The sequence below is a fragment of the Lissotriton helveticus genome, chromosome 1_1 (assembly GCF_964261635.1).
Source record: "Lissotriton helveticus chromosome 1_1, aLisHel1.1, whole genome shotgun sequence".
Taxonomy (NCBI): domain Eukaryota; kingdom Metazoa; phylum Chordata; class Amphibia; order Caudata; family Salamandridae; genus Lissotriton; species Lissotriton helveticus.
Genome location: NC_136057.1, coordinates 1,986,914,232 through 1,987,202,589, shown reverse-complemented (window position 1 = coordinate 1,987,202,589; position 288,358 = coordinate 1,986,914,232). Strand labels below are relative to the sequence as shown.

At 42.7% G+C, this 288,358-nt stretch overlaps 1 protein-coding gene and 1 long non-coding RNA gene across 2 annotated transcripts; both read left to right on the top strand.

Annotated features, from left to right (window-relative positions):
* Positions 1–57,982: 57,982 nt before the first annotated feature.
* LOC144776112 (uncharacterized) lies at positions 57,983–94,414 on the top strand. The gene is made up of 3 exons (XR_013600577.1): positions 57,983–58,558; positions 89,843–89,942; positions 94,306–94,414. It is a non-coding gene; the product is annotated as an uncharacterized LOC144776112 (long non-coding RNA).
* A 40,587-nt stretch (positions 94,415–135,001) lies between these two features.
* Positions 135,002–284,146, top strand: LOC144766277 (uncharacterized). The gene is made up of 5 exons (XM_078650347.1): positions 135,002–135,065; positions 145,643–145,754; positions 188,117–188,254; positions 272,561–272,687; positions 281,056–284,146. The coding sequence occupies exons 1-4, from the start codon at positions 135,002–135,004 to the stop codon at positions 272,610–272,612; spliced, it is 366 nt and encodes a 121-aa protein (XP_078506473.1). The 3' UTR covers positions 272,613–272,687; positions 281,056–284,146.
* Positions 284,147–288,358: the final 4,212 nt, after the last annotated feature.

Below are 288,358 nucleotides of genomic sequence, written 5' to 3'. Positions count from 1 at the left end.
GGAGAAATAAGTGCACTTTGAATGAGTTCAGAAAAACTATTTCTTTTTATAAGCTAATTGAAGCAGCCAATCAAAACATAGAGTAGAGGGAATGTAAGTCTGCAACGCTGTCTACTGTTTTACATTGCTTTGTGATTGAAAGTGATGTAGAGAATTAAATAATTGTAGTAGTCATAGAGGTAGTGTAAGTCTGCTTCATAGTAAGCAGTATCAGTGTCATAGGAAATGTAGAACATGACTGAGCAAGAAGGGGAAGATATTACTATTCCAGGATTGTGAAAATGATCTTCAACATTTTAATTCTGAAAGTTGCGGAAATCCCAAATGACGGGATTGGCTTACAAGAAATCCAAGAGTTATAAATGGGTCTGACAAGATTTGGCCTTGTGGAAACTTGTGGTAGAGAGCAAGAAGTCATTTATTGCATGTAACATGTTTTTAAAAACGATGGAGATTTTCTTTCAGAAAGTGGCGGGCTGAAAGTAATAACAGCACAAAACAGTGTAAGCTGTTAATAGGACATCCTTTGACATCATGGAAAGTAAGTTAACTTTAAGGAGTTCTGAATTCTGATTTCTTATGTTGTATGGGTTTTTTAAACACAATCATTTTGATTGTGTTTTTTTTCCCCGCTGTTATATGATAAATACCTTCAAGTCACTGTTTTAGTGAAATTTGATACATTCTGAGAACAGCAAAAATAAACCATTTAACATGTATAATTAATTCTGTACTGTTTGCATTTATGATGTATATGTAGAACTGTGTAGGAGGCATGGAGAAGGTGAGGCTTCTGTAAGTGTCAAAGTTGTTGAATGCAGTGCTGCACTTCTGCGTATTCTTTCATATGCTAGACTACATCTGCACAATGAGATACCTAAGCAAAGGAAACACAAGTGATGTGATTGTGAAATGAGCAAAATAAATTGCACGTATTTCAATTACATCACCTGTGTTTCCTATCATTACGAATCACATTGTGCAGATCAAGTTTAGGTCTGTCCAGGGAAACATAGGAGGTTTGGACTTTGTTCAAGAGTGCAGTGGACATGACTCACTTCATTGGTAGACCTTCACATGTATTATGTCCTCTATTCTCTTCAACAACTCGAAATTTCATCTGCAACCCTGAGTAGGCCTCACCTCAAACAAACCTCTGGATAGGACACATCTTATTGGCATCCTGAAGCAATTATTTAAAATTTTAGTGTCTTGCGACACTTTTCTGAGACAACAGCAATGCAAAAGATGCACCATGTTTTAAGATAGGCCTCACTTCATCTGCATCAAGATACTGTTAGTTTAAAATGTATATCTTTATGACTGTTTTGGGGGCCTGGAAAAGCAGAAGCTTCTGTAAGTGTCAAAGTTGTTGAAAAACTGTCTGTCCTTCAATCTTTTCCCTTGTCTTTTGTAATTTTTAAATACATGTTTTAATATTTTTGAAATGTTTGTTCTCTCTTTCACAGATTGAAAGTATAAAAACAAAAAGTGAGTAATTTAACGACAATTATAAGGTAAATGCTTTGTACTCTTTTCGTTACATTTCTATCACATTCACCTACTATTAGTTCCACTGCTTCATTTCTTTAACCCTCAGTTTCCTGCCTTTGCTACTTCCATCATTCCTTTCTCTATTACCTACTTACTCAACTCCTTCCATTCTTTTTCTCAGTCCCTCTCTTCTCATAGTTCCTCACTCTTGTTCACTCACTCCGTCTCTATTACTCCTAGTGTCTTTGACTGATCACTTTATCACTACTTGTTCATAATGCTTTCTCTGTGTAGTTGAAGCACACTAAGGGGCATATTATGAACACAGCCAATAAAATTATTGCTCTTTTTATTGGCAGAAAACTGGTGCAAAAGTGGTTTTAGCGGCAGTTTTCTGCCGCAAAAGCAGCTTTAGCGACACATTTCTGCCAATAAAAGCTGCAAAACTTTTATTGCCTATGTTGATGATATGGCTCTATGTTACTTACATTTCTTTGCTGTTTCAATTAATCTTTTTCTGTTATTTTTTGTTTTCTGTTTTCTATTTTTTCTCTCTGTTATTTCTCATGTTTTAATCTTATTTTGAACATTCACTCACATTCTCCAAGAAACTCTTCTTTGTTAATGTTATACTCTCTTTTTTTTTCTTTCACTTCGTTATCTATTTTGTTTTTCACAATTATACCCTCTTCCGTCTTTTCTTCGGTAAATAGATCTATTAAACAGTATGTCTTCTTTACTCCCTATAGCTGTCTTTCTTTTAACATCACTCTCTGTTTACTTTCCTTATACTTACTCTTTTTTTTTGTTAAAATTTTTTTTGGTTAGCGCCCGGTCCGCGTACCGGGAAGCTAACCGGGGAGCGAACCAAAAGAAATAGAGCTTGCCGGAGTGCTAAACATTCTAGCAATTTTTTTTGAAAGGGAAGGTAGTTCTGAAAAGAACTTTTTTTTAATATTTTTGTTGTTTTATATATTTTTTTTATTTTTTTTTATTTTTAGTTTTTTTTGTATTTTTTGAACGATTTTATATTTTTTTTGGGTTTTTTTGGGGGGGGAAAACAACAAAAAACAGGCGTTGAAAAGGGCTCAACAGGAGCAAAAAAAAAATTACTGGGGGCGGTTAGGGCAATCATGGTGTTCATACGCCAGGTTTATAGCGTTTATGCTCATGTTGCCACATGCTAACAACGCCCGACAGTGCATACAAGAGTGTATCATGTGGCCAAAATTTTCTTGTATATTTGGCACTGTTTCCCGTGCCTCTTCTGGTGTTAATGAAATTGGTATTCTTGGTCTGGCCACAGGAGTTGGTCTTGGATTGTCCTGCAAATCCCTTATTTCCGCCCGGCTGTAATTGAGCGGATGCTTCCTTGTCATGTGCCTGTGCATTGTGTGATTTCCGTAACTATATTTCTTGTCCGTCCCTCTGGATAATTGTTCTTTGCATATGAGGCAGGTGACATACCTCGCATTGACTTTTTTTTGGCCACCAGGGATCGAATAAAACTGCCAGATGAAACTGGCTTTCTTTCTGGAAACCCGGGGCACCTCTTCTAAGAACTGTGGTTCTTCTCCCTCCTCATCCATTTCTTCCTCTTCCTCCTCAGTGTTGGTCATGACCTGGGGAGGTGGTCCTCTCTTCCCATGAGAAGGTGGTGGTGGTGGTGGGGGTCCACCAGCTGAAGCTACCAATGAAGCCATTTCTCATATAGTAGTAAAGGTCTTCCTCTCACAATGATGAAAGTCAGAGTGAGGAAAGAAGGAGGGGTTTTCATCATTTGGGAAAAACAATACTTCTCAACCAATGAAAAGTGTTATTTTTAGGTCACCTGACCTAGCCTTACATCATTATGAAACCAAAAGTGAAATGAACCAATGAAAAGTTTTATTAACAAGTCACATGACCTCTCACGCTCATGTTACGCGCTGCGGAACGCGCCCCGGTTAGCTTCCGGGTCGCTGAGCTTCGCGCCTCGGTCCGCGCCCCGGGACACTTCCGGGTGCGCTAACGCGGTACGTCACAAGACGCATTACGCGGCAACGCGATACGTCGCGCTTTCGCGACGCGCAGCGGATCGCTTCCGGGGAGCTGCGTTTCGCGCCTCGGTCCGCGCCCCGGGGCACTTCCGGGTGCGCTAACGCAGTACGTCATAAGACGCATTACGCGGCAACGCGATACCGTCACTATGTTGATTTCTTACCGGTTCGCGGACCGGGTCGCGGCATTAAATTGAGGTAACGGGAAGCTTCCCGGTTCGCGGACCGGGAGCGAAACAAAAAAAATATTTAAAAAAAATTATTAATAAACATATAAAATATATTTTTGGATTTAAAGAAGAATACATTTTACAGCTATAGATATTAGCTTTTAAACAACCAATGAAATTCACTGAAAAAACCATAGGTTGTAGACCATATATAGTTAGGAATTAGCATTTACAAAACCTTGAAAATTCACTGAAAAAACCATAGGTTATACACCATATATAGTTAGGAATTAGCATTTAAAAAACCTTATTTTACTCACACAAAACCATTGAAATTCCATATATAGTTAGTTGTACTAACTATATATCGCGCACCCGCAATCCACTGCTGATCATGTCACATATTACATCATTCATGACATGGTCAGTGACATCACTGATGACATCACTGATGACCTCTCAAATGACATCACTGATGACATCACTGATGACATCTCAAATGACATCACTGATGACATCACTGATGACATCACTGATGACATCTCAAATGACATCACTGATGACATCTCAAATGACATCACTGATGACATCACTGATGACATCTCATTTGACATTACTGATCACATCACTGATGACATCATTCATGTGATAATACGATGAACCTCTTCAGACTCTAATATAACCTTATATACACTCAGTGAAAACAGACACTCACAGACTGTCACTCATCCATGGAGTTACTCACACACCTAGTCAGTCATGCAAAGAATCAATCACACCTCCATTTCCTCAACTATACAGTTATACACACCTTACTTATTGAAACATATACTAACACATATTTACTCACTTATACAATCCTGGATACAAGTTCACAATGATCCATACAGCCACTCACACATTCACTGGCTCTTATGCACAGTTATTTATATATGTCAACTCTCACATGTACTGTGTTTTACATATGTACTTACTTTGACATGTAGCACTGAGATATCCATTCACTCATCAATGCACTCATGCACACAGTCAACCGCCCATACAGATGTTTCCACATGCACTTTTGAACCCATACACCTAGTGAATCAACTGCTCACACATCTATGCAGAGAGTCATACACCTCCCAGCCACCCATAAACACTCTCAGTCTCCCATACAATTACTTGGGCAACCAATCAATGACCCATATAGTTAATCATATAGCTACTGATCAACACATGCAGCAGTTTACAGAACAACAGACATAATGATGCACAAATTAAGACAGTTTAGTCACTAACCCATGCACTCAGTGAGACACATTTAATCACTCACTCATACAGTCAGTCATGCACCTACTAAATCCTTTGTTCAGACACTTATACATCCACTCATTCTTCAATATGTAAGACATATTTTAACTTTACAGAAACATACAGTCACTGGATGTTGTCATCAGTGATGTCATCAGGGATGTCATTTGAGATGTCATCAGTGATGTCATCAGTGATGTCATTTGAGATGTCATCAGTGATGTCATCAGTGATGTCACTGACCATGTCATGAATGATGTAATATGTGACATGATCAGCAGTGGATTGCGGGTGCGCGATATATAGTTAGTACAACTAACTATATATGGAATTTCAATGGTTTTGTGTGAGTAAAATAAGGTTTTTTAAATGCTAATTCCTAACTATATATGGTGTATAACCTATGGTTTTTTCAGTGAATTTTCAAGGTTTTGTAAATGCTAATTCCTAACTATATATGGTCTATAACCTATGGTTTTTTCAGTGAATATATATATATATATATGTTCAACAAGATGCCCGAAGCATTAGGAGAGCACTCCCAGCGTGTCTCACCAAATACAATGCATAGTTTTGCCTTCGCTTTCCCAAATCGTTTGCATAATGCACCGACGCGTTTCAGGGTTAGGTCCCCTTCTTCATGGGCATGCTAGAATGACACACCTTAAGCTCACCATCTGTTTTACGTGCTTTTTATTTCCTTTCAGGCCCTCAATTGGCCTTACTGAATGCACATCTTTGTAGATGCATTCTGGGATATACAGTTCCGATGTGAGCATGTAATTGTTCCCTTTCGTAGGTTTAGATGCACCATCACAATTTAAGCTTGAGTAGTTACCTTAGTAGGTGAAGGAATTCAAAAGGCAAGTTCTGTAGGCATCAGAAACGCTGTGTTTTCAATTTTGAATTAGTTCAAAATGCAGCCCCAAAGTTCACGGTGGTGCTCTTCCTCACAGCTGATCCATTAAAGTAATGGGGTGACCCAGAAGGTACTGGACCTGGGTTTATTGCGATATAGAAAAATGGTCCAAGACCTCTATATTTAATAGTGACTCAATTAATCAGTAGCTTTTTGAAATCAACAAAGTTCGGAGCACGTCACTCAAGATCCGCTCTATTCAAATAAATGTTTCTCATTTTTCATAATAACAGGTTGTAGAAGCAGGGGCAGCAACAACACAAATTATTTAGCCTTGAGAATTATTTAATAAATCAAGGTCCACATGTTATTCATTTCATACATTAATTTGAGTTATATAGCAAAAGTTACCCCATTGGAGCGTGCAGATAGTAAAAGAAATAGAAAAAGTGTGTGCAATTTGAGAAGGAAAAGAATTCACAGAAAAATATTGTGACAAAATATATTCATTGATGATTGACTAAACAGAAAACGACAAATCAATTGACCGTACTGTTCAACCTGGCCACGGTGAGACACTATTTCTTTACAAGTGTTAATACATGTTCATGACTCCTCAGTGTCAAAAATGTCCGCACATCAATATACCGAAACACAAAAAAAAGGGGGGGTCCAGGTTTGTTAAATAGATACGTCGACGTTTCGACTCCTATTTACGGCCTGACGGTTATTTAAGCCTGAGCCATGCGAGTCTTCTTCAGGACGAGAAAGATAGAAGGGTAACTTGGGATCAAGGATGACCCTACAAAACAAGAAATAATGATTCTAGAGGCTGCCGCCACAACATTTTTTGAGAGGTAAGACCAAACTAATATGCTTACCCTTCCACAACGATGGCGGTGGTGCTTATTCCCACATTCCCAGGGATTATTCTTTAATCCTATAACAGTAAATATTAAAAACATGTAAAAAAATATTTGCTCCCAAAACCCCAATTGATAAAAAAAATTTGGGGAACTCCAAGGACAATATTTACCAATTGGTCACTCCGTGGGGAATTGATAGTAGATGTAGAATAGCAAGCAATAGCGAAAAAACAAGGAGAGGCACTGCAAGGGAAATAATATCTGCCAGTGCCTACGTTTCCTAGTAATACTTCTATTAAACTACAGCTTACAGAAATTTTAAGGTTGATGTACCTTGGTTTAATCAGGGCTCAATCTTCAAAAAGGGGGTCTGTATATTTGAAGGGACCACTGGTTCTGACTCGGGGCCACTCTATATTGTAGATTCCTGCAAAAATAATTGTGTGAAGACAAGAGAACCTATATTATATCCTCCTCCTCTTTTTCTACAATATCCATACGGTACCAACAACATAGAATAGTACCTGTATTTAAAACTCAATTCGGGTGGGTCTCCTCCTCATTCTGTATACACCAACCGAAATGTGGACCATCTGTTCCAAATGTTAATTCTAAAATCAATGAAACAGTATTTCAATCAGTGTCTGCTTGTCCCAACTCAGGATATGAGCCTACTTATCCCACAAGAGCAAAAACGCTTACCTAATATCAGCGTTGGGCTCTCCAAAAACGTCTCAATGTTGGCATAAACCTATGCCGGGGAACCACAATTCCCTCTTGATCAGGTATCCATCCTTCGAAATGTGGACAATCTGTCCCACACGATTACTCTAAAGGTAACAAAAAACGATATATAACTAGGTTTAATTCCAAACCGGGGTCTGATTCTCTCAAGGTGGCAGAAGGGGGAGACAAACGCTTACCGGGTATCTCTTGATTAACTCAAGCGTCTCAGTGTCGGCATAACCTCACACTGGAGCCACCTAGATTGCCTCTTAACTTCCGCATTCGCTGTTGTCAAAATCAAAAAGGGACTACTGTTCCAACTAATCGGTTTACTCGAAACCTCAGTAGATGCGCCCGAATTCTTGGTTACAGAGGACCTATTGGCATTCATAAAAATCCATTAGTAGGAACCCGAAAAATAGTAATAAGCAAAAAATCTCGAGTGTTTACAGCTAATTACCGGGTCCGCCATCTTAAAACGGGATAGTGTGGTAAAAACCAAACATTTAATTCAAGTGAATACAGGCGTCATATTTCATGAGGACAATCCGGTCCTTGTTTGCAAAAATGTGGTGTATTAGATCGCCTATTGGAATACACTATTGTGTATGTCAACACCTTCGTGAATAGTTCAATTCCCATATTTTTAAGGTATCATCGATATGAGCTTATTAAGGGCTTTAGATATTGCATTGTGGAACCGTTTTTTGTTCTGACTTAAAAATTCATATTTGTAAGTACTACACACTACACGTATTTCACAATTGTTGATCTAGGTGTACAGCCATTTACACAAAAGGAACAAAAATGCACGGAATTTATATTCCACAAAAAAATTAAAATAATTACATAAATGTACACTTGGTAATCTGTCAAATACAATCAGCAATGCTATGATCTGATAAAGTGTGTCAAGTTACTGGTTGACCTATATTTTCTTTTACCAAGACAGAACATAAGTCCCACATGTGGAACATCAATTATACAGTGTCGCTAAAGTATGGATCAGTGCAATCAATCAAAGTGGTTTCATACCCTTAGTAGTGACACCTGTCTATTAATCTCCTCTAATTCATTTAGTCATTTGTTTACTGTATCCAGCTGATGTATCCATTTACATTCTCTTCTATTCAGAATGACACTCAGGTCCCCACCTCTAGGGTTGGCCTTAACCTTCTCGATTACCCACCATCTCAAGCTATTTGCCTCATGTTTGAAAGTGGTGAAATGTTCGACCAAAGGGGCACCCGGTGTGTTACAACGTATTCGACTGGTATGTTGCAGAATCCGGCATTTGACTCTCTGTATTGTCTGGCCTACATACATCAGCCCACAGGGGCACAAGATAGCATAAATAACCCCAGTTGTATTACAATTACTATGGTCTTTCAACACATATGTCTGTTAGTTATGAGTAAATGATGTACATTCTGTGGTCAAGGGGCATGCTTTACATATGCTACATTTCGTATGGCCTATCAATGGAGGGAAGCCCCATAGTGTTGTTTGCTGATCTGTCTGGGCAAAAGGTAAAAGGGATTTAATCAGATAACCCCGGATGTTTTTCCCTTTTCGGAAGGCATGTAGTGTGGGTCCCAAACCACCTACTTCTTCGATAACTAGGTGCCAATGTCGTTTTACAACCTTTTTGATGACATTACTCTTTGTATTAAAAGTGGTAACACACACCAGTCTTTCTTCACCACTCATTTTTTGTTGTACATTCAACAAATGTTCCCGATGGTTGTACCACGCCCGTTTTTTAGCCTGTTTGAGTAGACGTATCGGATACCCTCGTTCACTCAAACGTGCAATTAGTAGCGAAGATTCAATCATTGAAATCTTCTTTCTTAGTACAATTCCGACGTAACCTCAGGAACTGCCCGAAGGGCAGGTTGTCCCTGAGGTTACGGGGATGATGACTTGTGTACCTAGTAAGAGTATTTCGTTCACTACTTTTTCTGTACAAACTTGTGTAAAGGCTACCTGCATCAGCTTTAATTTGAATGTCCAAAAAATTGATTAAGATGTTGTCACATTCTAATGTGAATAGAATATCTTCTAGACATGTATTAAGCCAACCATGGAATTGGACCAAACTTTCTTTACTTCAATCCCAGATCATTAGGACATCGTCTATGTACCTGGCCCATAGCGATATATGATTCTGGTATGGATTGTTCTGATTTAATACATAGTCCTGTTCATATTCGCTCATGAATATGATTGCCAAATAAGGGGCAAAACTTGCCCCCATTGCCACGCCTTTTGTTTATACATAATACTTCCCTTGGAACATAAAAAAGTTCAGAGTCATGGCTACTGTCAAAAGTTGAATGATAAACTCCGTTGGGACCCTGTGTGGGGTCGGCCTACAGTTCAGAATAGTTTCTATACAGACTAAGGCAGCTTGTTGGGGAATGTTGGTGTATAAGGACGTAATGTCCATGGTTACTAGAAGACATTTTTCCGGATTGTACGCTTGTCCTTCAATCAGCTGAATTGTGTGAGTCATGTCTCGCAAATATGTAGGTGTAGATGTTGCTATGGGCTTCAGAAAAATATCTACATATTTGCATAAAGGCTTAATCAATGATCCACAACCCGATATAATAGGTCTTCCCGGGGGGTCCGTCAAACGTTTATGGACTTTTGGAAGACTATAAATAGTGGGCATCCGGGGGTGTTTATTGTTCAAAAATTCAAACTTGTGTTTGTTAATGATGCCATCCTCTAGAGCATTGCTGGTTATCCTATTGATCTCTAAGCTAATTCCCTTTGTAGGATCTGCCCTTAGAGGGGTATAGTTGCCTACCACTTGCAGTTGTGAGAAAATCTCATCTTTATACTTGATGGGGTCTTGGACCACGATAGCCCCACCCCTATCTGCGGGCTTTATTACAATACGGGTGTTCTTCTTAAGGGTGTGTAGGGCAGTCTTCTCCTTCTTGGTTATATTATGTGCCACATATTGTCGACTAGCCAGAGCCTGATCTACATCCCGCAAGACCACCTGTTCATAGGCTCGTATTTTGCTGTCAATTAAATGTGACGGAGGATTAAATTGCGACAGAGGCCGCAAACCAGTGCCTGAGAACACTGGGTTGTACGGGATCTTTAGAAAATAATGTTTCAATCGCAATTTTCTAAAGAAATGTTGTAGTTCAATTTTCAAATTGAAACTATCGGGTAATGTTGTGGGGACAAAGGATAAACCTCTTGATAGGACATTTTGTTCTTCTACAGTCAACAGATATTCTGATAAGTTGATTACCGGATTTTCGGGTCTATATACTACCATCTGTAGTAATTTCATCTGGTCCTGATCTCGCCGTGTGTGTCCTGTTGATAATTCGGCTGTTGCTTCCCTCTACCCGCACCTTGGTTCCAGGTCACACTGCGTCCTCCCCTGGGTCTCCATCGTGGGCCCCACCATTGGTCCTCGACTAAAAAAGGTTGTTGTTCTGGATAACTTTGGTTGGTGGTGTTATTGCCAGCACCTGTGCTGGTGCCGGGACGTTCTGAGTCACTGTCACAGCTACTACCATACGATGAGCCGGAGAAGGTGTTATACCTCTTGTACCCTCCTCTGCCTCTAATAGCTAAACCTCCTCTCTGATCTCTAACGTAGTAGCCTTCTTGGAGGTAGGTAATTTGTGTTGTTGCTGCCCCTGCTTCTACAACCTGTTATTATGAAAAATGAGAAACATTTATTTGAATAGAGCGGATCTTGAGTGACGTGCTCCGAACATTGTTGATTTCAAAAAGCTACTGATTAATTGAGTCACTATAAAATATAGAGGTCTTGGACCATTTTTCTTCCTCACAGCTGGGCTGCCGCATAATTTATGTTCAACAAGATGCCCGAAGCAGTAGGAGAGCACTCCCAGTGTGTCTTACCAAATACGATGCATAGTCCCCTTCTTCATGGGCATGCTAGAGTGACACACCTTAAGCTCACCATCTGCTTTACGTGCTTTTTATTTCCTTTCAGCCCTCAATGGGTGTTACTGAATGCACATCTTTGTAGATGCATTCTGGGATATACAGTTCCGATGTGAGCATGTAATTGTTCCCTTTCGTAGGTTTGTTTTTTCTTTGTTCGCCATAAGTTGCAGGGTATGCTCAGACGTGAGTCCTTTGCTTACTTTGCCACTGGATTCAAGCAAGCCGGGCTGAAGACGACTGAAATGCCAGAAACCGGTCCTCGGTAGCTTGTTTCCGGTCCAGGGAAGGCATGGCTTGGCAGTTCGGGCTGGACTGTTCCCATGAGGCACAGGGTCAGACTGATTTGCATATGGCCATGTCTGAACTGGGGTGGCAGAGTGGGCTAAAGAATGGAGATGTATTAAACCCAGATCAGTTGACTGGGGGTGAGTGCTTGTATTGTCAACGCTCCGTCCATCATTTCCTTTGGTTTTTCTTTGTTCGCCATAAGTTGGCAGGGTATGCTCAAACATGAGTCCCTTGCTCACTTTGCCACTGGATTCAAGCAAGCCGGCCTGAAGACGGCTGAAATGCCAGAAACCGGTCCTCGGTAGCTTGTTTCAGGTCCAGGAAAGGCATGGCTTGGCAGTTCGGGCTGGACTGTTCCCATGAGGCACAGGGTCAGACTGATTTGCATATGGCCATGTCTGAACTGGGGTGGCAGAGTGGGCTAAAGAATGGTGATGGATTAAACCCAGATCAGTTCACTGGGGGTGAGTGCTTGTATTGTCAACGCTCCGTCCATCATTTCCTTTGGTTTTTCTTTGTTCGCCATAAGTTGGCAGGGTATGCTCAGACGTGAGTCCCTTGCTCACTTTGCCACTGGATTCAAGCAAGCCGGGCTGAAGACGGCTGAAATGCCAGAAACCGGTCCTCGGTAGCTTGTTTCCGGTCCAGGGAAGGCATGGCTTGGCAGTTCGGGCTGGACTGTTCCCATGAGGCACAGGGTCAGACTGATTTGCATATGGCCGTGTCTGAACTGGGGTGGCAGAGTGGGCTAAAGAATGGTGATGTACTAAAACCAGATCAGTTGACTGGGGGTGAGTGCTTGTATTGTCAACGCTCCGTCCATCATTTCCTTTGGTTTTTCTTTGTTCGCCATAAGTTGGCAGGGTATGCTCAGACGTGAGTACCTTGCTCACTATGCCACTGGATTCAAGCAAGCCCGGCTGAAGACGGCTGAAATGCCAGAAACCGGTCCTCGGTAGCTTGTTTCCGGTCCCGGGAAGGCATGGCTTGGCAGTTCGGGCTGGACTGTTCCCATGAGGCACAGGGTCAGACTGATTTGCATATGGCCATGTCTGAACTGGATTGGCAGAGTGGGCTAAAGAATGGTGATGGATTAAACCCAGATCAGTTGACTGGGGGTGAGGGCTTGTATTGTCAATGCTCTTTCCATCATTTCCTTTGGTTTTTCTCTGTTGAACATAAATTACAGGGCAGCCCAGCCGCGAGGAAGAGCACCACCGTGAACTTTGTGGCTGCATTTTGAACTAATTCCAAATTGAAAACACAGCATTTCCGATTCCTACAGAACTTGCCTTTTAAGTTCCTTCACCTACTAAGGTAACTACTCAAGCTTAAATTGTGATGGCGCATCTAAACCTACGAAAGGGAACAATTATATGCTCACATCGGAACTGTGTATCCCAGAATGCATCTACAAAGATGTGCATTCAGTAACGCCCATTGAGGGCCTGAAAGTAAATAGAAAGGACGTAAAACAGATGGTGAGCTTAAGGTGTGTCATTCTAGCATGCCCATTAAGAAGGGGACCTAACCCTGAAACGTGTCGGCAAATTATGCAAATAATTTGGGAAAGCGAAGGCAAAACTATGCATCGAACTTGGTGAGACACGCTGGGAGTGCTCTCCTAATGCTTTGGGCATCTTGTTGAACATAAATTACGCGGCAGCCGAGCCGCGAGGAAGAGCCCCACCGTGAACTTTGGGGCTGCATTTTGAACTAATTCAAAATTGAAAATACAGCGTTTCTGATGCCTACAGAACTTGCCTTTTCAATTCCTTCACCTACTAAGGTAACTACTCAAGCTTAAATTGTGATGGCGCATCTAAACCTACGAAAGGGAACAATTACATGCTCACATCGGAACTTTATATCCCAGAATGCATCTACAAAGATGTGCATTCAGTAACGCCCATTGAGGGCCTGAAAGGAAATAAAAAGCACGTAAAACAGATGGTGAGATTAAGGTGTGTCATTCGAGCATGCCCATGAAGAAGGGGACCTAACCCTGAAACGCTGGGCGAATTATGCAAATGATTTGGGAAAGCGAAGGTAAAACTATGCATCGTACTTGGTGAGACACGCTGGGAGTTCTCTCCTAATGCTTCGAGCTTCTTGTTAAACATATATATATATATATATATATATATATATATATATATATATATATATATATATATATATATATATATATATATATATATATATATATATATATTACCTACTGGCGGTCGCCAGTAGGTATATATAGTTAGGATTTTTTCTCTATGGGTTTTTTGAAAATTCTATGTCTAATAACTTTGGCGTTTGTGGACGGAATCGGCTGAAATGTTCAGGAAAATGGCACATTTTGTTTCTGAGCAGCCCTTGAAAATTTGGGGGGGGTTCGTCCAGTGGGGGCCGAGAAAAAAGGGGGGTCCCAAAACGTGTTTTTAACATTGAGTTTTCCATAGGGCGGTTGGCCTCACTTTTAGCCCGAACGGCTGAATGGATTTGCACGAAACTTGGCAAAATTGTAGGGACTGGTAGCCCGATGTGCCTTTTGTAGGTCTCAATATATGTGCTCCAGTGGATTTTGAGAAATTAACGTTTAAAAAAAGATATATATCTGTAACAGCGGACCGGTTAGCGCTCTGGTTCGCGGACTTTTCGCGCAACGGAGCTTTGTGAAGCGAAGCTGATTGGTTCTCCGGCGTCTGTCAACATTCCAAACAGTCCGTAGCGGCCGCCATCTTGTCTCTCGGTAGGATCGAGAGACAAGAGGAGGTCAAAACAAAGGGGGAAATAACTATAAGGGGGCATAGTAGATCCTCGCTGACCCCCTAGGTTTGATGTGGAGGTTTTAAAAGGGCCCCGCGGGGCAAAAAAAAATAATAATAATAATAATCGAACGGCTGAATGGATTTGCACGAAACTTGGCAAAATTGTAGGGACTGGTAGCCCGATGTGCCTTTGCTAGGTCTCAATATATGTGCTTCAGTGGATTTTGAGAAATTAACGTTCAAAAAAAGATATATATCTGTAACAGCGCACCGCTTCGCGTACTTTTCGCGTTACGGAGCTTTGCGAAGCGAAGCTGATTGGCTCTCCGGTGTCTGTAAACATTCCAAACAGTACGTAGCGGCCGCCATCTTGTCTCTCGGTAGGATCGAGAGACAAGAGGAGGCCAAAGCGAAGGGGCAAATGACCATAAGGGGGCATAGTAGATCCTCGCTGACCCCCTAGGTTTGATGTGGAGGTTTTAAAAGGGCCCCGCGGGGCAAAAAAAAAAATAATAATAATAATCGAATGGCTGATGACCATAAGGGGGCATAGTAGATCCTCGCTGACCCCCTAGGTTTGATGTGGAGGTTTTAAAAGGGCCCCGCGGGGCAAAAAAAAATAATAATAATAATAATCGAACGGCTGAATGGATTTGCACGAAACTTGGTAAAATATTAGGGACTGGTAGCCCGATGTGCCTTTGCTATGTCTCAATATATGTGCTTCAGTGCATTTTGAGAAATTAACGTTCAAAAACAAGATATATATCTGTAACAGCGCTCCGCTTCGCGGAGATAAAATTATATGTGTATTACCTAGCTGTTGCTAACACCAGTTAGCGACGGCTAGTAGGAGATAGCGACCATCTTGGGTCCCACTTTGCATGTGAGTGATATTTATCACTAATGACATGCAAAGTGGGCATGCCAAGATGTTAGCGACTGGAAACAGTCGCTAACATCGCTATCTCCTATTATCAACTTTTGGAAATATTCGAGATAAGCGCGAATATCTCCAAAAAGTAACAGCTGCCCTGAGCAGTTCTTAGCCATGTTATCCAATGGGAGGTGGATAACATGGCTAAGAGCATTAGCTCGGTAATGCATGAATATCGCGGAGTTTTCAGCGACATTAATGCATTGCGCTCGTTTTTTATCGTATTTGCGATAAACCTTGATAATAGCAAGGTTTATCTGCGATAATTTCTGACGGTAAAAAAATCTTTGCAATGCATCATTAGGGATAAATATCGCTTAACTTTGGTAATATGCCCCAACGTCTGTTAACGTTCGATTCGAAGGAAATCAGGAATTGTTGAAAAACATTGTGTGCGCCATCTTGTCTTTTTTCAAATGCCACACTTTTGTCGTGCACGGCAGCCATTTTAGATGCCTTGACCAGATCCACTCTGTGAACGCTGTCGATCCTTAGCATGGCTCCCCACCCTCGCAAGCATCTCCCCCAGGCAGTGGTCACCCCCGCTCTCTGTTTTATGCATGGGTAATAAACCTCCCCCCATCTGCGCTGTTCTTCCCTGAGAATCACACCCTGTGCCCGCCCGACACCTCCCTTTCGCCCTATTCACTACCGCACCCTCTGACACTCCTTTTCCTCTGTGTCCGATTGTCCAGGCCGGTCCTAGGCTATCAGCTAGCCCTGCAGATGTAGTTTATGGCCACAGCTGTAAAGAATCACCCGTCTTCAAAGGAGTTATAGTAGATCAAGGCCCACACTCGATGAGATCCGTCACAGCAGAAGCGTTGCTATTATCTGAAAACCATTCTGTATTGTGATTGGGGAGGGGACCGAGCGTGAAGCGGAAGATTCCAGGGATGACTCTTTGTACATCAAAGTTTTTACAATTATGTGTCACATTAAAAATATATAGCACTCCGACAAAGTAGTAAGATTATAAAACTTTAATAATTTATAAATATATACAAGAAAACAAAAATAGTAATAACATATAAACATTTTTAGAGAAAAACAACGAAGTAGCGGTCGGCTGTGCGAATAGTCCCAACGCAGCACAACGTCCAGATTTCCGGCGTGGGGCGTCGCGGGGGGTGGGTGATCAGTAGCAAACTGTTGTGCGAATAGTTCCAAGGCAGCAGAACGCGCCGAAATCTAGATGACACAAAAGTGATGTCTAGTAAGTTGCCACCCAGCAAATAACGGCGTGGGGCGTCGCGGGGGGTGGGTCATCAGTAGCAAACTGTTGTGCGAATAGTTCCAAGGCAGCAGAACGATGGCACCAAGGTGATGTCCAGTAAGTTGCCGCACTGGTTTTGGTATCCTACAATGCTGCTCCGAATAACGGCGTGGAGCGCCCCGGGGGAGGCGGCGTGAACGGGCCTCTCCAGGTGGAGTCTCGTCTGTTGTAGTGGGGCGCCCCTTTACCGTTTCAGTTGCCATTCCGTCCGCTTTTGGTCCACTGTGTCAAAATCCGCCATTCAGCTGAGTTGCGCCCACTCTTGCGGTGCAGCGATAGGCGGCTGTCACAGGACTCTCAAAATGGCGGCAGGCTGTTTCCTTTTTGGGCCTGGTCCACTGAAATGGCCCTGGGACACCTTGGAAATCGGACGCTTGTCTGCTAGGTCTTGGACCCCATTCTCGAAAGCGTCCCCTCCGCCTTGAGAATTCATCAAAAGTTTTGGGGGCCCCGACTCCTGCAGGCTTCTGGTGGGGAGCGGCTGCCATGATTGCTCGCGGAATGACCACGACGGAGCTACGAGATGGTGGTGCTCTCATGGTGACGCCAGCTTCAGTCTGAAACATCCAGAAACAAGGTGGGGCTTTCATCGTTTGGGGGAAAAAAAAGTTTTCATCCAATGAAAAGTGTTGTTTTTAGGTCATATGATCAAGCCTTCCATCATTAGGAAACCAAAAGTAAAATGAACCAATGAAAAGTTTTATAAACAAGTCACATGACCTGTTATGCGGCATAGGGTATAAAATGCGGAGAAAATACGTTGGCACGTGAGGCGGCGTCAGTAGCGGACCGATGTGCGAATAGGCCGAAGGCAATACAACGCGCCAAGATCCGGATGGCATCGAGGTGGTGTCATAGTTGAGAGTTCTGAGCAGCGGTTGTAACACTGTCTGAAGCTTATTTGCAGCTGCTGCAGCTTCACTACGCGCCAAGATCCGGATGGCACCGAGGTGGTGTGTAGGAAGTTGCCGCACTGGTGTGGCCATCCTACAATGCTGAAAGTCGGCGTGGGGCGCCCCGTTGGCCTGTGAGTTTGCGTCAGTAGCGGACCGATGTGCGAATAGGCCGAAGGCAGCACAACGCGCCAAGATCCGGATGGCACCGAGGTGGTGTCTAGTAAGTTGTCGCACTTCTGTGGCCATCCTACAATGTTGAAAGTCGGCGTGGGGCGCCCCGTTGGCCTGTGAGATGGTGTCAGTAGCGGACTGATGTGTGAATGGGGCCAAAGGCAGCGCAACAATATTTTCTACTATATTTCCGGTGTAGAAGAGACCACAAGGCGCTGAGATGCCAAGATCCGGATGGCACCGAGGTGGTGTCTTGCAAGTTGTGGTACTGGTGTGGCCATCCTACAATGCTGAAAGTCGGCGTGGGGCGCCCCGTTGGCCTGTGAGATGGCGTCAGTAGCGGACCGATGTGCGAATAGGCCGAAGGCAGCACAACAATATTTTCTGACTGACACCACAAGGCGCTGAGATGCCAAGATCCGGATGGCACCGAGGTGATGTCTAAGTTGCGGACTGATGTGCGAATGGGGCCAAAGGCAGCGTAACAATATTTTTTGTATGGAAGATACCACTAGGCGTTGAGATGCCAAGATTCGGATGGCACTGAGGTGATGTCTAGCAAGTTGGTGTGGTCATCCTACAATGCTGAAACTCGGCGTGGGTCACCCCATTAGCCTGTGAGATGGCGTCAGTAGCGGACCGATGTGCGAATAGGCCGAAGGCAGCACAACGCGCCAAGATCCGGATGTCACCGTGGTGGTTTCATAGTTGAGAGGCACTTCATCTGCAGTGGGGCGCCGAGATCCGGATGGCACCGAGGTGATGTCTAGCAAGTTGCTGTACTGGTGTGGTCATCCTACAATGCTGAAACTCGGCGTGGGTCGCCCCATTAGCCTGTGAGATGGCGTCAGTAGCGGACCGATGTGCGAATAGGCCGAAGGCAGCACAACGCGCCAAGATCCGGATGTCACCGTGGTGGTTTCATAGTTGAGAGGCACTTCATCTGCAGTGGGGCGCCGAGATCCGGATGGCACCGAGGTGATGTCTAGCAAGTTGCTGTACTGGTGTGGTCATCCTACAATGCTGAAACTCGGCGTGGGTCGCCCCATTAGCCTGTGAGATGGCGTCAGTAGCGGACCGATGTGCGAATAGGCCGAAGGCAGCACAACGCGCCAAGATCCGGATGTCACCGTGGTGGTTTCATAGTTGAGAGGCACTTCATCTGCAGTGGGGCGCCGAGATCCGGATGGCACCGAGGTGATGTCTAGCAAGTTGCTGTACTTGTGTGGTCATCCTACAATGCTGAAACTCGGCGTGGGTCGCCCCATTAGCCTGTGAGATAGCAGTTCTTTGGATTTGGGCCTGGCTCGTCTGCTGTAGTGGGGCGCCCCTTTACCGTTTCAGTTGCCATTCAGCTGAGTTTCGGCTGCTCTTGATGCTACAGCGACAGGCGGCTGCAACAGGACTCTCAAAATGGCGGCCTGTTCTTTGGATTTGGGCCTGGTCCACTAAAATGGCCCTGGGACACCTTAGAACTCGGACGCTCGATTTTTTTTTCCTTTCCTGTACATGCAAAAAAAGGTAAATGCCCGGTACGTTACACGCTTCATCTGCCACGATGAACTCTCTAGAGGAACCGAAAAAAAATATAGTTGTGGTAACTATACCATGCATCGTCATATGGAGAGGTGGCACCAATTAATTATAGTGCTGCATAAAAGAGAGATTTGGAGGAGAACCCCTGACCTGCTAGTACATTCATCAAAGAAGTGGCACTGAGAGCTTCAGAGGCAAGGGAAACGGTCCCAAATATTTAGAAGAACTTTGGAAAGATTAAAATGACATGTTTAGATTGTGGCAAATTTATTTCATGTGGACATCTGAGTGTTACTCTAATAAATACAGCATATGAACATCATCATAGTCGATGGTTGGTAGAGACATTTTGACTATATCCTGGACCTGCCCGTCCTCGCCCAAAATGGCGCCAGAATAAATGGGACTCGTAACTCCTTGTTGTGTACTGGTTGCAGAACCTTGAAATCACGAGATACGTATGCAGTTTTGAAGCACATGGCGGGCGGGGACGAGAATTGATTGAATATTTCGACATCCCTATTGATATTAAGTTCTGATGTGTTATTGATTACTGTACTGTTGAAAGTTCGAATTAACGTCACCCATGGTACTTGCCCGCAAATGTATATCTAGATAATTTTATTGTAACTGGCCCTGTCGTATTTTAATTATAAAATGTACGTCCACCGATTCCGTAACTGTTAGACACCTTAGTTCTTGCAACCTAATGGCCCGCCCGTTACGTTCCTCTACAGTGTAAATGTCTATTTATCATATACGATTACAGTTTGCTCCGTGGCCGGCCCACGTGGTTATAGGCTCGTATTTGTATAATAAAATTTTCACAATAAAGGTTTTTAAAAGAAAACATGGTAGTAGTATATACATTGGTAAAGTTTTTAATAATAGTCACTGTTTTAGAATCATTAAAAGGCAAGTGAAATAAAGCAGACCAATTACATGAAGGGTAAAAGGTATAATACGAAGGAACGCAGTAAAGATAAATGGTCAAGGGCTGTTGTGTTTTCTATTCCTGCAACATAAAGTGATCGATAAGAATCTCATATTCAGGCGTATCGGCGACTAAGACAGCAGGTCGACCCTCTTTTGCTCAACGGCTCCGTCATGGGACGAAGAAACGCTCTTTTTCTCGAAAAAAGAATATATTTTACTTGCAGGACAGTTGTAAAATTTCCGGGAAAGTACATTAGCCTGGAACATTATAACATATATTTAAGAAAAAATAATGTTAGGAAGTAATGAAAAGCGTAATTTTTAGGTCATATGACCAAGCCTTTCATCATTACAATAAGAAAAGTAAAATGAACCAATGAAAAGTTTTATTAACAAGTCACATGACTTGTTATGCTTACGTTACGCGCTGCGCGCCCCGGATGACTTCCGGATGCGCTAACGCGGCGCGTCATATGACGCATTACGCGACAACGCAGGTACAGAATATAGTCAAAATGTCTCCACCAACCAGCGGTCGGAACACAACCCCTTTCAGCAGGCTAAATAGTTCTGTTAAACGACAACAGAAGGGACAGGCAACAAGAACCATCAGTCAAAGAGGGGAGGGCTAGTTCTTCTCTACCGGGTTACATTGGGGCGCTACCGGAACTGATCGAATTGGTAGTCTACAGTGTTTCTGGATGTTTCAGACTGAAGCTGGGATTAGCATGAGAGCAGCACCATTTCGTAGCTCCGTCGTGGTCATTCCGCAACCAATCATGGCAGCCGTTCTTTATCGTTATTTTGGGCGGGGTGGGTGGCGGAGCAGAGCTGTTTTGCAGCCATCATTGTGTGGAGTTCAGTTCATCTCACTAGTTTTGTATTTGTCATGAGGGGTTGTTCCTAATGTTTCTATTTTAGCGAGGTCAAAAAGAGATCCCATTAGTGGCCTACTGATTTTGCTCGATTCCTTTTCTTTTTTTTTACACGATTTTTCGTTATCTGCAAAGACTAAACAGAGTATTGCGACTCTGTGTTTGTTTGTAAATAGAGAATGAACCAAAGAGAACTAATTCTAAAACAGTAAATACTTGGATAACAATGAATCAAATGGAGAGAGAAGCAGGCACGACGGATTACAATGGGGGCAAAGACCTGCGTTAACTACCTTACACTATCTGCAAAGAGAGAGTACTCCTAATAGAAATGAGGGGGGGGGGCACCATTCAAAGCAGATCAGTGTGCATAAACACGAAAATGTTTTCACTTACCACGTACTTGACATTCGACAGCTTATGATATTTGCTATTAAAAAACCATTGAAATTCACTGAAAAAACCATAGGTTATAGACCATATATAGTTAGGAATTAGCATTTACAAAACCTTGAAAATTCACTGAAAAAACCATAGGTTATAGACCATATATAGTTAGGAATTAGCATTTAAAAAACCTTATTTTACTCACACAAAACCATTGAAATTCCATATATAGTTAGTTGCACTAACTATATATCGCGCACCTGCAATCCACTGCTGATGATGTCACATATTACATCATTCATGACATGGTCAGTGACATCACTGATGACATCACTGATGACATCTCAAATGACATCACTGATGACATCACTGATGACAACATCCAGTGACTGTATGTTTCTGTAAAGTTAAAATGTGTCTTACATATTGAAGAATGAGTGGAAGTATAAGTGTCTGGACAAAGGATTTAGTAGGTGCATGACTGAATGCATGAGTGAGTGATTAAATGTGTCTCACTGAGTGCATGGGTTAGTGACTAAAGTGTCTTAATTTGTGCATCATTATGTCTGTTGTTCTGTAAACTGCTGCATGTTTTGATCAGTAGCTATATGATTAACTATATGGGTTACTGATTGATTGTCCAAGTATTTGTATGGGAGACTGAGTGTGTGTGTGGCTGGCTGGGAGGTGTGTGACTCTGTGCAGATCAATGTGTACTTGTATCAATGATTGTATAACAAGGTAAGTATGTGTTAGTATATGTTTGAAAATGTAAGGTGCTCTATGTTTAACTGTATAGACAAGAAAATGGAAGTGTCATTGATTCTTTACAGGACTGACTAGGTGTGTGAGTAACTCCATGGATGAGTGGCAGACTGTGAGTGTCTGTATAGGTGTATGAGTGCATATGATAGTGTTGTAAAGATGAGTGATTGTATGTATGAATGATAGTATGGGTGAATGAGTGAAGGTGTGTGTAGACGTAGGAATCAGTGAGTGCGTATGTAGTAACTAGTATTGGTGTGTCAATGGTTTCAAAAATTATATTCTGTATTTAACACTGGGTGAAACAGAGGTTATATTAAAATGTGAGGAGATGCATTGTATTGTCACATGAATGATATCATCAGTGATGTGGTCATTGATGTCAAATGAGATGTCATCAGTGATGTCATCAGTGATGTCATTTGAGATGTCATCAGTGATGTCATCAGTGATGTCACTGACCATGTCATGAATGATGTAATATGTGACATCATCAGCAGTGGATTGCAGGTGCGCGATATATAGTTAGTGCAACTAACTATATATGGAATTTCAATGGTTTTGTGTGAGTAAAATAAGGTTTTTTAAATGCTAATTCCTAACTATATATGGTCTATAACCTATGGTTTTTTCAGTGAATATATATATATATATATATATATATATATATATAGTACCTACTGGCGGTCTCCAGTAGATAGTTATAGTTAGGACCGAGTTTCCATAGGAAGAACTTTTTTTGTTTTACTTATAACTTTGGCGTCGTTTTATGAATCCTCATGAAACTTTCAGAACTAGTCCTTTGTTCATATCAGCTCCTATGATGAAAGTTTAGGGGTGATTTGTCAAGGGGGGCCGAGATAAAATGGGGGTCCTAAAACATGTTTTCTCCATGTTAATTTCCTTTGGAAACTTTAGACAAGGCTTCAGGTTGAATGGGTGAACGGAATTACCCCAAATTTGGCAGGGAGAGGGGTTTTGGTCTAGAAAGCACGCTTTTTTTTAAATTTGGAGTAAATCCGTTCAGTAGTTGTTGAGAAAAATCAAAATTTACATATATCGATATTTGGGAATCTTGCCATCTGATTGGCTGAGGCGTTACGAGCGCAAGCTTGCTGCTTATTGGCTGCAAGCGCTGGGAGCGGTTGCAGTTAGGAAGTGTTGGCCGCCATTGTGTGATTCCGTTGAAGCAAAATAGGGGAAAAAAGGGCACAAAAAGTTTGAAAGGAGTGTAGGAGCACAGTAACCTCTGTGGGTGAGTGCGAAGCAAAGTAGTAACTGTTACTGGTCTGAAAGTGCGGTGTTGCTCAGAGTGACATGGTGCTGATATGATATGGTGCTACTCTCTGGTATGAAACCGAGAGCCTAAACAGTGAGGTCATTGCTGTAAAGTGATGTGGTCTGGCCTTTGTAGCATACGTGTGCAAGTAGTGTTAGTATGCGTTTATACCATACAGGGAGTGGGAAGCAAACTACTGACCGCTACTGTGCGTTTATAGTATACTGGAAGTGGGAAGCGAAGAACTCATGCCGACCGATGTGAAGAGTCGGGGATCAAACCAAGCTGATTGGGGTAAATTGATGGGTTCTGGGCTCTGTAGGTTAGTAGCCACTGTAGTATTTGTGTGTAAGTAGTGTTAGTATGCTTTTATAGTATAAAGGGAGTGGGAAGTGAACTACTCACCCCTACTGGTGTGAAGACTCAGGGATTAAACGATGAGCCTAAATTGTGAGCTCACTGCTGTAAAGTGAGGTGCTCTTGGCGCTGTAGCATACCTGTGGAAGTAGTGTTAGTTTGCGTTTATACAATACAGGGAGTGGGAAGCGAACTACTCACCCCTACCGGTGTCCAGACTCATGGATGAAACCATGAGCTCATTGCTGTAAAGTCATGTGCTCTGTGTAGTATTCCAATGTAAGTCATAGTAGAATGTTAGTATGTAATTCTACTAGAATCTAAGTATGTACTGTGAGAATGTAGGGCTGTTATCAGGGGAACCTTGCAGAGTTTTTACACAGTGCTGGAGAAGACGGGTGCCTTGCTGTCTGCTCCTGTTGGTGGCTATTTCAGGTGTCTTGTTTTCCTGTAATAAATCTACTTATCAGATCCACTGCTGTCTGCCTCTTCACTACATAAATTTGGCGACGAGTGGGAGAAGGTAAAAAGAAGGCAGCACTCACCAATATTTCAAAATTGCTTGCGTTGTGCTGAAGACCCGTTTTCTTTGTGTAGCTTTTTCTACTCATGCCAGGGCCGTTGGCTCATTGAACTATGTCATTCGACTTCTGGTAGGATTTATGTTTTTAGATTTTGTGCTTCCTCTGCTTCCTCACTACATTCTGGTCGCTGTACTACGTGTGTGTATGTAGTATTAGTATGCATTTATACTAACAAATGCATCATGGTTCTAGGGAATGCGACCTCTCAGGCGCAGCTCATAAAATGCCCTGGAGTGTGCATTCGCGGGACATTTGTGTTTGCTATTAGAGGGCGGGTGCATGGCTTCCACGCTGTGATAGCAAATCCTTGTTTGACTACTTGAAGCGTGAGGAGGAAAACCTCGTATCGCTTTAATAGAGGGGATGCGGATGGTAAAAATGGAGAGAAACCCCCCCAAAAACAAACACAAAAAAAGCGGGGTCTCACCCGTTCATTTGAATGAGGCCCCTGGTGTGTAATGTTCCATGGCCAATCCAATTATTATATTGCGGGGTATCTGTAGTACTGTGGATCTTAATATCACATGCAAATTAGGTGCGGAAGGGCACAGAGACGTTTCGCAGCCTAGGGGACCGCCACCTTCCCAGGTATTGTTTACTAATTCTTCAGGGGGTTCGAAGCCAACTGAAGTCCGGGGATCACCACACTCTGGGGCTTTTCTTAAATATGCAGGGCGGGCCTCGGCAGAACCTGAGGCCTCGGTGGTCCTAGGCAATGCCTTATTGGTTCTATAATCACACGGGCAGTACTCATGGTGTTATAAAGTGATACACTCATAGAACTCTTGCAGTTGTAGAATTACCCAGGCTTCATTTGTATAATAGGCAGTTATATTATGTTTTGTAGGTGCACGGTAATATTACAAAGGTTTGCCCTCATAATCTCCTATAAACAGATGAATTTCAGAATAAACTTTAGACAAGTGTTGTCAGAAAAAGAAGACCTATACACTCAATTATTAATTTGAAAAAAAAGTAACCTTCATTAAAACACAAATAAATAGAAACGTACGTTTAATAGAACAAACAATATAATATAAAAAACATGGGTTGGACTCCAGTGGAAGCAGCGTAGAAAACCTGCAAGACAAAAATGAAACATAAGTATGTGTGCTATGTGGAAGAGATAAAGAAAGGTCGATATTGAGAATGGGAGGGAGAAGGAGTGGGTGGAAGGGAGAAGGGGAGGGAGAGTCAAAAGAAGAGAGGGAGGAGGAGACAGAGCGTCGGCCTACTGCACCCAGCCCTTAGTGTTTACCCTCCCATCACCCATTTGTCTCGGTTGCTGGGGTCCGCGAGAAAGAGTGTGGTCGAGCAAGTCCTTAAAATGAAACATATGGTGCCAGAGATTAGGGGCCATATTATCAAGGAACGGCGATAACATTATCACCGCTTTAGCAGCAGGAAACTGCCGCTAAGGCAGCGATAAGGGGCTTGATAATATGCCCTTTTGATTTCCCATAGAAGCCCAGGTTCTGGTGTGAACCTGGGCACACACACACACACCAGGGGTATCGTGTAACACACATTTGTTTTTTGTAAGGGTGGACGTAGTTCGCGAAGTAGCGCTATGCGAAGCTACGCGAAGTGCACTTTGCACTACGCGAACTCAAATCAAAGATTTGTAGTGTTTTTCATTTGAATAAACATTGTTTTTTTGTTTGTAATTTTGTACAATGTGATATTATATAACATAATTTTTAATTCAAAAAGAAAATGTACATATATTTATTTAGCTTTTTTCTACTATTTTATAAAAAAAATATATATACATATATATATATATTTATATATATAGATTATTTACAAAAAAAGGGGTCGCGTTCTGTACGCAAACCTACGTGGTGGGTGCGTGAATCCGTTACACGAATGTATCCTTAAACTACATATTTACACTGGAATAATATATTTAAAAAAAAAGAGGTTTATAAATCAATCCAAAAAATTTGTATTAGTATTGTGCAATATTTTTAAGATGATTAAAACACATTTTTATGTACGCGACACCATCGCGTAACGGACATGTTGGGGTTGCGAATCCTGCTAGCATGAATTTCCGGGATCGCGTAGGGATCCTGACTCCGGTGTGATTTTTCAAAAAACTAAAAAATCTTTAAATTTTTACAGAAAAAAAGGTACTTATGAACCACCCATACTGGTTAAAAACAGAAGAATTATATGTAGTGAAACTGATTGCTTGCATACATGTGTGTGTGATGAATGTAAGAATAACGCCTGGATGATTGAATGAGTGCATAGGTAGTTCATCAGTGAATGCATGAGTGTAAGGATACCGCTTGAGTGAATAGTTGAGTACAGGAGTACTGCCTGAGAGTTTGCATGAGTGCAATGGTAGTGTGTGGGTTATAGGATGAGTGCATAGGTAGTGCTGGAGTGAATGGATGAGTGCATGGGTAGTGCCTGGGTGATTGGATGAGTACATGGGTAGTTCCTGAGTGATTGCTTGAGTGCAGAGGTACTTCCTGGGTGATTGAATGAGTGCATGGGTAGTGCTTGACTGAAATTATAGGTGCAATGATAATGCCTGAGTTAATGCATTAGTGCAAGACTTGTGGCTGGGAGAATAGATGAGTTCATGGGTAGTGCCTGTATGAAATGATGAGTACAAAGGTAATGACTGGTTTAAAGGATGAGTGCATACATACTGCCTAAGAGGAAAGATGAGTACATCAGTAGTGCCAGACTGAATGGTTGAGTCCAAGAGTACTGCCTAAGTGATTGCTTAAGCGCCTGTGTGATTGGTTGAGTGCAAGAGTAGTACCTGAGTGATTGGATGAGTGCATAGATTATGCATGGGGGATTACATAAGTGCAGGGGTACTGGCTGGGTGATTGGATGAGTGCATGGGTAATGCCTGAGTGAATGGTGAGTACAAGAGTAGTGCCTGAGTGATTACATGAGTGCATGGGTATTGCCTGGGGATTGCATTCATGCAGGAGTACTGCCTGGGGGATTGGAGAAGTGCATGGATAGTGCCTGAGTGAATGGTTAAGTGCAAGAGTAGTACCTAAGTGATAAACGTAGTGCATAGGTAGTGCATGTGTAATTGCTTAAGTGTAGGGGTACTGGCTGGGTGATTGGAGGAGTGCATGGGTAGTGCCAGAGTGACTTCATGAGTACAAGGGTAATGTTTGGGTGCTTAGATCAGTGCAAGGGTAGTGCATAAAATGATGACTGCAAGAGTAATGCCTGGGTCATTGGATGAGAACATAGGTAGTGCCTGAGTGACTGGATGAGTGCATGGGTATTGTCTGAGTAAATGGTTGAGTGCAAGAGTAGTACCTGAGTGATTGAATGAGTGCATAGGTAGTCACATGTGATTGCGTAAGTGCAGAGGTACTGTCTGCGTGATTGGAGGAGTGTATGGCTAATGTATGAGTGAGTTCACGAGTGCAAGACTAGCATCTGGGTGCTTGGATCGGTGCATGGGTAGTGCCTGTGTAAAATGATGATTGCAAGAGTGAAGCCTGAGTCTTTGGATGATTGCATGGGTAGTGCCAGAGAGAATGGATGAGTGCATGGGTAGTGCCTGAGTGTATGTTTTAGTGCAAGTTTAGTGCCTTAGTTATTGCATAAGTACATGGGTAGAGCCTGGGTGATTGCATTAATGCAGGGGTAGTGCCTGGGTGATTGTATAAGTGCATGGGAAGTACCTGAGTGAAATTATGAGTGTAATGCCAATGCTTTGCTCATTGGATGAGTGCATGGGAAGTCCTTGAGGGAACATATGAGTGCATGGGTAGTGCCCGAGTGAATAGTTGAGTGCAAGAGTAGCGCCTGAGTGATTGCATGAGTGCATTGGTAGTGCCTGGGTGATTGCATGAGAGCAGGGGTTGTGCCGGGGTGATTGTACGAGTGTATGGGAAGTACCTGAGTCAAAGAATGAGTGCAATGCTTTGGTTATTCAATGAGCGCATTGGTAGTCCTTGAGGGAATTTATGAGTGCATGGGTTGTGCCTGAGTGAATGCTTGAGTGCATGAGTAATGCTTGGGTGATTGCATTTGTGCAGGGGTACTGCCTGGGGGTTAGAGGAGTGCATGAGTAGTGCCTGAGTGAATGGTTGAGTGCAAGAGTAGTACCGTAGTGATTGAATTAGTGCATGGGTAGTGTATGGGTAATTGCATAAGTGCAAGGGTACTGCCTGAGTGATTGGAGGAATGCATGGGTAGTGCCTGAGTGACTTCACGAGTGCAAGAGTAATGTATTGGTTCTTAAATCAGTGCATGGATATTGCCTGAGGAAAAAGGATGACTGCATGCATAATGCCTTGATCAGTGGATGAGTGCATAGGTAGTGCCTGAGAAAATGGGTGAGTGCAAAGATAGTGCCTGAGTTTATGGTTGAGTGGAAGAAGAGTGCCTGAGTGATTGCATAAGTACATTGGTAGTGCCTAGGTGATTGCATGAGTGCAATGGTTGTGCCGGGGTGATTGTATGAGTGTATGGGAAGTACCTTAGTGAAATTATGAGTGCAATGCTTTGGTCATTCAATGAGTGCATGGGTAGTCCATGAGGGAATGTATGAGTGCATGGGTAGTGTCTGAGTGAATGATTGAGTGCAAGAGTAGTGCCTGAGTGATTACATGAGTACATGAGTAGTGCCTGGGTGATTTGAAGGCAATAAATAGGTGAGGTTTGGAGGACTCCTAGGACAGGGCAATAATGCAATGTGAAACAAATTTCCTAGGCAGTGTTTATGATTCAATTAACATGCTGGCTGGTCAGACATCAAAAAGGCGGGGGATAACCCTGGCTCAGTGCAATACACAACACAGATTAAAACATGGATATTTCTTTTATTCTATTTGTTATTTTTAATAAGAAGAGGAATTGAATACAGTACATATATAACACATTTATCTGAAAATAAGAAAATGCATGATACAATTGATGCAGTGAATTCACCCTGTGTCACGGTGGGTGAATATTGTATCATAGAATAAATCAATACATTAAAAACATACTTTTTACATTTATACAATACACGTGATATAGTGTGGCCGGAAGCTGTATGTTGTCTCAACGCGCGTTTCGGCACAACAGTGCCTTCGTCAGGAGTGCCACAGGGAAGCAGAAAATTTCCTTGCAGAGGCTTGCTCAAGTTTTTTGGCGGTGGAGTTCAGCAGCTAAGGATATGTTGTGCAGTCACCACAGCAGACGAAGAAAAACCCAGTGTTAGGTTTTTTTTTGTATATCCCTCTACCACAGATTCTACTTGACGATAATCTTTATATAGGGAATCTTCAGGTGAAGATAGGCTCTATTTTTAAAGAATAAGAGGGGGATTTTAAGGAGATCTGCTGATGCTTGGCTGATGGACTTTAGCGGGCCAGTCGAGGCGCTTCATGCATGCTAGAACGTCATTAATACTTTCAGTTGCATAGGCCGAACTGAACACGAAAGTCGGGTAAAAAGGGATAGCTTTCGTCCTGGAGAAGCTGCTCGGCTGGAATAGACTTATGGGTTCGTAATCGCCAGTAGATGGAAAACCGCCATAGTGCCTGGGTGATTGCATTTGTGCAGCGATAGTGCCTGGGGGATTGGAGGAGTCCATGGTTAGTTCCTGAGTGAATGGTTGAGTGCAAGAGTACTACCTGAGTGATTGAATTAGTGAATAGGTAGTGCGTGGGTAATTGCATAAGCACAGGGGTGCTGTCTGGGTTATTGGAGGAGTGCCAGAGTGAATTCATGAGTACAAGGGTAATGATCAGGTGCTTAGATTAGTGCATGGGTAGTGCCTGAGTGAAATGATGACTGCAAGAGTAATGCCTCTGTCATTGAATGAGTGCATAGGTAGTGCCTGAGTGAATGGATGAGTGCATGCGTTCTGCCTGAGCGAATGGTTGAGTGCAAGCATAGTACCTGAGTGATTGCATGAGTGCATAGGTAGTCACGGGTGATTGCATAAGTGCAGGGGTACTCTCTGCGTGATTGGAGAAGTGCATGGCTAGTGCATGAGTGAGTTCATGAGTGCAAGACTAATATATGGGTGTTTGGATCAGTGCATGTGCAGTGCCTAAGAAAAAGAATATGATTGCAAGAGTAATGACTGAGTCTTTGGAAGAATGCATGGGTAGTGCCTGATAATATGGATGACTGCATGGGTAGTGTATGAGTGTATGGTTGAGTGCAAGAGTAGTGCCTTAGTTATTGCATAAGTACATGGGTAGTGCCTGGGTGATTGCATTACTGCAGGGGCAGTGCCTGGGTGATTGTATGAGTGTATGGGAAGTACCTGAGTGAAATTATGAGTGCAATGCTTTGGTCTTTCAATGAGTGCATGGGTAGTGCCTGAGGGAATGATTGAGTGAAAGAGTGGTGCCTGAGTGATTACATGAGGGCATGGGTAGTGCCTGGGTGATTGCATTTGTGCAGCGGTAGTGCCTGGGGGATTGGAGGAGGGCATGGTTAGTGCCTGAGTGAATGGTTGAGTGCAAGAGTAGTACCTGAGTGATTGAATTAGTGCATAGGTAGTGCCTGGGTGATTGCATAAGTGCAGGGGTACTGTCTGTATTATTGGAGGAGTGCATGGGTAGTGCCTGAGTGACTTCACAAGTGCAAGAGTAATGTTTGAGAGCTTAGATCAGTGCATGGGTAGTGCCTGAGTAAAAGGATAATTGGAAGTGTAATGTCTTGGTTAATTGGATGGGTAAATAGGTAGTGCCTGAGTGAATGCATAAGTGCAGGCAGTTCAGTTCAAAAATCTTTATTCGGTTTGTTTTATACAACCATATAAGCTGAACAGTTTAAAAGAAATCACAGAAATAAAAATTATCATACATTTACAAGATAAACATCACAGGCACAAATACATTACGCTCCACTTGCTCAACAATTTATAGGAAACTACTCCACGTGCCGACCCTCATCAGGACTCTAGTACTGAAAAGGGAGAACACCACTATATAAATATTTAAAAACAATGACTACAACAAGCATTTAAAAGTTCAACACAAATTAGTACACCATATCAAAGTGCGTAGTGCAAAAATAGCATGTGAGAGAGACCAAACGTGCAAAGTCGCAGTCATCAAGTATCTATATTTCCAATTGAAGAGCTTAACTTGTTCTCCTAGTGTTGACAGATACATAAATTCAACACTACAAAATAAGTTTCAAGATACTAAATTAAAGAACTGTTATTCTCTTACTCTATGTTCCATTTCATTTTAATTTCAATTTTAATTTCTACCACATTAGGAAACAATGACTTTACAAAACATCAAGGTATTCCTATCCTGACATAAAGTGACATGTGTATAAGTGCACATTTAACCCTATAAAAGGATTTTCACATAAAGTGCATTCGTAAATAGCTGCTCTGTCATGATCCTTTGCACTATTTACTGCATGGTATAAAGTGACATATGCACATGTGCAAAAAGCAAATATAGATAATACAAATGTAGGCAAACGATAAATGCAATATCACAGTAATATCGATTTCCTGGCCAACCTACATTTAAATAAATGAAGTGCGACATGAAAAAAATGAATGGACTCTCAAGAGGTGTCAACAAAAGGAGGAACCTAAAGGGCAATGTTTAACGGGGTCCAGTGCACAAGCCCATCATAGATTCAAGACAAGAAGGAGGTACACAGTTCCCCAAGGGAATCTTAAAAACGTACCAAGCGAAGGAAAAAGGAAAGGAAAAGCTACAGAAGGGGAAATGCCCCTTTTGGAACTAAAACCCTCACACACCCAGCGAGCTAGGTGTCATGCTTCATCATCTGGGTTCTGCTCCTCGTCAGACTGGCGCTGCAATGTCTGACGGACACCCGCGAAGTGCCCTCATACCCGCACGCAACAAATGGCAGGAACGAAAGATCTCCGATATAGAGCCCCTTCGCGGGTGCCCATCAGACATTGCAGCGCCAGTCTGACGTGGAGCAGAACCCAGATGATGAAGCATGACACCTAGCTCGCTGGGTGTGTGAGGGTTTTAGTTCCGAAAGGGGCATTTCCCCTTCTGTCACTTTTCATTTCCTTTTTCCTTCGCTTGGTCCGTTTTTAAGATTCCCTTGGGGAACTGTGTACCTCCTTCTTGTCTGGACTCTCAAGAGAACATAACAAATTCATAGCATCTACTGTTGAGCGAGTATTTTATTTTAAAAGGATAGGCTTCAGATAACATTTCCTAATAAATACATAAAATTTACAAAATAGTAAAAAATGGCAACAACTCTGCTTAGAAATATCATCACTGGGGCATTTCATGGTAGAGCCTATCCCCATATGGGGGAAGGATATAAGGTGGTGGACAATGCCTAACCTTAAACGTATCAGAACAAATCTGTGTGAGGGTCTTGACACATCCACCAGATATGCCTGAAATCCGCTTTTAAGTCCGAGTTGCCTGTAAAAGACAGAGGTCTTTTGAGTCCTAATTAATTTGAAGCGCTCTTCCCTCTTATATAACAGAAATGAGTCTTTTATTTCTTTCTTTGAAAAAGTTATCAAAAATTCGGACTCTTTAGAAATATTAAAATCAAATAGTATTCTATACCAACGAATAATGTAGGTCAGCCATGGGATTCGTGAACTGTAATCTAATTCAAGACAATCTCTAATAATGGACTGTGTGAACTCTGTTTCGCTCCTATTCCAAATAGATCGCCATAGAAGCAAGGGACGCAGGGCTGCCAAATCTGATATATAATTGAGGCCGGTTTCTAGATGAATTAAATCGGTGGAAGCTGAAGCCGGAGCATACAGCATCCGTTTTAGGAAACTATTTTCATCCCTTTGAAGTTGAACTGAAGATGAAAAACCCCATAATCCAGCTCCATATAGAGCTGAAGAAACACATCTTGCATTATATATGGCCACCATGTCCCTTATTCTGCGGTCTCCCTGTTTCGTAGCAAAGCGAAAAATTCCATTTATATTCCTAATCATTTTATATCTAATATTTTCTTGCTCACCCGCCCATTTACCGTTACCTTCAAAAATAATGCCTAAATAGCAGAAGGTATTGACAGTTTGTATTTTAGAGCCGTCCAGAAAAAAGGACCTCAATGACTTCATTTTCCTCCCACATATCATGGTATATGTTTTGGATTTATTTATTAAAAGTTTCCTTCCCTTAATAAAAACAGTAAATTCATCAATAAGTCGCTGAAGGCCTAATGGGGTGCGTGAAATTAAAACAGCGTCATCGGCATATAATAATACCGATACAGCCTCACCACCAATTATAGACGCATCTGCTGAGATATTATTTAATACCATAGCTACTTGGTTGATGAAAAGGGAAAATAAAAGAGGGGCCAATACACACCCTTGCCTGATGCCTCTTTGTACAGCAAAGAATGGTGTTCGCTCGCCAGTTGGCCCGTATGTTACACTACAAGATAATTTCTCGTAGACCCGGGCTAAAAAGAACACTATCTCTTTTGGGGCCCCAGATTCCAGCAGCACTTTCCAGAGAAGGGAATGATCCACTAAGTCAAATGCGCTGCTCAAATCAGCGAAGCATAAAAACAAATTACCCTCTTTGGCAATTGTATATTTATTAATGATTAGGTCCAGATTTACACATTGTTCAATGGTGCCTAAACCTTTCCTAAATCCATATTGGACTGGGGTTATGCCTTTGGAATCAAAGGCCCAAGTTTCCAATCTTTTTAAAAGGACCCTACTCAACACCTTTATAGAGGAGTCCAGTAGCGAAATCAGGCGATAGTTGCATGCTTCGGAGCGCGAGCCATTCTTATGTAATGGTACAATTAATGATTGGGCCCATGATATAGGGAAATTCCCCTTGGCTGCAATATTAAAAATCCTTGTAAGGATCGGTGCCCATAAGTCCATTAAATCCTTGTACAAATCAATTGGAACACCGTCTGGGCCCTTTGCCTTCCCCCTTTACTATTCATCAGCCCTTCCTGCACCTCTTCGACATCAATCAGCAATGGTAATGTAGGCCATGTAAAATCATCATTTAAAAAGGAAGAAGTTAAATACAACCTATCCGGATAAAAAATATTAGAAAAGTGTTCAATCCACTCAGCACAGTTCACATAAGACATTAGTTCGGGAGTACAATTATCCCATAAAAAGGAGCTATTTACAGTTTCCCAAAAAAGTTTGCTATTATTAGTGTCAGCGGCCATACTAAGGGGCCTGAATAGGAGGGACCGTCCGCATGGGCAGCGGCGGTCCCTCCATGGCAATTAGGATGTGACCGCCACCCTGGCGGTCACATCCTGTATGTTTTACATTGCGGCGGGTGCTGCTTTAAGCAGCACCCGCAGCAATGTAAAAAACGAAAGCTGTGCATTTGCATGCACAAAGCGGCAGGCACCGCACGGTGCCTGCCGCTTCGTGCACGCAAAGGCAGGGGGGTACCATAGGTACCCCCCATGTGCACCCCCCACGCAACCTTCACCCAGGGGGCCCGCAACGGGCCCCCAAAGTGATTGTCCGTATGCTTTTCCACGGCGGAAAAGCCGCCGCGGAAAAGCATTACTTTCCCTACATCCTAATATGGCTGGCGGTGTCTGATAGACACCGCCTGCCATGTTAGTGCTTTTCCGCCGTGGTCGCCTTCCGACCGCGGTGGAAAAGCGGCGGACAGATTGTGGGACCCACCAGCCATCCTGATTTGGCGGTGGGTCTTTCAGGCCTCCTCGGCGGATTTCCCGCATACTCCGGGCCGGCGGGGGCTTCCGCCGGCCCGGAGTATGCGGGAAATCCGCCATCATAATGACCCCCTAAGTTTGTTCCAGGCATCAGATCTCAATTCTTGTTTGTGTTTCATCAAAGCTAGTTTATATTCAGCTCGGAGCTCACGCACTAGCAATTTGTTACGAGGCTTAGCCCCCAGCACCAATTTCAATTTATGTAATGTCTGGGAACATTTAGAATCGAACCATCTAGCGCCAGCTTGTTTCCTCCCTTTAGTATTCCTTTTTAGTACATTTTTAATTACGTTATTTAGATCAGAAAATGTGGTTAGTAATATATCAGGAGTAACCTCTTCGCTAAGGCAATAATCAATTGCTTTCCTGCCTTTAATGACCACTTCCGTTTGGATCTTTTGAGGTTCTACACCATTCCGCTTTATTCTCATCCCGTTAGGTCTCACAGGGAGAATATCCGAAAGTCGGTCCGCAGTATTAGTTAATTTGTTACCCCAGTCTAGTAATACCATAGAAATACTGTTGTGGTCACTAACCACCTGTTCTGATATCCAGAGGTCAGTAAAGGAGCTATTTTTCAAAATTAAAATATGATCAATATTACTGTTAGCATTTCTTCCAGTGAAAGTTGGGCATTTAATATAGCCCTGCCTCATGGAAAAATCTAACACGTCAAGATCAAATTTTGCCATTAGTATATTTAAAGCCATGCCGTATCCACAATGTGGGAAATGTAATAAATCATCATCTATCCCATAGGGAATAGTGTGGGCCGTCCTGAATCCACATGACTTAGTCTGGGTCGCTGAGCAAACCCGAATATTGAAATCCCCAGCCCACAGGATAACTGCAAGTTTGCTAGATAATTTCAATACCTTGTCTATCTCCTTTTCTATTGAATCTAATGGTGTATCCCTGTCCTTATTAAAATTATTATTATAATAATTTATTAGAACCAAGTCCTTACCCTTTGGTAACATTAGCCTCAAAATTTGGCTATAATCACCAATAGATGAATAACCAATAATTTTGCACCCAATTAATTTGGTGGATATAAGCAACAATAAGCCACACTTTGCTATGCCTGATGGGGAAGGTACAGCATTTAAACAATAGGATGTATAACCTTCCACTACAACCACATCTGTACACCAAGTTTCTTGTATACAGATGATGTCACTACCATGATTAACGAAATGTTGCCAAAAAGGCGTATCTAACTTATTCCTAAGACCAGCTATATTCCTGGTAGTTAGCGTATATCCTCAAAGCATTATAGTTTCTGTTCCTGGTTTGTCGTTTAAGTTTATATGCGGTGTGCCTACATCGGTTAAGGACACCGGTTCTATCATAATTAGAATATTACTCTCATCATTCCCAATAATCTCGGGCACCATATTGGGTTCTTTGTTTTGAGTTTGGGCAATACTTAATTTGTCTCCCATGCTAGTTACCGTCTGCTGTAACTCATGTTTAGCAGGCACCCCTTCTGGGTTTATGCGTCAATCATTGTCCTCCATCCTAATCAAACACTGAAATCTGTTATACAGTGTGATGGGGAATTGCAATGAACGGGCTACTGATGGTATGTGCAGCCGGTTAATATTGCGATGGAATTTCATATGATCTGGGGCTGAATTATTAATCAGCAAATGTTTGTAAAACAACCCCAATGGCAACAAAGTTGTATTAAATTCCCAGCTAGAAGGCGGCGGGGCGCTAAGTAAAGTTTCACGTGCCCAAACTGGTGATCTAAAATTTATTATCACACAGTCTCCGTCAAATATTTTTGGAGTGAGACCTATCCATCCCACTCTTTGTGTAAGAATGATCTGGTCTGCACGTGATGTTGGGTATCCACAATTTTTTGTTAACCAGTACAGAGTTTTATTTTTTAGGGTTTCATGAGTTTCCTGTTGCCCTTCCCGCAATTTGGGTACATTACATAGAACTGTGACATACGCGCCACTTTCTGGTGGTAAATTTATAACTGGCGGTATGTCATTTTCCTTGGCGATTTCTATAAGGCATGGACCCTTAGACATGGGTCCACCTGAATTCTTATTTCCTGCCGATAAAATTACATTATTACTCTTTGGTGTTTTCTCTTGTTTCTCAGGTGTCACAACTTTACTATGACTACAATCCCTGATGTTGGGTTGGTTATTTACAACATTTCCCCCCATATGTATAGAATTTGACTTATCCCTTTACTCCCAAATTTTATCTTGAGTAGATTTAGGCCCAATCGCGTTCGAAGTTGATGCAAATTAGGGCACAATCATCTCAGTATGAGGTGTTTTAGTCAAATTAGTGATTTTTTAAATTTGGTCCTCAATAGCGCCTACCCTAGTTTCAATGTTAGAAATCTTTAATGCAATAGGCCCTAATAATGTAGAAAACAGAGTCTCCATTCTTCCCCAGAAACCTGCTTCACCCACCTCGATCGTCCCTGTGCTGAGGTGGACATCAGCGTCACTTAACTGACCCTCACCCTTATCCCCTTTATGTCCAGATGAATTAGTTGCCGTTTTCCGATATAAACGGCTACCTTTCCCCCTGAGTTTGCCTATGGGCTGCTCTTTAATGGTGTGATTTTGTTTACTTTTGGCTTCTTGCCCTCTAGTTCTCACAGGGGGGCTTTCCGCGGTTACACAACCAATTAATTCTGAGTCAGTAATTAAAGGGTCATCTAGCTCTACCGAATCATTAGTTAGGAGGGGAGGTTCCTCACTTATATGTGGCAACTGCATAGTTGGTGTTAATGAAAGCCTACTAGCCAAAGGGAGAAATTCAGAGGACATGTTCTGCTATAAGGGGATAGCCTCATGGCTATCAGCACCACGAAACCCCACGTATGAGGCCATGAGCATAGAGTCAAAAGAATATGCCAATGATAAGGATGTATTCTCAAACTGTAGGTGTTGGGGCATACCTGGGAGAAGCGAGAGGTGTCTCTCAGTGTTATCAATAGCAGAAACAACTACCCCTATGGTCTTCTGTAGCATCTTGCCTATTGCAGTTAGACTAGGAAGAGGGGTAGTTGGAGCTGGTTTCTGTCTGGTGGCAGGACGGGGTTGTACGGGGGTATTTTTACCCATGTCTCTAAGAGCAAATATTGTCACAATATAGACAAATACTAGTATTACCACTAACAGTAACCTGGTATATACCAGGGGGGAAACACCAATAGTTCAATGAATTACCACATGTATATGTCTTCTGGCAGGCAGTGGCTAATGTCCAGCCAAGAGTAATGGCCCAGCCCAGCCCAGCCACGACCAGCCCCGGACGGCCACAGACGGCCCGCCCTTTGCCCGGGTTTAGCCCGGCGCAGCCCGTGCGCGGTCCCGCGACGCGGGGGCTGTGCTTGTTTTTATGCGCCTCCAGGTGCAAAAATGCCGGTGGCGGCTTCCGCCGTGAGGGAGCCTGGGGATTGCGGTCCCCCTCCGCACTGTGGCCGCGATGGAATGGAGGCTGGGGCGGCGGGAGGGAGACGGACAGCGGCTGTGGCGGTAAGGTAGGCAGCAAGGTTCCTGGCAGGCAAAGAAAGAATGGCCCCAACAGTTAATTCGCCCGCTCCATCGGGGCTGTGCTTGTTTTTATGCGCCTCCAGGTGCGAAAATGCCAGTGGCGGCATCCGCCGCGAGGGAGCCTGGGGATTGTGGTCCCCCTCCGCACTGCCGCCACGATGGAATGGAGGCTGCGGTGGCGGGAGGGAGACTTGCAGTGGCTGCGGCGGTAAGGTAGGCAGCAAGGTTCCGTGACCAAGGCCGCAAGGCTGAAACGCGTCGGTGTGCAGACTGGGCTCTGTTTTGAATAAACCTCACGAAAACTAAAAAGTTCCTGAGTGTGGTGTCTTTCTATCGGGAAGGCGAAGACCTTCACATAGGTAAACACACGAATATGGAGTAAAGTTATGTAGAGCTGAAGGCCCAGTACAAACAAAATAAGGTGGGTCCAATATTATAGGCAAAGTGCAGTGTACGATCTCAATAGGTTAACTGTCGCGGTCGGAACGTCTCCCGTCAAGTCAAGTCAGTGCATAAGTGCAGGCATATTACATGGGTGATTGGAGGAGTGCATGGGTAGTGCCTGAGTGACTTAATGAGTGCAAAAGTAATATCTGGGTGCTTAGATCAGTGCATGGGTAGTGCCTGAGAAAATGGATGATTTCAAGAGTAATGACTGAGTCTTTGGATGAGTGCATGGGTAGTGCCTGAGAGAATGCATGAGTGCATGGGAAGTGTCTGAGTGCATGGTTAAGTGCAAGAGTAGTGCCTTAGTTATTGCATAAGTACATGGGTTGTGCATGGGTGATTGCATTAGTGCAGGGGTAGTGCCTGGGTGATTCTATAAGTGCATTGGAAGTACCTGAGGGAAATTAAGAGTGTAATGCCAATGCTTTGTTCATTGGATGAGTGCAAGGGAAGTCCTTCAGGTAATGTATGAGTGCATGGGTAGTGCCTTATTGAATGGTTGAGTGCAAGAGTAGTGCCTGAGTGATTGCATGAGTGCATAGGTAGTGCCTGGGTGGTTGCATAAGTGCAGGGGTACTGCCTGAATTATTGGAGGAGTGCATGGGTAGTGCCTGAGTGGCTTCACGAGTGCAAGAGTAATGTTCGAGAGCTTAGATTTGTGCATGGGTGGTACCTGAGTAAATGGATAACTGCAAGCGTAATGCCTTGGTTAATTGGATGGGTGCATAGGTAGTGCCCGAGTGAATGGATGAGTGCATGGATAGTGCCTGAGTGAGTGGTTGAGTGCAAGAGTAGTGCATGGCTGATTGCAGGAGTGCATAGGTAGTGCCTGGGTTATTGCATAAGTGCAGGCATATTGCCTGGGTGATTGGAGGAGTGAATGGGTAGTACCTGAGTGACTTCACAAGTGCAAGAGTAATGTCTGGGTACTTAGATCAGTGCATGGGTAGTGCCTGAGAAAAAGTATGACTACAAGAGTACTGCCTGAGTTATTGGTTGAGTGCATATGTAGTGCATGGGTGGTTGCATAAGTGCAGGGGTACTGTCTTGGTGATTTGAGGAGTGCATGGGTAGTGCCAGAGTGAATGGTTGAGTGCAAGAGTAGTTTCTGAGTGATTGCATGAGTGCAGAGGTAGACACTGTTGATTACAAAAGTGCAGCGTTATTGTGTCCGTGATTGGAGGAGTACATGGCTAGTGCCTGAGTGACTTCATGAGTGCAAGACTAATATCTGGGTGCTTGGATCAGGGCATGGGTAGCGCCTAAGTAAAAGGATGATTACAAGAGAAATGCCCATGTCTTTGGATGAGTGCATGGGTAGTGCCTGAGAGAATGAATGAGTACATGGGTAGTGCCTGAGTGTATGGGGGAGTGCAAGAGTATTGCCTGAGTTATTGCATAAGTACATGGGTAGTGCATGAGTGATTGCATGAGTGCAGGGTTTGTGCCTGGGCAATTGTATGAGTGCATGTTAAGTACCTGAGTGAAAGTATGAGTATAATGCCAATGATTTGGTCTTTGGATCAGTGCATGGGTAGTCCTTGAGGGAATGTATAAGTGCATGGGTAGTGCCTGAATTAATGGTTGAGTGCAAGAGTAGTGCCTGAGTGATTGCATGAGTGCATAGGTAATGCCTGGATGATTGCATAAGTGCAGGGGTACTGCCTGCATGATTGGAGGAGAGCATGGGTAGTGCCTGAGTGACTTCACGAGTATTAAGAGCAATATCTGGGTAATTAGATCAGTGCATGGGTAGTGCCTGAGTAAAAGGATGACTTCAAGAGTAATGCCTTGGTCATTGGATCAGTTCATAGGTAGTGCCTGGGTAAATGGATGAGTGCATCGGTACTGCCTGAGTGATTGGCTGGTTGCAAGAGCAGTACCTGAGTGATTGCATGAGTGCAGAGTTTGTGCCTGGGGGATTGCATAAGTGCAGGGGTACTGTCTGGGTGATTTTAGGTGTGCATGAGTAGTGCCCGAGTGACTTCATGAGTGCAACAGTGATATCTGGGTGCTTAGATCAGTACATGAGTAGTGCCTGAATAAAAGGATAACTACAACAGTAATGCCTGAGTCATTGGATGAGTGCATCGGTAGTGCCTGATAGAATAGATGAGTGCATGGCCAGTGCATGGGTAAATGGATGAAAGCATGGCTAGATGAATAGCTGAGTGCAACAACACTGTGTGGCTGATTCTAAGACTGCATAGATAGTAATGAATGATTGTACAAGTAGTCCTTGTGTGATAGGTAGTCGCTGGATAATTCTATTAGTGCATATTTTTTCTATGTATGCATATGACAAGTCATTGCTTAGGGAGTTCAATTCACACCTATCCTGTACATTTAGGAGCATATACCTTGCAATTAAAGCACTTTTATTGCTCATAGCAGTTCTCTAAATAGTAAGTGTGACACTGCTCCTCAAAAATATGATGATAGTTTTCAATCAGTGTAAAGGATCAACATTAAATATATTAAAAACAAATAACATACATTTTAAACATTTTCTCATGGTTATTATGCATATTATATTATGTATTCCTACCTTTCAAGTAATTTAGATACATTACTCAGTAGAACTATTTTAGAGTACTATTGTCCCTAACAGCATTAACACTCTTTTCTAACTTCAGCGATAGCTTTCAAGTACCAATCACCTGAACTCTGGTTTCCACAGAAGCAGAAGGACTATTCCTCAGTCCCCTACTCCACTGCCCAGGAACTTGTCCAGCTTACTCGCAGTAAAGAGGGAGAAAGGGGATTGGGATGAAAAGATAGATTGCCACTGCTATGCCTCTTTGTGACGGGACTCAAGCGAAGATTCTCTTGGTTACCTGAAACAAAGAATAACATATAACTTCTAATAATTCTACAATAACTCTTTAGAAAGACCCTTCCAATCTAGCCCCTATTACCTGTCTTTTCACAGTGGTTAAATGCTCTCTTGTGAAATAAGAAATCATTAAACTCGGATGTAGTTCTCAGAATAAACTGTTCTGTTCTCTTTCTTTATTTTAGAATTGAACTTCTGAGTCTCTTGTAGGTAAGTACACACACACATATATATATATATATATATATATATACATATATATATATATATATATATATATATATATATATATATATATATATATATATATATATTCACTGAAAAAAACATAGGTTTCAGCCACGTTATAGTTAGAAATTAGCATTTAAAAAACCTTAAAAATTCACTGAAAAAAACATAGGTTTCAGCCATGTTATAGTTAGGAATTAGCATTTAAAAAACCTTAGAAATTCACTGAAAAAAACATACGTTTCACACACGCTTTAGTTAGGTATTAGCATTTAAAAAACCTTAGAAATTCACTAAAAAACCATAGGTTTTACACATGTTATAGTTAGCTGGACATTTCACTCATACAAAACCATTGAAATTCCCCCGTTATAGTTAGTTCAGCTAACTACAACTCACGCGCCCGCAATGCACTGCTGATGACGTCAGATATTACATCACTCATGACATGGTCAGTAACATCACTCATGACATCATTGATGACATCTCACAAATAAACTTTTGCGTATTTGCACATCTGATACAATGTCGTACAGTATTTGTCTGCTATTTATAAACGTTTGCGTATCTGCACATCTAATATATTGCACATCTCCCTCATATCTATCTCTAGTATGTATATATGTCGACCCTAAAAACTGAAACTCTTAATATGTTTGCACTTTATTGACATGACGCACTTTTCTTTGTTGCACTAAAGCACAGGTCACTTTGAATGAAGAAGTACTGTAGTCCTCAAATACCTTCTCATCCAAAATTTAAATTGAGAAAGTGATAGTAGACTTGTCAAGCAACGTTAAGCATCGCAAATTGAAACAACGTGATGATGAGAATGTTCCTGCACATGAAAAGATTGTTTTTTTAAATATATGAGGAATTTATTCTCTCTTATATTATTTGGAGAACAGTAATGTTCAAGTTTATTTATTTATCAATTCACGTTAAGGTGAGCACTACAAGAAAGAGAATATGTACATGAAGTGCATCAAATCCTATTTTGACTATACGGTTATTGAGGTTCTTTAAGCATTATGCGGTTATAGATACTAAGAACAAAAAAAGTGTGATGTAACTTTGCAGAACCCTCAATATTGTGATGCTCTTATTTGCCATCAAGAATCAAGCATTCATGCTGATATTGAATTGTTCATGGTTGTACCTATAAAAAGTATTTAAACATTTAAACATTGAGGTAAAAAAGCATCCTTGTATATGTATTTACACATAACAGTATTATTTCTATGTCTATGATAAGAATGATGCATGTGCACTTTAAAATGGGGCTTGTCAGACTGCGGAGTCATATGATCAAGGCCGCTTGGACGGCCGAAACGCATCTTGACTTTTTGCAGAAGGAAATAAAATAATGCACTACAACCTGGGACCACGCTCGTGATTTCAGGCTGATCTGCGAAGTATTGCGGATATATATATATATATATATATATATATATATATATATATATATATATACACACACACACACACGCACACACACACACACACACACACACACACAGGAAAACTAAACAGCCACTTCCCGTACAAAGAAGTACAAAGTTTGCATGTCTGCAGCCTTTCTTATTTTTCACCTTATTCATCTTCTGCTCAATCAACACATCATCCACACATACACACACCTACTTGCTCCCTTTCTTGGCTCGGGTTATCAATCATTCTTCTTTAATTCAAATTCAAAGTGCAGGCCCTTTATCGACGCTTATTATTATAACAACTAACCCAGCCGATGGCACTATGAAATTTGCACACTCGCTCCCTTTCTTGGCTGCACTTATCAATTATTACTCAATCCACAACATGCAACTTAGGTTACCTCAGGTAAGGTAGATAACAAGAGCACTCTTTCATTACAGTCTTTCACCAGTCCAAAACAAGCACTAAATAAAGACACCTGCAACTTTCAAATGTTTATTTCTAACACCATAATCTCATGCCCAGTACCTTAGATAATACAAGCAAACACATTATCAAAAACAAAGTTGTCAGCATTGTTACTATAAAATACAAAGGGAGAAAGCATCCTATAATACAAAAGGGAAACAGATTTAAAATATACCTACAATTCACCGGGTTAGTTTATAAGTACAGAAGATCTCATACGACTACATAGGCAGACCCATACCTCTGTTACTCGGCAGTAGTGGATCACATTGAGTTCTACACAAACTGTCAAGATACGAATGTTCTCCAACTGTGTGTAATCATGCCTGCACAGTGCATTACTAAACGCACCAGTATCAGAGATGCCACAGCTGCATATGTCTTATGGCTCAAACGTGCAAAGATCATTCCGAATAACACACATAGTATCCAAGATAACCTTGATGTTTCATGCTCTCACTATACACACTAAAGTAGCGAGGCAGTCTACAAATGTAGTATATCAAATTATTCTCATATGAAGCAAAATACTCACCCTTCTCTAAACAATATTGCAAATGCATGTTGTGTGCAAAGCAGAGCAGGAAAACAAAAATGGTGTTTAAGCTTCTAATAAACCATGCTAACTTAACACGGTGTAAGTGCAAGGCTCAGCCCACGACACCTTTCCTTGACCAAAGCACATCATATAAACATGTGCAAATTACGAACGCAGAGTCGAAGCCTAAAAAGCAGAGTCAAGTTCAATTTTGCAAAAAAAATTATTCGATCTTTGATAAAAAGCAGTAACTAAATAATAAAGAATAGGTAGAACAATCAAAGAGTCTTAATCCAACAGCGTATAAGCACAGTATGTAGCAACAGCCTCCAAGAGGAAGTCATTGTTCTCATCTGAAAACATTTCAGCCATCCAATTCAATAGTGGGAATGAACATACATGTTCCTCAACGACCGGAGCCTCTATCACCATCGGAGGAAAACTCAGTTCATCTTCAATGTAACTGTGTGCCAAGAAGTCATGCGCCACTGCAAAAACTTTCCAATTTCCCATTATTCCATGTATCGCTGCAAAGGCCATAATCCCGCCGCCAGACCAGAGCAAATCATGAACCACTAAGGGGCTCATCAGCTGGCCATAATCCGCGTTGGGAGACACCGTATTGCAGAGACACAAATCCGGGGCCCAGTCAAAATCGCAGCTCAGGCAATGAGAGACAGGTTGAACGCATGTGAAAAAGGAGAATCGAAACGTATGTAGCCAGAAGCAGCGCTCCGTAATAACTAAGCATTCGGTTGTGGACCAGCAACAACAGGGACATATTGTCGTCTGCTGTACGATGTGCATCCATATTTAAGTAAACAAATTCATACAAGCACACCGGCAACTAATGTGAGCATTAAGGACAATCCACCAAAGATGCTGGAAAAATCGAATGAAAAAACACCGACAAGACACCAAATATAGTTTCTACAGAAGTCACAAGGCTATTGCTTATAACTTTAAAAAAGTAAGATAAACCCCTACTCGAGAACGCATTAAAGATAGTCTAAATTAACTCCCTAAAATTCCGGGGCACGTCTGTATTTAATAAAGCATGCACTTCTGTGCGGGTGTTTGCTACATGAAGGACAAATATTTCTCTAGCAGATGTAAGAGCAACCTCTTTTTGAGACAATAGCGCTCTGATATGGCTCATTTGGTTGACTATGCTTTCAAGGTCGGAAACGATGGCCAGATAGAAACATCCAGCTTCCCATGCAGAGGAGTAAACGCAACTTTTTTTATAGCAAACCACACGCTCAGTTACCGTAATCATGTAAGCGATGCCTGCTAACATCGCACAACAATCTGCATTATTTCAAAGTAAATAACTTCCGTTTGCCAGTAAACTGAAGGTTGTTATGATAGCAGGTGTCGGAGTGCCTTTCAAAACTCAGACCAAATTAGCCGCATCTTGATTACAAGAGCCATGCAATTGTAGGTGTCCACAAAGTAAGGAGTGATCTGGTGCTATTGAGCAATCCTCGCCATTCTGACAAACTTCTTTTCCCTCCCTCAAGCACCTATATATAAATGGTAATAACCAACCTTCATGGAGATAAGCGCTCCCTAAAGATCCATATCTGCCTATAGCATAGTTTTTCATCCAAACCTCAAACTTAAACAGGCTAAGAAGTAACGTTATGATACCGTGGATAAGCCACACAGCTGAATCGCTACGAATACGCTTCGAGGTTACGCGTCGCATCAAAGCTTACGTATGACGTCACGTACTGCGCCCCGTATGCGAAAGATGCAAATGTTTTTAATTGTTAAAAAACATACATTTATGTATTTAATGAACGTACTAATAGAATACATTATGTAGGATACTTCTGAAAATATTTTTTTTAAACTTTCAACAATCGTATATTACTTTTAAAAGCAATTACACAAATCCCGCTGGGACGTCATACGAACCCACATTGTAAGCGTACACAAAGCCATGAGACTTCAAAAGAAGAGATTTCATTGGTTCATAACACTTCCTATTCCAACTGTTGAAAGTGCCGTCCCATTTTAATCATTCTACTTTCACTTTCTAAGAAGAAGCATCTCTTCTGAGAATAGTGTCAAATAGAAGGAAAATTACCATAATAACCACACGGACACAGAGATAAGAATATGAGGATTTAATGTCCCATTGCTAGACTCGGGCAACTCCCGTGCCCGCCTACGTTCCCAGAATGCAGTGGCCACACGCTCTGGTAAACTAGAGCACGTCGCCACACGAATGTTTAAGGAGCTACAAAAGGACCCTATCCCCCGGGACTCAAAAAATAACATTTGAGACCATGTGAGGAACCCCAATACCCCCCACGGTCCCAGCCAGCTCCCCGTGTCATTCGAAAGCCGGCATTGCTTTGTCAGAGAGACCAGTTTATATGCTCCTCTCTCTAACACAAAGCGATCTACTTAAAAAAGAAAGCATATTAACTTGCTCTCTCTTTCAAATAGGAAAGCGGTTTGCTGTACTAAAGTGAGAGCTGCGACGCTCCCGCCCTACCATAGCAAACAGCAGTGTCCTGGGGGTAGGTAGCCCGGGACACTGCAGAAGCCGGCCCTGGGAGATGTCGGGCCATAGGGACATCAAGAGCTCCAGGAGGGAGGCCGCGCGACCCCCTCCCAACAATAAAAAGCCCCGAAAGATGGTGGTCCCCGATGCTGGGGGGTCCGTGCCGTCACGGACCCCCCAGCGAAAGAGAGTGCAAGTTAATCTGCTGTGTCATTCAAGTAGGAAAGCAGATTTCTTTTCGGTAGAGAGAGCAGCTTGTAAGCTGCTCTCTCTGAGAAAGCAATGCCGGCTCTCGAAGGACGCGGGGAGCCGGCTGGGACCGTGGGGGCATTGGGGTTCCCCCCACGGTCCCCAATGTTATTTTTTGAGTCCCGGGGGATGGGGTCCCTTTGCAGCTCCTTAAACATTCATACATATAATTTCTGCAAAATCTTTTTTTGTGTTGGAAGTATTCCCCAGTGACTTTATCATCCATGTATCTTTTTTACTTTTTCTTTATTTGAATTCCGCTTTATTTACAGTATCTTTCTATCGCTCTTCACAATGAGTTCCACAGCATAGCGTCCATTGCAGTTTTCTTAGCCTTTTTGTTCTTTTGCTGACTTACCAGTTTGTGTTCAAGATTCGGTGTCCTATTTGTGTAGCTTTCCTTTGTGTATTTTTTGTGCAGCCTTCTTTTGTGTATGTTCTTTTGTATCTGACTTTGTTTATTCAGTGCTTCATCCAGTGTTATGAATATAGCAGTACATCTGTAGACATGTAGTTTACTCCTTTCCTTTGCCTCCCTCAACCATAATTGACAACGTAATGGGGTGAGTCAAACTAAGGCACTGCTGTCGTCATTGTTTTAAGTTTGCAACACAGTAGGTAGGATAAATAAATAAATAAAGCACTTGACACAATGCAGAGTGACACTGTATTTATTGTATTTAATTTTCGAATGTTTTCAAAATAATATTCACTCATGTACAAAATATTGTTGCTTTATTTGCATGATAAATATTTAATATATTTCATATGAATCACCACATATGCTGAAATTATAGTACAGATAAAATGAAGTGTTTATGTTTTTGTACAAGGACCTACAACATACGAAATTCAGTATGGAAAATCAACAAAACAATGTGAAAGACGGTTTCGAATAAACAGTGTCATAGAGGAGCTGTACATACTTTTTACAATTAGCGAGAATGAAGAGGAAGATATACATGCTGCAGATATCAGCTGTGATTTCCTAGACTAAACCTTAGATGCTGATTTTGTGGAAGCATTAGATGACATTGAGTATGATCATATGACTTTTGAAATTGATAATCAGGAATATGAAATACATGATGAAATTATTTTAGAAGCTCTATTAAGTTATGAGATGTTATAAGAAAACATTTATTAAAATGGTTTGAGACACTCTTCTTGCAGAATTGTAATCATTCAGCTAGTACTGAAGTACTCATGTTGCAAAGTGGGCCTTAGGATATGGACTGCTTCAAACCCCTATAGACTATGTATGCACTCTTCCATGCACCAGCAAATTTGTCTTTTTTACCTTCAATTGCCCAGTCTGTTTCCTTACACTTCCAGGAAACACTATCACACTTCTTGAAAGGCAGCAAGTGTGCAAATTTCTTACTGCCTTTGGCCGGGGTAGTTGTTGCAACAAAAAGGCTCGATAAAGGGCCTGCACTTTGAATACGAATATGAAATAGAAGAATACTTGATAACCATAGCCAAGAAAGGCAGCAATTAGATGTGTGTATGGGTGGATGATGCGTTGATTGAGTGGAAGACGAATAATGTAAAAAATAAGAAAGGCTGCAAGTGTGCAAATTACCCAGTGCTTTTAGCCAGGGAAGTAGTTAGAACAAAAAGGCTCGATAAAGGGCCTTGACTTTAAATCTGAATATGAAATTGAACAATAATTAATACCCCAGCCAAGAAAGGCAGCAAGTATGCAAATTTCCCACTGCCTTCGGCCGGGGTAGTTGTTACAACAAAAAAGCTCGATAAATGTCTAATGACTAATGTTGAGGATAGCGATGCTCCTGTTTCCTGTTTTTTATGAGGCAGATAGACTGTTTCACGTAGTACAAAAGTTCATCACAATAAATGCATAGAAATGTAAGTTTACCATAATCAAGCTTAATACGTGAGTAAGGACTGCTTGCCCAAGATGCTGTTGCAGCAGTTGATGTGCTTGGTGCAGCAGCAAGTGGGTTGTCCTGCAATCATTGTGTTGCAGCTCAAGCAAAGTTGTTGGGGTGCAAGTTCTTTCAGTGTCGCACTATATTTGCCGTGCCAAAGGAGTATTTTTGGATGGATCACCCCTTGAAACAGTTGTTTGGCAAATTTTACAGATTATTTTTGGAGCATTATCCTTCGGCTGGGGTAGTTGCTACAACAAAAAGGCTCGATAAATGGCCTTGACTTTGAATCCGAGTATGAAATTGTAAAATAATTGATAACGCCAGCTAAGAAAGGCAGCAAGTAAGTGTGTGTATGGTGTGTTCATTGAATGGAAGATGAATAAGGTAAAAAGTAAGAAAGGCTGCAGATGCGCAAAGTAACCAGTGCCTTATCAGGGAAGTAGATGTTTGGATACCCATCTCATTACACAGACTGTGCGTCGTAAGAAAGGATGCAAGTGTGGAAATTACCCACTGCTATTCACGGGAAGTAGTTACCAAGAAGGTTGAATAAAAGGTCTGCACTTTGAATTTGTATTACAAAAAGAATCATTGATAACCGCGGCCAAGTAAGGCAGCAAGTAGATGTGTGTATGTGTGGATGATGTGTTGATTGAGTGGAAGGTGAATTAGATGAAAAATAAGAAAGGCTGAAAATGTGCAAATTACTCAGTGCCATCAGCCGGGGAAGTAGTTACAACAAAAAAGACTCAATAAAGGGCATTGAGTTTGATCAGAATTTGAAATTGAAGAATAATGGATAACCCCAGGCAAGAAAGGCAGCAAGTGTGCAAATTTCCCACTGCCTTTGGCCGGGTAGTAGCTACCGGTACACCGAGTCGGTTCCTCCCCAAGATTGAGCTTAGAGGGACGACCGGTGTACCGACGGATAGGTGAGCTGCCCTGAATTTTATATTACTTTAGAATACGAATGGGTGTGCAGCAGCAGGTACTTCAGATGAGAGCGTGATTAAGCTGTCAGCACGCTAAAATAGCTGGGGTCAGAAACGAGTGGATGTGGAAGCAGATAGCTCTATAGCTCCCACGGATAGGCGATTTGCCTTGAGACTTATGTTAATTAATGACAACGAATGGGTGTGCAGCAGCTGGGACAACAGATGAGTGCCTGACTAAGCTGTTAGCACGCTAAATATGCTGTTGTCTTGAATGAGTGGTTGTGGAAGCTGACAGCTCCATAAAACATACCCTCTGTAACTAGAGATGCAAGCGGCCAGGGTGTTGATTTTTTGGCTTGTGTTGTTTGGCGCTAGCGGTGGCGCATGCTAAGACTGGTTTGCCCAGGAATACCAGCAGGTGTAATCTACATCGATGTTTGTGTTATTTTCTTCATGGTGCGGTGCATCCATCTACCTGAGCTCGCGCCAGGTGAGGTGGGGCTTTTCCTTCTCGAGTGGGTGAGTGAACCTAATGTTGTATACTCACAATTTGGTGAGTGGTGACTGACTTAGACGGTCCATTTGCCGGCCAATAATTTCACTTGACTGGCATTACACTACTTTGTATGCATAACACTGCATGCTATTTGTAATGTTTTACATTGTACCCAGATATTCTCTTATTATCTTTCAGTGACTTACATATACACTTTTCTTCTTATATTTAGGATGGGAAGATGATTGTACAGTAACCTACACTATCCAGGTGATATGGTTTATTTTTTGATCCTTTGATCTTATTTAGCAGTAGCACTAATGGTCCTGAGGAAGCAGCAGGAGATCTCGAGACTCTATTAGACTGCAGAAACATGTCGACCTTACACATCTACTAAGTGGTTATTTGTTACGCAACTTAATTGCACTGTTTTTATCGATTTAGGAGTGTGACGGTGTTTATTAAAATTGTTGTCCCTGAACACGACCTAATTTTAGAACGCCTTTTCTTATTCTTTTCACATACACTTTTTCTTTGCACTGCTATTCAGTACTCCACCAGACACGCCATTTCTCACATCCTACATAATTGCTGTGGTTTTTCCTGGTACATGGTTTGTTATCAGCCAGTGCAGGTTTTTTCACCTTTAACAGCAATAGTCATATGTGTCTAAAGTGATCCCAGATGATGAAGGGCGGTCTCGATGGTGGACTGATGGGAACTCGTTTTTGATAAACTTTTCCTTAGAATTTTGTTTCTGGGTACTTTGTTTGTGTGTGCAGACTCACTGTTGATTTTTGTTGGTGTCAATTCTGTTCAGGGGATTCAACAGGTAGAGTCTTTAATATACCCCTGGGACCTTCCTTTTGTGATTAGCGGGTAGTAGCTACAACAAAAAGGCTCAATAAGGGCCTTGACTTTGATTCAGAATATGAAATTAAACAGTAATTGATAACCCCAGCCAAGAAAGGCAGCAAGTGTGCATATTTCCCAGTGCCTTTGGCTGTAAAAGCTTGATAAATGTCTAATGACTAATGTTGAGGATAGCGATGCTCCTGTTTCCTGCTTTTTATGAGGTTGATAGACTGTTTCATGTTACACAAAAGTTCATGAGTACCATTTTACAGGTTACTAACGGAGCATTAATGTTTTTTTGCCCTTCAGGGAAAGTAAATACCTTCCAAATTAGAGCTTCTTTTTTCTTCTTTGGAGGCTCTTTCGGAAAGAAATCTCCTTCTGAAGAATAGGTGGAAGATGAGTCTATTGCTGTTATTATGGTTATTTTTCTTCTATTTGACAGGATTCTCAGAAGAGATGGTTCTTGTTAGAAAGTAAAAGTAGAATGAATAAAATGGGAGGGATCTTTCAACAGTTGGTATAGGATGTGTTATGAACCAATACAGTACAATACATATACTTTCTGGCTCTTTTTCAGCTAAATATTCAATTTGTTGTATAGATTTAAGTACTCGATTTTGTGTGGCAGCAAGACCTACACTCACTCAAATGATTCTTTTAGATTTGGGGTAAATATTTGCAGATGATAAGCCATTAGCATATGTATGTGAGGAGCACCTCTTTCTTGATACTCCTTTCTCCAAAAGAAATCCAAAACCTCTCCAAGAGGAGGATTTTTTTTATTGGTGATCAAAGACATCATAGCTTTAAATCTATGATTGAAATACCTGCATACATTAACTGGATCCAAAGGGCACAATTCTCCAGGCAGAGCTTATAGTAAGGAACCATGTAGGAGTTTCTACATTCCTTAGCATACATTTAAGTTCTCTATGGCGACAGTTCCAGTACTCATTAGTATCACGGTGACATGCCATGAGATTAATTAGCTGAGATTCCAAAACATCTTTCTGGTGTACTTTATCCATAAATTCCTTTGTCGAAACATTTTGCAGATGTACACCTGTTTTAAATATATGTTTCACTGCATAAGAAAATGCAGTCAAGTCACTCTCAAACAAAAGATTAAACAAATATGGAATACATTGTCAAAATCTTGGATCTTCTGCATACAACATTGATGTCCGGTATTCAGAGTCAGGAATCTGCATAGCTCAGTCATCATATCGTCCTCCTTTTCCTGTTGGAAACAACTGAGGGAAACATAGAGTTTCTAAGCTTTTTTCGCATACACTAATGGGACTTCCCTTTGCTTCTTTCATTTGGAATAACTCTATAGTATTCTCCTTCACTTCTTTGGAATGAACTGGATGATTACTATAATGTTCGTAGATGTCTTCAGTTCTGGAGTCATCTACTTTTTCAATTTGTCCAGGTGTGGAATCTCTTCTTCTACAGTTATTTGTTCTTCTCCCATCTATACAACTCTACTGACTGCAGAATAGATTGAAGGCAGTTCTCAGCACAGATACTGAAGACAAATTTAGATCCATAGCTGAATTCAAGTTGTGAACCCTGCTGTCCGCAGTGTAGATTGAAGGCAGTTGTTGACACAAAGATCGATGAATGCTATTTTGTCACAGTTAACAGAATCTGTGGACACAGTACAATTGTCTCTACCTTACATAAATCAAGGCTAATTTGAATGCTGTCCATAGTGTAGATGTAAAGCTGAATTGAAGTTGTGAACCCTGCTGTCCACAATGTATATCGAAAGTACTACTCTACACAAACATCGATGAATGCTATTTTGTACAGTTAACAGAATCTGAGGACATAGTACAATTGTCTCTGCCTTAAATAAATTGAGACTAATATGTCAAACTCTGTTTTAAGAATTTGCTGCATTCTTAAATGTACAAAGGCAAGCATTAAGTTTGATACCATGCTTACATCATCAATAATGAGAAGTTTCATTTTCTTCAAGAGTCTTCATAACAAGCTTCTCCAGATAGCTTGCGATATTCCAATTTGTGGTCATGCTCACCAGGTAGTATAAGTAAACGATGTAATGTAGCATTGGAAATGTTAACATTTTGTCATATTTTGAATATAAGGAATTTATTACAAATATGCGACAAGCAAATGATGCTGATTATGGAACTATTCTACAAGATATAAGAATTGGAAAAATGACTGAACATGGCAAAGAAGTTTTACAAAGACGATTACTTTCCAATTTGTTTCTAAATGAAAATATTGTTCCAGAGCTTGTAGCTACTTTTAAAGTAATTGATAACCCCAGCCAAGAAATAAGCAAGTGTGCAAATTTGCTACTGCCTTCGGCTGGGGTATTAGCTACAACAAAAAGGCTCGATAAAGAACCTTGACTTTCAATCAGAATAAGAAATTGAACAATAATTGATAACCCCAGCCAAGAAAGGCAGTAAGTGTGAAAATTTCCCACTGCCTTCGGCCGGGATAGTAGCTACAAAAAAAGGCTCAATAAATGGCCACAAGTTTGAATCAGAATATGAAATTCAAGAATAATTGAGAACCCCAGCTAAAAAAGGCAGCAAGTTGGTGTGTGTATGTGTAGATGATGTGTTGATTGATTGGAAGATAAAATAGTTGAAAAATTAGAAAGGCTGCAGACGCACAAAGTACCCACTGCCTTGTAAGGGAAGTGGATCTTTGGATATCTAGCTCATTACACAGACTGTGCGTCGGATTTTGCAGTGGGAGCCTGAGAAAGGGCTACCACATCGAAGCAAGCAATGTAAGTGAACTAAGTTACCACTGTGGGCAGTAGGGTTGAAAAATTACAACACCGGGACCATTTCAGGGACTTTACTTTGAATTAGAATAATACTTGGCAAAGGCAGTAGGAAAGCTAGCAGGTAGGTGTGTTTCAGGTAGTGGATGCAGAATAAGGTGAAAAGGAAGAAAGGTAGCAGATGCGGTAACAACCACACTACTTTGTAAAGGAAATGGGTGTTTGGTTTTCCAGTCCATTAAAGATTGTGAGTTGGATTCCGCAGTGGGAGCCTGAGAAACGGGTATCTCATGTAAAGAGTTAAGCAAGTGCACAAAGCACTCACACTGTGCAATGGAAAAGACGCAGGAAAGGACGTGTGCAAATTACCCACTGCTATTCACCGGTAGTAGTTACCAAGAAGGTTAAATAAAGGGCCTGAACTTTGAATTACTGGAAAAATAATTGATAACCCCAGCCAAGAAAGACAGTAAGTGTGAAAATTTCCCACTGCCTGTGGCCGGGGTAGTAGCTAAAACAAAAAGGCTCCATAAAGGGCCTTGACTTTGAATCACAATATGAAATTGAACAATAATTGATAACCCCAGCCAAGAAAGGCAGAGAGTATGCACATTTCTTACTGCTTTCGGCTGGGGTAGTTGTTACAATAAAAAGGCTTGATAAAGAGCCTGCACTTTGAATATGAATATAAAATAGAAGAACAGTTTATAACCATAGCCAAGAAAGGCAGCAAGTAGGTGTGTGTACGTGTAGATGATGTGTTGATTGTTTGGAAGATGAATAAGTTAAAAAATTAAGAAAGGCTGTAAATGTGCAAATTACCCACTGCCTTTAGCTGGGGAAGTAGTTACAACATAAATGCTTGATGAAGGGCATTGACTTTTAATCAGAATATGAAATTGAACAATAATTGATAATCCCAGCCAAGAAAGGGAGCAAGTGTGCAAATTTCCCACTGCCTTTGGCCGGTGTAGTAGCTACAACAAAAAGGCTCAATAAAGGGCCATAGCTTTGAATCAGAATATGAAATTGAAGAGTAATTGATAACCCCAGCCAAGAAAGGCAGCAAGTAAGTGTGTGTCTGTGTGGATGTGTCGTTCATTGAATGGAAGATGAATAAGGTAAAAAGTAAGAAAGGCTGCAGACGCGCAAAGTAACCACTGCCTTATCAGGGAAGTAGATCTTTGGATACCCAGCTCATTGTGTCGCAAGAAAGGATGCAGATCTGGAAATTACCTACTGCTATTTACGGGAAGTAGTTACCAAGAAGGCTGAATAAAGGGCCTTCACTTTGAATTTGTATTACAAGAAGAATAATTGATAACCCCAGCCAAGAAAGGCAGCAAGTGTGAAAATATCTCACTGCCTTCAGCCGGAGTAGTTTATACAACAAAAAGGCTCGATAAAGGGCCTGCACTTGAAATATGAACATGAAAGTGAACAATAGTTCATAACCCCTGGGAAGTAACGCAGCAAGTGTGCAAAAACACCCACTGCTTTCTGTCAGGGCAGTATCTACATGAAAAATGCTAAAAAATGAGTTTGAATCAGAATATGAAATTCAAGAGTAAATGATAATCCCAGCCAAGAAAGGCAGGAAGTGTGAAAATTTCCCACTGCCTTCTGCCGGGTTAGTAGCTACAACAAAAAGGTTTGATAAAGGGCCTGCATTTTGAATATGGATATGAAGTAGAAGAATATAGTTGTTAACCATAGCCAACAAAGGTAGAAAGCAGGTGTGTGTACGTGTATATGATGTGTTGATTGAGTGAAAGATGAATAATGTAAAAAAATAATTAAGGCTGCAAGTGTGCAAATTACCCGCTGCCATTCACGGGTAGTAGTTACCAAGAAGGCTCAATAAAGGGCCTGCACTTTGAATTTGTATTACAAGAAGAATAATTGATAACCCCAGCCAAGAAAGGTAGCAAGTGTGCAAATTTCCTACTGCCTTCGGCCGGGGTTGTATCTACAACAAAAACGCTCGATAAAGGGCCTTGACTTTGAATCAGAATATGAAATTCAAGAATAAATGATAACTCCAGCTAAGAAAGGCGGAAAGTGTGCTAATTTCCCACTGCCTTTTGCCGGGGTAGTAATTACAACAAAAAGGCTCAATAAAGGGCCTGCACTTTGAATACGGATGTGAAATAGAAGAATAGTTGATAACCATAGCCAAGAAAGGCAGCAAGTAGGTGTGTGTATGTGTAGATGATGTGTTGATTGAGTGAAAGATGAATAATGTAAAAAATAAAAATGGCTGCAAGTGTGCAAATTATCCACTGCCTTTGGCCGGGGTAGTAGCTGCAACAAAAAGTCTTGATAAAGGGCCATGACTTTGAATTAGAATATGAAATTGAACAATTTTCCACTGCCTTTTGCCGGGGTAGTATCTACATGAAAAAGGCTCGATAAAGGGCCTTGACTTTGAATCAGAATATGAAATTGAAGAGTAATTGATAACCCTAGCCAAGAAAGGCAGCAAGTAAGTGTGTGTATGTGTGGATAATGTGTTCATTGAATGGAAGATGAATAAGGTAAAAAGTAAGAAAGGCTGCAGACGCCCAAAGTAAACACTTCCTTGTCAGGGAAGTAGATCTTTGGATACCCATCTCCTTACACAGACTGTGCGTCACAAGAAAGGATACAAGTGTGGAAATTACCCACTCCTTTTTACGGGAAGTAGTTACCAAGGGACTTCACTTTGAATTTGTATTACAAGAAGAATAATTGATAACCCCAGCCAAGAAAGGCAGCAAGTGTGGAAATTTCTCACTGCCTTCGGCCGTGGTACTTGATACAACAAAAAGGCTCGATAAAGGGCCTGCACTTTGAATAGGAATGTGAAAGTGAACAATAGTTCATAACCCCTGCGAAGTAAAGCAGCAAGTGTGCACATTTCACACTGCTTTCTGCCAGGGCAGTATCTACATTATAAAAGGTTTGATAAAGGGACATGAGTTTGAATCAAAACATGAAATTCAAGAGTAATTGATAATCCCAGCCAAGAAAGGCAGGAAGTGTGCAAATATCCCACTGCCATCAGCCGGGTTAGTAGCTGCAATAAAAAGGTTTGATAAAGGGCCTGCATTTTGAATATGGATATGAAGTAGAAGAATATAGTTGTTACCCATAGCCAATAAAGGTAGAAAGTAGGTGTGTGTATGTGTAGATGATGTGTTGATTGAGTATAAGATGAATAATGTAAAAAAATAAGAAAGGCTGCAAGTGTGCAAATTACCCACCGCCATTCACCGGTAGTAGTTACCAAGAAGGCTCAATAAAGGGCCTGTACTGTGAATTTGTATTACAAGAAGAATAATTGATAACCCCAGCCAAGAAAGGCAGCAAGTGTGCAAATTCCCCACTGCCTTCGGCCGGGGTAGTAGCTACAACAAAAAGGCTTGATAAATGTCTAATGACTAATGTGAAGGATAGCGATGCTACTGTTTCCTGTTTTGTATGAGGTCGATAGACTATTTCACGTAATACAGAAGTTTATTGCAATAAATGCATAGAAATTTAAGTTTACCAAAATCAAGATTCATATGTGAATATGGACTGTTTGCAGAAGATGCTGTTGCAGCAGTTGATGTGCTTGATGCAGCATCAACTGGGTTGTCCTGCAATGTCTGTGTTGCAGCTCAAGCAAAGTTGTTGGGGTGCAAGTTGTTTACATGTTGCACTTTATTTGCTATGCCAAATAAGTATTTTTTGCATTGATCACCCCTTGAAAGAGTTGTTTGGCAAATTTTACAGGTTACTAATGGTAGTAGTGTTTCAGTTAGTATATGTCTGGACTTCACTGGAATCTTCAAGGGACACATTAGGGCTTCCATAATACGCAAACACATCGTACTTAGTGACATCTAATTTTATTTTATGTAGAACGGTTAAATTCTACATCCGCCTCTAGGACTAGTGGGAGGGTAGCATTTGAAAGTGTTTGACAGTATACACTACATGTTTCCATGCAGCCAAAGAAAACTTAGCATGGTTAGTTCTTATGATAATCCGGACACAACACTACAACGCAGGAGTATTAAAAGCATCTAATTAGACATCTTGCATGCGATCACATGTTTAGTTTAAGATATACATTTTGTACATTTGTGAGCAGTAAAAGGTAACTAATATGTTACATTTTGTTTGATACATTTAAGGTGGACTCATCTGCTGCATTCGAAACATTGGGCCTGTTGGGAAGATAGTGAAAAGTAACATTGTATTATTTAAAGGTCAATAGCGTTTTTATTTTATTTATTTTTTAATCTTTTTATTTATTTTTCATCATAAACAAAGAATACATGTTAACCAAACATACGGACCTTTACATTACTGCATTCTTCATCCATGTGGTAACAATACATAGTGAAATAGATACTCTTCTATCCAGCTCAAACTTTGATGAGGGAGAAAGATCTTATACATTCATGTTTGTTAAGCTACCTCCGCATTAAGTACATAATCAGTAAAATATTTCCAATAGTCTTTTGGGTGGGATCTGGCTGGTAGTTCCTCTTCATACGTTAATAGCATATCTCTGCAATAGGTCATGTCTGTCATCCATTGTTTAACAGTTGGAGTGAGCGCTCCACGCCAGCATTTCGATACCTTTCGTTTATTTAATAGTAATGCTACTACACAAAATTTACGTCTAACAGCTCTGGCAGGGTGTACAATTCCTAATAGGCAGGTGCGTATATCACAAACAATTTCCGTGCCCACCATTACTATAATTATTGAGGTAACCTTCTCCCAGTAGTCTCGTATCTTTGGACAATTCCACGCAAGATGAATAAAATCAGCCCCATCTGCCCCACATCTTTTACATCCTGCTTCTGCTCTTAGCCCATATCTATACAGTTTCGCTGAGGTGTAATATGTTTGATGCACATATTTGAAGTTTAAAATCCTTAAATTACCATTAGGCCTGAGCATCTGAACTAATGAACACGTGGTAGTCCATTCATCTTCTGTAAGAGGGGCCTCCAGCACTTCAGTCCATCTCGCCATAGCCTTGTCAGTAGTGTATGGAATTTCGTTTTGTGCTGCTGAGTATAAGCGGGAGACTAGATGCGCGGTGTTTGATGAGGTCAGCATTAGTTGGAGAGTATTTAAGGTGGGCGGTTCCTCAGGATAGTTTGGGTATAGTTTTTTAATGGCTTGTTGCAGTCTGTATTAAGTGAAGCAGAAAAGTAGCGTCTGATTTTGGATGTATGAAAGATCCTGTAAGGGCCGAAATTCCCCTGCATGATATAGGTCACCAAAGGTAGCTATCCCCACCTGATGTAGTAATTCCATTCCCACCTTTTCCCCAGTTACAGAGAGGTCTGGATGGTGTGGTAGCGGTAGTGCTGGAGCATATAGTGGCGCCTTGTGTGGTATCTGCCCCAACCTTCGCCATGCTTCTGTGGTTGTGTCTATTGTGTTAATGTCGTCGGCATGCAGTGGAGGTCTTTTATGCAAGATAATGGCAGTTAATGGTATTGGCATTGCGTCTCCTTCCTCCACCGCTGTATGCGTCAGATATGGTGGTGTATGGTTCCAATATGTGGCATACTGCGCTTGTGAGCAGAGGTAGTAAAGTAGGAAATCCGGTACACTATATCCTCCCCTAGAATATGGCAGTGTTAGTGTTTGAAGCTCCACCCACGCTTGCTTGCCCGCCCATAATAATTTGAGTACCAATGCTTTGATTCTTTTAAAAACCTCTCTCGGAGGAGATATGGGGATGTTATTAAGTAGATAAAGGAATTTAGGTAATATATTAATTTTCACAATCGCAATTCGGTCTGCTATGGAGAGTGGCAGTTGTATCCACCTATTAACCTTATCCTCAAGGGACGATATAACCCTTCCATAGTTAGTGCGAACTACCAGCTCCGGATCCCTGTGGTACCATACTCCCAAATATTTTATCGGTTCCACTTGCCTTTCTAATTGAAAGTCAGTTGGATGTGGCTTCGTGGTGTCGGTCAGCAGAATAATGGATGATTTGGCCCAATTAGTCTGAAGGCCTGAATGCGGGCCAAATTTGATGTATTCCCTCAATAGCGGTGCCAGATTTTGCTCAGGGTCACGTACATATAGGAGCATATCATCCGCGTATAGCGATATATGTAGGGGTCTAGCCAGAAAGTGTAAAGCAGAATGATTGTGTTTTTGTCTAACTAAACACGCTAGGGGTTCAAAGGCCAAGGCAAATAGTAGAGGCGACAATGGGCACCCTTGCCGCGTTCCTCTCTCTACATTTATGTAGTCTGAAATATATCCATTTACCCTGATTCTAGCCACCGGTTTCGCGTACAATAGTTTCATCCATTTTTGGAACATCGGAGGAAACCCCATTCTTGCAAGTATTGTTAGCCGGTAAGACCATTCTATTGAATCAAATGCCCTAGCGGCATCGAACATCACCGCTCTTGCCTTAGTGTTGGGTAGTAAATAGTGTGATAGCACTATTATGTTATGTTATTATGATGTTATGTGAGGTGGCCCTGGACGGTATGAATTCTGCTTTGTCCGTTAGGACCAGCTTAGTCATTAGTGGCTGAAACCTGACTGCAAGGATCTTTGCTAATATTTTGGAGTCTACATTTATCAAAGACAGCGGCCTATATGAATCACATATTTCAGGGTCCTTATCTGGTTTCAGGAGGGTTATTATCACTGCCTCTCGCAGTGTCGGAGGTAGTATTTCCTGCTCAAATGCACTACCATACATAGCTACTAAATGGGGGGCCAGTATGTCCACGTATGTCTTGTAGAATTCACACGTGAACCCATCCGGGCCAGGTGCCTTTCCATTCGGCAGTGATTGTATGATTTCAGTAACTTCCTCTATCGTTATCGGCAGCGATAAATACGCCCGCTGATTGTCCGAAAACCACGCAATGGCTACATCCTCGAGATACTTCAGCACTTCCGCCGGTGGGGCGGTGGATTGTGACTTATACAGTTCACTATAGGTTTGAGCAAATCCCTTTAAAATGCCATCTGCATCCGTGGTTAATGATCCATCTTATCTTTTATTTGCAGTACTGATTGTGGGCATCGCCCTTCATTAATCTTTGATGCTAGAACCTTACCTGGTCTTCCTCCCTCCCCAAATATCCTAGCAAACGGACGCTTAGTAATATATTTAAGCTCATGCTCCGTGAATGACTGATGCTCCGTGACCACCTGTCTTAGCTCGCCCAGGAGGGCCGTATTCTGTGTGTGCTCATACTGGGTCTCAAGTTCTTTCATCCTGGTTTCGCATCTGGCTAGATGTTGCCTGATATTCCTCAATATTCCTACTGTCATACTTATGCACACCCCTCATAAAGTAGCTTTAAACGCCTCCCACAGAACCCCTGGATCATCTACAGTTGAAGTATTCTATTGGAAATAATCTCTAATTTCTGTGGCTATAGTGTCAGCATATAATGAGTCAGTAAGAGCCTTAGCATTAAAACGCCAGCTGAAGGGGGGAGAGTAATGTGGTATCTGTAAAGACAGGAGAACCGGATTGTGATCCGACATAGTTCTAGGCATATGTTTCGCTACTCCTGTCCATAGTAACATGTTTTCTGATCCTAACCAGTAGTCAATTAGAGACCAACTCCCATGCGCTGCATTTATGTGTGTTGGTCCCCTAGTTTCTGGATGTCTTTCCCTCCAAAGGTCTCGCATATTTAAGTCAGCCATTACATCAAGCACTTTTGAGCGCGCATTCCTGTGTGATTCAGTCATACCCCCTGAACGGTCCCGCTCATCGTTCAAGGTAAGTTTGAGGTACCCACCCCATAGTATCATAGTATTGTTTAGTTTGTGCATGAGGTGCCATATTTCCTGATAAAACTTATGTGCGTCCACGCTTGGCCCATATATATTTACGAGCGTCACTCTTTGTCCCCGCAGCCTCCCTGTAACAATTACATATCTTCCGCTCCGATCTGTTATGGTTCGTTCAATCTTAAAATTCGTGCCTTTTCTAATCAATATCAGCACTCCCCTAGAGTAAGATGAGTATGTGAAAGCATGTGTTGTTTCCGCCCATCTACTGCCTATATTCTTATGTGTATTCGGTGCTATATGGGTCTCTTGTAGTAGTGCGATGTCTATACCCCACCTATCTAGACATGCAAATACCTGTCTTATTTTCTTTGGATTTGTAAAACCTCGAATGTTCCAGGTGATGAGGTTCAATCGCAGTTTACCTGAGAGTGCGTTGTTAAGGGACATCACATTTGAGGATATGTTTCACTACAATTGTAACGTAAAAACATCTCCCTGTGCTGCAAATATTAGCCATGTTTAGTAAAGAAGTTTGACTGCATCTCTGGTATACATCATGAAGTTCAGCAATGCATCTCAAATGCTGTGGTCCGTAAACTAGAACAAAACCCCAATCCCAACTCCCCCCACCCACTTCAGCACCCCAACCCTGCCGAAGCCATATCCCATAGTGAACACCCCAATACAGCATAATATTTGTGGGGAACACCCATGTGGAGGTCCGCCGAGGGTACACTACACCACCCAACTTAATGGATGGGGGCAGGCCTAACTGTTTTACATAGACTTATTCTTCAATACACTTTGCGGTTAAGGGCATGGGGACTTCGCCAGACAGCACTAAATCCTCGATATCATTCAGTTTTTCATCATTTATGCATATGATGCATACCTCCCCCATGTGGTGAGTTACTAATGCCCAAGGGTTTATGGGAATGTTCAATCAGAGTTCCGCAGCATTTATGGCCAAGGACCCTTGGCAATATTTATAGTCGGTTTGCTGCTTGGGACCTTTTATTTTCCCTCGATGTGTGGTGCATCTCTCTGGTTTCTTACCCAGTTTCCACCTTTGCCACCTCTTTTAGAGCACACAGGAGAGTCTGCGACTTGGAGGTGCATGTTAGTCTCATAGTGGTTCTGAGTCATCATTTATATAAATGCCGATATGCGTTGTTCGGCTGTCTCCAATCGCTCCCCGTGTTTGTCCATTTTGGCTGTCATGTTGTCCATTCTACACATTAGCTGATCGAGCTTCCCATTTATGTCTTGTAAGTTGGATTGTATGGCCTTTAAGATAGCTTCCATGTTACTCTCTGCTGCCATATCCGTGTCAGGGTCACCATCCGCTTGACCATTGGCGCCTCTCATCGTTCTGCTCAAACGTCAACTTAAGTTGTTGCTTATCCGGTTTCCCCATGTGGATCTCTTGCAGTGCCTCGCAGTGCCTTATTAAACAGTAAACTCTCTGCTTGCGACCTGCGTCACCGAACAGCCCAAGGCCCTGACCTACTATTCTGTTGAATACTCGGAGGAGGGAGGATGTGTATCGTACCGCTGTAGGTTGTTCTCTCTTTGCCCAGACCACTATCCCGCGATGGCAACCAGGAGAGGGGGTATCATGGCATATCATGTGACAAAAACCGTTGTGTGTACCAATTGGCGCTGTGGACACCATCCCCTGAGTGGCTCCCGTTGTGCCCAATATGGTCAAAGCTTGCATCCGGCGGAGTGTTCCCCTCCCAACTCACTGCTGCCAAACTTGCCTCCTCAATCCCACCGTCGCACTCTGACTAAACCCAGCGAGGCCATGGAACAGCACCGACACAGCAGGGCAGCCAGCAGACCATGTATTTTCCCCCCTCAATCACCTCACACACCAGTCATTAGTGTTCATATTAATAGCGGGTCATCCAAAATCTGTGGGATCTCACAGTAACCATCCCTCCATTCTCGCGTTAAATACTTGTGCACAGCCTCTCACCACATGAGGTTCAATATTGCAGAGCGTGTCACCTCAGCCATAGCGACATAGTGGTTTCTGCGCTGGTATAGGGCTGCTTCGGATCTCTGGCTCTAGCGCTTTTGTCAGCAGCTTATCAGCAGGGCGTCCACGCAGCGTTTTTTAAATACCCAGCAGGGCTATCATGTGGAAAACCACCCCTGCTGTCCCTGCATGTTTTCGCTAATCATATCGAGCAGTTCGCCCATTTGCAGTGCTCCTATTCGCCCCACTTTGCTCGCAATAAATCACTGGCGCCTCTGGAACATGGGCCCCGCCATTTTGAGATCCTGAGCCTCGCAATGTCGGGGTCTGCTCGGTCGTGTATTAGCATGCCACTTACAAATACTTTCGGGTCGGGACTTCAGCCTGTCTTCCGATCTACACTGCTGCAACTTTGGACCCGTTTTATCCGCTTGGTGCTGTGTCCGATGCCGCTCATCCACTCCTCAGGCGTTAAGGGCTAATGGCTGCCATTTTACCTCTGACCCGATATTGTAAATCGTACCTCATATCTTCGAGAATCCTGCAGGTAGCAAGCAGGTGATCTCCCCTAGTAGTGCCGTATACCTTCCCATACACCGCTCTTTGCTTTGCGCTTTTTTTTGTCCATTTATTTATCGTTATATCGCTGGGTTTGTGTCAGCCCGGCGGAGCTGCCTGTTCAAGCAGCCATCCCGCGGTGCGCCCCCTAGCACCTCCAAGGTCAATAGCTTTTTGAAAATAAATCTTTATATGTATTTACATAGTAAACATAGTAATATTTCAAAACTCAGTGGAAAAGTGGGAATGAGTTCATAATTATGAAGGGTGCATAGCCAGTTAAGCAACATGGCGGACGTAACTCTGAAAAGACCCTTGCAAATGGCTCAGTTATCTGAGTCATACTATCATAGACTCTGCATCAGACGAAGGTTAACTGGAGACTTCATGCCTCCAAAACAGCCCAAAAACGTATATCACTTAATTTTCATTGAGGGTACTTACCATTAAGTTTTACATATAAATAGAAGTATCTTGGTTGCAGACACCACAATACTTTTCAACAGACTCTAAATGTAAAAAAATAAAAAAATAAAAAAAGTGTACATTAGCACATCATAACAGCAATGCTAACAATTCAAAACTTATTTTGCATTATATCATGCATGATTCTATGTGTTTTCAGATGCAGGAATAGAGATAGTCACAACTGTTGCAAACATATTCAAATGGGTTGACTAAAAACATTATTGAAAATTCACAACTAAAATGACAATATCTTACTGTACTATGTTAAATATTAATGATATGCCTTTATCTATAAAAGACCTTCTATGAAAAAAGAAAATACAGAATAATGCAATGTTCAGGACAACACTACAGTGTGACACCTTATTTATCATTGAAATGTTAAAGTCAAACCTGATGACTTCATTAGGTCCATTGCAATTTTCAGTAGATAAATCCGTAGAAATATTACATTAGTAAAAATCTCAGCAACTTGCTGCTGAGTTAGGTAGCATTCTTCAAACTGAAAACATAAGAAGCAATGTATATGTTGAGCAAAAGTCCAGCCTCAATGTTAATGTACATAAAAACAATTAATCAGAAAAGGTTTGAGGTTGAAAAGCAATCATAGTTTTCAGTTCTCTAAATACATTACAAAATCATTTAGAAAAATTAGCATGTAAAATATTGAACCAATTAATTTTCGAACAAGAACTTTCAAAATAGATTGATAGATCGACATACCAAAAGTATCCAATGATAATCAGTATTTGCACCAGTAACACTGAAAAGTTACATAACAGATATGAATATTTACCTGAAAAGTAGAAGAGCGATATTTGTTGAGGAAGATACAAGAAGACACTGTTGTTGATATTACTAAACAGTAAGGTTAAAATTAAAGGATTTCAGTACACAGATTGATTTGAAATTATTATTTAAAGATAGGTAACTGTATTAGGAATGGAAATATACATACATTTGGTCTTCTGAAACATATTTGAGAGGAAGATATGGAGTATCTGTAAAAATATATGAAAGCACATGAGCTTGTGAAGAAGAACGAATATGTACATCATACATTATTAGCCGTAATATACACAATTTACATGTAGCTGAAACTAACCTGAACAGGTATCCAAATAAAGTAACATTTCATAAAGAAGAAATTAGTTTAACATCCTACCACAAACCTTTCTCAAACACAAAAAGTTCATCAGAAATACCTTTCTTACATTAATGTAGTTTGTAAAATATGTTGTGTGCAGAAAGATATAATTACGTACTGTTCTTCAATGTATTAACTTTTCACCTATATAGGAGAGAATTACACCAGTCAATAGAACATCATTAATGTAGACATTCAAATTATGTGCCAATAATGAAAAAATTATCCCACCGTCAACAGAGAATCTTTTAAATAGTCTACGCAGTCCATGCTTGTGGAATTTATTGAAACCATCAGGATACACATTATGGCTTATATAATGCAGAAGCTGTTGGCACTTAGTGCCATTCATTTCTATGGAAAATGAAGATAAACGGAAAAAAATGTTAGAAGAAAAGCATTATAGATGTAAAGAACACATGTTATATGCTTACATTCCAGTATAAAGACATTAATGACTATAAAGATGTGTAAATATATAATTAGTAAAACAACTGTCACTGCGTCTTCACAGCTCAATACGCCCACTAAGTTTAAGTAAGGGATACAGAGTACAGTCCATACAAAGGGACGGGTAAGGCCTGCCAAATGAATGCAGATTGAAAACATGGCAGATTTAGAAAGGGCGCTCAGGCACGGTAGTTCCAAGCCTCACTTTTTTTATTTAAGGTTACTTGTCTGGGTGTGGCACAATTACTGTTGTAGGCCCACTAGTAGCATTTACATGAGCAGCCCTGGTATATATAGTATACTTTACTATAAAGAGTAACATAAATATGACACAGAAATTCATGCACGCACAATTTATTTAAAAAAGGCCTAGGAGTGCTCCGTGACGCATAGGAAATATTATGATCTACTATATATGAACAATAGGAATAGAGGCCTGGGAAGGCCACGTGAGGTAGCAATAAACATTAAAAGTCACGGGAGGATTAGGAGGGAGCAAATACGATGAAGTACAAAGGACGTGGAGCACAAAAATAAAGCAAAACAGAGCTGGGAGGGGCACATGACGCAGTCAAAAAATAATACTATTATGAACGCACAATTTATAACAATACAGTCTAAAGCACGTGACACTTCAAAAATACGACAGAGAAATTCATGCACGCACAATTTATTTAAAAAAAGCCTAGGAGTGCTCTGTGGCGCACAAGGAAATAATATGATCAACCGTATATGATCAATAACAATAATAGAGGCCTGGGAAGGCCACGTGAGGTAGCAATAAATATTAAAAGTCACGGGAGGATTAGAAGCTAGCAAATACGATGAAGCACAAAACATGTACCCCACAAATATAAAGTAAAACCGAGCTGGTAGGGCCACGTGACGCAGGAAAAAAATAATACTGTTATTAACGCACAATTAATAAAAATACAGTCTAAAGCATGTGACACTTCAAAAATACGACACAGAAATTCAGGCACGTACAATTTATTTAAAAAAGGCTTAGGAGTGCTCCGTGACGCAGAAGGAAATATTATGATAAACCGTATATGATCAATAAGAGTAGAGTCCTGGGAAGGCCACGTGAGGTAGCAATAAACATTAAAAGTCACGGGAGGATTAGAAGGGAGCAAATACGATGAAGCTCAAAGCATGTACCCCACAAAAATAGAGTAAAACAGAGCTGGGAAGTCCACATGACGCTGTAAAAAATAATACTGTTATGAAAGCACAATTAATAACAATACAGTCTCAGTCTAAAGCACGTGACACTTCAAAAATACAACACAGAAATTTATGCATGCACAATTTATTTAAAAAAGGCCTAGGAGTGCTCCGTGACGCAGAAGGAAATATTATGATCAACCATATATGATCAATAAGAATAGAGGCCTGGGAAGGCCGCGTGAGGTAGCAATAAACATTAAAAGTCACGGGAGAATTAAGAGGGAGCAAATACGATGAAGTACAAAGCACGTGAAGCACAAAAATAAAGCAAAACAGAGCTGAGAGGGCCACATGACGCAGTCAAAAATTAATACTATAATGAACGCACAATTTATAACAATACAGTCTAAAGCACGTGACACTTCAAAAATACGACACAGAAATTCATGCAGGCACAATTTATTTAAAAAAGGCCTAGGAGTCCTCCGTGACGGAATAGGAAATATTATGAACAACTATATATTAGATCAATGAGAATAGAGGTCTGTGAAGGCCACGTGAGGTAACAATAAACATTAAAAGTCTCGGGAGGATTAGAAGGGATCAAATACGATGAAGCACAAAGCATGAACCCAACAAAAATAAAGTACAACATAATCAGTGATGTCATGAGTGATGTCACTGACCATGTCATGAGTGATGTAATATGTGATGTCATCAGCAGTGCATTGCGGGCGCGCGAGTTTTAGTTAGCTGAACTAACTAACGGGGGAATTTTAATGGTTTTGTATGAGTGAAATGTCCTGCTAACTATAACATGTGTGAAAGCTATGGTTTTTTCAATGAATATATATATATGTATATAAAATGGGGAAAACGCATTATGAGACCCCCCTTTTTTCTCTGCCCCGCTAGATGAATCACCCCGAAACTTTTAAGACAGGAGCTGACCAGAGCGGGCCATCTTTTTTGAAAACTTCACGAATATTTATCAAACGGCACCAAAGTTATTCACAAAACAAAAAACGCTTTTCCTATGGAAACTAGGTTCTAACTATAACTATCTACTGGCGACCGCCGTTTAGGATTGTGTTTCTATTAGGGTGAGAGGAACTCGCGTATTATGACTCCACGGAATCCTGCGGAGTTATGTAAAAGCTCAGTGAGATTCTGCAGAGCTCTGGCAATGGGCAGAAATTGGCACTTTTCACTGCTTGTACTATGATTTAGTGCTGTGAGGGCTTTCTGCACTGAAAAATTAGCACAAACAGCACCATGCTGCACGCCCGAGAGTGCAGCCCTCAAGTTGATTTTGCTGCTGCTTGAGTTGATTTTCTACTTGAGCGAAAGCCTTCTGACCATGACCAGTCTCGGCCACCCACAACCGCCTGCGCTTGTGTTAGAAAATTCTTGCCAGATATCCTGCTAGCAATAAGAAATCGCACTAGTGAACTCCAAATCTTGCTCACATATGCCAACTTACCATTCTGGAGCTGCGCATTAGAAACAAAACTGTGACGCTGCCATTGATGGAATTTGACTGATAATCCACATTACAAGAGTAGCATGGAGTCACCAAAAGTCTGCCAATTATGCGGGTGGAATGGACTATTTCAGTCACCCCTATTGCTACGTTTGTACTAGGTTGCACGCAAAACATTTTGGCATGATCCGTCAAGCAGGGCCAAGAAAAAGAAGGTCCCAAAACGCATTTTCCCCATTCGTGCTTCCACAGGAACTTAAGACACACCTACAGCCCAAACTGCTGAATGGATTTAAACCAAATTTGGCAGAATGCTAGATCTTGGTCCAGTAAATCAAAAAAAGTAAGGTTACATTTTTTTTATTTATCATGCCACAAAGGATCCGTGGAGGTGACAGACCTTATCCTGAGATCTAACCAGAAAAAGGTCAGTTTCGGACTTGGCTTTTGGACTCAAGTCCTAAGAAAAATGTAAAAAAAAGACATAAGGGGGCAGTGTACAGATACTCTGACACCTAGGCCTGGTAGTGGGGAAGGATTAGCATTTATTTAAAGGGGAGGGGTGCATGTCCCCTTTTTCATGCCTCTAAGAGGCCCTGGGGTTCTCATCCCCTCAGGGCTGATAATTTAATAAAGGGTAGTGAGCAACATGGCCCTGTCCCCAAACTTACAAGAAGCCCTGTGCACCCCATCCCCCAACTTAAATAAAGGGCAGGGAGCCATCCAGGGGCCTTCCCCAAGTTAGGAGAGGCCCCCATCACCCGGGACACCATTTATTTCCCGGTCCACAGGTGTGGCACATGTGGCAGGGAAAGTGCAAATGTTTTCCTACCCTGGTGCCTGTGCTCCTGGGAAGGGAAATTTCACTCCCAGAAACATTTTAAGGACTAGTTGTGGCATGCCCGGGGTGAGGAGGACACTTTATTTTAAAACTATCTAAGAAAATACCGGCAGTGCCGTGGGGGCTCTAGGGCTCCCCCAGCGGTATCAAAAATGATAATGGGGCACTATCAGATATAAAAAATGCCAGACCTGCACAACCCATGAAATGGGGCAGTTTGCAAAGAGCCAGCAGGGTTGTGGGGACACTGGTGCTCCTCTTGCTGTCAACTTTAAAAACAGTAGTGGATGTTTGGGTGGGACCGGGACACCCAGAAAAAAAACAAAAGAAACCAAAGCCAAGTGTGAAGAGTATATGATTGTTCACAGAAAAACTTACCATATTTTTCTGAAGCATTTCCCAGGCTGGATCTTCAGCTCTACAGCTGAGATTGTAGTGCCACCTAGAGGCCAGTTGAATTCTATGTGTTATACAATCCCTTTATGTGGCTACTTTTTCCCACTGCATTTTTTAGGGTGTAAAATGTGAAAAGTTCGAACAGAGATATATTTGCTTATATGTCTTTTTTCCTTAAAGAAAAAGTAATATATCTATGACAACTTATTTTCACATTTTCACCCCAAAATGTTATATTAAGAACTAGGTAAAAAAAAAGTCACAGACATGCAGTTCAATAAAACTGTATTAACAATTTTTTAAGTCATTATTCAAATGTGGATTTGATTAACATTATTGATAATTTTTAGAGAAAGATGACAGATCTGCTTTATGTGTAGGATGTTATATATAGGGTGGGATTTGAGTGTGGATAGGGAGGTTTGGCTGCCTGTGTGGATTGGCTGCGGGGGTAGAATGCCAGGCCCTGTGGCCAATTCCCTTCATGATGTGCGCAGCATGGGGTTGGGTAGTCCTGCTAGGGGTTGGCCTCAAGCACGAACAAGGCTTAATATATTGTAAGAAAATATTACTCTAAATCTTTTTTTTAACTAGAAATTAACTGATAAAGCCAAAGGGCACAGTAGAATCATAGTTAGGTGAAATGTTCAGCGACAACGTAACATTTTAAACTCCAGAAACCCACAGAAATTCATCAGTTGTAGTTATGTAAAGTAACCAGAACTCTTGCCCTAGGTAACTATAACTTGCATTCTCTCCATGCTAATGTTCGCCCAATTATATTACGCATGACTAAGCATGGGCGGATCTAGCGGATCTCGCGTACGCAAATTTGCGTATTTACGGATTCGCAATACGCAAAATCCGCGAACTCTCGCGGATTAGCGGATTTTTAAGTTTTTTGTGTTGGCGAGCGTTCGCGAGGATTTGTGGACCATTTCGCAATTGCGAACTTACTTTTCGGCTCGCAACGGCCACGACTATGTTGTTTCTACGTCTGGTTTATCATCACAGGTTCACAGCACCCTCTGATTCACCACTGCCACCCTCTGGTACACCCATGCCACCCTCTGGTACATCCTCACTGCCACCCATTAGGTTTGTTTATCACTGTAGATTATGGGGGTGAAAAAAGCATGCACACCTGCCCTGCTTCAACTGCCATGAATTAATTTGGGGTTGATTAATGTGTCACTTATTTTTAAACTTCCAGTCTGGCTGGCACCTGCTTCCTTCCTTATCTGTAATTTGCTTTCTGTTGCAGTGAAAGCAAGCACACCTGCCCTTCTTCAACTGCCATGAATTAATTAGGGGGTGATTAATGTGTCAGTAATTTTGAAACTTCCAGTCTGGCTGGCACCTGCTTCCTTCCTTATCTGTAATTTGCTTTCTGTTGCAGTGCAATTTTTTTTCACAGGACCTTTATGGTCTACTTGTAGCTATTCTATGAGCCTGCTGTTTGGGTCATAGCAGAGTCATGGAATAGTTGCAAATAGGCAACTGAACTCTGGAGGGGCCCCTCAGGAAGCACTAGAGTGAATGGTTACTAATGTTAAGTTTGAACTTTTGCACCTGCTGATTGCTTTCAGTTTAGCAAAAATCATTTTTCTGCAATTTTGCGCGATTTGCGGGGCGCGAATCCGTGCGAGATCGATTTCGGAAGCCGCGAATGCGTGCAAATACACTATTTTTTTTTTGCGGCGTGTATGTTCGCGTGATTTTTTGCGTTTTCGCAAGGCGCTTGTAGCTATACGTTTGCGAAGTTACCCTAGCGGACTTACACGGGCGCGGCCATCTTGTTTGCGTGACGTAATTCCGTTTCCGGCCGCTATGTGTAATCTCGCAAAGTGTGCTGCTCGCTAGTACAATTTCGCGCGTGATCGCGAGGAAAATCTCGCGCAAACTTACCCACGCGGTCGTGAATGGGCGCGGCCATCTTGTTTCTCATTCATTGCTATGGTTCTGGGCATGCTTTCTGTATCCTCTCTGAATCTCTGCCATCCTTTGCTTGTTTGAAGTTTATTTGATCTATTTTACTTATTATCTATCCCTCTATTTTTCTAGCTCTATATTTTTGTGTTTTATGCTACTTTTAGTTAATTTTAAACTACTTTTTTAAACTCTTTTCTTTTCTTCTTCCCTATTCTATTTCTTCTTTATCATTTAACTTCATTTCTGCCCAGACCATGGTAAAGGGAGCCAGGAAGCACCCTGAGAAGGGGAAGGGTCCCGCACCCCGTGCCCGGCTCCCGTGCGGGGCGTTTGAGGGGGGAGCAAGTGATGCCACGGGAGATCTTTAGCGCGGAGGAGGTGGGCGCACTAATCTTCTACGTCCAGTGCCGCCTCCCCAAGACCATCCTGGGAGGCGGCAAGATCGCAACCGGCTATGGCATCCGGGAGCACCGGAAGCGGTGTGAGAAGGTGTGCCGGGCCATGTTTAAGCTCTCTGGGGTCCGGCGCACCTATAACCAGGCCACCCATCGCTGGACGGATGTCATGGACCGGGAACGGGACTTGCTGGACGCGCTCGGCGTAGAGGTCCCCGGGCTTGGTGAGTAGTAGTAGCTATTTCAAGCTATTTCATCACTACTCTGTTTTATCCGGCTCTGTTATTTGCAAATCTTTGTTCTTTACCAAGAGCAATAATGCTGCCGATTACATTGTAGGTAAATTATATTTCAAAATCTTCTATGCATTTCAGGTGCACTGCTCTCCTTCTCAGTAGCCTTGCTTGCTACTATGCTTATTTGTTTTGTATTTTGTGTTCATTTCATTGACCTGAGAAATTATGTATGAGTGTGGTGTAAAGAACTGCGTAATGCTAGACACTAAGGGTCATATTTTCAATTACCGGCGCATCCCTGCAAAGTAGCAGGGATGCGGCAGTAATTGTGCGCCATGCCACCACCACCACTTATGGGCCCAAAACGTCACAGAAGCCTTACGCATCTGTGCCGTAAAGGCGGCGCATTGCTGGAGTTGCGTGCCAACGATGGCGCAGCTCCAGCATTGCTCTGGGGTGCCCTATCTCCCCAATGCTGCATCAAGCCGTACGTCGGCTTCAAGCAGGCGCAGGGTTTCAATCACGCATCATTGTCCTAAAAGTGACTGATTGACATCTTGTAGATTTCCCTCAGCCACTTTTAGGATTCGTTCCTGCGCAGGAACGCCCTCCCTTGCACTGGAGGAATGGAGGAATGTGAGCCGCAAGGGACTTCTAAATCAGCCCCAACAGACTGAAGTCCAGTACTTCCTTTTAGACACATGGCTATAAGAAGAAATAGTGGTGGTGGTCGGTCGATTGATAGTTTGAGTATTCACTGATCTGCAAGCAGGATGGACTTTGTCTGTCACTTCGCGTGCTGCGGACTGCTGCCTGCCAGGCCTAGGCAAACCTTTTTAGTAGTCTGTTTAGTGAGTTACATAGGAACTTTCAAAGTCAACGGTCCGCAAATCAGGCAATACGAATAACGTAGTATACCACATGAGATAGGTCAATATATCCCGTGGAATAGTTGTCTATCTATTTGCTATTTCTCCAAAATATTTTGTTATTGTTCTTTTGAAATGTTTGATTTGGTTGACAAATCTCATCCATGTTTTCTGGTCTTTCTTTCTTTCATGTTGTACATCAGCTCCCCCCAAGGGCAAGAGGACACAGGAGGAGGAGGAGGAGGGTGCTGTTCAGGAGGATGCAGGCCAGGATCGGGCAGGCGAGGGCTCCTTTGCTGGTCACAGTAAGTTTTAATTTTTATATAGAGTACCTATTTTTTCCTAGCGTTCCTCATTCAATTTTTTCTAAATCGTCTTTGATCTTCTTGTAGACTGGATCTAAATTCTTATCCTGCCTCGACTATGACTCCCTGTGGTATTACTAGATTATTCTTATTAGTCTGTCTGTGTAGCTAACTAAGATTGCACATTTGGCAATTCCATTGGACTCCCATTCTAGTCAGCAATAGCTCTATGCACTGAGTGCAGTCCTCTGGGATTGTCCATAATGTCTTTTCAAGTCTTCTAAATGTTTATGCTTTGACAATTGCCAACAATAAAAAGGTGAATGACCACCAAGAAAGAATAAGATACTACTTTACTTTTGGTTTGGATAGGGGGACAATCCATTCTACTACTGTTGCAGGGACAAATCTGCACAAACCGAACTATGAACACTAAATAGTGCATTGTTTATCAATTATAATAGGCGCAGGTAGACTTTCTTTCCACATACCTCAGTGATATCAGACTTTGAAGAACCCCCAATCTCCTTACTGACTAGATAGTGTGGCAGAGTCATATAGCTCCCAAAGTCACCGATGATTGATCCCCAATGATCATTAGATTATCCAACGCAGGACAAGAGTACGGAGTCAGAGTCAAGAAGTGCCAGAGGCACTCATGCTTGCAAAAATTCCAAAACCTGTAGCTTATCCACTCTAGTCTGGAGGACCAAAAACCACAGAGTCTATTTAGGTTTAAAAGCTTTATTAAAAGTAAACACATTTATTAAAATCAAATTTGTCTTAAAAGTAAACGTTTAACTGAAAATGGGAAAGTGCTTAGTGCTAACGATTAATTGGACACATTTCTTGTGGAAAAAGGGACATTTTTACTTTAGAGTAGACAGTTACAAATTATTACATTGTATTTCGTTGTTTTAACATTTGTTTATTCCTCCTAGACCAAATATTATATAGTAGTGAGTGGTGTATTCTAACATTCTTAAATGTACTTTGTAGGTGGAACATCTGGTGGCGGGGCCAGCGCGGAGGTGGTGGTGTTGGGCGAGGACTCTGGGGAGGAGGCGGTGCAAGTGCCGGACGTTCCTGTGAGGGTTCGCACGGTGGTGGCGGGAAGAGGTAAGCTATATATTCCTTACTTATTGAGATTGAAGACTGCATAGTGTGCTTTCTGCACGGGTGTATTATAAATCAACCAGGTAGTAGCCTCCTCTAAATGTACTTTGACTTAGCTGTGAAGTTTTTGGTGAGAAGAATCCCAATAAGATCTTAGATGAACTTGATGAATGGGATGAACGAAAAGCGAAAGAAGGGTGTAAGTAAGTGTGGAAGGACGAGAACTTTTATGATGGCTGGCAAAGAAGAATGATATGTGTTTGCTTGGCCCCCGAGGTGGCTGGGAAGGAAAGAATAGGGTATGGTGCATGGCTGGGTCAATGATGAAGCAAGGATAGGTGGAAGGACAACAGCCTGGGTGGGTGAAACAGAAACTGTATGTGTGCATATACTTTGAATGGATGGATGCCTGGAGCATGGTATTATCTGACTCTTAGATAGCACATGTGTATCTAGAGAGAGTAGATGGTCACTGGATGAACTAAGTGTTACCTTGAAGAGCATGTAACACCGCACCCGCACGTCCGTTCCAGTGTAGGGAAGGCAAGGAAAAGAAATTGTAAATTTGTCCAATACTACCATGAATAGTAGCAGTAGTTTGTATTGCAACTGCAAGCACAGCATATATCCGGTTATTACGGTGGACACTCCGTAACTCTCTTAATAACTTTAGTTTAGTAGTAGTACGTCATTCATGTGTGGGTGTATCACTGTTCACTCAATAATAAGCAAAGCACCTAAAGTCATCCCATATGTCATCAAATACATCCCATGTGAAGTGATAGATAATCAAATTATTTAGCTTCTTAATTTTCCTTTTCTAGTACTCATTTGCACTGTAGGGTGAAAGGTAAATTAATTAAGCAGTAGCCCTTGTAACAGAGTATTCTCAGTGCCACCCGTAATAGAAAAGTAATAGCTTCACCACCTGCATGTACTGGACCGGTACAGTAACGCAAGTCTGTCTCACTCATCATGGTGTGCGTCTGTTTTTCTTGGGTGCAAGTTCACTGCGCTGGCATTCTGCCGGCTTGCATAAGATAACGTACCAATTTTCCTAAACAAGAGAGAAGAAGAAGAATAAGACTGGTGTACTGTCATAGTCGACTGTTATGGAAGTCCATAGTGTTCGTAGTATTTGTTCATTAAACTCCCACTAATGTTAGAGCAAGGATGCAGAAGTGGGAGGTTAGATAGATACTGTCCTCCATAGTTATGTACTGTGCTTTCAATTTGCTACTTGTACTGTGACACAACTTTCGGCTCAATCACTTTGTGTTATTAATGTTAAGGAGCATTGGTTACAGACTATGTCTTACTTTCTTCATATAGTTGCTCCTTCCAAATCGACATCACGGAGGGAGCAGGCTCGAATGGCCCGGCAACGGAGGCTGGATGCCACTGTCGCCGAATATCGGCGGCTGGTGGCCCTGGAGGAGGAGGACACGCAGTCAACCGGTGGAACCACAACATCCTCCACTGGGACAGCTGCATCCTCCTCCGTGCCCCCACGGGCTGCCAGCCAGCGCAGTGCTCCAGCGGTACGGAGCCGGGCTAACAAAGCCAACCGCCACCGCCAAGCAGCAAAAAGACCAGTTGCCCCCCACAGGAGTTGCAAGGCACGCCAGCGCCGCTTAAGAGTGTCGTACCTGGAGCAGGAGGTCCATAACTATAAGAACTTGGTGGAGGGCCTCCGCTTCGACCATGCCACCCTCCGCAAGGAGTATGATGCCCTTGCCGCAAATTTCAACAGCACCCTCCAGTAGTGGAGTGTCCCTTGCCCTTTTTTTAGAGACTTTTGGGGGGTGGGATTTGGGAGTTGGGTTCTTTTTGGGACTTTTGAAAGACAATCGTTGGGGTTAGGGAGGGTCTTGAGGGAGATTATTTTGTTAGGGCTACATAAATATACTTTTTTAAACTTTATTTGACCATACCTGTTTTTTACTGCTTTTCAGTCTGGTGGGTGGGGGTTTAACAGTAAGTTTGTTTTCCTGAAGAGTCCTAGGACTTTAGTAGTACTACCGTCAATCTCTCGTCTAGTCCTAATACTCCATTATACTACCTCCCACCAAACGCTTATCTTACCTGTAATTTGTGTTAGAAATTAGGGCTAGGCCCAGGGCTGGCTCCACGGGAAATGGGGATTAAGGTTGGCAATCCTGGGCGGATGAAATTTCCTCGTTGCGGTGGTACTAGTGGTGTGACACAGTGGCAGTTGCATGCCTATGGAAAAAAAGAAAACGAAACCTGGTTTGTCCTTACTGTAGCATTACAACGGTTACGGTACGATAGAGACTATAGCAGGTGACAGTACACTAGAACAGTGCCACAATGTAGCCTAACAAATGGTAAAGTATTGCAAGTATAACTAGTACTTGCGTTGAATTTATTTGACATTGGCTCCTACTACTACAAGAAATAGTACTGAAGCTGAGTAAGTCTAGAATATATCCTCGTATTCCTTCACCAGCCTGTTGCTATGACCTTATCCTCCCCAGCAAGTGTGTGGAATTATTGATGTCATTTAGTCAGACATCAAGCAAAACCACACAGCCCGGGGAAGAGGGTTAAGGTTTGGAAAATGGATGGGAATGGGGGTTTCTTTTTGGGTAGGTTTTGTTGAGAGAAGAAAAAAAAAGCACAGCATGGACAAACAATAATTGAAGATAAAGAAATCTTTGGGTACAAACTAAAGCTAACCACATGCAGTCACACTCATAGAAGAAAACAATGGATACTGTATCTGTATTCTGTATGTTGTTGGAGTTGTCCTGTTGAATTTGGTAAGTAAGTTGCATGCAGCAAACAATTCCTCTTATTAGCGGCACTCCTCCATTCCAGCTGACGCTTTGTCCATCAATGTTGGTGACCAGTGACCACTGACAGAAGACACCCTGTTCACTGCCTGCCTGGTGGATGTTGACTGAAACCCGGCCTGTAATTATTGAACGGAAAACAGGAAGTGCTATTACAATACCACTGATAAATAAATATAAGGTATGTACGCTGTGTGGTGCAAAAAGTCACACTTTGATTTTCCTAATAGACAGTACAATATTTTTGAAATTGCGTAATCTGTCTGAGTCACCTTTTTAAGGATAAATAAGTATGGCCAAATTAATTTAGCGGATCTTTCCCCTCCAGCTAGGTGTACTGTAAACTGTGTTTTAGAACAAAATTAGACCTTCCCAGCAATGCTCCCACCAAGACCCTTACTAAAACCAGTCGCAAAAATGTAGAAGACCCCCAATCAGATCTCAAAAAACGAGGCCTAGCAGAAAAATGGTGACAAAACGTACTTTGAAAGTAAAAGTAGGCCCAAATACACCCTTACCCACCGTGGATTGTATTCAAACCACTTGCAAGCAAGCAAAAGTATCCATAGCCAGCATCGCTCCAAGAGTGCTCTAAGACCCCAGAACTCAGTTGCAAAAATCTAGAACACCCCGAAACACATGCAATCCTGCTGCTAGGGCTAACCCTAACGAACCCTAAGTTACAAAAAGTGCCAAAAGGCGTTTCTTTATGGATTTTGCCCAAACCATTTCTATCCGGTATTAGACCTTCCCAGGAATGCCCCAAGAGACCCGCCAACCCACCCGCAAAAAAAACACGCGACAACACCCCCAAACAGCCAAAAAGCAAAATCTCATACTTACAATATCTCTCGGCCTTCGGTCCAAACGCGCTGTGCAGCTAGGTCATCATCATAACTCCTGTTTTCCACCACGGATTTCCTGAAAAGCAAATGCAATCAAGATTAGACTGTCGCAGCAGTGCTCCCAGACCCCAAAACTCACCCACAAACACCCGGAACCCCGCCAAAGAGCACCTCAAAGGCAAGCAAGTCAGCAAAAACGGCAAGAAATTTCCGCCTCATATTTGGACCAAAACACTTTTATCCATTATTAGAGCTTCACAGCAATGGGCCCAGAGCCGTCAACTCACCCGCAAAGAAGTAGAACACCCCCACAAGTGCTGAGTCTTTCTTCATTGGGCGTAATCCAGCCCTCTGCTTTGAGGGAAATAGGAGGAGGAGGATAGAGGAGCATGTTCTTCTGAACTTGTGAACCTGAGGAATGTAGACTGCGGCACCTTCAAATCAATAAGCAAACAAGTGAAGACAGTTCTGCTGATGGGCTTGTTTTTGTGATTAGGTGATTAAAGTTTGAATTAAATTAACTGTGCAAAACAAAGAAAGACAGACACACAGGAATAAAAGTGAATAAGGACGAAAAAGAAAGTTATTGATTCATTGTCTCATTTTCAGTGCTCGGTGTCAGGGAATAAGAAGAAGATTTCGTCATCATACTCTGCGAATTCAGGCAGGATGAGGTCAGCGTCACCGAACAGAGAACAAATCCCCTCATCTAAGTTGCCGTCCTCCTCGTCTTCATGCGGCGTGCTTTCTCGTACTTTGTAATCTGGTGGTATGAGGTGCTGATTCATCTTGATTATTGTTAGCCTCTCCACATTTTTGGGCGAGAGGCTGCTCCGTTTGGGAGTTACAATGCCACCAGCAGCACTGAAAACACGTTCAGAAGACACACTTGCGAGTGGGCAAGACAAATAGTTTATAGCCAGGTTGGAGAGCTGTGGCCACAATTGTTTTTTCCCATGCCAATACTGCAATGGCTCATCATTAAGAAAGCCTCTGTTGAGTCATTCAGATAGTCCTGCATCATCGACTCAAGGTCCTCAACGGTTCCTCCACTTTGCTTACTTTTTGCTGTGCCTGTGACCTTTTTTTGAGAACCATACCCAAGCAAAGTTAGCCAATCCGCTTCAGCAGCCACTGTTACTCTTGTGTGTGGTGCAGATGATCCGGTTGCCGGTGTCTTTAACGGCTGAGAGGTCACTTGTGCCACAGCCACAGGTGCAGAAGTGGATTCTTTTGACTGGGGATGGCCTGCTGATGCTGGTGCTGATGTACTGCCTTCTCCTTCAATATCCTGCTGTTCTTTTTCAAACCTCTTGGCTGACCAGGCTAGCCAATGTTTGTACTTTTTAACATCTTCATCAGCAAAAGGAAAGAATGCTTGGCCTGCCAGCGCCTTTTTGTAGCGTGGATCCAGAATAGTAGCACAAATGTAATGCTGTTCTGAGTTGATCTTTTTAAGACGTTCATCACCACGTAGGCGCTCTAATAATTTCTCCGACAAAAGAAAAGGGTCTTTGTTTTTTTCATCTTTTTCTAACTCAGAAGACACCGCCTTCAGTTGGTGCTCCAGCATGCACAACAATGGGATAGCTTTTCCCAAATTACAGTCCTCCTGGCTGACTGCACGCGTGAAGAACTGAAAAGGACGAAGCATGTCTGTCAGGCTTTTAACTATGTCCCATTGCGCCGCACCCATCCGCAGGTCCTTCTGAGCTGTACCCTCTTTTAAGAAATAGTGATCGAGTACCATATACTGCTCATACAGACGCTCAAGCATGTAGAAGGTTGAGTTCCAACGTGTTGCCACCTCCTGGATGAGTGCTTTCACTGGCATTCGACGTTCAAGTAGCAGGCTCCTCAGATGCTTCCGGGCCTTAAAAGAATGGCTGAAATGGTTGCACATTTTGCGGCAGGTGGCCATTACCTCGCACGCTGGACTGTCTTTATCACTCAAGAATTTTTAAACTACCAGGTTGATACAGTGCGCCAAACACGGCACTCTGAAATAGTGACCCAGCGCCATGGCCTTAACTACATTGGCGCCATTATCCGTGGAAACATAACCAATCTTGCGTTTTTTTGGGGACAGCCAGTGAAAGACCTTTTTGTTAAACTCGTCCAAAATGTTTTGTGATGTGTGACTTTTCTCCAAGCCAAACATGGCTAGTGTTGCATGTTTACGAGCAGCTTTAAAAACTTGGTCCGGGTCAACACCTGGGTTTAGCTTTGCTTTAACACCTGAAAAAGAGACCCAGTGTGCAGTGATGCACATGTAATCAGCGCCTGCGCCACTGGTCCACATGTCTGTTGTCAGATGTATTGTGTGAACAGCACTCTTCTGCAAAGCTGCCCCAATCGCCTCCAGCACATCTTCATGTAGTGCTGGAACCGCAACTCTGGCAAAATAGAACCGGCTAGGAACCTTCCATTTAGGGCAGAGCGTTGCCACTAATTCTAGAAAACCTACCGCTTCTGCAAAAGAAAAAGGGAGAAGGTCCACAGCTAGCATTTTAGCCAGCTTAGTGTTATACAGACGCGTCAGTGGGTGGTTGCGTTCATATGCCGCGTCTGAAGAAAACATGGTTCTAATGTTGCCCTGGACCAAGCATTTACGGGATGATAATGACTTCGTTGACTTAATTATGCTCGCTGGTGAACTTTTGCGCGTTGGTGTCTCACTCGCTCCAACACTCTTAGTGTGCCTCACATGGGGTGTGCTGCTGACAGGGGTACTGGGTGTAAGTGAAGTGTTTGACACGTCTTCTTCCTCCTTGTCATCATCAGATGCAACATCAACGTTTTCTTGACTTCCAATTCGGGCTTCCTTGAGCGCATTTAGGTGCGCAAACCATAGGACAGTGTGCTGTCTCTCAAGATGACCTCTCTGGCCTCCGGTACCATAGTTGGTACCTGACTTACCACGACTAACTGCAAGCTTACAAAGGTTACAAATGTCAAACTTTTCCCTTTTTGGGCAAACAGTAAAGAAGTCCCAAACTGGTGACTTGAAGTGTCTGTGGGGCCTGGAGGAGGCGGCGATACTGGTGGTGGTGGTCATGCTGCTAATGCCAGATGAAGTGGAGGATCTGGATTGCCCAACTTTTGTACGTTGTGCACTTTCACCGCCACTAATTAAGGTCAAGGTGGATGGAGGTCCCTTCTTGTGAGAAAGAAATATGGAAGCGGTACGAGTTGGTGTACTTAACTCCAATGATTGTGGTGTTTCCACTGCCTCCTCGTCGACAACATCATCATCATCACGCTCACCAGCTTTTCGGGCTAGTGTCAAAATGTCTGTTTGCTGCATGCCCGCTGGGGCTGCAGTGACCTTTATGATGACTGGGTCGTCGTTGTCAGAGTCTTCATCAGCAGCAGTATCCGCCACTTCTTGTTGAGCCTCATCATCACACTCCATAACTCTGAGACTTTGGACAAGCTTCCTTTTACGCTTAACTACCTTTGTCAGATCATGTGCCTCACTCTCAGACGGCAGTGGTGCTGGTTCCCAATTTTGATCCGTATCATCAGAAGGAGGTGTGCTTGAAGAAGATGTAGACACCACCCTTGATCTCTTCCTTGCTAGGGGTGCGGAAGACAATGAATGATCATCAGGAGGAGTGTCTTCCTCAAATGATACCTCGCCTTGATTGTCGATTTCCTGATGTGCCCCTACTTCGGGAGGAACAACTATTGTGGGCACTTGTGACCCTCCATGCACCTCTGCTTGCGCATCTCCTTGCGCTGCCTCTCCTTCCACATGTACTTGGGCTTGTACTTGCACATGTGGTTTTTGTTGCGGCTGTGGTTGTTCAACACTCGTCAGATGAGTTACAACAACCTGTGTTGATTGAGGGACATTGCTGCTACTTTCTTGCGATGAGCCAACATCACTGGTCGATGGTGATTGAACAACTATACTAAGTGCCTCTGCAGCACTGAAGGGCTTGGACTTAAGTTGGCGTGGTGGTGGTGGTGGCACTGAGCCCAATGGAGCGGGGGTGCTGCTCCCAGCTTTGTCCCCAGCAGATCCCGCTGCTGCTGCAGGCATACTTTTTTTTTTACTCCCAAAAAAAGGGGCGGCCGGCACACCAGTCTCCTTGGTAACTTGCTTCTTCTGCTCCTTACTGGCAACTTTCTTGCTAGAGGAGCTATGGGTAACTTTTTTTGGGGGCATCTTCTTCAGAACAGCAGGCAGCAGTTGCACGAGTTGCAGAGTTGTCTGTGTCCAGACGTGACGTCGCGTGACGTTATGCTGCACACACACACCGCTGCAGGACTTCTTCCTGGCACTGGTGGTTCTCTAGAGTCTTGTGCACCTAAAAGCAATGGAAGACAGAGGAACATCAGTTCAGTTATACACCCCAAAAAATGGAAAAACACAGAAAAATAAGCACAATCCCATGCCATCCATGATGTTTACATTCAAGACACCACACAGAAAAACTAGGCCCATGCAACACTCACTACCCCTGGGGATAATGGATGAAAAGTAGGCTAAATAAGTGCAGGCCTCAGACATTGCCTCTCTTCAAAATGGCCCCTTGCACCCCAAGCACATGTTGCCTGTACCAGCCAGCACTCAAGATGGCCACCACCACCACCCACATGGCCAGTCCACATCAACAGTACACCCCAAAAAAACAGAAAAACACCCACAAATCACCACAATCCAATGCCATCCAGGATGTTTACCTTAAAGAGAGTGAGACCCCACAGGCACACTCAGTCCATGCACCACTACCCCTGGGCAAAAGGCCACACCAGCAGCCCCAAACAAATGACAAAAAACAAAAAAAAACAGCACAATCCCAGCCCATCCATGGCCTCAATGGTGTTTAAATTCAAGAGGACACCCCACAGAAAGACTGGGCCCAAGCAACACTCACCATCCCTGGGCAAAGGGCCCCACCAGTTGCCCCAAAAAACGACAAAAACCACAAAAATCCGCACAATCCTAGCCCATCCATGCCCTCAATGGTGTTTAAATTCAAGAAGACACCCCACAGAAAGACTAGGCCCATGCAACACTCACTACCCCTGGGGATAATGGATGAAAAGTAGGCTAAATAAGTGCAGGCCTCAGACACTGCCTCTCTTCAAAATGGCCCCTTGCACCCCAAGCACATGTTGCCTGTACCAGCCAGCACTCAAGATGGCCACCACCACCACCCACATGGCCAGTCCACATCAACAGTACACCCCAAAAAAACTGAAAACCCCCCAAAAATCACCACAATCCAATGCCATCCAGGATGTTTACCTTAAAGAGAGTGAGACCCCACAGGTACACTCAGTCCATGCACCACTACCCCTGGGCAAAAGGCCACACCAGCAGCCCCAAAAAAACGACAAAAAACACAAAAAACAGCACAATCCCAGCCCATCCATGGCCTCAATGGTGTTTAAATTCAAGAGGACACCCCACAGAAAGACTGGGCCCAAGCAACACTCACAACCCCTGGGCAAAGGGCCCCACCAGTAGCCCCAAAAAACGACAAAAAACACAAAAATCAGCACAATCCTAGCCCATCCATGCCCTCAATGGTGTTTAAATTCAAGAAGACACCCCACAGAAAGACTAGGCCCATGCAACACTCACTACCCCTGGGGATAATGGATGAAAAGTAGGCTAAATAAGTGCAGGCCTCAGACACTGCCTCTCTTCAAAATGGCCCCTTGCACCCCAAGCACATGTTGCCTGTACCAGCCAGCACTCAAGATGGCCACCACCACCACCCACATGGCCAGTCCACATCAACAGTACACCCCAAAAAAACAGAAAAACACCCAAAAATCACCACAATCCAATGCCATCCAGGATGTTTACCTTAAAGAGAGTGAGACCCCATAGGCACACTCAGTCCATGCACCACTACCCCTGGGCAAAAGGCCACACCAGCAGCCCCAATAAAACGACAAAAAACACAAAAAACAGCACAATCCCAGCCCATCCATGGCCTCAATGGTGTTTAAATTCAAGAGGACACCCCACAGAAAGACTGGGCCCAAGCAACACTCACCACCCCTGGGCAAAGGGCCCCACCAGTAGCCCCAAAAAACGACAAAAAACACAAAAATCAGCACAATCCTAGCCCATCCATGCCCTCAATGGTGTTTAAATTCAAGAAGACACCCCACAGAAAGACTAGGCCCATGCAACACTCACTACCCCTGGGGATAATGGATGAAAAGTAGGCTAAATAAGTGCAGGCCTCAGACACTGCCTCTCTTCAAAATGGCCCCTTGCACCCCAAGCACATGTTGCCTGTACCAGCCAGCACTCAAGATGGCCACCACCACCACCCACATGGCCAGTCCACATCAACAGTACACCCCAAAAAACATAGAAAAACACCCAAAAATCACCACAATCCAATGCCATCCAGGATGTTTACCTTAAAGAGAGTGAGACCCCACAGGCACACTCAGTCCATGCACCACTACCCCTGGGCAAAAGGCCACACCAGCAGCCCCAAAACAACGACAAAAAACACAAAAAACAGCACAATCCCAGCCCATCCAAGGCCTCAATGGTGTTTAAATTCAAGAGGACACCCCACAGAAAGACTGGGCCCATGCAACACTCACCACCCCTGGGCAAAGGGCCCCACCAGCAGCCCCAAAAAACGACAAAAACAACAAAAATCAGCACAATCCAAGCCCATCCATGGCCTCAATGGTGTTTAAATTCAACAAAACAGTTGTATCATGCACCCATAACCAACACTGGTCCTACTGGATACTGTGGCTACCCACAATATATTTTATTTAATGTTCTGAAAAAGTTCCAAAATTGTAGTTGCAGCTACTGTAATGCCCCAAACAAACTTACTTGTGAAAGTTGATTTCTAATCCAAAAGTGATCCAAAGAAAGTCAAAAAGGCCTCAAATCCAAATATCCAGCAGCACCCACAAAAAGTAATCCTTCCAGGTCAAGGTCCAAATGAAAGTGACCAGCACATGAAGAAAGCACTGGGAGGAGCCTGCTGGACAGGAACAGGAAGTTGGAGACTGTGGGGCACTTCCTTCCTCCCCCCCCCAAAAATGGACTCCTTGCAAAAAAAAAAGGCCATGCAAATGTCAACCTGAGGAGTGATTCTGATAAAAATCATCATTTTCTGAAGGTTTATCCTGTTTGCTGGTGGATTTCTTGTGCAGAATTGCTAAATCTCTATTTTGCGAGTGCGAGATTGTTCCTTTCCCCCGCAACTACGTGTTCGCAATTGCGAACTCTCGCGAGGCGTGCTGTGCAAGGTGGCAAGCCGCGATTACGTATCCGCGGCAAGATCCAAAATGGCGCAGCACTCGCAAAATATGATCGAGAAAAACAACTCGGCAAACGCTGAATGACGGAAAGTGAACGCCGTGAACCACGCCGCGCGCCCCAATATTGTATCACCAAGCAATAAATCCGCCGCGAGCGAATTCACGGATTTTCGACAAATTCGCAAGAGTTCGCGGATTGCGAATTTGCCGAAAATCCGAAAAATCCGCGAGCGGAACGGATTTTACGCCCATGCTTACTCATGACATTTTCTATGACATCATTGATAATATCACTTCAACATTTGCAAGAAAATTATTGATGAGAAAACTATTCATGGCGGAGGTGTGAGCTATAGTTACATAAGATAACTATAACTGCTAAATTTCTATGTTTTTTAGAGTTTCAAATGTTACATTGTTACTGAACATTTCACCCAACTATAACCTTACTTTAACCTTTAGTTTTTCAGTGAATTACGAAGATTCAGGGTGATCCATCAGACAGGGACCAAGACAAAAAGGGGGGCATAACATTTTAAATCCCCATTAATTTTCTATATAGAAATTGAACAGCTATACCGTGAAAATTGCTGAACAGAATTACACCAAATTTGGCAGAAAGCTAGATCTTAGTCCAGAAAGTGTGCTTTTTGTGATTCAACGTGAATCTGTTCAGTTGTTATTCACAAATTAAGGTTCCAATACATTGTATATCTTGACAGTTGGTTCAAGGGGACACTCGCAAGTACCCCCGATCAAAGAATATAAAAAATAGAGTAATCAGATTGGTCGAAGGGGCTCTTTTCCCATTCGGCCACCTAGCTGCCATGGAAGTCCTGAAATGTTAAAAGAAGTATATATATAGGCAGGGTAGAGCTATCCTGCCTCCCCAGCCTACGTGGGGGAGGGAGTTTAAAAAACATGTTTTTTTTCTGTGATCCGGCAGTTGTCCCTCAGAAACACAGTAAAATAAAAACAAACGTGGCTTTTTTGTTTTGTTTTCATATAAATGACCCCCAGAGTAGGCCAGGGTCTAGTGGAAAAAATCCAGCCTTTTTTGTACTCATGGGGAGATAGCATGTATGCCCTCCTCCTGAGCTGATTTCACCCCTGGGCCAACTTACTAAAAATGGGAAAGGGGCATGCAGCCCCTCCTGAGGTCATTTTCAGGCCCCTCAGAGCCAATACACCAGGGACCCCCAACTACACCTAACGATGTGATGCATCGAGTCACCTAAAAAAAGAAACAAAAAAAATAACAAAAGAATAATAAATGAGTCGCAGAAACTGTTTACGCATTATTTACTGCTCAGGCATGGAGTGCCATATAATTCCCTGTGAGGACTTTTTATTTATATTTTTCATATCCTTGTGGTGCCCCTAGAAGAGCCAGCACCAAGCCTTTATTTGTTTTGTGGGGGGCTGCAGGGTATGCAGCAGCCCTCCAAAAACAATAAAGAAACATAAATCTCCTGGGTGATTAAATCCATGACCCTAACAGAGCTTACCATATTTTGTTAAAACACAACGAGCTGGAGCTCCATACTCTTCAGCTGGAGTGCAGAGACATCTTGTGGTAGTTTCTATGACTGCACTTTGTGGCCTGAGAAATGATAAAAGAAATACTAGAAGACATGTTGGTTTTTCAAAAATTAAAAACCCTAGACATTCAGTTTTCAGAAGCATTGAAATGTGTGAATTAATGAAATGTGCATTTGATTTTTTCTAGTGGTGATTTTTTTTACAAAGGCAATAGGTCTGTGTTGTACTTGGCCCTCTCTGCAGTATCACCCCAACTTCTTACCTGAACCCCTCCTGTTTTCTGGCCCAATTTGTATTGGCTTGTAGGGTTCTGTGCAGGTTACCACTGACAACCATTGTTAAAGTGCTTGTGTGCTCTCAATAAAATGTGGTAAAATTGGCTTTCTCCCAATTGGCACATTTCATTTACTTGTAGGTCCCTAGTGAAGTGGTACAGCATGTAGCCAGTGCCTGTAAATACAATTAGTGGGCCTGCGGCACTTGTTGTGCCAACCACTTAAATAGCCCTTCAAAACATGTCTCAGACCTGCCATTGCAACCTGTTTCCAGTTTTAAACTGACATTTTGAACTGGCCAAATTAACCTTTTGCTGTGCTTAAACATTCCTTTTCAATACATATCAATTGCCTGTGGATAGGCACTAAACAGCCCTTAGGAGGCATTAGGGAAGTTGGACATGTGGATTTACGTTTTACATGTCCTGGTAGTGAAAATCTCTTAAACTTGTTTTTCACTACTGCAAGGCCCACCCCTCTCATAGGTTAACATTTGGCTACCTAAATACATTCAATAAGTGCTAACTTTTGATTAGGCATTGGTAGAAATACCATGTTTACACTCAAATTATTTGTAATTTAAAACCCTTTTTAATGTTAAAGTCGGACTTTAAGTCACATGTCTAAAAATTCCACTGCTAGAGAGTTGCCATTTTTTTCTCCTAGCCATTTGGTGCCTGCTGTCTGTATCTCGTAGCACTTATCTAGGTGTAGTTGGCCTTTGTGCATTCTTCCCAAACAGTATCACAAAGTGAGACTGGGTGTTGGAAGAAAGGGCAATCCTGAAAGAATGAGCGGGGGAGGCGCTGTCAGCTACAACACTTTTACTTCAATCGGGGCTGCTTCCTACATTCACAAAGAACTTTGCCCTAGCCTTTTGTCTCCCCAGACATCATGAGGCAGGGGAGGGTAGGAACTACTGGAACCAGACATGGCAGAAGTCTATACGGTTCTTCCACTTCAAAGATGGCACCAGGTAGAAATATTGGACCATGAGACCAACTCTTCATTACACTCCTGGACCTGTGGAAGAATACAGAAGAAGGATGGTCCTGCTGACATAAGTTGGCTCTCCTGCTTGAAACCTTTTTTTTCCCAGGCACAGTGATTCCAAGGTTCAGGTTGCTTGACTTCCTGTTCCGAGCTACAGAGACAAAACTTGCAACTGCCCAGCTCTGCTGGCCTCTGCTGGAGTATGTTTCTGAACCCCAAGTGGTGTCTCTCCAGGTCCTGGGTACTTGACTGACATCAGATAAGCACCTCAGTAAGCAAAGGGAGAAATGACTATCTTAAACTCACTAAGCCTTAGTGCAACAAATACTAACAAAGCCAGCAGGGTTTGCTATTATATGATCATAAATTCACAAGTCATACAGGGACATATGCAAGCAGAGAAGACAGTCTCGTTATTCAGAGCCCAAAGAGAGCTACATGATCTTGCAACATATAATACTTAAAGAAAAACAATACATTGTATCTATTTTAGACTTGGAAATATGAGGACTACTTTTTGTAAAATAAAAAGGGAGCTTTTGTCTTATGTTTACTTTGCTTATTAGGAGTTCATAAACTGACATAAGCCTCTGCAATATAGCATTTCTTGTGTGTCTAAAACGATTCCGAATACTTACCCTTTTTCTTTTCAGGCACAGAACAGAAAATCTACACAGCCAATAATGGGAATTTGTTCAGGACTATTAATGCTGCTTGTCTGCTTTGTGAATGTAAAGGTAGCGCACAGTGAAGGTAAGATTGTATTGACTTACAGTTGTGAGTGTTGTTTACAATATCCCCAGCAGGTGGCATGGAGCAGTGTGCACTACTGAGACAAAACAGATCAGTTCAGCCAAGCTGTTCCTTACCAGTAATAAAAGTTTAAAGGGATACTGTGGGATAAACAAAAATAGGTCCCACCACACCCCCTTGATACTGTTGGTTGTAAATAATACCTGAAACTACCTTCACCAGTAAAACCTCCTTTTCCCTACTCCAGACCTAGGATGACAGAATGTGAAACCACCACCATCTTCACCACTTTTCACCATGTAATCAAAGGGGTAAAGAATAGGCAATTAATATAGAAGTTTGCCAAAGTGATTCAAAGGATCCTAAACAAAATACCTTCATCTTTAAATGAGAGTGAACATGCGAGAATGTTTTGAAAGATGTATACAACTCTTGGAAACAGTTTGTCTTGATAAATAATAATGAGCAGCTTATGGCTGAAAATAAAATAAAACCTTTGAAAAGTGAAATGATTTCAATTCAATTCGATCAAGCTTTATTCGGTATATAATATATGACCGTCAACGCATTCTCATAATTATAATAGCTTCATTGTTAAACACTATAATTCTTTAAAAAAGAATACAAAACATATGTACACTCCGTCTTCAATTATCTATACTTGTAACCCCATCATTATTAATCACAGTAAATATATAATCAATAATAAATAGGCAAATCAATTCCTAAAAATTCTTAGACTAAAAGAGTATAAAAAACACATCTCTACCTTAAAAAAGCTGAAATTATGTACACTTAAGCTAACAGTCACAATTGCAAAGTGTAATGTTTGATAGTACTTCATTTCATTTAATAGTCACCAGAGTCATGTAAGCAGGTCACTAGAGGAGGTAAAGTGCGTGTGTAAAGTGCAGTGGCTATTTTTTAGCAAAATATTTGAAGCCTAAACAGTTAGGAAAAAACCTACATGATTTCATATGTTAGGGCTTCTAGATGGGAATTGGCCTTACTTCTCCTAATTGACATTTCCAAACTACAGATATATTTAAAAGCGAGTTTATAAAAATACAAACTGTTGGCTAAAAATAAAGGTCTTAAAACATATTTCCTAATATCCTGATAAAAGCCACAAAAAAGCAAGAGGTGCAATGTGGTCTGTGGGGTCTTTCCGTCGCAGGGGCAGTTTGCAAGGTTATGGTTCTACTTTCTCATTCTAGGATATGCAATCTGATAATGTAAGGTGCCCAGAGTCAACCTTGTTAGATTGCATCTTTGTTGCAAATTTCTTACAGAGGTGAGAAGCGGCTGGATACAGATGAAGAGTGGACCTGCGAAATATGATGGCCTTAAACCTACTCCTCCATTTCTTACCAGTTCCCTAGAATTTATTAGCCTCATCATTAAGTCCCCTTTACCTTAATCCAGTATGGACTTTGGTTCATTAAAATCGGTGTCCACCTTACATTCTTTTGAAAGGTTGGAAATATACTGTAACCAGGGAATTTCTTTACCTTGATCGAGGGATTAACAGTCCCTAATTATTTCCTTAGTGAATTTGGTCTCATCTTTTGTCCAAATCCCATGCCAGAGCATGAGGACTGCCATGCTAATTGAATGGCTAATGTAGGGTACACATAACTCCTTATGGACTGTATAAGAAGCAGTTGAATTAGGGACAGTTAAAACCCTTTTTAAAAATTTGTTTTCCTGAATTTGCAACAAGGTGGTTTTCGCTCTCCCCCATAGTGCTGCTCCATATCACGTGCCTGTAATGCACTTACTCCTATATAGTGTAAAGATTTCTCTTACTGGCTTATTGACTATTTTTGTAGCGAATTTAAAAATACCTTCATACACTTGTTAACATTTTTACTTACATAGATCAATGTGTGCACCCCGAGTACCATTCCCATTAAAAAGAATACCTAAATAAGAGAAAGATGTTGTTCTTTCAATGTGGGTACCTTCCACATGATGTTGCCAACTTTTTAGTATGCTTTTACCACAGGTCATGACAAAGATTTTACCAAGGTTCAGTTTTAAGTCTATTACAGTCATGAATTGTGTGAAATGTTCTATTAAACACTGGAGACCATTTGCCGTCCTTGATAACAGTACTGCATCATCTGCATATAGGAGCACTGGAGTTATATGTACCAACTCTAGGGGTGTCGGCACTTAAATTCTGCAGAAATAAATCAACATTGTTAAAATAAAGGGAAAATAAAAGGGGTGCAAGGACACAACCTTGTTGAATCCCACATGTAACTCTATAATCAGAAGTACATTTGCTTTTTTGGCCCGTAACGAACTCTTGAAGTTAACAAGGAATATAATTTTGATAAAAAGATTATAATGTCATGTGGTGCACCCATCCCTTGCAATGTTTGCCACCGTTTAGCATGGTTAACTAGATCGAAAGCACTTGTAAGGTCAACGAAGCAGGGGTGTAGGTGACCTTCTTTGGCAAGTGTGTATTTCCATATCAATACCTCGAGTTTTACACATTGCTCCACCATCCTCATACCCCTTTAAAATCTATACTGGGTATCAGTTAAAATGTTATTCTCATTTGCCCAGTTTTCCAATCTTTCTAGCGTGATTCTGCCCATCAGCTTAGATGTTGAATCCAGAAGGGATATGGGTGGGTAGCACTTTGCGTTCCCTCTGTCACCTTTTTCAAAAATAGGGACAATAATGCTTCCCACCCAGGTTGCATGTAACACACCTATTGTAGTATTAAAAACACTTAATAAAAATGGTGACCAAAATTCTATGTTAGATTTAAAAATATCAACAGGTACCCCTTCTGGACCTGCAGCTTTGTCATTTGCACGTTTGTTTAAGGTGGTTTTAATTTCATCTAAAGTAATGTATGAGTGCTGTCTTGACAGTATCAACTAAGATAAAATTCCTATAACCATCTCTCACCAGGGCCTCGTGTTTAGCATTAAAAATGTGCTCGAAGTGCATCAACCTTTCATCAGGAGTTACTAAGGATTCTATCTTTGCCACTGACATATCCTTGAAAACAGGATGATCTATTGTTTTCCAGAACAGAATTGAGTCACATGTCTCAGCTGCTTGAATATTTATTTCCCGGATTTCTAATTCCCTTGTCTTTAACATTTCTTTATAATTTTTCCGTAATGTGCAGATCCTCCGTCTATCTCTAGGACTTACTTCTAGCACTTCCTTCAATTCCTTATTTAATTTTGAGCACTGCTGGTCAAACCATCTGGGATCAGGATCACTATGTTTTTTGTTTTTGATTTTCAGGTCTCCAGAGACCGCAGCTGTAATATTGTGAAATGCACTTACAATATCTATGTTTGGGGAAGATCTGTCCAGGCAAATATTTATATATTGTTGATTGTTTTTAAAATCATATTTTCCATGAATATAATGGGGATAACATCTGACCATTTAATAGATATTCCATTTTCTCCTTGTGTTTTAATATCAACAGCAGTTACTCTCTCCTTTCTTGTTGGAGCAAACTTAATTTCAAAATTAAGAATAATGGGTGGTGGTCACTAAATGGACTTGCCTGAATATAAACATTTTCCAACAATCCCTAACAATTCCTTGATACTAGGGCATGATCGATATTTAACGAGGATCTTGCTCCTGTATTTGTTTGGATAATGGTTTCACCCCCATGTTCAGCTAATTCCGCAATTTGTAAGTTAAATTGATATAAAACAATATTAATTGCTTCTCCATATGGATTATGTGGGAAATGAGGATTTGGCTCACCATATTCATTACTGTGGCCGCATTGTTCCCCAATTGGGATTGCACTTTTCACAATTAAAATCACCTGCCCAAATTAACAAATATTCAACCCCCAAACCTTTTAAGAAATTGTCTAGCTCTTCGTCAACCTTATCTTAGCCTTCAACCTAGTTGTCAGGAACGCATCCTGGTCATTACTGGTTGTGCACGCTTTCGTAGTTTCTTGAGGTAGACCTGAGTTTCATTAAGATCGGCGATCTCTGCAATCTCAAAAAATGTTGTGAGTAGACCAGTAATATCCAGGAGGCGGTCCTGACAAGTTGGTTGAAGGCTAAATTAAGGGTTGGCATATAATCAATATTTACTGATGAAATTATGTCATATTAGCAAAAGGACACAGTCAAGTCTAAGCATTGTAGAGGTTATCTATCAACCTATATATTTCATATATATATAAATGCTAATTAGCAAGCATAATCTTAACCTCTGTGTCTTTAATAAAATCCCGATTTTCCGCCTATCAGGCTGTGGATAATTCACATTTTCTCTGTAGTCAATCACCATCTCTCATGTATGCAGGTATTAGTCAATTAAAATGAGACATTTTTACATCTTATTTCACTAGGTGAATTGAACTATCTGTATGGTTCTGATTATGACCTAAAGTGGACTGATAAGGGTACCGGTTCGAAAACAGATGTCTCAATTTGGGTTGCAACAAACAAGAAAGCTGGTAAGAAATTCCTTTTCTATAGCACATTAAAATTGTGATATATTGTAGACATATCAAATTGTTTAACAAAGAGTAACGATGAAAGACTAATTGTGTCTGTCCGCCTTTATATATTTTTTTTACTCCTCAGTAGATGGGCTATCCAAGGTTCAGCCATGCATGCTGAAACCATTACATAATGGATCACAATCCCTATCAAAGTAAATATGTCCCTCTTAAACGTCATGTATATAAATGTATCTGATCGAGATGAATGGTATACATCCAACATCTAAAAGCTACCTCGTTTTCTCCTAGTCAGCATGTTCTACCACCTTGCCTTCAACCTGCCGTGCAAACATTTACCATGTCTACCTTCACAGAGTGTTCAGCTTTTCCCATTGTTGGACCTGGCCCTCTCTGCAGGGTCCCCCCCAAACATTTTGTTTTTCACCCTTCACTTTTTGTTGAATTCATTTGTGTTGGTCTTAAGATGTACAGTTTACTTCTGAAAACTAGTGCTAAAGTACTTGTGCTCTCTCTCCAAAACATGGTTATATTGACTTGTAGCCAATTGGCATATTTAATTTATTTGTAAGTCCCTTGTAAATTGATAAACTATATTCCAGGACCTTTAAATTACATGCTACTAGTGGTACTGCGGTGCTTATTGTGCCTCCTACTTAAGAAGCACCTTCAAACATGTCCCAGGCCTGGCATTGCAGCCTGGATGTAGTTTAAACTACCATGTTGACTTTGATTTAAAACATATTTGCCAAGCCTTAAACTTCCATTTGATCACAAATAAGTCACCCTTAAGGTAGGCCTTAGGTAGCCCGTAGGCCAGGGTGCTGTGCAATTACAAGGTTGGACATACACTTTTAATTTGAACCTCTCCTGGTAGTAAAAATCTCCTAAATTCATTTTTCACTACTGTGAGGCCTACCCTCCAATAGTATAACATTGGGGTTTTCTTTTACATTTAATAATCTGTAATTTCCAATTGGGAACATATAGCTATATCATGTTTAGTGTATTTTGAATTGTAGTGAAATACCTCATTAAATGGTAACGTTTTTTTTATTACAATGTATAAATTCCAGCCCGCCCTCAGCCCATTTGTGCCTGCTGCCTGGTCTCAGTGTACATGATTTTGAATTGCTCCCAGACAGTCACAGAATATAGGGATGTGCCTGGATGTGCGATCTGCTGGCAGGATGGGGGGAGGTGATCACAGCTCCACTTGAAACTAAATAGCCTGTGCTCTACCTTCACACACAGGTACTAATGACCTCACATTGTCACTGCAGCCTGCTTGAAGTCAGAGGAGTCATGAAATTCAATGTAAATCAAAGCCACTGTCTAAAAGCTTCACCCACCTTCCAGAAGGAGGGTACCAGGGTATAAAAAGGAAATCTAAGACACCAACTTTTCAGTACATTACAGGACTTGCAGAAGGACTCTCAGAGGACTGCCTGCTGCTTTCACCTGCTGTGCACTCTGCAAGACTGCTATTGCACCTGAAAGGACTGCCTTGCTTTCTGGAGCCTGCCTTGAACCCTCAGAGGCCAACCCTTCTGTTGAGCCCTGTATCTTCGCCTGAACCTAGGACTCCCAGAGTGACTCTAAGGGTTAGTTTGCCGGCCTACTGTTCAAAGCCACAGGGACACAAGACTCCCACCATCTTGAACCCATACCTGGACCCCACGTGAATAATTGTGAACCCCCGAGAGGTGTCCCCCAAGTCCTGGGCCCTTGGTTGTGGTGCTAAAGGTGCCCAGATGGCCAAATCACAAAAATAAGGACTTACAAATATCTTGGCCAAAGACTGCCCCAAAAACCAGCAAGAGACCAAGACCAACCTGCTTGCCTATCCGCCCGAGGTGGACTGCTGGTTGAATTGACTTCACAGCATCTCCCGCCATGTTCTCTGCAGCTTCAAAACCTTTCAGAGGTCCTTCGCCAAAGGGTTATCCAACCTCATGGAACTGTCTTCAGCTAAACCCTGTGCATCCATCTGATGACTATGCACAGCTGATTTTATTTTTCTCAGACACTTTGTCTCAGAATTTCTTCTGAGACTGATGGTAACCGGTGACTTGGCCCAATTCACTTCTTGTATCCGAACCACGTTGCATTGCAGCCTCCCATATTTTTGAACTTTCACCCGGCCTCGTGTGACTACATGCTTTTTGATACGACTGGAGAGGAGCAACAGTCACGAAGGGAGAGAAACGGGGTCACCGTCTCTCGTACAAAAAGAAAGGACATCACGCTACATTTTAGCTGTAACCCCGTCGAAATATCCGGGTGTTTTGTAAATTAAAGGGCATATTTATCCAACTAGCAGAAATCTGAACATAATGGCATAATAAGAATGGCACATTGCACGTAACGCAGAGGCAGCTACCAAACAGGCAAGGAAGTTTTCTCCCTCACGAGACAAGACTCGTGTTATTACAAGAATGTATTCCGCAGCTCCTACTCCCTTTGAAAATTATCTGATATAATGACTACGCCCTGAAGAGATCCCAGGAACTGGTGTCCTGGAATCGAAACGTGTCAGCATTTACAAAAGGAGTATTTTTTGGCTAAATCAACGCACTAAAACCAGCAAAGGCTGGTCTAAATAGTGGTCATTTATTGACAACTCCTTTAGTTTTGAATTGGTTTAAGTATCAAATTTCAAGGCACATGATTATATGATGTATTGTCTTGTTGATTAGTCTTGTGTTTTATGTAGGATGTTATAATTTATTCTTTCTAATGACTTTTGTTTTGTCAAATTTTTGTTTGTAAATTGTATTGTATAACAGTGTAAATATATGAATGTACAGTGGCCTTATCTGTTCAAAATGTTTCTATAAAAGTTTGAAAAAATAGATATAAATAATTGGTATAAATAAATTTACCTGGTCAAACTAGACAATTGGTTTTTTGGCCCATCGAATTTTGTTCAAAATAATGGTGGTTTAGGCATGTTTGTGTTTTTCTCTTACATGTTCACAGTTGGCACATTTTTCTTTTAGGCACTAGTTTTAATTCATCATAACTCCAATTCTACTTATTGGAGTTTTGTTGTTTTGGTTTCAAATAAGTAATAACAATTTACTTTATCTTTCTAAATGTGTTTGTTATTTGTCTGGTGTTGTGTTTTCAGTTTATCATTCATATATTTGAAGGTTTTATATAGCGCGAAGGAGACCCTTGCAGGTATAAGAACGCTTTACACATGTTAAAGAACAGCAAACATAATATCAATGCCAGAGAAGGCCTTATTGTAGGTTTTCTTTTTAGTGGTAAAGTGCTGGGGGTTCCAGGACATCTGGAGCCACCCAGGAGTTCACGTTTTTGAGCAAGGTAGCTTGGGGGATTAAAGCGTAGGGCTTTGTTGGTCATTCATGCAATTTTCAGTTGACTTATTGCTACACAGGTAAGGCAGTTGGGGTTTTTTATGTCAGGGGTGAAGTAGTTTTTTCTTTTTGATCCAGTGATGAGACTTGCATCAGAGTTGTGGGAGACCCCTAAGGGGGCAGTTTTGGATTTGGCCAAGCTGCCTGGGGTAGCATTTCCATAGTCCAACCTAGGAAACACTAGGGCTTGGACTACAACGTTGAAGTCCTTGGGGGGGTAGAACAGGTTTAAATTTTTTTAAGATGTTCATTTGAAGATTTGCTCTTTTGGTGGCAGCACTATTTTGCTTCTGCATGGTGAAGCTCTTGTCGGAAGTTATTCCCTGTCATCCCGCTGAGTCAATGACCTGATGCAGGCAGTTGAAGGCTGTTAAGCCTGATTGCTTTTTATGCCAAGCTACCTAGAATGAAGCACAGTTTAATTGTGTGACTTGTTCTGGTTCACCCTGCAAGGATTGTATGGTAGTGTATTGTAATTGCATTTATATACTTCTTACTACCACCGAAGAGTCATCAAAGGTTTTAACTCTGGAACCCAAAAAGGGTCTGTAGATTAGTATTGGGAAATATAAGTTCATTTGAGCAGTGGGCATGCAAGGCTTTGAGTTGCATTGAATAGGATACCAGAGGGATAGAAGAGGGAAGAGTCTAGAAAAGGTTATTTGGGAGATCATAGTAGTAAGGTGAGGTTCGGGATGAGTAACAGGATAGATTGAAAAGGGAAGAGTCTCTAGAAAGCATAAGGGAGATCATAGTTGTGAAATTAGATGTGGGATGAATCCACTGAGGGATACATGAGGGAAGAATTTAGAAAGGGCTGTTTGGAAGATCATAGTAGTTAAATGAGGTTTGGGGTGAGCCAAGGAGGAATATAGGAAGGAAGATTTTAGACCTGGGCTTTAAAAGAATGGCTAAAATGGGTGCAGGTGGTCGGTATGCTGCTGACTAGTGTTGTGTGTCGATTTAGATACCATGTATAGGTATCTCGATTTATACCCTTATATAGGCACAATTCACATTGCCCTTATTTAGGCATACAAATCCTACCCTTATTATGCATTATCCATGCTAACCAAATACAGGCATGACCACCTACATCTGTCCATCCACGTCACAATGAGTTCTTGGAAAACCAGACTCTTAAGCCTTTAGGACTTCCCCTTGCTTGGATTATTGATTTCTCGAGGAACTCATTCATCATGCATGAACATCCATTCCTTAGGTTAAATCATGATGTTTCTCTGCCCGACTTTTACGTCAATACTGGCATTCCTAAACACCTTCAGTGTATAAATATACCTCCCCTTGCCATGGAAAATCACAGCACGGTTCGGCTGCATACTTGCACGGCTCACCACAGCAAGTTTGGAAGGAAGTCAAGTCCCCGCCTGACGCGCTGACCAAACGCTGTCATCCTGCTTGCAGACAATCCAGCACCACTGTTTCTGACTCCCCTTGCGGGGTGTTAGAGATCGAGACCAGGAAAGAAATTCCAACCTCTCTCATTCTAAGGTATGGAGCAGACTAGAACCTAGAGGGACTTTTGGCAAATCTTGGCAAGACCAATCTAAACTATAGCCCAACTAGACAATAGAAAAACGGCACCTTCTTCTTACCTCGTACTACACTTAGGTTAGGTACACTGGGGTAGTTCTAGCTAGAAGCACCAGATGAATATTCACATTTTAGCCTGTGTTATTTATGTATGTATTTTTATGAATATATGTCATATCTACAAACCATGCTATTGCAGTATTATGTTATCTTACTGCTAACGTTGTACGTATTATACTTCGCATTCTGTCTTACGATTGTAGCAGTTCATATCTCTTGCACAAGAAATAAGACTGTTCAATAAACCCTTTTTATTGAAACGCCTGTCTACCTATTTCTGTAGAAACTCTGTAGAAACGAAGCATGCACGATTGACAGAGTAAAACTGTTATCTATTGTTTCCACGATTCTGAGACTGTTCCGATTCTAAAGGGAAACAAAGTTGTCATGTTTATGCGGTTGTCAGAAACTATCCATGGCCTAAAAGTTGTTTCACTTCTACAGACACCACAGAAACAGTTGTTTCATGGACCCATGAAAAGTACAGGGCCTACTACAGCACACTGGCTCAGGTGTTTAAAGCAAAGGTTGAGAAAATTAATGATCAATTACACCTAACACTACTGTTTCAGAACAGCAAGCTAAGCCCATAATGCCTTTTTCAAATTTTACCTTTACATCCCCAGTGCAAATTGCTACTCTTCTTTCAATGACTAAATCTGGCTCTCCGGATGATCCCTGTCCTCCAAGGATTCTCCATAATATTAGCCATATTATTAGTCCCCAGCTATCTGGGATATTTAATCAGATGCTTTCACAAGGAATATTTCCAACACTGTGGAAGCAGGCCTGGAGAAAATTGTAAACAAGGAACTTTCCAGGCACATTATAGATAACAACATTTTAGACCACAGTCAGTTTGGATTGAGGTCATGTCACAGCCCTGAGACAGCTCTGATTAAGACCATGGAGGAAATTTGCACTACATTAGATAGAGGAGGGTCGGCGACTCTTATCCTCCTTGATCTCTCCGTGGCATTTGATAGAGTGGACCAAACCTTGTTCATAGAACGTTTAAAAACTATAGGTTCGGGAGGAAAGGCCTTTTGCTTTTAACATCTTTTTTAGCAGATAGAACTCAGGCAGTGCAATTAGGCAATTTTAAACCTACACCTTGTGGGTTTCCGCAGGGCTCTTCGTTGAGCCCTACATTATTTAATATTGATGTGTCCGAATTAGCACCTTGGATCAGACGTTTTGATCTAATCCTGACCTCGTATGCCATCGACACCCAATTGGTTATTTCATCCATAGACAAGGATGTTAACTACTCCATCAAACTTCATGATTGCATGGTCTCCTTGAGCAATTGGATGAGTAGGCATTGCTTGAAGTAAAACTCGAGCAAAACCGAGGTGGTGCTATTTGGAAAGCTTTCTCCCCTATGGTCACCAGTTTAGTGGCCAAGTACACTGGGCCCCCTTCCTACACCTGTAGTAATAGCAAAATATTTGGTGGTCATAATAGATGAGAAGTTTAATTTTAAATCTCAGATTTCAAAGGTGGTGTCTTCTGCATTTTTTACTATCAGAACCATGCATAAAATTATTTCGTTCATTCCTAAAAAGGCCAGAGAAACTGTTTTAACCTCCGTGGTTTTATTAAAGTTCGACAATGTAATGACTTATATATTAATTTACAGTCCAATCAACTCAGAAGATTACAATTGGCACAGAATGCTGCCACCAGATTAGTGCTAGATGTCCCTAAACACCAGTCCATTAGGCCTGTGATTCAAGATCTGCATTAGCTGCCAGTCGGCCAGCGCATTAAATTCAAGGCACACTGTACTGCACATAAGACACTTTACAGAGAAAGTCCACGATTTCTATGGCACGCTTTCAGCTGGTATTCTCCTAGCAAAGCATTACGCTCGGCCAACGGTTTCCTAATGCCCACCTCCAGAGTCAAAACGATGAACTAGGGGGGAAGGAGTTTCAGACATAGCACTATTAGGATGTGAAACTCTCTTCTGCTTGCTCTTAGGAAGATCCCATCACCACTTGAATTTAGGAAACACCTTATATCATGGCTTTTTTAAAATGAGTTTCCCTCTCAGTATGCGGACCATAAGCGCCTAGACACCTAAGGGTATTAGTGCGCTATATAAATTGTTATAACATAGCATAACATACTGGCTGGGTAGGTCATTGGCAAACTAGGCCACATAGTGAATTAAATCAATCAATATTGCAAACTTTTTAAAAAACTTGGAGAAGAAAATGTACTGAACTGTACAACATTTTTCCTTGCAAAAGATGTATTAAACTGATTTCGATCATTTAGCAAATAAGGGAAGGTAAGAAAAAGGGAACATGCTAATGAAGAATGATTTGAGCACTTATTCAAAGGGAGGGTAAGAAAAAAGGAACATGCTATATAATCAAATGATTTGAGCATTTATTTAAAGGGAGGGTAAGAAAGGGAACATGCTATGTAATCAAACGATTTTGCTAAATATTCTAACTATAGGGCGGGTAAGAAAAGGGAACATATATATATGTAATCAAAGTTTCATGTTAGGGAGGGTAAAGAGAAGGAACAAAATACAATGACAAACCCACACAGATTTATATTTACCTAGAATGGTGTGAAGACTAACCCTGGCCACGGGTCAGTTGAAAGACAGGAGAACCCCAAAAGTTGCAGTTGCCAGTAGATCAGCAGGTGCAGATTAGAATCAGGACAGGGAAAACCAGATTTGGATCAAGACAGGACCACCAAAGGTGAAGACCAGCACCCGCAGTTCAGTTGCAACACCTGTGCTACTCCCTCTCTGCAGCTAACAGCCAGAACCCCGATTGGGTTTTTGATTTCACCGACAAGGAGGATGGAACAAAAGAAAGGGGTCATTCCCACTGCTGAATGCACACTGTTGTTATAGGCGAATTCAGCCAGCGGGAGAGCCACCACCCAACTACAAGCTAATGAAGTACCCAGACACCTCAAATACTGCTCCATGGTCTGATTGGTGCGCTCCGTCGGACCATCCGAGTGAGGATGATATGCGGAGGACAGACATAACTTCATCTTTAAAGCAGCACACAATTCCTTCCAGAAATGAGAGATAAACTGAGCCCCCCTATCGGAAACAATGGCCAAAGGCAATCCATGTAAGCGTACCACTGAAGACAAAAAGATCATGGCCAATTCTCCTGCAGTAGGCAACTTGGCCAAGGGTATAAAATGTGCCATCTTAGTGAAGGAGTCTACTACAACTAATATGGTTGTAAAACCAGACTCCAGAGGTAAGTCCGTCACAAAATCCATACTTATGGTTTGCCAGGGAGCCCTAGGAACAGGGAGAGGATGCAACAATCCTGAGGGTTTAGCATGTGTTGGTTTATTCACTGCACACACAGGACAGGCCTTTACATACGACTGCACGTCTCTTGCCGTCTCTTGCCACTGACTCCCACCAGAACCACCTCAAACAGAATTCCATGGTCTTGGTGGAACCAGGATGCCCAGCCAGAGAAGAAGAATGACACCATTCCAATACCATATCTCTGAGATTAGGGGGAATAAACAATTTGTCCTCATGATACAACAACCCAGTTCTTAAGGATATCAAGGGTTGAGACATCCAAGGTGTAAGGTCGATCTTTGCCAGTTCTACCCGAACCAATTCATTAAAGTCATCAATGGAAAGGCTACCCACTATTCTCTCAGGAGCTATGAAGGAACACCTCACTTTCTCACTTAACAGGTCAGGGTGTTTCACATGAATACGGGACAATGCATCCGACTTTACTTGCTGCGCAGCAGGCCTGTAAGTAATGGTAAAGTCGTACTCATTGAAAAATGAGACCCAGCTCATCTGACGAGGGGTTAAGGCGCGCGCTGACCGGAAGAACTCCAAGTTTTTATGATCAGTGAAGATGGTTATCGGATGCCGAGCGTCCCATAAATAATGGTGCCACTCCTTGAAAGACAATTTGATGGCCAGCAATTCCCGCTCCGCCACTGTGTAGTTCCTCTCAGCGGGCAGCAAGGTCTTAGAAAAAAAGGCGATCGGATGCATATATCCGTTCTCCACATCTCTCTGAGACAACACCCCCCCCACAGCACACAAGGAAGCATCAGCTTCAACAAAAAAAGGCAATGAAGGGTCAGGATGAACCAAAACAGGTGCCGTTGTGAACCTCTCGATTAACAGATTCAAAGATGATTGAGCATGATCTGACCACACAAAGGGCACCTCTTTCCTTAGCAATACTGTCATGGGGGCTATGATCTCTGAAAAGTGCGAAATAAACCGCCGATAGAAATTGGCGAACCCAAGTAGGACTTGAATATCTCTCACACAAGTTGGCGACGGCCAAGAAGTGATAGCTTCTATTTTCTTGGGATCCATCATGATCCCCTGCTCGGAAATCACAAATCCCAAAAACTCCACCTTAGGCGTGTGAAAGCTACACTTTTCCAATCTGACATACAGCTGATGTTCCTTTAGGCGCTGCAAGACCTGCCCTACATGGACTGCGTGTTCCTCAACAGTGGTGGAAAACACAAGGATGTCGTCAATGTAGACTATGACGCTCAAATCCAAATATTCCCTCAACACCTCATTGATGAAAAACTGAAAAGCAGCCGGAGCGTTACATAGCCCAAAGGGCATAACGCAATACTCATAGAGGCCGAATTTGGTCCGGAAGGCAGTTTTCCATTCATCACCTTCACGGACGCGGATGAGATGGTACGCACCCCTGAGATCCAACTTGGTGAAAACCGTCGCATGCTTCAGTTGATCAAGCAACACAGGTATCAAGGGAAGAGGGTACTTGTTCTTAATCGTACCCTTGTTGAGCGCTCTATAGTCTACACATGCCCGAAGTCCACCCTCCTTCTTCGGAATGAAGAAGATAGCCGATGACACTGGCGAGGAGGAGGGACGAATAAACCCTTTCTCCAGCATCTCTTCGATATACCCCTTCAAATGTTGTTCCTCAGGGCCTGACAAAGCGTATACACGACTACAAGGCAACGTAGCCCCTGGCATCAAATCAATCCGGCAATCAAATGAACGGTGCGGGGGTAGTTCTCTAGCTTTCCCTTTATCAAATACATCGCTAAAGGCCGAATAGGATTCAGGGACTCTCAACTCAATACCCATCTCACCGGAACTCGCAGCACAAGTCAAGGGGGTTATCCAATCGGTTGCGACCTTGTAACAATTCTGCAAACAATGAACGGAGTCAAGGGTCACTGTTCTCCTAATCCAATCTATTTTGGGATTATGTGTCTGCAACCACGGTACTCCCAAAACCACACCGAAAGAAGGGGCATCGATCAAATCAAATCCTATTTCCTCCGAATGACCATTGTCTCCTACCATACATAGAAGTTCAGTCTGACGCGTGATTGTACCAGATGACAATTCAGTCCCGTCGATAGCCCTTACAGGTTCTGGTTGTTCCTTGTAAACCCAGGGAACTCCGATTCTCTCAGCCAACTTGATGTCCATAAAGTTTCCCGTAGCACCGGAGTCCAATAGAGCTGACACCGGAGCCCTATGGTTGTTTGATATCACCAAACAGACTGTGATAGTAAAATGTCTGGGGACCCTCTTCACTATGCCAGGTATTTGATACGGAGTACAAGGAACCACAGAGTCCGCATGCAGGGCGTCCCTATACACACCAGCCACCGCCTTACGGGACAATCCCTTGCATAATGACCCGCATGGCCACAATACAAACACAGGTTGTTAGATCTACGCCTTTCCTTTTCTACTAAGGTTAACGGTCCTCTAATACCACCTATCTCCATCGGTTCAGGGGTCGGTTTTAGGTCCCCCCCAACACCTCGTGAATCAATCCGAAAGGACAGAGGGCGTGACAGAAAGGGTCTAGTTCTTTCTCCCTTCCTTTCCATCAACCGGTGATTCAACTTCACTACCAAATCAATGAACTCAGTACAATCCGAAGGAGGATTAACCACCTGGGAAACCACATCCTTTAGCTCCTCACATAATCCCTGATAGAAAATGGAGGTGCGTTTACCAACAGGCCAATGAGTTTCAGACACTAATCTATTGAAGGTAGATATATAAGTAAGGAGATCCTGTTTACCTTGCCGTAATTTCAATAGTTCTGCGTCACTGGCCTGCATAAACGCATGTTTAGCAAACAATGCATGCATCATTTCCTTGAATGTATCATAATTATTCAAAACGGGATCGTCATTCTCCACCAAAGGCACGGCCCAAGTAGCTGCAGTCCCAGCTAAGTAGGAGATCACAAACGCCACCTTGGCGGAATCATTAGGGAAAGCTGCGGGCCTGCATAAGAAGTGTAGATGGCACTGGTTCATGAAAACTGCGTATTTATCAGAGTCACCGAAAAAACGTTCAGGAACCGCTAAAGGGACAGGAGTAGGGGTGGTAACATTCACTGTCATGGGAGCGGAGCTAGTACTAGCTCCCCTGTCATATTGAAAAGTAGCCGGGTGTATCACAGGTTTTCCTGCTCCCCAATTCCCCTGATCACGGGACCTAGCCGCATCCAACTCCCTACGCAATCCCTGATTCTCATGTTTTACATCCTGCAATTGTGTTTGTAAAGCCGTGATGGCCCCCATCAACTCCTGCATAGTGGGAACCCTCTCTTCCTGCCCATTATCCACATTCTTATCCACATCCATCCTCGCTCGGGCAGCGCAACTATTCGTGGGCTTGGTTTTTTGTCAAGTTGTCTCCCACTCGGAACCACGCTGCAGGAGCGATGATAGTCCCCTCTCTCTACCCCCGCACAGACTGCAGGCCACGTATGAATACCAATGCACTCTACAGCCTGGGCCAGGAGAGAGGGAAGGGTAAAAACAACTACCCCGGGGGAAGGGGAGGTAAAGAAGGCTTGTAGACCCAGGAAATATCCTGACAGCTCTCCTAAGCTTCAAGAGCGTACAAGGGACCTCACACCCCAATAAGAGCTTCAGCAGGGCCGCATAGGAGACTCCGTTCCTCAGACGCAGTCCGGAAGCTTTCAAGAATAAACACCCCTCCGGGTTAGTTTTCCTTACTGTGAATTGCACGGTTTTGGGGAAAAAGTCCTTGGACCGAAAAAACCCCGTTTTCTTTTCTACGTGCGCCAAACAAACTCCCCACTTACCCACTACCCGAAAAACCCGTGAGCACTATAGTGAAAAACGAAAAACAAAACGTTAGCGTAAAGGCTGGTTCGTTTCCTGAACCCAAAAGTCACTCACAAGAACGCCGAGGGTCATAAAACACCCGGAAATGAATGCGCCGGCAAGAATGCAATGTTCGTGCGCAGCCGCGCACCGGAATCCAACTTCCTTGTCTTAGTGCAAATTTACAAGTCACTTGCGGTATCCCCGTCCAGAATCCCGAAGAAGTCCTTAAAGGTCAGAGCGAAGCCTCGCTCTGACTCACTCCAGATCCGTCCTTTGGTGAAACAGACACGAACTCAGCAAAACAATCAGGTACACGATTCCCAGACAGACAACGTGACCGGCATTAAAACCAAGCACTGAATGCCCGGTTACACTGCCTTAAAAACCATCACATGGGCAAAAAGGGGGAGGGGTGTACCTTTGAACATGTGCAGAGAGAGAGGACTGAGCGCAGACCGTGCTAAATCCCAACAGTGCTTTGCCAGCACCTCAGCTTCCCGGACCCCGATTGGGTCAGCAAATCTTCTGACAGAGTGCTTCACAGCCCCTCTGCTCTCGATTACCTATTGAGTGCGTTGGGTCAGTGACAGGTCAGCTATTCGGACAAGTCGGACAAATTAACTAACTAAGCCTACTCTAGTTATACTATTTTCCAGGTCAGTGTACCACCCCTCAATGTTGCAAGTGTAAGGATTCCCAATTTTGATTGGAGAAAGAATGAGGAGAGGTCATCACACCACACCAAATTTTGATACCTCAGTGTTGAATATTAATTTAACGTTCCCGCCCATCAATTTATTTTTCACATGACATCTTTATTCCACCCAACAATGGAGAATTCATCATTAAATGCATTGTAATACGTTGGGTACAGTTTAGCTTCCTCTGGCAGGGTTAAGGGTCAGTTTCTCAGGCGCATCTTGGCTGTGACTTTCTTTGGCTCTCATTCAATGACAAATGTTTTCAGCTTCTCTCTGAAGCTTATCATGCACAGAAGGACTTTGTATCTCTACTCTATACCCATAAATTTTTATTTAACTATAGCATTAGGATTAGGCAGAACGAACAGCTTAGCAAAAGCAGCAGTGCAAGCTTCTCGCATGTGAGAACATAGAGCAGCCATATTAATACTAGTGCGCAGAAGCGACAGATTCCCTCCAAAGCAAAGAATACATCATGTCACGTGAGTGTGACAGACGCATGCGCAGTAGAAACCCTCGCGTAGCAGCAGCCATTTAGATGCAAGCGTATTACAGTTAGTAAAACACATAAGCAAGCTTCTCTCGGACACCCATTAGAGTCGTGTAATGTAATATTAATAAGACAAACATGTTGATTAGTGTTTTAACGTTATTTGAGGTTCATGAATACAAGCAAGCCGCTTCACGTGCGAATCCTTGCTCCATCAATCCCCTCTTTGATGATATTTTATATCATCACCAATTAATGAAACAGATGCCAACTTCTCACAATTCACCCAACTCAATTTCTTCAAACTTTCTTCTCGGATGTTCCTCATTATTTAAATGATAGGTCTTCATTTTCTTATATATTTTCTCATGTAATTCTTCAAGTTCCATTTCATTGCAGTTTCTTTTCTTTCCTCTTTCATTTACTGTATATCTCTTTCTGTGTTTACGACATTTGCAACAAATCATTATTCCATAAATAGTAGGGCTATTCCCGCCATTGGCATAAGTATTCTTCCTGCAAAACTTTTTCCTACATTAGAAAGCCAACTACCTATAGAGGAGAGACCATTCAGTAAGTCTCTTCCATGCACTATCAACCTCCAGTGGCTTAAGCTCTTTTTCCAGATTAATAATATTCCTTACATACCTCTTTATTTCAACACTTTTGTCAGGTATGTAAGTGCAACAATGTTGTGCTTTCAACATTCTACAGACTCCGCCCTCTTTTGCCAATAATATATCAAGAGCAAGTCCATTTTGTAAAACCATTGATCTGATCGCAACCAATTCGGTATTGACCATTAAGAAACCTCCAGCAGTGTCAGTTGATAACCGATCCACTACTGTTGACAATTTGCAAATTCTGTGTGTATTCAGAGCCACTCCCACTGTAGGTATCAATGCACTAAATATATCACCTACTATCTCACCAAAACTAGCTCTTTTGCTACATATTAGTCCATTAGTTTCTTCATTGTTTCCAGTGATTTTATCCACATCATATATCTTTGGGAAAACGATTCCAAAATAACAGTTCCCATACCAGTGATCTGGCAATTTGTAATAAGCCTTGTTTCCACATATAAAATAAATTCCAGGTTCAGTTCCATCTTTGAAACTCGAACCCCCAATTACCGTATAATTGTTTTCACATTCACTGGAACCAATGAATATATTGTTATAATAACTAGTTCTTTCTCTGTGGAGACAGAGTTTCCCCTTCTCTATGAAATCCAGCAACATAGCAGCATGGTTCTTGCCATTTAAGGTGTACCCTATATTTTCAGCCCATCTAGGAATTTTCTGATTCTTATCGTTTGCCTTTCTTTGGAAATTCTCTCTCCTTTTCTCAACCATATTTAAAAATATTTTTTCTTTTTCTTGTAATAAGCATGTCAAATTATTCTTGTGTGCATCAGCTATATCTATTGTACCTATTGTTAGAAAATATTCACCCATATAACGTGTTACATCACTTTTAGTATGTACTGGATTCAGGTTACTACGTATAGGGAGTTCAGAAAATATCACATCTGAATTAGAATGGTAGTACGGCAAAGGTCCTTTTTTTATAAAACAAGCTAGCTAAAATACTACATGAAATTCCATATGTTAGTGGAAAATGATGGTAAGTCACATCTTCAGCTACTGAAGTAAGCAACTTCATACAAACATAACAATCTTCTATTTCCATAGCTTCTACATAATGTACTAATAGGTTTGCAAATACATTTAAATGAGTTCTGTTTTTAATTCCAGTATAATGTAGTCCTTCCTCCTTTGATGCTTCTAAATCTACCTTCTGCTGTTTCACGCTAAGTGCTTTTTCTTGTGTATCTACTTTTCTAGGTGTATTCATTGTTTGCAGCTCATCTGTATCTACTGTTTGTTGCTTATTAGTTTCATTCTTCATATCTCGACTCATTATGTAAGGAATAGCTATTGTCAGTCCTAACCATACCATGAGTACTATTGCTATACTACATGTGCATATCCTACAGCATGTTTTTATACAATTTCTTTTCGGTCTTCTATTAACAGTATGATCAGCCATTTATGACTAAGGAGATTTAACCCCTCTTTGTAATTCTTTTTACACAGTTTTTGTTTACCCTGTGAAGTTTTCAAGTTGGTCTCACTTCTTCGTCAGTTTGATCGGCAATCAATTCATCACCACTTTCATCGCTTATTTCCAGGTTTTCCAAATCTTCCAACACAATGTAGGTCCTTTCAGGGCCTTTGTATTTATTATTCAGCCTTTTCAATCGTGGGCTTATTCTTCTTTGTTGTACTACAGGTTGATCAGCTTGACTTGTTGTTTCATTCACTTGTTCTGGTTCCTCATTTACTGTCTTTAGACGAAGTCTCAATCTTTTGACAAATCTAGGCCACTTGTCTCCTTTTCTGAGTCTTTTAGCTGGCACTGTGCTTTGGCATTCTTCCCCAGCTCTTTTGTTTTCATTCAGTTGTGGCACATCTATTTTAATGCTGTCTTCTGTATCCCTCTCTATCTGACTAGGAGCAGGTCTTATCCTGGCAACACTACAGTTTTCTTTCCAGGATTAATTTGCTGGCATATTAAACATCTATGGAAAAGCATCTCTGCTATGTTTCCGAACTTCGCATTGAGCCATGACTGCCTGAACAATCTTATCATGGCATCCCGCCCCAAATGAGAATCTCCGTGACACATCCTAGCCATGGGAGCAAGCATACAGTCTGGTAACACAGGCCTACCATCGAGGTACACAATGACACCATCTTCAGCCCTTCTCTGACAACCTATCTTTCTCGATTCTTCCTTTTCTTTTGGTTCCACTCCATTCTGCAAGTCTCTCACTTCCTCCCATGTATCCACACCATCAAGCAACATACGTTTGCAGCTGTTTCCTCCTGCTTCAATTTTCTTGTTTACAGATATTTTAAATTTGGCACAATGTTGGGCTAATTGGTCAGCATATCGATTACCAGATGTCACTTTGTCATTTTCAGATCGGTGAGCAGCACACTTGACCACAGCCACTTCTTTTGACAGTTGGATTGCTTCAAGTAAATCTTTTACATATTGACCATTTTTAATTGGAGTACCTGAAGAAGTCAGAACTCCCTTTGCATCCAAAGTTGGCCAAAGTCATGCACAACCCCATAACCATACTGGCTATCAGTAAAAATGGTTACTCTTCAATTTGTCCCAAATTTGCAAGCTTTTGGCAATGCCACCAATTCGGCTACTTGTGCAGACTTGACTCCAGGTAAGTGGGATGCTTCAACTGGACCCCACAAGGTGCACACTGTGTAGGCGGCACTTAAATCTCCTTCCTCGTGTCTCAGGAATGAACCATCTATAAATAGCTTGTATTCTGAATCTATTAATGGTTCTTCTCTTATGTCAGGACGTGGATTAGTACTGTACTCTGTTAAGTCGATACAATCATGCTTGACTTCTCCTTTTACTTCTGCAAAGTTTGAATGAGGTAACAGGGTTGCTGGGTTCAGAATATTACACCTAGCAATGGTTACATTTCCTGCACCTATAAGGATTCGCTCATACCTCGTCAGCCGACTGGGAGTTAAATACTGAGTTTTAGATCTTGTCAGTAATATCACAACTGCATGTGGAACATACACAGTTACACGATGTCCCATAATGATGGACTCACTTTGCTCAAGACTCATGCAAGTTGCAGCCACTGCTTTTAGACATCCTGGCAATGCAGATGCCACTGGATCCAGTGTGGAAGACAAATATGCCACTGGACGTCTCATTAGACCATGGACTTGGGTCAAACCTGAAAGTGCACAATTGTCTTGTGTATCACAGAAATGTGGAAATTCTTTTGAATAATCAGGCATCCCTAGTGCTGGAGCTGTACACAGGCACTCTCGTAATTTCAAAAAAGAAGTCATACTTTCATCATCCCATTCTACTGGGTCTTTTGCTCTCTTCTTTGTCATTTGTATCAATGGCTTTGCTAGAACTGCAAAACCCACAATCCACTGTCTGCAGTATCCAACAACTCCAAGAAACATTCTGATTACTTTTTGAGTTTGAGGTAGATTCATGTTTTTAATTATTCTGATTCTTTCTAAAGTAACTCTCCTAATACCTCTCTCTATCTGGTTCCCTAAGTATTTCAATGTGGTGCAAAACTACAGTTTTTCAGGTGACACCTTACGCCCTCCTTCACCTAGGTGATTTAGTAAAGCAATGGTATCAACAACACAGTCTTTTCGAGATTTAGATGCCACCAGTAGGTCATCTATATACTGAACCAGCACTGAGTGTCCAGGTAACACCAAGGACTCACGGCACTTTTTCAAAATCTGATTAAAGATCGAGGGACTCTCTGTGTACCCCTGAGGGACACGATTCCAGACATAAACATGACTGTCAAATTCAAAGGAAAAAATAAAATTGCTATCTGGATGTAATGGAATCGAAAAGAACGCATGACAGAGGTCGATTACAGTGAACCATCCAGCTTCCCACGATATCTGATATAGAATCACCGCAGGGTTGGGCACAACTGGACAGCATGGGACAACAATTTTAATAATTTTTTGGAGGTCTTGTACGACCGTGTATTTACCGCTCGGTTTCTTTATGCCAATTATGGGTGAATTACATGGACTGCTCATTATTTCTTGTAAAATGCCAGTTTCAACCAAGCGCTTTATTTCTGCTGCAACTCCTGCTTTTATTTCTGGGCTCATTTTGTACTGTCGGGTATTTGGGTAAACTGCACCTTCTTTTACTGTGACTTTTATTGGGTCGACATTTGCCATGAATCCTACATCTTTTCCTGTGAAGTTCCACACAACAGGATTCAGAGTATGCTGTAATTCACTTGGTAGGTCTTCTAAAGTCAGCTTTTTATTTTCAGTCTCTTGTTTAGCCAGTATTAATTTATAAATGCCATCTTCATCTGGCATTTGAATTTCTACACCACTTGGCGAGCAAAAGATTGTGCAATTCATTTTACACAACAAATCCCTGCCTAATCGATTTACTGGGCTAGAATCGCATACGACAAATCTGTGCATTTCTTTGAAATTACCTATTTTAACTTCCATCGGTTCAGTAACTGGGGTACTAATTTGTTTATTAGAAACGCCCACTGCTTGGATCGCTTCTCCCGAGAGGGGTAGGTTTGGAACATCTGCTGTTCTCACAGAAGAACGGGTAGCACCAGTGTCCAATAGACACAATAGAAAGGTGACATCATTTCCTTCAACCTTTCCTTCAATGTATGGACCTGACTGATCTACCGGCAAGGATGCACCAAGTACGCACTCCTCGTCCTCCCCTCTCAGGCACCGTCAGTATAAGTCTTCATTGAGAAACGTGTCTCTTAAAAGAAATTGTTTTGACGCTGTGTTTCTTCTATCACTTCCCTCCCAATTACCTGTTTCTGGAATATAGCTTGCTTTTTTCCTAGGATCTGGCATAGGTGCAAGGGGCAACTGGGCTTGTATTACCTGCTGCTTCTGTTTCAGTGGCACCTCATTCTGCGTCTGTGGATTTAAATTGGTAGTGGAGACATTACCATTTTGTACTTCCTTACACTCATTACTACAATGCCCCAACTTACGGCACCCGTGACAGGGAAACTTCTTCTTTGCTTCTTCCCTATTAAACTTTCCTCTAGGCTTACCCCCATTTCCCTCACCTTGCATCTGGTTATTGTTCACTTGGCTTAACTGTTGTTCCTGTTGCTCTGCTAACTTTACTTGTGCCCACATTATATTTTCCTTTAACTCTGATCGTTTATGGTCAAGTTCGTCCTCACAATATTTTGCATGTTTAAGGATTTCATCGATTGGTTTAGCCTGCCAACAAATTTTGTGGTCTTTAATCCGTTGAGAAATGTCTGGCCTTAATCCTGACACACATCAATAGATGAAATGCGTCATATCCTCGATATCAATGTTGTCTAAGCTGCTATACTGTTTAAAAACTTGTAACAGTCGTTCATAATATGCATGCACAGATTCACTTTTATTCTGAGTTGTTCTATCTATCCTAGTCTAATCAGTTTCCTTTGCAGGCACCTTTCCTTTGAGGTATAATATTACCTGGTTATATTTTTGCATAACCTCATCGGAAGGTGCCCCTGTCTTTGGGTCTCTAGGGCACTCATCACTAGGCCAGTCAACAGCAATTTTACATTCTGTCCACAAATCCACTGGCACGACAATGTCAAATAACCCATCTAAATCTTTCAGAAGGCATTTGGAAACTTTCACAAACCTTTCAACTTGTCTGTGCCATTCTACAGGTTTTTCACAAAATTTTGGGAAGTCATTTGTAAATGGCAAAATATCCTGTCGGGACCATGGGACATGTACATAGCCTCCACCTGGCACTTCTCTCATGGGACACAACCTTTCCACTTTTTCTGCTTCTTTTAACATATATTCGTATGCTGTTTGTTTTGTTTGGGCCTCTTCTTTTTTCTTCGCCCATCTAGTTCTCCACTTTTCTATGTCATCCCATTTCTGTAACAATGCCAATAGATATCTAATCTGTACTTTTGTTCCTGACACATTCATGTTTTCCAAATCTTTGTCAGAAAATTCTGCTCAATATGGTTTCTGTAACACTTTAGATTTTCCAATATCAATTCACATATTAGCAGCCATATATTTTTCATGATACATCCTTGTACTTTTAGTAATACTTTTGCAAACATACAATAATTCATCTTCATTGAGTGTATATAACCTGTCCAATCCCACATTTCCAGCCATCAACTCTTCTAGTTCGATCCTTAGTTTGTATAAATCTAACACTTTTGGTTGTGACTTTGGTTTTTCTATGTCTCTGGACCATCTCTCTATTTCTTCTGGGGTTACTACCGTGGCACTTCTTGTACCTGAAGATGTCTCCATTTGTACTTCTCTCGAATGTACAGGAGTGGTTTTCCTAATCGAACTACTTTCTGGTTCTCTTATTGGTAAATCCATTAAGGAGATTACTGATTCACATTCACTTGCTTGATTGTCTACTATCAATGGTTCTTTCCTTTGCTGTACTACCGATGTAGTCAAAACAGGAGTTTTAGGACTAGCTTGTTTGTCTCCATACAAAGGAACAACTGGGCCAATAGTTACCGGTATTGTCAGGGCTTCGGGACTTGTATTTAACTGGGAAATCTTCTGAATTAATTCACTTCTCTGTTTATTTAATGCTTCTCTTTCTCTATCCTGTAATTCCTTTTCCATTGAAGTCTAATGTACCACTTGCGGAATCAGAGGTGGTTTGAGAAATGGAGCATTTGAATTTACTGTGCTTGGTTACTCATTATAAGGTGGTGGATTTTTCATTAATAAATCCTCCAAATAATCATCATCTGACTCACCACTAGTCAATAAATGTTTTGTTTTCTGAGTCCTTTTACTTCCAATAGGTTCCTCTAAAGTTAATACAGGATATAGTCCCTCCACTATCCTGTTTTGTCGCCATTGTTTCATTGGTTTATCTCTAGTTTCTCGTTGGAAACTTAGGGTAGAATTTACTCAACCCTTTGTCACTTCTGGGTCTGTCTCACTCAAAAGCCTCAATCTCCCATTCTTCTAGTACCTCATATTGCGTTAGTCTAGGTCTGGGATTTAAGTCATTCATTTGTGTCCTTAAATTAAACAAAACTCTGCCATTGAAAGTGCCATATTGGGGAAATGCTAAAACTCTGTCATCTTTAGTGTATCCCACCCAATTCTCTAACCATACACAAGTGTGGTGGCCCCTGTCAAAAATCATGTATGATGCGGGCATATTCGGTGGTGGAATCATAATTCCTTCTCTAGTTTTAATTGGTTTATCCTTTTTAAAGAAATTCTTAACTCTTTTGACAAACGACATTTTTCATTTACCTCTGTACATAATATAAGGTCTGCCTCTTATCATCTGTTCTTTAGCAAAAACCTAAGTATTTCCTATCAGGTCTGTTTCCGTCAAGTGGACCTATTTTTACCGGATTTTGAAATTCTTCAGTTACAGTCAATTGTTTACCTAAAGTGCTTCCAATACCAGTGCGTTTTCTTATTTCTCTTTAACCAATCAACAATGTTGTTTCAAATAATAATAGCCAATGGTTGTGCGTCTTTTCTTGAGAGATGAACTCTCACGCTCCTGGGCTCACCCCACCTTTACAATTACTACAGCAGCTACACACCCGCTGTCTAAACCAATACCAGCGCGGCTCTGAGTGACAACATCGCATCCATGCGACTGACTCCCTCCTTTGCACGGTAATACGAAAACCTTTCTCTTTTTCTTTTTAAAGTGAATATTTTATTATTCAACAACGTAAAAACATTTGTCACTGTACCTAAGTGACTAATTCAAAGGAAAGATACATTTATCTCACTACGAGTAAATATCTTCCGTTTACTCTTCATATACTACGAGTAGATCCCTTCTGTCTACCCTTCACAATGGCATTAGGGAACCTGATACTCCTTTAGACTTATCCACTCCGGGATATACTAAGGCCAAAGTTTCACCAGCGAACCCCTTTGCTATCAATCAAGTTCAGAAGAACCTGTTACTCCTTCTGTGTGACCATTTCTAGGTGATATCACACAGGAAGTTTTGCTAGCGAACTCTTTGCTATCATGTAATCACACACTCATACAGAAAACCCTAAATAGTGCTTCCAGTTTTACTTAACCATGCATTTCCTCTAGGTAAGTGACCTCACTGCAGTGTGACTTCCATTTACCACCCGCTATTCGGCCTCCGGGGATTCCAGACAAAACATATAACAGGTACGAACAATTTTAGTTAATACAAAAAATCAATACAGCATCAAAAGAACCAATGAAATTTCAATAATATTTCAATAATATCACATTTGATCGATCATTAGTAAAATCATAACCAACTAACTAACTACCTATCTTTAAGTAAACCCTTACCATACTACTGCTACCAAAAGAATATACTGATAGAGCGCGCAGATCACCCGACTATAATTTCACCATACTCACCTGGGTAACCTTCGCTCTACTACCAGTCTATTTACCTACAAGGTCCTATACCATTGACTTACCAATCCTTGTCGCTGGTACCTGTAACCTATTGGATCAGGGAGTTAGCATAATAGGAAAAATAACATGTGCACTCATATAATAACCACAGACTCGGGAAAGTTTTAAAACTCTTTATCTAATTTTCTTAAATGGTCATGATCCAAAGATTAAACACCACAAGACTCTCAATAATGAAAATAAGAACCAGAATGTAACTATGCAAAAGATGTATTAAACTGATTTCGATCATTTAGCAAATAAGGGAAGATAAGAAAAAGGGAACATGCTAATAAAGAACGATTTGAGCATTTATTCAAAGGGAGGGTAAGAAAAAAGGAACATGCTATATAATCAAACAATTTGAGCAGTTATTTAAAGGGAGGGTAAGAAAGGGAACATGCTATATAATAAAACGATTTTGCTAAATATTCTAACCCCAAAAGTTGCAGTTGCCAGTAGGCCAGTAGGTGCAGATTAGAATCAGGACAGGGGAAACCAGATTTGGATCAAGACAGGACCACCAAAGGTTAAGACCAGCACCCGCAGTTCAGTTGCAACGCCTGCGCTACTCCCTCTCTGCAGCTAACAGCCAGAACCCCGATTGGTTTATTGATTTCACCGACAAGGTGCTGCGCCAGCACCTCAGCTTCCCGGTCCCCAATTGGGTCAGCGAATCTTCTGACAGAGTGCTTCGCAGCCCCTTTGCTCTCGATCACCTATTGTGTGTGTTGGGTCGGTGACAGGTCAGCTATTCGGACAAGTCGGACGAATTAACTAACTAAGCCTACTCTAGTTATACTATTTTCCAGGTCAGTGTACCACCCCCCAATGTTGCAAGTTTAAGGATTCCCAATTTTGATTGGACAAAGAATGAGGAGAGGTCATCACACCACACCAAATTTTGATACCTCAGTGTTGCATGTTAATTTAACGTTCCCGCCCATCAATCTATTTTTCACATGACATTTTTATTCCACCCAACAATGGAGAATTTATCATTAAATACATTGTAATACATTGGGTACAGTTTAGCTTCCTCTGGCAGGGTTAAGGGTCAGTTTCTCAGGCGCATCTTGGCTCTGACTGTCTTTGGCTCTCATTCAATGACAAATGTTTTCAGGTTCTCTCTGGAGCTTGTCATGCGCAGAAGGACTTTCAAAATGGAGTTATAACGTCTCCCAGGTCCACATTTTATCGTTTCATAAAAGAATAGAAAGAAACAGTTTTAGAACACAGAATAAATGAATACACTGTATACCATGTATCTCTACTCTATACCCATTAATTTTTATTTAACTATAGCATTAGGATTAGGCAGAACGAACGGCTTAGCAAAAGCAGCAGTGCAAGCTTCTCGCATGTGAGAACATAGAGCAGCCATATTCATACTAGTGCGCAGAAGCGGCAGATTTCATTACAAGAACGGAGGCTACATTATGCAATGACTTTTAATTGCAGATCCAAGCCAGTCGCATCACAATATAAAGGTTCCAATAAGAACACTGAGAAGAAGTAATAGACAAAACATAGCAACCATCAGCCTCTTTTAAATGCGGCTCCAAGCAGATAAGTAGCAAACTTCTTTCTCTCTAATATAAAGTTTTGTCTTTAACTTTTGTTGGATGTTTATCTGGGGAGGTTTTAATTTAAGGCAGGTTAATCACCTAACATTACCTTGCCCTTCTTTAATTCTGATTTATCACTCTGTGACTTAAACCCACTTCCTACCAAAAAACCCTATCCTCCCCGGATCTGCAATTTATGGAGATCCCCCCCCTCCCTTATACCCCTTCTGCTCTATCATCGCTGATTTCACCTTTTCTTTAAGGATTTCGTGCTTCGATATTGTGCCGAGTGGTTACTTGCTTATCTTTAGGCTGCCCTGTGTTTACGCCTCACCGCGTTAAAAATTACGTTACTTTGGTCAGGGACGCGTTGCCATGCAGGCTATTTATTGCTGAAAACTCCTAAATGATGCCCGCTCGCGTATTAGGACCGCGCGCCTGCCGCTCACCGCGGAAGGGCCCGCGGTAGGCCCGACATGCGTGCGTAGCCTGGGGCGCTGAGGCGGATGGGCACCTCATCCGATATACGCCCTCACACTGGGGCGCTGGGGCACTCACCTCAAACGGAGCGCCGCATGCCCAGCCGCTTACCGCCTCATTTCGGCGGGGCCTTCTCCCCTCCGCCAATTCCTTCCTTCATTACCCGTCATGACGCACATTAGAGGAAAGTCCCTCGGCTAGTCTCACGCTTCGTGAGTATCTCGCCTAGGGACTTTCCTCAATCCTCTTCCAACCGACAGTTGATTATCAGCTGTTTGGAGGCACCTCGGCACCGCGACTTCGAGCATCAACACAATTAGACAATTTTAAGCACCAGGTCTCATAAAACAGAGGTTATAGGTTAGAGGCCTCTATACCCTTATTCCTACGCCCTTACAACATTTTACATAAAAAAAAATAAAAAAAAAACGTCTTTATTTCCACGCCCAAAATAGCATTTTGCATAAAAAAAAAAAAAAAGGGGGTTTATATTAAGGGGGCTTATTACACAAATTAAGATGGATAATGCTTCTGACTCAGACTCAGAGGGCAATAATGCTACAACTCCTACCTTTAATAAGGAGGATTTTCGATCCATGATCCAAAAAGAAATGAAGTCCTGTTTAAGGGAGACCTTCGCTCATCTTGCCCCCTATAAAAGACCTCTTCTTTCCCAAGAAGAAGTATATGATACCTTTGTTGATCAAAGAGTGGGAGCGAAACGCACTAAGAAAAATAATAACATTTCTACTGGAATGCAGGTGAGCACGGGAGGCCCTAGCGCCTCTGGTATTGTTGGTGGTCCTAGCACCACAAAATCCTCGGGAGGCCCTTACACCTCAAATAATAGAGATGTCTTCTATGACTCACTTTCTTCGGGTGCCCCTTGCGGCCCAAATACCTTGGATGCCCTTAGCGGCTCACTATCCCAAAGTGCTCAATACTATCGGGATGTCTCCGATGATGACGATGATATGGATCCAGACGAATACGTCCTGGACTTGGATGATGGGGATGTTGGAATTTTTGACGAAGAGGACGAATCCCCCTCTACATCTAAAGATTCTATCCTAAACCCCTTGGGAGAAGAGATGTTCTCCCCCTTAAATCTAAAGCATCCCCGTTCCACTCTATGGTCTCCACAGGAACACGTTTCTAAATTTATTAAAAAATGGATCCGTTTCCCTCTCGAAAGAGGGACAAGAAATATCCTAAGAGCTGAATGCTCTAGACCCTCAATTGACGAAAAGGCATGTTATGCCCCTAATATGGATCCTGAGTTAATTAAATACCTCTTTAGACTTGGGCGCGACCCCAGAAAGGGTCTTGAGAAAGCCTTTAAAGGATGCCAAGATCGCCTGCTGGATGTACTTGGCCCACTAAGCAGGATTCTTGACTCCGCCGAGGAGTGTTACCTCAAAGGCACCCAACTTGATACAGACCTTATAAGGGGTTGGAGTCAAAGAGCCCTCATTCTCCTTGGTAATGCCAATTCCAGCATTAACGCTGAGAGACGTAGACTAATCCTCTTTAAACTAGACCCTAAACTTACAGACATGGCCGACAAGGAGCCATCCTCAAACCCAAAAGGCCTGCTCTTTGGCGAAGAGCTTATAAGATCTCTAGGGAAATACGTCTCGACCTTTACTGCACTCGACAAGGCACAAAAGAATATCAAACGAGTGTTCAGTAATAATGTTTTCGGGAGGGCCGGAAGAAGGGGCCTTTCTTCCGGCCGATTCAACCAGAGGCCCTATCAGAGATCACGTCCTTATGGAAGAGGTGGACAACAAAATAATTATAACAACGGCTTCTACCATGGAAGAGGAAACAGAGCCAGAGGTGCAAGATCACGAGCTTCCTTCGCGTCAAACCCTCCAAGTAAGTCCCAAGCTTTCACCTTCCCCCTCTATCCCTCCGAAGGTGGGAGGGAGACTCAGCCTTTTTTTAAAAAAATGGGAAGAAATAACTCAAGACCCTTGGGTCCTTTCCACAGTAACAGGCTTTATGATAGACTTCACTCAAACTCCTATTCAAACCTCTCTACCAAGAGATATTCCTATTTCATTAGAAAAAGAGAAAATAGTCGAGGAAGAGATCCACTCTATGCTGGAGAAAGGAGCAATAATAGAAGTCCCCTTAGATTCTTTAACCTTCGTAAGCTCTTTGTTCCTTGTAGAGAAAAAAGGAAAAGGTTCGAGACCAGTTATAAATTAGAAGGGTCTCAACAAATTTCTGGTCTACAGGCACTTCAAAATGGAAGGAATACATCTCCTAAGAGACCTCCTTCAAAAAGAAGACTGGTTAGTAAAACTAGACTTGAAGGATGCCTACTTCACTATCCCGATGGCGGAAATACATCAACCTTACCTACAATTTCTCTGGAAAAATCATCTTTATCAGTTCAAGGCTCTCCCCTTCGGACTTTCCTCCGCCCCTTGGTGCTTTACCAAGGTAATGAGAGCAGTAGCCTCTTTCCTAAGAGAACGAGGAATTCGACTTATCATTTACCTCGACGACATTTTGATATTGTCTCAAGATTTACCTCAAATTCTTATAGACCTGAAAACGACTATGAATCTGTTAGAAAGTCTAGGCTTCATCGTCAACAAACAGAAGTCTATTCTAACCCCCTCCAAATCTCTAGAGTTCTTGGGTTTCACACTAAACACTTCCAAGTGTCTTCTCCTTCTACCTCCTTAAAAAATCTCGAAGATCAAGAAAGAGATTCGTCATGTCCTAAAACAGGAGGACATCCCCTTAAGGGAACTGGCGAGACTTCTAGGTCTCCTTTCTTCCTCCATCCAAGCGATTTTCCCTGGCCCTCTGAATTACCGAGCTTTGCAGAGGATAAAAGGAAGGCCGTTGAGATCCGGTCTCTGGTACGAAGACCGAATCACCTTAGATATAGAGGCCAAAGTAGAACTGAACTGGTGGTTAGAGAACCTAGAGGCTTGGAATGGGAAAGCAATTTTCGGTTCAGAACCGGATTTTGTCCTAGAATCAGACGCTTCCCTTCATGGTTGGGGTGCTTGTTTCCTAGACCAGAACACGGGTGGTGTCTGGTCTCAGGAGGAGTCATCTCACCACATCAATTTCCTAGAACTTACTGCCGGCCTATACGCCCTTATGAGTTTCAAACACTCAATTCAAGGCAGATCGGTTGTTCTGAAAATGGACAATGTTTCAGCAGTGGCCTACCAAGCAAAGAAGTACACAACCTCAAATATGGACCTATATTCCTTTTAACATTGAATAAATCTTTAAAGTGTTAGAAGCGGATGCCAAAGAGGAAAACTTCACAATATTATGAAAACATATATATTTATTGATTTTTTAGAAAAATATTTCATTAAAAAGACTTATATGCATCTGTACAACTCATCATTTTATCGTCAGTAAGGAATACATCACTTTTACATACATATTTTTTCTCCACAAAAGTCGATGAGATTTTAAAGCTGAAAGTGTGCCCTCTAATGACAGCTATTCTTACCACTCATACATGCATACTTATAAGTCAGTCATACCATTCCTATTTGTAAGAAAAAACAACCTATCAACACAAACTCAGATACTAATTTAAACACAACATAAAACAGACATAAGTGACAACTCTAAGGTGTACTAAGTGGAAAACTCAAAGAACCAGATGATAAAGTTCTGCTGGTGTAGGTGGAGTTAACCAGTATATATCCACAACAGGTAGATGTAAGGCCGACGTACGTTTCGGTGAATGTCACCTTCCTCAGGGCCAAGGACAGTGTGTGCAAATAACATAAATATTTATAATATTAAAAAGGAAAGTTGGAGGGCAAAATACAATTTTCTGTAAAAATAAACAAAGAAAAACATATATAAATATCATTATTACTTTTTCGTTTTGACATTTGTAGCTCAGTGGCATCGGCTATGTACAAAGTTACATTAATTTACATTGTATTAGTACTCATAGCTATAAGTGGTACCCTGTGCCAGTTTTAATCAAGAGAGGTCATAGGGCTCTGGTCGAGAAAGGAAAGGAAAAAGAAGGAGGAAAACCAGTGAGAGTGGTATTATGCCGAGCAAGTAATTTCCCATAGAGATGACTCACCTAATGTGCTCAGAAAAACACTCTCCAGTGCTTGAAAAGATGTTAGAGAGATATACTCAAGTTATATAATGTCGTACTGACATGAAGGGAGTGGATTTACCTATGGTTTAGGTGCTGCAAGTAACAATTGAGCTGAAAGGCAGAGGTTGGGAATTCCTCTAGGGTATGAACTAGGAAGGATAGAGGAATATGTTAATAGCTGCATGGCCATACGGCAATTAGATTAGTATGATGACAGATAAAGCCAACTGTATTACCTCAGTTTCAAGATTGGACATCCCTTTAAGAGTATTAAGTGCGGTTCCTATCGGGTGAGAGAGTCAGGAGACTGTTGCATATCAGAGGTGATTTCTGTATAAGTAGAGGGGTGAGAACAGTCTGTTAAATATCTGTGCGATTCGAAGGATAACAGAAAGTGAAGGGTAACAGAGAGATGTAGTTACCTGATGGTTTGTGTTTTCTGAGGTGTTATTTTCTATGGTATTGCTTTTTATGCCAGTTTATTTATCTAAATGAAAAAAGACAAAGAATTTGGTGTACTAACATATTAATAATAGTTATTAGAACATAGGACGTTTTTGTGAAAGAGATTGAGAGGGAAACGCGCATACATTGCTGAGTAGAGCGCTGTGGAGATTACGTTGGGAGTTACATTTGGGAAAGCCCACAAGCACAATTGTGTGTATGTCGGCGAAAAAGTTTCATCTGGACACATCACTCACGAGGCTTTTAAACTTCAAGGTCTGGTTTTCGCGCGCCACCAATGGTGTAGGTGTATAATTCACAAGTGTGAAATGTAAGCGAAAAAACGGCCGAATTCAGTAACTTGCCTCACCTGTTTCAAATGTGCTGGCGCCGAGACTGGGGGTTCCGGAATTTCGGCCCAAAAGACGAGGATTCGTAGGAACAATAACAGAGGGTTTAGAACTAGCCTAAGGGATGAAAATAAAAACGAAGACGAGATCATTTCAGCTAGCCGATAGTAGTTGCACCTAGCTATGGCTGAGCTAAAGGGCACTGGTAGCAGTTTAAAAAGTGCCCGATGTCTTTCGTATGGCATAAGAGTTCGGCTGGCTGGTTTCTGGCAAGTTATTAACGCGACCCGCTAGTAGGAATACCAGTTTGCGCGAGCAGGGCATGATTAATTAAATCAATACAAACGGTTTGGAGGTAGCCTGGAGACCGTAGAGCTCGAGACTTTAGCTGGGGGGTGCTACCCATGGCTAAGACTGAATATGATGGCTATTAGCAAGTGCAGGCGTTCAAGTGATTAAAAGTAACGCTGCATGAAGCTATCATAACCTTTCTACGATATAGTCGTCGGAGTCGAGCACGACGCGAGTAGTGCAAAATTTCAAGGTGGTCTTACCTGACTCTCACAGATCTATACTTTCGACCGGGGGTTCTAGGGACGTGTCCCAACTGCAGACGCTATACAAGTGACGGATAGGAATTTAAATACAAACCACAGATTGGACACAGGTGGGGAGTGAGCGATATAGAAATAGGACTCATGCTGTGTTGCAGCTCGAAAGAGGCAATGTTGTAGATGACGGGCTTTGGGCTGACAGGCGCATGCCGTGGAGGCCATATTGGAGTGGACTTTGATAAAAAGTTTGTCCAAGGGAGAACAGTCAGAAAGATGGGTTGCATTGTGATCTGTTCTTCTCAGGAATTGCTGACTATGTTATAATGAGAGCAGGGTGCAGTTTGGATTTGTGGCATATCGCAGTATAATATTTTAAACGGAGAGTTACCACCAATGCGAAAGGTGTGTTTTTTTGTTGCTCAATTTGAGGGAAAGAGAACGGAAACGTTCTCATAGTGTGACTATCCAGGAAATTTCCTCATTGTGCCCAAATCGGACTGTCTCCAAAAGGTGAATCCAAAAGGTTTCACGCTTTTTGCGGAAAAAGGTTGGATCCTTTCCCGGCGGTGTGTGAACATGCTCCAGGATCTGCCATCGTAGGTCTTTTTCATTGTGGCCATATTGAACAAAATGGGATACCATAGGGGCATTTGTTTTTTGTGTTCTAATGGCAGACTTGTGCTCTGAGAGTCTAGTGCGGACTTCTCTGGATGTTTCACCCACATATCCAATGTCACAAGGACACTTGATAAGGTAAATGACATTTGTCGTTCTACAATTGGTCATTTCTTTTAGATGTCCTTGTTTTTGACCATAGGTCCATTTCTCACCAACAATGACCTGGTCGCATGCATGGCAACTACCACATTTGTGGTTGCCCTTTGGTAGGGGCTTACCATCAATGGTTTTCTGTATGTTCTTTTCTTTGGTTTTCCACCTGCTGTGTACCAGCTTGTCACGGAGATTTTGGTTCCTTCTGAAAGCTAGAATTGGTTTGTCTAGTTTGCTTTCGTGGTCATTGGTGTTTAAGATCTTCCAGTTGTTATAGATCACTTTTCTTATCTTGTTGTTGATGGTGGAGTGATTGAGGACACATACCAGTTTCTGTTCCTGAGGTTTTGGTGTTGGGTTTAGCAGTGCGTCTCTGTCATAATATTTCGCTCTCTTCATAGAGTTGCGAATGAGACGTCTAGAGTATCCTCTAGCCAGTGGGCGTTCTGTTAGTTGATTGGCATGTGTCATGAAGTCTTTCATAGATGTGCAATTTCTTTTTATTCTTAAAAATTCCCCGAATGGGATTGAATCTTTTTGGCAGTTAGGGTGGTAGCTGCCATGTGCCAGTATGGTATTTTTGGCTGTGGGTTTGCGATATAGGTCGACTGTCAGTTCTCCTTCAGTGTGTCGTATCCATATATCCAAAAATTCCACTTTATTCGAGGAAAAATTGTGCGTGAATTTCAAGTTTTTGTCTGCCAAATTGAGCCATTCAATGAATTCTTGTAACAGATCTTCCGTTCCCGTCCAAATAAAAAAGACATCGTCTATAAATCTGTGCCATCTGGAAATGTTTTCAAAAAAAGGCGCAATTTCATTGAAGATATTCTTGCGTTCAAATTCGCCCATATAAATGTTGGCTATGCTGGGGGCACAAGAAGCCCCCATGCTGACACCCTTAATTTGATGGTAAATGTCATCTCTGAATTCAAAAAAGTTGTTCTGTAAGACTATTCTTAAACATTCCAAAATAAAGGTGTCAGGTCTGGATCCAGGTGTTCTTGCTAGGAGCGTGGCTACAGATTCAATAGCTTTGTTCTGAGGGATGTTCGTATATAACGATTCTATATCGCAAGTGACAAGAAACTGAGTGGTATTGTTGAATGGAGAGTGTTCTAGGACTTTGATCATGTGTCCGGTGTCTTTGATGTAAGAGGCATACGTGGTGGTCAGAGGACACAAAAAAGAATCAAGATATTTCGAAAGGGGTTCCGTGCTTGAATTAATGGAGGCAACTATTGGTCTCAGAGGTGGATCCAACGTGTTCTTATGTGTTTTTGGAACACCATAAATTGCAGGGACCACTGGGTTCATGTTGATAAGGTAGTCCATTTCTTTTTGGCAGATATGCCCATCAATGAAGGCGTTGGACACTGTTTTTTTTATCTCTTCTGCTAGGATGGTCAAGGAGCGTTTGCTTGCTCTTTTGTAATGCTCTTCTACTTTCAGCATCTGATTGATTTTATCTGCATATTGATTCGTGTTCATAACCACAATTCCTCCTGCTTTGTCACATGGCTTTATTGTGATGTCATGATTGTTTTGCAGTGTTATCAGCGCTTCTCTTTCTTCTTTTTCCAGATTCGGTTGGGGCAATGGGATGTATTTTAAGACTCTTTCCAGTTCGTTAAGTACACTTTTTTCAAAAATTGCCACTTCTGGTCCCAGCATGTCCAAACTGGGGGTAAATGTGGACGGAGGTTTGCATCCTGATTGGTTTTCATCTTCCTCTCTTGTTTCCATATTGTCATAATATTTCCTTAGTCTGATTTTCCTAAAGAAGGAGAAAATGTCTTGATGGATTTGGAATCTGTTTGCTCCAGTACTGGGAACATATGACAGGCCTTTGCTGAGTATTCTCACTTCTTCTGAGGACAGATTGTGTGATGAGAGATTAAATATGGGTATGGACATGTTATTCCGATTTCCTATTGTTTCCAATATTGTTGTCGTCTCGTTTGAACATACGGCTGAGGATGTGGAGGGTTCGGTTGTTGGTATTGATTCGATTGTTGATATTGATTTGGATTCGCTGTTGGATATCGAGATCTGCCTCGTCCTCTGCCCCTCGATAAAAAAGGTTGGCGTGGGCCTCGATTTGGTCTTCCAGTGAATTGGCCTCTTTGGTTATGGTTGGGGTAGCCATAGTCATAATCTTCTTCTGTCATCATTCCCTCTTGTTCTGAGTCTGAAGAATTAGTATTGGAAAAGGTTTGGAATCGTACTCTTTTGTTGAATCCAGAGTTGTGGTAAGTTTGATCATATGATCTAGTATCTCCAGTTGGGTCTTCTTGATGCTGAGTATAGAAGTCCTTTTTCAGATAGGGATAAATTTTCTCTTGTGCAAACCAGCGGACATCTTTTCTTAATTTGTCTGCTTTCTTTTTGATGAGGTATGTGTCGAATTCTTCTATTTCTTCGTTTATTTCCTGGAGTGTTTTCTTTGCATCTTCTAATGATGGGTTTGCTTTTAGTCTTTCTTCCAAATCAAGGATCTCCTTTTGTAGTGCCCCTAGCATTTCTTTTACAGTGTTGATGATAAGGAGCATCCAGTCGCGTGAACAGCGATTTGCTATAAGGGACCAGCGCTCTAAGAAGCTGCGAACTTCTACAAAAAGGGCCGGCATATTTCTGACTCTGAGCCCTATAGGGATTGCCCCTGCTTTTAAGTATTCACCCATAAAGAAAGCGTGTGACTCCATTCGTTTGGCTTTCTTTTTGAGGTTTACAAGTTTTAACCAGTCTGTATTAGTACTGGGGGTACTGGTAGTATTGGTCCTATTTCCTCCTGTGATTTGGTCCATCATAGTTAGGAAATCTTCATCAGAGAAGCCAAAGGTTTTTAAATTATCCATGGTTTTAGGGTTTAGAGAAAGAGGGTGTGATACCACCAAGGTGGTAAAAGGTGAAGAGAAAAGTGCTTGAAAGAAAGTGTATAGAGCAGATTAACCTCGACCAAACAGATATATGCTATGAGACGTGTGAATCTAGAAGAGAACAGACTCTACAGTAGAAACTGTTGAGAAATATGGTAAGAAAGAGTACTCCCAATTGATTTGAGGTCCAGAGGGGGGAGAAACAAACCAAGCAAAGAAGTACACAACCTCAAATATGGACCTATATTCCTTTTAACATTGAATAAATCTTTAAAGTGTTAGAAGCGGATGCCAAAGAGGAAAACTTCACAATATTATGAAAACATATATATTTATTGATTTTTTAGAAAAATATTTCATTAAAAAGACTTATATGCATCTGTACAACTCATCATTTTATCGTCAGTAAGGAATACATCACTTTTACATACATATTTTTTCTCCACAAAAGTCGATGAGATTTTAAAGCTGAAAGTGTGCCCTCTAATGACAGCTATTCTTACCACTCATACATGCATACTTATAAGTCAGTCATACCATTCCTATTTGTAAGAAAAAACAACCTATCAACACAAACTCAGATACTAATTTAAACACAACATAAAACAGACATAAGTGACAACTCTAAGGTGTACTAAGTGGAAAACTCAAAGAACCAGATGATAAAGTTCTGCTGGTGTAGGTGGAGTTAACCAGTATATATCCACAACAGGTAGATGTAAGGCCGACGTACGTTTCGGTGAATGTCACCTTCCTCAGGGCCAAGGACAGTGTGTGCAAATAACATAAATATTTATAATATTAAAAAGGAAAGTTGGAGGGCAAAATACAATTTTCTGTAAAAATAAACAAAGAAAAACATATATAAATATCATTATTACTTTTTCGTTTTGACATTTGTAGCTCAGTGGCATCGGCTATGTACAAAGTTACATTAATTTACATTGTATTAGTACTCATAGCTATAAGTGGTACCCTGTGCCAGTTTTAATCAAGAGAGGTCATAGGGCTCTGGTCGAGAAAGGAAAGGAAAAAGAAGGAGGAAAACCAGTGAGAGTGGTATTATGCCGAGCAAGTAATTTCCCATAGAGATGACTCACCTAATGTGCTCAGAAAAACACTCTCCAGTGCTTGAAAAGATGTTAGAGAGATATACTCAAGTTATATAATGTCGTACTGACATGAAGGGAGTGGATTTACCTATGGTTTAGGTGCTGCAAGTAACAATTGAGCTGAAAGGCAGAGGTTGGTAATTCCTCTAGGGTATGAACTAGGAAGGATAGAGGAATATGTTAATAGCTGCATGGCCATACGGCAATTAGATTAGTATGATGACAGATAAAGCCAACTGTATTACCTCAGTTTCAAGATTGGACATCCCTTTAAGAGTATTAAGTGCGGTTCCTATCGGGTGAGAGAGTCAGGAGACTGTTGCATATCAGAGGTGATTTCTGTATAAGTAGAGGGGTGAGAACAGTCTGTTAAATATCTGTGCGATTCGAAGGATAACAGAAAGTGAAGGGTAACAGAGAGATGTAGTTACCTGATGGTTTGTGTTTTCTGAGGTGTTATTTTCTATGGTATTGCTTTTTATGCCAGTTTATTTATCTAAATGAAAAAAGACAAAGAATTTGGTGTACTAACATATTAATAATAGTTATTAGAACATAGAACGTTTTTGTGAAAGAGATTGAGAGGGAAACGCGCATACATTGCTGAGTAGAGCGCTGTGGAGATTACGTTGGGAGTTACATTTGGGAAAGCCCACAAGCACAATTGTGTGTATGTCGGCGAAAAAGTTTCATCTGGACACATCACTCACGAGGCTTTTAAACTTCAAGGTCTGGTTTTCGCGCGCCACCAATGGTGTAGGTGTATAATTCACAAGTGTGAAATGTAAGCGAAAAAACGGCCGAATTCAGTAACTTGCCTCACCTGTTTCAAATGTGCTGGCGCCGAGACTGGGGGTTCCGGAATTTCGGCCCAAAAGACGAGGATTCGTAGGAACAATAACAGAGGGTTTAGAACTAGCCTAAGGGATGAAAATAAAAACGAAGACGAGATCATTTCAGCTAGCCGATAGTAGTTGCACCTAGCTATGGCTGAGCTAAAGGGCACTGGTAGCAGTTTAAAAAGTGCCCGATGTCTTTCGTATGGCATAAGAGTTCGGCTGGCTGGTTTCTGGCAAGTTATTAACGCGACCCGCTAGTTGGAATACCAGTTTGCGCGAGCAGGGCATGATTAATTAAATCAATACAAACGGTTTGGAGGTAGCCTGGAGACCGTAGAGCTCGAGACTTTAGCTGGGGGGTGCTACCCATGGCTAAGACTGAATATGATGGCTATTAGCAAGTGCAGGCGTTCAAGTGATTAAAAGTAACGCTGCATGAAGCTATCATAACCTTTCTACGATATAGTCGTCGGAGTCGAGCACGACGCGAGTAGTGCAAAATTTCAAGGTGGTCTTACCTGACTCTCACAGATCTATACTTTCGACCGGGGGTTCTAGGGACGTGTCCCAACTGCAGACGCTATACAAGTGACGGATAGGAATTTAAATACAAACCACAGATTGGACACAGGTGGGGAGTGAGCGATATAGAAATAGGACTCATGCTGTGTTGCAGCTCGAAAGAGGCAATGTTGTAGATGACGGGCTTTGGGCTGACAGGCGCATGCCGTGGCGGCCATATTGGAGTGGACTTTGATAAAAAGTTTGTCCAAGGGAGAACAGTCAGAAAGATGGGTTGCATTGTGATCTGTTCTTCTCAGGAATTGCTGACTATGTTATAATGAGAGCAGGGTGCAGTTTGGATTTGTGGCATATCGCAGTATAATATTTTAAACGGAGAGTTACCACCAATGCGAAAGGTGTGTTTTTTTGTTGCTCAATTTGAGGGAAAGAGAACGGAAACGTTCTCATAGTGTGACTATCCAGGAAATTTCCTCATTGTGCCCAAATCGGACTGTCTCCAAAAGGTGAATCCAAAAGGTTTCACGCTTTTTGCGGAAAAAGGTTGGATCCTTTCCCGGCGGTGTGTGAACATGCTCCAGGATCTGCCATCGTAGGTCTTTTTCATTGTGGCCATATTGAACAAAATGGGATACCATAGGGGCATTTGTTTTTTGTGTTCTAATGGCAGACTTGTGCTCTGAGAGTCTAGTGCGGACTTCTCTGGATGTTTCACCCACATATCCAATGTCACAAGGACACTTGATAAGGTAAATGACATTTGTCGTTCTACAATTGGTCATTTCTTTTAGATGTCCTTGTTTTTGACCATAGGTCCATTTCTCACCAACAATGACCTGGTCGCATGCATGGCAACTACCACATTTGTGGTTGCCCTTTGGTAGGGGCTTACCATCAATGGTTTTCTGTATGTTCTTTTCTTTGGTTTTCCACCTGCTGTGTACCAGCTTGTCACGGAGATTTTGGTTCCTTCTGAAAGCTAGAATTGGTTTGTCTAGTTTGCTTTCGTGGTCATTGGTGTTTAAGATCTTCCAGTTGTTATAGATCACTTTTCTTATCTTGTTGTTGATGGTGGAGTGATTGAGGACACATACCAGTTTCTGTTCCTGAGGTTTTGGTGTTGGGTTTAGCAGTGCGTCTCTGTCATAATATTTCGCTCTCTTCATAGAGTTGCGAATGAGACGTCTAGAGTATCCTCTAGCCAGTAGGCGTTCTGTTAGTTGATTGGCATGTGTCATGAAGTCTTTCATAGATGTGCAATTTCTTTTTATTCTTAAAAATTCCCCGAATGGGATTGAATCTTTTTGGCAGTTAGGGTGGTAGCTGCCATGTGCCAGTATGGTATTTTTGGCTGTGGGTTTGCGATATAGGTCGACTGTCAGTTCTCCTTCAGTGTGTCGTATCCATATATCCAAAAATTCCACTTTATTCGAGGAAAAATTGTGCGTGAATTTCAAGTTTTTGTCTGCCAAATTGAGCCATTCAATGAATTCTTGTAACAGATCTTCCGTTCCCGTCCAAATAAAAAAGACATTGTCTATAAATCTGTGCCATCTGGAAATGTTTTCAAAAAAAGGCGCAATTTCATTGAAGATATTCTTGCGTTCAAATTCGCCCATATAAATGTTGGCTATGCTGGGGGCACAAGAAGCCCCCATGCTGACACCCTTAATTTGATGGTAAATGTCATCTCTGAATTCAAAAAAGTTGTTCTGTAAGACTATTCTTAAACATTCCAAAATAAAGGTGTCAGGTCTGGATCCAGGTGTTCTTGCTAGGAGCGTGGCTACAGATTCAATAGCTTTGTTCTGAGGGATGTTCGTATATAACGATTCTATATCGCAAGTGACAAGAAACTGAGTGGTATTGTTGAATGGAGAGTGTTCTAGGACTTTGATCATGTGTCCGGTGTCTTTGATGTAAGAGGCATACGTGGTGGTCAGAGGACACAAAAAAGAATCAAGATATTTCGAAAGGGGTTCCGTGCTTGAATTAATGGAGGCAACTATTGGTCTCAGAGGTGGATCCAACGTGTTCTTATGTGTTTTTGGAACACCATAAATTGCAGGGACCACTGGGTTCATGTTGATAAGGTAGTCCATTTCTTTTTGGCAGATATGCCCATCAATGAAGGCGTTGGACACTGTTTTTTTTATCTCTTCTGCTAGGATGGTCAAGGAGCGTTTGCTTGCTCTTTTGTAATGCTCTTCTACTTTCAGCATCTGATTGATTTTATCTGCATATTGATTCGTGTTCATAACCACAATTCCTCCTGCTTTGTCACATGGCTTTATTGTGATGTCATGATTGTTTTGCAGTGTTATCAGCGCTTCTCTTTCTTCTTTTTCCAGATTCGGTTGGGGCAATGGGATGTATTTTAAGACTCTTTCCAGTTCGTTAAGTACACTTTTTTCAAAAATTGCCACTTCTGGTCCCAGCATGTCCAAACTGGGGGTAAATGTGGACGGAGGTTTGCATCCTGATTGGTTTTCATCTTCCTCTCTTGTTTCCATATTGTCATAATATTTCCTTAGTCTGATTTTCCTAAAGAAGGAGAAAATGTCTTGATGGATTTGGAATCTGTTTGCTCCAGTACTGGGAACATATGACAGGCCTTTGCTGAGTATTCTCACTTCTTCTGAGGACAGATTGTGTGATGAGAGATTAAATATGGGTATGGACATGTTATTCCGATTTCCTATTGTTTCCAATATTGTTGTCGTCTCGTTTGAACATACGGCTGAGGATGTGGAGGGTTCGGTTGTTGGTATTGATTCGATTGTTGATATTGATTTGGATTCGCTGTTGGATATCGAGATCTGCCTCGTCCTCTGCCCCTCGATAAAAAAGGTTGGCGTGGGCCTCGATTTGGTCTTCCAGTGAATTGGCCTCTTTGGTTATGGTTGGGGTAGCCATAGTCATAATCTTCTTCTGTCATCATTCCCTCTTGTTCTGAGTCTGAAGAATTAGTATTGGAAAAGGTTTGGAATCGTACTCTTTTGTTGAATCCAGAGTTGTGGTAAGTTTGATCATATGATCTAGTATCTCCAGTTGGGTCTTCTTGATGCTGAGTATAGAAGTCCTTTTTCAGATAGGGATAAATTTTCTCTTGTGCAAACCAGCGGACATCTTTTCTTAATTTGTCTGCTTTCTTTTTGATGAGGTATGTGTCGAATTCTTCTATTTCTTCGTTTATTTCCTGGAGTGTTTTCTTTGCATCTTCTAATGATGGGTTTGCTTTTAGTCTTTCTTCCAAATCAAGGATCAATCGCTTGGGAGGTACCAAGTCTGCCGACCTTTCGAACTTAGCAAAGAAACTTTGGATGTTCTGTTTAGAACACAAAATTGCTCTCAGAGCAGAATACTACCCAGGGAAGTCGAACATTTCTGCCGACTGGAATTCCAGATTCCTCTCGGACTACAGCGATTGGAAATTGAACGTCGCTGTCTTCGACTCATTAAATTCCTATTGGGGTCCATTCGAGATAGACCTATTTGCGAGCCGTCTCACTTTTCAATTAGAACGTTACTTCAGCTGGATGCCGGATCCCGGCGCACAGGCAGTGAACGCTTTTCTCCAACCCTGGTCAGGGATCAATGCTTATGCCTTTCCCCCATTCGCAATGATCCAGAGAGTCCTGCAGAAGGTGAGGCAGGACAGATGCTCTCTAGCCCTAATAACTCCTTTCTGGCCATCACAGGCGTGGTTCCCTACTGTTCTCGAACTGACCTTCGAAATTCCATTCCTCATTCCTTCCCTGAAAGATCTCCTTACGGACGTAAACGGAGATCCTCACCTAATGACCCTATCAGGGAGTTTGAACCTTCTTGCCTGGAGAGTGTCAGGAGATCTAACGAAGTCTCAGGACTTTCGTCGTCAGCTTCTACTCTCCTCAGAGAGTCATGGGCACCAGGAACTCACTACAGATACAACAATATCTGGAAATGCTGGTTCCGTTGGTGCTTGGAGAGGGACTTGGATCCCACTCAAGCACCTATTGTTGATATAGTGAATTTCCTCGCTGAACTCTTCGACAAAGGATTGAGTTATAGATCAATAAACTGTTATAGATCGGCGATCTCTGCTGGTCATGTCCTTGTTAACGGCAAGTCTATTGGTAAAAATGTTATTGTTTGTAGGGTAATGAAGAGCATTCGCATTAAAAGACCCCCCGAGACCAAAATATGACTCTCTCTGGGATGTGAATTTAATTCTAGATCTTTTCACTTCCTGGCCGGATAATTCCTTTTTGAACAGAAAATTTCTTTCTTTTAAACTCGCAACTCTTCTTTGCCTTATCTCATGCCGTAGAGTTTCAGATGTTAAAGCTCTAGAGATCTCTAATAGATCTTATAACTTATTTGGAGTTAAATTTGAAATCTATAGAAGAACAAAGACCATGTCTGATTCAATTTTTTATCCCCGTTTTGATCCTTCTCCAAAACTTTGTGTTGTTGAATGTATGAAAGCTTATGATAGGACAATGTCTAACCTTCGTCCTCTTAATGAGAATCAGCTTCTCATTTCCTTTGTTAAACCTCATAAGGCTGTCTCTTCCACCTCGATTGCCAGATGGGTTAAATCTACCATGTCCCTAGCTGGTATTGATATTTCCAAATTTCAGGCTCATTCCGTTAGAGGTGCCATGGCAAGTAAGTCCCTTTGGTCCGGAGGTAAGTTGGAGGACATCCTTAAAGCTGCCGACTGGTCTAATGCTAATACCTTTGCTAGACATTATTGTAAGCCTATTGATCACATGTCTAATGTAGTTTTACAAGGCTACCAACATGCATAATGTAGCCTCCGTTCTTGTAATGAAATTGCGATTCTCCTATTAACATGCCTAGAGAATCTAGATTTCATTAAAGACACGGAGGCTCACATTATCCCACCCATCCCTTTCCCTGTTTGGGTGTAGTCATATATCTTATATTCTGAGTATGACTCGAATATGATATGATGTATTTAATGTTATTTAAATGTTATTTATGACTATTCAATTCTTTCAGGATTTGTTTATGATTACTCCCTTTTTCCTAGGATACAATTGTCATTGTCTCCTTTCTTTCAGGTAATCCTTCCACTTAAACTACTTTGGATGTTTCATCACCAAGAGACCGTCCGGTTGACTTCTTCGTTTATCCTCCACTTCGAATTTTCTGAAAACTACTACATCTTCCTTCTTCGCCTGATTTAAAAGAGGCTGATGGTTGCTATGTTTTGTCTATTACTTCTTCTCAGTGTTCTAATTGGAACCTTTATATTGTGATGCGACTGGCTTGGATCTGCAATTAAAAGTCATTGCATAATGTGAGCCTCCGTGTCTTTAATGAAATCTAGATTCTCTAGGCATGTTAATAGGAGAATCGCAATTCCCTCCAAAGCAAAGAATACGTCATGTCACGTGAGTGTGACAGACGCATGCGCAGTAAAAACCCTCGCGTAGCAGCAGCCATTTTAGATGCCAGCGTATTACAGTTAGTAAACACATAAGCAAGTTTCTCTCGGACACCCATTACAGTCGTGTAATGTAATATTGATAGGACAAACATGTTGATTAGTGTTTTAACGTTATTCGAGGTTCCTGAATACAAGCAAGTCACTTCACGTGCGAATCCTTGCTCCATCAAGGGTCCATTCAATTTTGTCTTTCAATCAAAGTCTTTTGGTTGCTCTTGTTAGGTGCCAGACTGTGGATGTATGACGTTACAACACATACTTTTACCACGCCTACCATTACCACGCAATTTTTACAACGCAGGATCCATTACAACGAAGTACCATTACCACGCATGTATTTACAACGCATATACCTTTACAACGCATACTATTACAACGTAAGTATTGGTAAGTATATAATATTTTTTAAAATGTAATGTAATTAAAATTAATATAATGTAATTTAATTTAATTTAATTTAATTAATTTAATTTAATTTAATTTAATTTAATTTAATTTAATTTAATTTAATTAATTTAATTTCATTTAATTTAATCAATTTAATTTCATTTAATTTAAATTTAATTATATTTAATTTTTATCCTGTACCCTTTTACCCAAAACCCCAAAACTGACCCTTAATCTTAAAAATATCCCTTTACCCAAAAACCCAAAACTGACCCTAAACCCTAAAAATACCCCTTTACCCAAAAACTCAAAACTGACCCTAAACCCTAAAAATACCCCTTTACCCAAAAACCCCAAACTGACCCTGAACCCTAAAAATACCCCTTTACCCAAAAACTCAAAACTGACCCTAAACCCTAAAAATACCCCTTTACCTAAAAACCCAAAACTGACCCTGAACCCTAAAAATACCCCTTTACCCAAAAACTGAAAACTGACCCTGAACCCTAAAAATAGCCCTTTACCCAAAAACTGAAAACTGACCCTGAACCCTAAAAATACCCCTTTAGCCAAAAACTGAAAACTGACCCTAAACCCTAAAAATACCCCTTTACCCAAAAACTGAAAACTGACCCTGAACCCTAAAAATACCCCTTTACCCAAAAACTGAAAACTGACCCTAAACCCTTAAAATACCCCTTTACCCAAAAACCAAAACTGACCCTGAACCCTAAAAATACCCCTTTACCCAAAAACCCAAATAATATTTTTAATAAAATAATATACTTACCAATACTTACGTTGTAATGGTATGCGTTGTAAAAGTACCTGCGTTGTAAATACATGCGTGGTAATGGTATGCGTTGTAATAGATCCTGCGTTGTAAAAAATGCGTGGTAATGGTAGGTCGTGGTAAAAGTAGCGTTGTAAAGGTTGTATACCGCCAGACTGTACATGCACTGCACAAATAATGTCTTATTACAGGTGCTAAGCCCCAGGTTGCAAGTTCTGAATTGTGCCCCATGTGTTTCTGTATGGGCCAGGTGTGGATTTGGAAGTCCTAGATGTTCTTAATTCTCTTATTGGTAAATCTGAGTATGGGCAATGTAAGTGTTGCAGAGGTCAGAATGTGCCAGTGCTTGTTTATGGCTTTTTTGACAGTGTTTGTGGCTGTGCTGTATGTTGTGACGCACATAAGGGTCTCATTGTCAGGATTTTTAACTGTGGTTTCCAGGAGTGCATATCGGTTTAGATTTTTCGCTCTCTTTTGGCATTTGTGTATGATATTGTTGGGATAATACCTATCTTTCAGCTTTTCTGTTAGATTGAATGCTTGATTTTTATAATCCCTGGGATTACTACAGTGTCATCGTATGCATAAAAACGGGCTGTAGGAGAATTTCCCTAACTGTTCTGGGATGGAACCTTTTGAAGGAGAGCACACTGTTTTTGCAGCTGGTTTGCTTTATGTCTTGGTCTTTAGACTTTTATTCTCTGCAATCAATCAATCAATCAAAGACATTTATAGAGCGCACTAATTACCCGGAGGGTCTCAAGGCGCTGGGGGGGGGGGTGCTGCTACTGCTCGAACAGCCAGGTCTTGAGCTTCTTCCGGAAGGAGAGGTGGTCTTGGGTCAGGCGCAGGTTGGGAGGGAGGGAGTTCCAGGTCTTGGCGGCCAGGTATGAAAAGGACCTTCCTCCTGTTGTCGTTCTTCGGATGCGGGGGACGGCGGCGAGGGCGTGTCTGGCTGATCGGAGATGGCGTTTGGGAGCGTAGAAGTTGATGCGGTTGTAGAGGTAGCTCGGGCCTTGATCGTGTAGGGCTTTGTGTGCGTGGGTGAGGAGACGGAAGGTGATTCTTTTGTTGACGGGGAGCCAATGCAGGTCTCTCAGATGTCCGGAGATGTGGCTGTGTCGTGGGATGTCGAGGATGAGTCTGGCTGAGGTGTTCTGGATCCGCTGGAGTCTCTTCTGGAGCTTGGCGGTGGTTCCGGCGTAGAGGGCGTTGCCGTAGTCCAGTCGGCTGGTGACGAGGGCCTGCGCAGGATGTTGAAGCATGACGAGGAGACGGCGTTGACTTGTCTGGTCATGGAGAGGGAGGAGTCCAGTATGAAGCCCAGGTTGCGTGCGTGGTCTGTCGGTTTGGGTGCGGTGCCCAGGGCGGGGGGCCACCAGGAGTCATGCAAAGATGGTGACATCCAGAAAGTCTAGTGTGTCCTCATGTGCTGTGTAAGTAAATCTGAGGAACTCCTCATAGGAGTTAAGCCAATCATGAAAAGTTGAAGTTATGCATTTGTGCATCGCCAGATTACTAAAATGTCATCTATATACGTCTTTCAGAAGAGGTTCTTTGCTCTGTAAGGATTAATCTCTACAAGGATATTACTCTCTCCAAATGTCCTGCCAGACTGGGGGCAAATGTACTCCCATCAATGTCCCATGGGTTTGGAGGTATAGTGTGCCTTCGAATTCAAAAACAATTTCTAAAAAAGCTAAGCCTCAGCATCCCAAGATGAAATGTCTTGGAGTATTAAATGTCCAAACTTGTTCAAAGAGGAGGTATGCGATTGTTGTTATATTGGCTTCTTGTGGCAGACTGGTATATAATCTTTCCAAGTCCAGCCCAATCAAGATAGCTGTGCCTTTTTTGTAGGGTGTTTCCTTCAGTTGTTTGAGAAGATCGCTAGTCTCTTTAGGTATGTTGTTGTTTTCTGGACAAGAGGTTCAAGGTAATGGTCTGCAAACTGGGATAATGGTTCTAATATAGAACCAATTCCTGAAACTATTGGGTGGCCTGGTGATGGTATTGTGTTTTTTTGCATTTATGGCAGTGGGTAAAAGTAAGAAATACTTGGGTTCTTGGTTTGAAGATATTCAGCTTCCTTTTTAGATATCCAGAAGTTTGTTTCTGCTTCCTCCACCATCAGAATATTTGTGCGTTCTAATCTTGGTGTGGGGTCTGTTGTGAAAAATGTGCAGTATTTGTCATCTGACATTAGGTTGATGCATTGTGTCTGGTAGTCTTCTGATTTTAGTAATACTATTCTTCCGCCCTTGTCTGCAGCTTTTATTATAAGCCTTCTTTTCTTTTTAGTTCACCCAGTGCTAATTAAGTCATGCTGAAGAACGTTTTTTGTCAGTTTCTTTTATTTCCTAAATTTCTTAGAACTTAGCCTGTTTGAAGGAGAGAATTTCTACTGGCACTGAAGTATGCAGAGGGCAGGAAGTGGATTTCGCTCTTAGGTTGATATCTCCTTCTGGGGGTTGGTCTGGAATGTTCTGGTAGTAAGGTTTTAATGTAAGCTTTCTGCAGAATTCAGCTTTTTCGCAGTGAAGCTTGAATTAATCAAAGTTTGAATGACGGGCGATTCCTAGTCCTTTGTTAAGCTCTTGGTCTTTCGTTAGGGAAATGTTGGTGAGATTGAACACTAGCGAGTTGCTGTGCTGGGTCCTGGTTTCTCTTGGTTTTTCCACATGCTCCTCATCTGGACAACTTGCTCTGTGTCGGCCCATCTAACTCCTTTCCTCTTACCATCGAGATTGGTTCAGTCCTCTTCCTAAAAAAGTAGCTCTAAAGGGGGAAAAGTAGGGTGTGGTCCTTACATATATGTGTTCAACCATCCAGTGAATTGTGGCGCAAACAGTTGACAAACAGGTGCAATGATTTCACCAAATCCTGGCATTCCCCAGTTTGTTCGCCATTCCCGAGCACTACTTCTACTTCTACCTCTATTGCATTGTTGATCTTGCTGTTATTTCACACTACTCTAATCCATAATGTCTATTGAACTGTCTCCTGATGATTCACTAATCCTGTATTCTTGTGGTGCAGTATAGTCATCCTTTGTATAGGGATACATATTTTCTTGAGAAAAACGTTTGAGGTCGTTACCTAATTTGGGGATTTTGCTTTGGGTAATTAAATCTTTAATTCTCATCATTTCTTTGTTGATTTCCTCTATTGTTTTTACGAATACCGTGTTTGGACCATTTTCAATTTAGCTTCACTGACTTCTATTTTTATTGCTAGTTCCTCTGACAGTTTTGTTGCAGTCTTAATTATTAGTATAAGCGAGTCTCTAGTGCATTTCCACGAGATGGCCACCCAGTCTTTTCTAAACAGGATGTCTTGTAGAAAAATGCATGTGGAATTATTGACCCAGAGGCCTCTGGGTGCAGCATTTGCTTGAACGTATTCGGCCATGATTAATCCATGGATAATAGTTCTTATTTGTGACTCAACAGCAGACTAATTGATGGTGCCTGGCTGAAAAACTTCTGTAAGTACCTATCTATGTCTTACACATAATTGTAGTAAAATCAAAAGGTCTTGGCCAACTCCAGGCATAAAAAAGACACTTGGTCTGGAATTGGCTGCTAGTCTCTTGCCTTTGTTGATGGTTTTTGTGATATTTTTGTAAAACCTCCTTACAAATATATAGAGAAACTTGCAAAGACAGATAGAGAGGATTGCAAAGACATATACATAGAGAGGGTTGCCTAGTAGATAGTATGGCAAAGATAAATGTAAATGATTTTTTAAATAGATAGTGCTGCAAAGACAGATAGATACTGTTGCAAATGTAGATAGATAGATAGATAGATAGATAGATAGATAGATAGATAGATAGATAGATAGATAGATTGATTGATTGATAGATAGATAGATCAGGAAATTGGAAAAAACAGCAAAGCTAACATGTATATTATAATAGTTAAATGTCCTTATATGCAGGACATACAAGAACACTGGGAACAAACTAGAAAGCCATATAGGCAAGAAATAAAGACTAAGGGCCAGATGTAGGTGGCTAAATACCGGTTGGTAACGCTGAAATGTGTTAAATCACTGCGTTACCGACCGGTATTTAGCCATGTGCAATGTAAGTAAGTTCAAACCTACTTGCAAAATAAGGAATCGCTAAATAGCGATTCCTTATTTTGCTCTTGCATTAAAGGAATTGGAAATACCGATTCCTTAAATGCAATGTACGTAGCACTAAAAATAGTGCACTTCAGCCTTAAGGAATCGCTAATTACCACCAACATCAAGTTGGTGGTAAGTAGCGATTTTCTTTAAAAAATCACTTTTTTGCTTTTTTAAATGTGCCATTTGGCACACATCCATGCCGCATGTATGTGCGCCACATGTACAGACATGCAAATTTCAGGGGTGCAACAGGGTGTCCTTTGGACACCCTGGCACCCTTGAAATAACTCCGCTATTAGCGATTCAGTAATACCGAATCGCTAATAGTGAATATCTTCCCATTCATTCCTATGGGCTTTCAAGCCCATAGGAATTAATGGCTGGGTATTCCTTAATAACGAATCTCAATTACCGATTCGTTATTAAGGAATGTTAAGGAATCGCTAACATTGTAGCGATTCCTACCTACATTCAATTTAGCGAGTCCTTAATAGTGATTCAGTAAAAATCGATATTAAGGACTCGCTAAATTGAACTTACCTAGATCTGGCCCTAAATTGTTTAATAAATATAGCTGTACTCCTCAATTAAAATACATACCAACATGACATAGAGGAGCGAAGCTAGAAATGTACTTGATTGCAAGCATATTGAAAAATGACAAGTTGATGAAGAACAGTCTCAAATGGACACAATCTGGAATGTTGTGAAATAGTCGCAGTTATAAACAAAGGGCACTCCAAAGCAATTTGCAGCAGCATTGGCAGGAGATAGGAACTCATAGAGCTGGAATTACTCTGTGCTCAACATGTATGAGCTGTTAGAAAGTATCCTGCTATCACATCAGACTCTAAACGCAAAGGCACCACCAAAGCAATAATGTCAAAACAAAAACATTAACATTGAAAAGAAGTACCTTGTGTGTGGATATGTTTCTTGTGAAAGATCAAAAAGTTGCCACTCAAAGAGAAGCTATCCAATGGATAAAGGGGGCTCACCCCCTGCCCAGTGCTGTATGCTGTACTGGGCAGAAACAAGATGTGAATAACACTGAAAGACCAATGGAAGAAGTCAGCTGGCTGGAAATCTTCTTATATAAATATAGTTATTGGATAATGACAGATCTAATAATGCTTTCTGGCTGTTTTAAGCGGTTGCTTTAGATAAAATCTGCACATAGACATTTTACATGCTCTGCTTAGGCCAAACATAATTATATGTACTCCACTCTGGAAGTATAATTCAGGTTTACACAAATGCACGTTTCGACCTGCCTTAACTTATTTTGCATTTGGTATCTCTAGGTGGCACTTATGTTTATGTAAAGGGAGTAGGCTCATATTTGTGGGTCCTAACCCACTGTGAAGTACAGCAACAAAAGAAGTATGCCATCCTTTTTGTTTTACATTTGAAATACACCAGGCAAAAGGCCGGATTCACAATGGTGAACTTACACTTTTGTGTTCGTTTACTACTTTTCGGTATTCACAAAGGTAAACTTAAACCAAAAGTCTAACTTTAATACTTGTCGGTATTCACAAAGGTAAATTTAGACCAAAAGTCTAACTTTACTAGCAGTAACTTACCTTTGTAAATGTCGAAAAAGTGTAAGTTTACCTTTGTGAATCAGGCCCAAAGTCTGTAGACCTAAATTTCAGTATTGTGAAAAGTCGAATGTGTTGCTAAAGGCCTGTTTTGTTTGGGTTTAGCACTTGTTGGTGATCAAAATGTGATATCACACTTCACAGATGATAGAAACAGATTTGGGTTATGGTCTTATTTCTACCCATGATAAAATCTTTAAAATACATTATGGGTCCTATTACGACTTTTGGTGGTGTGAGGGTGAGCGGCTCACCATAGCCGCACCACTGCACCACCAAGAGTCGCCACCACCTGCTGCCCAGATTTCAAGTATTTTGTAATCTGGCAGGCGGGTGGCATGGTGGTCCCACAGTGGTGCTCCTTGTGAGTCTGAAACAGCACAGCCGCAGGATCGCCAGTGCACATTCCTGAACTGGAAGAAAACCACCATGTTGTGCATTTCCTCCTGTGCAAGAACTGTGGGTGCAGAAAGACAGGGTGGCACAAAATGTGCCCCCCTAAAATTCACACTGGGGCACAGGGGCAAGAGGGGACCCCGTAGGACTCCCTGTCCTTCCTCACCGGTAGCATTTTCAAGGAGGAAGAACCTCCATGACAATGCTGACGGTTAGGAAAGTCATAATATGCTTGGCAGTGCCTCGGGGTACCACCATTGATATTGCAGCCCTCAGACCATCACGGGACTACCAGGGAATGGTGGTTCCCTGGAAACTGTGGTCTGCAATATTGGTCCGACCACTGAAGTCCTTATAGGACGGTCGGACAACCGGTGAGGGGGTGGCTGGACTGCCAACGGTGTGCCCTTACGAGTCAGGCGGTCAGACTTGTAATATGGGCATATTTGTAGCCTGCTTGTTATCCAAGGATGTTTAGGCAGGGCTCTACACTGTAAATCTACCTAAATCTATATGGGCCCAATTTACAACGGTAAACTTACACTTTTGTGTAAGTTCACTACTTTTCCATATTCACAAAGATAAACCTAGGGTAAACATCCTTTACAACGCAACTTTTACCACGCCATGCTATTACAACGCAGGTTTTACAACGAAAACCATTACAACGTATTGCGCTGGGGGGCGCTCTAGGATAGGGAATAGATTTAATTTACTATCCAACACCTTCCCTAGTGTCCACGGGGACAGGAGTTGGAATAGTAAATTAAACTATTCACTATCCAGCACCCCAAAGCGCTATGCGTTGTAATGGTATGTGTAGTAAAACCTGCGTTGTAACAGCATGCGTGGTAAAAGCATGCGTTTTAACGTCATACATCCAAACCTAGACCAAGGGGCACATGCATCATTGTTTTTTGCGTTGGCAAAGGGCCAGATTCTGTGCATCTGCCCCTTTGCGACACTTTTTGCATTTGGGATGCATCATCCGAAATGCAAAAATTGCTATTTAAGTAATCGCAAAATTTGGGATTACCTAAATTGCAATGGCATTTAGGGAATCACAAATTGAGATTCCCTAACTGCAATACAACAAAACAAAACAAATTGCGATTTCGCTTTTAAGAAACGCAAATTGCCATCAACTTAAAGTTCTTGGTAACTTGCGAAAACTTTGAAAAGTGCATAAAAGTGCCTTTTTCAAAGTTGTATGTTGCACAAATACATGCCCTTAGGGCATGTGCGTGTGCAACATGTTTTTTAATTGCCCCTTCAGAGGTGCATCAGGGTGTCCTTTTGGCACCCTTGAAATTGCATGCGCAATTTGTGAGTACCTATTTGGTACTCGCAAATTGTGCATGCAATTCCCATTGATTCCTATAGGCCTCTAGGCCCATAGGAACGAATAGGAAGCCATTCCTTATTTGTGATTAGCAATTTGCAAGTCTTAAATAAGCAATGTGTAGGAATCGCAATTTTCTTTGCGATTCCTACCTGCATAAGGAATTGTGATTGTTTTAAAATCTCAATTCAGGAATCGCAATTCCTAAGTTTTATGCATGTGGCCCCAAAAGTCTAACTCTAATACTTTTTGGTATTCACAATGGTAAACTTAGACCACAAGCCTAACTTTACTACTTTTTGGTATTCACCAAGGTAAACTTAGACCAAAAGTGTAACTTTTACTAGTGGTAACTTACCTTTGTTACTTCTAAGTTTACCTTTGTGAATACCAAAAAGTGGTAAAGTTAGACTTTTGGTCCAAGATTACCTTTGCGAATACCAAAAAGTAGTAAGCTCACAAAAAGTACAAGTTTAACTTTGTGAATTGGGCCCTATATTTGCAATTTTGTGCATAGTATTTACATCAAAGCACTTTTATAAAAAAAAAAGGACTGTCTGTTTACTGATTTACTTACTGTTGTTGTTGTGTCTCGCTGAGGTCTGAGATTTTACCGCCAGCGCTTCTATGAATCAGCCTTAAGCTGCTCTGTCAAGTCATAAAAATGGTACTTGTTTACCAGTATGAGTGCTCGCGGACCTTATGCAAAAGTTCTATATTGACAAAATTGGGCCCAGTAACATCTGATTGCCTCGGGACCTCTGATATTGGATTTCCCAAACTCTTCATACAAAAGCACTCAGTAGAAATGGAAATGTCAGTGGAGCAAAATTAAAACGTGGCTGTACTGGACATGAATCCTGAACTCTTAGTGATTTGAATAATCGTTGTGCCATTGGCTCCTCTGCAAGATGCAGCTACTCAGTATGGCCCTCCCTAGCCCGATATTTTACTCATCACCCAGTGCTTTGTTTTACTGACATGGTGTTCCCCGAGGTCTTACCAAAGAACATGTGTTGGAAAAGGTAGAAGTTCACACAAAGGGCAACCACAGCATCTCTGTCAGCTACTATTCATAGCAGTGATTTACCATTTTTGGTTTCCTCCTAGGATTCTATCCCCTTGGCGATACTGCTGTACAGGGTTACCCAAAACCCAAATATCCTGGTCTCTCGGTGAAGGATGATGGAAAAGAACTTGTTAAACCCCCTCTAGATTTCAAGTAGGTGGTTTTTTTAAATACAAAAAACATTTGTTTTCAGTTTGATGTGTACTGACTGAAAATTAATCATCAATTTATGGAAAATTGAATATGCTACTTTTGTTTCAGATTTTCAACCATTATGGCCATTTTTAGGTCTCACCTACAAACAACTGTCTGTTGTGACAGGCCACTTGTATACCATGCCCAAATGTTGATGTGAGCTTAAAGCCAGCCAATTGCTTACTATTGGGGGGCTTCCTTGTTTCGCTCATTTGCTTGCTTATTATTCAATGGCTTCTTTCCTCCTCTTGTGTTTGTCCCTTACCAGGAGCATACCTTCTTTCCATCCTTTTGCCACCCACATTCACTTATCACGAAAGAGTTCTTCAATTGTAGCTCACTCTCCTCACACACGGAGGTCTTGAATAAAACATTGCTTTTTGACATTTTTTGGTGGGCATGAGGCTGCCATTTGCTTCTGTGTTATTTATTTTTGAAAAGCTCTTTCGCACACATTTGCTCTCTGCCATCTTGGAACAGTTAATAAAGTTAAACAAAATGGCCACTGCGTCATGACATATGCATGGCTATGTGTGGTAATGCCTCTGTGTACATAGTTCTATGTGTTGGGCTCCTGTAGCCATTACACATTTGCCAACTGGGACCTGGGGGCACCTGGTGCCTGGCACTGTTTACTGCCAGTATTCCAACACATTAATCCTGCTATTAAGAGTTATTTAGCCTAGAATTGGGACTAACGTGCTGAACTACTTATCCAAAGTGCAAGTATCATAGATATTCCTTTCATGTGCCAACTAATGTGAGCGGGTGGAAAATTGGAGCACTGGGTCAAGCAGCCTTGAAGCAACTGAGTTCCTGGAGGCTGTTTCCAGTGAGGGGGGGGCAATCCCTTGCTCCCACCAATGAGTTTGATGTTTTCAGGTGTCCGATGTGGGTTGGACTTTGCGAATCACTTGAAAGCGACTGGTTCTTGGAGAAAATGTGTCTCATGACACAATTTCTGTATCAACCTATCTCCTGCGAGATTGTTGTATCCAAACTGATCACCTGCAGCAAAAAATGAGTGACCTTTCTCGAATATCATGCAATCGGCATAACATAAAATTGTTCAAAGTATGCAAATTATGCCAGTATATAAAATGTGCTTGAAGAATCACTCTGAGCTGTTTTTTTACCATGCAATTTATTTGAGATGAAAAAATGAATTTTGGGCATGCTGAATTTAGTGGTCTAAATCCCAGCCTTCTATTTGACCTCTTTCAGAAAGCTTTCAGTGATCCGTGTGTTAAGTAAAATATGCAAATGTTTATTAACAAATAAAAACTTTGCATATGAGAGTCACATAAATGACTGATTAGTTGATCATTGTCGTTCCAAACGAGCATAAGCTGAAAAATCAGAGACAAGACATGAATATGTAGGTTTTCATATGCAGGGTTCCAATAGAGATTAGCTGATGAGATTGAAATACTTAATTACACAGTTGCACGATCCTAAAGTCATGTGAAAGTATGCGGTCGAGTTTTTAATACTTAATTAAATGTGAACACTCACCTTTCAGGAAGCTAATCAGAAATGTATCACTGTAAGACCCAAGTATGGAAACAAGGTAGTTCAAACCAGATGGGCACAACTTGAAGGCACGGTTAACAAGAGCAGAATGATGGCTGCAGCATCTACAGTTATGCCAAGGCAAACGTTTGACAACGAACGCTTACATTAAAAAATGTCTGCCTTTTATTTCCCCTCAATAATCTGAAAATATGTGTACACTTATGGAGTTCCCAGTCTGTGTTATATTTATTCTTCTACAACAAACCAGAAACCAGTTAAGAGAGATCATGTGACCTATTGACTCCTGCTGTTCTGCAGTGTATTACTTGACCTCTGCTAATGTTAAGCGACCCCCCATTTTCCCCTCAAAAAATCTTTAACCATGTGTGGGTTGATTTGCTGAGCATAATATTGAATGTTTTCAAAAGTAAAACTAACTTTTTTTGTAAGAAAATAATATATATATTTGAACTGTGCGCTGCGTTGCCTAATGGTGAATGCAACTTAATAAAAATCTATTTTTTTTTAAAGTGTGGCAGCATTTGAGATTTTCAGGAAAAAGAATATTACACTTCTACTTAAAGAACACAGTACATGTAGCACTTTAACCAGCTGTCCCAAAAACATTAATTAATACATAATAGTGTAAAGAATATTTATGTTAACGTGCTGTATGTGGGCATCAAGATACTGACCACAATCTGAGGAATAGATTGAGAAAGCAGATTGATTAATGATATATAAATCACAAGTGAACTTTATCCCTCGAAGGTCACACAGAAAGCACATTTGAACCCGCTTGCATCTTTCATCTATGTATATAAAAACAAAAGTATGTCTGTTTGTCCTTAATGCATTACTACACCATTCATCCGATCGGCATGAAACTTTGGGAAGTTGCTAAGCACACTCCTGCGAAGGTTTCTGGCAAAAAGAAAAAATAAGAAAATAAAAATTGTTAAAAGTTGTTGAGTACACTCCCGCGAAGGTTTCTTGCAAAAAAAAAGAAAAAGAAACATTTGCTATATATCGGCCCCCCGGCCCCCGAGGGCCCTCATAATCTTTCCAATAATGAACATTTACAGTTTCCGGTGCGACTCGCTTTTGCAATGACCATCAACAAAGCACAAGGACAATCGCTGCAAATGTGTGGACTAATGGCTAAATGTAGGTAAATAGGATTTACCGATTCTAAAATACTGAATTTTACCGATTCAGTATTTTAGAATCGGTAAATCCTATGTAGTTAATAATTCAGTAAAATTTACCAAATCGTTAAGATTCGGTAATTACCGATTTGATAATTGCCATTCATTCCTATGGGCCTGGAGGCCCATAGGAATGAATGACAATTACCGGATCGGTAATTACCGATTCGGTAAAACAGAGAAAGAGTCAAGGGTGGCAGGGTGTCACTTTGACACCCTGTTGCACCCCTGAATAGTGCTTGTGTGCACATGTGGCACACATACATGCCCTAAGGGCATTTATGTCTGTCACATGGCACAGGTGTAAATGCACAGATTTGCATTTACAGAGGTATTTGTTATTTACCATCCAACTAATAGTTAGTGGTAAATAACGTATCCTGTAAGCACAGAAGCACTCTTCAAAGTTCTTCCTACATTTCATTTACCAATTCGGTAAATACCGAATCGGTAAATGATGATTCGGTAAATACCGAAATGGTAAATACCGATTCGGTATTTACCGAATTGGTAAATTTGCCACCTTCAGAGGAAAAGCCTATTACCAGTCAGTAACGGCCGATTTCGGCCGTTACCGACCGGTAATAGCCTTCCTACATCTGGCCTTAGATTTGGAGAATCCCTGCTTCTCACATGGACAACTGTATGTGGCCAGCTCACGGGTTGGAAAACCTTCTGATTTATTCGTGTGCGCACCAGAAGGAAAAACAAAAAATACCGTGTAAGCACAAGCACTCGAATAAATAAACAGAATTAAAACAACACTTTGAAATGTTTTCCACATTAAAATGAATAAGTTTCAATAAAAATGACACAATGTAAATTGAATGTTATCATAACAAGTTTCCTTAAATTTGCTTTCTTCTGAGATTGCAGCAACGTGCGACGGGTAAGCTAGTGTACAATATAAAATAGTCTGCTTAATACCTGGGCCCTATCATTGGATGCCAAGAAGGCCTTTGATAGGGTTGACGGGGTACCTTTTCAGGATACTTGAAAGAACAGGTATGGGGCAGAAATTTATATCAACTGTACGCTAGCTCATTAAGAATCCCATAGCCAATGTCCACTGTAAATGCTTCTTGTCTCACACTATCTACATTATTAGGGGTGGGTATATGTCAAAAAGGCCTCCTTCCACTCTCCACTCTTTGTTATTTCTCTTGGGATGCCCGTTTTACCCTTCCTATTTCTCTTAGTGATAGAACCACTGTCTGCAGGCATGAGGAGATTGACATATATTAATAGAATTCAAATGATTGCAGGGATAACAAAACAGATGATGTCTTCTTAACACTTAATCAACTCGAAACCTCTGAGATTCCTGCAATGGTGAGCTCATTAACACATCTTCTCAATTTTCAGGTTACAAAATTAATTAGGATAAATGTGAGCTGTATCCTATGTGGACCACTACAACCACTACAACAAGAGTCTGCTTAAGGGATTTATATCTGAGTTGGAGGCCTCAAATATCTAGCAGTACTTGTTAGAACGGGCTTAGGCCAAATGATTGAGAATAGATAATCTTTTTCGACTGGTGACCAAATCAAAAAGCAAGCTTTGAAACATGGGCACAATTTAACCTATTACTCTTTGGACACGTACAAACTGGAAAAATGAAAATAGCTCATTGGATCAATTATGATATCGGTATGCCATGCCTTCAAATTCACAGAAAATATCTGAATGATAGTGACACTGAAATCATTGTATAGAGCTGAGGTGAGGGAAATCAAAGTTACAGGCTTCAAAACGTTGGTCACATACCACATGTGGAGGCCTCAGATTACCACATATATACTCAAACTGTTGGGAAAGTCAGCTGTCATAACTGTCCTGCTTCCTGTCGCAGAATGATGACTTACCAGAATAGGTCACTATAGATTATAGAAAAACCACTTTTTCAAAGTCAACCCAATACTGTACGTATAAACAGACATAACATACCCACAGGCTTAATGGTCACTCCCATAACGTTGTCAATGCATACAACATGAAAATAAACAGACAACTGCGCATTCACCCTAACCAGCATGAAAATACCCCCCTTAACTGGCCTGAGTGGTCAGGGAGGAGAGTCCTGACAACTAATTTGATCTTTAAAGACAGTGGGCCATGTGTACAAAGCAGTGGCTGCAAACTGCAATTTGTGATCAGTAGTTTGGCGACCAGTGTGGTGTTTTGCTGCCTAACCTATGTACTAACCGGTCGATTTGCCAAATACTTCATTAAAGTGGCCACAACTCGAACTGCCTAATGAATATTAATGAGGTAGAACACAAATTCCGATGCACTATGATTCACAACCATAGCATTGATGGTGGCCTGCAGCACACCTGGAAATTAGATATAACAAGGAGAAATAAACACATTTCTCCTTATTACGCCACTCTGTGGTAGGCACCACATTTTGGCACAATCAGAGGATTACTGCCTTTATTAAATCTGGGATTTCATAAACTTCCATTGTGGTACATCTGCCACAATGAAATGCACAGCAAAGCAGCACAAGCCCTTGCGTAACATTTATTTGCAAAGTAACACAAGACGATACAAATATTCTCTTGTGTGGCTTTGTAAATCCCAGTTAACGGCTTGTGTTGCCTTGCAATGACTTGCGTTACACGAAGACAACAAAAGTCTTATTACAAGTAGGCCTTAGTGTTCTCTTTATGACTTTGGGATGAGATGTTATTCAGAAGTTTGTTCTGTACCAAAAACGTTGATAGAAGATCAGACAAATGTAAACATTACTAAATTAAAGGAATTTGTAATTTGTTTATTGGGTCATATGAGATCATATCCCTGAATGTAATCTGAATTAATGGCCATATGAATAACTTTCAGATTCCATTTCGCTGATTTGTACCTCATAAAACAATGTACCCTATTCTTATCATTTGATCACCAGGAGGTTCCAAGTTAAACTATGCATGAAAATCAAACTCTTTGCCCATGTTTCCTGCAAACATTTAATATCAAAATTAGACATAAATTCCAAAGCATCCCAATTTGATTTAATTGTATTTGTGCAGGGATCCTCATTGTTCGGCAAGAGGGCGGCATGCTGCCCTTATAAACTATACCCGCAGCCATCTGGTGAACTGCAGCACTATGCAGCTGCTTACTTCATTGAGTACTAACATTCACAAAGATGTTAACCCCTTTGCTGCTAGGCCTTTCCCCCCCGCCTATGCTAAGCCTTTTTTTGGCTATTTGGGGTAGTGCGCGCTTAGGCCCCTGTAACTTTTTGACCACATACGGTATCCACAACAAATTTGTGTCCCTTTCTTCCAGCATCATGAGAATTCTAAAGGTACCCAGGCTTTGTAGATTCCAGAGGAGGGGTCCCAGAAATTTGCCAAAATACAGCTATATTTAGTTTTTTGGGGAAAAATGGGAAAAAAGTGCAGCAAATGAAAGCATCTGGATTTTTACCTGCAAATGATATCAAAAAGGGTTTGTGGAGATGAAATCACCATTTTCCCAGCTTTTAGGGAATGACAGACTTTTGTCAGAAAACAACATTGTTTACACAGTTTTGGCAATTTTCTGGGACATGACCTATTTTTGCTATTTTATGTTCTTTCAACCTCCTTCCAGTTAATGGTAAAAATGAGTATGAAAGCAATAATGGATCCTGGTAAGCCATTTCAGGAAAGTAGACAAAATTCTGAATTCAGCATTTGTGTAGATCTATCAAGGTTTCTTTATAGAAACTAACAGTTAAATATAGGAAAAATTGAAAATAAGGCTTTTGTGTCAACGTTTTCACCTGTAACTTCTTCTAATTATGACAGCTGTTTGAAAGCAATACACCGTTACATCTGCTGGACCTTACTAGTTGTGCGGACATATAGGACTTGTAGGTTCACCAAGAACCCGACAAACCCAGAACTAAAAACTGAGCAGCAATTTGCAATGGCTTTTTATTATGTACCGGGTATATAGAAATTATTGTGGGAAAAGGTATACATGGAAACATCTGGAAGGCAGAAATGCATCAAAAGTCAATAAGTAATAACAGTTGCTGTACAAATCTGAATTACCCTAAGTCTCCCAATAAAAATGGTGCCTCACTTGTGTGGATAGGCATAGTGCCCACGACAGGAAATGGCTTAAAACCCAACGTGAACACACCACATTTTCACAATGAAAAATTACCCTTTTTTTGCAAAGTGCCTAGCTGTAGGTTTTTTAACCCTAGCCATGCTGGCACATAGGGAAAGCTAGCAAACCTATGTAATTTTTAAAACTAAACACTGAGGCGGATCCAGAATGGGGTGACTTGACTGCCTTTCACTGGGTTCTGTTACCCCGAATCCCTTGCAAACCTACATTTTTTTCCAAAAAAACACATTTTCCTCACATTTCTGTGGCGGAAAGTTCTGAAATTTGCATGGATCCACAAACTTCCACCCACCCTAAGTTCCCCAAAGTCTTACGAGAAAAATTGTACCTCACTTGCGTGGGTAGGCCTCGTGCCCCCAACAGGAAAAGGCTCAAAATGCAACTTGGACACACCCCAATTTCACAGTAAAAAATGACCCTTTTTTGGCAAAGTGCCTAGCTGTAGTTTTCTAACCCTAGCTCTGCTGGCACCTAGGGAAACCTAGCAAACCTATACATTTTTTAGAACTAGACACCCAGGGGAATCAAGGATGGGGAGACTTGACTGGCTCCCACCAGGTTATGTTACCCAGAATCCCTTGCAAACCTAAACAATTGTAACAAAAACCCCACTTTCCTTCACATTTCTGTGGTGGAAAGTTCTGGAATCTGTGTGGGTCCACAAAATTCCAGCCACCCCGTGTTCCCCGAAGTCCATCCAAGAAAAATGGTCCCTCACTTGTGTGGGTCGGCCTACTACCCATGACAGGAAACGGCGCAAAATGCAACGTGGATGCAACTCAATTTCGCAGTGAAAAATGACCCTTTTTTGGCAAAGTGCCTGGCTGTAGTTTTCTAACCCTAGCTCTGCCGGCACCCAGGGAAAATTAGCAAACCTATACATTTTCAAGAACTAGACACCCAGGAAAATCCAGGATGGGGTGACTTGACTGGTTCCTGCCAGGTTCTGTTACCCAGAATCCCTTGCAAACCTAAACAATTGTAAAAAAAAAACACATTTTCCTCCTTTTTCTGTGGTGGAAAGTTCCGGAATCTGCATGGATCCACAAATTTCTACCCACCCCGCGTTCCCCAAAGTCTTTTGAGAAAAAAGGTACCTCAATTGTGTGGCTTAGCCTAGTACCCGCAAGTGGAAACAGCGCAAAACGCAATGTGGACAGACACCAATTTCACAGTGAAAAGTGACCCTTTTTTGGCAAAGGTGCCTAGCTGTAGTTTTCAAACCATAGCTCTTCCAGCACCTAGGTAAACCTAGCAAACGTATACATTTATGAAAACTAGACACCCAGGGGAATCCAGGATGGGGTGACTTGACTGCTTCCCACCAGGTTCTGTTACCCAGAATCCGTTGCAAACCTAAAAAATTGTCACAAAAAACACATTTTCTCCCATTTCTGTGGGGGAAAGTTCCGGAATCTGCATGGATCCACAACTTTCTACCCACCCGCATTCCCCACAGACTTCCGAGAAAAAATATACCTCACTTGTGTGGGTAGGCCTAGTGCCCGTAAAAGGAAACGGCTCAAAACGCAACATGGACACACCCCAATTTCACAGTGAAAAATTACCTTTTTTTGGGAAAGTGCCTAGCTGCCGTTTTTGAACCCTAGCTCTGCTGGCACCTAGGGAACCCTAGCAAACCTATACATTTTTGAGAACTAGACACCCAGGGGAATCCAGGACGGGGTGTCTTAACTGGTTCCCACCAGATTCTGTTACCGAGAATCCCTTGCAAACCTAAACAATTTTCCTCACATTTCTGTGGTGGAAAGTTCTGGAATCTGCGTGGATCCTCAAATTTCCACCCACTAGTGCCCGTGACAGGAAACGGCGCAAAATGCAGCGTGGAAACACCTCAATTTTGCAGTGAAAAATGCCCCTTTTTTGGCAAAGTGCCTGGCTGTAGTTTTTGAACTCTAGCTCTGCCGGCACCTAGGGAAATCTAGAAAACCTATACATTTTTGAAAACTGAACAACCAGGGAAATCCAGGAAGGGGTGACTTGACTGCCTCTCACCAGGTTATGTTACCCAGAATCCCTTTCAAACCTAAATAATTGTCAAAAACAGAAAAAAATTCCCACATTTCTGTGGTGGAAAGTTCTTCAATCTGCGTGGATCCACAAATTTCCACCCACCCGGCGTTCCCCAAAGTCTTCAGAGAAAAATGTTACCTCACTTGTGTGGGTCGGTCTAGTGCCCGCAACAGGAAACGGCGCAAAAGGCAATGTGGACACACCGCAATTTCGCAGTGAAAAATGACCCTTTTTTGGCAAAGTGCCTAGCTGTAGTTTTCGAACCCTAGCTCTGCTGGCACAAAAGGAAACCTAGCAAGACTATACATTTTTGAAACCTAGACACCCAGGGGAATCCAGGATGGGGTGACTTGACTGGTTCTCGACATGTTCTGTTACCCAGAATCCCTTACAAACCTAAAACATTGTTAAAAATAACTCATTTTCGGCACATTTCTGTCTTGGAAAGTTCTGGATTCTGCGTGGATCCACAAATTTCCACACACCCCCCGTTCCCCAAAGTCTTCAGAGAAAAATGGTACCTCACTTGTGTGGGTCGGTCTAGTGCCGGCAACAGGAAACGGCGCAAAACGCAATGTGGACACACCTCAATTTCGCAGTGAAAAATGACCCTTTTTTTGGCAAAGTGCCTAGCTGTAGTTTTTTAAACCTAACTGTGCCGGCACCTAAGAAAACCTAGCAAACCTATACATTTTCAAAATCTAGACACCCAGCAGAATCCAGAATGACGTGACTTGACTGGTTCCCACCAAGTTCTATTGCCCAGAATCCTTTGCAAACCTAAAGAATTGTCAAAAAACAAATTTTTGTCACATTTCTGAGGTAGAACGTTCTGGAACCTGCATGGATCCACAAAATTCCACCCACCCCATGTTCCCCACAGTCTTCCAAAGGAAAAAGGTACCTAACTTGTGTGTGTAGGCCTAGTGCCCACAACAGGAAACTGCGCAAAACGCAATGTGGATACACCTCAATTTTACTGTGAAAAATGACCCTTTTTTGGCAAAGTGCCTAGCTGTAGTTTTTTAACTCTAGCGCTGCCGGTACCTAGGGAAACCTAGCAAACCTATACATTTTTTAAACTAGACAACCAGGGGAATCTAGGATGGGGTGCCTTGACTGCCTCTCACCAGTTTCTGTTACCCAGAATCCCTTGCAAACCTAAAAAATTGTCAAGAAAATCACATTTTCCCCACATTTCTGTGGGGGAAAGTTCTCGAATCTGCGTGGATGCACAAATCTTCACCCACCTCGCGTTTCCCAAAGTCTTCTGAGAAAAATGGTCCCTCACTTGTGTGGGTCGGCCTAGTGCCCGTGATAGGAAATGGCACAAAACGCAACGTGGACGCACTTCAATTTCGCAGTAAAAAAAGACCCTTTTTTGGCAAAGTACATAGCTGTAGTTTTTGAACCCTAGGGCTGCTGGCACCTAGGGAAACTTAGCAAACCTATACATTTCTGAAAACTAGACACCCAGGGGAATCTAGGATGGGGTGACTTGACTGCCTCTTACCAGGTTATGTTATCCAGAATCCCTTGCAAACAAACTGTCAAAAAAAACTATTTTCCTCACATTTCTGTGGTCGAAAGTTCTGGAATCTGCATGGATCCACAAATGTATTCCCACCCAGCATTCCCCCAGGTCTCTCAATAAAAATGGTACCTCACTTGCGTGGGTGGGTCAAGGACCCGCGACAGGCAAGGGCCTTAAACCTATTGAGGCAACATCAACATTTGTGGATCCACGCAGATTACAGAACTTTCCCACACATAAATTTGAGAAAAAAGTAAATTTTTCAGCAAAATTTGAGATTTACAGGGGATTCTGGGTAGTAGAATGATGGGGAACCAACACAAGCCATACCTCGCTGGACTCTGCCGGGTGTCTAGTTTCCAGAAATGTGCGGGTTAGGTAGGTTTCCCTAGATAGTTGCCGAGCCCCGGGCCAAAAACTCATGGGACCCACCCCTTGCAAAAACAGGTTGGTTTGTGATAGGTAATTTTGATGTTGCCTCAAAAGGTTTTGGGCCCTTCCCTGCTGTGGGTACTTGGCCCACCCATACAAGTGAGGTACCATTTCTATTGGGATACTTGGAGAAAAGCTTGGGGGTTTGGAAATTTGTTGTTACTTTCTGCAGTGTGAAAATTTGGGCACAATAATGCAAGGAAAATATCACATTTTGAGGTTTGCAGGACATTGTGGGTAAGATAACTTGTGGGATCCACAAGAGAGACATCACCATGTACTCCCATGAGTATTTAGTTTACGACAAAAACTACAGTTGTTAGGTTATTCTTAGATGAAATGTACAGCTTGGCAGAAAGACAAAACAGACAAAGATTACTGCACAGTCATCTATTCCACAAGCACACACACATACTGGTTGGACTTGGCACGAGGGCGAGTGATGGTTCAGTATATAACATTTAATTAACAAGAGATTTCACAAAAATGACATGCACTGTAAATAATTGAAAGGACAAAAAACTGAACCAGTGACTCGCAGCTCGTGAGCTGTAAAGCCACTTCAAGGCCACTACAGGCCATTCACACACCTTTCATACATGATATACACAAGACCATTCACACCACCAGGCACAAAACCAACACATTAAAACATTCACAAAAAAGGACAAGGTTCACCCTGCTTGACAAAAACAGAAAAGACATATTTTTATGCACAAACACCTATTCCTCAAGCACACATATATACTGGTTGGATTTGGCACTAAGGTGAGTGATGGTTCAGTGTATACAGTTGTATTAACCAGAGATTTCACAAAAATGAAATGCACTGTTAATTTGAAAGGACGAGAAACCAAACCATTGACTCACAGCTCGTGAGCTGTAAAGCCACGACAAGGCACCAACCTCTTTACAGGCCATTCATTCACCTTACATATGTGGGACACAAACAAAACCCTTCACAACGCCAGCCGTGGGCCCAGCACATTACAACACTCACACCAGTAGACAGCACCATTCAAGGGCCCATCAGTTTCACACGCCCACATTTCTGACACAGCAACCACACCAGCTCACGGATTGCGTTGAGTGGTGTTTGGCTAGCAATGTGTGTAGTGACCAGCAGCTGGTCACTACTCACACACCGCCAGCCAAGCACCAGTCCATGTACACTGCCAGCCGAGCACCAGTCCATGCACACCGCCAGCCAAGCTCCAGTCCACACACACCTCCAGCCAAGCGCCAGTCCACACAAACTGCCAGCCAAGCGCCAATCCACGCACACCACCAGCCAAGCGCCAGTGCAAACACACCGCCAGCCAAGCGCCAGTACAAACACACCACCAGCCAAGCGCCAGTACAACCACAGCACCAGCCTAGTGCCAATCGAAACACACCACCAGCCAAGCGCCTGTCCACGCACACCACCAGCCAAGTGCCAGTCCACGCACACCACCAGACAAGCGCCAGTCCACAAACACCACCAGCCAAGCTCCAGTCCAAACACACCACCAGCCAAGCACCAGACCACGCACACCGCCAGACAAGCTCCACTCCACGCACACGGCCCTCACATTTACTTTTTTTATATAAATAAGAAAACGCAAACAAATTGCAAAGAGATACAAATCTACTGTCACAAAATCTGAAACTAAATACACTACACAAATGCCAACCTTGAAACTGAACAAAAAATATTCTGCTAACCAAACCAATAATTGAGCCCAATCAGGACACACTTTGGTTTGACGGCGCTTGTTCTAGCGCCAACAGAGATCTTCGTAAAGCCTTGTCAATGAAGCCCAGGGATCAAATACTTATAAATTCATTAAGGCACCAATATAAGTCTATTACCAAACAAAGGCAATATGCTGTTTTAAAGGAGAGATGGGATAACCTCGCATGCACTGCAAAACTTAATAACGGGACGGGTTTCTGGTTAGCTGTCAAGGCCATGAGATCAATGGGGTACACATTGACCTCAATAAGCTGTACATTCTCCAGTGAAGCATGGGTATCTCATTTCTCTAAAATGTATGAAACCTCAACAGGGAATGAGGACCCACAAAATTACCAAAGACCTGCTAAGATTGATATAACTGTCTCTGAGGTTGAGGAAGCCATACAAGAGAGCCTAGGCAATAAAGCCCCGGGGCCTGATGGGCTACCAGTAGACCTCATAAATCATGAACCGAAATTTTGGGCTCCCCTTTTCTTAAATGTTTTTAACAATTTAACTGCTCTTTCAATTCCTTGCACATGGTCCACCAGTATTATAGTCCCTATTTTTAAAAAAGGTGATCATTCCAACCCGAGCTGCTACAGACCAATCTCCCTGATTGATAACACCTTAAAAAATTTCGGGAGAGTCCTGTTTAACAAAATTAGGACCTGGGCCAAGGATGAACACATTTTAAACCCTTGCCCATTAGGTTTTATAAGTACAGTAGGCACTGTTGAACAGTGCCTAAATATTATTCTAATTATTGGTAAATATAGTGTGGCCCGGAAATCCCCTATTTATTTGGTGTATATGGATTTAACCTCTGCCTTCGATTTTGTAAACAGGTTGCATCTTTGGTCTATATTTTTAAGATATGGTTTGGATGAAATTTCAGTACACTTTTTAGCGTATTTGCATAGGGACTTGAAAGCACGGGTGCGCATTGGTAAAAGCGGAGAGGTGACTGAGGACATCATTATTGGCAGAGGTGTTAGGCTGGGGTGCGTATTAGCCCCACTGCTGTTTATTTTATATATTAATGAATTGCACAACTCCCTGACCAAACTTACAAATGATGTACCTACGATTAATGGCAGTACTCTCCCCGGACTTTTAGACGCAGTAGATGCAGTTTTAATGGGCCGCACTCCAAATGCACTACGCACTTTAATAAAGGGTTTTGTGGATTTTATGGCTGTTTTAGATCTCCGTACAAATTTTAACAAATCCTTCATAATGGCTTGCGGACCAAAGAAACATCCTATTAAATAATTTTAGATACGTAATGATCGTTTACAAAGCACTTGCACTTTTCCCTACTTGGGCATGGTATTCGCTGCTAATGGTCTGTGGACCGCTCATGTCTCACATAGTAGAGGCAAATTTGCTAAAGCCATTAATTACGTTCTCTCCTTACCCCAACCAAAAAGGGCAGAGGTAGTATTACCTACTATTAAAATCTTCAAATTACAGTGTATCCCGGGGGCAACTTATGGGGCTGAGGTTTGGGCTACTCAGGTTGTAAGGGCATCCAAACCGAGGAGAACAGATTTTGTAGAAAATTGTTAGGTGCCCCAATTACTGCATCTAAATATATTTGTCATGGGGAGCTGAATTTAACATATATAGAGGATTTAGTTAGAGCCCGGCCTGCCATCTTTTGGCTCAAAGTATGGCAAAATCCTGCGGCAACTTTAACACAAAGTATAATCTCTGACTGCCTTAGTTGTGATAAGGGGTTGGAAATACCATGGCTTTTGGCCGTGCGAGAAAGCCTATTGAGTGTAAATCTTGAGCATCTCTTTTTAAACCCACGCGATCTGGCCGGTATGAACATATCACTACAGGGGATGCTGTATAAAAAGTATAACACGTTAAGGAAAGCAGACAAACTGCCCAAACAGTCAGTGGGAAGGTACATGTTGATAGAAAATATTTCATCTATTTCACCATCAGGATACCTTTTGAAAAACATCAGCCGCTGGGAGAAACGATTATTGTTTAGGTTAAGAGCAGATACTATGAAATATATGCTTTGTTTTCCATTGGGGTACACTATCAAACTTGAGCAAACGACATGCCCATGCGACATGCGTAGTAAACAAACTATGGTAAATTTTGTATTCTTTTGTAATTTTTATCAAATGTACACTAAATCGTTTCTAATCCTGTTTTTTAAGGAAACCTTGATTATTGACCATAAAACAGCTTACTCAAAATTCTCAGTTTAGAAGAAGATGTTTTGGTCATCCGAGTATGCTCTTTTTTGAAAGCAGCACTTAGGGCACGCTCTACCATGCACAATGATTGAAGGTTGAATATTAGCATTTACTGCCTAAAACATGGTCCTCAGTAAATGATAAGTATCTTGTGTATAATGCACATGCCATTCTATCTCTTTTTATCTCAAATTGTATTTTTACATATCCCAAAGATTTTAAAATGTATTGTAAATTGCTGAATTGGACTTGTGCTTTTATGGATTCGACAAATGGATCCGAATAAAGATTTATTGAATCACTACAACTGCTAGTCAACGGCATTGCAAGCGGCTCACCTATTCCTGAGACTTGGAAGGGTGCCGAGATCATCCCAATCTTTAAAAAAGAGGGAAAGCTCGGATCCAGGTAACTATAGGCCTATTAGCCTCATCGCATGCATCCAAAAGGTAGTGGCAAGGCTTGTGTTGCAGCGTATTCACGCCTGGATTGACGAGCGAGATATTTTGTCACCGCTACAGGCAGGGTTTCGCTGTCACACTAGCACCATTGACCAAGTTTTTAGATTTGTTTTAATTTACTGGAGGGTAGTTTTACTTGGTGGGGGTATGCTGTTTGCAGCCTTTGTTGATCTCAAATCAGCTTTTGACCTGGTCCCTCGTGCCAAGTTGTGGAAAGCCTTACACGAACAGGACATCCCAACTGAAATTGTATCCTTCTTAATTAGACTGCACGAGGACAATTTTGCCCAGGTTCGATGGAACCAGCAGGGAAGCGTAACAGATAAATTTCCCATTGGAAGGGGAGTACGCCAAGGCTGCGTACTAGCCCCAACCCTCTTCTCGCTATACATCAACAGGGTGATCAGGTACTTTGAACAACAACCAACCGACGCACCCAAGTTGGCCGGAAAACTGATCCCCCTGTTGATGTTCGCGGATGATACCCTGTTAATATCAAAGATGCAACAGGGGCTACAGAAGGCTATCATTGTCTTTGAAGCTTTTGTGCAGATCATGGCCTTGTTGTTAACACAGCTAAAACAAAATTCATGGTTCTGCATAGACGGAAACACATTAGAGGGAAGGTGGTTATGGACGGGGTCCAACTTGAACAGACCCAATTTTTCAATTACCTGGGCATCACTTTGTCGTACAAAGTAGATTGGAATCAGCATACTAATCAGCTGGTCAGGAGGCATGCTCAATTGGCAGGAGCGCTCACCAAGGAATTTTACTTATCACATTCTAGGCCTATTACTCCTGTTTTAAAAATTCACAATGCTAAGGTGGGAGCAGCGGTCTTGTATGGGGCAGAACTCTGGGGGACCAGTAACCTCACCAAGTTGACGGCCGCTCAAAATACATTTTTTCGTAATATTACTAGACTACCAGCATCCACTCCCTTGATACCTCTCCACTATGACCTAGGAGTTCGTAGTTTTGACGATATGGCAAAATATAGATCTGTTGCCTACTGGAGAAGATTATGGGTAACCCCGGAACTCCTCCAGTATGCCCAGGGCTTCCTTGAGGTTAGAGACTCAGATAAGTCTCACAAAATCCAGTGGATGAGGGAGGTTAAAACAATTTACACGGCTATGGGCCTACCTGCATTATGGCAGGACCCCGTGGGGAATGTCTTCCCATAAAAAAAAATACTTCGTGAGCTGTATTGGAACATGGTTGAGCTCAGGACATTTGGTCGCTATTCAGATTTATCATTTACTACTGACTTCCTAGAGCTCAAGCACGCCCCGGCCCTAGAGCCCTACTGGGATTGGATTACCATTCCAGGGGACCGGAAGAAGTATCATCAAATGAGGGTGGGGACACTACCACTAAATACATTAACTGTAAAATGGCGTGGCAATCAAAGTTCGGTGTGTCCCTTCTGTCCCGACCAGAGGGAAAACATAGGGCATGTATTGTTTGCCTGTCCTGTATATAATGTACCAAGAAAATCGTGGCTCAAACCAATTTGTGTACAGTTAGGCTTTAAAACTGCTAGTGAGGCGATTAGGATTCTAAGAACTGACACATCCCAGCTAGTAGTTATAGCCATGTCGAAATTTTTACATTGGATGTGGATAATTCGTGCCCATAAAATGAGTTCCGTATAACCCCAAGGCCTGATGCTATACGCTGCATATGCTGCTATTTAATTAAGTGAAGTGTAGTGAGAATTTGATTAACCTAGCAATGAACGAATTATCTTTTTAACATTGTCTTCCTTTAATGTGCCCAAATGTGATATTTTAGCTATTTAAAAAGAATTTTGTAATTATGTATGAGCTAGTAAGCTCCTTTTAGGAATAGTGGAAATGTCTGACTAAATGTGGATCTTATTATCTATGGGGTGGGGGTGAATTTGTATTGTAAAATGTCTTTCATGATTGAAAAATATCGAATAAAGACTATTTTGATTTGATTTGATTTGAATTGAATTGAATTGAAAAATATTAAACAATAGAGGCCAGGCAGTTCACTTTACCAGTCATAGATGCTCCCAAAAATGATTTTGCATGTGGTACATTCTAAAACAAGCAGGCACACATAGCCCAGGGTTAGGAGGACACTCAGGGCAGTACATATGAGTATCCTTCCATGTACCTCTTCACCAACAGACTCTACATCTCCTACTGGGAAAGTCTTTCGAGGGTGTGGGAGGAATGTGATCAGGAAAGTGCCGATCTTTCAATCTAGCAACATCCTCCACCACTCCAACTCTATGAACACTTGCCTGTTCCACTAAAACAAGGCTGCCTTTTACAGACTCCGGACACTTAGCAAAAGTCATAGTTGACTCAGGACAAGAGTCCTGGAATACAACAAAAGCATTAAAGTTTGCCAAGTGGAAAAGATGGATAGCCAACTTCTTATACCAAATGTAAGCCTTACGAAGAGCAGCGTAAGGTTCCAACCTCTGATCCACTCTGTCAACACCACCCATGTGCCTATTATAGTCTAAAATGCACACAGGTTTGTGCACTTCAGCAATGTGACCCCAAACAGTCACAGGTGAAGTGCTTTCATCATGGATGGTAGTCAGCATGTAGACATCTCTCCTGTCTGAAAACTTCACAACTAGAAGTTCCTCGCAACGCAACGCAATACACTGTCCCTGCACAAGCTTTTGACAAACAAGTTATTTTGTAAAACCTTTACGGTTAGAGCGGATTGTGCCACAAGCAACAGTGTCCACTTTGGCCAATTCCCTGAACAACTGCACACCAGTGTAGAAGTTACCTACATATAAATGGTGGCCTTTGTTAAAAAATCCTATACCAAGTTCCCACCCAATTTTCTCAGTCACTCCAAAAGTGGACGGACAACCAGGGGGGTTAATCCTGGAAGCCTTACTGGTGTACACCCTGAAATTTGAGACATATCCAGTCCTACTGTCACACAGCATATACAGCTTAATTCCATTGTGTGCCCTCTTACTAGGAATGTATCGCCTAAAAACCAAGTGGCACTGGAACAACACCAAAGACTCATCCATTGCTATTTCTTTCCCTGGAGCATAGATCTCAGAAAATCGATCAACAAAGTGATCAATGACACGACGAATCTTAAAAAGACGGTCACAACCAGGGTGATCTCGTGCCAACGCTAAACCATTATCCACAAAATGCATCATCCGAAGCAGAAGCAAATACCTATCATGACTCATGACTGCTGGAAATATAGCAGTTGCCATCAAGGGACTAGTAGACCAATAGCAAGCCCATCAAAAAAGTTAAACCCAAGAACTTGTTCATCTCTTCCAGATTTGTGGGAGTCCATCGGGTAGCTCTAGATTGGGGCTTAAGGCTGGCACTGTTGTCCCTCAAAAACTGTTTGGCATTCAAATTTGTCTGCTCTACAATATCTGCCAAAAATACATTGTCCATAAACAACTGAAAAAATGTATTGGCAAAAAGTTTTCAGTATTCACTCTACACCCTGAAACACCAGTAAAGTCTGGCAAATGCCGGCTGCACCATGCCTGGGTCAACCCAGACGTCAGCACTTTCAACGGGAAGCCTTGCAGTCCCCGGCTGCAGCCCAGATGCCTCTTGCCGCACTACACCAACGGAAAGCCTTACCCAGATGCCTCTTGCTGCACTATCAGCACATCAATGTCCTCCTCTAACACAGGCACTTCATCCGCACTAAGAGTAGCTTCATCCGCACTGAAAGTAGCTTCATCATCCGAGGATTCCATGTGGAGAGAAATCTCACTGCCTGAATCTTCCCCTGCCTCCTCTGCCTCAGATGCTGAGTCAGTCTCTGAACAATGGTCAGAGGAAGACTCAAAAAGCATACCAACAACCTGCTGAGCAGTAATCCTGTGGCTAGTCATTATCCTTACTAAGAAAGGAGACTGCACAAACAAGTTAACAACAACCAACACTGTGCAAAATAAGTAAATAAAAAAAGTGTGCCTTTATCACAAAGATCTATATACTCAAAAACTATACGATTCACTTACAAGAGACAGCTACACTCACCAGCACCTACTCTGTAGAGACACAGCAAAAAAACAACGATACCCCACTAGAAAGAAAAAAACAAAACTAATTACTCGCAAGACAGCAAAATACACATGGAGCACAAATGCAAAAAAGTTTTGACACTCAAAAAACAGAAGCCAAACATACTGCTATTATTATACCATTTGCAAAAAACACATTCATGCAGAGAAATAAAACCCATTTACATTATACAAAAAAAGTCTCTTACCAAACACATGCAACTACACAAACAGCAGAACCACCAGTAACGAAACTAAATAAAGCATTACAATTGCAATTCACAAAAAATAAAACAATTAACATTATAACACGCTATGTCACTACCCAAATGGGGACAGAAAGGCCAAATAAACGGGCAGATCTGCCCCCAGGGGGGGCAGAATACACATAAAAAAATATATGTCCCCTGGAAGTGACCAATTTATTTATTTTTAAATCCCTGGCTCTAGTGGGCTTTACTGCCTTCCCACCGGGCCAGAAACACCAAAAAAAGCAGGTGATCTGTCCCCAGGGGGGCAGAAGAGTCTTTAAAATTATTTAGGCCCATAAGGAAGCGACCCTTGCCCAAGGGGTCGCTTCCATTTAAAATTTAAAACACTCCCTGGTGTCTAGTGGAGTTTTCTGCCAAAATTTAAAAAAAATACAATTCCCTGGCTCTAGTGGGCCAGAAATGCCCAAACCAAAATATCAGGCTATATTCTGCCCCCCGGGGGGGGGGGGGGGCAGAATATAATTTTAAACAAATTTAGCCCCTGGAAGCGACCCTTGCCCAAGGGGTCACTTCCGATTTAAAAAAAAACAATTCCCTGGCTCTAGTGGAGTTTTCTGCCCCCCCGGCTCCAAAAGCAGCCAACGAGCAGAAAAGTCTAAAATTAAATTCCCCCCTTAGGAAGCGACCCTTGCTGAAGGGGTCGCTTCATTTGCACAAAAACACACATCCCTGGTGTCTAGTGGGGCCTTCCTGGTGCACGATCGCGACACTGTGCGCGCTCGTGCACCAGGAATGCCCTGCATTGAGACATCAGGGGAGTGGAAACACTGTTTCCTCTCCCCCGATGCCTCATTGTGCCCCCCCCCGGCCCACCAGAGCAGCAAACACTTACCCTCCTTCTGAACGCGCAGGAAACGAATGGTTTCCAGCGCGTCCACCGCTTTCTGATGATGTCGCTGACATCATGGGAATGCGTGGGGGGGTCGGTGTTGGCAGCAGAAACTCTTCCGCTGCTATCCCCCTCTGTGGGGGTAAGATCTATAACCCAGGGGGGGGGCGCCAGCGCTTCCTCCAGGGTTTGTTCTCATGACAGAGCCGCTCCGTCATGAGCACAGCCCAACAGATGCTTATGACGAAACCACTCCGTCATGAGCATCGAAAGGGTTACATGGGGCAGCATTTATTTACACATAAACAGAAATAAAAGAAAAGAAGCAGAGAAGGCATGCTGCAACACTTATTTTAAGAACACCTTCATGTTTAAAGAAACTTTGCAACAAACATAAAAATATGAGATGAAGTCTCTTCAAAGATTAAATAAGTGTACTGCTCTTATGTGTAAGTGTTTAACCTCAGTACGGTAGGTAATATTACTGCTTTGAAAGGCATTTATTAAAAGCAATGCTTTTCAAACACAAACTTAGCAACATTCATGCATCTCCTCACCTTGAAAACAATGCTATCAGTGAATGTGAGAAAAATGTTGTTGCTTGAGGTCGGGGGTGAACCCCTACTCAAGTAACAGCCACAATCCTTGTCAAGGACAACCATAAAAAGTCACTCAGTTAACCTAGGCCTAAACCTCTGGTAGCTTGCAACAAAAACAGCCAGACTAAATGTAACACTAATGTGTAAAGTATTTATGCAGCATTTAAACTATAATAAAGTGAAAACCCAATAGAAGAATAATTCCATGCCGATCTAGAAACAGAGTACATTTTAATAGATTATTTGACACCAAAATGACAAAAATCCACTCAGTAGAATTTGAGATATGTATTTTTAAAGATTTAGGTAAAAAAAGAGTCTAAAAGCACAAAGCACCAATTGTGGTTACCTGGTAACGGTGGCCCGGTCCCAAGTCAGAAAGTCAAACTGACTGTGATGGAGCACAGGCTGGATGCAAGACTGAGGTCAGTCCATCGTTAAAAGTACCTTGTGCCCTGGTGTATCATGATGTGAGGTCCTTGTATTGGGCTGAGTGGCACGTGAATTGGGGAACCATCAACATGAGCTGCAATGCGATGCCCAGCATTGAGATGCATCACTCTGAGTCGAGGTCAATGGTGCCATCAACAGGAGCTTGCAATGCGGAGTCTGGTACGGAAATGTGTTGCTGTTGATGACGTCGCTAGTGATGTAAGAGACTTGCTACAAGATGCGCTGGTGGTGAACTGAGGTTCTTTGAGCTCGGCCAGTTTTCGGCTTTGAGATGTGTTGTGCTGGGTTGGTGCTGGTGAGGCCACCGAACTGGAGCTGTGATGCCTGGTCTTGTATTGTATTGCATTAATGCAGAGGAGCCTATTATTTCTCTGTAGAGCAGGACAGGAGCCAGCTAATTTGCCATTGGATAAAATGTGGTGTTCCTGGGTTCATGTCAGTAGATTCAGACCTTCTGCCTAAATCAACAGGGCCGCAAAGCAATTCTTCTTGCAGCAGCACAGTAGAGCAGCTGGGCAGCCCTTCTTGCTGCAGACCAGCCTGTCAACAGAGCAGTCCTTCTTCTGAGTCTTCCACAGGTCCAGAAGGGATATTAAGAGTTGGGTCTGAGGGTCCAATATGTATGTCCTATGCCAGTTTTGAAGTGGTAGCAGTTTCTGGAGTTTCCTCCTACAGAGGTATCTGGGATTTCCTTTCTTCTTGCCCAGTCTGTCTGAAGGCTCAATAGGCTAGTGTGAAGTCCTTTGTGTCTGAGTTGAGCCAGTGCCTTTGAAGTGCAAGTGTGGTAAGTAATAGCTCAATCCACCTATTGAATCAGAGAAGGCCCATCCTGCCCCCTCCCAGACCCTCTATTGAGATGCTGTTTGTGTTTACTACATGAAGGCCAACTGCTAAGTACACATTGTCATGTGACCCAGGAACAGGCTACAGTCACCACATGATTAGGACAAGAAAATACCAACTTTCTAAACGTTGCATTTTCAGAATTATAACAAAATTGGGCTATTGAGGACTTTAAATTACTGTGAAAATGAATTTGAGAGTTTTTCCCAATAAGGACATGTAAAAATTAAAAGCACATGTACAATATTTCAGATACAATTCACCCTGTCCTATGGGCTGTTTAGGGCCTACCCAGGTAGAAATGGCAGTTTAAAACTTCTCACACAGGCTGCAATGGAGAACCTAGGGCATGCTTGAAAGGCTACCTATGTGATTGGCATAATCAGTGCTGCAGGCCCACCAGTACCATTCAATGTACAGGCCCTGGGAACTTGCAGTGCCATGGTATTAGGGACTTACAAGTAAATTAATTGTGCCAATTTTACCATGTTTAAATGAGAGAGCACAAGCACTTTAACACTGGCTAGCAGTAGTAAAGTGCACAGAGTCCTGAAGGCAAACTGTTTCAGAAAACAGGAGGATTAAGGCAATAAAGGTGTGGGAAGACTATCTTTTTGTCAAAAGTGTTTTTATTGGTAAATAAAGACAAAAGAAAACATGCGACAGTCCCGCACAAGAAAGACCCATTATCCCGGAGCAATGTCGCGTGACCAGCTCAAGCAAGTCTTCATCATCCGGGGAGCAGTATTGGCTCGCCCAGGCCTTCCACTAGTCAGAGACACATAGTCCGTATCATGGAGAAGGCTGGGGAGCGATGATAAGCATTGAGGCTTGATAAAAGTTCGACATCCCCTCGTAAGGGAAAGTTCCACCAGATCATAGAGTTGGGACTCCGCTCAAACAAGGAACATAACCCCCCCCCTCCATCCCGAATCCCCCCTCACCCTCCCCTCTCCCCAGTGGAGGTTGTGGGTTTTATCGGAAAGACTAGTCTAGAAGTATGGCGATTACAGCTGGAACAAATGGAGCGCATGCACACTGGGCGGACAGACTGCGGAAGGTAGACCCTTAGAAAGAAACTGAACCAGGGGGCCCCAGCGAAATTCGAAATTTTTAAAATCATCTTGCAATATGTCAGTAATTCCCTCCACACTCAACAACTTCCACTGTCTTGCATGCCAGAGGGAAATCGCCGGGGCATCCTTCTGCTTCCAAGCTGCTGCCAGGGTGAGTTTAGCCGCCCCCACACATAGCCACATTATCCTCTTGTCAGCCTTAGTTTGATGTTCGAGCCCCGGATCTCGAAGGCCCAGCAATATGTGAGCCATCGATTCCTCTATCGGATAGCCCAGTATCTCTTTAATGTGGGATAAAATCTTGTCCCAGTAAGGTCGAATGATGGGGCAGTCCCACCAAATGTGGCGGAAGTCCCCCAGTAGGCCACAACCCCTCCAGCACCTATCCGAGGAGTTCGGGAAGATCTGTCGCAACTTGGCTGGGTAGAGATACCAGTCTATCATCGTTTTGAAGTGTGCCTCCCGTAGCTCTATCGAATGGTTGTGTTTCGTTACGTCAGTCCACAGGTGGGACCACTCCACCTCAGTGATGTCCCGGCCAAGCACACCTTCCCACATGGACATGTAGCGGGGTCTAGGGGACACAGCAGTTGATAGAAGATGATTATAAAGAAAATAGATCGCCCCCACATGGTAGAGGACCTTGAGAGGAAGGACTCAAAAGGCGTCAGCGGTCTGGTGGCCGCGTCTCTCACCGGGAAGGATAATGCCCAATGTAGAAGCTGGGTGTGATGGTTCCTCTCGGGTTGTGGACACCGTAGTCCCGCATGCAATTATCAAATGTGAGGGGCGCGTAGCCGTGGAAAAGGTGCATGAGTGCTAGGCAACCTCCCTCCCTCCATCTGTCAAAGGGGCCCTCAAGTGCAGCCGGCGGGAAGGCTGGGTTAAAGTGTATGGGAGTAAAGGGGGAAGGGAATGTCGTCCACCGGTCATCACCAGAGATCGAGTCCCAGACCTTAAGTGTAGTGCTCGTGGGGGTGCTGATGTAGGCGTTTTTGGGCCTGTCGCTCTTGGGTTTCCATACTAGGTCCCAGATCGCCCTCCCCACCACGCTTCTGTCCATGTGCAGCCAGTGCTTTTCCTACTCCTGCTGGGTCCATTCCACCAATATACGGAGTTGCGTTGCCTTATAATACAGGTGCATGTCGGGAAGGCCCATCCCCCCTCCCTCCTCGGATGGCGTAGAGTAGCATAGGAGAACCAAGCTCGCCCCCCCCCTGCCAGATGAAGCGGAGCATCTGCGTTTTAACCCGCCAAAAGAAGTCCCCCTCCGGGGTAATGGGTTGTGCTTGAAAGAGGTATAAGAGCTTAGGTAGAAGGGTCATCTTGATCGCGTGTATGCGCCCCAACCAGGATATGAACATCGGTTTCCACTGAGCCAGGGTCTTCTGAATGAATGTGAGCAGTGGGGGAAAATTAGCGGAGTAGAGCTTCTCGATCTTGGGAGTTAGGTGGATCCCCAAGTATTGTATAGAGGTATGAGTCCACGGTAAAGCCGTGACAGTTTGGAGATGTGTTACTTCTGCTGGGGGCAAAGTGAGTTTGAAGACAAATGATTTCCCATAGTTGATCTTAAAGCCTGCCACACCTTCAAAGCATAGTAAGGCGTCCTGCACGTGGGGGAGTGAATGGGCTGTGGTCCAAGAGGGAAAGAAGGACATCATCCGCAAACAGGGGATCTTGTGGGATTCCCCAGTGAAGGGGAGGCCCAAATGTCTGGATCCTCCCTCACTGCTACAGCCAGTGGTTCTATGCTTAAAGCAAAAAGCAGAGGGGAAAGGGGCAACCCTGACGAGTGCCTCGGGAATGCGGAAAGCCTAGATCGGGGAGAGCTGAATTTGGGCTTAAGCATCGTCAAGAATTTGGGCGTAAAGCCGAAAGACGCCAAGGTCTGGAACAGGAAGCCCCAGTCCACCCTGTCAAAGGCCTTTTCGGCATCAAGGCCCACCAGGATGGCAGGGATCTTGAACTTGTTAGCTTTCTCGATGAGATGTGCTACTCGTCTGGTGTTATCGTGGGTTTGGCGGCCCTTGATGAATCCGGACTGATCCGGGTGGATAAGTGCCGGCATCAAGTCATTCAGCGTACCGGCAAGTATGGACGAGTAAAGCTTGGCATCCAGGTTGAGTAGAGCGATCGGCCTGTACGATGAGCACGACGACGGGTCCTTCCCAGGCTTGGGGATAACCAAGATTTATCGCTTCTGCCATGGTCCCGGAAGACACGCCTCCTTCTGCCATGCTATTAAATAGTTGTACCAGGAAGTCGCTCAGTTTCGAGGCGAAAGTTTTGTAAAATTTCGCGGTAAATCCATCTGACCCCGGGGCCTTATGAGGCTTCAGGGCTTTGATGGCTGCTAGGACCTCTTCCCTGGTGAAGGAGGCGATAAGGAGGTCGTTCCACTCCGTCAACACTTGGGGGAGCGGGAGCGCCCTCAAGTATTCCTCTTGTGCCCTGGCGTCGTGAGTGTCTCCGGTGTAAAGTGCTTCATAGAAGTTGCCGAAGAGCCCCGCTTTGGAGCCATCATGATGGATGAGGGTCCCCGTTGCGTCTCGTATGCCCCCAATATATTCTTTCTCCCACTTGTCTCGGAGTTGACGGGCTAGATGTTTCCCCACCTTATTACCTTGGGAGTATGAGAGGTGCCGTATTTTCAGCAACGTGAGCTCAGCTCTATTATTATAGTGAGCTCTGAGTTTCCCCCTAACCGCCGTTAGTTGCCGCACCGCCCGCCGGGTGGGGTTCTGCTTGTGGGCGAGTTCAAGCGAAGAGATTTCCTCTTCCAATTATTCCGGCTCTTTCCTTCTCAGTTTGTTAAGGGCTGCGTTAAGTGCTATACAGCTGCCACATATAGAAGCTTTGAAAGCATCCCACGTGTTAAATATCGAAGTGTCGTCCGTGTCGTTAAGGTCAAAAAATTCGGTAATAGCTTTCCGCAACGCTTGGCAGGAGGATGAATCTCGAGTCAGGGAGGCAGGGAAGTACAATCTGCGGCGGGAGGCATCGACCGTTTCCCATTGGAGGCAGATAGCAAGCAGGCTATGGTCCGAGACTGATAAAGGGAAAATCTTGGCCTCGCGCAGATCCCCCCGGAGAGATTGGCTAAGCAAGAAATGGTCCAGACGGGAGTAGGAACGGTGGACATGCGAGTAGAAAGTAAAATCCTTGGTGTGCGGGTACAGAGACCGCCATCCGTCAACAAACCCCATGTCTGCAATCATTTGCCGTGTGTCAGTGGAGAACAAGCCGGTATCAAATCTCTGGTGATGGGTGCTGTCCATATCCCTTTGCCAAACTGGGTTAAAATCCCCCATTACAATTAGAGACCCCTCCACAGAGTCAAGGACTGTCTTTAGCAGGCCCTGTATGAATCCATTCTTACCCACAGTGGGACCATAGAGGACCAGAAATGTGCAAAGCCTACCGCGTATCACCCCCTTAACTGCCAGCCAGCGCCCCTCCTTATCTTTAAGCACTCCCGTGGGCTGAAAGTGCAGGCACGCTCGGAACATGAGGGCCACCCCCCTATGCTTCGTGGGGGCTGAGGATCTATATATGAGGGGAAATTGTTTGTGCTTGAGGCGGGAGTCTTCCCGCCTAGCCAAGTGTGTTTCTTGCAGTCCCACCACATCTAAGTGATGATCGAGTATGTACTTTCAGATCTTTTGGCGCTTTTGGGGAGAGTTCAGCCCCTTCACATTCCAAGTCCCTAAAGTGAGCGGCATCTTAGTTGGGGTGACATGGCTTGCACTCTATAGGGGACCTCCGAGGCCATCCAGTCTCCCACCCCCCAGCCATGATCCGCGTCAACTCCCTCCACATGCCCCAACCGACTGTATACTCCAGGGTAGAGCGATCCATGCAAAACGAACATCCTCCCAACTTGCCTCATTCAGCCTCTCCATGTCTCCACACAAACCGTGTCTCAACTGCAATGGAAATAGACAGTCCCCCCCAGCTACCACCACTCCGCCCCTCCCGCCCCTCCCCTCCATACCTCAACAGACTCCCCTCCCCTCCCCACAACCCCAAAGACCAGCAGGCCTAGCCAAACAACGCAAAATAAAATGGCGTAAAGGCCTGGATAAATAGTCTCTGGGAGCGGCCGCAAGGGCCGGGATTCAAATAGGCAGTTGGGGTCCCTCCTGAACCCAATAGGGAAGCGTGTCTTCAGGGTAAACATATAGTGTTCTCGGTACCTGATGAAGAGATGTCCCTCCGACGCACTCAGTTCTGCCTCACAGGCTCACTCAGTGGGAGGGCCATCCTGAGATGCAGCATCCGTGACCAGCGCCACAGAGGCCACCGCAGCCCCCCTCTCTTGGAGGCTGGGGGAGATGTCCGGTCTCCCCGCAGCTGCCGCACTGCCAGGCCGGGGAGCATTGTCGTCTCCTCGGTGATGAAGTGCCGCTCCTGGGTGTCACTGTAGAGTCGTCCAAACCAAGGATTTCCAAGGCAGCTTTGAGGGATCTGACCTGGACCAGCTTGTTTTGCCAGCGAAAGATAAGGCGGAAGGGGTGACCCCAGGAACAGGCCACCTTCTGGTCCCTAAGGTAATTGGTAACAGGGCGAAAGTCCCGCCGTTTCTGCAGGGTCGAGGCCGCCAAATCCTGGAACAGCTGGGGCTGATGATCTCGGAATCACAAGGGATTAATGTCTCGCGCTTTTCTTAGTATCTGTTCTTTTAATTGGAAGTCGTGCACACATACTAGGATATCAGGGGGTGGTGCCTTCGGACCCCTAGGTAGGCCGACTCTGTGGACCCTGTCCATGCGAAACTCCTGAGGATCCTCCTCACCCAGGATAAACTGAAAGAGGGCTTGCGCGTATTCTCTGAGGTCCTTACCTTCTCCCGCCCAGGGCACCGCTCGGATCCTGATATTATTCCGGCGGGACCGGTTCTCCAAGTCCTCAGAATGGGCCTGGGGATCTAGGTTCTGTTCCGTGAGCCGGAGGACGTCTTGTTGGAGTTGGTGCACGTCTTCTGCTAGGCCCAGATTGTGCTCTTCCCAGGTGGCCACTCGCTCCCCAATTCCGTCCACGTCCCTCCTCACTTCACGGAGATCTGATGCCAGGTGGGAGCATAGCTCCGAAATGTCTTCCTTCATGGCTGTAAAGAGTTTGACCATAAAGGCCTTGGTGGCTGGGGCCTCATCGTCATTCTGCGGGGGCGACTGGATGGGTCCCGGCAAAGACGACGATGGCACTCCTTTGCCCAGCCCCTCCTTTGCTGGTTTGTCCTTACGCTGCCTGCCCGCCATGACGTGGCTCCAGGGCCCACTGGTTAGGTGAACCCTCCTTGTGGTCTAGATCCCCGGGGTCGACCTCACTAGACGGCAGCCGGGCGCCTCCGACCGCCAGTAGTCCTGTCCCTCTGCCTGGGCCGCGTAGCTCCCCTGTGGCGCCCTCTCTATTGTTATGTGGTAGAACCAAGCCGGACTCACCAGGGCGCCCGCTCAGTACGGATGGCTAGTAGGGGCCCAGCGCGCTTATGGAGCGGCTATGATAGCTGGAGGACTCTTCGCCAGGTAGCTCAGGGGACAGCGCCGGCCTCGTTAGGCCTGAGGTAGCGCCGACTGCAGGCCGCGTCACGGGCGTAGTCCGTGTTGTGCAGGGCCTCCGGAGCAGCTTGGTGCCCGGAGCTGGCCCCGGTAAGCCGGAAGTGTTGGTGGCAAAAGAAAAGGTGGGGCCCACTGCGCCCCACCGCCAGGCGGGCCCGGGTTGCTGAGCCGCGGCCTACGTGGACCCCGCCGCGGCCCCAGAGCCCCCCCCCAGGTGCACAGGGGCGAAGGCCGGGTGCTCAGTGCTGTCCGATTGAGATCAGGAGGGTGGGGGAGGCAAGTATTGTAGTGGCCTTGGTCGCCTCGCCCCTCCGCTAACGCCACTCCCGGGCCCGCAGTAGAGGAGGCCCGCAAAGGCCGGAGATCCCTGGACTCGATTGAGGCGGGGGCCCCCACTCTGCGACAAGGCCCCATTGCGGTCGCACTTCAAAGCCCACACCTCCGGCTCAGGCGTAGCAGCCCTCGATCCACCGGACCCGTCTCCTGAGGCCAGGTTGCTTATGATGCCTCGCAGGGCAGGAAAGCGGACCCCCCAAGCTCTCTCCTTTCCCCTCCGGGATCGCGCTCATTGCTCCGGAATCCTCCGCGGGTAGGTCCGGCGGTAGCCGCCAACTTCGCCAGTCAGGCCTCACTGACAGTCGCGGTTCCGGGAGGGCTCGGGCGCGAAGGCAGGGTTCTCAAATTGTCCAGGCACACTCCCGGTCACAATTTGTGTGGGATGAAGGCGGCTGATATCCCGTGAGGAAGCTATAACAAGGCTGAGAAATTTCTTGGCGCCGGAGGGACACAGATACACGTCTCACTCCATCGCCATCTTGGACACGCCCGGGAAGACTATCTTAAGACTGACAAGTCCATCAGTGAACTAATAGTGATGCCAGTTCTAATGAGCACCCTCTGTGTGGCCTTGGCTGCTATTATACATAGAACAACAATATAGTCAATAAAATCAATCACAAGAAAACATTTTGCACAGCACACTTTCTGATCTCATGTGTTTCGTGGTGCCCTCATTTGTGACAATGAAGAAAAAGGAGGCAAAGAGAAATAAAACAATAGCCTAGGCTGCCACAATTTGGCCAAGCGAGGAAGCCATGAATAATAAAGGGTTCGCAGTTTCCCCAAGTGCAATTTGGTCGGTGGATAGACATTTCTTCCCCTCTCTTGCTTTGCAAAAATTAATGCTTAGTCTTTAATTCATTGGGATTTGTTGAATTAAAGCTGATGTCCTGTCCCTCCACACCCATCACGGATCCTTCCTGTGGACCACCTTAATTTTTGCTTTTGCCCCATAAGCGATGGGAGGCTTTTCCTAAATACACACATTGCATGCCACATGGACCTCACTGTCCTCACTGACCGGGCCCGGATTCCTTGACATCGATTCACTCAAATCTCTCTGGCTCCTCGCATCCTTCCCACACCACGCCCAGATTCCTTTAACTTGATTTATTCCATTCTGACGGGCTCCATTCAACCATCCCAGCACTTACCTTATCCATGTAACCCAGACCTGAAATTGTACAGGTCGAAATGCCGTCGACCCTCCAGCGCAATTGTGGGCGTTACTGTGGTTTCCTTAAACAGTTGAATCCTTTTCTGTAAAATTATCTATTAACTGTTTCCGTGACCTTCAACTTAATTGTATTTTTGCACCATTTACCCTGTTTCTTCACCTTGCCTTGTGTCACTGTGCTGTTCACCTTCACAAGCACGAATGTGCAAACCTGCAATTGGGTTACCTATGCACATATTGTAATGAAGTACTGAAAAAACTACTTGCATTTCAAATAGATGTACCCCATTTTATCACTCTCCATCGTGGTCTCCCTTTTTTACCCTCTCTCTCATATTGATTTGTTTCTTTAATTGTATCTGTCTTACTTAATGATTACCAGTTGAGACATTGTTTTTTTTTTATAGTCTTTAATTCTTGCCACTTGAGGTTAAAGTGGGAGATGCATGCAGAAACCGCATCAAGGCTTGACTCGTTTTGGGCACAAAGATCTCAGAGAACTTTGAGCTGAGGCAGGTATCACATAATTGAAAGTAAGGAGACAAAGGGATAGGAAGTATTTGATCTGGCCATCATCAAAGAACTGGTGAAGCAAGAGTACCAACTCCAAGTTTAGGACTCCTTCTGTCACGTTCATAACTGTCTCAGCACACCACATTTTAGTGAGTGGACTATGAGCCTCATTGTTTTCTCCCTCATGGGTAAAATCAAGGGATTGTTGGGTTATGTTCCTGTTTTCTCATACATAATTACTTGTGTTTAATTTGATTTAGGTTCTTCCTTTCTCTGTTAAAAAAGTAGCACAGAAATATGGAGAGAACATGATTTCCCTAGAGCATACTATTCGTCACAAGGAGATTAATAAAAGTCATGCCTTCTGGTTTTATAGTTTCCATGTAACTCATTACACAACAAGGGGGGACTAGCAGTTGGGCCTGGCCATGTGTGTCTTCGCATATCAGTGAATTGCATCTGTGTGCCCACCTTAGGGAATTGCAGACCATGTTGTGGGGTCTATGTCACGATTGTGTATTGTACTGTAACTTAATTGAGCCTGTTTCTAAGCAGTCCTAATGTTTACAGATAAGAGATCAAAGACATAGGGTGATTGTGAAGTTTAAGATTATATTGCATTTCAATTTCATTAATCAAATTACTACCTTTGTACACTTGACTCACTAAAGGTGGCAACAGCAAGCAGAGAATGTAAAGCCCACAGTGCAGAAGAGAGATAGCATCTTAGATACAATGTAACACAGTGTTGTCAAATCTATGACTCTTCTAATGACTAGGAAATAAATGACCCCATAACTCATAGTCCACACCATTTACAATCTTATCTTACCCTAAACCCCCTTTACAGATGCCTGATCCTCAATCTGCTAGCATTAATTCCTCCCTTGGTCACACCACACACCATATTGTTATCCCCAGGGAAAATGTTTCTGAGTACACATGTATTAGTGTCTGTGATATTCTATGAAATAAGCTTAATAGTAGTCCTGGCATGAAGTATCTTTTATTCATGTTCCTCTCAATGTGGCTTGTATCACCTAGTAAGTAGGTGATTCTGGACATAGCTGTCATTTTACCTGCCAGCCATGACCAACCCTGAGTTGAAATGGTTGTGATACTGTTTACATTAAAAACCATTATGCATAATCTACCTTGCACTGCATGACATTTACTGTGATCTTAAGCACCAAGTCAACTATAAAATAATGTATGCATTGAACAGAGTGAACAAAACATATATTGACAAAGCCAATAGGTCTGATTTAAAGTTTGTGCTTTGACACTTGAATACAAATGCAATAATGAAGAAGAAAGAAACTTATGGGGTGATTCTTGTCGGTATAGTAATAATGGTATGTGAGAAGGTGGTTCTGATCATCTGAGCCGCCTGTTTTTTTTTTGGTTTTTGATCACCTGATTTTTGGCCGTTTACTATAGGAGAGCCTCATAACCTGGGACTCACCCACTGTAATCTCATGGTAAAATGTACTGTGCAGGTTTTCCAACAGTGTCCACCTTGTGAGATAAGGCCACTGCGATGCAGCCAGGGTAAGGGGCACTGGGCTGGTTACATGAGGACACATGTGCACAGATGCGTGGATCCATATAAGGGCTGCATGGGGAGATAGACTGGCACAGAAGGGACTTTGCAGAGTTGGATGGTGACCTAAAGCAGGCCTTACAATGAAGGTGGACACAGGTAAGGGATAGTCAGTGTGCTTTACTGTTTCACTTTATTAACAATCCATTATACTCCTCTAGGAAAGGAGGCATCATGGGTTAGCTTCAGTTCCCTTGGGCCTACAAACTTCAGACGCCCACGAAAGTACACTGTAAATTGTGTGAAAAGAACCATTCTGCTATATCCAAAAGCATATCTCTTCTTCTTATGGGTCATACAAAAATGTTATATTTAGCTGGATCAGCTCAGAACCAGAGCCCAGACTTTGTGTGACCATGCCAGGCGGAATTAATAACTTAAGTCCCTAAACTGTTGCATCAGAGGCCTAGGCATTCAGATAAATCATTCCCCAGGGCAGAGGTCTTCTCTCCTAGAGGGAGAAATAAGGTTCTTGCAGGGATTTCTGCTCATACACAGAACTTTGCCCAGAGACTTAGTACCTTAGTGAATTAGGGTGTGCCAAAACTCACCTGAGTACCCAACATCCCCTGCCAGACTAGCATCAGTGAATCATTGGTTCCTCGTCCTATACCAGGATACCTCAGGTAAGGTGGAAAACAGGAGCACTCTTTCGTTATACTCTCATACCAGTCCAAAACAGGGAGTAAATGGAGACACAAGCTAGTTTGAAATGTTTATTTCTAACGTCGTGATCTCAGGCGCAGTACCTTAGCTAATACAAGCAGACATATTATGAGAAACAATATTGTCAGCATACTTACTATTCCATAGAATACAAAGGGAGAAAGCATGTTATCATGCTAAATGGAAACAGGTTTTAAGTAGACCTATGTTAAACCCTCCCTTGCTAGTAGGTTATTTTATAACTAATAGAAGGTCTCATAGGCTTACATAGGCGGCCCGATACCTCTGGTAATTAGCAAAAGTGGATCACATCAGATTCTGAACAAGCTCTCAGGATACGAATGTTCTCCAAGTGTGTGTGATCATGCCTACGCAGTGCATTATTAAACGCGCCAATATCAGAGGTGGGCACAGCTGCATATGTGTTATGGCTAGAGCGTGTGCTGATCAGTTAGAACAACAACCACAGTGTCTAAGATAACCTTGACGGTCTCGGCTCACACTGTACAGACTAAACTATCGAAGCAGCTCAGAAATGCAGCAAAACAAGATATTCTCATGTGAAGCAAAATACTCGGTGTTCTCTAAACACTAGCGCAAGTGCATGTCGTGTGCAGAGCAGAGCAGGAAAGTAAAAATGGTGTTTAAACTTCTAATAAGCCCATGCCAACTTAACACTTTGTAAATGTACGGGTCATCCCCATGACACCCTCCCTTGATCGGAGCACGTGGAAGCAATGGGGGAAAATCAGTAATGCTGAGTCCAAGTTCTAGAGTCAGAGTCAAGTTCAAATTTGCCACAATCATGAAAACGGGAGCAAACTCCGAATTTGGAAATAATTCCACCAAAAGTATACATTCCTCAGTTTTGTTCAAAACTAGAAGGGAATCGAGTAAAATAAAAAAATCCGCTATTCAACACATGACGTCAGTCGTGGAAGAGAGAGAGAAAGGAAAAAATGTCTCACTCCAACAGTGTGTATTCACAATACGTTGCAACAGCCTCCAATAAGTCAGTGTTCTCATCTGAAAACATTTCAGTCATCCAATTCAACAATGGGTACGAACATACATGTTCTTCAATTACCGTTCTTCAATGTAACTGCGTGCCAAGAAACCATGCACCGCTGCAAAAACATTCCAATGTCCCAAGACTCCATGCATTGCTGCAAAGGCCATAATCCCTCCGCCAGAACAAAGCAATTCATGAGCAACCTAGGGCTCATCAGCTGATCATAATCCGCATCGGGAGACACCGTACTGCAGAGACACAAATCCAGGGACCAGTCGAAATAGCAGCTCAGGCAATGAAAGACAGGTTGGACACATGTGAAAAAGGAACATCGAAATAATAATCCATCAGCTGCACTTAATGTAGCCAGTGGCAGCGCTCCATAATAGCAAAGCATTCGGTTGCGCAGCAACAACAGTCGGGACATATTGTCGTGAGCCACAGGGTGTGCATCCATTTTTAAATAAAAAAAGTAACAAAAACACTCCGGCCACTAGTGCGAGCATTAAAGGAAATCCACCAAAGAGGCTGGAGAAAATAGAAAGAAAAAATGCCGGGAACACACCAAATATAGTTTGGAAGGTCGTGACAAGGCTACTACTACCAACTTTTAAAAAGTGAGCCAGTCCTGTGGTTGAGGAAGCATTAAAGATAGTATGTATTAACTCCCAGAAATGCAAGGGCAAATCCGTATTTAATAAAGCATGTACTTCTGTGCAGGTGTTGGCCACGTGAAGGACAAATGTTTCACGAGCAGATGTGAGGGTAACTTCTTTCTGGGACAATAGAGCTCTGATTCGACTCATCTTGTTGAACTCTGCCTTCAAGGTCGGAATCGACGGCCAGATGGAAACATCCAGCTTACCCTGTGGAGGAGGAAACAAAACATTCTTACAACAAACTACTCTTTCAGACAACGTAACTACGTAAGGAATTCCTGAGAGCATCCCACAACAGTCTTCATTATTGAATAGTAAATAACTACTGTTTGCTAGTAATGTAAATATCGGTGTGATAGCAGGTGTAGGTGTGCCTTTTAAAACACACGTCAGATTAGGCGCGTTCTGGTTGCAAGAGCCATGGATTTGAATATTCCGACACACCAATGAGTGGTCAGGTGTCGTTGTGCAATCCTCCCCATTCAAATAAACCTCTTTACCTTCCCTCAGGCATCTGTATCTAAATGGCAGAGACCAATCTTCATGGAGATTAGCGCTGCCTAAAGGTTCATATCTGCCTATGGCATAATGCTTCATTCAAGCTTCAAATTTGAAAAGAGGAAGAGAGAGTGTGATCAATTCGTGGATAAGCCACACAGCAGAATTATATTCGGCCACAGAAAAAGGTAAAGGTTCTAACTTTTCAATATGTAACATAGAAAACGTTACATCTTTCCTTGACATAAATTGTTGCTTTTCCGTTACATTGAAAGGAGCAAACAAAGAGGACATGTTCATGTAGTCCCAAGGCACTCGACCAGCCTTTAACGTTTGCAAAGTCCACGCAAACTGCATGATGGAACGCAGCTGATTTTGTCCATGAAATAAAACAGACACATCTTCCTGCACAATATCAACCACAGACGAAACAATATTATCTAACGTGTAAATGCGGGAAAAAAGCGTGTTAATGCTATTATCTACAACTTCAAGCACTTTTTCTAAATTAGCTTGATCAATAGCTCTTAAACGTGAAGCAGCCTCAATCTGAGAAATTTTCCAAACCTCGTTGTAAACAGCATAAATCCATCTTTTAGATCTGCCAGTTGCAGGCACCTTTCACTAAGTCATTCAGATCAACATTGTCTGTCAGTTTAGACAAATGCAGTTTAACTGACATTAAGGTGGAGTGTTGGAGCCAACTCTGACACAACTTCCCTACAGAATAGGTTGTTACAGAATGGTCACTCAGAAACCGGGGATCCGCCCTAATCTGTATATACCCAGGGGACAAACCCAGAAAATGATGTTGACAGGAATCAGCACTTTTGTGCCAAAGCAACCAACCTTGTGGATCTAAGCTGGAAATGTTAAAAGAAGCATTTAGCATCATGGTCTGTAATTCTCTAACAGATATACTAGTATAATTATCCCAGCCGGGATATTCTTCTAATTCAGGAAAAGAAGGTGTATTTAATTTTTTAGTAGTAACCAATCCAAAGTAAGTTGTTTGTGAAATAGTCGCATTCAAAAACAACATATGGTTCGGGATGAGACATGCACAATGCAAAGCCTCAGTGCCTTGCACTTGCCAACTTTTAGAACCCCAAACAGATTTAGGATCAATAGTCTCTTTCCACAGTTCATAGCCAACAATAGCCAATTGGTCAAGGAAGGACTTGGAATATAACAAATTCTGTCAATTTAAAATAAAACGCATTAGAATTTGACTGATTGAAATCAGTAAAGTATGTGAATCTCTTCAAAAGAGCACTGCAGCTGCCTTCTATAGGAGCGGGACAATGTTCCCATTAGGTATAATTAACTACATTCCTTCTTGTGTTCGCCTTGTGCAGGTAGTGATTTCCAAAGTGCTGGTAACAGTACAAATCACCATAATTAGCAGAATCTAAATATAAATCCTCAGCATTAAAGGCAGCATAGTATTTCAAATCTGAAAACAAAGCCTTTATGGCCTGAACATCCCAATCATCAGAACGTATATTTTGTTTAATTACATCCCCCATAGAAACTCTCAGTACATTTGGGGCATTTATAAGCTCTGTGGGACCATGGATTTGAAATTAAACAGCGTCCCATACAATCCCATCTAAACCGGGCCAAGCAGTAATATTCACAAAGGCCAAGTCTCTCAGGAATCTGTGGATGTGGGACTTAGAGTGGGGTGCCAATGTTCCATTAATAGGTCGAATCACTGTTCTTTCCTGAATGTAGTGTCCATTTACAAGGTGGATAAAATACACCACAAATCCAATTGACATGAACAAAAAAATTGAAAAAAGGACCAACCAGATGTAAGTCCAAGGTGGAATCAAAAAATGTTTTTTAAACCAGTGAGCAAAAACAGAAATTTTTGAAGGGGACTTCGATGTGGTAGAGTTAGTGTCAAATGAAAATCTGGACTCATTGGCCACACAGGTTTGTAAACCGGGCATTGATAAGTCAGTGGGGTAAGTATATTCAGTATCATCAAGATGAGTATCAGGAATAGTATTCAATAAAGGACTTGAAACTGCAGGCATCTCGAAAGCAACATCAGGCCTGTTCCTAGGATCCGGAACCAAAACAAAATTCCTCTGTAGTGCCGGACAGAAGACCGCAGGTGTCATACTAAGAAGAATCGGCCACTCTGTGTAGTTTGACATTGTCAATGGAGATGTACCTTTTTTCTTTACGACCTGGAAGTGGAGGTAAAATGACTGTCCTTGTGCCCTGCACCCCAAGTACAGGAACCGGAGCTCGATACGAGAACCAACTTCTTTCTTGTTCTCGATCTTCTCTCTGACCAGTTCTCCGTCTCGGGGTAGCCAGCCAACTACCGGGATCTGCAACACAGCATCAGATGTGTAAGGCAAGTGTTCCTTTGCAAGACTGTCTCTCGTCTCTTGTAGATTCTGTAAAACATGACAATGTTCATCTACATCAAAGGGGGCAGCTGCCGCCGCCTGGTCTAGACCTTTAAGGTCCGGGACGAACATTTTGATACCAAAGAGCTTTTCGTATGGGGTCCGCCCACCCAGAGACCTTCAAGGGAGATTAATAAGTGCACGTTGTACGCTATTGAGATGGGCTAGCCAGTTCCTGCCAGTGCCTATAACCCTAGCTGTCGATGTCTGCTTTAAATCACGGTTCATTCGTTCCACAACACTATTGCCCTCAGGCCGGTATGGAGACGAAAATTTGTCTTGGACCCCCAACGAACTCATGGCGTCCTTGTACGCCTTAGAGGCGAAGGCTGGACCCTGATCAGAATGGAAGGTGCAACAAGCAAAAATTCCCGCAAGGACACGCAAGTCTCTTATGACAGTTCGTGAATCAGCGCTGCGGTGTGGCCACACCCAAACAAAGCATGTGCAAGAATCAATTGCAACTAGGATATACTTATACGCAGTATCAGAGGAAAAAGGACCGCAGTGATCTAAGTAAACACAACCAAGTGGTTTATTAGAAATGTACAACTGTGTCTGAGGTGGACGCGCAGAAGTCGAAGGCTTGATCTGCTGACAAATATCACATTGAACGACATAATCACGCGTCTGTTTGTACAGTCCCCGCCACCCGAAACATAGTTGTAGCTGAGTTACAGTAGCCGAAACGCCCGCATGCGCGGACGCAACACCTTCATTGTCAGCTGTAATCACTGAGGGCCTGCGGTCCGCGTTGGGAATCAGTCTGTCACCAACGTCGGGTATTTTCACATAAGGAACTTTATCAGGACTTAAGTGATAACAATACTTTGAAGGAAATCCCGCAGGACATTTACATCCCTTCTCAGTAGAGCCAATTGCTGCCAAGATGTCATCATCAATCTTACTTTTGGAACGTGTAACTGCTGCAACCAAATATGTCGATACTGCTGATTTTGTGGCCTCATCAGCCAAACTGTTGCCAACAGTATGAGCTCCCACACGCTGATGACCCAGAGTATGAATTACATACGTGAGTGGCAGTCGCTCTTTAAGTTCAGCCACTCAGACCCAGATCATTTTATGTTTTATTGTGTTACCTTTGGAGTTTTGAGTTCAAAAGAACAGATTGTCATTGTAAGACTGGACACAGTAGTAAGAGTCACTCACAATAAGAGTAGTCACACTAGGATCTGCGTACTCCAAGGCTAGCAATAGAGCACGGAGCTCTGCCAATGGTGCGGTACAGTCCCCTAATGTCTGTGTGTGCACGACATCGGACTTAAACTCTCCATTCACCATAGTACCGACCACAATAGCGCAGGTTGAAATATATGCGTGCTTAGACCCATGCACAACTTGCGCAGAAGCGTCACCGTACATGATACAATGGAAAATCTCCAATGGACGCATAGTCAAAGGAGCAGGATAAACAAATTCATACTGTAAGCACTCCTGCGACTGCAAGGAGGCATCAAAAATAAACGTGACATCCGGAGACATCAAAGATGTGGCTCATTGTGTCCACCGTGGGTGCAAAGCTTTAGAATTAGGTACACTGGCTTCCGTCACTGCTTCCAGGGCATGATACGGGGTAAAAACCAACATTCGTTTTCCCTGCGACAGTGCACGTTCCTTCAGAATCGCCATTTGCACTGCTGTCAAAACTTTTTCCACAGTGGAAAACCGCAATTCTGCCGAAGTGTACAAGTGTGACTTGTAAGTGATAGGTACTGTGTCACCTTCATTAAAAGTAAGATACGTGAAACCCACCGCCCCAGGGACGATTCTAATCAACAGGTTGGTGTGGTTATCACGAGTCAGTAAGAATTTAGATTCTAGAAGATCAGCCTGCAAAGAACGCAAAAGGGCTGAATGTTCAGGCAGCCAGCACAATTTGGTAAAAGTTGGTTGTATCAAAGCATACAATGGATTGATACGCTGGGCATAATCGGGACTGTAAGTACGCCCAAAATTTAAAAATGCGACTTAGGATACCTCAGGTAAGGTGGAAAACAGGAACACTCTTTCGTTATACTCTCATACCAGTCCAAAACAGGGAGTAAATGGAGACACAAGCTAGTTTGAAATGTTTATTTCTAACGCCGTGATCTCAGGCGCAGTACCTTAGATAATACAAGCAGACATATTATGAGAAACAATATTGTCAGCATAGTTACTATTCCATAGAATACAAAGGGAGAAAGCATGTTATAATGCTAAATGGAAACAGGTTTTAAATAGACCTATTTTAAACCCTCTTTTGCTAGTAGGTTATTTTATAACTAATAGAAGGTTTCATAGGCTTACATAGGCGGCCCCATACCTCTGGTATTTAGCAGAAGTGGATCACATCAGATTCTGCACAAGCTCTCAGCATACGAATGTTCTCCAAGTGTGTGTGATCATGCCTATGCAGTGCATTATTAAATGCGCCAATATCAGAGGTGGCCACAGCTGCATATGTGTTATGGCTAGAATGTGCGCTGATCAGGTAGAACAACAACCACAGTGTGTAAGATAACCTTAACGGTCTCGGCTCACACTGTACAGACTAAACTATCGAAGCAGCTTAGAAATGCAGAAAAACAAGTTATTCTCATGTGAAGCAAAATACTCAGTGTTCTCTAAACACTAGCGCAAGTGCGTGTCGTGTGCAAAGCAGAGCAGGAAAGTAAAAATGGCGTTTCAACTTCTGATAAGCCCATGCCAACTTAAAACTGTGTAAATGTACGGGTCATCCCCACGACAAGGTGAAGCCACTCAGCATTAATCAGGCAGATGTCAATCAGCCAGATGATCCAGGCCTGGGCCGTGATGTCAGCGAGTGGGGGAAGTGGGTCTTTCAGAGACCATGGGACCCCTGGACGACGTCATATTGAAGTATATCAGAGGCCTGTGCAGACTGTGCAGGAAGTTTGAAACAGGGACAGAGAGGTGATGTGGCACTGCAGGATAGGCCATACGTACATACCTGCCAGTATACTCTGCCCTTCCTTAAAAGGTCTTGTGCACAAAGTAGAGCTCTCCCTGGTATGTGCTCTAGCTGAGGAATACTGAGGCTGGAGGCTGACGCCATGGAAACTTTGAAGGTGGAGCCCCTGGCTGTCTGGAGGACCTGGGCCTCTGCCTCTGGTTTACACCAGGACTGGTGGAAGAAAATCTGGGCTTCTGCGTAAGGAGAACAGAGACCGAGAAGGAGAGTAAGGTGGATGTCTGACACAGGGATCTAGGGAAGGCAGCTCCCTGCCAAGCTTGCCCTCTTGGAGGGCAGGACCGTGGAGGAAAGTGTCCCAGATGGCCAGGGCAGGCCACCAGAAGCAAAAATAGATGAAGTGCGTTGAGATTGGTCCACAGGGGCCTGTGACATGGCCCACGGAAGGTAGGTGACCTTTGAGAAGACCAACAACGAACCACGTGGGGCTCTGCCTTGAGTTTCCAAGTTGCCTCCGGGTGGGTCAGGTACCAGTGGCTGGGCCCAGTTGAATCAAAGTCAGGGAGCACTGTTGTGCTCTCTTTGAAGTGGCTTCAAAGCACAGTAGGGAGCAGGGGACTCATTATCCCATCCCTGTGTCCCCAGGAAGCAGTGACGCACTACAGGATCAAACATGCCATTAAAACGCCTATCCTTTAAGCTGACAATCCGTAAAGAGTTGCAATTTATGATTGGGACTTGAGACACATACATGGTTTACAAGCAGAGGTTTTTGTCTCTGGAAACCCCAATCTCCTTGTAGTTTGACATGGAGTGAATGTTTTTTGGTTGTCTTGACCTTTATTTTGGGATTCCTTAGCTCATGAGTAGATTAACCACCTTTCCGGGTATATTAGTTCCACTTATAGCCTGAACTAGGTGTACTCTCTCACCTAAACTAAAAGCGGGGTCAGTATGCGATATTACTATCAGAATGGAAGCAGCAGCAGTTAAACTCCCCTCAGCAGATCCGGAAGTGGTGCCACAGAGAAGCCAACTGCTCCATCTGCCCTCATCCCAAATATTCCTGAGAGCATGGGCACACCTAGAAATGCAATCCCTGGGGTGGCATTTTAGTTCCTTAAGCTCAAGCTCCAATCATTCCACTTCCCACTCAGTTAGTTAATTTTCAGTGCCTCCCCCTTTTAATAATTCAAAGCCATTAATCCAACCTGATGACATACAAACACAACCAAGGTGCCTCTAATTCAAATATTTCTGGCACAGCCTTCTGTATTCCCAACTTCTAGGTTATGTATCAATATGACAAGTGTCTATGTGACCCAAAGAGACAACGTGCAAGCACCATTGAAATTATTTACATAAGAAAGTCCCTTAAACTGCAGTGTAACATCAAAATGAATGAATCACAAGCCAAAATGTAAAGGTTTTTGTAGTGCTTCTTGACCTAATGTGTCATTTATTGCCTTTGTCATGTTTGTTGTCGGCAAATCATGTTGAAAGACTGACCCATAATAGCAATAACATTTTATCTTTTAGGGAAGTCTGGAATGATAAAGGAAGTGGAGGAAAGACGGATGTTACGTTGTACAGAATGCTTCCTCAACCTGGATACATCTGTTTGGGAGATGTAGCAGTTGCAAGTTATTTTACAAAACCAGATAAAAATGCATACAGGTACATAGTAACTTGAAAATGTTACATAACAATATTTTCAAAGCTCGTAAACTACTAAGCCATTAGTTACTGGCATCATTTAAACTTATATGTAGCAAAAACAACAATTCAACCTAAGATCCATTTTTCCTGCGCGATGATGGGCACAAATTATATCAATTGCAGTGGAAGACATGTGGAAAGTTTGGGGGTGAGATAGGGAAAGTATAAGCAACCAGATCGTGCCTTCTGAATATTACATAGGAAGCCATCACAGAGTCAAGAGAGCTTGTGAAGCAGTTTCAGAGGTACAGCTGCACCATGTATCCTCTGGAGCCGAAGCGAAGGATGAACGGTGCTAGTTTGCATTCTCAAGACATGCCAGCCCTATGGTTGTTACCTGGTGACAATCTGGGGGAAGCCTGGGTATAGCAAAACTCTGCCTACGAGCCTGCAATGACATAATTATGATTGTGATTTGATTATACAGAAAACTCTTATCTAGCAGGAGGTCTGTGGCTGGGTTAGAGCAAAAGCAGAAATAAGTCAGGGAGACCAAATATTTCAGCTTTGCACAATAATCTCAATCGTTGTTGGGTTAAGAATCAACTCACTTAGTACGTCCAACTATTTCCAACCAAAGGACATGATGGACGCAGTTCAAACTTAGTTGATGAGTAAGGAAAGGTTACCTGAAGCTAGGTATCATCTGGGTCTCATTGGCAGAGCCGTATAATCAAAACCTACGTGTAGTAATTCTATTTGTAAGAGGTAGTTAATAATGGGGGAGGAGCAGGATCATAAGGAATTCTAGTCATGCATAAAATAAAGAAGATTGATCGTATTCAGAGAAAAATGTCACTACAGGGCTTGCAAGATCCATATCGGTTCCACAGGCTTTAGAGAAGAAGTTCACCATCTAGAACTGAAGCACTGTAAATTCACTGAGGATGATCATGAGAGACAAATGATATAGAATGTGTTGGATAGAAAAGTGTCAGTATTTGTGGTCTTAGAATTGGATAGTAGCGGATTGGAGGGCATTGTGTCAAAGAATGGAATGGGAATGAGTTAGATTGTGGGAAGCAAAGAGAAAACTGCAATGAAATTTCAAAATGGCATTTAATATGTGGGAACATTAGGGTTGGAAAGACGTGCGCATGCCACAAGAAATAGTACATTTTGGTGCTTAATGAGTTAGCTTGTTATAATCATAGCATGCGTTTTCATTGATTCTTAGGGTCAGTTTGAATATATGTACTCTTCATACCCCACCAGTATAATGCACTAGCTCTAAAACCCCCTTCCCAACCCTTGTGTTGTGTTTAAATGCCTCTCAGTAGAGGCCTGGTTCCCTTGCTGGCGGGTATTTTTCATTAGTGTTCATTAAATGTCTGCACCTGGTTCCAATTTCTTTAAGGCCACAGCAACCATACTCAAAGTTTTGAATCTGTTGCAGACTTTTTGGCGGCCTCTCTATTTAGTTTTCTAGTGCTAACCTATATGCAATATTGTTTACTTACAGGTGCGTGAAGTCTGATCTGGTAAGGAAGGGTGAATTGCTACACACCTGGAATAATAAAGGGTCTGGTTCTAAGGCAGACGTCAGTGTGTGGAGTGTACACGAAGAAACATTCGACACAGATGGTAGTGTTTTTATTTTACCAATGTGGCTACAGTGTCTTTTTTCTGATTCTCCCAGTAAGTCTCGTTTCACATTAAGGATATGATTTACAGTCGTTTGGTTGGATTACTCCACCTCAAACATGTCGGATATCTCATCTGCCTTATTACAAGTGCATTACATATTATGGCACTTATCCGTGGACGGGTACATCCACTTTTAGTCACAATCGATGGCCTTGCTCGCAAAAAATGTTTTCACTGACCCATCGCACAGAGGCTGAAGCAACACCACTCCAGTGAAGTACTGCCTGATCTTTACCTGTGTTCTATTGAGTGAGCCGTAAGAGCGTAAGGGCATATTTACGAATGGCTCCTAAATTTCTGTCCTGTGCGTGTCCGATAATTGCTGGATGTGTTAACTAACCCAGCATTTGTTCAATTTCGGTAGGTGCAAACCTGCAAATTTTTGCAAGGGAAACCATACGGTAATTACCATATTGTGGATTATTGTGCTTTGAACAATAAGATCTGCATGTTATTCTCAATAGACTCATAATAGGCATAATTTATGCACACGATAAATAATGTACCTCATGGCATAATTATTCATCAGTGGCGATAAGTGACTCCTCAACTGGTTGTAGTGGAGGCATATAAGTATTGTGCCTGGTATCCGATGAAAACACAAACATCTTTATGTTATGCTGCATTTTCAGGGGGAAAAATGTAGCATTTGTCATAGTCATTGCACCAGATATATTTCCCCTTGGTGTTGCATGTTATCGGGTGCAATAATGATCAAATAGGGCGATCCTAAGGGGAATAGCAAAACTACAAGCCTCATAGTGCAATTGACTAAATGAATACTGTTGAAATGTCCTCCTGATGTCACATGCCCCTAGAACACATTGCCAACCATATGTTGTATTCCACCTCCACAGGGGAGTAGCTGTTAGTGGTGCAACTGATGCAATGCACCAGGGCCCAGATGTGGGAGGGCCCAATTGCAACAGTCAGTTGGGTAGCTCTTTTTTGCATAGCCACTTGAAGTTAGGATGTAGGGGATGCTGTAGCACTTCCAAAATATACATGGTGGAGTTCCAAAGGTGAACGAGCATTAAGATTACTTTACATTTTGTTTTAATTCTGCACATTAGCTGTACCGTGAAAGACAGAGGTCAACTGTCAGTGTAGTTTTCCAACAAGCTACTGCTTAACCTTTTAACATGGAGACTGGTCTTTACTTTTCTTTCTCTTACTGCAGAGTGTGAGGATTGTGTCAAGTGAACCTTTCTGGTGTGTAAGAAAATGCCGTAGAATGTTGTTTTCTTTTAAAACAAAACACCATGTATTATTTCTAAATAAATCTACACATATTTCAAAATAGATTAAGAGAAAAGCAAAAATGCAGCACTTTTTCCTAATTTTGAAATGAGAAAAAAACAAATATTTTAATGGGAACAAAACGAATCAAGACACTTTACTTGATAATGTGCAAATGACAATTTTTAACTGAAATGTAAAATGCACATATCATTTGTGGGCTCTATAGTTTTATCAGTACAACCATGTCTGTGCAAATGTAGTGGACATTTCAATGTAAAATGTGCAGTCTATAAGTAGTGTGCTACCACACCATGCTTTAGTAATACATTTGTGACGCCTGCTCCTAAATAAAATACTGGCCTCATACTACATTCTTACCATTATTTATGGCAGCCCCCACAGTCAAAAATTTGATCCAACACCACTGCCTACTGGGGCCACAGGAACTCTTACAGCACTGAAAGTTTGCTGTTACCTCCATCTGATTCCCTCATTGCTCGTTCACTGAATGGCTGAGCATTGAGCATTCTCACTTTTTGCTGAGTGTGCCATTCGGCCCTGGCTACCTGCCGCCCACAGAGGTTAAAGAAAAGTTGTCCCGATGCTACCCTGTGGTTTCTGAAGTCAATGCAGGCATAGGGCCTGATTCACAAATGTAAAGTCAGACCAAAAGTCTAACTTAGAACAAAAGTCTAACTTTACTACTATTCGGTATTCACAAAGGTAAGTTACCACTGGTAAAGTTATACTTTTGGTCTAAGTTTACCTTTGTGCATACCGAAAAGTAGTACATTTAGACTTTAGGTCTAAGTTTACCTTTGTGGATACCCAAAAGTAGTAAAAAGTGGGAGTTTACCTTTGTGAATTGGGCCCAATATTTTCTACATTTGGCCTGACTGGTGGTGGGTAGACGCTGGCAGTTAGTAAAAGAACATAGACCTACATAAGACAGAGTGCTAGAACTGTGAAAAATAAATATGTAAGCATTGTTTGTTTCATGTTATGCTAAACAAATGCACGGGTAACTTTAAAACAACTTCTTGGGGTCATAATAGCAGGAATCATTTTCCTCCTGAGACCCATGGAGACTGACCAGCATCTCGGAAATCAAGATTTTGCTTCCCAGAACGAGATTCTGAGAGATAACTCAAGTTACTCCTAGGCACAGTACTGCAGTAAAGGTGGGCGAGTCAATAAATTAACAGGCAAAACTTTTGATACTTAAAGCCATGACAGGACTCAGACCACAAGCTCCAGGATCCCTTCACTGCCAGGAGATGGAGTCATTGCATGGCGGGGGCATGAGAGGCCCTGTTGGTTCATGCTGCATTATATGCATGCTGGATGTGCCCAGACACAGACCAGGCCAAGAGCCGCCCCTTCTGAGCTTGGCGAAAGCTGAGCTGGGCCCAATCTCTTGGTTCTTAGGCCAGGGGCTAAGGAACTGTTTAGCCTGCAAAGGTACATGTTGGATGAATTTTGCATGTTTCCTACAACACGAGGAAATGGAAAGCTAACCACCCCCTCAAGGCCAAATGAAATCTCGGCACCAGACCTAAGTTTATTACAAATTACTTGAAATAAGTTATAGAGGCCACTAAGTCAGAAATCAGTCTTGTGGAGGGCAGGATTGATGAGGTAAGGAGGATATTGATCATTCCAGATGTAGACCTTTTAAAAGATTTGTCAACTAGTGGGAGCACAGTAGTGGATGCTAATGCTATTAATCAAACCCCTAATGAAGAACGACAAAAGAAAGTTGATCTGCTCAATGTGCTCAAAGTAGACCTTTATGCATTAACATGGGTTCTGGAGGCAGGTGACTCAATGCTAAATTCTTCACCCTTTAGTCACCATGTGAAAAGGAGGAAAAAGGCCCTTACTGCAATAAGATTGGAAGATGAGTCCCTGAAAAAAGTTTTAGCCTACAGGAAGGTAGAATAAATATGCTCTTTGAAGAAGTTAAATAGCAATTCAAGGAAATTAATCTTAAGGATATTTTCAAACTGGAAGCAGAGACACTTGATCACTTTTCCAAGAGCTTTGATACATTGGCGTTTAAGCTTAGAGATTTCCACACTCTAGTTTCTAAGAAGCTTTCAGCAATTGATGTTAAAATGAAAGATCTTGGAGTAGTCCCACAATATATGGGTATACAAGCATTCGTATTTAGTCATTCCTTCCCTAGTGCATCCCGAGTTTCTTTAACACAACCGATGGCAAAAAGCCCCAAACTCTTTACTTAATTGAACAATGCTGTAATTGTGGACAGAACTAATTCTACTTTAGCTAATTTACCACCATCATGCCAAAATAGATGTGCATCCGGCTAGACAGGTACTGATAATCATCAACTACCTCTAGAACGCACAACATATACATTTGTCCTGAAGTATGTTCCAGCGGTGCAGGCATCTAGGAGAGAAGACCTCTCAGCCCTAACAAATGATACAGTTCATTGGCATACATCAAACTCGAGGTGGTGTCATGACTGCTCAGGGAAAGTCCTCTCTGTTAGAAGACCCCTTGGTTAGGTATTCACTGAAAGAAACCTTTAGCGGACTGCATGATTATCAATTTTAAAACCACACATTTGGTCAGATCCCTCCTACACTGTTTACAGTATAAGAACTTCGCCCAAAATGCAATTAAAGCCCTGCCCTTGGGCTATGTTTATAGGCCGCCAATGTCATCACCGCAATCTCCCCATGCACAAGACAATATATTGGCATCTATTGCCAAGTCACTTGTCAAAGTTGCTGCAAGGAATAGCTTTGAGGCACTACATTCCTTGGATGCCCAGGACCGACTTTATCATAATAATGCACCCAACTCACCAGAAACCTACCATGCCTAATAACACTCTAATGGGGTAAGTTGTCACCATGCTCCATGAACAAACTGTATGTCTGGATCTCATTATAGTAACCCTATGCAGAGCATTTGTTTCAAGATTATTTCATGGTATGTTGCAGGCATTTGTGCAAAGCTTTCTAATCCAGATTGGGTGTCATATATAGGTTGATAACCTATGTCCTTGATGAGTTTAATTTAAATTGCTTTTACTGCATCAGTTGCACAGCCATTCCCTTATACTCGATAGACCAAATTGTCCAAACTTAGGGTTAAGGAAATTAATTCTACCTGTTTTTATCAAATGTTAATGTTTGTGTTGCATGATTCATTCAATATAATCTTGATTCATTTGTATTGTATTGTTTTTATGACAATTTTACTAAGGTCATTAATGATCTAGTAGCTGAAATTGCAGATACGCAAGGCAGGCACTAAAAGGAGGTTTTAATTGTATGGGTTGGAAATTTCCAAAAAGGAAGCTTGGATAAAAAAAACTGATTATTTCCAGGGTGCAATATGTGTTTCACCAAGGGTTAGACACTACAGACCAGTATCTTAATCTACAGTTTTTACTAGGGAAAAATGTCAACGCCAAGGGAGGGTCTGTTCATTTAGCTAGTAGGAGCATCTCTTGTGCATTCAACATAGTAAATTGATCCAAATTATGGAACATTAGGGCGAGGCTAGGGTTTGATTGAGCCCCAATCGATTTGCTACTAATTTTGATGGTATGATGCTAAAAAATCTGTTATGGGGTACATGGGGAACTCTCTTCAGAAATTAGATCCGCCTTGAGAGTACGCCAAGGTTGTGTGAAGGACCCCCATGCTTTTCTTCCTATATTTTAATGGTCTAGAGAGATATCTGTGATCTGTAGGGAAAGATATGGTGCAGGTAATGTACATGTCTATTCCAGTATTGCTACGTACTTTTAAATTCTAGAACTGCAAATGGCTTCGAAATACTTCTGGATGGTTTAAATGTATGTATGAATGATGTAGGTCTTAGAAAACAAAAACTAATAAGTCTTTTATTGTGAAATTGGGGCCTAACCATCCCAAAATGAATAGCATACTATGGTGCTTGGATTTGGGTGTTTAAGAATGCCGAAATACTTAAAAAAGGGGAACATTCATTTTTTTCCCAGAATGTTGGTTGCGTCTCAATCACTGTCCTCTTTTGTCTGCCACTCTGAGGTAGGCATAGATTTTCTGGAGGACAAAAGACTTAGGGCCTCATGAGTTTGGCGGTGTGGGAGCAGGACTGCCCTGCTCCTGCACCGCCAAACCCATGTACAACCCGCCGCCAGATCAGGAGTTTTCTTGTGTCTGCCAGGCACTTTTATGGCTTTCCCAGGGTGATGCCTGTGAAATAGACACTGCAATGGAAATGTCAAAGGTAGTACCTGCATGGCATAGATTGCTTCAGTCCATGCCATGCAGGTACTGGTGTGTATGCACATGTTGTGCCCCCCTGTGTGCATCCCCCTGTGTCCATCCACATGGTGTGAGGCATAAGAATGCCTTGTATGGCCCAGTTTGTTTCCACATAGCCACACTTTTCATGGCAGTTGCAGTGAAGAAACTCACAAAATGCGGGGCGCTAGAGGGCGCACGAGCAGCATGGCCGCACTTTAGTGAGGCTCCTGCAGCCTGTGCCGATATCCTGTAGTAATCCTGATTTAACCACCTCCGACGCTGATGAAAATTAGTGACATCAAAGGAAAACACAGTCCCAACACTCGTTGAAAATTTGACAAGAAACGGAGCTGTGACTGCAAAGATATGAGCAAAGACGGAACTGACCGGTAACTGCTGAGGTGGTCACGGTGCGCGACGCTGGACTCGGAGAGTACGTGACGCCGGGGCGCCCACGCCTGCAGTGTGTGAGCGCCGGCTTGCCTGCTCACGGAGTGCGACCCTACGGAGTGATCCTGGAGGCGCTGCTACCGGCCATAACGGGATTGCATGCGACGTGGGAAGGACTGAGGTCGGCGGGAATGGTACGGAGACCTGCTGACTTGCCGCACTAGAAATAACTGACGGAGGCAAGGTGCGTTGAGGGTGCCCGCGATTGAATGACACCCTTCTGAGGCCCCCCCTTTGGGTCCCTGAGGCGGGAGACGCAGGACTTTATGAGTCTGGCCGTGGCGGGGCAGACGTAAAATGTTGGCGCCTAGAGAGCGTCTGCTCACCGCATCAGAACAGTTGGCCATTGAGGCACCGGGCGGTGCTGCAGAACTTGGCTGGAGTAACGTGCGGAGCGGATGCATACGGGTCCGTAGACAGAGGTTCGTAATGAGGTACCGAGCAGCAAAGAGGCTGGTGCATTGATATCGGCGTTGTGGAAGGGAATAGCGGCCCCAGGCACTGCTTAAATCGGAATATGCCTCTGAGATTGGTGGGCGCTTAGTGATGACATTATCTGCTGCGATTCCTTGGAAGGAATGCCTATAATGACACTGACCCCTCATATGGTGCGTGATGAACTCTGACTCTACTGATGTGTTGGTGGCAGGGGGGCCGCTCGTTTGAAAAACGCATATTGGTGATTTGACAGGGGCTGTATGTAACTGCATATCTGTGGTGGTTTTGCAGTGAAGTTTGGTACATCTGTGTCACCTGATCCGGCACTGCATGCACTGGAGACTTGTCTGAGTGGATCATACCTGTGCCGGCGAGCTGATTGCACAACGGCGGGACGAGATCTGCACGAAGACGCCGCAATCTGGGGTGCATCAGAGGCACCTTGTGGAAGCTTGCAGTCAAAACTGTGGGGGTCGGAGCGGCCCTTTGAGGACACTCCAGGTGTGTGCTGGAAGCTGCACTGATCTATGACGGAAACCTCTGTGGCGCCCAGGAGTGGAGGAGGTAGAGGAACCAACAACGTCAAAGGGAGATCAGTAAAGGGCGCTAACATGGGACGGCAAGACGCTAGACAGCCGAAGCTATCCTTTGACTCGACACAACCGGCAAAGAAGAACGCTCGATTGGATTCGGAGCCGGGAAGGCCTCATAACATGTCGGCTGCGGGTACTAGCGGCGATGCACCTGCGCCGGATATGCACCTTATTCTACAGGAGATGAAACAAGGATTCGCGACGGTGGTAGATAAGGTAGACAGGCTCTCATCCAGGATGGACGCTATCGCGCTAAAAATGGACGTGCACGAAGAACGCATCACAGCGGCGGAGAGGAGAATATCGGACTGTGACGATACTGTGGCATCCCATGATGCTAGGCTGTCAAGGATGGACAACATTCTCAGGGTGATAGCCGCAAAGAATGAAGAGTTGGAAGCACGAAGCCGCCGCAATAACATCCGCGTGGTAGGCGTGCCGGAATCAACAAATACGGGGCGGATGGAAGAGTACGTTGAGCGGATTCTGAAGACGGCGGTGGGAGACAAAGCCTTCTCGCAGCAGTTCATTGTTGAGAGGGCGCATCGCTCTTTGGGCCCACAACCCCAACCGGGACTGCCACCCAGGCCGATCATAGCAAGGCTACTCAATTATAGAGACAGGGATGCGGAGTTGCGAGCTGCGAGAACGAAGAAACAGCTCACGTGTGATGGAGTTAATTTCACCCTGTACCCCGATTTCACACCGATGGTTCAAGATCAAAGACGGAAGTTTATGGATGTAAAAAAAAAGCTTAGAAGTCTGCAAATTGATTATGCGCTACTATACCCTGCAAAACTCAGAGTAACACATCAGGCGAAGCAGCACTTTTTCATGAATCCGCAGCAAGTTGAGGATTACCTGAAATCGTTGAGGAGGGGGCAGGATCAACATCGAGCAGAAGAAAGAGCAGGAGAGGAAGCGGATTGATCCCTTATTGCAGGATATTGGCATGAAATGCGAGTTGCACTATAATACCCAGGGGTCGCAGAGGACAGTTGCTATTGGGATTTCGGACTAGGGATCCTGAGTGGAAACTGCTGATGCAGATACGGGACAATGATGCGATCGGCATTGTACATGAAGGTGGTAACGTATGCCAGGCGACACCCCCCCCTCTCGAAGACTCCTCGGTGGGGAGGTCGGAAACGTAGAGCGAGATGGAGGGGGTGGTGAAGTGTGTACCTTAGATGACCCCATTAGGGTGTACCCCACTAACGATGTTTATTTCACTGCAGCTCATTGGGGGTTTGCTGTCAGTCTCAAGGGAGGGGGGAGGAAGGGTTGCTGGAAAGTTGGGGATATTTCAGTGGGAGGGGGGTGGATGGGAAAAGCTTGCACTTCGAATGTTTATGATGATCCCAGAAGGACTGCAGATGCGGGATGTTGACTTGATATCGGTTTGGGAGCGGGGGGGTCACTGGGATGTTTGGCGGGGAGGGGGAGTGGGTGGGGGGGATGGAGGGGACTTGGGGTGATGGGTTGCTACAGTCAATGGTTGCACGGAAACTTGCATGTCCGGAGTACCAATTGTTATGTGACGGGTGGCGGGTGGCGGAGGCGGGTGGATATGTGTCTTTCTATCATTGATGACGGGGCCTATGGCTGATAAATCCAAGAACTTACTGTCGATCCTGTCATGGAATGTGAGGGGCATTAACGATGCGAGGAAAGGCAGAAATGTACTTGCTTATTTGGATAGGCATAATGTGCACATAGCCCTGCTGCAGGAGACACACTTTAAGCCACGGGTGGAACCCAACTTTGCTAAAAAGTGGGCTGTGATCAGGAAATGTTCGTCCTACTCATCATATTCCAGGGGTACTGCGGTACTCATCAAGAAATCCACGGCCTTTCACTTGCTGGGTGATATACTGGACCCGGATGGTCGCTATGTAATTGTGTGGGGAAGACTGGGCACGGATACTGTGGTGATTGTAAGTTGTTATGCTCCTAATGTTGACACACCAGGTTTTTTTACGACGCTATGGGGGCATGTATTGGGGGTGGGTGCTACTCACGTTATTTGGGGGGGGGGGATTTTAATCTGGCTTTGCTTCCTGGGGTGGATAGATCAGAGGGCTGCGTACAATATAACAAACAAGCACGAGATATGCTGATGGGCATTATAGAAGAAGCTGGGCTGGTGGATAGCTGGAGGCATGCACACCCTGCGCGTAGGGAAGGCACACACTTTACTTCCCACACTAATACCTGGGCTAGATTAGATTACTGCTTTGTTTCGCGTGGTTTGTGTGAAGGGATGGGAAAGGTAACACACCTGCCTAGAACTTACTCTGATCACTCCCCGTTACTGCTTTCCCTTGCTGTGCCCGGTCACAATAACTTGAGGCCCCCTTGGAGACTGCTCCCATCGATGCTACTAGACTCTGTCTTCAAATCAGAATTGGGAGATGAAATTGAAGAATTTTTTCCTAGGAATAGGGACTCGGTGGATAGTGTGGAAACGGTATGGGAGGCGTTCAAAGACACGGTCAGAGGAATTTGTATATCTAAAGGGGGAGGGGTGCTGAGAGATATACAGAAAACACTGGGCAGGCTGGAACGCGAATTGAAAGACCTGGAACTGGGTATGGCTGCGGGGTTGGACACGGGGCTACATAAGACGTTTAGGGAAAAACTGACTGAGTATGAGACAGAGGCGATGAGAGAGGTCAATTTCAAGGGGAAATACTGGACGGCGCGCCAGTTTTGCGAGGGGGAGCGGCCGGGCAAGGTGCTAGCTGCACTGACGAGGAGGCCGAGATTTAGCACCGCAGTGTTGGAAATAGTGGCGCCGGATGGTACTCGGAATAGCGACACAGTGCATATACAGAAACAATTTTTGTCACATTATAGTCAATTGTACACCACACAACAAAAGGGGGCAGTTGACATGGGAGGCTTCCTGGATGACATTGCACTATGCTGGATCAGTGATGTGCATAGGACATTTCTTAGTGCGCCACTTGAGCTTGACGAGATTCGTGACGCCATAATGTCACTAGCTAATGGTAAAGCAGCTGGACTGGATGGGCTCCCTGCGGAGTTCTATAAATGTTACATAGATATCATGGCACCGGTCCTTCGTGAGGTATATGTGGCTTCTTTGGAAGCCGGTATATTACCGGGATCGATGAGAGAAGTGGTTATTACATCCCTGTTAAAACCGGGAAAAGACCCGGCGGATACGGACTCCTATCGCCCGTTGTCCCTCATAAACTGTGACGCTAAAATTCTTGCTAAAGTCCTCGCGACTCGCCTCTCTCTGATAATGTCCCAACTGGTTTTACCTGATCAAGCTGGCTTTGTGCCGGGTCGCGCTACATCGCATAATCTCAGGACACTGTTCTCTTTAATACAGACAATCGCCCCGGATATTCCGGTCGCCGCAGTGTTCCTAGACGCCACGAAAGCGTTCGACTCGGTTGAGTGGACGTACCTAATTGCTATACTACACAGGATGGGATTCCCGCAGATATTTGTTAGCTGGGTGGAACTACTATACACTGCACCGACGGCTAAGATAGTCATTAATGGCCTCCTGTCCCCCCCGATAGCTATATCTAGAGGTACAAGGCAGGGGTGCCCGCTCTCTACACTGCTCTTTGCCATAGCGGTTGAGCCTCTAGCATGTCGCATCCGGCAACTGCACAAAGATAGCGCTTTTCGCTGCCTCCAGCGCCAAATTGGCATTTCGCTGTACGCGGATGACATCACGGTTTACGTGAAAGACCCGCGCAATGCACTTAACCCGATACTCAGAGAATTCCTAGTATTTGGACGAATATCGGGAGTGCAGATCAACTGGAAGAAGTCTCAATTCTTCCCGCTAACGGGTGCGGTCCGCAGATTTCCATTGGATTTTCCGCTGGAGTGGTGCGATACAGATCTTAAATACCTGGGGATACAAATATCCCTGAACAGGGAGGACACGCTAAGGATGAATTACGGGGTGGCCATATCGAAAATGGAGGACAACGTTACACGGTGGGCGGCGCTGCCGTTATCAATGGCGGGGAGGGCATCCTTAATAAAGATGGTGATACTGCCGCAATTCCTATATTTATTTCAGAACATCCCATATTACCCTGGTGCTTTCTTTTTTAAACGACTGAAGTCGGAACTTCTTCGTCTCTTCTGGGGGGGTAAACAGCCACGGCTGCGATGGGACATTCTCATCCAGCCCTATGAGAGGGGGGGCTTTGACGTCCCGGACTTCGAAACCTATTATGTTGCTGCGCAAGCGCAGTACGCCTATCACTGGATTAACCCCACACCTTTTATGCCGCAAATCGCTGCGGAAGACTGGATCGCACGACCTCTGCCACTTAGTGGCCTAATACACGGCTCGGTACGGGACATAACCACACCGTTCACTACGGTGACATGCACCATAGACGCATGGACTCGCATTGCGAAGACCCTGTCTGCTGCGCAGCTGTACTCACCTGCAATGCCCCTTTCGTATCACCCTTCCCTGTCACTCTTACAGGAGGTGGGATTTCAGCGGATGTGCAGATGCCTGTAGATAACAAAGTGGGGAGACATGTTCATTGAGGGACAGTTCCGCACCAGGGAACAACTGTTTCAGGATGTTGAACCCACTCCTATAGAGATTTTTTACTACGTCAGACTCAGGCAGGGGATTCGCACAATCTTACCGGACTTCCCGAAGGAACCCGAAGTGGTGTTGCCACTACACGCAATGCTGGTGTCCGAAGGCCGCCATCTTGTCTCCAGGCTGTACAACAATATAAGAAAACAGCATCAGGGACCTGAGAGCTCCGCTCGTAGACAGTGGAGCGCAGACTTTTTTTTTTTTTTTTTTTAAATCTCTTTATTAGCATCAGATTGGTCCGTGCAAGCATACAAGTACACAGTAAATTGTTGACAATGAAAACGTTAATGGTCATTATACAAAGGAAGTAAATGGATGACTAGACCAATGACATTACAGGCAGTGTAACACATTCTAAAATCTTATTTTCACTTTTCCATATCTGAAGGAAAATTGCACACGCGGAAAGATGGCACAAAGAGATAAAACCTTCTACAAACAAAACGAAAACAAGTGAGCCTTCGTGACAGAGAGAGGGGCAAGCAATACACCCATTGACTAGGAAGATGGCATAACCAGAGGCATAGGCAGACGAGGGTAGGTAAAACGACAAGTGTAAAGACTAGGGTGAAGCAACCACTCCAGCCGGGGCAAGGTGTGTAAGGGAACTGAAGAGGGAGACGTCCCGGCCCCAACCAGCACACAGTCCAAAATCAGCAGCTCACGCATAACCCATTCCAGTAGTGTGTGGACGCTAAGCCCTGCATACCTCAATAGGCAGCGCACTGGCAGTTCGGCTAAAATCACCTAGCCCACCCCTTCTGGGACAATAGAGCTAGCAGCCTGGGAGTGAGTATCCCGTGTAATGTCGATTGGGCGTGAGGCTGTAGGGATCTGGGTGGAGTATTCCACACTATTGGTATTGCATTGGGCAAGGCTGCGCATCCAGGTCGTGGAATCAGGGATTCGCCTGGACCCCCAAAGTAAAGCAATTTCCCTTTTCGCCAGCAAGAAACCTATGGCGGCAAGCTTACGCGTGGTCCGGGGGAACTCAGCGACATAGCCAAGCAGTGCAATCTCCGGCTTATGCTGCAATTCGCACTCTAGAATGTCTCCCAAGATGCGGTGTACCCGTAGCCAGTAGGTGTGCAATTTCGGACAGGTCCATGTGAGATGTGCAAAATCGGCATGGGGAGCTTTGCATTTAGGGCAGTGATGAGGTCTGTTTGGATCGATTCTGTGGGCCAGCGCCGGTGTGAAGTATAGTCGCCTCAAAAATTTGAAATGAATTAGCTTATGTCTACTGTTGACAGAGACCTCTTTAGTGGAGCGGCAACAGGCATCCCATTGGGCATCCGTGATGGGGCCACCCAAATCAAGTTCCCACGCCGCACGAACCTTCGCATCCGAAGCCGGGAGGGCCGCCACACAAAGTCCATACAACCTGGAGACCATATGGGCTCCCGTTTGCGACTGGAGTAGGAAAGTCAGTGCTGCCATTTCATCCGGCGGCAATGGGAACGATGGAAACTGCGCTCTAAGCATGGACCTCATCCTGGTCAGGACAAAGGAATCCATAAACGTCCGGTCCGTGAACCGTGAGTCCTCGGTCACAGAAAAAACATGTCCGTCCGGGAACAGATCCCCTATTGTAGTGAACTGGTATTTGGACAGCGTTCTGCAGACCACCGCTTCCGCAGTGATGTGGAGCCAGTGAGGGTTAGGTAATGGAAGAGCCGGGGAGTACAGTATGTCCAGCTGGAGCAGTCTACGCAACTGCATCCAGGCCCACGATGTAGTGGACACAGTTTGTATGTCAAGTGGGTCTCGTGGTAAGCCTCTGGGCAAGATCGAGTTGAGGGTAAGTGGTAGTACCAAGTCCGCTTCAGGTCTCAAATACGGGATCCGAGCGTCCGGATGGAACCAAGGATGCGCATAGGCGCACTGCGCGACTAGGTAATAAATATAAAAGTCTGGCACTCCAAAGCCACCCCGTTCATAAGGCAGCGTTAAGATGCGCCAAGAAACTCGCGGATTCTTATCCCCCCACACTAAACGCAACAACAATGAGCGGAGTTGGGTGAAAAAGATTCGAGTGAGCGGGATCGGTATGTTATTAAATAAATACAGAAAACGGGGAAGTATAATCATTTTAATTATGGCGATACGGCCGGCCATCGAGATAGGGAGGCGAATCCAACGTGTAATATTATCCTCCAGAAAGTCTAACGCCTGTCCGTAATTAAGACGAATCATGGATACCGTGTCTAGATGAATGTGGATACCCAGATATCTCACCGATTCAGTATTCCATTCCAGCGGGAACGGGCAGTCCCAGCGGGCAGTGGAGGGGGTGAGCGGAAAGATCTCAGATTTATGCCAATTAATACGAAGGCCGGAGTACCTCCCAAAGCGTTCCACCTCAAGCAGCAAAGGCGATAGGTTGGTCTCCGGAGACCTGACATATAGAGTGGTATCATCAGCATAAAGGGAGATGAGTAACGGGCCCGTCCGGAACTGGAGCCCGCGGTGCAGGTGGCGCTCCTGAAAGTGTCGTACCAAGGGGTCCATGGCCAGGATATATAACAGGGGGGACAGGGGGCATCCCTGTCTGGTTCTCCGGGAAAGAGGGAAGCTATCAGAAAGCGTGCCATTAAGGCGCAGCCTCGCTCTGGGGGCAGTATAAAGCAGCTCGACCGTGGAGACAAACAAGGACGGCATGCCCATGCGATGCATGACAGACAGAAAAAACGACCATTCTAAGGAGTCAAATGCCTTCTCGGCGTCTAGAAACACCGCAGCTGCCGGCGTATCTGGCTCAATCTTGTGAAGGACAGAAAACAGCGTCCGCAGATTAAAGGAGGTGGATCTATGGGGAACGAATCCGGACTGGGCTGGCGAAATGATAGATTCCATAAGTAAAGACAGTCGAGTGGCAAGGACTTTCGCCAAAATCTTATAGTCAAGATTGAGTAGGGAAAGGGGTCTGTAGGAACCGCACCTAGTGGGGTCCCGACCCGGTTTGGGAAGTAAAATGATAACTGCCTCCCGCAATGTGGGCGGCAGAATCCCCGTCTCGAGTGACTCCGCATACACCTCGATCAGGCGAGGTACCAGTTCCTCCTTGTACTCCTTATAAAAGTCAGCCGAAAAGCCATCCAGACCCGGCGCCGAGGAGCCCTTTAATGCATCAATGGCTTCCACAACGCTGTCCGGTTCAATAGGCATCGCCAGAAATTCCTGCATATGTTTTTCCAGGAACACCATAGAGATTTCGTTAATATAGGGGCCAGGGTCGCGACAGTCAGCCGACAGACCTGAGGTGTACAGTTCCTTGTAGTAGGATAGGAAGGCATCGCAAATGGCAGGGGTGGTCTGATGACGAACACCAAGATCATCTACCATGTCAGAGATGAAGGAAGCCTGGCGGGGGGGACGAAGCAAATGGGCCAAGAGCTTGCCAGGCCTGTCACCTTCACCATATTGCCTAGCTGAGTGTTGTGTGCAGAGATAAGTCAGTTCCCTGTCTGCAGTGTCTCTGAATTCTTGCAGTAGTGTCAACCTTGTCGCCTCCACCCCACCATCCGTGTCAGGGAGCGTGTTAGTGTCCAATGCAGCAATGTCTTTCTCAATACGGGTCAGGGAGGCACGGATGTCGCGCAAAGCCCCTACATGTTTGTTGATGCAGACCCCCCTAATAGTGGCCTTGAATCCCTCCCACAATGTAGCCCAAGTGTCCACTGTGCCCTCGTTGAACTCAAAATACTCCTCTATGGCAACACGAATGTCTTCCTTGAAGACCGGGTCAGATAACGCCTTGCCAGGAAAACGCCATTGTCTCTCATACCCTCCCAACCTGGGGATCAGTAGGGTCAGCACTATGGGAGAGTGATCAGACAGAGTGCGCGGGAGTGTCAAATGGTCACTTACCCAACCGGCCACCCCTGGGGAAAGGAGCCAGTAGTCTATTCTGGTACTAGTGTTATGATACCCCGAGTGGTGGGTGAAGATGGGTGCGGTGGAGTGTAAACGGGCCTCAATGTCAATCAGTGAGTAGTGAGCGCATACATCCGCCAGCACAGCACGGGAGCGGGGCTTACAATCCGGGGAAGAGGAGGTGCTGTCCCTGGCAGGGGTCATGAGCAGGTTAAAGTCACCCCCCATTATCATCATATCAGTGTCTAATCTCAGCAGAACATCCTGGAGTCCCTGGAAGAAGGTAGGGGAGTCCGAATTGGGGCCATACACTCCAACAAAGGTGACCTTAAAGCCCTGAAGCACCCCCGTGACCACAACATACCTGCCATCTACATCTAATACACTGTCAGAGAGCACGAATGGAACGCGTCGATGTATCAAGATCGCAACCCCCCTTGCATATCTGCTATAGCTAGAAAAATATCTGTGCGCGCCCCAGCTTTTCGCAAAGGAGGAAGAGTCAGCACCCACTAGGTGTGTCTCCTGCAGAAATAAGACATCCACCCCATGTCGCGCTGCATAGTTTAGAACTTGTCGCCTTTTCCTCGTGTCATTTAAACCTCGGACATTCCAAGACATGGAGGTAAGTCTGGAAGGACCAGACTGCTGCCCTAATTTAGCCATTCAAACTCGGTGGAATCGTAAGAAAACATGTGTGGGCGAATCCGCCAGCTCCCTCCCGCAAAATAGGCATCACTCAAATAGAAAAACAGTGCGTATGCACAAACAACAGAACCAAAGCATAAACAAACCCATCCCAACCACCCACCACCCAGCCACTCCTTAAGCCCAAGGAGGCTAATCCCACCCCTCCGGAGACAACCTAGAGCAACAAGCAACAACAGTTGTCCACTAATGTACCTGCAAAATAAAGACAACGTTAGAGAAAAGTACAATACGGCTCGCGCCATGGGGGTAGGCGACGCTCCGCCATGCGAGAACCACAATCGGGGCAACGTTCAATTGTCAGCAATTATGAAAAAGCACTGCAAAAAAACAAAGAACAGTATTTTCAGATGCAGAATACTGAGGCAAACAGCCTGGCACAAAAAGATGGGGAGAAGAGAAGTCAACCCTGTCCGGTTTCATTAAACAGGTCAGCACTAGCCTGTGAGTCAGTGCGTGGCGGAGACCGTTGAGCATCATCTGATTTTCGAGGAGACCCTCTGTTTTTGTAGGCTCGACAAAATTCCTGTGCCTCCGCAGGGGAGTCAAAAATGCGAAACCTGCCATCCACGTCCACCCTGAGTCTGGCAGGATACAGCATACCATAGCGCAACCCCAGTTTGCGCAATGCAGCCTTGACACCAGTGTACTTACGGCGCGCATCTTGGACCATGATGGTGAAGTCCGGGTAGAAAGAGAGCACATCTCCCTGCCACCGAACCTCACCCGCCTCCCTGGCCGCCTTCAGCGCCGCATCTCTGTCCCTGAAGTTCATGAGCCTGGCAATAATGGGCCGGGGCGGCAGGCCAGGGTTAGGTCGGGGCCCCAGTGATCTGTGTGCGCGTTCAACCACGAAGCCAGCGGTAAACGTGTCTCGGCCAAAAAGTTCGATCAGGAGGTGTTCCACAAAAGTGTCAAAGCGTCCGGTAGCTGTCGTCTCCGCCACGCCAATAATTCGGATATTATTGCGCCTACTGCGCGCTTCTAAATCCTCGTTCTTAATCGCGACGTCTTTAAGGATCTTCTCCACTCGTTCCAACCTTTTCAGCGTCGACGCAGCTCCATCCTCGATGTCGGAAACTCTGGATTCCGCCAGGTCCAGGCGCCTATCATGCAGTTGGATCGTCGCGCCCATGTCCACCATTTTCTTTTCGAGGGTATCAAAGCGAGAATCCAAGGCCTTGAATCCAGCCCGCATCTCACCCATCATCTCAGCGACCATACCCGCAGTGTCTCTCGCCGCCACCTGGCCCCCAGTGTCCGCCTCCGTTGCCGGCGAAACTGCAGAAGCATGGACGGGCGCTGAACTGAAGGTAAGTCTCTTCTGGGTAACATCTTTCTTCACCATGTTGGAAGCAATGTCGGACAAATCACCAGTGGCACAGGACTCTACGACTACAGCGACACCCAGAGAGTCAAGCACAGTGACAGGGCACCCCAGCAGCAAGGCGGTCAGGTCGGGACCAGAGGATTAGGGGCACTCGTTGTTCCTCCGCCTGAGGGGCTGAGTCACGCTGCAGGAGCCCACGATTCGCCAAGGCAGTTGCACCCAGGACGGCAGGGTATGAATCTGGCTGGAGTAATGTGCCAGAGGTCAAGAAGTAGGGTCAGCAGGTGGCCGCGGCAATCACCCGGCAACAGCCGGCGGATTAAGGGGCCCGCCAAGACAGGCAGCCAATGGTGGAGTAGTGGGGGGACCAGGTAGGCAAGGCCTCGAGGCAAAAGCAGCACAAATGGGCGAGGTCCCGTAGGTCATGCAGCCAGCGCCGGCCACGAGGAGGTGCACAGGCGTCCGATAATCAAGGCCACCGCATCAGCAGGAGTGCAGGAGAGTTTGTAAGTCCTAGGTCTGCAGGGGGACAGGCGCAGGTCTGGGGTGCATGGTAGCGGTGGGGGCAAAGGTGGCAGGCCCCCACCGAATGCAGCGATGCCAGGCCGTCCGCAGAGCGCCCAATAGCCCACCGGCCACACCCCTCGCCAATCACCCCCCCACCCCAGAGCCCGCCGCCCGCGCGCTCCGCTCGCCGCCGCACTTCCCGGGCAGTCCCCGAAAATCGAGGCCCCGGCTCCCAAGGCCGGACCAGGCCGCAAGTGACGGTCGCGCACCGAGGGGCCGCACCTCCACCCACGGACACCACCGGGGCCGAGCAGCGGACTTGGGAGAGCACTACAGCGGCCCTAGGGCCGAGGGGGACAGCAAGGGGGCAATCAGGAGACTCACCAGGCGCTCCGGAGCTGCAATGTAACGGCCCGCGAGGCACAGCCGGCCTCAGCACCCCTCAGTTGTTCCGACCTTCCACGTCGTCCCCCGTCCTCCAGACTAGGCAGGCTGCATCAGGCGGCTTCAGGGATCAGTTGCAGGCATACTCCGACCCCAGCGCAGCGCCGGATCACTTGCGAACGGCCCCGTTCATTTCTCGCCCGGCGGAGCTCTACAGTCAGGCGGCCATTTCGTTTGCCTGCGTAGCCACGCCCCCGTGGAGCGCAGACTTGGGTAGAGAGGTCACTGACGCTCAATGGCAATATTGTAGTGCCGTCACAGCTAGAATCTCATCTAGTAGCAGGATGAAGATTATTCATTTCAAATTTCTACAGCGATTCTACTATACGCCTGTTCGAAAGCTACGGTTTCGACTGGCGGACAACGACAGGTGTGAGCGATGCAAGGCGGAGGGGGCGGGATTTCTCCACTTAGCATGGGAGTGTCCTGGGGTATATGAATATTGGTTAGAGATATGGGATGCGTTGCAAACTATGACTGGAGGGGTGTTCGAAGATGATCCATTACTCATGCTGTTAGGATATACACGAGGTATACCTAGGACGGTTCGCAAGTTCGTAGAGATTGCGCTACTATTGGCCAAACGACGTGTGGCGTGCAGATGGGGCAGGGGGAGGGCCCCGAAGTTCAAGGAGTGGCTGACAGATTTAGTTTATTGTCAAGATCAGAACAATGTGTACGCAGAATTACTACCGATGCGCAGCAGACCAGGTGATATTTGGGGTCCGTTGCAAACTTACTTATTGAAGGATGCGGCGGCATCTGGGGACTCAGATGATGGCGGTTAAGAATAAGGACTACTGCGAGTGCCCTATTGACCTTCTTGGGGGAACCCCTTATGGCCTACTGTGGGGGATACTGTATCCACCTGCTTGGGGGAGTGGGCAACACTACCCTGCCTGGTGATACTGCTGTGTGACAGTTGTGACAACATGCGAATGGGGACGGGTGGTTTGGTATGATGGGGGATCGATTTCACTAAACTACGAGGCTATGGTGGAGCATGACCCTCCTTCACACTTGCTGATGTTTTGATGGGATGAATGTTACTTCTCAAAGACGTGATTATTTACCATGATGTCTTGCTATTATGTATGAGATGGGGATTGTGCTATGGGCCAAACTGCGAATCATATTCTGCATGTATCTACCCTGCTTATACTCACCAACCGCTACCTCTTAATATGCTGTATGTCAATGCTTGGGACTGTAATGTTGAGCTGTGTAACCTAACTGACTGCCGTTTTTCTCTTGCTGTTTGTCAAGAAACTTTATAAATAAAAGGTTAAAAAAAAAAAAAGAAACTCACAAAATGCTTGGCAGAGCCCCGCCAAGCCTATTGCAGCCTCAATACAACTGCGCCAGGGATCTCTGATCCCTTATGGTGGTCACAGGGTGGTTTAGTAACCAACAACAAACACAGTTGAAATGGGTTCTTCATATATTTATTTTGGGAGACATCTCTCTTCAAGCAGGGGCACTCAAGCAACTGTCCTAGTTGGAATGCCCTGCTCCATGACCTCAACACATCCTTCTGACATTCCATTCTGTGGCTGACATCACCACACATATCCCTTTTAACAAAACAAAGTGTAATACTATTATTGTTCTTATAATTATTCTAATACTCATCATCCCTCCTTCCCAATGAAGCAAAAAGAAAAGGAAAGAAAAGAAGAAAGAAGAAAAAAGAAAAGGAGAAAAAAGAAATAAAAAACAATAGAACAAAAATACATAAAAAATATAGGATAAAAACAGAGAAAATCAAATCTAAACAAAATCATTCCATTTCCTAGGTCGAACAGGAATGCGAGAACTTTTCCTGACAATCACAGTATTCTTGAACTGTTTTTTGACAGGTGCAGAAGATTTCAAGTAACTTTTTACAATATCATAGGTTACATCATGACGAGAAACAAGTGCTACATGAGACATGCCCCACCAATTTCCATCAGAAAGTTTAACAGAATTTCTTCCTAATTCACAAACTTGAACAGGATCTCTAAATTTAGATAACCCTTTTCCATCAAGAATAGGATTTTTTACATGTACCCAATCACCAATTTTTAGTCTACATTCTTTCTTTGCAAAAGAATTGTCTTTGACAAATCTTTTTAAATTTGCAAAATTGGAATTGAATTCAGCTGTTTTCCACCACTCATTTACATCTTTTTGCAAACATTTTTTTGTCCAGAATAGACAAACGTCTGTGCTGGATTGTCTACCTCTCATTAGTTCAAATGGGGATTTCCCAGTCAGTGAATGTGGAGTGGTACAATGAGACCAAACTAGTTCTTGAATAGACTTAAAAACACTAGATTTATTTTTTTATAGAAGATTGAATACATTCCACAACTACTTTGTTAAAGCGTTCAACCTTACCATTACTTTGAGGTTGGTAGAGGGCTGTTCTGAGATGTTTTATTGCACAGTTTTTTTTAAAAAATTGAGACATTTCAGAAGATGTAAACTGAACCCCATTGTCAGTTAGAATCTCTCCCTGGAGACCTTCTCTTGAAAACACCCTTTGAAAACATTCAATAGTTGTTTTAGTAGTAGGTTCAGATATTGCTTCTACTTCTACCCATCTAGATAGATGATCAACCATTACAACAAAATATTTCATGTAATTGGGTAGAATCTGAAAGGGACCTAAAAAGTCAACCCCAATACGTTGCCAAGGTTTTCCAGGACAAAGATTGATTGATTGAGTTTGAGGTTCAGTAATTAGAACTTTATCACTGAGTTTTCATTTGGTACAATTAGATACAAATTCCTCAATGTCAGAATCCATGTGTGGCCACCAAAATCTTTCTCTTATCTTTTTCTTAGTCATAGTAGAACCTAAATGACCCCCATGTCTTAAATTAATTAAAAGTTGATGAAAACACAGTGGTGCTATTAATTTGTCTCCTCGAACTAAAATGTCACTTTCAAAAGACAATTCATGTTTAACTTTCCAAAATTGAAGTTCATGTTGTAATGCATTTTCTTTGGGCCATTTAGATTTCACAAATGTGATGACTTGATTAGGAATAGGATCAGAATAAATGGCAGAAATCCAGTCTTTTTCACAAACAGAGGTATCCCCAATGTAAGCAATAAAACACTCTTCTATTTCATTTTCCCATTCTTGATTTTCAGCACCATCAATGGGGAGTCTGGAAAGACAGTCTGCACGTGAATTTTTTCCACCAGGAATATATTGGAAGGAAAACGTGAATTCTAAAAGTTTAGATGCCAATCTTGAAATGCGAGCTGTAGTGTGTTTAATGTTTTTGCCAGAAAGAATATTCACTAATAGACAATGATCAGTTTTGAGCACGAACGGTCTTCCCCAAACATAAGCTTTACATTTTTCTATGTTCCAGATGCAAGCTAGGAATTACTTTCTCGATTACTGAATATTTACGTTCGGTGGGTCTGAGAGTTCTTGATGCAAACCCTAGAGTAAATTCATGTCCATTATCCATTTGAGGGAGAACCGCTCCTACCCATACGCACATGCATCAACAGTTATGATGGTGGATCTACCTTCAAGAAAAGGTTGTAGAGCAGGGACAGTCACAATTTTCTATTTAATTTCTTTAAAAGTTTGTTCACAAGGTTCTGACGAATATGAAATCTGCATTCTTCTTTAACAATGGTCCGAAACACTTTGTTAAATTGGCAACAGTTTTTAAAAAATTTGGCATAGAACTCACACATGCCTAAAAAGAAAAGTAATTGATCTTTGTTTTTTGGAACTGAAGCATCTATTATACTTTTGACAAGACAAGGCTTAGGTTTAATCCCTTGGTTTGAAAAAATTATGACCTAGATATTCAATTTCTCTGGCTTTAAAAAAGCATTTGTCTTCTCAATGTTGCTCCTCTGGATTGAAGTATATTCAGAACATTTGTTATCAAAAGATCATGTTCAGTTTCATCTTTGGTGGAAAGCAATATGTCATCTTGGAAAACAGCTACTTGAGATATACCACAGAACATATCAAACATTAAACGTTGAAAAACAGCCGCAGCTGATGCTATGCCGAATGGCATTCTGCAAAATTGAAAAGTTCCATCAGGTCAACAAACATTCTAAGTGCACCTGTCTTTTTTTTTAGCTAAAACTATGGGAGAAAGCCATAAAGTACCTTCTACTTTTTCAATAACCCCTTGCCTACACATGTCAGACAGCATATTTGATAGTTCTTTTCTAATACTGAAAGGTATGTTACGCACTTTGTGTTTGACAGGTGTAACATTTTGTTTGACTTTAAAAGAATATACAAAATCTGAAATGTTTCCCAAATTGTTTTGAAAAACTTCAGGGAACTTGTTTTCCCAATCAATGTTAATGCTAGTGACAGATTTAACATCATATTTTTCAATAGTAATATGATTTTTTGAACCAGGTCTGATATTCAATTTAAATTCTGCTTGATGAATGAGACCTAAGACATTAATGCATTTACGTGCTACATGGATTTTTCCATTTATAGAAGAATCTAATAGTTTAATCGAAGACCAGAAATAACCCATAAATGTTAATCCATTGTGCTTTGCACGCGTGGGTTCGAATCCCATCCTCGTCGCCAGTTTGGTAACCAAGAACAAACACAGTTGAAATGGGTTCTTTATATATTTATTTCGGGAGACATCTCTCTTCAAGCAGGGGCACTCGAGAAACTGTCCTAGTTGGCATGCCCTGCTCCATGACCTCAAAACATCCTTCTGTGGCTGACATCACCACAGGTGGCCCGACCACTCTGGGCATAATGGGGCGGTCAGAAGACCGCCACCACTGTGGCCACCTTGAGTCTGGAGGTCGGTGGAGAACCAGACTTGTGATAAAGCCCAAAATTCTCAATTGCTCTGGATAAGGGAATGGCGGACAGTTGAAACTAGTTTCTCAAGGTAGCTCATTCGAGACTGACTTCCCCTGGTTAATGGTCGAGCTATTCACTGGTTGAGTTATGTGATATCAGCTTTTAGTTTCCTGGAGATCCCTGAGGTCTTCTCCAGTCCAGGAAGTATTAAAGATGGTACCAAAGGATTAGAAAGGGAACTTTTTCTAAAAGGTGTGATGAGAGTTGTGTGATGGGATTTTATAATGTCTGCTAGCCTCAATATAACAAACTCATTAAATAATCAGTAGGTTTGGAGTTTTATCTGTACTCTATTCAAAATACTGAACACAGATCTTACCTTACTAGTTTGCATTTTAGCCTTAATCACTTTTTGGGGACTTTCTGCTGCATGGCAGCTGGTTTCTTAATCTTCCAAACTGCCCTTGGATCATGTTTCATTGCAAAGCACTATGCACTTTTTGTTGTTCTGCACTCTGTATTCCTTGCATAGAAAGCGCTTCTTGGTCCCGATATTGCATGCTGCAAATATAAGACAACATAAGGCAGCTCTTGTTCACTTGCAAACATTAGACAATCTACATCCTTCTTATGCAGTAATTCATTTTATTAGAATTTCTCTAGCCATAAGGAAAAGGTATGGCTCAGCAACCTGTTTGCATTAGGCAATTAATTGTGCAAGGGGGTCTTCGTTCGTATTGGTGAGGATTTATTTATTTAACTTTTCTTGGTGTTATCATTATAGTGCATTTTTAAATGATGCTATGTTTTATTGTTTTATTGTTTTTTTAGTATAAATTGTGCTTTTATGGTTGTTTTCAGCTGAATAAATTCAACTGACTCACTGACTGACTAACAGTGAGAGCCAAGCCAAGAGTCTATCTTGGCTCAGAGGCTCCTTCTGTGAATCCCAAAAGTCTTAAAGTTAGGATTTTTCTCAGTTTAGGAGTCCTAACTTTGCTACTCCTAAACTAAGAAAAATCCTACCTTTTAGACTTTCGGTATTCACAGAAGGCATTTAGGAGTCCTAAAGTTAGTACTCCTAACTTCTGTGAATACCGAAATGAGTAAGTGCCTTCTGTGAATACCAAAATGAGTAGGTGCCTTCTGTGAATACCAAAATGGTAGTAAGTTTAGGATTTTGCCTTAAGTTAGTTCTGTGAATCGGGTCCGAAGGGCCTGAGATAGCTCTAAATTCACAGCCTAGTATATCATTGCATTGAGAGGCATTTATTAAAAGTAATGTTTTTTAAACATGAACATAGAAATATTCAAGTCCCCACCTTGATGAACTAAAAGGCAAGTCAGTTGTCATGCATATCCCATTTCTTACCTTTATTCATGTTTTAAATTGAGCAGCATTATAGTGCACTACATTATACATAAGATATATTTTTATACAGCACACATCCTCACACATTTCAAGGTGTTCTTGTATGCAATAATGAATAAAATAGTAGGCATGATAACATAAAATAATTGCCTAGGACCAAACAATTTTGCCAAGTGGCCAAGTCGGGGTTGATCTCAGGTCTCCTAGTTTCACATTGTATAATTCAGTCAATAGATTGATATCCCCTTCTTGTTCCTGTTTGACACCAACATTTTACTACTTTATCTTTTCATTCCAGGTGCATGTGGTTAGAGCATGGGTAAGAGGCAGCAACCACATGAAAGCTTACCTCATTTTGGGCTCAAAGGTTCAACAGGACATTGAGCTAAACCAGAGTCTGGCATCTAGCTTGAGCTTTCAGTTGCTCATGTACCGCTATATGTTTCTGCAGGTATTCTGTGTCTGAAATAATCTTAGATGCCACTAACAATGTGAAACCTATTTGTAGGTGAAGATTTCTGAGGTTGTACTGCTGCTCACTACCTTGTACCGTTGCTGGGTCTGAGGAGGGCTTACAGAGCTAAGAAAGAAACCGTTGAAGAGAGGGACCCCTTGGCCAAACCAAAGGAATAGGGTACTATTAAATAAAAAACAGAATATCCTTTGGTTCCTGCTCACTTATCACACAACACTTCTAATCAATAATACTCATTATCCTTTCATTTGAACTTAATGAAATTAAAAATCAGGCCCAAACAGTAAACCCACGATACTTCATAAGCAGAAATTAGTACAAATGAATATTGAAAGACAATTGTGTATTGTAGACTTAATCTGTCCGTTCTCTTATTTTATACAAAACAATCTATTAAAAACTATAAAAACAGTACAAAATTTCCAATGATATTATTTCATTCAAATATAAGAAGAAACAAATCATACACAGTTGAACGCTTATACTACTAAGGGAAAAATTAACACTGTTCCTACAAATCAAAAGAGAGGAGAAAAAGACAATATGTTTTTTCATTCAAAGAAGCACATTCGTAGAAGAATTTTTCAGCTAGCAAGAACTTGATACATCAACTGCTGTTTGGTATCTATCGATCCCGCCAGCAGTACGAATTGCGCAAAAAGGTGCGTCAACAAGTTTCGATGGTGTCCTTACACTTTATACCATCTTTCTCAAGACAGTCATACTACTCTCATTTTTAAAACTACATATTAGTGCTCTATTATATTCATAGTTCAGACAGACATCTAAAAGTTTTAAAACTGTTTAAAAAATACCATTATATACAGATGATTCCATCTTAGACCACAACAATTCCAAAAACCAATACCTTCATACTCAAAACATATGATGTCCAACTGAATGGGCCAGGGGAGGAGAGGGATGCATACATACACAGTCACACCTACTCAAAGCATGATATTTCGTTTCTTTTAATAAAAATGTCTTTAAATTAATTTGTACCAGGATACCTGTACTATGTAATCCCATCCAAAACAGTCCATATGCAGAACATCTATTTATATACAACCAAATTAAAGCAGAGAGTATGTTGGGACACCCTCACCCATTCACTTCTCCACGGCTTTTATTATAATTTCTGCCGTTTGTTCCGGGGGATCCGTAGCAAGCGCCAATAATGATAAAAACCAAATCCAGTATCTAGTGTAGGCAGAAACAAGGGGAGACTAATTACCCTCTATGTTATATAATTATCTCTGGCTATTAAATATATATGAAGAAGGACAGAACCTTACCAACTTATACGTATTCAATCTTTTACATTATGACCAGGTCAATAAATAGCAATGCGGTAACAGCGATTTTGCCCTGATCTGAAAAGAATATAGCTATAGTCAATTCTCAGAATGTTCTGTTCTCTTGGTACTACAGAAAGTAGAAGGAATAAAGAAAAATAAAGGTCTTTTCCTACCTTAAAATGCCTTGCTGTGATTAGACACTCATTATACTCAGGTTGCAACTCTTCTAAATGGACTTTCCCATTTTATCAACCGATTTAGATTAGAAAAGAGAAAAAGGAGAACACTAATGTCAATGTCCAGTCTAATTTTAATGCAATTATTACACCTCAAATCTAATTTTAACACAAGGGTCTCTATAGATTAACAAAAAGTCACAAACATAATTTTCAGTCCTCGATTCAACAATGCCCTTTGCTGTGTGTATATAAACAATATTGCGACTCAGACTTTTTTTAACAATCACTCGGGGCTTACAAAAAAAGGGAGAGAACCTTTGTGGTCGTGTAGAACTGTTTTTTTACAGAGCTGCCACATTATGCACAGTGTGTGTAAGTGTGTGTGTGTGTACACCCAGCACATGATTGGACTGCTGTTGCAAATGATGTCCAAGTCCTGTGAATGTGAGGGAAGCTTGTGTTGTGCCTGTTTTGTGTGTGTATATCCTGTTATGTGTGTGAGTCAAGCTTGCACTCATATACCTCTAGTGCTGTTCCTTACATGTTTACCAAATTAGATATGCTGCTTATTTGTTGCATCTAAGGGGGGCGTTAAATGGTGCTACCCTGTGCCACACTAGTTCCATGTCTTTAATGGAATTTTGCAGTGCATTGCTGTACAACACTTGTCCCATGTCTTTGTATGAAGCTAACAATGACTGGCCTGTAGTACTACACGTGTTCAATGTCTTTGAGGCAAGCCTGCGCTGACCATGCAGTACCACAGTTGTTTCATGTATTTAAAGGAAGCTTGCACTGACTAGCCAATAGTACCACACTTGTTCTGTGCCTGCAGTACTGTACTTGTTCCATGAATTTCAAGGACGCATGCACTGATTGGCCCTGCAGTACCACACTTGTTCCATGTATTTGCAGGAAGCTTGCACTGACCACGCAGTAGCACCTTTATTCCACATCTTTAAAGGACATTTGTACTGGTCCTGCAGCACTGCACTTTCTTTCAGGGAAGATTGTGATGCTCTTGAACGGTGCTGTTTGACCTATATGAGTGCACCATGGAGTCAATAATGCTCTACCTATTTCTGTGTTTAAACAATATTAAATACCTTTGCTTAGAGAATATGGGATGTGGGTAAGCCCACTACAGTTACCGAGTGTCATTGACAGATTGGTTTAGCCCTTTAGAGCAGCATACATACAATCGGGCAGTGGATCTGTCCTCTTCAGCCATTGGCTTTGTTGTTAATATTTGGCTCTAAGACAGTAGACAACCACTGATCTTTGGGATGTCAAGTAGTCTGAGTAACTGTATTTTACTCCTTAATCTGGGTTACTCAACATCCATAGGAGTCTGACCTCAGAAGATATATCATTTAGTTTATCCCCCAGCAGCCCCGATGCAACTCCAGATTCATGTTAATTGATTAATGAGAATAGCAGCAGTTCCACTGCCGCTGCTGCTGGACAATAACTTTCTTATGCAGAGCACCAGGCATCACCACTGATACATACAAAACCATACCACCTTCTCATAAACATGCAAAAGGTATGCCTTCCTGAACAAAAACATTCCTACCAACAACGCAGACATCCTTGCACAATGGAGCGAGGGTGTCTTCATTGGTACTAGGCACCAATTTGTGTGCCGGTGCAGGCAGATCAGCCAGCAATGCACCTTATCTTGTAAATACGATGCAATGCTGCCCTTCCAAATTGGCATAGGGAAGCACAGCAAAAAGACTTGTGCCACTGCCCTATGCCAATTTATTGTAAATAAGGCCCTTAGTTGGCATTTTCCAAGTGTGGCCGATCGGAGATCAGATAATCTCAGAGGATACCAGGTTCAGTGTAGCTAACCCCAACAGCATTGAATAGCACTAGTGGACCGATGCACCAGACACGCAACCTGTGACTCCTATGCAGCCATCTGTTCCAACTCTAATCCTTCCTAGTGAGTGGTGTACCTTTGTGTGAGCAGTGTGCTTGTTTGAGTGTAGGAGTGTGACTGTATGAATGCAGGATTAATATTGTATTTTGTGAGTGAAGGGTAAATGGTCTACTGGTTGAAAAAGTTGTATCTGTGCAAGCACAGACTGAGGCATATACCTGCGTCAGTGCAGGGTGTGGCTATTTGAGGGTAGCAGTGTGAGTGTGGGGTCCCTGCATGCTTTGTCCTTATGTTCTTGCACTTTACAAGGGCAAAACCTACTGACTTTGGATAGGAGTTTGAAGGATTATGGCATTGATATGCAAAAATGCAGTGTAGGCAGTGGAAAACAGTGTATGTGTATGAGAAGACTATTGAATTTTGATATGGTAGATGCAAACTATGTCAAAGGAGGTTGAGCCGTGTTGGGGGCAGCTTACCGACCGAGATGCCACCTGTGAGAAGTTGGCCTGGCATATGTTGTCCACTATTCTAGTGGGCACCTTGCACCAGTCCAAATGACCCCTTATTGATGGTAGGTTAATGACAATCATTATAGAAAGCTATCCTAGTGGTAGCTGTGGCGAGCAGCTTTCGAACTAAGTCTTGGAGGAATGTAAAGCAGTTTGTTTTACCAGTCTATAATCTTGTGAATGACCAAATGGAAGGAGAACCACACTAGGTATATATATAAAATATATGTAGTTATTCTGAACACATCCCACTAGTCTCTCTATGAGGCTAGAGGCAAAAGTACATACAGTAAACTTAATAGCACACAGTAAATTAGCACAACATGCGTTGAGCCCTATGGGCGTACCAAACAATATATTAAGAAAGTGGTATAATAACCACGACTTGACTAGACATAAGGCCTAGAGCCTGTAGAATCGCTGGGGGCACAAGGAACCACCCAAGGTAGTGAAACAGGGGACCCCGGAGGACGTGTGCAGTGTGAGAACACACCAACTGGATGCAGTTAGTTTCGATGGGGAAAGTCGCGGTTGGATATTTAAAGATAAAGGACACTTAGGAGAGGACTTTGAGCAAACCCCTTTAGACTTCAGGGGTTCTAGGGCCAACACCCATGGGAGCACTGGAGTACTCGAGTTACCTCACCCAGGGAAGCCGGGTGCATAGGTGTGTTTTGGTTTCGTGAATCGTTGTCGTTTCCAATGGCGATCTGCTGCAAAGTGCTGCTGCCATCGATGAGGAAAGTGTGTGGTGTGATCCAAGCCTGTATCAGAGATGTGAAGAACCTGAAAGCAGAGGGGACAGAGTCTGGGTCACTTGCCAGTGACCAGGGGCATGATAGTCGAATGCCCCCCGATGTCGGGCGATTTCAGGTGAAGATGGTGAAGCTTGAATCTTCAGCCACGAAGACCGGGAGGCGGTGACGATGACCAGTATCTGGAATTGAGCTATTCCAGAAAGGAAGTCAAGTGCTGCTGTGTTGTTGCCTAGATTGGACCCAACAACCCATGCAGGAATAAAAGAAATGCTTCGGTGCAGACCAGCAAGGTCTGAGGGACTCACTACGTTGTGGGGAGTCAGGGCACATCTGGAGCAACCAGAGAAGCCCAAGGAAAATCAGAGTTGCCTTCACAGGGACCCACCAGTCGAAGGACCAAGGATCGCGAAGGAGCCTCAAGCAGAAATGCAAGAAGCAGGCTCATGGAACACTCATGGAGTGTAACCCCACAATCTTCAGTGCAGATTGTGCTCGGGGATTGGGCTACAGGTAACGCAAAGCACAACTTCAAGAGACGTTGAGAAGTCAATGCACTAGCAAATGTGCACATGTCCAGGAGTTCTGGTTCCACATCACTCATGAGGGCTGCAGGTTTCAGGTTTGCTGGGGTCTCGGCTCAACCTCTGAAAAGTCTGGGAATCTTCTTCCTGGGCTGCAAATACTTCAGAGTCCGGCGGGAGCTTCGGAGATGCAGACTGGCAAATGCTTTGTTGGTGCCTGCCAAGCAGGGGAGTCACTCCTTGACCCCAAGGGAGATTCTTCCATTCTCAAGTCTTTAGCAGCGCGTCGAAGTTCCAGGATTCAGTTTCGAGTTTCATCCAGATGCAGTCTAAAGTCCTTTTGCCAGGGGTTACTTATTTATGCCTAAGAAAGGGGTTGGACATACTCTGGGGACCCACGTATGGGAGGGTCTGGAACGAGGGGTGGCTACACCCATTTCCTTTGTTCAGTTTCACACCAGAGCCGGGGCTGGCAGCCTCTGCAACCGGTTTGAACTGGGCTATGCACAGGGACACCAAATGTGCCCCCATTGCAGACTTCAAAGCACTCTCAGAGTACACCCACCAAGCCCCAATACACTAAAGCCTGTCTGGGAGGTGGTTACACCTCCGAGTGACTGGAAACCTATTGTCCAGGCCTCCCCTGCCAGAGTTTCGGTCAGCAGCAGTAGGCCAGACTAGCATCCATTTTGTGATGCAAGGGCTCTTTTAAACTATTACCGGATAGACCGGTGTGTGCATGTCTCTCCCTCTAGAAGGGTGGAATTCTACACCCACCGTCAGAACTGGCGGGGGGTAGGGTTCCAAAGTGTTTGATACCAAGCACAACATGTTTTCATGCAGCCATTCCAAAGTTAGCATTTACCGCAAGGTTATAATGCATTTAAGAGTATATGGTCTGGCTGCATCACAGAACAGCCTCAGATAATAGATTCCAAAAGCTGCAGAAGGGTCCTGCTCATGCATGGGCACCCTCTCACACGAAACCAAGCACCCTGCCTTCAGGATTGATAAGGCCTGCCATAGGGGTGACTGATAGGTTTCTATGTGCACTGATTTAGGGTAGATATAGGTAACCTATATCTTAGTAGGGGTGCATGCACCACCTTACCCATGCTGCAGCAGCAGTCCTGTGGTCATTTTGGAAGGCTTCCCAGGGGTGGCATAATACATGCTTCAGCCCCTGGTAGTCCTCTGTGGTACCTATGCCCTAGGTACCTAAGGTACCATATACTGGGGACTCATAAGGTTACCCTAGTACCAATCTGGAATGTACCTATTGTACATGGAATCAATTTAGAGAGGAAGCAGCTAGGCTGGGGTCCTGGATAGAAGGGCCCCAGCCAGACTAAAGTGGAAAAACAGTGAAACACCAGCAAAAAGAGGGTGTAACCATAGCAGGCAGATCCTACTCTCCTACAGTAAACATTTAGTAAACCGTAAATATTCCATGTCGTTTCACAAATTACATTATTCGTAATATTTTTAAGAATGGAGGGACACCTTTTACACATCTAGAAACATCGGACCCCCTGTTATGCAGTTTAGTGGAAATCCTTAAGTCGGCGAAATATGGCACATATTTAAGGGTTGCTGCTGACATTTGGAGTAATCTGATGGTCGGAGTTTGAATATTGGTATACATTCCATTCCTCTAAGGTTAGTAAATTGAGTTCCATTAAAATAGGTAATTTGACCATTTTTTGTTTTCAGCACATAGACCACACGCATGGGATGAGGCACTATTTATAAGAACAAATTGAAATATAGTTATTGGTTCGATTTAGAATGACATTTTACAATAGAGGACTCACATTACTAATTCTATGATTTTAAATCATTTCACATTTGTGTCATGAGGGTAAAAATGGCTTGGGACCTCAGTGTGAGATTTGGGTCGCTGCACGGCCTATGGGACTGAGTAGAGTCCATTAACATGGCACTAGACCAGGCCTTTTAGGGAAAGCTCCTGAAATCCATACTGGCAGGACCGCTGGAATTAGGCTGCAGGGGAGGACCAAAATAGGAAGCAGAATTAATGAAATTATCTATCAAGAAAAGGAACATTATGCTGTGTAATGAAGCGCATTTTGTGTCAGTATTACATTATTCTGTCATTTTTAACTCGCTAGGCAAAGGTTTCACCCCTATACTGTCACATACAGCAAACAGAAAGCTGAAAGGTGACCAGTGAAGTGGTGCCAATGCACAGCAGCACATTTTGGCAATTTTTTGCAAAATATGTATCAAATATGCTACAAAGGCTACCCCGACACTATATATTTATTTATCGGCGTCGAGGTTAAGAACTACAAATATGGCCGCGGTGACATCACCCTGTAGTTCTGGACGCGTTTCTCCGCATTATTTCGATTGCAAAATAGTGCGCTGTACACTTTGAGCTATTACATGCTAAGTAGCCCCTCTAACAACTCACTGTGGGGTTATCTTTGATTCTGCATTTATAACAAACGATATGGTATTTTTGGGATTTTGTATATTACAGCTATTGTCAGACAGTAGTGTTTATGCAGGCGGAGGGTTACCATACTAACATCAACCTCCTTATCCTACTTAAACTGAGAGCGCACACGTGTCGGTGCCTCCCCCAAGCCTCAGATGCAAGCTCGTGGCACCGACGGATAGGTAAGAGCACATGAGATGACTTATTGCCTTTGAGGAAGTAGAGAGTAGTTGTAAATAACTGTTTTTATTAATGCTTAGTGGTGTTACTAAATAGTCTGGTGTTAGAGCTCAGTGTCTGAGTCACCTGAGGGTTTGGTGAAACTGAGTCTGTGTATTGACCTATTCTATATGTTAGCATTCAGATATAGGGTATTATCTTGAGAATTGAGTTATATGCATGGTGTTAAGTCTATAATCTTTAGCTTCACTGTACTATATTCCTCTATTCTTCCCTTTATCTTTGTAGTGCGGGGCCTCCTATACCTGAGCAGTGTCCAGGTGAGGTGAGGTCCATTCCCCTACCATTAAGGGTGAGCATTGAACTTTTAAATTTCATACACATTGTTGGTATCAGGGTGACACATGCGTTATAGGAGATTGACACAACTCACATAATGTTAACAATATAATGCTTTCATTCACAGAATTCACTGTAGCCAAAGTGAGTCGGAGGGTGAAAGTCCATGGTTACTACAGGTTGTACCGTATCTAACCTCTTTATCTTTATTTCTTTGGTGATGTTGGTGATTTTTTCATTTCATTACTAGGAGTGCAACTATCATAAGAGCAGAGGCCCTGATGAATGCCAAGGGATTTATACCCGTTAGGCAGAAACATGTTGGCCCTTCTATAGGCAGATATTTGTTACTGTCCTCTTTGCACTGTTCTGGTTTTTAATTAGGAGGTGTGCCTTGTCCGCAGAATAAAGTTGTCAGAAGGAAGGTATTCCATCCTATTTTAAGTTCACTATTTGTTCTGTTGCACTTGTTTATTCTACCATCAAAAGATCAGTCATCATGGACGTTCTGTTTGTGTTGGCGGACCAAATCCCAAAACGGCGATAAGGTGCGGGTTTTGTCCCTATGATCAAGGAATCAACCATTCATGCACAAGGGTTTGGCCAAATGATATGACTGATCACTAAGTCTGTTTGATGGAAACCCTATTTGAATTGTTTTGGACTGGTGAGCCATTTATGAACACCCCGTGATGTGTCGGTCTTTTCTATGCATGTATAGTTCACTCTGTTTTCTTTCTTTTCTCTCAAACACACTGTCTTTGTGACATATATACTCTGAGATCTTGTGGACTTGGCTTTGAGAGTACAGCTCAAATATTTAGCTGGTAGACCCCCTGTGTTTCTTGTGTTATATACTAAGTAGGAGCTGGGGACATGATCAGGTGTGGGTCTTTAAACCATATATCCCTTGGACCCTTTTTCTAAACTCTTGTGGTTGTTCAAATATTTACGTGCATGTGCGGCAAATTCCTAATTATGCTGAACATGCAGAGACCACTGAAACGGATTATCGCCAAGGCTGCCTTCAAATTCTTAACACACCCTACTTTGCACTAGTACAAAGTTGTGTTAAATACTCAAATTTATTTTTTGTACCATGATGGGCTTCCAAATTAATTCCCTTTCCCTCATGAACTCTGGAAGCTGTGTCCAGTCCGATGTGATAGTTACAGGAGTCCTATAGGTTTTTACAGACAAGTTTGGCTTTAAAGAGAGGAAATACTGCTGTTTTTGAAGATGATTGATTCATTGCGTTTTTATTCCCTAAATTCGCCCAGGAATAATTGTGTAGACAAACTGACGGGGCCAGATATATAAAGGTAAACTTCGATTTAAAAGGAAGTTTAATACATTTTGTTATTCACGAAGGTAAGTTACTACTACTATCTTTACTACTAGTAGCATTACTAGTAATACCTTTTTAATTGTAAAGTTACTAGAATTACCTTACTTTGAGAGTATCAAAAAGCAGTAAACTTACACTTAAGTCGAAGATTACCTTAGTGAATCGGGCCCAAGGCATTTGGGGGGATTGATAGGGCAATCAGAATGCTGTTTCAAAATTGACTTGTTAGTAAAATCATTTTATCTGTGAAAATCATGTATTTAACACTCTGCTGGTATTGTATGGGAACTGTTCTTTGTCTGGGTTTGCAGCCCAAAAGACATGAGTGAAAAGTTCTGAGCAAGTGTTCGGTGCTCTTTTTAAATTACACATTTTTATTAATTTGCATTATCCATTGAATACATGTAAGTATGTGATGTTTCTAAAGTGTGAACCTAGCCAAAAGGAAGAGCACTAGACAGGGTCAAAGACAATAATATAGGCAAGGAATGACAGGAGATGTAGCTGGTTTGTGGACTGCTAATGCACTCTGATATAGTTTTTTTTAATCAGGTGCGTTTTCAGCTCTTTCCTAAATTGAAGCAGCATTGGGGTGATCTTGACAGATATGCAGATGTTGTTCCATGTATTGGTTTTCAGATGGAAAAAGCCTGAAGCATTGTTTTCCTTTGTTACAGTTATTAATATGCAGTTGTTGTGGATGTGCTGGGAACTGCAAGAGATGGCAGCTTTATCTGCAAGATAAACAGGGAGTTTGTCTTGCTCAATTTGTAAATGAAGCCTCAAGTTTTTAAGATGGTGTCAGATGGCAAGAGGTGCCTCTGGAATTCCATCAGGATGGGAGTGATGTTATCATATTGCTTAATGCCCTGGATGAGATATTCTGCAGTGTGTAGGATGTCCTGTATGGGTTCCAGGCTACCAGTATACAAAAGTATGCAGTTCCCCATGCTATGTATAGCACATCTGGCTTTGAATAAGAAGGGTCCCCAACTGGTGCAACATCCTATATGCCCCTACTGTCCTAGCAGCTCATTGCGCTCTGCTACTCAATCTGCTCACTGTTCCCAAAATAAAAATGGATGACCGGGAACGGGAGCCCGTGATAGAGCGCTTTGACCACCGAGTGACGGTTGACACAAGGCGACCGCCTCTATTAATAGGGGGCCGACACAGCGAAATGCGTGTGCAGGAGTAAGACATAGGTATGCTACAACGTACCTCCAACAAGAGTTGAATACTGGAATGTTCCAGAAGTGTGTGGCGAAGACAACCCCCAATCCTGAAGAAGTTGCCGACCAAGAGTGACAGGCAACAAAACATGTTGGCTTCTTATTTATTTAACCGAAGCACAACTGTGAAGTGTAGGTTTTAATAGGTGCAGGTACCCAGCACAGAATAAAGTGTCAGAGAGCTAGGGATACCTGACCCATTTTTAATTTGTTGAGCGTCGGATAGCGGCTCTCACTTCTTGGGGGGTTGTAGTGCACATAACATGTAGTATAGGGATCACCACTTTTTGAGTTGTTTATTATTTTCCTTTCTACATCATTCTTTGCAACTTTGTTTCTTTTGGGTTGGAAGGAGCCGATGATGATAAATGGAACATACTGCTGAGTACCAGTCAGCAGTTCCCTGGTGGTTGCTCCCGTGAGGTCCCTTCCTTCCCTTCACACATTTTTTCCTTTCTTTCTCTTTCTACATATTCAGTAGAGTGCTTGCTTGACACATAAGCCATCGCACATAGACATGTAGAGCTGATGTTCAATTGGATTTTTTATGGGGGCGCACCAAGAAGAAGTCCAAAAAGAAAGTATTGCTCGTGTAAATAGAAAAGTTCTTTATTTATTTGTATCCGTTCTTTTTAAAATACAAATCACCAGGCACTTTACAAAACAGATCAGCCAACGCGTTTCACTCCCTTTCCATGGAGTTTCTTCAGGGCAGAAAGCAGAATAGATAAAAGAAAGCTGCCATAAGTTTCATAAGTCATGGTTCTTATACAGTTATCCTGTTTCACATTCCATCTAAGTTAAAAAAAAAGTGGAAGACATATGACAACTAAGGGCGCAGTGTCCAGTTTTCTTGAAAAGACTGCTAAAAACAAGATACAAAGTATCATACAAAAAACAGATGTAGAGCTGATGTATAGAAAATATGTAAGAGGCACACGTTGTTGATAGAATTTTTTGATTGCTAATAGACTACGTTTGAGTCTGTACTAGTGACTAACACAGCTGATGATCAAATTGTTGCCTATTACTGTGGACCAGGTGTAGTTTTTTTTTTCACCCAAAATAAAAATGCCAGGAATGGATGATGCTCATTTTTGTATCTAATCCCAAAACTATGGACATCCTGCCAGCACAATAAGGATAGACAAGGAGGAACTGAGTATGCAGAAACAGTTTGACATATCTATTCATCTAACATGTACTGTGTAGAACATGTTACGACCTAGAGCACTGGGAGACCTGTTGGGTAGCCATGCACTATAGAATTGTTGAGAATATAAATAGAATAGTGTGGAGGTTGGGTGGACATGGAGCATGGTGTTGCCTTCATGCAGGTTTAAGAGTATGAGAATTTGAAACACAGTTTTGAAGTTGCTTCCTGGAAGAAATATTTTCCGTTTTTTTAGAAGAGAGTGCTATTTCTAGCATATCTCTGATTTTCCTGACGATGTGTTATTTGAGGGTGGGGTTGGTGACCAAGATGAATCCAAGTGAGTCGGCATTCAGTGAAATTTCTGGTTCATAGTCTTCAAGGTTCATGTTATTGAGGCAGGTTTGCATTGATCTTTGTTTGTTATTTTTAGCAAATAACAGGAATTCTGTGCTGGCTAGCTTGAGCTTCAGAACATTGAACATCCAGGATTGGATGATGTACAGGCAGTGATTGAGGCATTGGACATTTGAAGCAAACTAGACTTTAATTTAGAGTTGTGTATCATCAGCATATTGGTGAATCTTGATGATGTTCTCTGTGATTAGTAATTAGGAAATAGGGGGTGCCGTTTACAATTCCTTAAACCTGGGGGATATGCTGGACAACAATTGTTGGACATGGCCCTCTCTGCAGGGTCACCCCCAAACTTGTTTACTTTTCTCCTTCCATTTTGTTGCTGACAGTCATTTTTGCTGGACTGAGGGTTTTACCACTGCTAACCATTGGTAAAGTGCTTGTGCTCAGTTCCCTAAATATTTTAAAATTGATTTACACATGACTGACATATTTAATTTAATCATAAGCCATTGTAGAGTGGTATGCCTTATACCCAGAGCCTGAAAATTAAAGGCTAATAGTGTGCCTCTTTAATTTCCTTATAAGCCCTTGTAGAGTGGCATGCCGTGAGCCTGCAAATTAAATGCTAATAGTGTGCCTGTAACATCTACTCTGCTAACCACTCATGTAGCACCTTAAAACAATTTTGGGCCTACAATTGCAGCCTCAATGCAGTTTTAATTTGCCATTTCGACTTGGCAATATACCCCCATGATAAGCCTTTTTCGTTGCATATAGATTACTCCTAAGGTAGGCCCCAGGAAGCCCATAGAGCAGGGTGCATTATAATTAAAACATTATACATGGATTTTCAAGCCCAATGTCCCGCTGGAGCGTCACTTTTTTCGGTGAACCGGGTGCGCAGTGTGCCTGCCCATATTTACAAGGCCATGCAAAGTCACTCCGTGTGGCTTTTCATGACCTTTTAAATATGGCCCCCTTTCACGCATTACTCCGCATGGGTGTTTTGCTATGGGTGTCCCCATGCCACATCCATGGAACCTGACTTGGCTAGATTGAGCTTCGGGTACAGGTTTTGTAAACCTGGGAATGCATCAGATTCCTATGCCTCCACATGAGAGGCATAAGGGAGGCACAATGAGGGGAAATATCTTTATTTCTCCTCCCTTTTCCTTTTTCTATGTGTTCCTCATTCTGCAGCACACATACAAACTGGAAAACACCTCTTATGATTGTTTTTGTGCAGGAAGGTATGCACAAAAACAACCCCCCGTACAATGTAGACACCCTTGAACCATGGCGCAAGGGTGCCTGTGTAGGAGCATGGCAACCCATTGTATGCCAGTGCAGGGGAGAAGGACAGGAATGCAACGTATCTTGTAGACACAGCTTATTCATTCCCTTTTATTTTTACGCATGGCAGAACGGCAGGAAGGCTTGCTGTGCTGCCGTTCTTCAAAATGTTGTAAATGAGGCCCATCATTTTAAGTGTTACAGTCATTGGGGCATATTTTGTAACACTTTACACAATGCAGGGCAGCAAGCAAAGTTGCTGTGCTCTGTTGCATGAAACAGAGAGAGCAGAAATGCACCATATGTGCTAAGATATGGTGCACTTTGGCTCCTTCTAGCACTGTCCCGCTGTGTGCTGCTTAACGCCAGTCCAGGCACCATTTCACCATGCTGCAAGTATGCCTATGTTACAGACAGTGTTGTTTTCATACAGGAAGAGATGACTTTCTGCACAAACACAATCATTAAAGTTAATTTTCTCTTTTTATAATTGCTGCAGAATGCAGCTCATCTGGAAATAGGAAATAGAGAAGAGAGATAAGGATATTCCTCCTCGTAATAATGCTCTGTGGTAGACACACAATTATGGAGCAATTCAAGTTTTACCTCCTTTAGTAAATCTGGTATTGCATCAAATTCCATGGATGGATGCGCATGAATGACCATGCTCTATACATGGAATTTCTACCACAATGAAATGTAGCACAATGCAGTGCTGTGCTACATTTCTTCACAAAATCACAGAAGGGGGTACAAATGGCCTCTTATGTGGCTTTGTAAATACAATGCAAGGGCTCGTGCTGCTTGGATATTAACACTTCCTAAATTGATTCGAAAATATTATGTTTCCAGTTTATGCACCTTTTAAAAGATAAGGGTACATGGAGCTGGATTCTTATTCCCTGGCATCTCTCATAGTGGTGGAGGTGAGGGCCCTTTGCTTTAAAAGCATTCTGAAGTTGGGCCAGAATGCATAGGTGGATTATGGAAAGGCCCTCCTGGCCTGGGAAGAGTCCTGCAAAGGACAGATCCCCTCTGAGGAGAAATCAATGGATGTCCAATCCCACAAAGGATGAAAGGGCACCCTTTGTCCAAAAATGAATTCTCTGGTGTACCCTCCAGGCCTGTGAGTGAAATTGGTTCTGCCAGCACCGGTCATTCTGAACTCGCCGTTTGAGCTCTGTGACAAACAATCAACTAGACAGGTTTAGGCCAATATGGCAACCAAAGCCCTGGAGGAAAATAAACTAGCACTTGACAAAATTGACGGTCCTTGGAGGACATGAGGTCCAGCACAGGACGCTTGAGGTACTAGGAAGATGGTGTCATCAATGGTGAGGATCCTACAGGGGAGCTAATACCTTTTTCCCCAAGGGTATTATGTCTAGCATTGTGGTGGGGGACGACAATGACAATTGGTTTGCCTCCCATGAAAGATCATTGACACTGCGCAGAGTGGATCAGCAGTGCGGGGTCTCCATACCATAAGAGTTAGTATCAACACTGGGGAGGTATACACTCCTGACTCATGTATCTAGAAGATGGGGTAGCTAACTCCTACACTCACATGAAGGGAGTGGACTTCAATTGTGGCTGGCCTTTGTGAAACAGACCTGCTATTCATTAGGATCCCAAAAGTATTGACCAGGTCCACATTCTATTTCCCCATTTGAAATAAAAAAGAAAATCTGAAGGCAATGTACTAGGATGAGGTGGGGTCTGAACTACTCCACCAGGCCTGGCTTGGGGAAACAGACCAAATCCTTTCTAGAACTCAAGCCATTCTCTTCCCTTGAGAATTATATGGACCTTCAATTAACAAAGGCAATGTACATCAGGTTTAGGTTGGGCAACTTACATTTAGCAAAAATTGCCAGCAAATGAAAAGCCAACCACAGGGGTACCAACTTTGGCCCTGCATGTGGAGAAGCTGAGGAAGTGACAGAACACACATTATTCTTCTGTTAAAAATATAATGTGCATAGAAGGTCCTAGATAGTTACTCTCTGCCGCTTCCTTGGTGATCAGACGCTATATGGTAGCATTGAGAATCTTAGTGGCGGCTAGCTGTGTGAGGTGGGGGAGAGGCAAGGTGGGGGGTAGTAAACTCCGGCATATGGCGAAACAGAGTTAAGTGGTCCAAACAAATGCTTTAGAACATTGAGGTATGGCAGTGTTAGCACAGCTAAATGATGAAGGCCAGGATCAACCAGTTGCCTTTATTAACAGGTGACTGCTTCTCAGACAGCAGCAGTGGAGTGCCATAGAGAGAGAAACATTTGCTGTTGTTTGGTTACTGAGGAGATTCACTTCAGGGTTCAAACCTACCATTTGACACTAAGGAGTCTCAGGCAGAAGAGTGAGGAAAACCCTAAACGGTTGAGGTGGTTCATCTGCAACAGGGTATAGATGATAATACAACAATCCCCAGCACACGTTTACCAATCCCCAGCACACGTTTACAAATTCAAATAATATTGGTGATTTTTGAAGGGACGTTTGCGGAACACGGAATTAATACGCTTGTCCACGACTGAGATCCTTGTGGGTTGAAGTTATCACTACACAGGAAATGGTCAATGACAGAAGACTATAGACCCTTGAAAAAGTTGCAGGATAGTTTTCTGGTGGAAACGAAACACTTGTCGGCTAAGACTCTGTCAAAATATGAAGGAATCAGAAGAAAGAAAAATAAAAAAGGAAGAAAATAACAAACCCATTGTGATTTGTTCTGTATACTGTAACACTGACATACATGTGTCTATGCTTACATTGCTTTTGAATTTGTAAACGTGTGCTGGGGATTGTTGTATTAGTTTGTTTGTAGTTTAGGCTACAAGATTTAGGGAGGCAGGTAGTTCTCCCTACCTTTCAGCACCGTTCTAGATAGGAGTATTTTTTAGATAATGGGTTTATTCACCCAGTAGAGCACCTATTTCCCTATACTATATACCACCTCTTCCGTTTTCTTAAGGGTATAGAGGATACAATGGAGCAGAGAGCTGGGACGGACCATGCCAATGTAGATGGCATTTCCAGGTTCTTGATGAGAACCACCAAGGGTATTGCTATGCTGCTCCTCACCTTTCATCTGAAGGTGGGCCATTAAGAAAAACAACGCTTGTTGCATGATCTCCCATATTTGTTGAACTGATGCTGCTGATTTGTTTTACTCTGTGCAGTGGAATTCTGCTAACTAGGCCCCTGCGCATGAGCTCTTACTCCTAAAATGTGTCAACGTTTGCTATACACCAAATTGGCATTTTTAACATACATGTAAGTCCCTAGTGCAGATTGTATTCAGGGCCTGTAATTTAAATATCACCAGTGGACTGCAGCACATATAGTGCCACAACTAAAGTGACAATCAGGGCTTTAGCGCAGGAGGTGTTGGTGCAACAATCTTTTTTGGCGCCCACAATGATCCATGCCATGCATATATTTTGTTTTATAGCCTTCATCCTACTAGTGTAGGGAGACAATGAATCACAAGTGTGTAAGTCAGGCCATATGAAATGCTACATAGGATAATGGGGATTTCAAGGTGTAGGAAACAAGTAATCCATTTTAGTAGGCAGTATATGTTAAGAGTGTTTGGTATGGAAAATCACAAACTCTAGATTTAAAATGTACCACAGTAGTTGGTGTTGGGTTTACTAACAAGAATATATTTCTACCAAAACAAGACCATTTTAGCAACATTAGGATAATGACAGACAGAAGAAAAACATACAGCTCCAACCCTGTGCCTTGCAGTTTGCATGCACCTTTTTGATGACAGTTTATATGTCATTGTGCTATATTAGGATTGTAAATGCAAAAAACAAAAAGATCTCTGTGTCAAAAGCATAACCCACAGAGCTATCCAAATAAAATACAGTCTGTGATCTGCATGGTACACATTCTTTGCAGCAGGATTACTAACCCTCTGTACTATTTTGCATCCAAAACTACCACTAGACAAACCTCTCTTTATCAGAAACATTAAACACCACAGTTAACTTGACAATGTTGCCTAACACCTGAACTGTGAAGCGGATGGTTGTATAGCATCCCTGATGTCAACACCAGTCACATCTGCACCGGTTGGACCACTCTAAAGCTGTCCCTGGTGACAATGTAAAATATGACTGCTGGTCTGTTACCAGTAGTCGGGCTGTGCAGCTTTAAACTGCAAAATTGACCTTTAAAAAGAACCCTTATTTCACTTTAAAAATATTAATTCTGCTGTGATAGTAGGTAGGATTGCCCTTGGAATTGTTTCCCCATTGGTTAGGGAAGTGCCAGAAGTCACCCCAAACCTGAAGCTACCACCATAAATGTGGTACTCCTTACAACACTGCTGGACCTGTGGAAAACAGAAGAAGGATCGCATCTGCTGCTGAGACTGTTAGAAGAACTTCACGTCTGGGCCTGCTCCCACTTGTACCCCAGATTATGAAGTGGACTCCAGAGGTCAGTTAGTTGACCACTTAAAAAGTTGCTAGGACACAAAAGCTTTTAGAAGCCCATCTTCCTGAGAGAGCCCTGCTAACCAGTTACAACTGGACCAGCCCTGGACCCTGCTTGTGGCATCAGTTTGGATGAGTCTTGACCCCCAAGTACTGTTTCGGAGGTTGTGGACACCTTTGCTGGTGTGAGGGAGTACTCCTCCTGCCAAACCCTAAAAATCGTGGCTTAGCAAATGTTTACATAATAATTTTTGCCTGGAGAGCCGTTACAGGACCAAGGACCAACCTGCCAGAAAATCTGCCTAGGGTACATCACCAGTTTGGTCTGACTTCACAGTGGCTCCCATAACATTCTACTCTCAACATTCCGAGATCCAATGACAATGAGGCCTCTTCATTTCCATCCCACAGATTCCTTGATGATGTGATTAACAAGGACTAGATCGATGTCAAAAACTGCCAAGATTAAAAAACATGAGCTTCATCCACCTTCATCAATGACTGCATCGCGACCCAATCCTATTGCAGTTTGTCGCTATTGAGCATGATTATGCTTTTACCGGTTGCAATCCAATGAACCCATTAATGATCCTTTGATGTCCAGAAGAGCTTCTAAAGGGGAAAGTTAACTCTTTCAGAGTGTTTGCAGAAAATATCAGGAAAAAAATATTGTGCAACAGAAATATCGTGCCAAGAATATTGAGGGTTCGAATATACTGTGGGCAGGAATATCAAAGGTAAAAATATCAAATTGAGAGATTTTTTTAATATTGTTGTCCAAAATTCCAAAATATCTTGTTTTGTGTAAATTAGTATGTAATATGTTGTATCTTTATTTTGCTTTTGATAATTGTTTTATTTCTCAAATTATATGAATGTTTTTAATTAATGATACATTTTTTTAGTTGCGGCCTTAGGGGCTAATAGGGTGGTTTAGAAAGGAAAGTATGTATTTTAATATTAATTTAATATTTTAAAGGTTTGAAAAATGATTGTTTTGAATTTCACAATTATTTTATTATATTAATTTGATTAATATTTTCCAATTTCATGTTAAATAATACATATTTTAATGTTTTATTAGAAAATGCGAAATTTTATATTAGAAATTATTTTTCAGATTTTTATGAATAATATATATGAGTTCATTTTGATGTTAGATGTTTAAATTAAAAATATTACATTATATTTATTAAATCATGTAATTGTATAAAACATTTATTAAATATAAAAATCATTTTGAAAGTAAAGAATATTTCTATAAATCGTGAGCAAAATTGGAATCCCGCGTCTCGGCGTTCATTCCGGCTGCCCGAATGCTGTGTGTCTCACACATCATTCGGGCAGCCGGAATGAACGCCGAGATGCCGGGTCCCTAATTTTGCTCCTGATTGGAACCCTTGTACCCAACGTGAAGGGTTGATCCCTTCTTTTCAGATCCTGATTACTAGTTACAAGACATACCAGTCCTTCTCAGACCCGTGTTCGGCGTTTCAAATGCCCACTGATTATTATACAGACTCAGTGAACATACGTGATGTTTGATTGCTGATAGATAGACTCACCACTTGAATTGGAATCTGAATTCACTCTTGGAATTATCACGGAATTTAGGAGCACCGTCATTTGCTTTGTATTGAACGATTACTCCTTCAACCATCTCAGACCCCAACCGGGTTGGAATTATCACCGGTCCAGGGATTATCGTTTCCGTCTATTAGAACTCGGCCCTGAAGAGTCAGAGTTGACTGTACTGTGACGAAACACGTGTCGGTTGGCGTTTATGCAAACTAGCATTAAAACAACAAGAAAAGACCTTTCCCTAGTTGTTCCACATAGAGAACAATTTGTGCACCAACACATTAATACATTGACAATTATACAGTCTGTGTCCAAGATTTGTTCTTCAAGTCATCTTTTTATTAATCAGGCATATTCAAGAATCAATGTGTCACTCGATTATTAAATTATTCACTGTATGGCACTCTATTAAGCCCCCACATCAGTAGTAGTCTAATCTCCGTCCTACCGCGATAGGATGGAGATTAGACTGCTTCTGATGTCAGTGCTTAATAGGGTGCCGTGCAGTTACTAATTTAATAATCAATTGATACATTGATTCTTAAATCATTTCAACCATACTCAGATTAACAACTTTTTCTTTTAACTGATTGCAATGCATGTATCCAGCAAACAATCCATGAACATAACTGCTTGCAACTATTTTAAATTATAATCGGAGTGAATATGCTGCCCGATCTCAAGTCATCTGCATTTGCCACAGATATATTGGCACATCACTTAGAGCAGAACCTGCTTCTGCCCTGAAGAAGTCCATCTCTTTGGTCAAAACACGTTGGCTGATCTACCCTATATGATATGCCTGATCAATTAAAAGATGACTTGAAGATCTTGGAGGCAGACTGTATAATTGTCAATGTATTATTGTGTTGGTGCACAGATAGCTCTCTATGTGGAACATTTGGGTCCAGTAAGACAGCACCCTGACAGTGGGTGCTTATTTTGAGTGCGCACATTTTGGGGTACCTTCCCCTTGCGTTGTGGTTATATATAGGGGACAATAGGTTAGGTGCAAGCCAGTATAGGGTTTCACTGTCAACATTTGTATGAAACTTTCCATAGTTAGTTTAGATAGGAGTGGTAATAGTGAATGTCACCCCTTTAGTGTCCATCACCTTTCTCAAGTTTGTTTAGATTGTAGTGGAAATAGAAAATGTCACCCCTTTAGTGTCCCACACGGTAAACATCATTTACCACAAATACAAAACAACTCATGCCATTAAAACGTAAGTCGGAACAACGACTTGCTGTAGGGGTTAGAAGGTGTTGGATTTCAAATCCAACACCTTCCCTACTATTGCACAGACTGGAGTTGGAATAGTAGATTATGCAGTAACAGTAAATGTCACCCCTTTAGTGTCCAACACCTTCCCCTAGTTGATTTATATTGGAGTGGGAATAGTAAATATCACCTCTTCAGTGCCCAACATCTTCCCCAAGTTAAATTAGATTGGAGTGGGAATAGAAATTTCCATCCCTCTTGTGTCCAACACCTTCTCCAAGTTTATTGGTTAATTAATAAAAAATCATTACAATCGTGGAAATTTAAAAAACAGCCAATTTCATGAAACATTTTGAACAGATACATTACGGATGTAAAAATAATTTAAAGGTATCGTACCATACAAGAACCATGAAATCTCATAAAACTTAAAAATATATTATTCCGTACATAACTTAGCTGTATCAATTCATTTAATTATTCGTGATAATGTCTCTAAATAAAATAATACCTGCTTTATCAACAACCATAGCTTTCATAATCAAAAATCAAAATGCAGTGACACTGTCCCTCAAGCGAGCTATATTTGGAGAAAACACATTGCAATAATTATTAAAAATAAATAGTAACTTAATCTATAAAGTGCATCGTGCCTAATATCTATCTTCAATTGAGTCCTGTTAAAACAACCTGCTTACTCCTATACTGCTGACAAATCATCCAGGATCCATTTTTTCTCAGCTATCAGGATGAACTTGATAAAGTGCCATGTTAGACTAATGTTGTGCCGCAATAGGCTTGCTATAATTGCTTGGCGGCACATTCTTACTCCTATTTCCTTTGAAAGTTGGCTTTAACAGTGTGTCCCTCTCTTGCCGCAAACTTGGGCAGGTACATACAACATGTAGTAATGTTTCATTAGAATCACTGACAGAATATCGACCTACAAAATATCGACCTACAGAAATATCAACGCAGGAATATCAAAGGCAAGAATATCGACATACTATCTACAACATGGTAAGTACAAAAATATCGAAACAAAAATGTCGATGTTAAAAATATCGTAGTTAAAAATATCATTTTCTTTCTGTTAAAAAAATTGTAAAATAAACTATACGTATAAATAAAATAAACATAGTTAAATATAAATAATAATGTTTAAAATTAATAAACACTACATATATAACTATAAAACATTAATTAATACATATATATAAAATATATAATACATACCTATTTAATAATAAGTTTCTATATTTATTTTAATAATTTATAAATTAATAAAAAAATATTATAAATTACAAATACATCTACACACAAAAATTAATACCATCAATAAAAAGTAAATAATTATATACTACATTATTGAAAATAATCAAAAACATATTAAATAGCTAAATAAATAAAACTACTATTCAAAGTCCAAATGAAACGACAGTAATGAAACCGTTGGATAACGTAGGACTTAAAATTACTATTCCCACTATAGAAAACGCAACAGTAGCGAAAGCGTTGGATAGCATAGGGGTAAAAATTACTATTCCCACTCCAGAGAGTGCAATAGTAGGGAAAGTGTTGGATAGCGTAGGGGTAAAAATTACTATTTCCACTACAGAGAGTGCAATAGTAGGGAAAGCTTTGGATAGCGTAGGGGTAAAAATTACCATTTCAACTCCAGAGAGTGAAACAGTAGGGAAAACGTTGGATAGCAAAGGAGTAAAAATTACTATTCCCACTTCAGAGAATGCAACAGTAGACAAAGTGTTGGACAGCATAAGGGTAAAAATGACTATTCCAACTCCATAGAGAGTGCAACAGTAGGGAAAGAGTTGGATAGCGTAGGTGTAAAAATTAGTATTCCAACTCTAGAGAGTGAAACAGTAGGGAAAACGTTGGATAGCATAGGGGGTAAAAATTACTGTTCCCAATCCAAAGAGTGCAACAGTAGGGAAAGCGTTGGATAGCGAACGGGTGAAAATTTCTATTCCAACTCCAGAGAATGCAACAGTAGGGAAAGCGTTGGATAGCATAGGGGTAAGAACTACTATTCCTACTCCAAAGAGTGCAACAGTAGGGAAAGCGTTGGATGGCATAGGGGTAAAAATTACTATTCCAACTCAACTCCAGCGAGTGAAACTATAGGAAAATCATTGTATAGCGTCGGAGTAAAAATTACTATTCCCACTCCAGAGAGTGCAAGGGTAGAGAAAGCGTTGGATAGCGTAAAGATAAAAATTACTATTCCAACTCCAGAGAGTGCAACAGTAGGGAAAGAATCGGATAGCGTAGGGGGAAAAATTACTATTCCAACTCCAGAGAGTGAAACAGTAGGGAAAGCGTTGGATAGCGTAGGGGTAAAAATGACTATTTCCACTACAGAGAGTGCAATAGTAGGGAAAGCTTTGGATAGCGTAGGGGAAAAAATTACCAGTTCAACTCCAGAGAGTGAAACAGTAGGGAAAGCGTTGGATAGCGAACGGGTGAAAATTTCTATTCCAACTCCAGAGAATGCAACAGTAGGGAAAGCGTTGGATAGCATAGGGGTAAGAACTACTATTCCTACTCCATAGAGTGCAACAGTAGGGAAAGCGTTGGATGGCATAGGGGTAAAAATTACTATTCCAACTCAACTCCAGCGAGTGAAACTATAGGAAAATCATTGTATAGCGTCGGAGTAAAAATTACTATTCCCACTCCAGAGAGTGCAACAGTAGACAAAGTGTTGGATAGCCTAAGGGTAAAAATGACTATTCCAACTCCATAGAGAGTGCAACAGTAGGGAAAGAGTTGGATAGCGTAGGTGTGAAAATTAGTATTCCAACTCCAGAGAGTGAAACAGTAGGGAAATCGTTGGATAGCGTAGGGGTAAAAATTACTGTTCCCAATCCAAAGAGTGCAACAGTAGGGAAAGCGTTGGATAGCGAACGGGTAAAAATTTCTATTCCAACTCCAGAGAGTGCAACAGTAGGGAAAGTGTTGGATAGCATAGTGGTAAAAAATGCTATTCCAACTTCAGAGAGTGCAACAGTAGGAAAAATGTTGGACAGCTTAGGAGTAAAAATCACTATTCCCACTCCAGAGAGTGCAACAGTAGGGTAAGAGTTGGATAGCGTAGAGGTAACAATTACTATTACAACTACAGAGAGTGCAAAAATAGGGAAAACGTTGGATAGCGTAGGGGTAAAAATGACTATTCCCACTCAAGAGAGTGCAACAGTAGGGAAAGTGTTGGCTAGCGTAGGGAAAAAATTACTATTCTCACTCCAGTGAGTGCACCAGTAGAGAAAGCGTTGGATAGAGTAGGGGTAAACAATTATATTCCCACTCCAGAGAGTGCAAGAGTAGGGAAAGCATTGGATAGCCAGGGAGTAAAAATTACTATTCCCATTCCAGAGAGTGCAACAGTAGGGAAAGAGTTGGATAGCGTAGGGGTAAAAATTACTATTCCAACTCCAGAGAGTGCAACAGTAGGGAAAGTGTTGCATAGCGTAGTGGTAAAAATTACTATTCCCACTCCAGAGAGTGCAACAGTAGGGAAAGTGTTGGCTAGCGTAGGGGAAAAAATTACTATTCTCACTCCAGTGAGTGCAACAGTAGAGAAAGCGTTGGATAGCGTAGGGGTAACAATTTCTATTCCCACTCCAGAGAGTGCAAGAGTAGGGAAAGCATTGGATAGCCAGGGAGTAAAAATTACTATTCCCACTCCATAGAGTGCAACAGTAGGGAAAGAGTGGGATAGCATAGGGGTAATAATTACTATTCTAAGTCCAGTGAGTGCAACAGTAGGTTAAGTGTTAGAAAGCGTAGGAGTACACATTACTATTCCCACTTCAGAGAGTGAAAGAGTAGGGAAAGCGTTGGATAGCATATGGGTAAAAATTACTATTCCTACTCCATAGAGTGCAACAGTAGGGAAAGCGTTGGATGGCATAGGGGTAAAAATTACTATTCCAACTCAACTCCAGCGAGTGAAACTATAGGAAAATCGTTGTATAGCGTCGGAGTAAAAATTACTATTCCCACTCCAGAGATTGCAAGGGTAGAGAAAGCGTTGGATAGCGTAAAGATAAAAATGACTATTCCAACTCTAGAGAGTGCAAAAGTAGGGAAAGAATTGGATAGTGTAGGGGTAAAAATTACTATTCCAACTCCAGAGAGTGAAACAGTAGGGAAAACGTTGGATAGCGTAGGGGTAAAAATTCCTATTCCCACTCCAGAGAGTGCAACAGTAGGGAAAGCGTTGGATAGCGTAGGGGTAAAAATTACTATTCCAACACCAGAGAGTGCAACAGTAGGGAACGCGTAGGATGGCATAGTGGAAAAAAATACTATTCCAACTGCAGAGTGTGCAACAGTAGGGAAAACGTTAGATAGCGTAGGAGTAAACATTAAAATTCCCACTCCAGAGGGTACAACAGTAGGGAAAGCGATGAATAGCATAGGGGAAAAATTACGATTCCCACTCCAGTGAGTGCAACAGTAGGGAAAGCGTTGGATAGCGTAGGGGTAAAAATTACTAATCCCATTCCAGAGAGTGCAAGAGTAGGGAAAGCTTTGGATAGCATAGGGGTAAAAACTACTATTCCTACTCCAGAGAGTGCAACAGTAGGGAAAGCGTTGGATAGCGTTGGGGTAATAATTACTATTCTAACTCCAGAGAGTGCAAAAGTAGGGAAAGTGCTGGATAGTGTAGGGGTAAAAATTACTATTCCTACACCAGAGGGTGCAACAGTAGGGAAAGCGTTGGATAGCGTAGAAGTTAAATATAAAATTCTTATAAATAATTTTAGTATTTAAAATAATTAATGATTTAATTTTTACATCACTACATCATTTGCAAATACCCATTAATAATTAATAAAAACATAATTACAATCGAACAATTAATTAACAATAACTTAACAATAAATACCAATACATATTAATTAATTATTATTAGTTACCAAATAATAAATTATGAACAACAAATTATTATACATAACACAAAACATATTAAGTATTACAAATTAATTAACAAAGAAAAAATATTAAACAATAAAATGGTTTTATACAAAAAATACTTGTTATTAAACATTAATTACCAATTAATGAAACATAATTGCCAATTAATAAAAATAAATTACCAATTTAAAATATTCATTACAAACAACAAATTATTTTTCATAACACAAAACATATTAAGTATTACAAATTGATTAACAAAGAAAAAATATTAAACAATAAAATAGTTTTATACAAAAAATACTTATTAAACATTAATTACCAATGAATGAAACATAATTGGCAAGTAATAAAAATAATTTAAAATATTAATTACCAATTAAAAAATAATTACCAATTAACACAATTAATTACCAATAATTACAAACATTAATTGCCAATTAAAAAGATTAATCACCAATTAAAATACTTTATTGCCAATTAATAATTAATTAAAAATAAAATAATTATGAATCCCAATAAATACAAATGAATAATTAATGTAATATAATTAAATTACTTCCCACCTTATTCCCCTATAAACCCACAACCCGCTCCGGTACTAAAACATATAATTGACTTAAAAATAATATTATTAATATATAAAAATAGTACACATATAATTTAAAACAAGTAAAATACTTAACAAAAAACAAATAACACATACATATTAAATACATATTAAAATACATAATAATACAAATATCGATATTAGTAACATCGAGATAAGTAACATTGATATATATTGATATCGATATTACTAACTTAGATATTACTTAAATCGATATAAAAAAAACAATATTACTTGCCTTAAGGTCGATATTCTGTCCAACGATATTCTTGACCTCGATATTCTGTACCTTCGATATTTCCAACTTGATATTACTGCAGGTCGATATTTAGGAATCGATATTTAGACTGTGTACCACTTCATTAACATAGCTACATATTCTACAGTGTTGTTGTTGCCAGTTTTTCACCCATCTTGGCATCCCATCCTTAGTTGGATAGCAACTAAATCTTAGTATAAGAATTCTATCCCTCAGTGCTGGTTTTAAATGAGTGGCTAGGTAAAATTGGGACTCAATTTTGTTATACAAATAAATAATCGACCAATAATCAATGCTTTTTATGTGCAATTGCCTCCTGGTTAAATAAAAATGATAACATTTTAGTAGATTGATTTAAAGATTGTTTTAACCACATAGATGCTGATGACGGAACCGCTCCGTCATCAGCCGCGGTGGCGCTGTGCTGATGACAGAGCGGTTCCGTCATGGCCCGCCCGACGGAGCCTGCGTGGCGCTGATTTGGCGCCTGCGCGGCGCGTTCTATTGAGCGGGCGGGGCCATGACCTGCTCCGTCATCAGCACAGCTCACCCGAGGCTGGTGACGGAGCCCTGTTAGCGCTGCAGCGGAATAGCCGCCGCAGCGAAGGAGTTAAAACAAGTTTATTTCTACCAAGATGTTCAAATTGTGGGGATTTAAAGGTATTTAAGCCCTGTCCTCGGAATCTTAAATACTAATTTCAAAACTATTATTTGTAAATTCTCAAGGAGTTTGCTATCTTTGCCCCAGAAGATAAATGAACCATAGGTGAGCAAGTTAATCAGTTTTGCCTTCATTACCTTTTGTAAATGTTTATGACTCAGGCTTACCAGCTTATCTGTCAGTGATCTAAAAGCAAAGGAGAGTGAGGTTGCTGTGGCCTTTAAGTTATTCAAATGTTGTTTAAAATTAATTTTATTGTCCAATATGATTCTTAAGTATTTATACTGCTTCACTTATTCAATAGCAAACCCATTGATTTCCCATATTTTCTTGTCCAATTTATTTGATCCTACCATAATGATTTTTCAATATTCGTTTGAAGATAATTGGCTACAATATATTGATTAAATGATGCTATCAATCTTTTTAACCCTATTGGTGTGTGGCTTAACAGTATGGTGTCATCTGCATATTGCAAACATTTTACAGCAACACCTGCAAAGTCTGGTGAGTGTGCATTACATTTTGTAGATGATGTGGTAAAATGGCCATAAACAGGTTAAAAAGACAAGGGGAAAGTACACAGCCCTGTTTGAGGCCACTATGTGTTTCCAGATGGCGTTTTTATACAACCTCCATCACCCAATTTAACCTGCACCCATGTATTTGAGTAAAGCAATATGATCAGATATAACAGATGCTTCAGTACACCCCATTCCGATAGCTTTCCCCAAAGTAAAATGCATCTTTTAGATCAACAATACTAATATAGAGATTTAGGGGGTCATTAGGATGGTGGGCGGTCTTTGTGCGCCTGCCATCCTATCGGGAAACGGGACCACCGGCCGTAAGGTAGGGGTGTCCAGTGGGGGCAATTAGGATGCGGCCACCACAGTGGCAGGCGCATCCTGCATTCCTTTCATTGTGGCGGGCAGTGTAATCAGCACCGCCCGCCACAATGCCAGGAAGGCATGTCGTACACTTTCATGCACAACATGGCAGGCACCGCGTGGTGCCTGCCATGTTGTGCATAGAACTGCAGGGGGTACCACAGGTACCCCCATGTGCACCCCCATAGTCCCTGGAGGCCCGCAACCGGCCCCTGCAGTCTATTCCCGCATGCCGCCACGGAAATGCATGTTACCACACCCTTGGCAATATGGCTGGCGGTGTCTAACAGACACCGCCACTATATTAAACCCTTTTCCGCCCTGTCAACGATTTGACCAGGCGGAAAAGTGGTGGACGGTCTTTCCGTCTGGGAGGAGATGGGTGGCGGGCGGGGTAATATCATGGGCGTATTGTGTTGTGCTCTCTCAGCCAGGAAAGTGAGTAGTAACAGGTTCGTAATTTTTTACTGCCCCCTGAAAAATCCGGTTTGGAAGATTGGGATTATTTTCTTTTTCTTCGCCCATTGTTCCAACACAAAAAGTAGACCTGTTGCAAAGATTTTTGCTTCTCTATTGGTTAATGCAATCAACCTGTAATTGGCTGGATCGTAAGGTGGGCCTCTTTTGTAAATTGGCTTTAGTATGCTGCCTTTCTAAGATTCAGGAACCAAATTAAATTTCAGCACATCTTTAAATGATTGTGATAAAATGTTTACCATAACCCGGCATTCAGCATCCCATTTGGGACTGGTGCTCCATTTGATCTGACTTATCAATGTTTTAACCCTGTCCTCCTGAGATGACTCAAACACTAGCAATTGATTACCACAAAGATTTTCTAATTCATGATCCTCTCTGCTCAAATTAGTCAACAAAGTAGGTGGGTATACGTCGAGATCCGATTCCGAGGCTTTTACAGGAAAAGCTCCATACAGATTGCAAGACTACCAATCAGATGCAGTGATGTTAGCACTATGACTTCTCGTATTGCCATAGTCAAGGTAATTAACTGTGCCACAAAATGCTCTCATATTATTGTATTTACTGGCATGGTGTATTTTAGCCCACAGCTATTTGTGATGTGCCCTTTTTGCCTTCCAGATCTCATTTCTATATGCTTTTCTTAGGTGCTTTAATTAGCATTTTTTAATGGATTTGATGACACTATTTGGTTGATTGTAGATTGCCCGGAAAGCTTTATGAAATGCCTTCTGTTGTAGATGTAGCCAATGTGAATACCACATTTTTTTTTGGCTTATTGTATGTAACCTAGATGTATTTTTGCCAAAAAGTCATCCACTAAAGAAGAGCAAATACACAGCCAAATGTCAACCATTGCTTTTTCATGTTGATGTTTATTCAGTGCTAGTTCTAATATTGGATATATATGGGCCAAAATCGCTTGGTTTTCTGAGTGCCTTGCTAGCCTTTTCAGATTATATGCAATAGGTTCGAAGTCAAAAGTTCTTGATTTTGGTAAGTGAACCATTGCAGTAATGGATTGGGGATTATGGTCACTTTCAACTCCTGGAACCACTTGAAATCCAATAAGATTGATTGACAGTTCCTTTGAGATAATGGTATAATCTATGATGGAAAGTTGTGAAATTTTAAATGTTGAAACAACAGCCATAATATGTTGAATATCCTCCTGTAGCAAAATAGGATCACATTTTTGTAACTGGCAGCAAAACATCTTAAATAGAACCGTATCTCCCTTCTTTGAATTCCCAGTAAACAGGTGCATATTGAAATCTCCTGAGATAATAAGACTAATTGTAGGGTATTGATAGAATACAGTTTTAATTATTTCCCATAAAACGTAGAGCTGTTTTTATACTCAAATAAACATTTAGAAAAATAAATGGTAATTCAAAATCAACCTTAATACATTCCCATTGAAGGCAAGACCATGTCCTTTTAAATTTAAGTCAAAACCGAGGGCCTCTAACTTTAGCTAATGCCATCTCCATTTCCTAGATAGACCCGAAATTCATTAACACTTGGACCCCTGCTCTGGATCTAGGAGCGAGCTATACATAGACGAGCATAAGCTGATACAATCGAAGTACTTAGTAAAACAGCCTTACTCTGAGAATATTCCCAACGCCAGCTCTTTCTCGGTGACTGCATTAGCGAGATCGAGGGTAATACCAGATCAAAATTCTTTCAGTTTAGGACATAAAAAGAACATATGGCGCAAATCTGCTGCAAATTCCAGGCATGTCAGACAGTATGATTTAGTATTGTTTGAGCTAGTAGCCCATTTAGAAATTCGCTCTGGAGGATAATAAAGCATATAAAATGTGTCTAATTTGCTGGAGCTTTAGATTGACTGAAGTTACTGCTGAGTCTATTGTTTCGAGAGATTAGTTATTCTTCTCCTTAGTAACATTGCAGTAAAAAATCTGACTTAATTTAGCCGCTATCTGTATGCCGTTGTCACTAACCCCCCCCCCCCCTATCAGTTTCTGGAAAGTTTTGACCATAACACCTCATCTAGTAGCCCTAAAAATGCTGAGAGAGGGGCTAGATAGCTTTTGCAGACCTCGGCCTTGGATAAAATAGTCCCTGACTTGCAAGTACTTATAAAAATATTTTTGTGACAGGCCGAATTCTTCTTTCAAAGACTGAAAAGATCGGAAACCCTGTCCGTCGTATAGATGACCCAGCCAAGTCACGCCCTTACATTGCCATTCTTTTTTGACGTGGTCACGGAATATACTTGGCAATAAAGGATACCCCCATAAAAAAGTAAATACATGCAAATCAGGAAATTCGTATGTCTTAGAAATTTTGCGCCATATATTACTTATGTCTCTTACTCCCTGATTCGAACCCTCTTGAAGTAATTTGGATCAGAAGTTTTATATAGTAAATACCCAGAGTCTGATCCACAAGCCAGCTGATATGAGAGCCAGCTGGCACTGGCTTCAGGTCCTTTGACTAAAGATTGACTGAAGTTACTGCTGAGTCTATTGTTTCGAGAGATTAGTTATTCTTCTCCTTAGTAACATTGCAGTAAAAAATCTGACTTAATTTAGCCGCTATCTGTATGCCGTTGTCACTAACCCCCCCCCCCCCTATCAGTTTCTGGAAAGTTTTGACCATAACACCTCATCTAGTAGCCCTAAAAATGCTGAGAGAGGGGCTAGATAGCTTTTGCAGACCTCGGCCTTGGATAAAATAGTCCCTGACTTGCAAGTACTTATAAAAATATTTTTGTGACAGGCCGAATTCTTCTTTCAAAGACTGAAAAGATCGGAAACCCTGTCCGTCGTATAGATGACCCAGCCAAGTCACGCCCTTACATTGCCATTCTTTTTTGACGTGGTCACGGAATATACTTGGCAATAAAGGATACCCCCATAAAAAAGTAAATACATGCAAATCAGGAAATTCGTATGTCTTAGAAATTTTGCGCCATATATTACTTATGTCTCTTACTCCCTGATTCGAACCCTCTTGAAGTAATTTGGATCAGAAGTTTTATATAGTAAATACCCAGAGTCTGATCCACAAGCCAGCTGATATGAGAGCCAGCTGGCACTGGCTTCAGGTCCTTTGACTAAACTCTGTATTCGTCCAGTGAACGCAGCACAAAAGTATAACTTAAAATCTGGATGTTTGAAACTACCCTGCTAAAAATGATAATTTTATATATCGTAAGGCTCTCCTGGCATGCCGGTATCCCCAAATAAAACTACCAACAGCACTATCCAAGGCAGATAAAAGTTTGGGGCACCCTCAGAGGAATGGTCCGATTTTTTTTTTAAAAATTCAGAAGGAGATTCATTTTAACAACGTTACAACTCCCATATATACTTAAGGGGAGCCGGTGCCAGCATCGTACATTTGTAACTACTCAATGAGATAATATCGCTAACTTGACTACTAAGAGAAACTCCCGGATATATTGCATTCCTTGTGACACCTAGGTCCGTTTGAAGATTATCAGGTTGAAAGTTCAGTAGTGTCTGTGTTTTGTTCAAGTTGAGTTTATAGCTGGAGAAAAAGCCAAATCGCTGTGCCTCAAGTGAGTTATAGCTTTCAGAGCATTTACCGGCTGACTCGAAAAAACACCAATATCGTCCGCGTATGCAGTTAGTTTAAGCTCCATCCTGTTTAAAGTAGCTGGGATTATATGGGTACTAGATAATAGATGTTTAATAAATGGCTCAATATAGATGGCGAACAGCAACGGGGATAGCAGACTGCCTGGTGCGTGTCCACCCCTGTGGATTGTGAAACAAGCACAAGACTGGTCATTAAGTTTGATTGCTGCTGTTGGGCTCCAATATCGTTTTTGTACTGCCGAGATAAACCTTTGACCGAGGCTCATGGAACACATCGTTGTCCATAGAGCTCCCCACCTTACTCGGTAAAAGGCCTTCTCGGCATCCAACATCAGCATACCCAGCTGCTGGCCTAGTTGTGCTGAGGCATCAAACGCCGCAATTGCAGTATTAATATGTGCCGCTGTGTCTCTTCCAGGAACAAAGCCATGTTGTTCTGAAACTTTTGAATGAATGATGGGGGCGAATCGCGTAGCAATAATTTTAGAAAAAAGTTTGTCATCAGCATTTATCAGTGCTATTGGCCGGTAAGTACTCATTTCATCTATAGGCTTCCCCTTTTTTGGAAAAACAACAATATTCGTGCCATTCCAGGAAGGGTTCCAGGAAGGGGGAACTTCATCACCTTTCATAATTTAGTTCCAAAGCTCAAGGTAGATTGGGGCTAATATACTTTTGAAAACTTTATAAAATTCCAACGGGATCTTATCCTCCCCAACTTCCTTGCCAGCGGGCAGAGCCGTAATTTCTTCCTCGACCTTCCTGACCCCAACATTTTGCAGAGGCTCAGAATGTAAAGAATCTAAAACCAACATTGCACACTCCTGTACGTAAGCTGAGGCAATTTGTTGATAAAAGTGACCAGAGTCGCCGTACAGGTCAGCATAAAATAACCTAAATTGTTCCACAATATCCGTAGATCTTGTATAAACCAAACTGTCTACCCCTTTGATTGATTTGACACATGATTTGGCCCTACGGTCTACTGTTTGATTCGCCAACAGACGACCCACTTTTTCGCCATATTCGTACTGATTTGTTAGAAATTTAAGATAGCTATTTGCAACTTTGTCCCTTAACCTTTTCTTAATCTTGGCTCTACCCTCGACAACCTGCTGATAAATCAGTTGTTCAGCAACATCTTTAGAGCGATAGCTGTAGCATGTAGGTGCTTAAGATCCAAACAGCGCTTTTGTTCTTGCTCCAGTTGGAGGAAACTCTGTTGATTTTGTTTCATAATATCTTGCAATGTGGTGCCTCTTACACAGGCTTTTAGACAGTCCCATACTATTGCAATAGTGGCTGTGCCTGATTATTATCTATATACTCTTCTAGTGTCTTTGGAGATGCCTAGGAAAAGTAAATTCCCTATTAGGTTTCTGAGCATTAGACAGCAGCTACATTGTTAACATGACCGGATTGTGGTCAGATGTAATTTTGGGGCATACGGTAACAAATGCGTTTTCCAAAATAGCCCTACAAGCAAATATAATGTCTATCCTTGAATAATGCTTGTGCGGTGCAGAGTAGAAAGTAAGGCTTGGTATGCTTGGAAATAGCCTTCTCCACGAGTCTTCCAACTGGTGCAAATGAAGGAGGTTTAAAACTGCAGCCCTCGTTCTGCACATTCTAAAACGTGCAGTAGTGTTGGTAGTATTGATCTTTCTATCCAGGATGCAATTAAAATCTCCCATCACAATCTTTTCGCCAGACCACTCGAGGAGCTCAGAGATTAAATGAAAAATAACATCCAGGCAATCGATGTTTGGGCCGCATACCATAAATTTTGTAAACTTACGCCCAGAAATGACCATTTGTGAAATAGCCCATCTCCCCTTGGTGTCGGCAACTGATCAGAGGACAACAGCCCCGCATCTCCTAGAGTTTAATAAAGCCACCCCTGGAATAGAAATAGTTGGCGACGTGCACACAATAATGTCGTACCTCAGCTGCTTTAACAAAGCTCTATCCTTGTATGTGATGTACGTTTCCACCAGCCCTAATATGTGGGGCTTAAATATGTGCAGCTCTTCCGCAACTAGGCATCGCTTGCCAACTTGATTTAGTCCTGCTACATTCCAGCACATACATTTAATTTCTGACATCGGATAATAAATGTAAACTTGATCATGTCGTCCTCACCCCAAATGCGTACCCCTTCCCCCAGTGTTCTGCCCATGTGAAATCCATTAAACTGTGGATTTGTTTGTCAAAATTATTTTTATTAAGCATCAGGAAAAAGTCACAATGGCAGCATGACTACAGTAGGTCGAGCAGGCCCCGGGGTTGGAAAAGATTCAGCTATTTTGGGTCTCAGATTCGTATTACCCTAGGCCATACCAAAACCACTAGTAAGGTAAACGATGCTAAGTTTCAAAATACCAAACCCTTGAGGAAGTTCTTCAAACTAGAACCTACCCTCCTCCCCCCTAAAACAACCCCCTCCTGTGGATTTTTAAGTCCCCTCTCCCAAACCCCCCCTTCCCTTCCTCTGCCCCCTGCTGCCCCTCCCCCCCATCTGAGTACCTCTGAAAAGGAATCACCCCCTTCCTTGCTGTGCCATGATGACAGCATGCTGAAGACACCCTCTCGGTTCCCACTCTGACAAACCCCTGTGACCACATCAACCCATGCAACCCAGCACATCCCAGCCCACCAATATTATTTTTTATCTTGTATCTAACAAAACAGCAGCCAATTTCAAAGTCATTTTGGAGTCATGATTCTTAGGTATTGTATCTGCAAAAAAGAAAGAGAAGGGAGGAACCTCTCTTATATCACTACGGTCCTTGAACCAAAAACTTAGAATCATTCCTTGCCGGTAGCTTGCCATCCTAAGAGAGCTTGTTTTGCGTCCTGCTCATTAAAGAAAAAATTTTGTCGACCGTCTTTTATGATCTTGAGATGGGCCTGTTCTTGTAGGAACACTTGTGAACATACAGTTTTAAGAGGATCCATTAACTGGTGGAGCTTCCATCGTTTGTCCATAGTTACCTTACACAAATTGGACCATACAAAAATGAACATTGTATCCACCTTAACTGGAAACAATGGGCACGCCTTGAAGTATATAGCTCGGCGTAGCAATAAATGCCCAGCCAGACCTGTCTGCTCAAAAAATATTAACTATGAGACCTGGTCCTGACACGGTTAGCGGTGTTAGTAGTGCTACAGAGTTTGTTGTTGGGGAGAAGACTGAAGATATCGGGAGACTGCTGCTAGTGGCAGATGCAGATTTTTCAGTGATGACTGCCTGATTGATGTTGGCTCTGACTCCCTCTGATAGTTCTGTAGGAGTGGTTGCTGTACTGCTAGCATTGGATAGCCTAGAGATAATGTTTTTAACTTTGCCTTTTGAAGACACCCATTTCCACAGTGGACTAGTCCCGGGGCCAGGCTTAGCAGTATTAGTTGAGGCCTCCTTTAATTGCCCCATTGCATCTATCACTTGCTGCTTTACCCCCCACATTGGCCCCCACCTTGGCCTTTCCCGCTTTTGCCACCTTTGAATGTCTTGGTGGTTTTGGGACTTTTGACTCTTGCGTTTTCACCCCCTCTCTGCCAGGGGTGTTGTCTTGGCTGTCCTCCCAACTTTGAGTCATATTGAACCACTCCATATCTGGAGCTTTTTCAGCGTAGCTTGGACCAACCTCCCCTGCATTAGAGACGGTGTCATCAGAGGAATCAACGAGATTATGAGCACATTGCCCTGCTTGCTCTGATTGTAATCCCCTGCCAGTACTAATGACTCCAGACCCACTTCCAGTATCGCTGCTGTTCCCCTCCTGAAGATTTTTCCCCATTGTCTGATCGACCCATGGGGTCATTTCATTCATGCAAAGTTAAATTAGCATGTCCAGTAGTTGTTACAGGGCTATTTGTCGTTTTATCCACTAGACTGTCTTTCTCCAATGCAGAGTCGCCAGCTAAACTAATTGCTGAATCAGTTGAATTAGTTGCTTTTCCAACTTCCTGCGATATAGAAACATGATGCGCAGCAAGTATGACCCTAGCGCTGTCTGGGCAAGCCTCACCACCTCTTACATCCAATATTGCAGCATTCAGAACTTCGGCCATCACAACACCGGAATGGAGTTCTCAGATCCACAAGACCTAAGCAGTTCGTTTGCTCTCCCTGACTGAAGTTAATTCAGAATTGCTTTAACAAGCTGTAACCCTATCTCAGACTCGGCCCTGGAGCTAGCAGCGATGACTGTGTCAGCAGGGACCACAGACGTATCAACAGAGGAATTAAGAAGTCTCTGCTCACCTGTTGGTGAAATATCTGCGCCGTTTCCTTCCCTGTTCTTTTCCTTGTTAGCGGTTTTGCAGATTACGCTTGTGCTTGTATTTTCGTTGCATCTGCCTTTGGCGATACGCGGCGGGGCCATGACAGCTCACAGTTCCCCATCTGTGAGTGCAACTGAGAGGGGAAAGCTGCAGGAGAACCACGCGAAGCACCTGGACAGTGAATGTGGCATTTGTGGCATCAGGGGACTCTGGAAAGCCTGGGACCTACCGGGCTGAGATGACGGCTCGGCAAGCAGAGACCCCCTTGCTTGCCAAAGAAATGCTCAGACGTGAGTCCCATGATCTCCACACCACTGGAGTCAAGCTATCCTGGCTGAAGACGGCTGATAGCCAGAAACCGGTCCTAGGATGCTTGATTCGGTCCAGGAAAGACATGGCTTGGCAGGTCGGGCTGGACTGTTCCCATGAGGCACAGGGTCAAGGCTGAATTGCATATGGCCATGTCTGAACTGGGGTGGTGTGGAGTGCAAAAAAACGATGGATTTAGGCCCAGATCTCTGTACTGGGGTGAATGTATGACATTGTTCTGCATTCTGTCCATCAACTGTTGTTTTGCATTTGCCAAAGAAATGCGGCACATTTGCTGACTCCAGGCTCCTTGAAGAGTATGAAAAACAGGCGGCGCACGGGTACGTGACCTGCTATGCCCGTATCCGAGTCTTAACCGCAACTTGTTGTATCTCACATTAATCCAGGGCCATGGGACAAACAGGACAGTTGGGGTTATGCAGGGAGGACTGTGCCGGATGCAGGATGACGGCTCACTGGAGTTTCAGCGGGGGAGGAATGGCGAGCGTCTTCAGATGCGTGCCACTACTCCGCCATCTTTCTCTTCCATACTCTGCCATCTTCCTCATCCAGGCCATGAACGTTCCATGAGCAAATGGTAATGTTTGCTTGTTCTTTGTTTTTGTCCATGCTGCTCAACCTTCAATCGATATTTTAAAGGTTCATGTCAAGATTCACTTTGCTGAGTGCTTTTGGGAGCCATGCCCAATCGTCTCTTGGCGCTGAATATTTTTTACAAATTTGTGAGCCCGAACTGCAACTTGTGATCCTAAGGCAAGAATAGATGTCTGGATAAAATAATGGACCTATTGCTCTTTTCAGAATATTATTGTTTCCCTTATAAAAACTATTTGATATTGAATCTTTTTGGGCATATCTCTTTTCCATCGCCTTGGGAATCAGAAGAGTTGGATATTGGTTGTCTTTACATCTTCTTATTTCAATCCCCCATTTTTTAAATTGTAGCACATGTTCAAGAATTCTGTTCGTCAGAAGGAACGCTCAACCCCTCGAGAGACTTTGAGCATGCAATGGGTTTGGCTGACCTGTGGAGCCTACACAACCCGGAAGACACACAGTGGTTTATTGGTATGATGCAAAGAGCAAGGGAAATCTCTGACCATTCACTTGTAGAAACCTGGATGAAGGGGGCTGTAAGGAACTACATACTACCTTCCAGAATGGACCCCTGGCTTTTCAAGGATAAGCAAACTAGATATAAGATAGAAGACCAGACGACACAATACTTTGAGGACAATGTGGGGACAGTTTACTCCATTTGTACATTGTGGGAGGCATACAAGGTGGTTCTGAGGGGGAATACGCAGGACCTTGTGGGTGGGAAAAAGAAGGAACAACATATCATGCAGTACATATTAGAGAGAGATATCCTGCAATGGGATGGAGATGCCATCAGGGTTGGGGGTGCATTGCAGCAGGCTAGACATCAGATCTAGATTAAACAGAAAAAGCTCAAAGATATCGTAGAAGAGGCAGCAAAGAACCATGCGAGAGTGACCCAAAGACGGTTGTATGAGGTAGGATACAAGGCTAGCAATTGGCTGGCTTGGCTGGAAAAGAGGGACACATAGAGGAGCTGGGTCTTGGAGATAAATTCTCCACAATTGAAGACCAAAACGACGGGAGAGGAAATAGCCGTGGCATTTGCTGAATACTACGAGGCTCTATATAAGTCGGAAACGACTAGAACGGGAAAAGACAGCGCGGAAATACTTTGGGATCTCCCAGTTCTGAGACTATCTGAGGATGACAGGGAGGCGCTGGACAGAGAACTCACGTTGGAAGACATAACAGGGGCTATGGGAGAACTACATTCAGGTAAAGTGGCTGGTCCGAGCGGAATACCTATAGAATTCTACAAGGGGATAGCTTCAAAGGTAGCCCGGTACATGCTAGCCAAGTATAAGACAGCTCTCAAAGATGAAATTTTACCAATAGACCAGAGACTTGCCACAATTGTGGTGATACCAAAGCAGGGTAAGCCACTGGATGATTGCAGGTCTTACCGACAGATATCTTTGGTCAACGTAGAGGTTGAACTATTGGCTAAGGTATTGGCAAATAGGTTGGGGGTGGTCATCTCCTCAGTGATACACCCAGACCAACCTGGGTTTATGCCCCATGGAAGCACGGGGCTGAACCTAAGATGATTATAAGGTGTGTTGCAAGCTACGGGGACCGAATTTTGGGAGGACGCGGAGCTGCTGTCCTTAGACACATGTATGGCTTTTGATAATATAGAATTGCATGCTTGCTTGCGGTTTTGGAAGGGTTTGGCTTTGGTCCAGGCTTCTGTGCATGGGTGGAGCTGCTCTATGTGGGCACATTAACAAGAGTGCAAGTGAATTAAGTCACCTCGATCATACAGTTACACAAAGGTACAAGGTAGGTCTGTCCACTCTTTCCCATGTTGTTTGCACTGGAGCCATTGGTGGCCTGGGTTAGGCTGGAACCTTTTATCCTAGGAATAAGTGGAGATGGATACTTGGTTGAAAAGATATATCTGTACGCAGACAACATACTATTATATATCACAAATCCTGCGCCTTCTGTTGGCCGAATCATGCACATCTTTCATCTGTTCGGAACCTACTCACAGTATAGAATAAATTGGAACAAATCTCTATTGTATGTATAGGCAGGTGCGGCACCGAGATAACCCACACGTGCTCGCTGGTTGGAGATATGGGAGACAAATATCTGGGTATAATAATATCTAAAGGAAACCCTAGGGTCCTGGAACATAATCTGTTCCCCCAATTGGATAGAGTGCAAAGGGACATTGTGCACTGGAGGAAACTCCCACTGTCCATGATGGGACGCACATCATTATTCAAAAGGATGGCACTGCTAAGGTTCCTGTACGTTCTGCAGAACACCCCATGTAAGTTACCATCAGGGTTTTTAGGCACATTGATTCTGAGTTGAGGTTTCTTTTGTGGGATAGAGGTCAGGCCAGAATTGTGTCACTTAAGTTGCAGCATAGTGTCTATGAAGGAGGCCTGGTGATTCCTTATATTTAAAAGTACTACCTGGCAGAGCAATTGATGACTATTAATGATTGGGTGTTCGTGGGACAGGTAGAACCTGTCTACAGAATGGACCTACACAGGATGGCGGAGGGAGGCTACTTAGTGGTGATGTATGGGCATATGGGGACTGGTGCGCTACCCACTCATATAAGGGTGACAGTGCAGATTTGGAAGGAAGCCCCCATGTTCCTGTGGTGGAAAGATAGGCTTACAGAGCGTATGCCACTCAGGGTTAGCACTCACCTAAAAGAAGTGGGTAGGATAGCAGAATACGGTGAGGCAAACTATAGGGACTGAATTCCTGGGAGATGTCTGGAGAGGGGGTAAACTGATAAGTTTTGAGACTTTAAAAGAGGAGTATCAGATATCAGATTGGGAATTCTTAAGATACGTACAATTGAGACATGCGCTAATGAAACATGTACTGGATGGAGATCAAATAGCAGAATACACCCCACTGGAGGATAGAATTTTCATGGACTCCATGCCCAAAAAGGCGGTTTAATTGTTATATAAAAAATGAATGAATAACTCCCCGGACCCCTTGTTGGCCATTCGGGAGGCCTGGGCAAGAGATTTGGAAACTTTGGAAGATGGCGATTAAATAGAAGCAATCCAGAGTCCATTGGAGGAGGCGATATGGGTGAGATTTTGATTAATTCAGTTGTACATACTACACAGATCGTACACCTCTTTAGTGCTATTGCATCGGATAGAGGGGAGGGATGCCGACCTATGCATATAGAATAGTTGGCAAGCGGGCACTTTCTTTCATATTTTATGGTCCTGTCCTAATACAACAGATTTGGAAAGAGGCAATCCAGGTCATGTCTGCAGTACCTGAGCTGGAGGTTCCAAGTGAAGTGGAGTGGCACATCCTCTGTGTGACGGGGGAGGTAAAATTGACAAAGCATTCTAAGATATGACATAAGATTTCTAGCATTGTCGCTAAACGGAACATAGCAAGAGAGTGGAGGGCAAAACAACCCCCAAGTGTGCTGAAATGGCAGGAAGATCTAGATTTGTTTTGCACTACTGAGAAGGTGGTATACTAGGGAAGAGGGTGCCCAAAGTAGTGGGATAAGTTATGGTGCAACTGGGCACAGTAAAGGGGACTTTAATCACGGGTTATTCGATTATGTATGAGAATTGGGGGATTTAGAATACTGCAATGTCTAAATATGTACTGACCATGCCTTGTCACAGGGATTTTGGGCGGTATGTAACAAATGTTGTCACGTGGAATTGGAAGTGATGCTTTTGCTCAGAAATTTACTTCCTCTCATATATATTGCAGGTGTGTTTATTTAATAAAAAGATGTTTAAAAAAAAAAGAATTCTGTTGGTCATCTGCTCATTATGCCATCTGGTACAAGTTGCCTCTAATTTAGGATTTGTAGGTTCCTGTTTGAATTGGACTGATTCTAAGTCATCTGATATTAAGTTGCTTAACTCTGGGATTGTATATTGCAGCTTTAATATATTACTGCATTTTAAAATATTGTGTGGGCCCCTTGAGACATAAAATGGAGTAAAGAGTAGCTTTGCAGGAGAATCGGTGCAACTTCCCCCTGCTGGTTTCTTTATAGATCAATTGTAAGTTGACTTGTACCTTGTGACCTTGAGTCTCGATGACTATCTTCCACAGAAGCAACTTGACAGGGTTCACAGTTTCTTTCAGATGTTACTTCATATTCCTGCGCTTAGTTTATACCCAGTGGTGAAGGAAAAAGTGAATATGTAATTTTATTCTCATTTATAGCACTTAACGTTTTTTGAACTTTTTTTGCTTTTGTCCACTGCAAATAACTGACTGGCTCCTTTAATTTATAGTGACTTCTGCACAAAGCCATGTTCAAGCTCACAACTAGTTGAAACTCTTTCATTTTGGTAGAGTACTGGCTTAACCGGGGCTTCATCAAGAGAAGCTAACTTATTTGAACCTCCCAAGTTTATGGTTTTCTTTATCCCCTTCTCCTACTGTGCAAGGCTTTTGTGCATTAATGTTGTTTTTCTAATTGATTCTGTTATGGGCTTTTCTCAGTTTTGTTGTCTCGCTCTTTTAGTAAGTAAGCAGATGATTCTGGGTTATTTGTAATAGGATATGCCTCACCGTTCTCTGTTTCGTTTTGTTGATTAAATGTATTTTCATTGGGAGTAGCCAGAGATACTTGAACGCCATTGAAATGACTACCTTGACCTATTGTGGGGATGTTCCTTCTTTCTTCCTCTCCAATAAATTGCTCTTCTAGTTTCTGAAAAGTCTGTGTCCCTTTCAGATTCTTTGTTATTAGTGTCCTCATTTCCTTCCATCGCCTTACTTGGTTTTCCATGAGAGACTTGTTCGTATGTTTGCGCATTCAATGCTTTGATGACATGGCCATGGCTGCAATTAAATATGTTGACTAGCTCTGGTTTATTTTCCAGTGACATTTGTTTGACTTCATCTATTAAAGTACGAACTATATTCAGTAAGTTTGGTATTTTATCTATGATGTGAGCACAAGTTCCGGTGATCATTTGATTATATCTTGAGCCCTTGCCACTAAATTTGTTAAATTGAGTAACTTGGTATTGATCCCGGCTACATAAAGTGCCCGGGTGTTCAATAGATCCATATTCCTTACTGGGATTGTATTGAGTTCTTTGCTTGTCTTGTTCTCACAGAGAAATGTGTGTCATATCTAGCTAATAATGATAAATAAGCAGACTTTGAAGGATTATTCAGAGAGTCAGAGAGTTAGCATTCTCAAGTTTATGTGGCATATGTACACTTTCAATATGTATTATCTCAGGGATCAAAGACAGTTTCAAGTCAAGGTTTGTTCTTCCTATTGTGGGTGTTGGACTTAAGGATCTATTTTAGTTTCTGATTATTTGGACTTGAGGACGCTTCTGGTGTTATAATTTGATAGTTTAGGTCCCTATTATGACTGGATAAGACTAATTTTCCTGGTTACAATATAAGAAAGGGCAGAAAAACATCATCAGCTGTGGTTTTCTCAGTGACTGATTTAACATTAATCACCAGTCTTACGTCCAATTCCGCTCTATCTGAAAATGCACCCTTGTTATTAACTATTGCACACCTTTTCTTTGATCCCTTACTATTGGAAGTATTTGCCATTGACCAATACCTGGTCCCACTGTCTTTATTTCTAGACTTAATTTCTACAATTGAAGTACATAGACCATAGAATGATAGCTTGTTGCTTACTTCTGATGATATGGTCGGCTTATGCCAACAGCTGTATATTTTTTCATCAAAGCTTCTTTTTACAAATAGGTGTTATTATTACTGATTTTATACAGCATAATTCTCTCTGAGTAGAGTTTTTGTTCTTTTGTATTAGAGTCCTGGGGACCATATTACAATCCTTGTTCTTTTCTGAGGATTTGAAATAGTCAGTGATGGTTAGCTGTAAGGACTCACGATGATTTATTAATTGAGTTTCTTCACTAATATTTGGATGCAGACCATCTAAAGGGCAAACCACGCAGGTGGCCGGACCTAATGGTCCAACTGTTGTACTGTTAACTAGACCTTAACACTTATATGGTTACAATTGTGTTCAACGGAAAACTTTGGAGGAATTTTATGATTATTTCTTATAGCTGTAATCTCTATGAGTCACGGCCCACCTAGGGCCTTACCTTGATATTGCTCTTGCACTGCGCTGCTTGCAGTACGCTCCCCACCTCACCGGACTGTACCAGCTCACCACTCCTCCTCTCCCTTTTCTCTTTGCTGGTGCCTATGCTGGCATGTGAACAACAGAGGGGGGAGGAATCATCCAACTCTCCTCTTTGCTTCTCCAAACAGTTCCAAACCGTTCTAAGCCACTCCACTCCTCTCTGCTGCATGTTTTTCGAAGACTCCTCATCTGACGTAATGGTTCACTTCTCCTGCAGATCCAGCAATAGGACTCTCTCTCATTTAAACACTCTTCTCCTCCACACTGTCTCCTCTCAATCTCTAAACCATTTCCAGCAGGTGATTGCTGCCTTCCTTACTTGACACACGTTTCATTGGTTCAAAGAAGCTGTGAGCCTGTAGATGTCCAAGGCGCTGCACTGGTGGGTTGCACACACTGCAACAGCCAGCTACGGCTGTAGAACCCATGCCTATTGCATCATTTCCCTTTTGCTACACCCTGTGTTAATCCTGTGTTAGTCCAACAGGGTATGAGCAGGGCGCAAGGTGCAAGGGTGCAAGCAAAAAGGCCTGCCGCCTGCTGCTGCTTGCACCAGCACCGGCACCAGTGCCAGCACTGGCAGCACAGGGTGCAAAACAAACAAGCCGAAAAATCCGAGCCTGTAGCAGCCGTGGAGACCTATGGAGGCTCTCCCAGCTGTCAACCTCCAAACTCCAGCCCCAGGAACAGCACGGCACAGATTTCAGTAAAGGACGATGAACCAAAGCGAAGGTCGATACCAGGGCAAGGAGCCAGAGACTGTTAGAGCAGGGCGTTCACTTGTCGCTGACAGGCCATCTGAGCAGGTACTGTCTCTGCGACTGCTCATTTAGGTTGGAGTGGCAATCGTGAACGTCACCCTTTTAGTGTCCAAGATTTTCCAGAAAATTAATAAAATCAAAAGATGTTGCACATATTTCTAAAATGTTATTTTTTTCACATTCAGTTTATTGTAGTTTTGAATTTTGACAAATACATTTTTAAATAAAACTAAAAACAAATATAAAGTGAAGTTAATAAAATATTATTTGTTAGTTTTTAATTGTATTACACATTACTTTTTTTTACATTTCTTAACTTTTTAAATCTTTATTGCAATATATTTTGTATTTGTATAAATTAAATATTTGTATATTTTATATACTATATTTCCCATTCATTTCTATTTTCATTTACTACCCATTTTTTTCTACTACCTTCTATTTTGTAGTATATTGCTGTTATTTTGGGTCTAATGGCCTGATAATGATGGCGGTGGGACCGCCACCGTCAGCCTGTCAGTAGCGGTCCCACCACCATCGGACCGTGGAAGTCAGCCCACCAAATTATAATGGCAGGCAGATGGTTGACGGTCAGATGGACTTGAATTCCTACAACAGTGGCGGTGCCTGAGCAGGGATTACAATGTTTTTTTGCCGGCTGTTTCATGGATCTTAACCCGCCATGAAAAGGCAGGCAGACAGGAACTTTGGGGGGCCCTAGCGGGACCCCCTTCCCCCATTGCTCTCATATCCCTGCACCATGTGTCAGGCACTGCATGGTGCCAGCCACATAGTGCAGGGATATGCAATGTATTTTTGGTACTGTGGCTTGTGTTTGCAGCCCGCAGTACATGCCGCAACACAAAAGATACACATGGCGACTGCCTTGAAGGCAGTTGAATCGTTATTCCTATGGCGGGACTGCCGGCAGGTAGTCTGACCACCATCATAATCAGGCCTAATGTTCCAGGAACTAAGAGGCCAACTACGACCTTGGTGGTGCTGCACCAGCTCTGCGCCAGTTCAGCACACCAAAGCTGTGTAGGGACTGCCCACCAGATTGCAAGTTGAACTCGTGTTTGGCAGGCTTTTCCTTTCTTTTCTTTTGCCATTCCCATGGCAATGCCCTCAAACAGACACCTCAATGTGAATGCAAAAGACGTTCCAGAATGGCAAGGATTGTGAAGTCCATGCTGCCTTGGAACTTGGGGTGCGTGCAAACAGGGAGGCTCTTTGTTTCCCCTCTACCAGCCAGCCTTTTCATGGCAGTGAACCCTCCCAAAAAAACTGGCAAAGGTGAAACTCATAATATGCTTGGCAGATGCGGCGGTCCAGCCTACAATATTATATTGGCCAGTGTCCTGCGCCACCGTCAGGGAATGGCTGTTCCCTGGAACAGCCGGCGTAGCAGTCCAAAAAGCTGCCTCTTAATAGGGTGGACACAGGACTGCCCCCGCTGTGCCACTGCGAGTCTGGTGGTCAAAGACAGCCATACTCATAATCGGCCCATAAGTTGCAGGACGGGGGTGCTGTTCCTCTGAACATATAAGTCCCATTTTAATGATCTTTTAAGGGTTTTGAGGGTAGCAGGGGTTTGGGATGACTGCTCAAATCTTGGGTATAGTGTTGTTTGTGAGTTTTTGATATATTTAGATATGTTTTTATTTGTGTTTCCACAATTTTTATATTTATTAATGCATGAATCTGTTATGTTAAATTATGTGAAATTTTTTACATTTTGATGGTAAATGCGATATATATATATATATATATATATATATATATATATATTACCTACTGGCGATAGCCAGTAGGTATATATAGTTAGGATTTTTTCTCTATGGGATTTCTGAAAATTCTATGTCTAATAACTTTGGCGTTTGTGGACGGAATTGGCTGAAATTTTCAGGAAAATGGCACATTTGTTTCTGAGCAGCCCCTGAAAATTTGGGGGGGGTTTCGTCAAGGGGGGGCCGAGAAAAAAGGGGGGTCCCAAAACGCGTTTTTCCCATTCATTTTTCCATAGGGCGGTTGGACTCACTTTTAGCTCGAACGGCTGAATGGATTTACATGAAACTTGGCAAAATTGTAGATATGGTTTGCCCGACGTGCCTTTGCTATGTCTCAATATATGTGCTCCAGTGGATTTTGAGAAATTAACGTTATATATATATATATATATATATATATATCTGTAACAGCGCTCCGGTTAGCGCCCCGGTTCGCGTACCTGACGCGTAACGGAACTTCGCGAAGCGAAGCTGATTGGCTCTCCGGTGTCTGTCAACATTCTAAACAGTCCGGAGCGGCCACCATCTTGTCTCTCGGTAGGATCGAGAGACAAGATGTGGTGAAAAACGAAGGGGGAAATGAAGGAAAGGGGGCAAGGTAGACCCCTCCTGACCCCCTAGGATTGATGAGGGGGATATTAAAGTGCCCCGCGATTTTTCGCCGTAGAGGCGCATCCCGGTACGTGAACCGGGCAGCTAACCGGCAGCGTAACGGGAGTCCGCCATCTTGTGTTTTAGGAGCGTCCGGTTCGCGTACCGGGTAGCGTCCCGGTAAGCGTAACAAGGGGAAAACCAAGAGAAACAGTAAAAAAAAATGAAGGGAATAGATTTCCAGCAAACTTGGTAAAATTGTAGGGACTGTTTGTTTGATGTGCCTTTGTAAGGCCTCAAGATATGTGCACGTGTGGATTTTGTCTAATTAAGGTTAAAAAAAATATATATATCTGTAAGCGTGCTCCGGCGCGCTTACGTTACGGGTTTTGTTTGCGCTGCAGAGCCGATACGTCACGGTTATGCGACGCGTCATGAGGCGTGTCACGTGGCTATGTGATACGTCACGTAATAAAGAATATATTTTACAGCTATAGATATTAGCTTTTAAAAAACCAATGAAATTCACTGAAAAAACCATAGGTTATAGACCATAAATAGTTAGGAATTTGCATTTACAAAACCTTGAAAATTCACTGAAAAAACCATAGGTTAGAGACCATATATAGTTAGCTGGACATTTTATTGACATAAAACCAATGAAATTCCATATATAGCTAGTTGCACTAACTATATATCGCGCACCCGCAATCCACTGCTGATGATGTCACATATTACATCATTCATGACATGGTCAGTGACATCACTGATGACATCACTGATGACATCTCAAATGACATCACTGATGACATCATGACACACCAATACCAGTTACTACATACGCACTCACTGATTCCTACGTCTACACACACATTCACTCATTCACCCATACAATCACTCATACATACAGTCACTCATTATTACAACACTATCATATGCACTCATACACCTATGCAGACACTCACACACTGCCACTCATCCATGGAGTTACTCACACACCTAGTCAGTCCTGTAAAGAATCAATCACACTTCGATTTCCTCATCAATACAGTTAAACACAGAACACCATACTTTTTCACACATATACTAACACATACTTACTCTCTTATGCAATCACTGATACAAGTACACATTGATATGCACAGAGTCACACACCTCCCAGCCAGCCACACACACACTCAGTCTTCCATACATCCACTCATTCTTCAATATGTAAAACATATTTAAACTTTACAAAAACACACAGACACTAGATGATGTCATCAGTGATGTCATCAGTGATGTCATTTGAGATGTCATCAGTGATGTCATCAGTGATGTCATTTGAGATGTCATCAGTGATGTCATCAGTGATGTCACTGACCATGTCATGAATGATGTACTATGTGACATCATCAGCAGTGGATTGCGGGTGCGCGATATATAGTTAGTGCAACTAACTATATATGGAATTTCATTGGTTTTATGTCAAAATGTCCAGCTAACTATATATGGTCTCTAACCTATGGTTTTTTCAGTGAATATATATATATATATATATATATATATATATATATATATATATATATATATATATATATATATATATATATATATATATATATATATATATATATATATATATATATATATCCAAAACGAAAAGGTTGCCCTTGAGGAAACGCCAACACAGTTGGTGAGTATCTCCATAATTTATTTTAGGCAGCAGGCACAGCATAACATCTCTCTCCCATAAAGAATGCCAAATGCATTTCGGGCTCCCGCCCTTGCTCACTGGCTGTTCACAGAAACATCGGCAGCTGTGTGGACTAAATATCAATACACCCCGCCCCAGTGGGACTTCTTGCCTCAATGCTTGTTGGGTGTTGTAGTCCATAAAAAACCATTGTTGGTGCTGATAGACATTCGTGTAAAGTTCAACTTTTTTCCCCAAGTGGGTTCCATGGGGGAGATGCACCTCAGTACCTGCAAGTGTTCAGTCCCAAAATATCGGATTCACCAACTCCTCATGGCACCCGATTCTTCAAGTGCCAATGGACCGCTAGTCAGGCGGCGGAGCGTTTCCGCGACGAGGCGCGCCGCACCTGTATCCAAAACGAAAAGGTTGCCCTTGAGGAAACGCCAACACAGTTGGTGAGTATCTCCATAATTTATTTTAGGCAGCAGGCACAGCATAACATCTCTCTCCCATAAAGAATGCCAAATGCATTTCGGGCTCCCGCCCTTGCTCACTGGCTGTTCACAGAAACATCGGCAGCTGTGTGGACTAAATATCAATACACCCCGCCCCAGTGGGACTTCTTGCCTCAATGCTTGTTGGGTGTTGTAGTCCATAAAAAACCATTGTTGGTGCTGATAGACATTCGTGTAAAGTTCAACTTTTTTCCCCAAGTAGGTTCCATGGGGGAGATGCACCTCAGTACCTGCAAGTGTTCAGTCCCAAAATATCGGATTCACCAACTCCTCATGGCACCCGATTCTTCAAGTGCCAATGGACCGCTAGTCAGGCGGCGGAGCGTTTCCGCGACGAGGCGCGCCGCACTTGTATCCAAAACGAAAAGGTTGCCCTTGAGGAAACGCCAACACAGTTGGTGAGTATCTCCATAATTTATTTTAGGCAGCAGGCACAGCATAACATCTCTCTCCCATAAAGAATGCCAAATGCATTTCGGGCTCCCGCCCTTGCTCACTGGCTGTTCACAGAAAAATCGGCAGCTGTGTGGACTAAATATCAATACACCCCGCCCCAGTGGGACTTCTTGCCTCAATGCTTGTTGGGTGTTGTAGTCCATAAAAAACCATTGTTGGTGCTGATAGACATTCGTGTAAAGTTCAACTTTTTTCCCCAAGTGGGTTCCATGGGGGAGATGCACCTCAGTACCTGCAAGTGTTCAGTCCCAAAATATCGGATTCACCAACTCCTCATGGCACCCGATTCTTCAAGTGCCAATGGACCGCTAGTCAGGCGGTGGAGCGTTTCCGCGACGAGGCGCGCCGCACTTGTATCCAAAACGAAAAGGTTGCCCTTGAGGAAACGCCAACACAGTTGGTGAGTATCTCCATAATTTATTTTAGGCAGCAGGCACAGCATAACATCTCTCTCCCATAAAGAATGCCAAATGCATTTCGGGCTCCCGCCCTTGCTCACTGGCTGTTCACAGAAACATCGGCAGCTGTGTGGACTAAATATCAATACACCCCGCCCCAGTGGGACTTCTTGCCTCAATGCTTGTTGGGTGTTGTAGTCCATAAAAAACCATTGTTGGTGCTGATAGACATTCGTGTAAAGTTCAACTTTTTTCCCCAAGTGGGTTCCATGGGGGAGATGCACCTCAGTACCTGCAAGTGTTCAGTCCCAAAATATCGGATTCACCAACTCCTCATGGCACCCGATTCTTCAAGTGCCAATGGACCGCTAGTCAGGTGGCGGAGCGTTTCCGCGACGAGGCGCGCCGCACTTGTATCCAAAACGAAAAGGTTGCCCTTGAGGAAACGCCAACACAGTTGGTGAGTATCTCCATAATTTATTTTAGGCAGCAGGCACAGCATAACATCTCTCTCCCATAAAGAATGCCAAATGCATTTCGGGCTCCCGCCCTTGCTCACTGGCTGTTCACAGAAACATCGGCAGCTGTGTGGACTAAATATCAATACACCCCGCCCCAGTGGGACTTCTTGCCTCAATGCTTGTTGGGTGTTGTAGTCCATAAAAAACCATTGTTGGTGCTGATAGACATTCGTGTAAAGTTCAACTTTTTTCCCCAAGTGGGTTCCATGGGGGAGATGCACCTCAGTACCTGCAAGTGTTCAGTCCCAAAATATCGGATTCACCAACTCCTCATGGCACCCGATTCTTCAAGTGCCAATGGACCGCTAGTCACCAACTGTGTTGGCGTTTCCTCAAGGGCAACCTTTTCGTTTTGGATACAAGTGCGGCGCGCCTCGTCGCGGAAACGCTCCGCCGCCTGACTAGCGGTCCATTGGCACTTGAAGAATCGGGTGCCATGAGGAGTTGGTGAATCCGATATTTTGGGACTGAACACTTGCAGGTACTGAGGTGCATCTCCCCCATGGAACCCACTTGGGGAAAAAAGTTGAACTTTACACGAATGTCTATCAGCACCAACAATGGTTTTTTATGGACTACAACACCCAACAAGCATTGAGGCAAGAAGTCCCACTGGGGCGGGGTGTATTGATATTTAATCCACACAGCTGCCGATGTTTCTGTGAACAGCCAGTGAGCAAGGGCGGGAGCCCGAAATGCATTTGGCATTCTTTATGGGAGAGAGATGTTATGCTGTGCCTGCTGCCTAAAATAAATTATGGAGATACTCACCAACTGTGTTGGCGTTTCCTCAAGGGCAACCTTTTCGTTTTGGATACAAGTGCGGCGCGCCTCGTCGCGGAAACGCTCCGCCGCCTGACTAGCGGTCCATTGGCACTTGAAGAATCGGGTGCCATGAGGAGTTGGTAAATCCGATATTTTGGGACTGAACACTTGCAGGTACTGAGGTGCATCTCCCCCATGGAACCTACTTGGGGAAAAAAGTTGAACTTTACACGAATGTCTATCAGCACCAACAATGGTTTTTTATGGACTACAACACCCAACAAGCATTGAGGCAAGAAGTCCCACTGGGGCGGGGTGTATTGATATTTAGTCCACACAGCTGCCGATGTTTCTGTGAACAGCCAGTGAGCAAGGGCGGGAGCCCGAAATGCATTTGGCATTCTTTATGGGAGAGAGATGTTATGCTGTGCCTGCTGCCTAAAATAAATTATGGAGATACTCACCAACTGTGTTGGCGTTTCCTCAAGGGCAACCTTTTCGTTTTGGATACAAGTGCGGCGCGCCTCGTCGCGGAAACGCTCCACCGCCTGACTAGCGGTCCATTGGCACTTGAAGAATCGGGTGCCATGAGGAGTTGGTGAATCCGATATTTTGGGACTGAACACTTGCAGGTACTGAGGTGCATCTCCCCCATGGAACCCACTTGGGGAAAAAAGTTGAACTTTACACGAATGTCTATCAGCACCAACAATGGTTTTTTATGGAATACAACACCCAACAAGCATTGAGGCAAGAAGTCCCACTGGGGCGGGGTGTATTGATATTTAGTCCACACAGCTGCCGATGTTTCTGTGAACAGCCAGTGAGCAAGGGCGGGAGCCCGAAATGCATTTGGCATTCTTTATGGGAGAGAGATGTTATGCTGTGCCTGCTGCCTAAAATAAATTATGGAGATACTCACCAACTGTGTTGGCGTTTCCTCAAGGGCAACCTTTTCGTTTTGGATACAAGTGCGGCGCGCCTCGTCGCGGAAACGCTCCGCCGCCTGACTAGCGGTCCATTGGCACTTGAAGAATCGGGTGCCATGAGGAGTTGGTGAATCCGATATTTTGGGACTGAACACTTGCAGGTACTGAGGTGCATCTCCCCCATGGAACCCACTTGGGGAAAAAAGTTGAACTTTACACGAATGTCTATCAGCACCAACAATGTTTTTTTATGGACTACAACACCCAACAAGCATTGAGGCAAGAAGTCCCACTGGGGCGGGGTGTATTGATATTTAGTCCACACAGCTGCCGATGTTTCTGTGAACAGCCAGTGAGCAAGGGCGGGAGCCCGAAATGCATTTGGCATTCTTTATGGGAGAGAGATGTTATGCTGTGCCTGCTGCCTAAAATAAATTATGGAGATACTCACCAACTGTGTTGGCGTTTCCTCAAGGGCAACCTTTTCGTTTTGGATGCAAGTGCGGCGCGCCTCGTCGCGGAAACGCTCCGCCGCCTGACTAGCGGTCCATTGGCACTTGAAGAATCGGGTGCCATGAGGAGTTGGTGAATCCGATATTTTGGGACTGAACACTTGCAGGTACTGAGGTGCATCTCCCCCATGGAACCCACTTGGGGAAAAAAGTTGAACTTTACACGAATGTCTATCAGCACCAACAATGGTTTTTTATGGACTACAACACCCAACAAGCATTGAGGCAAGAAGTCCCACTGGGGCGGGGTGTATTGATATTTAGTCCACACAGCTGCCGATGTTTCTGTGAACAGCCAGTGAGCAAGGGCGGGAGCCCGAAATGCATTTGGCATTCTTTATGGGAGAGAGATGTTATGCTGTGCCTGCTGCCTAAAATAAATTATGGAGATACTCACCAACTGTGTTGGCGTTTCCTCAAGGGCAACCTTTTCGTTTTGGATACAAGTGCGGCGCGCCTCGTCGCGGAAACGCTCCGCCGCCTGACTAGCGGTCCATTGGCACTTGAAGAATCGGGTGCCATGAGGAGTTGGTGAATCCGATATTTTGGGACTGAACACTTGCAGGTACTGAGGTGCATCTCCCCCATGGAACCCACTTGGGGAAAAAAGTTGAACTTTACACGAATGTCTATCAGCACCAACAATGGTTTTTTATGGACTACAACACCAAACAAGCATTGAGGCAAGAAGTCCCACTGGGGCGGGGTGTATTGATATTTAGTCCACACAGCTGCCGATGTTTCTGTGAACAGCCAGTGAGCAAGGGCGGGAGCCCGAAATGCATTTGGCATTCTTTATGGGAGAGAGATGTTATGCTGTGCCTGCTGCCTAAAATAAATTATGGAGATACTCACCAACTGTGTTGGCGTTTCCTCAAGGGCAACCTTTTCGTTTTGGATACAAGTGCGGCGCGCCTCGTCGCGGAAACGCTCCGCCGCCTGACTAGCGGTCCATTGGCACTTGAAGAATCGGGTGCCATGAGGAGTTGGTGAATCCGATATTTTGGGACTGAACACTTGCAGGTACTGAGGTGCATCTCCCCCATGGAACCCACTTGGGGAAAAAAGTTGAACTTTACACGAATGTCTATCATCACCAACAATGGTTTTTTATGGACTACAACACCCAACAAGCATTGAGGCAAGAAGTCCCACTGGGGCGGGGTGTATTGATATTTAGTCCACACAGCTGCCGATGTTTCTGTGAACAGCCAGTGAGCAAGGGCGGGAGCCCGAAATGCATTTGGCATTCTTTATGGGAGAGAGATGTTATGCTGTGCCTGCTGCCTAAAATAAATTATGGAGATACTCACCAACTGTGTTGGCGTTTCCTCAAGGGCAACCTTTTCGTTTTGGATATATATATATATATATATATATATATATATATTCACTGAAAAAACCATAGGTTTCACAATCGTTATAGTTAGGAATTAGCATTTAAAAAACCTTTGGAATTCACTGAAAAAACCATAGGTTTAACACTCGTTATAGTTAGGAATTAGCATTTAAAAAACCTTTGAAATTCATTGAAAAAACCATAGGTTTCACACCAGTTATAGTTAGCTGAACATTTTACTCATACAAAACCATTGAAATTCCCACGTTATAGTTAGTTGGACTCACTATAACTCGCGCGCCCGCAATCCACTGCTGATGATGTCACATATTACATCATTCATGACATGGTCACTGACATCACTGATGACATCTCAAATGACATCATCCATGTGATAATATAATGCACCTCATCACACTCTAATCTAACCTTTGATACATCCAGTGTTGAATACAGACTACCATTCCTGAAACCATTGACATAGCAATACCAGTTACTACATACACACTCACTGATTCCTAAATGTACACACAGATGCACTCATTCACCCATTCAATCACTCATACATACATTCACTCATGCATACAACACTATCATATGCACTCATACACCTATTCAGACACTCACACACTGCCACTCATCCATGGAGTTACTCACACACCTAGTCAGTCATGCAAAGAATCAATCACACTCCCATTTCCTCATCTATACAGTTATACACACATAACCTTACTTATTCAAACATATACTAACACATACTTACTCTGTTTTACAATCACTGATACAAGTACACATTGATCCATACAGTCACTTACGCAATCACAGGGTCTCATGTATAGTCATTGATATATGCCAACTCTCACATGCACTGTGTTTTACATATGTACTTACTTGGACATGTAGTACTGATATATTCATTCACTCACCAACACACAACATGCACACAATCAACCGCCCATATAGCTGTTTCTACATGCACTCTTGAACTCCTACACCTAGTGAATCAACTGCTCACACATCTATGCACAGAGTCACACACCTCCCAGCCACCCACCCACACACTCAGTCTCCCATTCAAATACTTGGGCAACCAATCAATAACCCATATAGCCACTCATATAGCTACTGATCAACACATTTAATCACTCACTCATACAGTCAGTCACGCACCTACTAAATCCTTCATCCAGACACTTATACATCCACTCATTCTTCAATATGTAAAACATATTTAAACTTTACAGAAACACACAGTCACTGGATGATGTCATCAGTGATGTCAAATGAGCTGTCATCAGTGATGTCATCAGTGATGTCATTTGAGATGTCATCAGTGATGTCACTGACCATGTCATGAATGATGTAATATGTGACATCATCAGCAGTGGATTGCGGGTACGCGAAATATAGTTAGTACAACTAACTATATAGGAGCAATTTCAATGGTTTTTTAAATGCTAATTCCTAACTATATAAGGCCTGAAACCTATGGTTTTTTAAGTGAATTTGCAAGGTTTTTAAAATGCTAATTCCTAACTATCTAAGGCCTGAAACCTATGGTTTTTTAAGTGAATTTGCAAGGTTTTTTAAATGCTAATTCCTAACTATATAAGGCCTGAAACCTATGGTTTTTTAAGTGAATTTGCAAGGTTTTTTAAATGCTAATTCCTAACTATATAAGGCCTGAAACCTATGTTTTTTCAGTGAATTTGCAAGGTTTTTTAAATGCTAATTCCTAACTATATCAGGCGTGAAACCTATATTTTTTTTCAATAAATTTCAAAGGTTTTGTAAATGCTAATTCTATTAGCGGATAACGTTTATATATGTTATTATCTTTCTGGGACCACCTGAGCAGCCATCTTGTTTCTCAGGAGAAGTAAGGCACAAGAGAGCACAAAACAAGAGTGGAAAACACGAAAAGGGGGCAGGATAGAGACCCCCTGGCCCCCTTTTTTTAAATCGCGGGGTACGCGCACAGTACGCGTACCCCGCGATTTTTTTGATTTTTTTTTTTTGCCCTTGGGGGTCCTTTTGGGACCCCCTGAGAGGGGCTAGAGGGTTGGGGGGTCTCTACCCTGCCCCCTTTTCCTGTTTTCCACTCTTGTTTTGGACTCTCTTGTGCCTCCGTTCTCCTGAAAAACAGGAACCGAACAGAACCCTGTCATGTTTTCTTCACCTTGGATAATGCATAATTGTGCATACACCTCCGCGGTGTGCAAATAACTTTGACATTTTATACAGTAGACAGACATTTACCATGCCTTACTGGAATTCAGCAGTAGTGATGAGAACTCACAACACACTTCTATAGGGATATGAAGCAAGCAGCCACTACTGATGCCCTCTTGATACCTGTATTTATTACATAAGTTAGCAAATCGCTATTATGTATAGAGCCAAAAAAGTGGCATTTCCAAAACATGTTTTACCCTTCTTAACAAGGGCTCCAGTGGGTACATTTGCAAATATAGTAGTTCAGCATCTACAAAACACAGCAGGCCTCATTTACAATATTTTGATGCACAGCAGCGCAGCAAGCCTTCCTGCTGTACTGCTGTGCGTCAAAAGAATAAGACTGCAGTAGCAATCCAAATATAAAACCATAAAACAATCAAGCAAGGCACATTATATCCCCAGCTCCCATGTCGTACTTGTTATTGCCTAGTATGCTGCCATTCAATACATGAGCTATGTCTGTACCTCAGCAAGAAATCTACATGCTCACATCCCAGATGAGGGAGAAACTTGCTTCCTCTTAGCAGCTAAAGACAGCTACTTTCCTTATTTAAAAAGTTGATATAGAAAATAGAAAAATGAAACTTAAGGAACGACTCCTATAGTAACTCTCTGACTAACCAAGCTGCTTGACACATGATCCAAGGAGTTTCAATAGTAACTGAGAATGAACCGTAACTACTGAGTGACTCCATCCAAGCGTCTAGTAAATATATCCCTATGTATACCTTTCACAGTGATTAAGTAAAAGAGATAGCAAAAGAGACAGTGATTTTCCTAACACTGAACGCTGTATCTCTCCCTTATGAATCTTATTAAAGGATAGTCAGATTTATGTCATATGTACATGGAGGGATACCATGCGGTTGTCAATAAAGATTTCATCTGAAAGACACTCTCATCTAAAACCAGCTAATGCAAGTTACAGCTACCAAAGAACTGGGAATAGATATGCAGACTCTAGGTTTTCAGTGAAATTCTACGGAGCATTTACAGATCCATGTAAATGGGAGTGAGGGGTTGTGCGGTGGATGGGGAGGATTAAAGTGGGAGAGTCTGTAGCCAAGCGGGCTATAGGTCCCAATAACATCACATAGGTAGGACCTAAGTGATGTTATTGGGCAGACTTTCCAACCAGTAAGATCAGTTACAATGGACCTGCATTAGTGAAATCTGAGTGTGGGAACACTATTATATTCAGATGCAGTGCTATGCTACTATACTATGTGATATTAGTCTGCCTAATGTGTAACCAAGGACTATGCCTGTCTTGTATGAAAATCTCTCAACTTACTCTCAGCTCAAAATAGGGTTCTTTAATGTGACCGACTGGCTTGTTGACAAGACACAGAACTGAGATGAATAGTGCTCTATCAAACACACTAATTAGTGCGCTGTTTTCTCTTCATCCCTAGGTATCCCGCCACAGACCTTTATATCTACAAATGGTTACGACATGCCCACTGAACAGCCATATGTCCTGCAAAAATGTAGGCTCAATAGGGATGAATAATGATGTGGCCATTGTATTGGATGAATAAGGTAAGCCCACAGTAGCTGACTGCAGCCTAATCCCCGTACACTGTGTCAGTAGTTCTTGAAAGAGTGTCACAGGAGTAATGCTATGAGTACTCCGAAATGCTTTTGCAAATAGTCCCCCACTTTTTTTGGGGTGGGGGGTCCTACAAAAATCAACTCTAAATATAGGAGGAAACCACTGAAGTTGCATACATTTTTAAACAATTTTGTAAATAAGGATCCTTGCATTTTTTCTCTTGGGATTCATTAGCTTAAAATGTGTCTTGATTTAGACCAGCATGTCCCTGACACCTTTAATTCTCATAACTTAATCATTATGGGACCTAATAGGCATACGCCTTTGAATCATTGCTCATAAGTCACACTTCTTATATGGAGCTAGTGGAATTTGTCTCATTTAACAGCAAATTATCTTTAGATTTCTCTAATGTGTATAGCACAGACCATATAAGTTGCACAGTTTAAAATAAAACATGGTAACATTGCAATACATTTTGAAGGCGTCAAAGGTTTCATCAGCGAATTAAGTTTTTCATTGTGTAACTGTGCTATTTGAGAGGGTGGATGCCTTTCTGTACCATCCTTTTTTCTCCCCTTCTGATTATATACAATACTGTGTTGCTGTTAAAAGCAACTGAACCTGTTTGGAATGTTTAAAAATGTAGATGTGGAAAAATTAGGAAAAGATGCTAGTAAATAAGTTTTATTAGATATTTTTTGTATGTAGTGGGTGTAGCAAAGTGCCAATTTTTGCATGTTTAGTCCCCACTTTGTACCTGATAACCAGGACCTGGTGCCATTTCTCCTCCCCAAAACACTATACCATGATTGGCTACTATGTATGTCCCTTCTAAATGGTACCCCTGGTACCTAGGGCATGGGTACTAAAGAGGGTCTTCTGGGATTGAGTTATAGTTAACTGAGTAACTATAACTTGTGCCCCCTCAATGAGTGTTAAATATATATACTAAGGTGTAAGGTGAACAGATGGGTGTATGAGTGCCTGTATGGATGATTCAGTGGGTGCGTCATTGACTGTATAAGTAAGTTATTATGTGTCTCAGTGCATGTATGGGTTGGTGACTGGTTGTGCGAATGTTTGTATCAGTCTGGTAGTTGATGTCTAAGTGGCTGTATGGGTGTGTGATTGGGTATGTGAGTGGCTGTATGGGTGATTGATTGGTTATCTGAGTATCTCTATGGGTGTCTGACTATCTGTGTGGGTGGGTGAGAGGGTGTGTGACTGCCTGTATGTAAGAGTGACTGGGTGAGTCAGTGGCGTTATGGGTTAGTGAGCATGTCTGTGAGGGGCTGTATGGGTGAGTGAGGGTGTGTATGGCTGTGTGAGTCAGTGGATTTTTCAGTGGTATATAGGTGATTAACTGGGTATGTGAAAGACAGCATAGGTGAGTAATGGGGAATATGAGTGACTGTATGGGATGAGTGAGTGAATGTGAGAGTAGCTGTATGGGTGAGGAGGTGCTTATATCAGTGACTATATAGGTGAGTGGGTATGTGTTGGTATCTGTATGAGTAAGTAAGTGGGTATGAGTGTACAACTGTATGGGTGAGTAAGTGGCTGTGTGATTTACTCTATGGGTGAGTCAGTAAATTTGTGAGTAACTCTATGGGTGACTGACTCAGTGTGTGAATGTCTGTATGGGTGTACAAGTGCATATGTCAGTGGCAGCATTAGTGAGTGAGTCGGTGTATGAGTAGCTGTATGGGTGAGTGATTGGATTTGTGTGTAGATCTATGAATCAGTGAGTGGGTGTGTGAGTACTGGTGTGGGTCCATGCATGAGTTCGTGAATGGTTGTGTGGGAGTGAGAGTGGGTGTATGAAAGGTTCTATGGGGGTGTGGGTAGGTACACTAGTAATGTAGATGATATAATTGATGATATCATCAATGATGTTATTTGAGATGTCATCATTAATGCCATCAGTGATGTCATCTTCCATGTCATGAGTGATTTAATATGTGAGGTTATAAGCAGTGCATTGTAGGGGCGTGAGTTATAGTTAACTCAGCTAACTATAACTGCTGAATTTCTCTGGTTTTGTAGGAGTGAAATGTCAGCCTAACTATAACGTCCCTTTCACCTTTGTTTTTTTCCGTGAATTTCTGAGGTTTTAAAAAACAGTTATATTTCTGAACTTTTTGTGTGTGAATTTCTATTTTTCTAAAGTAGTAGTCATGTTTTCAGAGTGGTGGAGAAAAGGGGTTGGCCTCCAACCATCTGTCAGAAATGTTGCTAAGTAGGACTTACAGGAGGTACCAAGAGGGCTTTTTGGCCCCCAAGGCCCCTCAGGAGAAAAGTGGACTTTACCCACCAAACCAGTAGTGTGCCAGGAGTCACGTTTGCAGGTTGCTGGAGAAAGGGGCGTGGCCCCCTTCCTTGGCCCATTTTGGGTTCCAGGAACCACATAACCTGGGGCCAGGCCTTTATATATATATTTTTTAAGGGGATGGGGCCACCGTGGTCCTCCTCCCCAAGGCAACTTCCGCCCCAGGGACCCCATCCCTCGGGACCAGGCCTCTCCATTGGGGACTGAGGGGAGATCCTGAAGGTCCCCACAGTCCCTGCTAGCTCTCCATCTCCTGCGGGAGCCAGCATTTGCTTTGGACAGATGGAGTTGCTAACATGAAGCTCCCTCTGTCCAAAAACACTTCTGTACTGCTTCATTCAAAGAAGAGCATTTTTGCTCTCACTTGCATGAAGCACACCAGAGTTTGCGCAAACTGCATTGTCCTGGGAGTGCGCACCCTGGGACATTGCTGGAGTCGACCCTCGCTATGGCGGTCCCCAGGGCTACGTAAGGCTCTCTCCTTCATTCAAATTTGTCCCAGGAAGGTGGCAATCCCAGGGGCTGTGTGGGGGGGCTGGAGCCCCCATTCATTGTTATTTGATAACAATGTGGATTTCTTCAGGGCTGCGTGAACCCCCAATTTTGTGTGAATTAGACTAGGGGAGGTGGTAGTCCCCGTGGCTTCAGAGAAGGCCGCAGGGCATTCCCGGCATTGTTTTTTTTTTTTAAAGTATGTTTCCCCTTTGAGGAGGTGGCCCCTGGGGCAGCGGGGGAGGCCCTACGTCCTCCCATGCATTACTTTAAAAAAAGTTTGCCCCTGGGAGGTAGCGGTCCCTGGGGCAGGGGAGGTCCATGAGCCTCCCCATATTTTGCAAAAAAGCCACTGGGAGGTGGTGGTCGCCTGGGCAGGGTGATCCGCGAGGTACTGCCAAATTGATTAAATTAGACCTGAGAGGTGTCAATCCTCCGGGCAAAGGAGTTCCTGATGCCTCTCCCCCTTTGAAATAGCCCTGGGGAGGTGGCAGTCCTCAGGGCTGGGGGCGCCGCAGTGGGCTCACCCAGTTTCATAACAAAAACTGCCCCAAGAGTTGGCAGTCCCTGGGGCTTTGAATTGCCTAAGGAGGTGGGGCTCATGTGCCCCCATCCTATATTTATTATATACCCCCGAGACCTGGCCCACCCAGGGGTTATTTAAAAGTAAGCGAGGGAGCCACAAATTTGTGAACATCACAATGTGGCTGCAATATTTTTTTAATATGCTTTTTTGCCGTGGAGGGGTCCTAGAGGGACGTCAAGACCATGGCTTGAGGTTCAGGGTATTCCTACCCTGCCCTGCCCCCTTTATTATCACCTTTTTGGGGGGGACTCGGTGAGGCCAACTCCGAAGTTGGCAGCTAAAACTTCCTGGTTGAAGTGTTGGCAACTAATCAGAGGAGTGCATTTCACTGCATGAGCTCGTCTTTTATCATGAAGGCTGCAAGACAAGAGATATATCTATATTTTTCATCTCAAATTTCTGAAGAAATACTGAACAGATTCACACCAAATAACAAAAAGCACAATCTGCGTAACAACATCTACCTTTCAGCCAAGTTTGGTGTAATTCCATCCAGCTGTTTGTGCTATAAGTTTAACAACACGTACCTATGGAAATTAACATTACAAATGCACCTTATATATATTCAGGCTCCGAGTGTATCAAGACAAATCATTCCAGGACGGGTGCTATCGTGTGGAGATGCTTACCGCTAAAATGACAGCTCAAAAATGTGCCAATTAAGGAGAAAGTAAGCACTCACGAGTGGCGTTCTTTAAGGATCTTTATTCCATAAACAAACACGTTTTGGCGCTCTGCTATCTTCGGTGTTGCCGACATACCCCGGGCAGCCGTCATTTAAACAATTACATTTCAGGCAAAAACGATTAAAAACGACCCACCAGATAGCGTTTTAAATATCACACCATCTTAAAACAAGGTATTTGAATGCCAATGCATTTGCACCATACACATTTCCACATGCCATGATTGATTCATTTACATTTCCGATTGCTAGCACATTTCAAATACACATGATCATATAACAAGTGTAAAAATAGCAATTTGTCACTGTTTAATACATTTTCCACATGATGCTTAAGGTAATTCATTAGTGCTTCGTATATGCAAAAAAATCATGTGAAGCGATTTGGTCAGTGTACTACAAATCATCTAGCCATAAATCGGCAAAAGTCCACTGCGAAGAAATAAAAGCAAAATGGACTTATGTTTTGTTGATTTCACATATATGCAATAAAGCACTCAATGTTTAAAAAAAGGGGGGGTTCATTCATCCCAAGCATTGGGTAGCGTTCTCGATATCGCGCCATTTTGGAACGTGTTATTTGAAAGTCAATACATACACAATTAACCTTTTCCGCTTTACGTGATGAATTCATTCATATTTCGAATTCGTATAAAGTATTTCAAATACACACAATCAGAATATCGGTGTATCTCAAATTTACCACAGCATACTAAAGTTACTTTATTAGTGCTCACTTCGTACGGGAAACATCATTTACAACGAAGTCTTTTCCACGCATGACGTTATCAACGATCCACTTACCCCGCAAACGTCTCTTCAACGCGGGTGCCTTCCACGACCGTCTTTATCACGCAAGTGGTATTCCTTTTGGTCGTCCTGCTTGTAAGTTCTGCGTGACGTTGGGGGGGTTGGGGGGGTCTCCCCACCATTAAAAAAAAAAAAAAAAACGAGCAGGCTACATAAATTAAAAAAACGCACTACAGTGTCATTAAAAAGTAAAAGAAAAGAGCCGCACCAAAGACGTGGCAGTGTACGTCAAAATTGTAGTCCTTTTTTAGTTTTGGTAGACGTGTTTTCACGCATATTTCGATGGTGGATGGAAGTAAGAGCTGCTGAACGTAACGTTTTTTAAATGCGATGTTAGAACCTGCGTACTAAAAAGCTGCGTGGTAAAGCCACTTGCGAAGTAAAATTTGCATGGTAATGCCATGCGGAGTATTTGTATTCGTGGTAAAGACATATATTCACTTCGTACATGCTGAGCGATCACATGATGCGATTTATTGAGCGCACTCCTAATCATCTAGCCGTGGATCGGCAATAGTCCACTGTGAAAAATAAAGACGCAATGGACTTATGTTTTGTTCAGTTTGCAATTAGGCAATGAAGCACTCAATATGTTTACCCTTGAGAAGTCCATTAATACCAAACAATAGGATTAAAATTGAATGAATTCATCGCCGTTTTGTGCATTTTACTGTCTTTGTATCTAAAACATTAAGCCATGAAATGATGAAGGTCCACTGCCCAAAATGTTTTGCCCTTTATGTACCAATTCATTGACATTATAACAGGTAATATTTGCAAATTAAATTCTCGACTAAACGTTAAGCCTAACTTGGCCAAATAGCCTAGAGTAACATCATAATCCTTGCGCAGGGTGTCTTTCCTTCACCCAGGGTCTCTAATATAACACAGAGAAGCCTAGTTTTACCTAGAACTACTCTACTTACAGCTTCCTGCATTATACTGACATGTTAATAGATCCAACATAATGTCTGCTGCTTGAAACTTAAGGCCATAAGTGGTAGAAGAATACCTACATACCTGTATTAAGTATTCTCAGAAGCGTTTAAGGAACAAACAGATATTCTATCCGTATTTCGTATTTAGAAATCACATATTGTGTGTCACACACCCAAATGTGATGCCGGTTCTTCACTGCTATTTAACCCTTTAGGAAAATTTGTTAGTAGATCGACTATGTACCAAGATTCCAACCTGCACAGTTTTTTCAATCTGTCTCCACCTCTTACATGATCTTTAACATGGTCAAGGCCAATGTACTGTAGAACATTCCTGTTGCTTGAATGTTTCTCAGCATAATGCCTCACCACCGGGTACGATGCATCATTCTTTGCTATCCGCCTAAGTTGTTCAAAGATTCTGATTTTCAAGGGATAAATAGTACTGCTGATGTAGCGTAAGCCACATGGGTAAACTAAACAGTATACCGCATAGGGGGTGCTGCATGTTAGAATTGTTGTTATGGATCTATTTAAATTAATGTCAGGGATATTATATGACATGGATCTCTTGCTGTTACTGCAGGCTTTACATCTACCACACATTTCCTTCAAAGTTCCCATAACTTGCGGTTGTTTCTCTAAATGACTTTGGACCAAGGTGTCTTTCAAGGACCTAGCCTTTTTGAAGGTCAGTAGTGGGAATGCTGATATGTCTTCACTTATGACACTATCTGTTTTGAGGATGTGTCAATTCTTTTTCATGGTGCGTTTCAGGAAATTAGCCTCACATGTGTAGGTGGTGATCATTCTAAACTTTCCTTCAGTTGCATTGCTTGATCGTGCCTTGTTCTTTTGATCGTCTTTTAACAGTTGTTGTCTGTGGATCTTTCTAACTTTTTCAAGTGTATTTTCCAAGAGTGCTCGGTCATAACCCCTGATCACAAACCTTGCTAAACTGTCTTTAGCTGCAGCCTCAAAATCACATGTTCTAGAGCTGTTTTTTTTTTACCCTTAGCAATTCTCCATATGGTATGCTTTGTTTCAGTTTCGGAGAATGATTACTAGTTGCCAATAGGGTTGAATTGCCCGCTATTATTTTTATTTTTATTTTGAAAGTTTTATATAGCGCGAACAAGATCCTTGCGGATATCAGAGCGCTTTACAAATACAGGGATAAGAAAAATGAGCGAATGTTTAACAATCTTTTTGTGCACAGAGTATCTGTAGGTTCTAGATGGATAACAAAATGGGATAGGTAAAAGAGGTAAAGGTTCAGGTGAATTTAGCCATCAGGATCGCTGTATTGAGTTGAACTTCGGACACGAACACCTTCAGGTGTAGGTTGTCCACTGCCACTACCTATAAATATTTGCGGGGGCACACGGCCCCCCGCAGCCCTGGGGACCGCCACCCCCGGGGATTGTTTTTTTTGTATAGTTTGTGGGGACACTAAGGCCCAGCCAAGTCCTGGGGACCTCCACCCCCCGGGGCTCTTATTAATTAAATTAACGAGGGGCATACTGCCCCCCGCAGCCCCGGGGACCACAACCTCCCCGGGGCTTCTTTTTAAAACAAAATGTACTTGTGTGAGGGGGCTCGAGCCCCACCACCTGCCCTGGGGATCTCCACCTCCCCTGGCACTAATATACAAATTAGGGGGTCCGTTATGGACCCCGAGCCCTGGGGACCACCACCTCCCCAGGGCTGTACCATAGCGCACGGCCCCCCTCCTGGAGCCAGTGATGTTAACAAGAGGACTAACTAAAGCTTCTAAATAGGTTTTGGTGAGGGAAAACTGATCATGAAGGCAAATCATTGTCAGGTGCAACCCTCTACTTTAGTCTGCCTTTGATCATCATGTGGGTAATGAGAAGATATCCCTGCTGGATGATTGAGCCTGTGTTAGAGTGGAGGTGTTTACCACCCAGGCAAAGGTGAGGGCCTTTTTAGAGCTCACTGGTTATCACAGGAAATGTGTCTCCATCTCTGCAGCTGTAGTTGACCCATTTACACCTTTGACATCCAAGAACCAGCCTTAGAAGGTGATATGGAGTAAGGAGTGTCACCAAAGATTATTATATATATAGAATATTATAAAATTGATTATAGCCAACCCTTCTTACTGATGACTCAGATAAGGGAGTTGGAGCAGTACTGCCTCAACTCAACACACAAGGATAGAGAATTGCCATTGGTCTCTATTAGTAGTTTATTAGTATTCTCTAGTATACAGGGATAAATAGGGAGAGGTCGGGGAAGTACAACAAAAACAGGAGGAGTATTCTGAAAGTACAGTGCAGAGAATTTAGCCATTACCACACTGTGTTTTCACATGCAAAACTTTATTCTCAACCTTAAAGTTTAGTGTTGCACTGAATGTTTGATCATTCTTGTAAGCAGATTTGACTCGCAGGCGTTCACAAGTAGGACTTTATTCTAAATCTTACTGTTTAGTGTAGCATTGAAAGAGTGATTATTCATTTAATCTGATATTTTCTTTTCTTTTCAGGAAGTGGCTCTAAAAAATACATTTTGATCTGGGAGGCATACTATTGTTGCAGTCATCTTCAGGTTGTTGGCAGTTATCATGTTACTTATGCAGCGTATACAAAGGAGAAAAAGCCTCACACCTTGGCAAAGCCGCAAGAATTCACTAAAGTCTAGAAACATTCTGGTTCAATGACAAACTGAGATTACTCAATTTGGCATCCTCGGCCCCAGCATACTACATTGCCTCGGGGTACTCAACACTGACGTCATTACCTGCTCAGCCATCCGCTATGTTACAGGGATTGATGTAACAACTGCAGTATGGGCTTTTTTGTGGGATGATAGAGAAAGTAGTGGCAAAGAAGATGTAAGTGCTTGGGAAGCTAACTCTTCTGATGCCTCAGGCCAATTTTTTTCCCATGTTAGTTATGAATCGATTTGGGCAGATGACCCCCCCCCCCCTACATTCACACACTGCCATAGTCTGAACAGTGCCAGTAGGAGAATCTATCACAACAATTGGTCAATAGTTCACCATCTGTGATGTAAAGCATCATTTTAGTAATTGACAACTATTTTAGGCTAAGGCAATAAATTGGAATGCCAGAGCCATATTAAAAAAAATTGCAGTGGTCAGCCAGGAGGCTGACCACTGCAACTTGGAAACCATTGTTGGTTTCCAAGAAGATTAATATGAGACATAAAGAGCTGAGCGAAGAGTGTCTACTGTAGCTCCAATTCCATGTTCCTAAAACATAATCAGTAACAATTGGTCTTCAATCCCTCTGAGACATGCTTTTCTGTAAAGCCATTCTTTCTCCCTTATCTATCATAATCATACCCATTGTGGGCTCCATTACATGTTACCTGTTATCTCTGTGGAGAAATGTCAGGGCCAGAGTTAACAACTTTGACTGGAATTTCCCTGTGAGGTAACTGGAATTCTAAATTATTTACCCGGAATGAGGAATTACAAACATACCTAGAAATACCTGGTCCAAATACACCTGTTTTTTCACTGAAAAGCTACTTGCATCCACCACTGCTCCACTGAGCCCTATATCTCTGGATCCAGAATTACCAGGTCTGTAGTTTATGGACATGACTTTTACGGGATCGAAAGACACCAGAAATAATGTAGTGGCCCGGAGCAGCATTTCTATGTCTCTTACTCTTTTTTTGAGAGGTGATGAAGGTAACAGAATATGCATTAGAATCCCTGTTACATGCTGCTGTAATCGAAGAAGGTGTTGCTGGAGATGAATGATTCCCTCGGAGGCATAGCAAGGCCACCATGAGCCCTAAGACAAGCAAAGAAAATAGGTTTGTGCCTGTATTTTTGGTATTAAAAGAATACCATAATAGCGGTGCAGCAAGCCCCTCTGCCCCAGCCCAGGTGCATTACACCTGGTTTACTTTTTTATCTCTACACCGTCCAATGTGTTAAGAAGTCACTTTCCTTACCAAGTCTGACTGATGGATTGAGTTCCTGTGATCTTAGGACAGAGTTTCTAGAGACTCTGCTCAGCATAGCCTACTTTATTCCTCTTCCCGGTTGTGCAGTGTACTAATGATCCTTGGCAAATACAAGACCCCACGGTGTCCCCTGGGTCGGAGCAACTGCAATGAATGACTCTTTATAAATGGCATCACTTTCAGGGCGACCCCACATACTTCCCCAGGCCTGTAATCAAGGAGCACCTAGGCGTGTGTTGGTCCTGTGTGTGCTATATTCATGATCATTTATTCAATTGCAAGCATTAGAATGAGTAAACCATTTCTTCACCCCATTTTAACTGTTAGCCCAATACAAGCATTGTGGAATATTTAGCATTAAGCCACACCGCACTGAGCAGCACAGAGCAGCTTGATTGGGAAAGGGAAGGAATGCACCATATTTAACATAATGCAGCACATTCCTGTCCTTTCCCAGCACTGGTGCACAATGTGCTGCCTAGCACCAATGCAGGCACCCATGCACCTTGGTGGAAGAGTGACTGCGTTTTCCTGCAAAAACACAGTCCCCTGAGTCATTTTCCTCTTTGTATCCCGCATAGAAAAAGTTAAAAACGAGAAGAAATAAAAATGTGTCTCCTTGTTAGGCCTCCTTTGGGGATGAGTAGCATTTTGACGCCTTCCCAGGTCACCCAGTAATGGCAAATCTGGGAATGCGTCAAAATACACAGTTGTTGCGTTGGGACACCCATGCGCCACCCATGGAACACCTCCCTGATGCATTGTATTACTCTAGATTGATCAAGTCACTGAGGTCCACACAAGGGGTCATCAGTGGCTTGATAAATCTAACTTATGAGTTGCGTTGGTCCTGTACCCCATTGTGTGGGGAAAGGGCGATGGAACTTATAGGGAAATATATGTCCCATAGCATAAAAATCGCTTACTCCACCTCTGTTGTGGAACACTTCAATCCAATTGTTTGTTTCTAAGCACTTTAAACAATAGGATTGTAGTGTTGCCAATTGACTGGTATTTAATTTAACAACCTCACAAGGATGTAAGAGTGACAAGCAATCGGACGCTTTGTTCCCATTAAGCAAGAAAGGATCAGGTGTCACGGTAAAGATGGCTCAGAAAAGCATACCTTCTCATCCAAAGACATACCTGGTGCCTCACCCAGATCTAGAGCACAACTGACTTTCTCCTAACGCCTATTCAGGGTCATCACTCTCAGCTTTCTCTAGTGCCTGAGTGACAATGACTATATACTGCTTGACAGCCCTATCAGTTTACTGCCTCCACTCCACAAAACTAATGCACCATTTTAAAAAATCACAGCCCCACGAACACCTCCCCAAAAACAACTAAATCTTGAACCGAGACTCACTAAACTCAGATTTCTTAGGTGGGAGAGACCAGTCTAAACCAGCCGAAAGAATTGAGATCACATCATTGGAAACAAAAGGGAGTTCAGGGAACAGGCTGCTAGATTGTATACCAATACAGAAGCTGTGTGTCTTCAGCTGTACAAGCACTCAAGTTTAACTTGTATCTTCTTCCTGAGAGTCATTTGTGTAATTTTAAGTTAGGATTGAATAATACATACACAATGAAATGAAGCTGAGTTACACAAGCGTGAAGCAAAGCTCATTTATAAGGGTATACACCCGTTACGACGCAACTTTTACTCCGCACTACCATTACAACGCGGGCATTACAACGCATGACATTACAACGCATTGCGCTGGGGGGCGCTCTAGGATAAGAGGTAAGTTTAATTTACTATCCAACACCTTCCCTAGGGTCCACGGGGACTGGAGTTAGAATAGTAAATTATACTTACCACTATCCAGCACCCCAAAGCGCTATGCGTTGTAACGGTATTCGTTGTAAATACCGCGTTGTAATGGTACGCGGAGTAAAAGTATGCGTTGTAACGTCATACATCCATTTATAAGTAGCTATATTTTGATTTGCTTAGTATACTGAACCTGATTTTCAGAATGCAAACAGTGGCCGCTTTACTGTTTCTTTGTAATCGTGCACATGCAGTCATTTACAGCAATAACATTATTTCATCATAATCATATACTGAAAATTCATCTGTCTGTTAATGTCCGCCGCGTGTTGCAATTCTAAAAGTGTTTCTCCTTTGAAAGTGTGTTCAATAAATCAAAGAGCAACTGTTGCATTGTTGTGTGTTACTTATTGTGGCTATGAGGTGAAACACAAGCCCTTGGGTTTCAGATGAACAACGCCCTGGTGTGGAACTCAGTGAGTGGGAAGTCTGAAATTGTGGGCCTTTTTTATTAACAGTTGAAAGAGGCGAGATGGTGACTAAAGATGACAAAATCTTTCCTTTACAAGAAATCCAACGAGTGAGATCGCAGACGTTGTGGCCATTCCCTCTGTTGCTGCAACCGCATGGGATTGTGGACCTTCCATCCATATAATGTGAGAGAGATGTGATAGAAGTGTTACCACTTCACCCACACTGTAGACAAAGGATGAGTGGGTGTGCCTTTGATGCCCCCCCACATGAGACTGTATGGATGAAGCAGGAGAGATTGTAGCTCTTGTCCCACATGAGAATCACTGGGCAAGACAGAATGGTTTGCAGACCCTACAACAATGTCACCCTCTCAAGGATGGGGGGAGTACAGATGTAACAGCATCAGGTGCACTGGGCAAGAGAGGAGTAGTTTGGGATATTTACCCACACTGCTCTTGCTGCACGGGAGAGAAGGGATTGAAGCAATTTGACCACAATGCACTCTGTTGATGATACATGAGGGTTTGAAGACACTTACTCACATTGTAATCTGTATCAAACAGTGTGCAGAATAGGATAGGATGCATTGGGACAATGTAACCTGGTCATGGTCACTAGACCACACAGGGACCGTGGTGATGCCACTCCATCAGCTACGAAAGAAAAGTATTGCAGGCAGATCATGGGAGTTATGAGATCACTAAGTGTAATCCCTTACTGCATTCCACTTTGAAAAAATGCTCAGCAAAAGAAGAGGTATGATATGTGGAAGGGGGAATGACTCATAGAGAAACAGGATGAATGGCAAGAAAATGGACAGAGTGCAGAAATGAAAACACTGTCAGTGGAGACACATGACCTGCTGAGCACTGAAGAATTACATTCAAAGATTTCTACAGATTGTTGTTATAAGTCACAGGGAGCAGAAGTGCGAACTTCCATCACAAAGAGAACAAGAACAGACTGTGGAATTTCTTAGAAATGGAGCATGCAGAGTAGAGGCAGCCGTTGTGTAAGCGTCCCACATAAACTGCACAGCTACAGCAAGAGTCCATGTTTTCCTTAGAAAGAGACGAGGCATCGCACAGCCAGCAGCGGATGAGGGCATGCTTCTGACTCATGAACACATTAAGTTTTGTAGTGTGAATGACAGCTGGAAAGTAGGACACCTCACCTGGTCAATAGACCTTCTGCAGGTGGAAAGTTTAGATTCAAGAAACAGCTGAAGAACCTGATTCATTTTTTATCATTCTGATGCAAATTACATAAGAACACCAGGACCGGAGCACTGACAAGGGAGAACTTTTATATAGATATGATACTATCATAGCCTACTGTTCATGATAGTTTAATTCTTTGTAGTGCGTTTAGCACTGAATTAGCTTGGAAACGGCAATCAAATCTATGACCTTTTGATATTCGTGTTACTGACAGGCCACGTTGTAAAAACATGATCACCTTTTCTCTCTCTGAGTGACACATCACTCTGGGAAATGCATAAGCTGTCATGGGGACACTAAACTCAAAGATCTATAAATGAGAAATAGTCTTCTTATTAAGAGCAAGGCCAGAGCTCAGGACTCTGAACACACATTCATAAACAGAATCAGACCCCGGGCTGCAAGGGTAACCATGAAGTCAAGTAAAATGTCATGAGATTGCTGAAATTGTAGAAACTGAGCAATAACTCCATCACCAAGCTTGAATGAAGATAAAATACATGTAATTCAAGAGAAAGAAGAAATGCACGGGGGCCTTGAATACCATCAAGAGAACCCGTCTGAAAAAGTACAACAGGCACATATAGCTGAAAACCACAATATTCATTAATTCCCTACGTCCTCCTGTACATCCTGCACAGAAACTGAAGAGTACAACTTACACAAGAATTGTTTGGAAATCTACCCAAGAGTACAAGGCAACCCCTCCTATATAGGTTTCAGCAATCCGGTTATTTCCAGGGTCAAGAATACATAGTAATACAGTGGGACACTCCACTGTATCTTAGCTTCATATTAGATATGTTTGCGGCCTCGCTGGGTCTAGGGCTAAAGCAAGCCTAACTGAATACAATTAGGAAAATGTGTTCTATCTTGAAGCCTTGTAGGTGTGCTACTGTACTGGAACTGTACAAACTATCTACCAGCAATGTTTAACGAGTTCAGAAAGGGTTATTCATCTTGTGGCTGCAAGCCTTGTCATCATTAGATGCATAAGATAGCATAACTGAGCTTCAACAAAATACAATTGCATCAATGACACAACGTGCTCCATACAAATGAAGATAACATGCCAATAACATGAGTCAACAGTGCCTCTATTAAAGAACCCAAATAATTTTGATGTGCTGTTTTTAATTTCTGTACATGTTCACGTATGCGAAGCAAAACTGTCACGGTTAGGAAACATTCCCTTACCTCTCTTGTCTCACAGGGGCATAGTTCTTCCTAATGCTCCTTCAAGGTAATAGACCTAGACCTTCATTATGAGTGACCTTATAATATCGCTTTTGGCAGAAACATAAGTTTCCTCCAAAGCAGCATTACAAGTCCCATGGTAATAACATATGCTAAATTACTGCATTGGGCAGATCTGGACGAGGTTTCCCAGGAAAAAGGCAGAGAATTAAATATAACAGACAGAATTACACAGGGTAACAGCACATTTTGAAAGCTATTCCCCAATCTTTAAGTACCAAAAGGGTATTACCTGTATCGTGCTATAATAAAGTGCAGCCCAGTACCAATACCTTCTTTTTGGTAAAACAATTTGTGGTGTGTCGGAACCCCTTTCATTGGGCCACAGGGAAAGCAGGAGGTACGGGGCCCATCCATTGTGGCTAAGGTCTTTAACTGTCAATGTCAAGGGCCCAACCTACTATGGATCCCACTCAACTGGGCCAATCACCTCTTCTTCACCTGACTGTCAGTTAGGTTGCATCGGAAGAGCAGTCAAGGCTCCTTTGGGTGGAATTGCAAATGCAGATCAGTGAACATGACTCATAACTCAACGTGCAAGCAACACAAACAATAAATCAATGTCTAGTCAAATACTTTTTTTTGGTATAAAATATGTATTTGAATTCTAATTCTACACATGCAAAGAGAAACGACATTCAAAAGCAATAACACAATCCCTCTTGAGGTCGGGCTCTAGTAGTTGGCAGGCCACTCCCTTTCCCAAAAACCTTATTGGAATCGGTTTGATGTTATTCCTCATTCAGTCATGGTTACATCCAGGGAATGAAAACTATTAAACCATTCTCAAGAGTTCTCCTCTCTGACTCCTTTCGGAAGTTCAGCAACAAGAGTCTATGGGGTTGCAGTACTGATTGCAGTGTGTCTACCTGGTTCCCAAAGACCCAATTCATGGGTTACCTGCTCTGGCAGTATGGAACCCTTCAGTGGAACAGGAAAGTCCTGCTCTGGATCGGCAAAGTTGGGCATTGATGGTCACAAGCTGCAGCACCTGGCAGGTGCAGTCTCTCTCCTCTGAGCCATGCTACCAGCTGGTTTTCGTGATCAGGGTTGTTCCATTATGTGATTGCACGGTAAGTCACACTTTCCTTTGTGGGTGGAGGTTGGATCTCCTT

What these genes read in the sequence shown, in the direction of transcription:
- LOC144766277 (XM_078650347.1), top strand. Translation starts at nt 135,002, where the DNA reads ATGTCCCTAGCTGGTATTGATATTTCCAAATTTCAGGCTCATTCCGTT. An exon ending in AAACCCCCTCTAGATTTCAA is followed by an intron (nt 145,755 to 188,116) that starts GTAGGTGGTTTT and finishes TTTATCTTTTAG; the next exon opens with GGAAGTCTGGAATGATAAAG. An exon ending in CCAGATAAAAATGCATACAG is followed by an intron (nt 188,255 to 272,560) that starts GTACATAGTAAC and finishes CTTCATCCCTAG; the next exon opens with GTATCCCGCCACAGACCTTT.